Source organism: Bos javanicus, chromosome 19 (assembly GCF_032452875.1).
Source record: "Bos javanicus breed banteng chromosome 19, ARS-OSU_banteng_1.0, whole genome shotgun sequence".
Taxonomy (NCBI): Eukaryota; Metazoa; Chordata; class Mammalia; order Artiodactyla; family Bovidae; genus Bos; species Bos javanicus.
Genome location: NC_083886.1, coordinates 39,173,172 through 39,456,081, shown reverse-complemented (window position 1 = coordinate 39,456,081; position 282,910 = coordinate 39,173,172). Strand labels below are relative to the sequence as shown.

The following is a 282,910-nucleotide window of genomic DNA, read 5'->3' as shown; positions in this document are numbered from 1 at the left end:
GCAAGGGTAACATGGTGTCCATTCTCACTCCTTGTCCCATTAGTACACATCAGTTTATCAGATTAGTACCTGTCCTCAGGGGCTGATATAGGATATAGGCAGATAAATTTTGATTTGATATGGTATGAAAGCAAGAAGTACCGGGGACACTGAGCTTTATCCAAGAGAATTCAGTTCCTGAGTGAATATCAAAAATTAATTAAATATTAATATTAAAATCAACTTGAGGGATTGGGTACCAGTGAAGGATGGAGAACAAAAAAGGGATCTGAAAGCAAGGAAAGCTTCTTTCAGAATTTTTTTCCCTAGGAGTTTTGATCACTGCCCTCTGGAGTCTTCCATCTTTGGCCAAACTTACTGAATTCCTGGCTCAGATCTGGGCTTCCTCAGTGGCTTCTCTTTGTCATTAATAAGATTTAGTGTGGGTTCCCAGGTAGTGTGGCTTCCTCATAGCTCAGTTGGTAAAGACTCTGCCTGCAATGCAGGAGACCTGGGTTTGATCCCTGGGTTGGGATGATCCCCTGGAAAAGGAAATGGCAACCTACTCCAGTATTCTTGCCTGGAGAATCCCATGGACAGAGGAGCCTGGCGGGGCTACAGTTCATGGAGTCGCAAGAGTCGGACACAACTTGGTGACCAACCCACCATTTAGGTACTACCAGGTGAGATCACTTTAACAATTTGTCCCTAAGACCACTGGCTCCATAGACCCTCTTCTCTCAAATATGATCTCAGCCCTTCTTTCTCCTTTCTTGTGTCTTTCTGTTATTTCCAGGGTTAGTTCACAAATTTGCATTACTTCTGCCAACCCTTTGGTTCTTTTTTGTTCCCTTGGCTTATTTTGAGAAGTGCCTACTTTCGCTGTGCTGCCCATGAAGAGTGGTCTTTTTTACCCATCACCTGACAGACTTCAGTACCTCCCATGGCTGGGTCAGGAGGGCTTAAGAATAACCCCATGCTGCCTTCCACGCAAACTCTGTCACTGAGTGTGGCCCATCTGTCAACTCCATCCTTACTTTTGTGGTTTTCTTTCAACAGTCTCCTTTTCTTTCCAACAACCTAGCTTCTTTAAGTGTCTCGTATATTAAGACTCTTTTGTTTGGATGAAACAGAAATTCAAATCAAATAGCCTTAGGCAAATAGGGAAATTGTCATCAAGATTCCAAGGAAGGCTGAAATAATTGAACATGGAAGGCAGCCCTTAAATGTCTTTGGGCTCCTGGATACCATTGTTTCTTAGGCTATAGAGTGGGGTCTCATTGGCCCAACCGAAGTAGTTGGAGCCAGGAGAACAGTGTCATGTTAGAACATAGCAGCTCCTACAGAAACCAAATGGGTAGAAATGGGGGAGAAAAAATGCCTAGACAACACAGATTGCTGTTTCTTAAGGTGCATAGGGTTGTTGTACAGAAAAAGCAATCTATCCATCACAACTCCCTACAGATCTGCCTGTAATGCCTAACTCACAATACAAAAGGTACAAACTCTCTTATCGAACTTCTAGGCCCTTGAAAGTCAAGTGTGTGGTCAGACAGAAGTTTAGATCCTTATTCTTTTCACTCACTGGAGCCTTAGTTTCAGCCTGACTGGGACTCTGCTTTACTAGGTGTTATATTTTTGGTTGTGAAATGTTCAGGGTGGACCCAGATATCACAAAGATAACAACTTGTCTCTTCTTAGCCAACTCCCCATCTCCTCCCATCTTTCCCAGGTCAGTAAATGGTACTGTGGATAATCTAATTGCCCAAACTAGAAACCTGGGCATCATTCATTCCTCTTCCTCCCTCTGCCCTTCCACTTGCTAAATATCTTTGACTCGTCATTTCTTTCCAGCCTGGCTGCCACCATCCTGTTGCAAACTACCATCACCTCTCACCTCTCTAGTCTTCTACCCTCTCAACCTATTTTCCACGTTATTGACAATGATCTCCTTTTTTAAAAAACCTGCTTATGTCTCTCACTCTTTAAAACTTTAGCAGCCCCCCAATATTATCCTTCCAAACCCCTCAATATGGCTAATATGCCCCCACTCCTGACCACACTTGACCTCTTGCTTATCTTCTCTGCCAAATGGTCCCTTATTCTCTGTCCTCTTCAGTAGCAGACTTCTTTCAGTTTCTCAGTGAGACATACCCACTCCACTTTCATTTTTCCACATGTGCTTTTCCCTCTCTCTGCAACAATCTTCCCCTCCCCCTTCATTCAGTTGAGTCTTACTTACGCTTCAAGTCTCAGCTTAAACATCATTTCTTCTAGTAACCATCCTCGGCTCTTGAGGCTGGCTTGTTTCCTTCTCATATGTTCCTGTAGCACTAAGGCCTGCCATTCAAAGCTCAAGTTCCATCTGTAACTACCTATCTACCACCCGTCTTCCCTCCCAACTGTAAGCTCCTCAGGGTCCAGACCTTTCCTCTCATGTTCATCCCAGTATGCCCAGCACGTACTGTGCCTGGTACATAGTAGGTTCTCAACATATGCTCATTGAGGACGTGCTGAAGGTAAGTCTGTTGGGTATTTTTGTTTTTGGCTGTGCCAAGTCTTAGCACATGGATCTTCAATCTTCAATCTTCGTTGCAGCATGTGGGATCTTGCAATATGTGGGATCTAGCTCCCTGACCAGGGATGGAACGCAGGCCTCCTGATAGGGAGCACAGAGTCTAAGCCACTGAACCACCAGGGAAGTTCCTATTGGGTTTTTTTTTTTTTTAATACTTTTTATTTTTAATTAATTTCAAACTTATAGAAAAGTTTAGGTACCACAGTACCTAGAATTCTTATATACCACTGTAAGCTTTTGTCGTCCATAGATCCATCAATTATAAGCTTTTGTCACATTTGTTTTATTCTTTTCTACTTATGTAAATCTACATATTTTTTCCAAACCATCTGAGAGTAAGTTGCAGATATCATGCTGCTTTTCCCATTAATAATTTAGTAGTATTTCCTAAGAATGAGGATATTTCCTTAACACATTATCAAAATGAGGGAAGTTAACAAAGATACCTGAGCTCTATTTTTTTAAGTGAAAAGTGAAAGTGAGCTCTAATTCTGTTTTTGTTTGTTCGTTTGCTTTATAAGGAAAGTAGGAAGTACTGGGAAAGGGCCTTCTAGGATTAAGGTCTCCCCTTCTCCTTCCTCTCTCTCTGCCCCAGAAAGAGATTCTTCAAAAGCTGAGGTCGAGGTGGGGAAGGCAGTGCCTGGCTGAGGGCTGAGTGTGCCTGTTCTCCCTCCGTGCCCCTACTGGCAGCAGCAACTTCTCTCACCCACGTCTGTGCCTCCCGTTGCCCTGAGTCCTCTGTCGGAAAGCTGGCCCTCTGAGCAGGATGGCTTTGTTCTACAATGTCCCGGAGGGAGGAGGAAACCCCGTCCGCCGGAAGTGCAAGTTGGAAGGAAAGGTGAGGCCCAGGAAGTGGGAAGATGGCTCCTGGGACCCATAATCAAGCTTCGGCATTTCGGGCCTGCATGAAGAAGGGAAAAAGACGAGCCGCGGTGGTAGAGTCAGATTTGCACACCTCGGGTCCTGGGACCATCCTGCTCGGCTGAGTGGAATACCAAACGAGGGTGTCTTGGAGCTGCACTTCACCTCAGCCAGGCAATCGACAGGAGAAGCAGCGAGCGAGACCGACAGACTGTCACTGGCAAAATGAACTGTCACCTCCCATTTTTCAGAGGCGCGGCGGGATGAATTGCAGCCTTGAACCGTGCGGCCCGCTGCTGATTGAGTTCCGCTGTCTTAGAATCCCTTCGAACAAGGCGAGTTCATTTCAGACTGACGTCCCACCGCTTATCAATTTAGGAGCCAGTAAAATTAACCGCTTCGGAGCTGATTCGCTCCCTTCCCCTGCTTGGATTGCACATCCAGAAAGGTCACCAAATAAATCTCTCTCTGGGTCCTACTAGCGTAATATGCAGCTTGGAGACAGGGTCTCAGAAGAGGAGACTTGAGCCAGACATACCCCAAGCCTGAAAGGTTGCCAGGCCCCCTCACAGTCACCCGTCCAGGGCAGTGTGTGACAAGACAGGCCTTTGCTAGCTCTGCTCCCAGCAAATCAGCTTCTGGTCTCAACAAATATAGGGTTGTGTACATTTGGGTGGCTGAGAGTGGAGGTGCTACAGAAGACCCCCTAGTCTTTCAGCAGAGACCTCTGCATTGCTTGGTTTCCCATCTGCTATGGACTGAATATTTGTGACCCACCCCCCTATTCATATGTTGAAACCCTAATCCCCAATATAATGGTATTTGAAAGTGGGCACTTGGGAAGTTGTTGTTGGTCAGTCACTAAGTCCTGTCCAACTCTTGTGACCGCCATGAACTGCAGCAAGCCAGTCCTCCCCTGTCCTTCACTATTCTTCCAGAGTTTGCTCAGACTCATGTCCATCAGGTCGGTGATGCCATCCAACCAACTCATCCTCTGTTGCCACCTTCTCCTGCCCTCAATCTTTTCCAGCATCAGGGTCTTTTCCAGTGAGTCTGTTCTTTGCATCAGATGGCTAAAGTATTGGAGCTTCAGCATCAGTCTTTCAAATGAATTTTTAGGGTAAATTAAGTCATGAGAATGGGGATCCCATGATGGAATTAATGTCCTGAGAGAAAGGAAGAGAAACTGAAACTTTTTTTTCTTGGCCACGTGAGGAGAATATACCAAGGAGATGGCAGCCATCTGTAAGCCAGGAAGAGAACTCACCAGGAACCTGACCATGCTGGCACCCTGATCTTGGAATACCAGTCTCCAGAACTGTAAGAAACAAATGTTTATTGTTTATGCCACCCAGTCTGTGGTATTGTGTTATATCAGCCCTAAGTCAAAACATCCTGTGGACCTTACAAATGGGAGATGCCTGTCAAATGTCTGTTAAACCAAATAAGACTTAATTGCTTTAATATCAATAAGTAGTTTGCATGGACAGGGAAAAGGGATGTTTGTACAAGGATAACTTTACTGTCATATTTATTCATGGAGTGCCAGCTCATGCTAGAAACCCACTAGCAAGTTGAAATGCAGCAGAGCAGAGTCCTCTGTCTCCAGAATAAAAAATGTCTTCTGCCACCCCTGCTCTATGTGCACGCACACACACACACACACACACACACACACACACACACCTCTTCTGCTCACAGAGGTCTGTCCAGTAAGTCTAATTAGCAAATCGTAGGGCTTCTCTATATCTAGGGCACAAATAGTTTCGTCAATACTCTTTTGAACCTCTTCTCACCACAGGAAATTGCACAGTGTTGGTTTGTGGAGATACAACTGAATCACTCTTACTACGACTTTAAGATATAAAGGTGATTTTAAGGTGAAGGTGAGATGATGTCTATGTCCCAAATTAGTGGTCTCTGCTGCCCGAAGAGAATGTGTTCGCGTTCCTGTTCTTATCCTAATGGTTTATTTCTGTGTTTTCATTGGGGACTTTTGGCCCTACACCTGGTGTGAGAAGACCTAGTTTTCAGCTCTGGCTCTGCCTTCCCTAGCTAAATGACTTGAGCAAATTGCCTATCTAAACCTCATCTTCCCCATCTGTAAACCCAAACAAGTTGTTAAAAAGTTCAAGTAACGTCATGTTTGTGAAAACCTTAGTAAACTACAAAGTTAGGTACAAATGCTGGAGTTTATTCATTTTAGTCTCAGCAACAAAAGAAAAACCTGAGAATAAATGCCACTGCTGCTGTTGCTAAGTCACGTCAGTCGTGTCCGACTCTGTGCGACCCCAGAGACAGCAGCCCACCAGGCTCCCCCGTCCCTGGGATTCTCCAGGCAAGAACACTGGAGTGGGTTGCCATTTCCTTCTCCAGTGCATGAAAGTGAAGTCACTCAGTCGTGTCCGACTCGTCGTGACCCCATGGACTGCAGCCTACCAGACTCTTCCATCCATGGGATTTTCCAGGCAAGAGTGCTGGAATGGGTCGCCAGTATCTTCTCCAAATAAATGCCACACAGTATCTCAAAATTTGATCCAGCAATTCTACTTCTTGGAATTTGTCCCACAAAAATGCTCTGATCTGCAAAAGGATGTTTGTGTGAGGAATTTCACTGCAGCTTTTTTAAAAATTGGAGATAACCTAAAAGTTGTCAGTAGAGAATTGGGTAAATAGTGATGCATATATACTATGTAATATATATTATATATATATAATATATAAAAATATATATGATGTCTATAATATATAATAAATATAATGAGATAAAGTAAATAAAAAATTCTTATGGTTGTAATATTCATGCATCAGTGCCAATGTATATAAATTAACAGGTGTGGTTATCACATCATTAGATATTTGAGTCACATATGATAGAAAAATATCTTCAGCTAAGTCTCAGAGAAATAACCTAAAGCTTTAAACAAAATGGGATCATCCCACATGTAATACATGGATTTCCATTTGCTATATCCTGGACATTTCCTTATGTCAGTCCACTTTTACTTTTATAATTTGTCTTAAACTTACATGATAAAACATTGGCCATCAATTATTAAGATAGTTCTCTTGGTGAACTATTAAAGAAAGAAAGGAGATTTGTAGGTAGCTTATATGTGTTTTCAGGAATACAAATCTATAATTTTCTAATAGCGTAAGCTGAGTGCTGGAGATCACTGCAGACAGTGACTGCAGCCATGAAATTAAACGATGCTTGCTCCTTGGGAGAAAAGCTATGACAAACCTAGACAACATATTACAAAGCAGAGACATCACTTTGCCAACAAAGGTCCGTATAGTCAAAGCTATGGCTTTTCCAGTAGTCATGTATGGATGTGAGAGTTGGACCACAAAGAAAGCTGAGCACCAAAGAATTTATGCTTTTGAACTGTGAACTGTTGGAGAAGACTCTTGAGAGTCCCTTGGACTCCAAGGAGATCAAACCAGTCGATCCTAAAAGAAATCAGTCCTGAATATTCATTGGAAGGACTGATGCTGAAGCTGAAACTTTAATACTTTGGCCACCTGATGCAAAGAGCCAGGGTCTGATTGGAAAAGACTCTGATACTGGGAAAGATTGAGGGCAGGAGAAGGGGATGACAGAGGGTAAGATGATTGGAAGGCATCTCTGACCCAATGAACATGAGCAAACTCTGGGAGATAGTGAAGGACAGGGAAGCCTGGTGTACTGCAGTCCATGGGGTCACAAAGAGTTGGACACTACTGAGTGACTGAACAATAGTGTAAGGGCAGCCTCTTGTTATAAGTTGAAACAGCCCTAACCCAAGAATCAGGTGTCCAGCTCTCTTGTCCCAGCTCTGCTATTAACTTGCAACATGATATCAACTGAATCACTTATCTGGGCCAAAGTTTCCACATCCAGAAAATGAGAGTGTTAAAGTACACATTCTCTAAGGTCCCTTCAAGCTGAAAATTCAGTGGTTCTATGAAATCACTTTTCAAAGACTTAATAAATGGTGTTTATATATAATAATAGTTTCTGGTCATTTCTGGAACTAACAGGAAGACTTTAACAAGACTTAAATACTCCACTTACATGCAGGGCAATACACTAAGAATTTTTTAAAATCTAAACAAAAAGGCTCTTGTCCTCAAGAAACCTATAATTTAAAAAAGAAAATGACAGTTGAATTAATAGGAATATGGAGAAGGCAATGGCACCCCGACTCCAGTACTCTTGCCTGGAAAATCCCATGGATGGAGGAGCCTGGTAGGCTGCAGTCCACGGGGTCGCTAAGAGTCAGACATGACTGAGCGACTTCACTTTCACTTTTCACTTTCATGCATTGGAGAAGGAAATGGCAACCCACTCCAGTGTTCTTGCCTGGAGAATCCCAGGGATGGGGGAGCCTGGTGGGCTGCCATCTATGGGGTCACACAGAGTCGGACACAACTGAAGTGACTTAGTAGCAGCAGCAACAGGAGTATCAGGTTTTACAAAAGGAATGTACACAGCAAGATGGCTGTGTTAAATCAGTGGGACTTAAATTTATAGTCCTAGAAACCCTAGGGTTTCTCAGAATGATTCTGAAGCTGCTTTCAGATTAGGGCAAGAGGGTAAGGAAGTGAATAGTGCCTCCTCTCCATACCTGGTTTAACCAAACTAGATCTGTCTTCCCCTGCGTCATGCATCTAGGAAATCTAAGAAAGATTTCTAAAGAAATAGGGCTGCTACAATAAAGTTGTGAAAACCGCTGGCCTAAATGATTTCTAAAGGCCAGTTCTGTCTTTAAGTTTTCACAATTTTATGATTCTAAGATGTATATAAATTAAGTTTTTATATTCTGCACTCAATTTTGCATGTACACAGGAAATTAACTTTGTAAAGGTTAATTCTCTTGTAAAACAAATAATTATTTTGTAATATGAATAATGAACCCTAGGTGTATCTGTTAAACACACTCAGATTTACCTGTCCTGAATTTTCTGAACATGAGGCATGTTTGTAATTACCAAAGAATAGATGAGAAAAGAATTGGATGAGGCAGGCAAAAGAGTTATAAAAAAGATTCACAAAATCCCTGGGGCACCATGGAGAAGCTGTTGGTTTCAGCATAAGACCAAAGATTCTGACCTGGAGCTAGAACTCCTGAGCTGTGCCATTGAACTGAGTTATTTCTGTTTCACAGAACTCACCTCAGAATTGACACAATTGGCAATTGACACAATTGCTGAGTGCTTTCTATGTATTATTTCATTTAATCCTCCCAACTCCATGAGATGGGTATGATTTTTCTCTCCATTTCCCAGAAAACTGGAACCAGGGGTGGTTAAGTACCTTGTTCAAGGTCACAGAGCCAGGATTCAAACCCAGGGACTGTGAGCACAAAGCCCACACTCTCAGCCACCACAAACTCTTCTCCAAGTTAGGGTCACCTGTATGGCAGACTCTTCCAGGAGAAAGGAGCCAGCCCTGTGCTTGATTGGCATGAGGCTAGCTGTCAGGGGGGCAGGAGTCATCTAATAAATCCCCTTTGCTATACAGAGGAGGAACTGAGACCACCAGAGAGACAGGTGAGCTGTCAGGGCCTTAAAGCCATATTTGGAACTAAATATTTTCTTGAGTTTATGTATGGGAAACTTCCTTTTTAACTTATTTACGCACCATGCTCGTGCTCATGGTCATTGGCTCAGTCGTGTCTGACTCAGTCGTGTCTGACCCAATGGACTGTAGCCTGCCAGGCTCCTCTGTCTACGAAATTGTCCAGGCAAGAATACTGGAGTGGGTAGCCATTTCTTCCTCCAGGGGATCTTCCCAACCCAGAGATCAAACCCTTCTCCTGCATTATCATTGAGTCACCTAGGAATCCCTACAGCACCCCTACACATTAATTATTGTTAAGCCTATTATTTGCTACAATGTTTAGTAGTCCAAAGGCTCTAACCAAAGCTTAAGGTTATGGACAGCAGCAGACACCATCATCCAGAAAGTACATTTAATTCAGGAAACCTGACTCACATCTAGAATCCTAATTAGACAGTGTAACATTAGTTTCCCAGCCTCTGCAGTACACACACTCACACACACACACACAAAACCAGCACACACACACACACCAAAAATAGTGGGAATGGGCCAAATGCTAGTATTATTATTTTTAGAACCTTCTTAAACCTTTGTCAAGTTGAAAGAACTGGCATCTTGTCCTGATTTATACTTACCCAATTATCAGTAAAGAACTTCTAAAAATGCTTTTTGTATTACTTATTTTGTAAATTACTAGTTCTACACCCTGGAGAAGAAAATAGCAACCCACTCCAGTGTTCTTACCTGGTAAATCCTGTGGACAGAGGAGCATGGTGGGCTACAGTCCATGGGGTCACAAAGAGTCAGACACAACTGAGTGACTAAATAACAACAAATTCTGCTACTGCTAAGTCGCTTCAGTCGTGTCCGACTCTGTTCGATCCCAGAGACAGCAGCCCACCAGGCTCCCCCGTCCCTGGGATTCTCCAGGCAAGAACACTGGAGTGGGTTGCCATTGCCTTCTCCAATGCATGAAAGTGAAAAGTAAAAGTGAAGTTGCTCAGTCGTGTCCGACTCTTTGAGACCCCATGGACTGCAGCCTACCAGGCTCCTCCGCCCATGGGATTTTCCAGGCAAGAGTACTGGAGTGGGGTGCCATTGCTTTCTCCAAACAACAAATTCTACTCCGTATCTATTTTTCCTTGTGGGTATTTGTCCTTTTATTTTCCTATAGACTTTTAAGAATTTTTATACAGTAAGAGTATTAACCCATTAACCAAAGACCATTTCAAAATGTCACATTTTGCTAGGAACCAGCCCTGATCTGATTAAACCGGTGGAGTTTCCCTTTGTTTGGCATCCCTCAGTACTTGCACATCACATTTATTCCACATGTATCCCACTTCATTCGGTGCACGTACATACCTCCCACCAACTTTTTTTTCACACTCCCAGCAACAGAATTGTGTTTGTTAGGGAGATAGGTCTACTAGAGAGCTCTCAGATGTCAAGGGCAGACAAACACCAGTGGTCTGGGATCTGGAGATGAAGGCACAGATGCCCGGAAGTGGGTGGTCTACCTTGTTCGAGAATATGAGAAAGGTCTAAACATCATGAAATCAGTTAGCAAGATGGGGTGGTGGAATCAGATCCCAGATGACAGGAGTCTACTGCTCAGGAAGACATTTATAGTCACATCACAAGTGAACAAAACACATCTAAATGGCCTTGATCTTCTTTTATACTTCCTGCCTAGGTAGGAGGATGTGGTCTCAGGAGCTAGCACTGCAGACATGAATAAAAAGTATTCGCTGCTTAAGGAAGTAATATATAAAGTAGCAGCTGCATTTAGGTCTCTAGCTATTATTATAGATAATTGTGTTTTGGGTGTTACCAAATATATTTACTGCAATTGGTTGGGCAGATTCTCTAAATAGCTTACTCAATACTAACACTTCTTTATTCCTAGCAGAGTTGCCTCTAGTGATAAAAGCTGAAAGTACCAGATTCTTGCTTTCCCAGGTTCACTTGAAGCTAAAGATGGCCACAAGGCCAGTTCTGGCCAATGAAAGGTAAGAGGAAGACTATACGGGAAATGTCTGGGGACACTTTTCTTCCAGTTAAAAGGATGAGCATCGTGCCTGTGGACATGGTTGTGTGAGGACATGATTTCTTCAACTATGGCAACCATAGTTGCACGTCTAAAGACCAAGAGCCACTGATGAGGCTAAAGAAACAAAAGGATAAAAGAAGTCTGGTCAGCTATAGTATTTTGCAGCTGATGAACCAAAGTGGGACCTTTACACTTCTTTTGTGAGACAGTGAAAGCTGCTATTGGGGCTTTTAAATATTCTTTTTACCTGCCAATGAAAGCATTTTGATATATTAAAAATGCAAAACTATCCAGAAGCTGAAATTGTAAATATATAAAATATGTTAGTGTGTGGATAAGGACTGGATGGTATAATGACTCATACCAGGATATTCTGTAGAGAGGTGGGAAAAGGAGGCACAGGGCTCAGTTCTGGACATTCTGATTTGATTAGCCTGGGAGCACCCAAATATTGGTTTTGAGTTTTTTTTTAATGCCCTCTGGATGGTGCTAATATGTACAGGCAGGTTCAGAACCTGCGATCTAGTCCAGCCACATTTGAAGAAACTGAGAATCAAGCAATGTGGTTGCTAGAAACCATATTATGCAAAGATGGCTTCCCTGGTAGCTCAGCTGGTAAAGAATCTGCCTGCAATGCAGGGGACCTGGGTTAAATCCCTGGGTTGAGAAGATCCCCTGGAGAAAGGCATGGCAACCCACTCCAGTATTCTTGCCTGGAGAATCCCCATGGACAGAGGAGCCTGGCAGGCTACAGTCCATGGAGTCACAAACAGTCGGACATGGCTGAGCGACTAAGCACAGCACAGCAAGCCGGGAGAGGATTGTGCAACAGTCTTCAGGGTCACTTCTTCCTCTTACCTCAGCCCCTCTGGATATGCAGTGTCTTCTAAGTCCTTTCTGCACTGAGCCCTCAAATATTGCACCCTCCAGGGCAAGGTTCTATGTCCTTTCCTAGGCCCCTATCCTGGTCAAAACTCTCATTCCCTCAGGGATCTGCTGGGCAACCAGCAAACTAATCTTGAATGAATTCCAGCCAAGGTGTTAATGACAGATAATGGCTTAATGCATTACTCCTCCCAGATAACATTTCCTGTTTAATAGAAGTCTTTTAATGCCTAACCCAAAGGAAGCAGCCTGAAAAGTGCAGAGACTGCAAATACCTGGCACCTCTGCCCCTTCTCTGTCCCTACAAGGCATCTCCAAACTGTGACCGAGGCTTTCTGGGAAGTCAGTCCACAGGGCTCTGGACAGCCCCCACCAACCAGTGAAGGGAGTGATCTTGTAAGATGAAATCTATTGTCGAACAAACATTTACCGGGGAGTAAGGAGACTTGAATCCTACTCTGGGGCTTTGGCATTATCTGGATATATGGCCTTAAAACAAACTATTAAACATTTCCAGGTCTCAGTTTCCTTATCCATAGAATGGCATTAGAATTGAGCTTCTCCACTGAGTAGCTCATGATCTTCCAGAGACTCTCAAAACCTGACCTGATAGCACTGCAAGCTGATTGTTACTACTAAGTACCTCTTCCCTTTACTCCTCACTAGCGAAGGAAATTCACCTGAAGCAGGGACATCACCTTTCCAACTCTATTTTGTCCCTAAAAGGCCCTGGAGAAATAAAGTAAACCAGCATTTGGGGCACGTGCTAAGAGGCCAAATCCCATGACACTGGGGGCCCAATAATGTGGTTCAAGGAGCCCAAGAGTGGCCCAGTGGAGAGTACTGAGGGGCAGAACCTCTATGCAAGATCTGTCAGGAATGGGTGTGACTGTTCCAGAAGACACATCAAGTGGGGAAAAAAATCAGGTGTGCAGATAACGTTTTGTAAATGCCTTTCTAATTCTCAATGCTTCACGAAGGAATCTCAGAGATTAAATTAAGCTGTTAACCCTCTAGGCGCTCCTGTCGTTTATTGTTAAGGAATTAATAGGAATGTGGGAATGCAGATGGCCTGGCTGTCAGCTCGGAGAGGCGATTTTTCTGATCTCCACGGACGTTTCCAGCATCTTTCATTAAGCGCTCATGTACCAATTTGTCATTTTAACCGAGCAGGAAAGAAACTCCCACTGAACTCCCTGGCTCAGGTGCTGGGAGTTAAATCCTCCCACGACAAAGGCCTACAGGGTCGCATCCGCGGGGGAGGCTCTGGCTTCCAGGGGTGGTGAGTGGCCTCTGATGGAGGTGGGGTGGAGAGGAGCCACCCCAGGAAGGAAGTCGGGATCCCCAAACCTAGCTGTCCTGGGCACAGGTTTCAGGGGACTGCAGAAGAGCCGGCTCTAGAAATACTAAACAGAGCAGAAATGTAAAGAAACTTATTTCCTCTAGCGTGCCAGAGCGCAGGTAGCCTGCTCAACGAGGGGAGGCGCCACCTACAGGAGCGAGAAAGACCTGCAACCCGGTCTGGAGAATTCAACCGCTCGATGGCAGGGATTGACCGGCCCCTCCTCTTTCTCAGCCCCTGACGTTTATCCAGTGCTTTTCTCGCGTCAGACACTGTCGTAAGCGCTTAACATATATTAACGCTTTTAAACTTGACAACCACCCAATGAGGTAGGTTTTATTGTCGTCCTTGTTCTATAGACTAGAAAGCTACAGCTCCGAGAGTAACATGCCCAAAGACACACAGTTGATAAGTGGGAGGCTGGAATCCCATCCCTGAGAGTCTGGCTCAGAGCCTGAATGCTCACCAAACATTACCCTAAGGAGGATGTGGTGGAATAGAGTCAGTCCTAACTCCCCCCATGATTCACAGTGTAACTCAGGGCTAAGTATTTAACTTAGCCTTCAATTCTGCACCTTGGCGTTCCCGTGTTTTTGAGACTCCCTTAGGTAGCTCAACATTCAGAAAACTAAGATCATGGCATCCGGTCCCATCACTTCATGGCAAATAGATGGGGAAACAGTGGAAACAGTGGCTGACTTTATTTTGGGGGGTTCAAAAATCACTGCCGGTGGTGAGTGCAGCCATGAAATTAAAAGACACTTACTCCCTGGAAGGAAAGTTATGACCAACCTAGATAGCATATTCAAAATCAGAGACATTACTTTGCCAACAAAGGTCTGTCTAGTCAAGGCTATGGTTTTTCCTGTGGTCATGTATGGATGTGAGAGTTGGACTGCAAAGAAAGCTGAGTGCTGAAGAATTGATGCTTTTGAACTGAGGTGTTGGAGAAGACTCTTGAGAGTCCCTTGGACTGCAAGGAGATCCAACCAGTCCATCCTAAAGGAAATCAGTCCTGGGTGTTCACTGGAAGGACTGATGCTGAAACTGAAACTCCAATACTTTGGCCACCTTATGCAAAGAGCTGACTCATTTGAAAAGACTTTGATGCTGGGAAAGATTGAGGGCAGGAGGAGAAGGGGATGATGGAGGATGAGATGGTTGGATGGCATCACTGACTCCATGGACATGAGTTTGGGTGGACTCCGGGAGTTGGTGATGGACAGGGAAGCCTGGTGTGCTGCAGTCCATGGGGTCACAAAGAGTCGTACACAACTGAGCGACTGAACTGAACTGAACTAGGTATGTGGAGAGAAAGCTGTTGTTAAGGTAATCTTGTGTAATAAGAAAAGAGGGGAGGGAGTAAGGGTGGTAGAGCTTGTGTGGCTCCCATCTTCAGTTTATAGATGAGAATTAGAGAAGAACCCAACCATGATGACATTCTCAGTGACAGGGAAAGAACTAGAATCCAGGTGCTCTGACTCCATGTTTTCCACCCATACAGCACCTCCTCTTTAATCATCATAGCCAGGATGAGCTCTGTGTATGGAAGAAAGCTAATCACACACATTGTGGCTTCAGAGGCTCCAGGTCTACCCTCTGAGGGGAAAAAAAAAAAAGCTTTTTGTTTTTCTTAACCTGGTGGCTCTTATCTGAAATGCCACCATTCGTGACTCATGTCTCTCACTAAGACTTTGATCCTATCTTCTCAGGACTACTAAGACTTTTACTGTTGGCTGTCATTTCATGTGTATATGATTGACTTCTAAAGCAGTGCTCTTGAAGTGTGGTCCACAGACAACAGCATCTCTGTCGTCTGCATTTGTTAGCACTGCAAGTCATGGCTTCCACCCCAGACCTACTGAGGCAGACCTACCTTGGTTCGCAAACTTCAGTGGATGTGCTTAAGTTGAAAAGTTTATTAAAACACAGCTTCCTGGAACAACTCCTCTCCACCCCATCCCCAGAGATTCTGATTCAGCAAGTCAGGGGGAAAGGCCCAATAATTTGCATTTCTAACTAGTTCTCAGATAATACAGTTGCCATGGTCTGGCGTCTATACCTTGAGTAGTACTGAACGGTTCCTGGGAGCAAATACTGAGAGGGGAGGAGAACGAGCACCTTGGGGTAAAAAGACAGAGACAGGTTATTGTTGAGGGTACAGATTGAAAACTTGAAGTGAAAAGCTGCTGAGAGTATGGGTTCACAATCATGCCTCTGTCTTTCCATTTGGATAAGTTCAAATATTAAAACCATTAAGGGATTTAATACAATATATAAACGTATGTAAACTGAATTTATCTAGCCATGGTAAAGTCTGTTCTTGCCTTCCTTTTGCTGAGCCCTGCCTCTCTGTTACAAATGGAAATCTTCCCGGTCCCCTCTGACCATCAGTTAGCTCTCCAATTTCATTCCAGATTTAACTGCACTGCCGTGGCAGACAAAGCTGGCCTGATGGCAGGAATACTGTTCCCTGATGGTATCAGAACCTCTTCTGTATTTATGTTTGCTCTGCGACTGTCACTTGTATACAATCACATAGAGACTCTGATATTAAGACTTGGGCTGCAAATCACCCCCATGGCACAGCTCTGGTGGAAAAGGAAAAGGGGCTTCAGTGGCAACCAGATAGCAAACACGAATTACATTGCCCTTGTACCAAAACAGGCATCTTTAAGAAATCATCTCTTCTGCTCCTCCTTCGCTGTACTTCAGATAATATGGTACCCAGAGGAACCCAGATAGATAACAATCTCTTCTATTTGTAAAGACCACTTGTGAAGGAAACTCCATAACCTCCTGGCACTGGAGTGTATTATTGTTCAGCAAGTAGTCACTGTCCTCTTTGCCCTTCCATGGGGGGAGAAAACTTACCACTCCACGGGTGATGGATTTAGTCTTGTGACTTGCTTTAGCCAATGAAATGTAAGCAGAGATTTCAATTCTACTTGCTTGGTCTGGCTTGGCTTTTCCATTTCTATCCTTGGCTGTGAGAAGAGCACACTCCTGTCACTTTGGCCTGGGTCCCAGAATGAAAAGGTACACAGAGTGGACCTGGACAAGACCCACAGCCTGCAACAGAAGTACTGTAGCCCATCTGCAAACCAGTAAGCAAGAAATAAGGGTTGTAACCTCCGGATTTTAGGTTATTTGTTATACAGCATGCTGGCAATGCTGTACTCCAGTACTCCAGTACTCTTGCCTGGAAAATCCCATGGGCGGAGGAGCCTGGAAGGCTGCAGTCCATGGGGTCGCAGAGAGTCGGACACAACTGAGCAACTTTCCTCTCACTTTTCACTTTCATACATGGAGAAGGAAATGGCAACCCACTCCAGTGTTCTTGCCTGGAGAATCCCAGGGACAGGGGAGCCTGGTGGGTACCGTCTATGGGGTCGCACAGAGTCAGACACTACTGAAGCGACTTAGCAGCAGCAGCAGCAAGTCACTTTAGTCATGTCCGACTCTTTGTGACCCCATGAACTATAGCCCTCCAGGTTTGTCTGACCATGGGGTTCTCCAGGCAAGAATATTGGAGTGGGTTGCTATACCCTCCTCCAGGGAATCTTCCTGACTCAGGAACTGAACCCACATTTCTTACTTCTCCTGCATTGGCAGGCAGGTTCTTTTTTTTTTTTTTTTAACTTTACAATATTGTCTTGGTTTTGCCATATATCAATATGAATCCGCCACAGGTATACACGTGCTCCCCATCCTGAACCCTCCTCCCCACTCTCTCCCCGTACCATCCCTCTGGGTCATCCCAGTGCACCAGCCCCAAACATCCAGTATCGTGCATCAAACCTGGACTGGCAACTCGTTTCATATATGATATTATACATGTTTCAATGCCATTCTCCCAAATCATCCCACCCTCTCCCTCTCCCACAGAGTCCAAAAGACTGTTCTATACATCAGTGTCTCTTTTGCTGTCTTGTATACAGGGTTATTGTTACCATCTTTCTAAATTCCATATATATGCATTAGTATACTGTATTGGTGTTTTTCTTTCTGGCTTACTTCACTCTGTGTAATAGGCTCCAGTTTCATCCACCTCATTAGAACTGATTCAAATGTATTCTTTTTAATGGCTGAGTAATACTCCATTGTGTATATATACCACAGCTTTCTTATCCATTCGTCTGCTGATGGACATCTAGGTTGCTTCCATGTCCTGGCTATTATAAACAGCGCGGCAATGAACATTGGGGTACACGTGTCTCTTTCAATTCTGGTTTCCTTGGTGTGTATGCCCAGCAGTGGGATTGCTGGGTCATAAGGCAGTTCTATTTCCAGTTTTTTAAAGAATCTCCACGCTGTTCTCCATAGTGGCTGTACTAGTCTGCATTCCCACCAACAGTGTAAGAGGGTTCCCTTTTCTCCACACCCTCTCCAGCACTTATTGCTTGTAGACTTTTGGATCACAGCCATTCTGACTGGCGTGAAATGGTACCTCATAGTGGTTTTGATTTGCATTTCTCTGATAATGAGTGATGTTGAGTATCTTTGCATGTGTTTGTTAGCCACCTGTATGTCTTCTTTGGAGAAATGTCTATTTAGTTCTTTGGCCCATTTTTTGATTGGGTCATTTATTTTTCTGGAATTGAGCTGTAGGAGTTGCTTGTATATTTTTGAGATTAGTTGTTTGTCAGTTGCTTCATTTGCTATTATTTTCTCCCATTCTGAAGGCTGTCTTTTCACCTTGCTTATAGTTTCCTTTGTTGTGCAGAAGCTTTTAAGTTTAATTAGGTCCCATTTGTTTATTTTTGCTTTTATTTCCAATATTCTGGGAGGTGGGTCATAGAGGATCCTGCTGTGATGTATGTCGGAGTTCTCCTCTAGGAGTTTTATAGTTTCTGGTCTTACATTTAGATCTTTAATCCATTTTGAGTTTATTTTTGTGTATGGTGTTAGAAAGTGTTCTAGTTTCATTCTTTTACAAGTGGTTGACCAGTTGTTCCCAACACCACTTGTTAAAGAGATTGTCTTTTCTCCATTGTATATTCGTGCCTCCTTTGTCAAAGATAAGGTGTCCATAGGTGGGTGGATTTATCTCTGGGGTTTCTATTTTGTTCCATTGATCTATATTTCTGTCTTTGTGCCAGTACCATACTGTCTTGATGACTGTGGCTTTGTAGTAGAGCCAGCAGGCAGGTTCTTTACCACTGGTGCTACCTGGGAAGACTTCCGAAGCCCTGGGAAGCCCTGGGAAAGTATACAGCACTATTTAGTAAAGTTGACTGATACACTCCCTCAGGCATCTGTTCCACTGAAATTTTGCCAGTAAGTTTTTCCCTATGTCTAACCTGAATCCCTCATATATTAAGGTAAAGATCCATTTCCATCTGCAGGCCAAATAAGGAATCACTAGGTTACATCCTTGATTCTAAATTCAAGAAATGTAGCTTGATATCTATTTGGGCTATAAAAATAGAGATGCACTAGGGGCATGAGGCTTCCCAGGTGGCGTTAATGGTAAAGAACCTGCCTGCCAATGCAGGAGAGGTGAGAGATGCTGTTCCCTCCCTGAGTCAGGACGAGCCCCTGGAGGAGGGCATGGCAATCGCTCCAGTATTCTTGCCTGGAGAACCCTATGGACTGAGGAGCCTGGCGGGCTGCAGGCCAGTGGTTTGCAAAGAGCCAGACACAACTGATGTGACTTGGCACACAGGCACAGTATTATTTATGCCTGTCTTTTTTGGAGCTATTAGAGGGTGGTTTCTCAAAAGTGACCATATCCTTCAGGAACCAAAGAGGTAGCAGTGAGAGAGGTGAGAGTTTAGAGACCTGATTAAACTACCGTTAAAATGACTCCATCATGTCCAACTCTTTGCAACCACATGGACTGTAGACCACCAGGCTCCTCTGTCCATGGGATTCTCCAGACAAGAATACTGGAGTGGGTAGCCATTCCTTTCTCCAGGAGATCTTCCCAACCCTGGGATAAAACCCTGGTCTCCTTCATTAGGAGGCAGATTCTTTCCCACTAGTGCCACCTAGACTTCCCTTATTCTCTATCAACTCTTACTTGGCGCTTATCACAGTTTCCAATATTTTCATTATTTGCCTGTTTTCTTTTTTTATTTGTCTCCCCTACTAGAAAGTGTTTTCATATGGCTAGGGACAGTGTTCATCGTGCCTATTATCACTTTATCCTCCAGTTCTCAGCAGACCCTGGCATGTAGCAGTAGCTCAAAAAATATTTATTGAATAAATAAATGAATTCTAATTAAGCATGTCACTAGCCAGGTAAGCGGAAAACAATGAAAAAACAATGAGATCTACAATATAAAAATATAAACTCCAGCATTATGTAATTTTTGTTCAATGGGCACCTAATTATGAAGAACTTTGAATAACGATAATAATAATAAGTCAGTGGGGAGCCAGAGAAGAATTTTCAGCTGGAGAAGGACATGATGAAGACAGCATCTTGGTACTGTACATAGAAAACCCTAAAGATAGTATCAGAAAATTGCTAGAACTAATCAGTGAATTTAGCAGATTTGTAGGATACAAAATCAATACACAGAAATCACTTGCATTTCTATATACTAACAATGAAAAATCAGAGAAATTTAGGAATCAATCCCATTCACCATTGCAACAGAAAGAATCAAATATCTAGGAATAAACTTACCTAAGGAGACAAAAGAACTGTACACAGAAAATTATAAGACACTAATGAAAGAAATCAAAGATGACATAAACAGATGGAGAGATATTTCATGTTCCTGGATAGGAAGAATCAATACTGTGAAAATGACTATACTACCAAATGCAATCTACAGATTCAATACAATCCCTATTAAATTACCAATGATATTTTTCACAGAACTAGAACAAAAAATTTCACAATTAATATGTAAACACAAAAGACCCCAAATAGCCAAAGCAGTCTTGAGAAAGAAGAATGGAGCTGGAGGAATCAACCTTCCTGACTTCAGATTATACCACAAACCTACAGTCATCAAGACAGTATGGTACTGGCACAAAAACATAAATACAGACCAATGAAACAAGATAGAAAGCCCAGAAATAAACCCATGGACCCATGGGTACCTTATTTTTGACAAAGGAGGCAAGAATACACAATGGGGCAAAGACAGCCTCTTCAATAAATTGGGCTGGGAAAATGGGACAGCTACATGTAAAAGAATGAAATTAGAACACTTCCTAACACCATACACAAAGATAAACTCAAAATGGATTAAAGACCTAAATGTAAGACCAGAAACTATAAAACTCTTAGAAGAAAAAACATAGGCAGAACACTCAATGACATAAATCAAAGCAAGATTCTCTATGATCCACCTCAGGAACCATAAGCAAGGTGAAAAGACAACCCTCAGAATGGGACAAAATAATAGCAAGGGCAACAACTGATGAAGGATTAACTTCCAAAATATACAAGCAGCTCATACAACTCAATACCAGAAAAACAAACAACCCAATCAAAAAGTGGGAAAAAGACCTAAACAGACATTTCTCCAAAGAGGACATACAGATGGCTAACAAACACATGAAAAGATGCTCAACATGGCTCATTATTAGAGAAATGCAAATCAAAACTACAAAGAGCTATCACCTCACACCAGTCAGAATGGCCATCACCAAAAAGTCTACAAACAATAAATGCTGGAGAGGGTGTGGAGAAAAGGGAATGCTCTTGCACTGTTGGTGGAAGTGTAAATTGATACAGCCACTATGGAAGATTCTGTTAAAAACTAGGAATAAAGCCACCATTTGATCCAGCAATCCCACTCTTAGGCATATACCCTGAGGAACCCAAAATAGAAAAGGACACATGTATCCCATTGTTCATTGCAGCACTATTTACAACAGCTAGACATGGAAGCAACCTAGATGTCCATCGACAGATGAATGGATAAAGAAGTTGTGGTACGTATACACAATGGAATATTACTCAGCCATTAAAAGAAATGCCTTTGAGTCAGTTCTAATGAGGTGGATGAACCTAGAACCTATTATATAGAGTGAAGTAAGTCAGAAAGAGAAAGATAAATATCATATTCTAACGCATATATATGGAATCTAGAAAAATAGTACTGAAGAATTTACTTCCAGGGCAGCAATGGAGAAACAGACATAGAGAACAGACATAGGGACATGGGGAGAGGAGAAGAGAGGGTGAGATGCATGGAAAGAATGACATGGAAACTTACATTACCATATGTAAAATAGATAGCCAATGGGAATTTGCTGTATGGCTAAGGAAACTCAAACAGGGGCTCTGTATCAACCTAGCGGGGTGGGATGGGGAGGGAGATGGGAGGGAAGTTCAAAGGAGAGGGGATATATGTATACCTATGGCTGATTCATGTTGAGGTCTGACAGAAAACAACAAAATTCTATAAAGCAATTATCCTTCAATTAAAAAAAAAGCATCTTGGGATAATGTATCTAATTGCTGTGTTCGGGGGTGCTTTCACAGAAAGATCAGGTAGGAGGAAATTTCAGAGTGAGATAATAACAGCCTGCAATGTGGGGTGGTGGTGGAAGTTAAAAGGCATGGGATTGGGATGAAGATTCAGTGAGCTTCTCACCAGATAGGAAAGGGGGTCAGCACATGGGGAGTGTCTGTTTAGTTGAAAGCAGAAGCACACTTAGGAATATGGAAGTTTGGAGAAGAGGCCAGCTGTGTGTGAGTGAGATGATAGGTTAATTTAGACACACGGAATTTTAGATAGTGGTGGTTATCAAGTGAAAACACCCAGTCCCCAGTTAGAAATTCAGGACTGGATCTTGAGAGAGAGAGATCAGAGCTGGAAACCTGCACACAGGCATTAGACTCATGGAAGTGATGGGGTAGGAAGAGAAAAGCCAAAGACTAAAGCCAGCCTTGAAGACTGACTAGTTACAAGTAGCAGGAGGCTGGGGAGCGGCTGATGAAAGGGCCAGAGCAAGCAGAATCAGCAAAGGGTCTCAGAGGCCAAAGGAAGGGGGTGGACAGTATTTTGAGGTCCAGCCCTGTCTCTTGCCCATTGGCTGTCAGACTTTGTGAGGCCTCTGTTAGGAGCAGAGGGAAACATCCTTCAACCTGACTTCCTTGCCTCTAACCACCTGGGTGGCTAGGGGCCCCAAGGTTCTATGAGCCTTTGAAGAAGCTTCTAGGGAAAGGAAAATGGAGAAATATGATCAATAACAAGTCTTGTGTTTTTTTTCCACTTCATATGCAGGAAGAAATCCAGGGCTGTAGCTAGTGCTATGATGGGTGTATTCTGCGTGTTCAAAAGGTCATCTGGCATGGAGACAGGCTAAATTATTGCTGGAGTGTATGAATCTGAGGAGGTTCTCCATTAACATTTATTAGGAATTGTCATCGCTTCAACCCGAATGGGCCCCAGATGTGGAAACCCCGGCTGTCCCAGACTTCTCTTCCGGGCTGCAATCTCGCCTCTGATTTATTGTTATTAAACATGACCAGATTTTGTAGAGGGGAAAATTGAAGAAAGCGACACACACATGGGGAGCTGTTGGGTGGAGGCCGCCAAGAGAAACAAGCCTTTTTATTCTATCTGGTGACAGTGGGAGCACAGGGAGACACAAACCATTGTGCCTCTTTCCTAAATCAAAAACACACAGGCCTGAACCTCTGGGCATCTGTTCACAGGGCAAATGTCTTCACCCTGAGGCTGAGCAAGGGTCAGTTGAAGGTAATAAGAAAGGCTAAAGATAGTCTGTGCTTAGAATTCTAGAAGCCACGGCAGGGACCCTCTTCCTCAAAATATATTACCTTCCAGGGTGGACTACTTCTTGGGAGTAAGTCACACCCTCTGGATATTAGGTCATTTTTCTTATCAGCAATATTTACTCTTCCACTGTGTGATGACTGTGAAAGACCCCAAGAAGTCCAAGTTAGAGCCCCGCCTTCAGATCACTTATAATTGTTTCATTTATTCACTCATTCAACATAATTTGATTAAGCACATATGATGTATCAGGCACTGTCACATGTGTTGAGGAAATATTAGTAAAGCAGAGAGATAACGTCCAGGCTGTCAGGGCACCGACATATATGTGAGGGAACAAAGTCAGAAGCTATGAAAATGGTAGCTAATAGACAAAGAAGTGTGTGAAAAGGAAGGCAGCAGAAAGAAAGGATACTGTATTAGGAATTAGGAAACCTGAATCCCAGTCCTGGCCCCACTCCCTGAGAGTCTTGTGCCCTTAACATAGGTTATTTAATTTCTTGAAACCCCAGCTTCTTGATTATAAAATGGTGATAAATCTGTCTCGCCTTATCTCATAGATTTCTTGTAAAAATTAAATGATGTGTTTGAGAGCTTCCCTGGTGGCTTGGTGGTGAAGAATCCGCCTGCCAATGCCGAAGATGCGGGTTCAATCCCTGGGTTGGGAAGATCCCCTGGAGAAGGGAATGGCAACCCCCAGTATTCTTGCCCAGGAAATCCCATGGACAGAGGAGCCTGGCGGGCTACAGTCCATGGGGTTGCAAAAGAATCAGACATGACTTCACAAAACAATAACAAATGGATTTGAAGAGTCCCCTGTAAACTACAAGTTGCACTATGGTGTCAGGAGCTTTTGTGATAAGTGCCAAATAAATGAAAAGGCAAGTGTTATAGGACAGTATGTTCCTGAGCCAGAAATCTGGGGACTCTTTTGCTTTCTCTTGGAAGAAGGAACAAGAAGGATTATCCCCAGGTACAGGACGTGTGTCCCTGTGCTGTCTTGTCACTCGGTTGTGTCCAACTCTTTGCAACCCCATGGATGGTAGCCTTCCAGGTTCCTCTGTCCATGGGGATTCTCCAGGCAAGAACACTGGGGTGGATTGCCATGCCCTCCTCCAGGGAATCTTCCCAACCCAGGGAACAAACACAGGTCTCCTGCATTGCAGGTGGATTCTTTATCTTCTAAGCCACCAGGGAAGCCCAAGAATACCGGAGTGGGTAGCTTATCCCTTCTCCAGGGGAACTTCCTGACCCAGGAATCAAAACTGGGGTCTCCTGCATTGCAGATGGATTCTTTACCAGCTGAGCTACCTGGGAAGCCCCATGGGTGCCTGCTGCTGCTGCTGCTAAGTCGCTTCAGTCGTGTCCGACTCTGTGGGACCCCATAGACGGCAGCCCACCAGGCTCCCCCGTCCCTGGGATTCTCCAGGCAAGAACACTGGAGTGCTAGGGGAGTTTTTTAACCACGGGATCTGGATATCTTTCTGATCTTACTAACAGACCATTCCTGGGAAATTCTCACTTCACTGTGCCTTTTCCTAGAAATGATTCTATGCAGGAGTTGTGGCAGATGAACACAGGTAATGAGGAAAGTCTTGAAGGCACTGGATCCGATTACCTTTGTTGCTGCATTGTCCCTCTTGAAGATTATCTAGGTTCCGAGGAGAAGGAATTATGTTCATCCATTTCCTTTATCTACTTCCCAGCTTTACATCCCTTGGCCACCCCCAATGTACTTAGAGCATATGTACAAGTTAGCACCCACACACTTGCATCGTATCTGGGATTAATGGGGATATCCCTAGGGCCCGACTTTCTTATACCAAGAACCAAAGCCGCAGCTGCTTCCTCCTGTTTTGGAATGTGGCTAACCTTGTGGTATCCTTCCTAAGCCTCACAAGCCCATACATCCTTGACATATAAAGGATAAACTTTATATAAATGAAAGCTTAACCTGCTCCCTAGCACTCATCACTCGCTGAGTGGAGATTCCCATTAATCCAAAAATGGGAGCATCTCTGGCTTGTGCATGTCCAGGAATGGGAGTACCGCCCTAGAGTTTTCTCCTGGTGGCCATACTTCCCACACACAAACACAAGCACATTTGTTTATTCAATATTTAGGGTTTATGAATAGTTTCTAGACCTGTGCCTTCAAAAGGGCTTGCATTATGTGCCAGGCATGGAGAGGGGCCTAAATCATAGCCAAGGTCCATCAGTAAGGACACTCTGGCAGCACCAAGGATACAGTGGCCCTTGGGTTGTTATTCTACCTGGGGGTAAATTCTAGTGAGGAGGTGGGGGCACTTTCCACTTATCCCATTGCAGAGTTTGGCTGAAAATGTTATCCTTTTAGGAGGTCACTGGCTTTCTCAAGCCACTTTGACTGTGGGGGTAAGAACAAGGAGAGGAGGAAATAGAATAAGTTGTAGGGAATTGGAAATATTCTCTGAGGGTTTCCTCCAGTGGAGAGGCCTGCCTTCAGCGAAGGCAAATCCACCTCTTTCCAGCTTGGTACTGGGAGGTAGGGCAAACAGAGATCAGAATCCAGGGAGACAACTGAGATTATTGAGTTGCATCAGAGATTATCTGGAGAGAAGGAAAAGAAGAGGTGGTAAGAAGTGGGAAGGGAATGACTAAGGGGGTTTTTACAGCCCTGATTTTTCCTTAGACAAGCTCACTGGGGCTTAGATGGTGGGATGAGTGTGGCCTAAGAGCCTGTTATCCAAAAGATGGTTCACAAGCCTCAACATCAGCCTCACCTGGATCTTAGGCCACGACCAAAACCTATTGAATCAGAAATCACCTTGTAATCCCTAAACTGTTAGTTTGCCCACTGAAGTTTCAAAAGCCTAGGATCCTAGGATGGGAATGACTACTTACAATGACCCACTGAAGTCTGTGCTGGATGAGCTTTCCTTCCCTTTCCTCCCCTGTTCTCGACGCTAGTGCTGGGAAGTGACCCCTAAGAATTGCTTCAGCAGGCTCCCTTGCCCTCTGATTTCTGGTTGGGTTCAGCCAGTGTTCAAGAAACACTGAAGTTTTTGAAGGGGAAAGTCAAAGTTGCTTAGTCATGTCCGACTCTTTGAGACCCCATGGACTATATAGTCCATGGAATTCTCCAGGCCAGAATACTGGATTGGGTAGCTGTTCCCTTCTCCAGGGGATCTTCCCAACCCAGGGATAGAACCCAGGTCTCCTGCATTGCAGGTGGATTCTTTACCAGCTGAGCCACCAGGGAAGCCCAAGAATACTGGAGCGGGTATCTTATTTTTTCTCCAGGGGATCTTCCCGACACAGGAATCAAACCGGGGTCTCCTGCATTGCAGGCGAATTCTTCACCAGTTGAGCTACAAGGAAAGCCTTTTTAAAGGGGAAGGAGGACACATTTACATCATGCAGTGAGTCCCCAGAGAAGACTGAAGATAGAGAGAGTGGGAGATGGGGGTCCTTGTTCCCCTAGGTCCCTGCCAACTGGGCCTCAGGTTGGCAGTGACTGCGTTCCTCAACTGAAGGCCACAGCTTCTGTGGGGCACCCTCTCTACAGCTGTCTTCAGATTCTGGGGAATGGGTTCCCCACTCTGGCTTCCTTCACCACCCTGTACCTTTCTCTGAACCTTGCCTATATCTTCAGAGATACGCCTTCATTAAACTCTTGGTAAATAGGCCCTGTCTGAATGTGCCATACCTTTCCCAGGGGGATCCTGATCAATACAGGACCCTGGAGAACAGACTCAGGAGGAGTTCTTGCTCATGATTAGGGAAGGGGACTAGATGCTATACTATGCTATGCTAAGTCACTTCAGTCGTGTCCGACTCTGTGTGACCCCATGGACGGCAGCCCACCAGGCTCCCCCGTCCCTGGGATTCTCCAGGCAAGAACACTGGAGTGGGTTGCCATTTCCTTCTCCAATGCAGGAAAGTGAAAAGTGAAAGTGAAGTCGCTCAGTCGTGTCCGACCCTCAGCGACCCCATGGACTGCAGCCCACCAGGCTCCTCCATCCATGGGATTTTCCAGGCAAGAGTACTGGAGTGGGGTGCCATCGCCTTCTGAGCACCTCCAATTTGAGGATCTTTGAGACTGAAGGAGCCATTTTCAATCCTACATACTATTTGTTGTGTGATTCTTAAAATAATTTTTAAAGTTTTTGTTGAATTTGTTACAATATTGCTTCTGTTTTCCACTTTGGTTTTTTGGCTGTGGGGCATGTGGCATCTTAGCTCCCCAACCAGGGACTGAACCCGCACCCCCTGCATTGGAAGGCAAAACCCTAACCACTGGAAAGGGAAGTGGGAGTCCCTGTTGTGTGATTCTTGTTTCTGGAATAGAAAGATATATCACAGGAGCACTTGGCACTTTCTCCAACATGCCTTGGCTTCTGTGCGACAGTCTGTCTGTTTTTGTGTTCTCGTGTGAGCCATAGAAGCGTAGACTGGGGCTGCTTTGTGAACACTGATTTTTTCGTTTTCAAGAATTTTACGAAACAGTTGTTTAAAAAAACTAAAATACAGCTGAATTAAATAAACTATATTTTTAAACATAAATAGTAAAAACTCATCCCTTCATAATTATTTTGCTAAATTTTACTATAACCTAACGTTTTGGAGTTATTTGTGTCTATCGCAGCTATATGGTAGAAATACTGCGTGATGATGTGCTACTACACATCTCTTCCCAGTTCTGTGCTCAATGATGTCATAATGATAGTTTGAAAGAAGGCATGGTGGGAGTATTTACACTGAGGAAATTGGCAAGTGCTATAGATCAGGACAAGACTTTTTGTTTCTGGAAAGCTGTTTATTAAACATTTTCTAGCCCATCACAGGGGTTCATCCCTATCTTTGAAGGAGGCTAGAGAGATGAATGGGAAGAAGGGAATCCTTTGATATGGTCATGGTATTTGGTCTTGGGTATTTTTAGGAGGGGTCCATACGCTGTGTTTCTGCAGAGAGAGAGCGAAGTGGAACAGACTTGGCAATTGACAAGAAAGGATAAACAGAGAGGGAAATGTCCTCTTGTGCTCCTGGGGGCAGGGTGGATTAAGCAGGCTTTTTAGCATGTGAGATGTGGTATTAATAATAGCTTACTTTCACAATGGGGTTGTTTGTTTAAAAGCTCTCAGAGTACTTTACATCTATTACCTCTTTCATCTTTCAAGTATTTGAGTGAGCAAGGGAGAAGCAATAAAGACATTTCTTCTTAAAGATGGAACTTAACCAGGGAGGTTAAGCAACATTTTTAACCTCAGAAAAGTGAGGCCCTGGGGCAACAAGGTCCAAAACCCAGAACTGGACACTGATCAAAATCCCTGCATTTTCTAAGCAGAGTTTCTCTCCTATGAGAAATTCTGTCAATGAAATGATTTACAGTATAATTACATTTTCTATTATACATTATATTCCATTATACATATAGAGCGATTTCCAGAAGTTTATCCCACCACTTTTTCTAGGAACCTCAGAACCCAACCTCAGAACCTTTTTTCTATGAACCCTGTGGCAAGAATTACAATTGTAATCACTTTACATTGAGAGAAACTGAGGCCTGGCGAGTTGCCCAGGGTCTCGACTTGTAAGTAGCTGAGTCAGGATTTGAACCTGGCATTGTACACTGCACAACACCATGCTTGGTATGAGTTTTCCTTTCTCAGAACAGACATGTTCTAGTCTACCTTCTGGTAAGTTCAGTCAGTCGTGTCTGACTCTTTGTGACCCCACGGACTGCAGTACGCCAGGCTTCCCTGTCCATCACTAACTCCCGGAGCTTGCTCAAACTTGTGTCCATCGAGTAGGTGATGCCATCCAACCATCTCATCCTCTGTCGTTCCCTTCTCCTCCTGCCTTCAGTCTTTCCAGCATCAGGGTCTTTTCCAATGAGTCAGTTCTTCACATCAGGTGGCCAAAGTACTGGAGCTTCAGCTTCAGCATCAGTCCTTCCAATGAATATTCAGGACTGATTTCCTTTAGGAACTCTCTGCCTTTGAGAGGAAACTTCTAATTCTGCTCTGCCATTCAGTTAAACTGTCTAGACTGAGAGCCTGTAGTGGATAGACTCCTGAGCTAGATACCAGGTCCTGGATGAGAAGTTAGGAGATTTCGGTTGGAGCTCTGATTCCTTCCCTGACTTGCTGTATAGCCTTGGGCAAGAAGAAGACTTAAGAGGCAGGAGGGTACTGTGTTGTGGATGATGCTATGTTCCAGGCAGCTTTACATCATTCTTTCATGTAGTCTTCACTACCACTCTGTGAGAATCATTATTTTAATTTTAAAGATGTGGAAACTGAGTCTTAGAGAGTTTAAGAAACTTGTTCAAGGTCATCTAGGTGGTAAGTGATAGGGCATTTGAACCTGTGTCTCCAACTCTAAGCACCACCTTTGCTTCCCATACCACCTTGCCCCTCTAGGTCCTGTTTTCTGAGACAAATCCAGGCCCCTGACCTCTCTGGATCCCAGATCACACTTCATCACCTGCTAGGTTGTGTCCCTAATCTGGCAGGAGGCACAGAGCTGGGAAACTTTCTTGCCATCATCAATCTTCTCCCCAGTTCAAAGGTCAAAAGTTAGGGATTTTGATTACCCCAGCCCTCCACCTCCGGGATGACACCACATTTTACTTGGGGTCAGCAGCCACACCTCTCCACTTCTGCAACATTCTTCAGAATGTGGGCTCCCCACCCACAACTCATACCTACCCTGGGGCCAGAGTGCTCATTAAGGGGCAGGCGGGGCAGAGGCGAATCTCACAGAGATCCATCAGGGTGCTGAGCTGACAGGTGCAGGCACTAGCCTCCAGCCAGAGGAGAACCTGCCTTATCCAAGAGGACTTTGTCCGGAAAAGGAAGGAAGGATGGAAAAAGAGAGAGACACAGAGAGAGAGAGATCAGATCACTCTAATTATACGGTTCTAAATCATCGAGAACCTTGGCTCAAACACCCAAGTGGTGGAGGATAGATTTTTCACCTTGACTCCTGATAATTTTCATTGATTTATGTGGCCTGAAAACCTTTATTTGCTACTTAGAGGCAGCCTGCTTCTGCTTGGGAGGCCTGGGACTCCCCTTGATGCTCTCACTGTGGAGAGGTAGGAGGTAGAGCTGGCTTTCCGGGCAAGGGCTGAGTTTCCTGCTTGGTTTCAGTTGCTGCCTGAGAGCCATGGGGCTTAATGGGAGCCGTTGGCCTGCTACAGCCACCTCCCTACTCCCATCCCCTGAGCCTGCCTGCTTCTGGTCACAGCTCCTTGAGTTTAACACTCCTGGCAGCTTAGCATTCTGGTTTTTATGTGCTAAGCCATAATATTTGGTGAGCTGTGAGATGAGGTGGGAGCATTTGCAACCGGCACTTCCCTTCCAGCCCTGACCTGTGATGTGAGCCAACGATGTGACAAAGTGAGGCCAGCCCTCCCCACCACTGTGACTCCCACCGGTGGCTATTTGGCCCCAGGTCCTTCCTTCGTTTTCTCCTCTTCCCCATGATCCTATGGCGGCTAGACTCCCATAGCTCCTGGCTCTTGAAAGACGGTATTCTGTCCACACATTCTAAATCATGAGCTCAGTTTAAACGTTTCAAAGAGCAATTCTGAGTCTGCCCAGGACCACATTCTAAAAGGGGAGGGGTGCGTGTCAGGAGGAAGGCTTTCTAAATGTCACAGGCTATGTAAAAATCTTGACTGATGATGACAAACCGATGAGGAAGCCAGTGAGTCAGCCAGCAAAGGTCAAGTTTTCTTGGGGATTCGAAGCGTAAGAGAGCAGTGGGCAGACTGAAAATTCCACTTCCTCTATCAGAGGCCCTGGATGAGTCATTTGGGCACCTCTGGTCCATTTCTCTCGGTTCTTTCAGATTCCTGGGGGTCCCTCAGGCATCTTCCATCTACAGTTCTCTTATTTTCTGCTCTGTGTTTCCCCACCATGGCCTTCTACTTGCAGCTACTTTTCAGGAATAGAGTAGGTTTTGTTGTGACAGCATGGTACAAGAAAATGTACTTGTTATTGTTAGGGAGTATATAGAGCTGATTATTCTTAGCGGGTATATAGATCAGGAGTTCTTTAATAAAGTTATTACCAGAAGATGACGCCCACCTAGATGCAGACCCAGCCTTCAGAAACAACAGGAACAGTGGAACCTCCTCAAGTGTCTTCTTTGGCACTTTGACCCAGGCATAATAGGATGGATCAGGAAACTTCAGGATTCCTGGGGGAGAAGCAATGCAAATATATAATTAGTATGAGATATTTAACTCATAATAAAGATGTCTCATGATAGAAGTTTAACAAGATTAACAAGATAGTTTACTTTTCTCTCTCAGAACAGTCTAAGTTCCAGGTTGGCAAGAAGCTCTCCTTCATGCTGTCATTCAAGGACCCAGGTTCCTTCATTCTTGCTTTTCCACCATCCCCACCATCTTGCTTCTCCATTGTGGTCTTTGTCTGCTTGATCCAAACGGCTTTGAGGGTACATGCATGTCCTGGGTCCCAGGAAGAACAAAAAGTATAAAAGAGGCATACGCATTTGTTAAGGTCCCAGCCTGTAAGTGGTCCACATCTTCCTCCTTTCCCTTACCGAGAACTTAGTCACTTATGTACGTATATGTGTGTGTGTGTATATATATACACTCATCTGTAATGACAGCCTGGCCGCTCAGACGGTAAAGCGTCTGCCTGCAATGCGGGAGACCCAGGTTCCATCCCTGGGTTGGAAAGATCCCCTGGAGAACGAAATGGCACCCCACTCCAGTATTCTTGCCTGGAAAATCCCATGGATGGAGCCTGGTAGGCTACAGTCCATGGGGTCGCAAAGAGTCAGACACGACTAAGCGACTTCACTTCTTCACACTCATCTATGTATACATATATATATATACAGCCATGTGTCCAACCATTCAATTATTCTGAAAAAAGAAAGAATGGATTTTTATAGTGTTACCACATCAACCTATATATGACACAAACACCACCAAATAGAGAATCTTCATTTATTGTAAGGATGGAGATTTCGTTAAAGCTGGAACCCAGAAAAGTGTGATTCATAGAAGACATAATGTCTCAGGGGTTTGAAAAGCAACTATTTGATTTGTTTTTCTAGACATGAGACCTGGGGGCAGTCAGCAGGAAGCAAGAGTGACCAATAGCTAGTATATCACTTATATTTGAACAATGCTTTATATTTGAATAATGATTTCTGTCTTATGAGGACCTTTCCCACACATTACCTGATTGAATGTGAAAGCATTCCTGATTCAGGAAAGCAAGATTCAGAAAGGTGAAGTGTCTCGCTTGATGTCCTGTGGGGGATCAGGGCTTTACTTTTTTTTACTGGGCTACTTTTTCAGTCTTCATGTGATTTAGGTGCCATTATTAAGATACCAAAAGTCAGCTGAATAATAATAGTACTGGCTCTTACTTGTCGACCATAAATCTTATCTACTTGTCATGATGACCCAGGAAGGGAGACATAATTATCTTACAGAGAAGGAAACTGAAGAGGTTAGGTAACTTTTCCCAAACACACAGCTAATCAGTGATTGAGCCAGGACGCGAACCCAGGTTGATCTATGTCCTTTCTCTCTGTTCTGGCTTGAAAGATGAAAGGTATTTGCTGCTTGGGCCTTAGGAAAGGACACACCAGCAAAGCTTGGTAACCACAAGCCTGAATTAGACCAAATTATTTAAGCTTATCCCCAACTCCTGACCTCCCATTGGATATCTTAGAAATTGAACCTATAGTCAGGTCTTCACTTGCCATGACCTCCAGATGCTCTTGTCCATTGGACTCAAAATGTTTATGGTGTCAGAACTGGAAGGAAACAAAGTTCCTCTGATCCAACATGTCCTTTTTATAGATGGCGAAACTGAAACCCAGAAGGAAAACAAATAGCTTGCCAGTGGTGTCAGGATTAATTCTTTGGCAAAACCAACACATTCACTTGATTCTTGAGGCTCCGGGCCCCTGATGACCTCCTGGACTAAGCACTGGCCTTGGCTACCACCTGCCAGAGCTTTCTTCAAGCGAGGAAGCAGAGGCGCAGAACTCACCGGGCTCTGTGCAGCCGCAGCTGGAGCTGTCCCTTCTCCCTCCTCCATCCCCACCCGGCTGGGAGGGCTTGCAGTTTTTCTGAGGCAGGGCCAGCCTGTCCTGAGCTGCAAGATGTATTAATCAATTTGATGAGGATGTTAAAGCTTTCTCTTTGCAACTAATTATGGCCTGATTTATAGGCCTGGCCTTGGTTTGATAGAGCTCTCCTCCTGACAGGGATGAATGTGGTACTGGCATAGACCCCTTCATCTCTTCCATTTCTCTCTCTTCCTCCCTCCCCCTCCCTCCCACGTCTCCGGCCTCCTGCCTCTGCTCTTGGTTCCCACAGGAACAACCTAATGACACGTTGACAAGCCGGGGAAGCATAGCTCCCTCTCTGGTGCATCCACCTAGTGTATTCTCTGACATGGGCAGATGGAGGCCCTGGCAGGCCCCAGCCACCACTCAGGTGCTGAGCTTGAAGAAGCCCTACACCCCTTCCTTCTGGAAACAGAGAATAATAAAACTATTTGGGGTTGACACAGCATCTTCCTTCCCAAACACTTGAAGAGCTTGTTATAGTGAACTTCATCCCCAGTTGAACTGGGTTGAATGGAGGGTTTCAGATAGGTTTATTCTGGCTATTTTACAGATGGGAAAACTAAGGCAGGGAGGTGAACTTGCCTGTGATTGCATACACAGTAGAAGAGTGAAGATGAGAATGGATTAGTGTTCTGACTTCTAGCTCCAAGATCTTCCCCCCGGTGTACTGTTCCTAGGAACCCCTGCCTCCAGGTTGGCTTCCTTGTGTCCACAGCAGTTTGACAGAAGAGGAAGGCTTGTGTATACATTGGTTTCCTAATCTTAGGCATGAGGGGTTTTGTGACTGAGGTATGCAAATAAAATATGAGATGAGATCTAAATATTGGCACAGCACACATATACCTGTACACACTTACACATGGGCTGATTTCCAGTAATCTTTATGTCACACAAAAAAATAAGGAACGAGCCCAAATACTCCCCTTCCTTAGATTTGAAGGCCACACTTGAAGGCGCTGCTCATCAGTCCCCTCTCCCCAGAAAAGAAATTATTAAAGGAGATGAAATTCAGACTTGGTTGACTAGCTAGCTATCTCAGAGGACACTGGTGAAGGAGGGTGGGTTTAAAATATGTTTTGTATAATATATAATAAGATTGGGGGGAAATCTTAATAGTGATGCTATTTAGTGGCAATATTTTTTTTTCCCAATATTCTTTTAAATTAAGAAAAGTTTGTGTTTTTGGCCACACCACACAGCTTGTAAGATCTCAGCTTCTGGACCAGGGACTGAACCCGGGCCATAGCAGTGAAAGCCCAGAATCCTAACCACTAGGCAACCAGGGAACTCCCAAGAAAATTTTAAACCTGCTATCCTGCTTGATCTTTCAGTTCAGTTCAGTTCAGTTGCTCAGTCGTGTCCGACTCTTTGCGGCCCCATGAATCGCAGCATGCCAGGCCTCCCTGTCCATCACCAACTCCCGGAGTTCACTCAGACTCATGTCCATCAAGTCAGTGATGCCATCCCGCCATCTCATCCGCTGTCGTCCCCTTCTCCTCCTGCCCCCAATCCCTCCCAGCATCAGAGTCTTTTCCAATGAGTCAACTCTTCGCATGAGGCTTGATCTTTAAATTATGTTAAAGGTTGATGAGATAGGCCATATTATCCTCACCTGAAAAGTAAGCACAGAGATGTTAAAGATTTTGCCCAAGACCACTCAGCAAGGTAGCAGGAGAGCCTAGCCAGAGGGCTTGATTCATCACCTAGTTTCTACTCTTTTATCCTGTTTGTGAGCTCCACCACTGTTATCTTCCATTTCCTCCCTTTAATGCCAATATCCAAGAATCCTCTACATTTCTCTTTAGAGAAAAACATCAGGAGTGTGTTCAGGGTTTGAGAAGCAGAAACAGAGCCAGTGGTGGGTGTGTAATTAGGAGCATTAATCCAAATGACCAAGTTAATCCAATGGACCAATAACAAACATTTCTAAAAGCTCCAACCTGGAGACTTCCCTTGTGGACCAGTGGTTTAGAATCCACCTTGCAATTCAGGGAATGCAGGTTCCATCCCTGGTTGGGGAACTAAGACCCCACATGCTGTGGAGGAACTAGGCCCACGTGCTGCATCTCCTGAGCTCACGTGCTCCAGAGCTCGCATCACAACTGGAGTCCCTAGGATGCACCGAAAGACCCTGCAGGACTCAACCAAGTTCCTGAGGGTCATGACTAAGATCCAAAGCAGCCTAAATGATAAATAAAGTAAAGCTCCTGCTTGAATTGGAGGAGGGGATAGGTGGAGAGAAGGTAACCAAAAAGACAGGAGCAGGTGAAAGCCCTGGAAGATGGGGCTTGGTGTTGGGTTGAAGAGCTGAAGAGCTGAAGACCCCATGGTGCAAAATGAGAGGAACCAGTTCAGAGCCTTAGGAAGAACTCAGGACAGTCCTGATTTGCCTACATCTTTCTTTCTGGAAGGTCAGTGCTCCCTTCTGGTGCACAAACTTTCCCAGGATTACTTTTTCATGTGGAACCTGGAGCCTTACGTCCACAAGCCCATGAGCATCATTACAGAGGCTTGTGACAAAGCAGAGTTTGCTCACGTGGGCATTAAATAAGAAAGCAGTGAACAGCGAAGGATGAGGGGAAACCCAGGCCAAAAAGATTGAAACTGAGGAGGAGCTGGCTGGGAGGAGCAGGGTTGGTGAGTCCTGGTGAGTTGTGCTGAGTCTGCACACCTAAAATGTAGGGCAAACCAGACATCTAGAGATCAAATGTAAAGGAAAGAGCCCTGGGCTCGGGCCAGAAGGCCTGTATTTGCATCTCATCTTTGATGCAGACTTTAGACAAGTCACTTCTCAGAGTCTCTCCTTCTGGAAAGTAACAGGGTTGGACTAGAACTTAAAGTCACTTTTGACTTTGACCCTCCAGAATTCCTGACTTCCCAGTCAAAACCACCCTGTGCCATGGAAACAGTCTCAATGTCCATTAACAGATGAATGGATACAGAAGATGTGGCACATGTATACAACAGAATATTACTCAGCCACAAAAAGAATGAAATAATGCCATTTGCAGCAACATGGATAGGCCTAGAGATTAGGATACTAAGTGAGGTAAGTCAGAAACAGAAACACAAATACTGTATGATATCACTTATAAGTGGAATTTAAAATATTGCATGAACTTATCTATGAAACAGATACATAGACATAGGGAACAGACTTGTGGTTGCCAAGGGAGAAAGTGGTAGAGGAGGGATGGCTTGGGATTAGCAGGTGCAAACTATTACGTATAGAACGAGTAGCCAACAAGGTCCTACTATATAGCATATGGAACTCTTCAGTATCCTGTGATAAACCATAGTAGGAAAGAACATCGGAGAAGGCGATGGCACCCCACTCCAGTACTCTTGCCTGGAAAATCCCATGGATGGAGGAGCCTGGTAGGCTGCAGTCCATGGGGTCACTAAGAGTCAGACACGACTGAGCGACTTCCCTTTCACTTTTCACTTTCATGCATTGGAGAAGGAAATGGCAACCCACTCCAGTGTTCTTGCCTGGAGAATCCCAGGGACAGGGGAGCCTGGTGGCTGCTGTCTGTGGGATCACACAGAGTTGGACACGACTGAAGTGACTTAGCAGCAGCAGCAGCAGCAGGAAAGAACATAATAAGTGTATGTATATGTATAACTGAATCACTTTGCTATACAGCAGAAATTAACACAACATTGTGAAATTAACTATGCATCAATAAAAACAAACAAAAAACACCCTGTGCACATCTTTTTCTAATTCTGTCTTCCCTCTGAGCTCCCCACTGAGCACTTATTGGATTTGTTTTTTGGTGGGTAGAAGTCCCTGGTTTCTCCCACTAGACACAAGCCTCTGAAAGACAAGGACCATCTGGATCTCCTAGCTCTCGGAGCCTCCAGTAGAGAGCTTTGCTTGCCTAAGATGCTCCATGAGGTCCTCAGACACCAACGCCTCTCCTGTCACGTGCCTCTCTGTGTTCCTGAAGCTGCCCCTGCCCTGGGCCCAAGCCTCAGGGCTGCCTGGCCAGGAGCAGAGGATTCTGGGAGCCCTCCACGACTGCACATTAATCCCGCTGGCGCTGGAGGCCCCTCCACCCTGAGGAGCTGACGTTTCTTGATGAGGAGCCTGGCTGCCCCGAGTAGATGAAAAGCCGCCTTCACAGTGGAGTGAATTCCCTCAGACCCAAAGCAGCTGTTCCTCGATGTCTCCAAAAACAAAAATCCTTATGAATAAATATTAGGGGAGAAATGACGTTTCCCGAGAACAAAAGCAAAGTTGAGGAAGTTATTGAAAGAAGATGGGATCTTTCATCTCATGAAATATGTCACTTGTATGTCGCCCCAGACTCCCCTTGCCAGACCCCCTCCCATTCCACTGACCCGAAGCCACATCCTGCTTCCCTCACATGGAAACAGGCAGCACCTAGGAGATCATCTGCTCAGACTTTCCTTCAGAGGAAAAGAGAAACCACAAACAGCTGCCCCACCGGCCCTCCTGCCAAATTCCAGCTCAAACTGGGGATCTCGATGACCTCATCAGCATCTGAGCTGGAACTCACTTCTCCAGAGACAGAGGGGCTGCCAGCATCGCTCCAGAGTCCCTGGAAGGAGAGGAGGATACCTGGTGGGCTAGCACCTGGGCTACACACGCAGAGGTGTGCTGAGATCTGCACCCGAGGGCTGAGTCATAGACCAGGCCCTGCCTTGCCAGTTGGCATCTGGACTGGGTCCCTCCCCCGCCTCCCTCCTACCCCTTCAAAAGCCCTTTGCTCCTGCAATCAAAAGAAGTCCAAATTAGAGCCTCATGCCCTCTCATCTGGAGCCCAGTGGAAATGCAAATACTCCTGGGAGAAATTGTACCTCTGTGAGAATGAACGTATCAGAGCCTGTCCAGACTAGTTTTGCCGAAACAGAAGGTCTGACAGAACATGGGGACCCTGGGAAGGCAGTGGAGTGAAGGGGCCAGGGCTTCAAAGCTCCCACAGGATCAACAACGCAGGGGGAGCCTCAGACACCCCATAGAACAAACCCCTCATGTGGCAGATGAGGAAACCAAGGCCCAGAGAAGGCAGCTGTCTCTCCAGGGTCACACAGCATGCACACACAGGAGCTGCAACTCAAGGCTCCTAACTCTTAGCCCTGTGCCAGCTGCAGAAAAGAAAAGCCCAAGGCCTGAAAGAAAAACGTTGCCTGCTTCACAGGTTTGCCTGGGGCTTCACACCTCCACCTTCATAGAAGCTGGCTCCACTAGGAGTGACCTCTGTTCTTAGCTGGGAGCAGTTGCAAAGCAGCATGAGTGGATAGAAGGGAGTGGATGAGACTGGGGACGGGGTGAAGATCTTCCTGAACAGAGATTTTGAGAGAAGTCTGAATCTTCAACTGCATCAGACTCTGTAAATGATGTTAAACCTTGACTGAGCGTGGGGCTACTGGCTAGTACTGCTTTATGGCCCCAACTACCCAGAGGATAATAGTCATGCTCTTGTATTTCAAGGCAAAGGATGACACACTAGTAAGTTATTCCTTGTTTGGATTCCTCTAAGGACACATTGGGCTTCTCTGGTGGCTCAGACGGTAAAGAATCTGCCTGCAATGCTGGAGGCTTGGGTTTGATCCCTGGATTGGGAAGATCCTCTGGAGAATGGAATGGCAACCCACTCCAGTATTCTTGCCTGGAGAATTCCATGGACAGAGGAGCCTGGCAGACTACAGTCCATGGGGTCACAAAGAGTCAGACATGACTGAGCAACTAACACTTTCACTTTTTTCACAAGGACACATTCCTTTCTTCCTTATCATTGTTTCTATGAGAGAAGAAAAATGGGATCTTAGAATCAGATCTGGGATAGGTGGCTTAAACTTAAAAAAATGTTTTATTATGGAGAAATATACATAACAAAATTTACCATCTTTAAAAAAATTTTTTATTGATGTATAGTTGATCTACAATATAGTGTTAGTTTCAGGTGTACAGCAAACTGATTTAGTTATACATAGTGACCATAGTCGGAGAAGACGACGGCACCCCACTCCAGTACTCTTGCCTGGAAAATCCCATGGACGGAGGAGCCTGGTAGGCTACAGTACATGGGGTCACTAAGAGTCAGACACGACTGAGCGACTTCACTTTCACTTTGCACTTTCATGCATTGGAGAAGGAAATGGCAACCCACTCCAGTGTTCTTGCCTGGAGAATCCCAGGGACGGGGGAGCCTGGTGGGCTGCCGTCTATGGGGTCACACACGACTGAAGCGACTTAGCAGCAGCAGCATCAGTGACTATAGTGAAGTCGCTCAGTCGTGTCCAACTCTTTGCGATCCCGTGGACTGTAGCCTACCAGGCTCCTCTGTCCATGGGATTTTCCATGCAATAGTCCTGGAGTGGATTGCCATTTCCTTCTCCAGGGAATCTTCCCAACCCAGGGATTGAACCTGGGTCTCCCACATTGTAGACAGACGCTTTACCGTCTGAGCCACCAGGGACGTCCTTAGTTATACATACATATACCTATATATCTACAGTCTTTTTCTATACTTTTCCATTAAGGTTCATTACAAAATATTGGATATAGATCCCTGTGCTATAGAGTAAATCCTTGTTGTTAAAATTTGCCATCATGGGGATTTCCCTGGTGGTCCAGTAGTCGGGACTCCCTGCTTTCACCACTGTGGCCCAGGTTTAATCCCTGGTCGGGGAACTAAGATCCTGCAAGCCAATCGGTGCTGCCAAAGAAAAATTTACTATCTTATTCATTTTTAAGTGTTCAGTTCACTAGTGTTTACATTCACATCGGTAAGCAACCAATCTTCAGAACTCCTTTCATCTTGAAAAACTGAGTGCCCATTAAACAAATATTCCCCATGCCCTGCTCCCCTATACCCTGGCAGCTACCATTCCACTGTCTGTCTCTATGACTTTGTTTTGGGCACCTCATTTAAAAGGAATCATTCGGTATCTGTCTTTTTGTGACTGGCTTATTTCAGTTAACATAATGTCCGTAAGTTTCATCCATGTTGTAGCGTAAGAAATGTAGGATTTCCTTCCTTTCTGAGACTGAATAATATTCCATTGTATACATATGCCACATTTTTGTTCTTTCATCTGCTGGTGGACACTTGAGTTGCTTTTTCCTTTTGGTGATTATGGATAGAGCTGCTATGGTCATGGGTTGGACCATATTGAGACCCTGCTTTCAATTCTTTTGAGTATATACCCAGAAGTGGAATTGCTGAATCAGGTGGTCATCCTATTTTTAATTTTTTGAGGAAATGCCATACAACTGACTTAAACTTTGGAGGCTTTGGTTTCTTCACCTATAAAATAGGATCAAAGTTGTTACCGATATTGTAGAAATAATGTACAGAAAGCTCCTGGCTTGAGACTTGGTACATGGTAGGAATTTAAGAAATGATTTTTCCCCATGGACTCTTCAGGAGTTGTGTTTTATTTCCACACCCCAAGCTTTTAGCACAATGCCAGAGGAGGTGTTTGATATATGACTGTTAGAACGAATAAATAATCAATAAATGGATCTTTATAATCCCTAGAGTACTTAGAATAATTCCTGTATACTATAAGTGTTCAATAAATGTTAGTTGAATGAATGTGTGTATTATTTCTTATAGATGCTTATTTTTCCTGTATCCCACTACATGAGAAAAGGAATTTGTTCATGTCTCTAAAGTTCCTGGCAGGACAATTCAGAATCAAGTATTTGGCCTTTTGCCACTTATGCCAGTGCTGACAAGGACTCCCACTTTCTAAGGTCCCGCTCTTTTCTTCCCTTACAGCAAGTGAATCCCATGGCACAAGGAGGGTAAAGAAGGAAGATCTCCATGTGAAAGTAACCAGAGCATTTCTAAGCTCCACTGGACATGCTAGGGTTTCTTGCTTCCTATTATATTCATAGAACACTTACCATGGGCTCTGAGGCATATTGCAAAGCCTTGTCTGTGTTGGATCCTTTTAGTCCATGCAACTCAGGGAATTTCAGACACCAGGCCCAAGTCCAACAGCAATTACCAAGTCTCACCTCTCAGAGCATCTCCATTCTGTGACTGCCTGCTTGACCCAGGGACTTACCAGATCTTATAATGGAACTGAATTTTTTTCTTCCAGCAAGTTTGGCTTCTACTTCTCTAGGCACTGCCCAGAATACACCCAATGTTTTAACAACTCAGCTCCCTGGAACCTCTGTATACAGTCTTTTCTTTTTCTGAAACGTCCTTCCTATTCACAGGTATATTGGCCAGAACTGCCTACAGTGGTGACTGGAATAAAGATCAAGAGGAAGGGAAATTCCCCCCTGAGTGTATGGATTGGGAACTCAGGTGGACGTCCTTACCACCTTACACAAGACTTGTCACACGGGAAGAGCTCAGTTAAGTGGAATAGGTAAATAAATGTTGGGGTCATGCACCACATTCCTATGATTCTCTTTAGATTACCAGGTCCCCAGGCATGAGCTTAAGAAACATGTCTCTCCCCTCAGACAGGACGTCTCCTAACCCAGAGGCACTATCTACCTACTCTATGGAAGCCTTCTGGGTCCAAATTCCTGCCACCTCCATATTCTATTAAACAATATCAACAACCATGTCCTATGAACTCCAAAATTTCACCAAGAACCTTGCTTATGATGATAACTTAGACCAGGGCTTCTCGACCTCAGCATTTTTGACATTCTGTTCAGATAACTCTTTGATGTGGGGGGCTGTGCAGCGAACTATAGAATGTTTAGCAACATGGCCCCCACTCTCTAGATGCCCGGAGCAACTCCCTCTCAGTTTCAGCAACTGAAAACATCTCCAAACAACACCAGTTGTCTCTTGTGGTTTTAGGCGGTGGGGGAAGGAGGCAAAACAACTGGCTTAGACTGAAGCAGAAGCAATTTCTCTACTTATTATTGCCTTATGGGAATGGAAAATATTTCTCTCATAGAGGAAAAGTTAAGAACTGATGACTAATGTAATTCCAACCCCCGGTGTTTCTCAGAATTGAAACTGGGAGCACTCCAGTTGAGATAATCCCTGACTGGGACAAAATTTCCATGTCAGGTCATTGGCGTGCAGAATGAAATGACAGAGAAAGGAAATAGAAAAGTGTGAGGGCATGCCCCAGCAGAAGTTACTGGAAATGGCAATGACTCTCTATTCCTCAGATGGGACCTTTGCCAGTATTCTAAATCTAGAGTCACATACATAAAGACCCACTCTGGTTGGATTGTACCTGCCTGCAGAAACTGGCGCCCAGAGAGACTAAATAACATTCCTGATGTTGCACAGCACATCAAAGACAAAATCAGGACTTGAACTCCCTTTGAAGTTGGACATCTGAAAAACATGAGCACCCTCAGCTGCCCAGGGCCTTTTTTTTTTTTAATTAATTAATTTTAATTGGAGGCAAATTACTTTACAATATTGTAGTGGTTTTTGCCATACATTGACATGCATCAGCCATGGGTGTACATGTGTCCCCCATCCTGAACCCCCTTCCCACTTCCCTCCGCATCCCATCCCTCAGGGTCATCCAAGTGCACTGGCCCTGAATGCCCTGTCTCATGCATCGAACCTAGACTGGCGATCTAGTTCACATATGATATTGTACATGTTTCAATGCTCTTCTCTCAAATCATCCCACCCTCGCCTTCTCCCACAGAGTCCAAAAGTCTGTTCTTTACATCTGTGTCTCTTTTACTGTCTCACATTTAGGGCATTGTTACCATCTTTCTAAATTCCATATATATGCATTAACATGTTGTATTGGTGTTTTTCTTTCTGACTTACTTCATTCTGTATGATAGGCTCCAGTTTCATCCACCTCATTAGAACTGATTCAAATGCATTCTTTTTAATAGCTGAGTAATATTCCATTGTGTATATGTGCCACAGCTTTCTTATCCATTCATCTGCTGATGGACATCTAGGTTGCTTCCATGTCCTGGCTATTGTAAACAGTGCTGTGATGAACATTGGGGTACCTGTGTCTCTTTCAATTCTGGTTTCCTTGGTGTGTATGCCCAGCAGTGGGATTGCTGGGTCATATGGGAGTTCTATTTGCAGTTTTTTAAGGAATCTCCACACTGTTCTCCATAGTGGCTGTACTAGTTTGCATTCCCACCAACAGTGTAAGAGGATTCCCTTTTATCTGCACCCTCTCCAGCATTTACTCTTTGTAGACTTTTTGATAGTAGCCATTCTGACCAGTGTGAGATGGCACCTCATTGTGGTTTTGATTTGCATTTCTCTGATAATGAGTGATGTTGAGCATCTTTTCATGTGTTTGTTAGCCATCTGTATGTCTTCTTTGGAGAAATGTCTGTGTAGTTCTTTGGCAGGGCCTTTTCTTTTGTCTGTCCAAACTGACTATAGAAGCACAGACTAGACCAGAAAGACAGAAGTATCTATGTGTGCTCTTGGCTTGGGGGTGGGGGTGTGGTTAGGGGGACAGGACTGTTCACAACAGCCAGCCATTTCCCGAAATGCTTTGGGGTGGCTGACTTCTAAGCGCACTATCTCACTTTCTTGTTGTTTCGTGGAGATAAGCTATCGGCTCCTGCACAGGATCAACTGAGGAAGTTGGGAGGGAGGGGAGGCCTTGGCAGCTGGCAGGAAAGGGCTGGCAGCAGAAAAAGTAAAGCATCCTGGGGACAAAACTGCTGACTGGACTGTTATGAAGGAAAGAAGGAGGGAAGAAAAGGCAAGGTGAGGGGAGAAAATAGGGAGGGGAAAGGCAGAGAGACCCACAAAAACTAGCAAGACTCAACAAAACAGACACCAGGAGAGAGTTTTTCTGCTCTTTCTGTTAAATATGTATTTTCTCACCAAGCTGTAGACATGACACTTTAAAATGTGCTTTTCTTCTGTCTTGGCCTTCAGAGAGTTAATGCAAACCAAATATTCTTTTTTTGCATTTCTATTTTTTAAATTGAAGTATAGTTGACTTACAATATTGTATTAGTTTTGGATGTACGACAAAATGATTCATTAATACATACATAGATATTTTTATTCAGGTTCTTTTCCCTTATAGGTTGTTTCAGAGTACTGAGTAGAGTTCTGTGCTATAAAGTAGTTACCTTGTATACACAGTAGCATGTATATATTAATCCCAAACTCCTAATTTATCCCCCTCCTTCAAACCCTGAAGCTGGGAAAGTTTGAGGGCAGGAGGAGAAGGGACAACAGAGGACAAGATAGTTGGATGGCATCACTGACTCAGTGAACATGAGTTTGGGTGAGCTCCAGGAGATGGTGAGGGACAGAGAGGCCTGGCGTGCTGCAGTCCATGGGGTCACAAAGAGTTGAACACGACTGAGTGACTAAACAACAACAACTCAAACCATATATTCTTAAAACTTATCCAGTAAAGAATCAAGCCTTCAAGAGTAATTTACTGTGTGATTGCAGAAAATTTATTCAACTGTTCTGAGGTTTATGCTCCCCTCTTGTTTAAAAAAATGCAGAGGGCTTCCCTGGTGGCTCAGTGGTAAAGAATTCTGCCAGTGCAGTAGACAAAGGTTCGATCCCTGGTCCCAGAAGATCCCACATGCTGTGGAACAATGAGGTGCATACACCAAAACTACTGAGCTTGCGCTCCAGAGCCTGGGAGCTAACTACTGAGTCCACATGTTGCAACTACTGCCCTAGAGCTTGTGCTCTGCCGCAACAAGAGAAGCCACCACAATGAGAAGCCTGCTTACCGCCACTAGAGAGTAACCCCCTCTTTCCGTAATTAGAGAAAAGCCCACTCAGCAACAAAGATCCAACACAAAAATAAATAAATAAAATTATATTTTTAAAATGCAGAGACCATCCCACCAGCTATAAGGAGAGGCTTCACTGTCTAACTCACTAGAAGTGCTAAAGAGCTGTTCTTTCATCTAGAAATACCCAGGGAGAGATTTTCTTACCATGAGCTTTTACATCCTCATTCATTTGAATTGTCGCTCTGGGAGCCAGGCAGGGAACAGGTATTTTTATTTTACTTTAATGGATAAGCAATGGTATAACTAGTGAAAAATGGATCTCTCCTCTGTTACACTCCTCTGCGTACTATGAACAAGGCCCTGACTTTCTCCTTTGAGCTGGATTCCACGACTTGGCTGAGCAGACCAGATTTGAGGGAGTGTGGGTTCCTGCGCTTTGGGGAGGGGAGGGACCCACAGACTAGCAGAGAGGCTGCTGGTGTCATCAAAAGTCTTGAATTCAAGAGCTTCTCTTCTGAACCCAGCTGCCAAAGCCCCTCACAGTTCTGTGGGTCCACAGTTTTGGCTGCTCTGGCTTGGCCTCACCTCTGGGACTGAAAAACAGCAGGGGACAGCATTCTATCCTCCTCTGACAGACCAAGTCAGGGTTGAGTTAGGAATCAAGAATCACAATAAAAAATACCCAGGTTTGTACCCTTAGTGAGCAAACAGAGTTACCTCCTCTTCTTATTCTGTTGTATAAGGTCACTCCCAGTTTCTCTTTCCTCAAGCTTTCCTCTCCATTCCCATCCAACTTGTAGGTGGCAGCTGTTTCTTTATTTATACCCTTTTCCAAACCCCACATTCTCCAGGAGGTCTACTCAGATTACACCTGCTTTGAGGAATCCTTCCTTTACTTTGTTATTAGATACCCAAATTCATCTTCAAGAACAAGACCCTGCACACACAGAAAGACAACAGTAAATTAGGAGTGAGTTATATGTCTAGTGTAATGTATATGCTAGCGTGTAAGTTAATGCCACGTGGAGGAAATCCAGAACTGTCCCTGATGATACACTGCCTTGGGCTCGGAAATTCCCATTTTTAGGGAACTGGTTCCTGCAGAGCTGAAGGGATTATGATTCCATTAGACATGGGGCCGATTCCCCTTGGTTGTTAGAATGACTGGATTCTTTCGCTCTGTCAAACACAGCCCTGGCCCTAAGCCCCACCTCCCCAGAACCAAGTTGGAGAAGGTACCCCATTGGATGAGGGTTTCACCTAGAACCCGCCCCCCCGTTCCTTGGATATCACTGTCCTGCTTGCTGTTGAAGCATTTCCTCTGTGTTCAGACATCCAGGACAGAAGAGTCTCCAAAGGGAGGAGGGCTCCCACATGCCCATGAGGAAGGGGAGTTCTGAGTTCAAGTCCAGGAACAGCCTTAGAGAGAGGAAGGACCATCGAGCAGGACAGCCTTTCCCTCCTCCCTGCGAGGATACAAAAGCACCAAGCACAGCTGTATCACTCTACCCTAAGTGATGTCCAAGACCATTCCCGGCCCCTCTGCCTCTCCTGAAATGGTCAGTCACAGAGAGAGCTCCCTTAACCTTGGAGCAGTCCCCTGGGCCAGGCTGGGTCAGGTGACAACTCAAGGAAGCTCCCAGGACAGGGAAAGAGGAGGCGCATTCAGGCCCCGGGTCCTCTCGAGCCCCTGCCGCGGCCGCACTGAGGCAGCAGGTGCAGTTTCCCAGCAGGACGGAGCGGGTGGCTCTGCTCTTGACAAATTGTTTTTCAGGGCGGTGCACTCTTGGGTGCATGAACTGAGGGTGCGAAAGAGAGAGACGGGAAGGAGGGAGGGAGATGAGGGGCGTCCGGAGAGCAGAGAAGCGAGGCGGGCGGGTGGCTGCGGTCCACATCCTCCGGCGGGCGCACAGGCAGCCGCTAGGGTGCAGCTGTGGGCTGAGCGGGCGCCGGGCCGCGGGCGGAGCGCGCCGGAGACCCGCTGGCAGCGCTGGCGAGGAGGTTCGGGTGTTGTGTTTCCACTGCAACGATAATTAGGCGGATTCTGTGTTTATTTAGGCTGAGAGCTGTAAGATAAATGACAGCTTCGAAGATGCTTTTCAGCACTTCATAAATCACCCACCGGCCCGGGCAGTTTGCTTCTGCCACGTCTGGGTTCTTCCTCGCGTCCTCGCCGCCACCCCCGCCACCAACCCCCCACCCCGCCCGCACTCACCGGGAAGAGGGCACCCCCGGGACGACCCGGGTGCTCTCGCCACACAGGGCAGAAGAGCACAGGGGAAAGTGTGTCCGTCCTTCCCGAAGCTCGCCGGCCCCGGGCAGCGGCCGGGAAAGCTGTCAGGAGAGACGCTTCCTCCCAAAGGGGTCCCCGCGGGCCTGGGGGGCTTGCTTGACGGGCAGGCCTGCCCTCCTCCGGGAGAATACGGTCTCTAATGGGCTCTAATTCAAGCTCTCTTCCCCGTGCCTCGCCGACACAGCTGGAGATTTACAGGAGACACAGACAAGTATTTATAGTGTGGGGGACGTTGCTTCTTCCTCCAGTGACAGTCCGCGCCTCTCCCGGGGACTCCACCGGGCAGAAGGTTCCTGTCCTTGCCCCCGGGAGAGCACATTCTTGCAGAAGGCTTGTGGCCAACAGGCTGTCTTTCTATGGGAGCTTGGGACTCCTTAGCTACTAAGAAGGGCAAAGACTTGGAAGGTGAGGCACCCCCTAGTCAGGCCTGAGTCAGGTCAGTTCAGTCCTTGGGAAGAGGGACTGGGTGTGGGGAGTCCGATGTTGAGCCTGTGGAGCTATGACCAGAAGCTGCAAACAGCACAGTGGAGGTGATACCTTCCCATGTGGAGGTTTCAAGTCAGACACTGTGGGATCTCAGGTCAGACATCAGTGTCGCTGGTATGTCCCCTTCTCCCAATTTGAAAACATGGATCTGGGGAAACTGGCCTTGGGTCAGACAGCCAGGTTAGCCTTCGGTAGGCAACAAGCCCCAATAATCTTCTTATGAGACCAGTGCTGCCAAACTCAGGTCATCCACAGCTTGGGGAAGTCCAACCAAGCCACCAAGAAGAGGCAGGGATTTCTGGCTCCAGACACCACACTAGTGAGAAGGGCAGCATACGGCCACTGCCCTCCTCCACCTGCACATGCTCGGTCACTTCAATCATGTCCGACTCTGCAACCCCATGGACTGCAGCCCACCAGGCTCCTCTGTCCATGGGCTCCTCTAGGCAAGAAGACTGGAGTGAGTTGCCATGCCTTCCTCCAGGGGATCTTCCCGATGGATGGAACCAGCCTCTCTTATGTCTCCATTGGCAGGAGGGTTCTTTACCACTAGCATCACCTGGGAAGCTCTCCACCTGCATAGCCTTCGCCTAATAAAGGGTCTGCTGTTACACTGGAGAACAAAGGCAGCTTCCCGTGTGGAACACTCTGCCTACTGGTAGTCCAGGAACCACAGCCTCTGGGTTTGTAGAGCCCATCCTCACTGGGAGGGCGCTATCTGAACTGACAGAATGCACCCAGAAAAGAAGAAACTGGGCCAGACACTAAGCTTCAGAGATTGGAAGATTAGCTACTGACATTTCTGTTTTGTAAGACATGAAAGAGGCTGCTCTTTCTCTGACAAGGAAACTAAGCAGAAAGGACAAATGTGGTGGGTCAGGTCCCCAACTCAGGGGCTCTGAATTGTCATGCTAGTGCTGGATAATCCCATGAGCTCTATCAGAGCTCTATTTAGCATTTATCAGGCACCATCTCTGTGTCAGACCCTCCAGTAGGTGCTGGAAATAAAAGATGAGAGATACATCCCCTTCTACTAGAAGGGGATCTCTAGAAGATACACGTCTTCTACTCTAAATTAAGAATGTGTGCATGCTCAATCGTACCCAACTCTTTGTGACCCCATGGACTGTAGCCCACCAGGCTCCTCTGTCCATGGGTTTATTACAGCGGGAACACTGGAGTAGGTTGCTATTTCCTTCTCCAGGGGATCTTCCCAACCCAGGGATCGAACCTGCATCTCTTGTGTCTCCTGCACTGGCAGGCAGATTCTTTACCGCTGAGCTACCAGGGGAGCCCTCTGATGGAAGAGATGAACATAAAAACAAAGCATTACAAACAGCTATAGTGGAGATGTGTACAAAATAGGATGAGGACTGGTACTTCATTGATGAGACGTATTTCCTTTTTCAGCAATGGTGCTCAGTTCTCCATAGTGGAATATTGCTTAAATCTGAGTAAAGCTATGAAAATACTGTAGTTAAGAACATGGACTCTGCTGGGGGACACATCGAGCTGAAATTCCAGCTCTGCCACTTACTAATTATATGATCTTGGGCAAGTTTAACTTCTTGTGCCTCTTCTATAAAATGAGAAGAATGATTATTGTGATTATTATTTTATTGGGGTTACCTCATAGGGTTATCGGAGAAGGCAATGGCACCCCACTCCAGTACTCTTGCCTGGAAAATCCCATGGATGGAGGAGCCTGGTGGGCTGCAGTCCATGGGGTCGCTAGAGTTGGACATGACTGAGCGACTTCACTTTCACTTCTCACTTTCATGAACTGGAGAAGGAAATGGCACCCCACTCCAGTGTTCTTGCCTGGAGAATCCCAGGGACGGGGGAGCCTGGTGGCTACCGTCTATGGGGTCGCACAGAGTCGGACACGACTGAAGTGACTTAGCAGCAGCAGCAGCATAGGGTTATAGTGAAATTTAAGTGAGAGGATGCCAAAGTGCCTGGAATATGATAAATGCTCAAGAACTGTTAGCAGTAGGGGTGGGGGAGGGGGTTGTGGGGGAGAGAAAGTCAGAGAAATGCTCCAGTCCCCTGAACAAGAGAGCAGTAAAGCTCCTGCCTAGTCACTGCCATATTCTCTGGTTTCACAGCATTGTATCATGATTTAAAAGGTTTTGGTTCTAATCCCACCTCTTCCCTTAGCTGGTGATGTGTTCTTGCTCAGTTTCTGAGTTTCAGTTCCTCCCTTGTCAAAAGAAGGGGTGAACTTCCTTCTACAGTCTTTTCACCTTAGACATTTTCTAGTTCTATTTAAGAATACACACAAAAAGTGAACATCAATATGTATATCGATAATTTTACAAGTCAATTAACAAAATTCATTGTTGCAACAGTCTCTAAGCGATGCTCAATCACTGATAAATGTCTTTGTGGCACTCAAAATGATGATATTTTAAAAGCTGTCCTCAGTCCTGACAAATATCTCTTGATGCTATCAACAGCACAGTAACTACAATGAAGCTGTAGCAAGGTCAAGATTGAAGAGATCAAATCTCTAATCCCAGAACCATTTCGGAAGTTGACTCCAGGCCCAGGTTACTCGGAAGAACTTAGATCTACTGTTTTTCTTTTAGAGACTTGGATCTCTCTGATGACTCATCTTCATCCTTTCAACTCCCCTTGTCCATCCAATTTAATCAACTCTACTGAATATTTCCATGTGCCAGACATCTTGGCTAGATGGTTAGTATAAAGACAAATGTGACTCCTTTCCTCAAAATGTTCACTGTCTTTTAAGGAGAGATACATGAAAACATACCAAATAAATGTAATAAAACACTGTAAATGCTGTGATGGAAGTCTGAGGATGGGACACTGAGGGTGGCCAAGAAGAAGTGGTTGATTATCTCCCATGCCTCCATAGCATTCTACACATCCATACTTGTTGTATGAATGAATCAACCAGCAAAGAGCCTGGAGTAGAAGATTTTGGTGAAGAGAATATCAGGAAGGGAAAGAAAGTATCTGCCTCCCAATAATGCTATGAAACAAACAAAGCAGTAAATTAAAGGCAGGAGGTGTGGAGTTACACATCTCTGAGAACAACTCCTTGAAGCTAGAAATTGATGGTTTTTCCTGTGGTCATGGATGGATGTGAGAGTTGCACTGTGAAGAAGGCTGAGCGCTGAAGAATTGATGCTTTTGAACTGTGGTGTTGGAGAAGACTCTTGAGAGTCCCTTGGACTGCAAGGACATCCAACCAGTCCATTCTGAAGGAGATCAGCCCTGGGATTTCTTTGGAAGGAATGGTGCTGAAGCTGAAACTCCAGTACTTTGGCCACGTCATGCGAAGAATTGACTCATTGGAAAAGACTCTGATGCTGGGAGGGATTGGGGGCAGGAGGAGAAGGGGACGACAGAGGATGAGATGGCGGGATGGCATCACTGACTCGATGGATGTGACTCTGAGTGAACTCCGGGAGTTGGTGATGGACAGGGAGGCCTGGCGTGCTGCGATTCATGGGGTCACAAAGAGTCGGACACGACTGAGCGACTGAAGTGAACTGAACTGAAAGCTGGTATTGCCTTTCTCTCTGATCTAGCTTGTAGACAGTCCTAAGGCTGCACATTGCCTAGCCAAAACAAGTTGAGCAGGGTAGGGACAAAGGTGGGCCAGGAGGACTTTCTGCCCCCACATACCAGAAGGGCTGAATCTCCTCCTCCCCAGACTGTGATGTGGAAGCAAAATCATCATAATGCCAGCTACTAAGGAAGTTGGACAAAGATGAACCAAGCCTCTCTAATCTTCATGTGATCAAAGGCCACATTGCATCTTGTTGCATCTGGGGCTCACTTGCTCTATAGCTGAGGATCTGGCATGCTCAAAGGAAGACAAAGTTATAGGGTTATCCATCTTATGGCCCACAGATTTCACCAAACACCAAGAAGGCTGTGTGAGAACATGTGGACAGGGCAGCACAACTAGCCGTGCCCAGGTAGAAGAGCCCCCAAATACATGCCCTGTTCACGGGGGGAGGGCTGATACCTTCCTCGGAAAAGATAGTACATTCCTTTCTCTGATGCTTTGGTGTGAAGTGCTAAAGTACAAGAAGTGGAACAGCTGTCAAATTTACTACTGAGGTCCATCTTCATAGCTCAGATCCTCAGAAAATATTTTACAATATAATAATTCAACCCTCCTCGGAGCTTTGCTTCATTTCTGCTCCCTTGGAGAAGCAAGCAAAGAAAGCTAGGCATTTCTAGCTCAACCCTGTGTTGGTTTAGATGCTCTGAAATCCCCTGTGTGGTTAACTTTAGCTTTTTCCCATTGTCAACAATCTCAGAGAAAGCCTCAAATGCTAGCCAATGTTTACAAGCAGATCTCAGTAACTGTCACCCAGTAATCTCTTTCTGCTGACCCCTGGCTTCAAACTTGGCTCTGCTAGTGCTCTTGACTTTTCCCACACTTTCCAAGCTTCCAGTCAAAGAAAATGCAGCACAGCCTGTTCTCCAGTGTGAGCATGTAAATTCTGCCCTCAACAACTCCAGGCCCTCCCAGCTCCTGGCTTGGACCCTATCCAGAAGACAGATAGGCACAGACAATGGTATATCTTTTTAAAATCTGCCCTTCGTGTTGAGAAGTTGGTGTCCCTAATTCCTGCCAGGAGGATCTGTAATTTGAATATTACTCTAAGACTAGAGAGAGGAGTCACCAAAACCTGGAACACTACTTTACCAGTGTACCTTGGTAATCAACAGTTGAGAGCTTGGACTAATGCTGGGTAATTCTATTTGACTCAACAAACATTTGTTGAGTGTGTACTAAATGCCAGGCACTGTGACAGGTGCTGGCAATTATTGCTAACAGCCTGCCCTTCTGAAGCAGTTGGCTCAGGTTAGAGATGCTGTTACATAAAAGGGGAAAAAGGGGACTGAAGGAAGAACTGAGCTCAGCTCTCCTTCTTTCAGAGAGCATCTTACATGTGAGAAAAACAGGAGCACAAAGGGACCAGGTCACAGGACATTTCATTTGCACTGAGTCAGCTGCTTATCTCTCCTTCTTCTGAATTCTGGCCTGGTAGACAGAGCTTGGGATTTGGAATCAAAAAATCTTGGGTCCAGGGACTTTCCTGGTGGTCCAGTGGCCACTTGCAATGCAGGGGGCCTGGGTTTGATCCCTGGGTCAGGGGCCTAGAGTCCACATGCTGCAACTGAAGATCCCGCATGCCACAGCTTAGACCTGGCTCAGCCAAATAAATAAATTTAAAAAAGAAAAAGACTTAGGTCCAAATTCCAAATCCTGCATTTAGTTGTATGAGCATGGGCAAGTTTCTTAACCTCTGAGTCTCAATTTCCATTGATATGTAGTGAAAACAAAAGTAGTTGTCCTGCCTACCTCAGAGATAGAGAACATCAGATGAGATCATGTAATATGGACCAGTGCTTCTCAAACTTTAACGGGCATGTGATTCACCTGGGGATCTTGTTAAATTACAGACTCAGAGTCAGTGGATCTGGGTAGGCCTGAGATTCTGCACTTTTATTAGACTCCCAGATGATGCTATTGAGGCTGATCCAAATCACACTTTGGGTAAAACGCTATGGACTGTTTACTGGTGGTGGTGGTTTAGTCACAAAGTCGTGTCTGACTCTTGCAACCCCGTGGACTGTAGCCTACCAGGCTCCTCCATCCATGGAATTCTCCAGGCAAGAATACTGGAGTGGGTTGCCATTTCCTTCTCCAGGGGATCTTCCCGGCCCAGGTACCGAACCCAGGTCTCCTGCATTGCAGGCAGATTCTTTATTGAGTGAGCTACAACTGGACTGTTTACTAATCAAATGGAAAGGATGGCTCTGATTAACATCTCCAGTAAGTAAACATCCAAAACTCATTCAGAAATCAATAGAGCCCTACTAAGTGAGTAGAACGGAGGTAGACGGTCACTGTGTGGGTAACAAGAAATTTACGACGTGTCTTTGCTTACTTAGGTGAAACTATTAGAGGATAATAAGAATCCATCCAAACTTAGCAGCTGGGTCAAAAAAAAAAGTGGGATTCTTCTATCTCCTTCAGTTAAAAATATTTACCTTGGATGTAAAACACTGAAATAAAAATCAGGAGGTCCTTCATCCTATTAAATCATATCCTACAAATTGCAACTATCTCCTGCCAAATTCTCATCGAATCTTTTGAAACTGTTGGAACAGATATTCTTGAGGTTAGAGACCTCATAGCCTCCCCAGTCGTGGGCTTGGACCTTATCCTAGTGTTCAGAGACCCTTTAGAAGTCATCTCAGTATGCTTACAGTCATTGACATTGTCCCAGATGAGAAATATCTACCTCCTGTATCACCTCACACCAGTCAGAATGGCTAGCATCAAAAAGTCTGAAAATAATACATGCTGGAGTGGGGGTAGCCAAAAGGGAATCCTCCTACACTGTTGGTGGGAATATAAATTGCTGCAGCCTCTATGGAAAACAGTATGGAGATTCCTTAAAAAGCTAAAAATAGACTCATCATATAATTCAGCAATCCCACTCCTGGGTATATGTCTGGTATATGTCTAACTTGTGAAGATACCTGGACCCCAGTGTTCACTGCAGCACTAGTTAACAATATCCAAGACATAGAAACAACCTGAATATCCACTGACAGATGAATGGATAAAGAAGATGTGGAATATATATAAATATATATATATACAATGGAATATTAATCAGCTATTAAAAAAGAATGAAGTAATGCCATTTGCACCAATATGGATGGTCCTAGAGATTATCATAGTAATGGTCACTTATATGTATAATCTAAAAAATAATACAAATGAACTTATTCACAAAACAGAAACGGACTCACAGACATAGAAAAAAAACTTACAGTTCACCAAGGGAAAAAGCAGGGGAGGGAGTTTGGGATTAACGGATACACGCTACCACATATAAAACAGATAAACAACAAGGGCCTACTGTATAGCACAGGGAACTATATTCAGTATCTTTTAATAACCTATAATGGAAAAGAATCTGAATCACTTTGCTGTATACCTGAAACTAATATAATATTATAAAGCAACTATACTCAATGAACAAAAAAAAAGAGAAACATCTGTCTCTTTCAAATGCCTTCAGAAAATGCCTCTCCATTTCCCTAACAAGAATGATCATTTGCTCACACTCTTAGGGAGTTTAATATTTGGTTAACATTTGTGTAACTCCTGTGAGTGCATGTGGTGTACGGTTAGGCCATTCAAGATGGCTGTTTTCTTGCTGTTTGTGCATCCCCTGTTTGACCAGTCCCCTCTTCACTCATATGACTAGCCAATCCTCTTAATTACAGGGCTTAATTAGCCACTGGTAACTGATGAGCCCACCTGATGTTGATTCCCCTTATAAATGGTAGCTTCCTTCTTCCCTAGGCGCCCACCATCTGCCACACGTGATAGGGCGTCACCCCAGGACCCTTTGGGTAAGACTCCCCTCCCCAGTTAAACCACTGATGTTTTTGTCACTGTCCTTAGGTTCTTCCTTTGGTCTCAAGGCTGAGAAACTACAAGGGGTTATCCTAGTAGTGTGCAACAGAGAAGAAGTGAGCTTGAGTCTGCTTGTCCCAGTTACCTACAAAGAGATGATCCATTTCTCAGAACCTGCATGGCCAGGCCTGCAAAGGCCAAAACAAAGCATAAAATTGGGCAATTATTGGAGCAAATATTATAATGAAATATTCCTGATGAGAAGCAAGACTTTCAGATTTTAGTCTTACCTTTGCTACCACCCAGCGTGTCTGGGATGGAGTTCTCAACATTTCTAAACAGAATTTACCTGCTTGTAATGTACATACCTCCTCTATGGCTAGAAAGAATTTATGATTCAAAAGAGAAATAAAAAAAAGAGTAGTAAAAAAAACACACACAAGAAAGCAAAACACATTGTTTTTTGTTTGTTTGCTTAAACAACAGAAATTTATGTTCTTAAATTCTGGAGACTAGAAATCAAAGATCAAGGTGTTGGCAGGATTACTTTCTTCTGTAGTCTCTTGTTGGCTTGTAAATCCTGTCATCTCCTTGTCTTCGCATGGTCTTCTCATGTTCTAATCGCCTCTTCATATGAGGACACTAGCCATATTGAATTGGGGCCCACTCTAATGGCCTCATTTTACCTTAATTACCTCTTTAAATAACTTGTCTGCAAATATATTCTTGAGGCCCTGAAGAACACATTTTAAAAATAACATTCCCCTGGTGGTTTTTACATGTATTTTCGCAACAGTTGCTAATTTCCAGATCCTCTTTGGGCCTGGAGAGTTGGATTCAGCTGGAGCTAATGGAAATCAAATACATGTCTAACAAGAGTTCCCAAAAGTCTCGACTCCAGAACTTCTCTGGAGAGCAACAGGCACTGGGGCCCCTGGTCCTGCAAGCCTGCTGCTGATGCAAAGCGGGGAGTGTTTCCTGGAGAAGGGAGGCCTGGGAGGGGTAAGTGGTGACAGTTTATCTGAAGCTGGCGCTGGGTTCATTAAGAGGCCTAGTGCAGTTTATCTGCTTCTTGTCCACAAGGCTCAGCTTCCCTGCACGCTGAGTCCAGGTCTTGTCACCATCCCAGTCCTGGTGGCGTCAGGTTGGAAGAGTGTGAAGCAGAGCATCCCCCCGCTACCCCACCCCAATCTCCCCTTGTCTCCAACTGTCTGTCCTCAAGGGGTCAGATAGGAGCTGCAATTGTAGGAATAAAGCTTGGAGCCTTCAGTCAATACTTTCTGCCCCAAGACAGTAAGGTCCTGGGAGATGATTTGATTGCTCAAATAAAGAAAAAAGCCCAGACCTCAGCCGAAGGAGGTAGAGGGACAACAGAGACATGGACTTACCTTTGTCAAAGCCACCTTGCCTTAAATGTAGCGGACACCTATTTTAAGTGGTCCCACTTGTCCTTGACACATTCTAATAACAGAGAATGGGACACATTTCTGTGTTTCAGAAGAGGAGGTCCAGGAACTGTGAGGCCTCTTTCTTAATGCCCCACAGCAACTCAGTGGTGGAATAAACAATGGAACATATCCTGAGTCCTGGACCAGGCCTTCCTGGGACTGAAACCTTTACCTCAGGCTTTCAGTCCTCTTCTCCACTCAGCTGCCAATATTACAACCATCTTTGAGAGTAAAGATGCTCCAAACCCCACAACAGGGTTGTTTGATAGCCAAGGACGATCATACTGCACCATCTGCTCCCTCTCTCCTGGTTCTCCAAGATCATCAGGACAACAGGTGCATCTGTGGAGGCTGAAAAGCCCAGTCTGTGAACAGAAAGAAGATCCTTTGGCCAGACCCAGTTTCTCCAGTGCAGAGGAAGGTGCTGGCCTGTCCAACAACTCCAAACACTGACCCAGGAGGAAGGGGACAGCCTCCTAGAGGGCCAGTGCATTATTCAGCTATTTGGAATAGACTCAAAAACTGAAAGTATTAACCTCTGGTTCTATCCAAAGAGTACTACCACTATCTACTATTGGAATCCATGTCCAAAGGGTTATTGACTTTTACCAGGAGCGTGGGAGGCAGTAAATGGATTTCTTCAAGTCAAAAGGAAGCAGTTGTTTTTAATGGGAAATCTTCAAAACCCCCAAAGCTGTCAGGAGCCCCATTGTCCTCCTCTCCAAATTCTGCTTCTTTGAGGGACCGATTCACACTTACTCTTTGGTATCTGCTTTCTCTAACCCACTAGCTGGGTTACTTTTTCGCCCCTCGTGCAAGTACCAGGGTCGTCACCGTGTAGCCACGTCACCAGGCAGCCACGTTCCTAAACATGTCTGTGGCCACGTAACTCCATACTCTCACACTCAGCTGCCCACAGAGTGTCTCCCAACTACAGCATGATCATTGAGAGCTTGGGACCTTGGAACGAACTCTCCTATGTTTAAATCTCAGCTCTTTTTACTGGCTGTATACTTAATCTCTCTAAGCCTCTATTTCCTCATATGTTAAATGGATGTAATAAGAGTATTTACCTCTTGGGTTTTAAATGAGATCAAGTGCTTAGCGCAGGGATTGGACACATAATAAGCACCCCATAAATGTTAATTATTATCGTGAATGCCTCTCTGTCTTTAGGGGCTTCTAGGGAGGAGGCTTCTGCACTCTTCACACTAAATTCCATCCTTCCTTCCTGAGTGTTGTCTGTCCCAGTGGGTCTTTCTCCACTTTGTCTGTCCCCAGCCTTCACATAACAGGGTCATCCCTGCTGTTCTTTGCCCAGCAGATGTCCTTGCTCTCTTATTCTCCTGAAAGTAAAAAGGGGCAGATGGATTATTTAGCTACCTCTTTCCAAAATCTGTAAATAAAGAGCAAAATGCCCTGCCACCAGATAGCTGGAATCAGGACCCACTTGACCTTCTATTTAAACCCTCAGAAGCCCCTGCCCCATCTAGGCCTGCTGCCCTTTGGACTAGGGTGGGGGTCTCAAGAGAGGTATGTATGTGAGGCCTGTAAGTGGCTCTCCCCAGCTCCTCAGAAGGTTGCTTATCAGGGAGTGAAACACCAGCCCTAGCTTGCCATGACAGCAGGAGCTGCCTGAGAAGAGAGGCTGAGATAAATTAAGGATCCTTCATCCCCGTCAGCGTGGGCCAGACAGAAACCAGGTGCAAGGCCGTGAGCCTTCAACTTTTATAAACAATCTTCCATCGCCCACTGCAGCAGCTTGCGCCTGAGATGGGGATTAGAAGAACAGCTTCTGCAGGCCTGGGGCCTCTCAGCTGGACAGCCAGTTAAAGGGCACATAAGATAACTGGCTGCTGGGAAAGATGCTTGAGGAAACCCAGCCATTCGTCAACAGGGGGTTCGCTTGACCTGGCAGGAGAGAATCTGATATCTAAACAGTTCCTTGCGTCCCTGAAGCGCTCCGAAAGTTCTCCGGCTAAATATTTGATACCACACCAGATGATAGCCCAAGGCTCTTCTCACCAGTGGGAGAAGGCTGCCGCTAGACAGGAGAGAAGCCTAATCAGTACTGGATTCACTGAAATCAGGCAGGACTTGAGGTGGGGGCATCCCACTATGCTGATTTTGGGGTCCTTTAACCTTGTCCAGTCCAACCAGGGGTAAAGACCATGCCTACCAAGAGCTGCTTCTCTGGGAATCCATGAAAAGACATGGAACCTAAATATCTTTTGAAGGCAGTTGTCCCCCCTTCTAGTCCTCCACCTGCCTCCTCACTTCTCTGATAGATGTTTTGTTTGCAGGAACTGAAAAAATAGCCATGACCCCTACGCTCAGATGGTCAACACCAGCTTCATCCACCTGAGATTACAAAACAAAGTGAAGTGCTTGAATCCCCTCAGGGAGGTGGGGAGACTGGCCTGGCTGAGCATGAAAGAGCTTTCGTGTTTACCAGCCGTATTTATTCAGCAGTGGGGATGAGAAGGTCTACAATTCCATGTTCTTGTATAATGCTGAGTTTCTTGTATAATGCTGAGAAGGGAAGCACATTTCAGAGAGAACTGCCTCCAAGAGAAGGATGTTCCCCCTCTGGTTGGAAGGTAAGAAATAAGAGTCAAAAATAAGGCTCCCAGATCAGTCAGGCTCGAGCTCACATCTCTGCTCTGGTATTTACTCCAGCGGTCGTTGTGATCTTGGAAAGTTATGTGACCTCTCTAAGCTTCAGTTTCCTTGTCTGCACAGTGGGGATGGTAGTAACTAGCTGTAGGGTGGTTGTGAGGGGGACTAAACAGTGAGACTTGTGAAGAAAGCACTACCAGAGTGATACAACATAACACTCAGTAAATGGCAGCTACTATCAGGAATGAGGTCTCTACCTTTGGAAGAAAACATAGAGATAGAAAAATGAAAATTATCTAAGAACAGTCTTTTGGAAAGGGCAGAATTTCAACACAGAACACACATTCATTCTTTTTAAACCCCCTTGGTGTTATAAAAAAATTATATACATAAATAAAAGGATATAATGGACTCCCATTTACCCAACAATACATAGCTTCACAACTATCAAGGCCAATCTTATACCATCCATACCCCTTACACAGATATAGTCTGTTTTAAATTAGCTATTTTGGCCATAAGTGTGGATTATTTTCTTATAGGAGAGGGAATATGGGATTTAGAGTCTAAAAACTTGTTCCATCCTTGATTAGCTGTTTGACTTTGGGCATGCCACTTAATTCATTTAATTCTCAGTTTCTTCATCTGTAAAATGAAATTGTTAATAATTAGACCTGCCATACATACTTCAGAGAGCTCTTGCATAGAGGAAATTAGATATCTGTGAAAGGGCCTTGTAAGAGGAAGTCTATGTCAATAATACTGGTTGTTACGGCTCCACTTCTCACTGGGGTGGCACCGAGTATGTGCTCAGCAAACATGTATTAAGGTTGTGTTAAGTGCCAGGCCAGGTCAGGCCAAAGACCTGCTCTGCAGTCTCAGGTTGCATCCCTGAGCCTAGCTGGCTGCATTGCAAATTCAGTGGCTAAGGCAACAGGGACCACTCGGGTCCCAGCCCTACTCTCAGAGAAGCACATCCCTCAGTGTACACATCCTGTGGGACTGAGAGTCACTTCTTATACCATATGTCCTTGTTCAATGTCAAGGCCTGGAAAATGTCAAATTATGTCCAGTCTCCAGTGCTGTATTTCCATTAAGGATCAGAATGAGAATTACAGAGACAGCGGGTAAGATCTCAGAATTACATGTTGAAAAAAGAAGCTTTTTTTCATGTCAAGAACATAACCCAAATCACCCTTTCAAAAGCTATTTGGGGATAGGTCGTAGGTCCAGAATTTAAAGCTTCAGTGGGAAACCAGAGGGGGATCCCTGATCCAAAGGGTGACCCTAAAGCTGTTTTGGCTAGAGCTGGAGAGATGCTATTTCTCTCTCATTTTTCTGTCCTTAGAAGAGAATTTCATGTTTGCCCCAACCTCTGCATCCTGGTAGCCCATGAAAACAATATTTTCCTGCATAGCAGGGCAAAACCTCTTATTTCCTGCTGTCCTTTTCCCATCTCCTAGCTCCACACTGAAGTCCTTGCTGTAGACAGATTTCTCCAGCAAATTATTTTCTCACCACTGAGCCCCAGCTGTTTTGCATCCCTGAAGCATGTCAGGGGAGAGCCGAAATGAAAGGACTGAGGCCGTGTCAGCTACAATGGGACCCAGGTCACTAGTGATCAGATTTTTTTAATGAACCTGAGGGCCAGGGACTTGAAAGGAAGGTCAGGGTTCACAGAAGGGTGATGGCAATATGCGTCCAGATTATTAAATACTGAATGTGAAGACATCGATGTTGTTCCAATACTCATTCCCTCCAGGAGCTCAGTGCTGCACTGAGCAGTTTGGGCTTCATGACCTGATTGCATGAGCAATCAGCAGTCTCCTGGAAACCTCTGACTTCATGCTGCCAGAGGAGCGTGAAGGACATTTGACAACTGGATTATATCCTAAGACTTTGGTTCCTACTCTGACTCCCCAGGTTGCTGACTTCTCCTTTCTCCCAGAAAGAATTCAAGGTCAAGTTTTCAAAGTGCTTCCAGGAGAAGAATGTGGTGTACAGAGGGGAATTCTTGCTTAATAGTCCCCTCTGGCCTGTCCCTAATACAATTGTTTCTCTCATTCCCATCCGATTACACCTCTGAGTTTTGGAGATCTTGATTTCTTGGTTCCAACTGCAATTGGAATTTGCAAATCCAAATGCTTTCTTAGCATTATGATCCTAAGCATCACTGAAAGGAACACATTTCTTGATGGGAATCAATCTATATTAATTTCAGTTCAGAATTGTTTTCTTTGTTTGCATCTGGGAGCAAGGTAGAACTCAGCCTTCTACAAAGGGGTGATGTCCAACTTTACTGGTGGTTGTGGTTAAGCCAGCCATGCAAATGTTCCCAGGACATATGTTCACAAGAGATACGGGGAAAGACCCAAAGGGAATATTAAAGTCATTGAGAGATCTCAGGGTCATTTGGTCCAGGCTCCTATCCAAGAACTTTCCTTTCAGATGCCCATATGCTGATGCTTTAACACCCCAAGTTATAGAAGTTGATTAGAAAGTCCAGTTCGGATTTGGACAGCTTTTATTGTCAAAAAGTTCTTCCTATTACCTTCCTAATCTCACTCATAAGAGCTACACAGGATAAATGGAAGCCCTTGAAAGAACTCCATGTGATATTCTTTCAGATCTTTGAAAATGTCTATAATATCTGCTCTAAGTCTTTTCTATTCCAAGCTAAGCATTTTCAGTTACTTCAACAATGCCCTGAACAGGAAAAGAACAATGAACTGGTAGTGAACAGACCTGGGTTCAAGTCCTGGCCCCACCAATTTTCGCCTATGTAGCCTTAAGAAAGTCAATGAACCTCTCAGAAGTTCACCTTCTTCCTCTGTAAAATGAAGATTAAATATGTATACCTTACCTACTGTTCTGAGGATCAAATAAGATAAAATGCTAAGTCACTTCAGTCGTGTCCGATTCTGTGCGACCCCATAGACGGCAGGCCACCAGGCCCCGCTGTCCCTGGGATTCTCCAGGCAAGAACACTGGAGTGGGTTGCCATTTCCTTCTCCAATGCATGAAAGTGAAAAGTGAAAGTGAAGTCGCTCAGTCGTGTCTGACTCTTAGCGACCCCATGGACTGCAGCCTACCAGGCTCCTCTGTCCATGGGATTTTCCAGGCAAGAGTACTGGAGTGGGTTGCCATTGCCTTCTCCAGAGATAAAATAATACCACAGAAATGCAAAAGATCATAAGAGACTACTGTGAACAATTATATGCCAACAAATTGGATAACCTTGAAGAAGTGGATAAATTCCTAGACATATACAACCAACCAAGACTGAATATTGAAGAAAAAGAAAATCTAAACAGACCAGTAATGAGTCAGGAGATTGAATCAGTAATCAAGAATCCTTAATAAAGAAGAGTTGAGGACCAGTTGGCTTCACTGGTAAATCTACCAAACATTTTAAGAAGAACTAACATCAATCCTTCTCAAATGTTTCTAAAAAATTAAAGAAGAGAGAACACTTCCAAACTCATTTTACAATGCTAGCATTACCCTGATACCAAGGCCCAACAAGAACACTATGAGAAAAAGTTATAGCCAATATCTTTCATGAACATAGATGGAAGAACCTGCAACAAATACTAGCAGATGAATTCAACAGCACATTAAAAGGGTCAAACACTATGATCAAGGAGGATTTATCCCTGCAAGCATGAGGCAACATATGCAAATTAATAAATGTGATGTACTGCATTAACATAATAAAGGATAAAAACCATATAATCACCTTAATAGATGCAGAAAAGGCATTTAACAAAATTCAAAATCCTCTCATGATTCAAAACTCTCCACAAATTAAGTATAGAAGAAAGTACCTCAACATAAGAAGGCCATTTATGACAAATCCACTAACATCACACTCAGTGATGAAAAGTTGACAACTTTTCCTCTAAGGTCAAAAACATGACAAAGATACCCACTCTCATAACTGCTATTCAACATTACACTGGAAGACCTAGCTGGAGCAGTTAGGCAAGAAAAATAAATAAAAGGCATCCACATCAGAAAAGAAGTTAAGTTCTCTCTAATTGTAGTTGACAGGAACTTATATATAGAAATACCTAAAGACACCACTAAACACTATTAGTACTAATGAAAGAATTCAGTATAGTTGCAGGGTATAAAATTAACAAAAAAAATCAGTTTCATTTCTATACACTAACAATGAACTATCAAAAAGGAAATTAAGAAAACAGTCCAATTTATAATAGCACCAGAAAGAATAAAATACAAGGAGGAGAAATATTTGTACACTGAAAACTATCAGACACTGATGAGACAAATTGAAAAAGATGCCAATAAATGGAAAGATACCTCATATTCATGAATTAGAAGAATTAATATTGTTAAAATGTTCACACTACCCCAAATGATCTACCAATTCAATGCAGTCCATCAAAATTTCAATGGCATTTTCACAGAAATATAAAAAAGAAATCCTAAAATTCATATGGAACCACAAAAAACCCTGTCTAGTCAAGGCAATCTTGAGAAAGAAGAACAAACCTGGAGACATAACACTTTCTGACTTCAAACTACACTGTAAGGCTATGGTAATCAGAACAGTATGATACAGGCATAAAAACAGACACACAGACCAGTGGAACAGAATACAGAGCCTAGAAATAAATCCACACATGTATGGCCAACTAATCTTTGACAAGGGCATCAACAATATATAACTTATATAAGAAAAGGATAATCTCTTCAATAAATAGTGTTGGGGAAATTGGATATCCACATGCAACAGAATGCATTGGGCCCTGTCTTACACATATGCAAAAAATAATTCAAAGTGGATTAGATTTCAATGTAAAACCTGAGGGATTTCCCTGGCAGTCCAGTGGTTAAGACTCCACACTGCCTCTGCAGGAGGTATGGATTTGATCCCGGCAGCAGCAGCAGGAAACGAAGATTGTGCATGACATGCAGTGTAGCCAAAAATAAAACAAAAGTAAAACCTGAAACCATATAATTCCTAGAAGAAAACATAGGGGGAAAACTCCTTGACATTGGTTTTGGCAATAATTTTTTGGGTATAACATCAAAAGCACAGGCAACAAAAGTGAAAATAAATAAACAGGACTATGTCAAAGGAAAAACAAGCAAAGTAACATACAGCAAAGTGAACCATCAACAAAATGAAAAGGCAACCTATGGATTGAGAGAAGATATTTGCAAACCTTCTATCTGATAAGAAGTTAATATCCAAAATACACAAAGAACTCATAGCAAAAAAATAAAAATAACTGAATTAAAAGGACCTGAGATGACATTTTTTCAAAGAAGGCATACAAATGGCCAACAGGTATGTGAAAAGGTGCTAAGATCACTAATCATCAGAGAAATGTAAATCAAAACCACAGTGAAATATCACCTCACATCGATTAAGATGGCTAACCTGGCTGCTATTAAAAAGACAAGAGATAAATAGTGTTGGTGAAGATGTGGACAAGGGAACCCTTGTACACTGCTGATGGGAATGTTAAATTGGACAACCATTATGGAAGAAAGTAATCAGGTTTCTCAAAAAAATAAAAATAGAACTACTGTATGATCCAGCAATCCCACTTCTGGGCATACATCCAAAGGAAATGGAATCAGTATGTTGAAGAGATGTCTTCAGCCTCATGTTTGTCGCAGTATTATTTACAAGAGCCAAGATATGGAAACAGCCTGGGGATTCCCTAGTGGTCCAGTGGTTAGGATTCCACGCTTTCGCTGCCAAGATATGGATGCACTGACAAATGAATGGAGAAAGAAAATGTGACACACACAGGAATATTATTCAGCCATTAAAAAACAGATTGTGCCATTTGCAACAATATGGATGAATCTGAAGGACATTATGCTAAGTGAAATAAACCAGACACAGAAAGACAAATGCTGTGTGATCTCACATATATGTGGAATCTAAAAAAGTTGAACTCATAGAACAAACAGTAGAATGGTGGTTGCTAAACACTGAGATACAGAAGCTATGGGGAGATGTTGGTTGAAAGGTACAAACTTTTGGTCATAAGATGAATAAGTTCAGGGAAACTAGTATATATTATTGTGTTGTTGTTGTTCAGTCACTAAGTCGTATCTGACTCTTTGTGACCCCATGGACTGCGGCACACCAGGCTCCCCTGTCCTTCACTATCTCCTGAAGTTTGTTCACATTCATGTCCATTGAGTCAGTGATGCTATCTAACCACCTCATCTTCTGCTGCTCCCTTCTTTTGCCTTCAATCTCTCCCAGCATCAGGGTCTTTTCCAATAAGTCAGCTCTTCACATCAGATGGCCAAACTATTGGTGCTTCAATTTCAGCATCAGTCCTTCCAATATATATTCAGGATTGAGTTCCTATAGGATTGACTGGTTTGATCTCTTTGCAGTCCAAAGGACTCCCAAGAGTCTTCTCCAATACCACAACTTGAAAGCATCAATTCTTCTGCACTCAGCCTTCTTTATGGTCCAGCTCTCACATCCATTCATGACTACTGGAAAAACCATAGCTTTGACTGTATGGAAATGGGAATACCAGACCACCTTACCTGTCTCCTGAGAAACATGTATGGGGGTCAAGAAGTAATAGTTAGAATAGGACATAGAACAGCTGAGTGATTCAAAATTGGGAAAGGAGTATGATAAGGCTGTATATTGTCATTTTGCTTATTTAACTTATATTCAGAGTGTGCATGAGTGAATGTGTACTTACTTGCTTCAGTCGTGTTCAAGTCTGCGATTCTTTGTAGTCTTCCAGGCTCCTCTGTTGGAGAAGGCAATGGCACCCCACTCCAGTACTCTTGCCTGGAAAATCCATGGACAGGAGAGCCTGGTAGGCTGCAGTCCACGGGGTTGCTAAGAGTCGGACACGATTGAGCAACTTTACTTTCACTTTTCACTTTCATGCATTGGAGAAGGAAATGGCAACCCACTCCAGTGTTCTTGCCTGGAGAATCCCAGGGACGGAGGAGCCCGGTGGGCTGCCATCTATGGGGTCGCACAGAGTTGGACATGACTGAAGCAACTTAGCAGCAGCAGCAGGCTCCTGTGTCCATGGGATTCTCCAGGCAAGCCTACTGGAGTGGGTTGCCATGCCCACCTTCAGGGGAACTTTCCAACTCAGGGATTGAACTCGAATCTCCTGCACCTTCTGCATTGCAGGCAGATCCTTTACGCACTGAGCCACCTGGGAAACCCCTATATGCAGAGTATATCCTGCAAAATGCCTGGCTGGATGAATCACAAACTGGAATTAAGATTGTCAGGGGAAATATCAACAACCTCAGATATGCAGATGATACCACCCTAATGGCAGAAAGTAAAGAAGAACCAAAGAGTCTCTTGATAAGGGTAAAAGAAGAGAGTGAAAAAGCTGGCTTGAAACTCAACATTAAAAAACAAACTAAGATCATGGCATCCAGTCATATCACTTCATGGCAAAGTGGAAGCAGTGACAGATTTTATTTCCTTGGGCTCCAAAATTACTGCAGATGGTGACTGCCCCCATGAAATTAAAAGACACTTACTCCTTGGAAGGAAAGCTATGACAAACCTTGACTGCATATTAAAAAGCAGAGATATAAATTTGCCAGCAAAGGTCCATAGTTTCTTATATATTTGGTATTTGCTGAATGAGTAGATCAGATCAGATCAGTCACTCAGTCGTGTCCGACTCTTTGCGACCCCATGAATCGCAGCATGCCAGGCCTCCCTGTCCATCACCAACTCCCGGAGTTCACTGAGACTCACGTCCATCGAGTCAGTGATGCTATCCAGCCATCTATTCATCAATGAGTAGATACTAAGTGCTTTCACCACAAAACAAAAGCAAACAAAATTATGTGAGGTAGTGGATGTATTAATTAACTTGATTGTGGTAATAATTTCACAATGTTTATGTATATTAAATCATTACATTGTACTTTTTTAAAAGAAATCACATTGTACAACCTAAATACATATAAGTTTTGTCAATCATACCTCAATAAAGCTGGGTAGAATGAAATAATATATGTCTACATTATTTGATGATTGTAAAATATTACACACATGCTTTTTAATCATCGTCACTTTCCTCCATTCTTGGTGACTTCCTCTGACCTCTCTAGTTCAGAGTGTTCAGCTAAATATAACACTTGCTAGTTAATAGGAGTTTATGAGCCACTGTTCTAGGCACTACGAAAATAAAGACAAACAAAGTGGCCTTTGCCTTTAAGGTAATCAGAGGGCTATAACACACTAGACTAAAAGCCATAATAGAGGCTCCTGCAGAGAATACTCTAGGAATACAGTTGTAAAATTTCCAACTCAGATGGAGTGGAAGAAGCGACAACGGGGCTGAGTATTACAGGATGCATAAGCATTATCCAAACAGAAGAAGGTAGGAGGACATTCTAAGTAGAGATAAAACATGCAAAGACATGAAGTTTAGTCAGAACAAAAGTATTTTGAGTTCAAAAAGTCACTGTTTCATCAAAGGACATAATCAATAGAGTGAAGGGCAATCCACAGAATGGAAGAAAATATTTACAGATCTTATATCTGAGAAGGGGTTAATATCCAGAATGTATAAAGAACTCTTACAATTCAACAACAAAAAATAAACAACTCTATTACAAATAGGCAGAGGACTTGAATAGACATTTCTCTAAAGAAGATATACAAATGGCCAATAAGCACATGAAAGGATGTCCAGCATCACTAATCATTAAGGAAAAGTAATTTAAACCACAGTGAGAAACCACATCGCATCCATTAGAATAGCTACCATCAAAGAAAAAGAGAAAGAAAGAAAAGAAAAGAAGCATTGGTGAGGATGTAAAGAAATTAAAACCCTTGCGCATTGTTGGTAAGAAGTGCGCAGCTGCTGGGGAAAGCAGTATAAAGGTGCCCCTCAAAATTACATGAATTATCATACAATCCAGCAATTCCACTTCTGGGTATATACTCTAAAGAATTCAAATAAAGGCTTCAAAAGATACTTATGCACTCATGTTCATAGCAGCACTATTCAAAATAGCATAAAGGTATAAGCAACTCAAGTGTCCATCAACAGGTGAACGGATATGATATAAACACACAATGGAATATAATTCAGCCTTAAAAAAGGATGGAAAATCCATATTTCCCACACAACACGGATGAATTTTGAGGACATTGTGCTAAATGAAATAAGCCAGTCATAAAAATGACAAACAGTGTATGATTTCACTTACATGAAGTATCCAGAGTAGTCAAATTCATAGATATAGACGATGCAACGGTGGTTATTCATGGGCTGGGGAAAAAGGGAATGAGGAGTGATTATTTAATGGATACAGAGTTTCAGTTTTTCAAGATGAAAAGAGTTCTAGAATTGTTTGCACCAAAGTGAATGTGCTTAACACTTGTGCTCTGTACACTTAAAAATTATTAAAATTGTAAATTTTATGTGATGTGTATTATACCACAATTTTTTGCAAAAGATATTTTGGGAAAGTTAAAGGAGTTTGTAAGGACTGGGTATTATTGCTAACTTTTTTAGGTGTGACAATTGGTTATATAGGACAATATTTTTTATTCTTAGGAAATGCATACTAAAAAATTTAAGGGAGAAGTGCAACCTATTTTGAAATTCATGGATGGAAAGATAGATGTATAAATAAAAAGTTATATAAAACCAACCTGACAAAATGATAACCACTGGATACAGGTAGATGTACAGTGTTCATTGTACTATTCTTTCAATATTTTCTCAATATTTGAAAATTTGTAAAATAAACTTTTAGGGAAAAAAAACTTCTTAATGGCTTTATGAAGGTGGAAATAATGACCAAGTCATCACACATGCAGAAAATAGTTAGATGTTTCTGTAGGAGTTAACTCTGGTTATGACTGCCCCAAAAAAGTCAACAAAACAAAAAATAATCACAAGCTGTATTAATAGAAATATAGTACTCATAGTGTGACTCCGGCAAGTATTTACCCTCTACAAGTCTCAGTTTCATCATGTACAGAATAGGGAAAGAATTAAATGAGACACTGTGTGTTAAGAGCTTGAAACATAAGTGAATATTCAAACAAGTCTCCATAAGTAGCTGGAAGGATTGCAAGAATAAGGAAAATGCTACAGTCCTAATGGACTTCTGTGCTGGTGGCACTATGCAGAACTGTTTATACTCTGCGTCCGGCGTGGTCAAAGCATATTCCTCTGGTTTCTTGGGTGATATTGTCATGTCATATAATGAGCTGCTGAAGGATAACAGGGTTTCACCTGGAGTGGGAAAGACTGAGATAGGGAAGGCATTATGACTGTCTTCTGATAGCTAAAGGATTAAGCCCTAGGAGCAAAGGGAGAAAGTTCATTAAAACAAATCTCATGTTAAATAAGGTTTGAAGAGAAAACTGACTGTGTCAGGAAGTTGTTAGCTCCCTGACTCTGGTGATGGGTGAGTTGCAATCAGAGGCTGGACAACCATTTGATGAAAACGTTGTCATAAAAACGAGATTGGGCCAAATAATCTTCATGGTCCGTTCCAATTCAGGGAGTCTAAGATGCTCTTAAAATATAGCACCTGGAACTGAATGATGCCTTAGAGGTGAGTTAGTGAGACAAACACCCTCCTTACTAAAGTTATTGTTACTTAAATCTTGAAGATCTCTGTTATGTGAAGAAGAGAGAAAACTCAAAATTAAATATATTTGTTACATCTGTCTGTTGTTAATATTATGTCACCTATGCCAAATGTTTGATCTACTCATCTTTAGTATTCATTCACTTATCTTTTCAGTATTTCATATTTATTTACAAGATATGTCTTCCCCCCCAGGTATTAAGGATACAAAAATGAAAAGACATAAGAACAAGAAACACTTGCAATGTAAGGGCCCAGTGGTGGAATTAAGAGACATGGGCAGAGCAGATAAGGACAGAGATTCACTCTGGCTAAGGATGGTGGAAAGTCTTTCTTGAAATATTTGAGCTGCATCTTGGAAGACGAATGATGTTTTCCAGATGCAGGATGAGTAGAAAATCATTCAGGCAAATGGAAGGGCTTACTAGAAGTCAAAATAGAAAAGCATCCCATGTTTTGGAGGGAAATGTAACCAGGTAAGACCAGGTCTCAAGGATATACGAAAGGCCAAGAACATTAGGAACATGTATACCAATTCTAAAAGGAAAGAGACTTAAACACCCAGCTTTCTCTGTCTTCTCTTCTTCTCATTTTTCGAGATCCCCTCATAAAACCCAGTATGTTTTCATTCTTCAAACTGGTGACCTCATATTTTCACAATGTAAGTTTTAAAAATTTTCTTGCCTCCCAGCTATCCTTCTATTTTAAGAGAATTTGAAGCTGTGGGAATCTGGAATTAGTCTCTTCCTGGTAGTACATTTCAGATTATTAATCCCTCAGAATACACCCCACCTCCTCCTCACTCCTTTTGTTTGGCTTGTCATGGATGTGCCATCAGAACCCTCTCTGCAAGCTTGTCATGTGTGGAGTACTCTTGGATTCCTTTAATGTTGCCTCCAATTAATTGAAATTCCTTTTTCCTCCATTTCTTTAGTTAACAAGCAGTGCTGATGATGGGAAAGATGAAAGTGAGAGCTGAACAGAGGCTCATGAAGCCTTAACTTGACCTATAAAAGAACTCTAGCATGATCCCTGTGAAACCTGTATGCAGGTCAAGAAGCAACAGTTAGAACTGGACATGGAACAATGGACTGTTTCAAAATCAGGAAAGGACTATGTCAAGACTGTATATTGTCACCCTGCTTATTTAACTTACATGAAGAGTACATCAAGCAAAATGCCAGGCTGGATGAAGCACAAGGTGGAATCAAAATTGCCCGGCAAAATATCAATAACCTCAGATACGCAGATGACACCACCATTATGACAGAAAGCAAATAGGAACTAAAGAGCATCTTGATGAAGGTGAAAGAGGAGAGTGAAAAAGCTGGCTTAAAACTCAACATTGAGAAAACTAAGATCATGGCATCCAGTCCCATCACTTCAAGGCAAATAGATGGGGAAACAGTGGAACAGTGACAGACTTTATTTTGGGGGCTTCAAAATCACTGCAGATGGTGACTGCAGCCATGAAATTAAAAGATGCTTCCTCCTTGGAAGAAAAGCTATGACCAATCTAGACAGCATGTTAAAAAACAGAGATATTACTTTGTTATTGATGTTTTTGAACTGTGGTGTTGGAGAAGACTCTTGAGAGTCCCTTAGACTTCAAGGAGATCCAACCAGTCCATCCTAAAGGAGATCAGTCCTGAGTGTTCATTGGAGGGACTGATGTTGAAGCTGAAACGCCAATACTTTGGCCACCTGACGCAAAGTACTGACTCATTTGAAAAGACCCTGATGCTGGGAAAGATTTAGGGCAGGAGGAGAAGGGGACAACAGAGGATGAGATGGTTGGATGGCATCACCGACTCAATGGACATGCATTTGGGTAAACTCCAGGAGTTGGTGGTGGACAGGGAAGGCCTGGCGTGCTGCAGTCCACGGGATCACAAAAAGTCGGACATGACTGAGTGACTGAGCAACAATCATGATCCTAATATGGGTTCAGTCAGTTCAGTCACTCAGTCCAACTCTTGTGACTCCATGGACTGCAACATGTCAGGCTTCCCTGTCCTTCACCATCTCCCAGAGCCTGCTCAAACTCATGTCCATCAAGTCAGTGATGCCATCCAGCCATCTCATCCTCTGTCATCCCCTTCTTCTCCCGCCTTCAATCTTTCCCAGCATCAGGGTCTTTTCAAATGAGTCAGTTCTTCACATCAGGTGGCCAAAGTATTGGCATTTCAGCTTCAACATCAGTCCCTCCAATGAACACTCAGGACTGATCTCCTTTAGGATGGACTGGTTGGATCTCCTTGAAGTCCAAGGGACTCTCAAGAGTCTTCTCCAACACCACAGTTCAAAAGCATCAATTCTTTGGCACTCAGCTTTCTTTATAATCCAACTCTCACATCCATACATGACTACTGGAAAAACCATAGCTTTGACTAGATGGACCTTTGTTGGCCAAGTAATGTCTCTGCTTTTTAATATGCTGTCTAGTTTGGTCACAACTTTTCTTCCAAGGAGGAAGCAGCTTTTAATTTCATGGCTGCAGTCACCATCTGCAGTGATTTTGGAGCCCCCCAAAATAAAGTCTGTCACTCTTTCCACTGTTTCCCCATCTATTTGCCATGAAGTGATGGGACAAGATTCCATGATCTTAGTTTTCTGAATATTGAGTTTTAAACCAACTTTTCATGTTCCTCTTTCACTGTCATCAAGAGGGTCTTTAGTTCTTCTTTGCTTCCTGCCAAAAGGGTGGTGTCATCTGCATATCTGAGGTTATTGATATCTCTCCCAGCAATCTTGATTCCAGCTTGTGCTTCATCCAGCTGAGTGTTTCTCACAATGTATTCTGCATATAAGTCAAATAAGCAGGGTTAAATAAGCAGGATTAATAAGCATATGTTAAATATATAGCCTTGATGTACTCCTTTCCCTATTTGGAACCAGTCTTTTGTTCCATGTCCAGTTCTAACTGTTGCTTCCTGACATGCACACAGATTTCTCAAGAGGCATGTCAGGTGGTCTGGTATTCCCATCTCTTTAAGAATTTTCCACAGTTTGTGGTGATCTACACAGTCAAAGGCTTTGGCATAGTCAATAAAGCAGAAGTAGATGTTTTTCTGGAATGCTTTTGCTTTTTTGATGATCCAGAGGATGTTGGCAATTTGATCTCTGGTTCCTCTGCCTTTTCTAATTCCAGCTTGAACATCTGGAAGTTCATGGTTCACATACTGTTGAAGCCTAGCTTGGAGAATTTTGAGTATTACTTTACTAGAGTGTGAGATGAGTGCAATTGTTTGATAGTTTGAGCATTCTTTGGCATTGCCTTTCTTTGGGATTGGAATGAAAACTGACCTTTTCCAGTCCTGTGGCCACTGCTGAGTTGTCCAAATTTGCTGGCATATTGGGTACAGCACTTTCACAGCATCATCTTTTAGGATTTGAAATAGCTCAACTGGAATTCAATCACCTACTCTAGCTTTGTTCATAGTGATGCTTCCAAAGGCCCACTTGACTTCTTATTCCAGGATGTCTGGCTCTAGGTGAGTGATCACACCATCGTGATTATCTGGGTCGTGATGATCTTTTTTGTGTAGTTCTTCTGTGTATTCTTGCCACACATTCTTAATATCTTCTGCTTCTGTTAGGTCCATACCATTTCTGTCCTTTATTGAGCCCATCTTTGCATGAAATGTTCCCTTGGTATCTCTAATTTTCTTGAAGAGATCTCTAGTCCTTCCCATTCTATTGTTTTCCTCTATTTCTTTGCACTGATCACTGAGGAAGGCTTTCTTATCTCTCCTTGCTATTCTTTGGAACTCTGCATTCCAATGGGTTATTCAGTTTTAATCCTGTTTTCCTCTCTAGTAGTTTTAATAAAGAACTGTTGAGAGAAAGAAAGAACTGTAATTCCCCCATCACTACTATTTAATGATTTCAGCAAAAATTGATACTCCCTTTGGTCAAGGGGTTGAGTGTGACTATCTGCAAAGAAGATAAAATATGGCATGCCTGCTCGCTGTCTCAGCCCACACCGCCGCCGCTGCTGCTTAGGGCCCGGCTTCGCTCCTCCTGCTTCTCCGCCTTCTTGCCTGTGCGCTGCCGGGCTGGCCGCCATGGCGAACATGGCTGACAGGAAACTGTACATCCAGGGCGTCCCGCATGGCGCCAGCGAGAATGAACTGAAGAAGGCATATAGAAAGTTAGACAAAGAATACTATCCTTATAAGTCCAAATGCTGGTGACAGATTCAAAGAAATAAGTTTTTCATATGAAGTACTATCAAATCCTGAGAAGCGGGAACTATATGACAGATATGGAGAACAAGGTCTTCGGGAGGGTAGTGGTGGAAGTGGTGGCATGGATGATATTTTCTCTCACATTTTTGGTGGAGGCTTATTTGGCTTCATGGTCAATCAGAGCAGAAGTCGAAATGGCAGAAGAAGAGGAGAAGACATGATGCATCCACTCAAAGTATTTTTAGAAGACCCGTGTAATGGCAAGACAACCAAATGGCAACTTAGCAAGAATGCCCTCTGTGGTGCTCGCAGTGGCCAAGGTGAGAAGTCTGGAGCTATTCAGAAGGGTAGTGCTGGTCGGGGTCGAGGTGTACAAATCATGATCAAACAGCTGGCTCCAGGAATGGTACAGCAGATGCAGTCTGTGTGTTCTGACTGTAACGGAGAAGGAGAGGTAATTAATGAAAAGGACCGCTGTAAAAAATGTGAAGGGAAAAAGGTGATTAAAGAAGTCAAGATTCTTGAAGTCCACATAGACAAAGGCATGAAACATGGACAGAGAATTACATTTACTGGGGAAGCAGACCAGGTCCCAGGAGACGTTGTTCTTTTGCTACAAGAAAAAGAACATGAGGTGTTCCAGAGAGATGGGAATGATTTGCACATGACATATAAGACAGGACTTGTTGAAGCTCTGTGTGGATTTCAGTTCACATTTAAGCACCTTGATGGACATCAGATTGTGGTAAAATACCCCCCTGGCAAAGTAATTGAACCAGGATGTGTTCTTATAGTTCAAGGTGAAGGAATGCCACAATATCATAATCCCTTTGAAAAAGGTGATCTTTACATAAAGTTTGATGTGCAGTTTCCTGAAAACAACTGGATCGACCTAGACAAGCTTTCTGAATTAGAAGATCTTCTGCCTTCTAGACCAGAAGTTCCAAATATTATTGGAGACACCGAGGAGGTAGAGCTTCAAGAATTTGATAGCACTCAGGGCTCAGGAGGTGGTCAGAGGCATGACGCCTATAATGATAGCTCTAATGAAGAAAGCAGTAGCCATCATGGATCAGGAGTGCGATGTGCCCATCAGTAAACTCTGCAAACAAATTGCACAGGTGGATTTTCTTTCCACATTGGTCTGGTTTGTTTTCTGCAATCCAGCTGGAGCATCTGGTCAACCCAGATGAACTGATGGACATCTGTTGGTCTATGTGTAACTTTTTAAATTGGTATAATATCTACAGAGTATATAATTTAAACTAACCGCAAAGCTTTACATCTTTATCTCGACTGTTCTATAGCAGAATAAAAAACTTGAAAGGAAACAAGACTCCCTTTCACACACGGATTATAAATTTCAGTCCTGATATCTGTGCTTGATTTTTATCAGTTTTGTGTAGATTTTGTGTTTCATATTTTAAATTCAAATCCCACATTGTAAAGTTTCTATACAGTTTGTCCTGAAGCTTTGTGTTTGGCTGCACCTGCATGCTGCTGCTAAGTCGCTTCAGTCGTGTCCGACTCTGTGCAACCCCAGAGACGGCAGCCCACCAGGCTCCGCTGTCCCTGGGGTTCTCCAGGCAAGAACACTGGAGTGGGTTGCCATTTCCTTCTCCAGGCTGCTACAAATAGAATAAAGAATATCATAGCCTGTATCTATCATTTAGACGCATGGAAAAATGGGCTTTGCACACAATGGGTTTGGAGCTTACTGGGAACAATGGAAAAAATATCATTAGCTGAGTTGTGGTTGTAAAGTTTTGGGCAGGGGTGTGTTTCTTTTTCTTTCTTTTTTGTACCATCTTGTGAAAGATTTCTGGAACTGAATAATAAAAAGCAGTTGGTGTTTATTAAAGAAAAAAGAAAAAATATATGGCATGCTTGGAGTCCCTTAGCTTGTGAAATTACCAAGACCCATTATTTCAGCATGGTTGTCTCCAGGCCAGCTTCAACGCAAGAAAAAAGGACTGGTAAGATGCCTTCCCCTGAACAGTTTAATTTGTTTGACACATCTTATTGGTAAAAGCTCAGGTGAAGGGATACTGAAGACGGACGAGGGCTGGGATCTCTAAATATGTTGAAAATGTTATCTGTTCTTTCTCAAATATGTCTCTCCCCTTCAGGTATTTGCTCTGTGATAGCCTTTTCCCTTGGCAGCCGTTGAGTCTCTGTGCCTTGTATTTCAAAACTGATAAGGAAAGGCAGAGACCCTCCTGTGTTGCAGGGCACCTGGGGAAGAGAGGCCATATGTGACTTGGGCTGCATAGCCTCACAGCCAGTGCTCACCCACCTCCCCTTGTTGTGCAGGCCTCGCTTGGCTAGACAGCAGAAGGTAACAGAGAAGGAGAAAATAAATGGGCTTTCTCTGAAGGACTCACACATGCACTCTCTCTAGTGATCTCCTTATCTGCACACTTGGCAAATTCTTTACAACATCTGATCAAGGAAGGGCTTTTTTTGATGTTTCTGCATGTTCTAGATTTAGTGCCCTGCTGCTGGGATATGGTGAGATGCCCTTATCAGGAGCCTCTTCAGAGCCTTTTCCAGATGGCTTGCAAATTCTGTGTTTTTTTTTTTTTTAATTCTGTGTATTTTTAAATAAACATCAAACTAGTCCTGGAATGTGACTTCTCTGGGGCAAAAGCAATATTTGCATAAAGCAGGAGAGTAGATGCCAGACCCTAATCCAACTGTGTCCCTTCTCTCTCCCCTTCCTGTCTCACCCTAGACTTCCCATCATGTTAATTCTGCTGTCAGAACCACTCTGTTAGTCCCCAGGGTCAGGACTGAGCTACAGGAGGGGAAGCTCCTCATGGCCTCCAGGCTTCTGCCTTTCCGGCTGCCTTGAGCCTGACTCTGTTGGCCAGTGCTGGGAGGCTCACAGGTGGAAGGAGTTGGAGATTTTTGATCTGCTTATTACTCAAAGGCTTCAAAGCTCTGATCTATATGTCTACCATGATCAGGATCTCCAATAGAGTCGGGGAGGGGCAGGAGAGGTGTAGGGGGAGGCTGATTCACGTGAAAGCAGACACCTGGGCAAAAAAGCTGAAAACCTCCACTTCTTATCCGTCCCTGTATCACAACTCCCAGTACCTAGGAAGTCATAACATTCGCATACCCATCATAATGGGTTCTCAATGAGAACCTTTTCCCAAATTCATGTTAATAGCCCCCTTCCCCTCAGGCTTGCTGTAATATGCCAAACTTGATGTTGAACCCTTCAACATCAAGGTCAATTACGTTCAAAGTGCCTACATATTTCCAAACTTGGAGAAGACACCCCCCCTAAGTGGAAGATTCCTGAAGCAAAACCTCCCATAATGGACAAGCCCTGGACCATAGGGGTTTTCATAGAATCCAGGAGTCAACCAATATGTGACTTGGACTCTATTTGCAGGAATTCTTGATCTTTAAGGGTTACACCCACACATGTATATGCAAACACACACTCCCTAGTTAAACCTAGTCATCTTGAATATTGGGGTAGTCTGCTTGATTTCTCTTCTTCTACAGGAAAAAAGCAGTGACTTCAGACTCTATAAACAACAACTGGTGGTCTGAGAGCTAAGGCAGGATTAAGAGTAGGATGAGGTGGAAGACAGGCTGATATCCTAAATGCATTGCATCCAGATATGTGGACTTACATATAAATTCTAGAGGGTCAGAGGCAGAAAAAGGAAATGATATGTTGCTTTTCAGATATGTGATCTTGGGTACATTACTTATTTTCTCTGAGCCTTGGGCTCTTCATATGTGAGAACAATGATCATACTAACCTCCCAGAGATGTGATGAGATGTAAAGGCTAATAGCCAAGTGTTATATAAATGTCAACAACAACAACAACAATGATAACAAAAATAATAACAGCTGCCACCAAGAAGGGAAGTAGGGAAAAGCATTGCCAAAGAAGTAGCGTTATCTGGACAGCAGAACGGGAGAAGCTGCCTTAGCCCAGGTAAATATGCACTTCCTTCTCTTGAGATAAGAGGGCTGCTCCTTCTCACCTTCCACATTGTTTCTCTACTCTAATGCTCCTTTCTCTTCTCACAAATTACACAGACTCAGCTCAGCAAATGTTTGTTCCCCACAATGGCTACCAATCTGGCCACTTCCTCACCGACCTTGGGGATTTGTTTGGATCATAGTATCAGTGACTAATGCAGCCCTAGAGGTCAAGTAGATGGACACAGTTTGAAAGAGAGAAAGGATTCCTCCCATTTCTCACCAGCCTGCTCCACTGTCTTTCGCTGCTCAAGCTATCCTATCTGTACTAACAGAAATATAGTGCCCAGATCGAGGGATATAAATTTCCACTCTACTTAGACCTGGTCTAATCACACTTTATATTTTCTGCTCAATTCTAGATACTTTGTTTTGTAGAAAATAATAACTAAGGAAAAAAGAGCAGGATGAGGAAAGATCTGGAAATCAGGTCTTAGGAGAAACAAATTAAGGAACTGGAAATGTATATTACTCGAGGGGTATACATGACAGCTCCCTTCAAATATTTGGAGACATAGCCTGTGGAAAAGCAATTAAGAGCTGTGGGTTGCCTCCAGAAGCAGCAAAGGAGTAACATGCAAGTCCTAAGGAGACAAACTCCTATTCCATATAAAGGAGTATTTTCTAGTATATAAAGCAGTTCAAAATCAGGGGAATCTCCCTTATAAATTGTGATCTCCCCATTGCAAGTGGTGCCAACTCCAGAATATGGTAGTGAAGATCGAATGAGGGTATAAAGGATAAAGTCTTTACATTCCTTCCATATCCAAGCTTTTTGTTGTCCTTTTGCCCACTTTTATTTGTCCCACTTTCATTCTCTAAGTCTTTCTCAGATGGGCATCAGTGAGGTTGAAATAAGCAAGGAATTCCCAGCAGTTTTCAGCTTCAGCAGTGATATATCTTGGGAAACTTACTCACCTAAGGAGAAACAAAAGACTCTTGGATTATGTTCAGGAAGTGTGTGGGGAAAGAGAGAAGGGAACAGATTCCATCTCTATGAGCTAAGAAGCAGCTAGATGGCCATCAAAATATCCAAAGGCAATGCTGATTTGAAAGCTGGGTTAGTAGTTAATGGTATCTCATTATTGGGAAGGTGTTTCTCTCTACATCTGCCAGTTCAGTTCAGTGGCTCAGTCATGTCTGACTCTGCGACCCCATGGACTGCAGCACGCCAGGCCTCCCTGTACATCACCAACTCCTGGAGCTTACTCAAACTCATGTCTATAGAGTCAGTGATGCCATCCAACCATCTTATCCTCTGTCATCCCCTTCTTCTCTTGCCTTCAATTTTTCCCAGCATCAAAGTCTTTTCAAATGAGTCAGTTCTTCACATCAGGCAGCCAAAGTATTGGAGTTTCAGCTTCAGCGTCAGTCCTTCCAATGAATATTCAGGACTGATTTCCTTTAGGATGGACTGGTTGGATCTCCCTGCAGTCCCAGGGACTCTCAAGAGTCTTCTCCAACACCACAGTTCAAAGGCATCAATTCTTCTGCGCTCAGCTTTCTTTAAAGTCCAACTCTCACATCCATACATGACTACTGGGAAAACCATAGCTTTGACTAGATGGACCTTTGTTGGCTAAGTAGTGTCTCTGCTTTTTAATATGCTGTCTAGGTTGGTAAGCATCTTTTAATTTCATGGCCGCAGTCACCATCTGCAGTGATTTTGGAGCCCCAAAAATAGTCTGTCACTGTTTCCACATCTATTTGCCATGAAGTGATGGGACAAGGTGCCATGATCTTAGTTTTCTGAATGTTGAGTTTTAAGCCAACTTTTTCACTCTCCTCTTTGACTTTCCTCAAGAGGCTCTTTAGTTCTTCTTTGCTTTCTGCCATAAGGCTGGTGTCATCTGCATATCTGAGGTTGTTGATATTTCTCCTGGCAATCTTGATTCCAGCTTGTGCTTCATCCAGCCCAGCATTTCTCATGATGTACTCTGCATATAAGTTAAATAAGCAGGGTGACAATACACAGCCTTGACGTACTCCTTTCCCTATTTGGAACCAGTCTTTTGTTCCATGTCCAGTTCTAACTATTGCTTCCTGACATGCATACAGATTTCTCAAGAGGCACGTCAGGTGGTCTGGTATTCCCATCTCTTTAAGAATTTTCCACAGTTTGTGGTGATCCACTCCAGTATTCTTGCCTGGAGAATCCCAGGGACAGAGGAGCCTAGTGGGCTGCCATCTATGGGGTTGCACAGAGTCGGACACGACTGAAGTGACTTAGCAGCACACAGTCAAAGGCTTTGGCATAGTCAATAAAGCAGAAGTAGATGTTTTTCTGGAATGCTCTTGCTTTTTCAATGATCTAACGGATGTTGGCAATTTGATCTCTGGTTCCTCTGCCTTTTCTAATTCCAGCTTGAACATCTGGAAGTTCATGGTTCACATACTGTTGAAGCCTGGCTTGGAGAATTTTGAGTATTACTTTATTAGAGTGTGAGATGAGTGCAATTGTTTGATAGTTTGAGCATTCTTTGGCATTGCCTTTCTTTGGGATTGGAATGAAAACTGACCTTTTCCAGTCCTGTGGCCACTGCTGAGTTGTCCAAATTTGCTGGCCTATTGAGTGCAGCACTTTCACAGCATCATCTTTCAGCATTTGAAATAGCTCAACTGGAATCGCATCACCTCCACCAGCTTTGTTCGTAGTGATGCTTCCTAAGGCCCACTTGACTTCGTATTCCAGGATGTCTGGGTGAGTGATCATTCCATCATGATTATCTGGGTTGTGATGATCTTTTTTGTGTAGTTCTTCTGTGTATTCTTGCCACCTTTTCTTAATATTTTCTGCTTCTGTTATGTCCATACCATTTCTGTCCTTTATTGAGCCCATCTTTGCATGAAATGTTCCCTTGGTATCTCTAATTTTCTTGAAGAGATCTCTAGTCTTTCCCATTCTATTGTTTTCCTCTATTTCTTTGCACTGATCACTGAGGAAGGCTTTCTTATCCTTGCTATTCTTTGGAACTCACCATTCAAATGGGTATATCTTTCCTTTTCTCCTTTGCTTTTTACTTCTTTTCAGTTATTTGTAAGGCCTCCTCAGACAGCCATTTTGCTTTTTTTTCATTTCTTTTTCTTGGGGATGGTCTTGCTCCCTGTCTCCTGTACAATATCACGAACCTCCATCCATAGTTCTTCAGGCACTCTGTCTATCAGATCTAATCCCTTGAATCTATTTCTCACTTCCACTGTATAATCGTACGTGATTTGATTTAGATCATACCTGAATGGTCTAGTGGTTTTCCCTACTTTCTTCAATTTAAGTCTGAATTTGGCAATATCTGCCAGAGGTCTCAGAGAAGGCAATGGCACCCCACTCCAGTACTCTTGCCTGGAAAATCCCATGGATGGAGGAGCCTGGAAGGTTGCAGTCCATGGGGTCGCTGAGAGTCAGACACGACTGAAGTGACTTAGCAGCAGCCAGAGGTCTGAACAAAAACACCTCTCCCTTTTGCCTTTACAATCCCTTAAACCTTAAAAACCCTTCATTAAGCTTGCAGAATTGTGTGTGTGTGTGTGTGTGTGTGTGTATGTGTGTGTTGGAAGGAAAGGAAAGTCTACATAGAAAGATTACTATTCACACATATTAGGGACCCATGAGCTTTTCTCTCTCCTTTCCCAATCAAGAGCTTCGGACCTCAAGAGAGAATGGACCCTATGATTCAGGAAACAGCTCTCATTTCCAGGCTGAAATGGAAAGAGGCAGTAAGGGTGCTGAGTGAGACCCACTCTGACTCAGAAAAAACTATCTATGTCTGGAGCCCTGCCTCAGTTGAAAGGAGAGGATGGAAGAGGACTCCTGACCCCAGAGAAGAATCTGAGTTATGTCTCAGCAACTGAACAAACATTTACACTTGTCACCAAAAATAAAACTGAAAACTAAACTTGAGAATTCTGGGGAGAGAGAAAAGAGAGAGAATCCTGTCTTTTCTTGTTTTCCAAGGGAGAAATCTGAGATTGAGACCAGCTCAGCCCCTGGCCAATGCAGAAGATGTAAAAGCAATAAGTATTTTGTACTGATTAAATTAAATTCAAACTAGGATCCTGTTTTTCAGAGAACTACGTATAAGAGGACTGGAGGAAAAGAAAGAGTAAAGCAAAACATTTTTCCAGTTTCCACAACCCTTTGACTTAGAGACAGTATTCAAAGAGAGGAATTTAAAAAAAAACAAATTTTTTTTCTCTAGTGAAACAGAGGGAGTTTTTCATAAAGGGAGGATTCTGGAAGACACTCTGATTATTTTTGGTAGATTTATTTAACACACTTTTGAATTTTTTTTTTTTAATAGGATGTTGAAGAACCCAAAGCAAGGACTAATATTGAGCACTAACTGGATGCTTTTTTTTCTTTTGTTTTGTGTCTGTCTCTCTGTTCTTCATCATTACATTCTAGGGATAAGCACAAGCTCTTTTTCTTTTTTCTACTCAAGGTAGGAAGACTCAGGTAAAGTCTACTGAACTCTGGTCCAAACACCCAAATGAAAACCAGGGGGAAAAAAAATCAGCCCTCCAGATCTCTGGTACTCTGTGAAGGAGAAGTCCTGTTTGGGATTGTTTGCTTGTTTCACTTTCTCTTAATTTTGCTTTCCCACTGAGTGCATAGCCACATGCCACCCAACATGGAGAAATGACTCATAACTTGCCTCCTTCCTTTTCATTTCTATCCTGGGGATTCTGTAGAGATGGATTAGAGGAAAGTGAGCAAAAGGCCCTTTCTTTTCACCTCTATGCAGACAACTTTTCTTCAAAACTTCATTTTATACCACTTAACAGTCAAAACATAAATTCCAAAGAGAGAAGAGAAAGAGAACCTTCCCACACAGGTAACAATACTTGTCTCCCCAGATTGCTTTCTCTGACTGTTGCAGCCACGTGTGCAGAACTGTGTACAAGGTCTGTTTGGTTGTAGTTCGGAGGCACAAGAAACAGTGCTTGTTTATAGATAGGTCTGTGAACGTGTGAGAGAAGTTGGCATGTCTCTTTGGGAATGTGTCAAGGTGTGGATTTCAACGGGTTTTGAAATGCATGGCAAGGCAAGCCTGCAAACCCTTTCAAAGGTGTCTTTGCAAGCCCCATCTAATGCACCCAAATCACTGAATTTGAATTGCTGAATACAGACCCCCTGCAGGATTAGGAACTTGCCTCACCCCACCCATCCTTCAGAGAAGGCGTGGCCTTCCTGCCTTCCTCTAACTCCGGGTAGTGTCCCTCCTACCAGGCCCCAAAGGTGGGGATTGAAAACTGAGTTCTGAAAAATGTCTGAGTGAAGTAGAGAGACAGTGGAGTAACTGGAAGTGGTGGAGGGTGGGAAGCTCGGGGCTCTAGAAGATTGTGGGACAGCTCTTTCTGCCAACTGCCAGCCTGTTTCTTCACACATGCCTCGGAAGCTTTTCTTCTGCACAGCTTGATGTCCAGCTTCTGCCTCTTCAGACTCCCCAGCCCCCAAAACATTAGCTTCCAGCAAAGGCTGTGTCTGAAATGGAGAATCAGAGAACTCTGGTTAAAACTGTCAGAACCATGCCTAGGACCCTTGAACCTTTGAGTTTTTTCAGGTCACTGCTGAGGAATTCCCTCCCCCAACTCCGTTCTTCTTAGGGGGCCCTTGATCTAGAAATCTAACCCCAGAGAAGAACTCCAGGGGCTGGAGGTGATTTTTTCTTTTCCATGACACTTTTCGCTTCCTTTTTCTTGCTTTAAGTTAGGTGACCAGGATCCACATGTGTAGGGCTACGGTGGGACTGAGCAAGAAGATGTCATTAATTCCCAACAATTTCCAACAATGGTAACTAACCACACCAGAATGGATGATCTTCCCAAGAGTTCTGAGAAACTTCCAGTAGATAACCATTATTGCCCTTGACTTTCGTTAAGCATTAAAAGTAATGCTCCCCTCAATGTTCTCTTTCAGACCCAAACAAACCTAAGCACTCCCATGTGTGATTTCACTTTATTGGGCCTAGAAGGGGAGGACATCCCAAACATTTTCAGAAAAGGAAACGTTGGTCCATTGGTGCATAAAGGACACCGCACTCTGTGGAGTTGAGTTGAGTGATGCAGAAGAGAAAGGAAGACTTGTCCGCAGCGGAACCACCTGCCTAGATCTCCCTACAGAAGGACAGTTTCTTTATTTTCTATCAACATTTCTACCAATCTAAACATCCAGCTGGGCCTTCAAACCCTTGACATTTCTAAAATTGAGTCTTTTCTTGAGTTTACACTTGCTACAGTAAAGGAAGCCCAAACAAAACAAACAAACAAAAACTCTATGGGTGAGCCCTGGGAGCACACTTGTTCTGGAGCTGCAAAGGGAACTCTGTCATTAGCCTGAGATAAATACCTTTAATGAATGAACGGAAGTCGAAGAAGAAAATGCCTCCTAGGTCCCCATCCATCTGTCGCCCTACTTTCATTATTTTCATATGAATCCATTGATCATGGTAACGCTCTTGGACTAATTAAACGTCTGAAATGACATCGTTTCAGAACACCATTTTGGGGAGTGATCGACTTCTAGACAAGAGGAATTTGCTTCAATATTCACTTGTCCAGCAAATATTTACTGAACATCTACTATGTTCCAGGCATTGTTAAAGGCACTAGAAATACAGCAATGAGCAAAACAGAAATCTCAGCTTTCATGCATCTTACACTCTAAACAGGAAGTTAGAGGCTATTTTCATATGTGGATGCTGATAACATGCATGTCACTTCTTTATTGTCTTCGGGCTTTTAGTATCTTGGAAAGAGAGTCCAAGCTATTACAAGTTTACCAAATTTTTCTACCATTAGATGTAGTTCAATGACACTAATAACATGGCCCTTTGCAGTCCTGGATCATGTCCCCAACCTGACAGTCCCATTTTAGCCAATCTCCATACACCCCTTCCCCAAAAAGACAATCATTTGCTGAGTCGCCTCTCCTCTGGGAGGCCCAGGCACTGGTCCAGCAAGAGTGGAGAGACCAGGGCATGACCCCACGACCGGGACCCTTCCCCCGCCCTCTGGCCTCCCCTGGACAGGCAGCTCCTCTGGGGCTGGGGGGTGGGGGGCTGCAAGCCATTCAGGGCTGAACTCTCCATGAACCAGGAAGGAAGGGGGTGGGGGCTGCAGAGCAGAGCCAGCAGGAGCTGGCTGGGGAGGCCAGGCTTCTGGGCAAACCTCTCTGGCTGAGTAAATACTGAGCTGCCTCATCTCCAAGGTGGGGGTTGAAACAGAGCTGTCAGGCCAGAGTAAACTGAAGGGAGCTTTGGGGCCTCTGAGGAACAGAAGGCACATGTTTTGTAGGGCTCCCTCCCTCCTAAGTTCACCCTCCAGGCAGAAAGGGCTATAGGGCTCAGAATTGTCTAGACCCAGGCTAGAGATCTTGAGAGCTGGAGGAAACTGACTGGAGTGGGTGGGGGAGAAACAGTCATCTTAATTAGCTCTAACTAAGCCTGTAGGCTATATACATACAACATGATGCTCTCCCCACCCCTCCCTACCATCCCCTATCCCAGACCAAGTTTAACATTCTTTCCCACTTACGTCTTCTATTATCAGAAGGAAGGATGAGTAAAGCTGAAGTGAGATAATGCAACTTATATTAAAGACTGGGAAAGCAGGCACAGAGAGGTTAAGTGACTGATTCAAGGACGCCCTTGGTAGAGGAAGCTCTGGTCTCCTGACTTCCTACAATATTTTTTCTTCTCTGTAGCACCTGATTTACTTATTTCCCAATGAAGAGAATGACAGTGGCCAAGAGGTCCTACTTTGAATGGGGTCAACAGCTGCTTGAGCCATTCTGTTCTCCCAGGAATGGACATTAAATATTTTGCATCTCCAACTCCTGTTCTATGAAACTGCAAAAGATGAAGCATCTGGAATATTGTGGTTGAGTCATATGAAGGAGGGCATGCAAGGAAGTTCATAGAGCTAGGACCGAACCATCACAAAATAAAATCTGGCACAATTGCAGGGGGTGCCAAAGTCATGGACAACAGTGAGAATGTGCTCTCAGAATTATACAATGAGACTGTCTGGCCCAAAGTATGTCTCATTCTGATGCTGCACTTGCTATGAATTAGTATTCTGTGGGGCTACCCTAAACATTTTCATTCATAACTGTTTTACTTCCCAGCAGCAAATTCCATGGTTATGGTACCACAAGAGTCTGCAGGTACGGTGCTGGAGGATGAAGGTTAGAGAATGTCTGCTTCTAGAATACCAAGGCCAAGCACACCTCAATAAAAAATGTCTTATATGAATACCTAAAACAGAAAACCTCTACTGCACACTGCCAGGCAGTGTTATCTAAGCATGTCTCTTGTATCTCACTTATTCAACTTCCCTCATTTTACATCTGAAGAAACGGAAGCACAGGGAAACTGATTAACTGGCATAAATTCACTCACCCAGCCGATAAGAGAACCACACTAAAACTAAGGGGAACCACACTGAAAACTAAGCTTCACAGAGCCCTTGCCCTCCACTACTCTAAATTAGGAACTCAATGTGTCTGCCTTCAGGGCTTCTGACCCACTCTCCCAGTAGAGAAGGGAGAGACAGTGCTGGAGGCCCAGGACAACTCTCCTCTTCTGCAGGTGAGTGGGCTGAGACCTGGAGGAAAGGGTCTCGACCAGACCCACCTGAGTGTTCTCAGCTGCTCAGAAGGGAATCCCTTCTACCTGTCCTTAGCTCCAGAACCTGTCTCTAGTCTCATCCACCATTCAGGGATCAGACAAGACATGAATGTGAGAAGTGAAAATGTGTGTGTACCCCAAAGGGTCAAGATGTACCCTGGAATTGATTAGGGACATGTTTCCTTTAATAATTATAGGTGTTATCATGGCTCACATTTATTTATTAGGGGCTGCTCCCTAGCATTGTATACATATAAACCTATGTATTAATATCAACCCTATGAAATAGATGCCCATCTTGGAGAAAATTAAACTGGGCAACCTGCCCAAGGCCACAAGGCTGTGAGAAGCAGGGCCCACCATGTAGCCTCCACTCCACCCAACCCTCTGAAGGATTTGAACCCACGTATCTTGGCCTTCCTCTCAGGTTCATCTGGATCTCTGTGCTCTTATCATCAGGAGATGCCCCTAGCCTCCCTACCTCCTCCACGCCCCATCCCACCAACTCCCCTCCAGCAGCCCAGTGGTATTGGTGCGAGGAATATTCATAACAAAGACATCCACGTTAAAAGTAAGGGCTTTTAAAATCTCTTTTTCTTGTCTCTCTCATCCAGATCAAAGGGCCTCACATTGGAAGAACAAACGCTGAAGAAAAAAAGCAAATGAAAGAGGAAAAGTTCACACTTAGGGCTGAGAAACAGATGGTGCAGAGGGTTGGGTGGAGTGGAGGCTACGTGGTGGGGGAGGGGCCGGGAGCTACTCCTCAGAAAACTTGACAAACTTTCAACCTGAGAAGAACTTTCCCCACCATGAAGAATCAAGGGGGGGAGGGTGTATCTTTATTTCAAGAGTTTTCTTTTCAAAACAGGAGACTTTTTAGAGATCTGGTAAATGGAGATGTTGGAATAGAGGCCTTTAAATTTTGCAGAAAATGTGTTTTCAGATTTCCTGGTAAATAGAATTCCCTTTGTCCCCTCAATGGCTGTGAAAAAACCACCTATCTGAAAGGCATGGTGGAGACTATGAAGGAAGCAGCGTGTCATCTATTCTGGAAAGTTTAACAATGTGTTTTTGCTTGTTTGATTGTTTGTTTGTACCGACCACTCCTTTGTCATTTTAGATAGGAAAATATAGTGACCTTTTGTTTCTGCAATAAATAACTTCCGTGTAGACCAGTCTGAGGCCTCAGATAAGTAGGATTTGGGGAGAGTACAAAGCAGGAAAGGAGTTAGGATCAAAGAGGATGGGGGGCGCTCGGATGTATTGTGGATTCTTTTGAGCAAGCCTGTTAACAGAGAATTTTGCCCCTCAACCCTCCATGGGGTGGGGGGATCAAATGGTTCCTTCTGCTGGCCAAAAACCCAATAGATCAACCTCCCCTAGGCCCTGTGAGCCCCAGTCTGAGGTCCAGGGTCATCATCCTTTGGGTCCTGCTCTAACAAAAGGTCCTTCCTCCTCCTTGATTTTCTGCCCAGTGGCCCAAAGTTTACAGGATCCAGAAATACCCCAATCAGAAGGCTCTATCAGCTGACATCAAATGGCTGCAAGCAAAGGGAGTTTTGTTTCCATAGACACTGCTCTGTGCCCTCTGTCAAGGTGACCCCTTTGGGGAAACCGACCTTGGTGGCAATTTCAATTACATGCAGAAAAGCAAATAGATTTTTTTTTTTTTTTTTTAACACAGAGGGCAAAGCATCAGCTTCTGGGAAATCTGAGCTTCCTCTTCCAAACCACTTGTCTTCTTCTCCAGCTGGACTGCGCAATTATTGATAACTTGGCCTCTCCTATAACAGCACCAATTTCATAAGGAAGCAAATGCTCGGCGTTTCTTGCGCACACTGCTAGTCTTTTTCGCTCCTTGTCTTCCTTCGAAAGGTCGAGAAATCACTAGATAGAGTGGATAAAACGCCCCCTTGGTCCTGCTGCTCGCTCCCAGCTGTCCTGGTCCAAGGCACTGGGGCTCCCGGGATCCCCGGAATCAATAAACCGGGCGGGAAGCCGCAGACCCGCGTTCTCCGGACTGCACTTCAGGGCGGGAAAGCTGACGGTTTGCTACCGTCTCGGCGCTGCCCGACCCTGGCCCCCTTCCTTGCCCCTGTCTCCGCCGACCAAAGGGGACCTGTGGTCAGTGGGACCCGCCGGGAGACAATTGCTACCCGCGTGGGCGCGGTGTCGGCTTGTTTGGAAAGCCTGGGGGCGCTTCGAGGTAAAAAGGTCATCGCGGGACTGGGGTTTACCTCCTCCGCCCACCCCAGGCCCTCGAGGCTCCAACCTGCCGCTGTCTCCCCCGCACCGCACCGACCCCTCGGCCCTTTCTCCGCGCCTCCCGCGCCGTCCAGCGCTGGAGACCCGGGCGGTCTCTGTGAGCCGGATGGACCGCACTTCGGAGGCAGCGGGTACGGCCGGAGTCTCCCAGCCGCGCCGGCTCCCGGGCGCCGATGTCCCGGTTGGGTGGAAAGGCGCCGGCCTGGGGGCGGGAGTGGAGGGGTTAACCTGTGTGCCAGTCTGAAGTTTGTCGGGCGACGCACCCTCTGACTTTCTCTAAGCAAGAATCGGCGGGAACGGGACAGTACACAGTCTTCCCAGCAAATATTTACTGAGGCCCACTTTATGCCAAGCCTCGCTCTGGATATAGGGGAGGGAAGAGGGGGAAGGGGTAGAGGGGCCCTTCCCTTCGCCTTTCCCCAACTTCCTCCTCTTTTCACACCCTTTTCTGTTCTCTCCAAACAGATCCACTATTCTTTCCTGCCTTTCTCCTCCCTGCAAGGTCTCCAAACTGTTTCCTCCCCACCGCCTTTCCCCTCCAGGTCTTCCCACGTTCCTCCAATGACCGGAGGGCTGACGGCTGTCAGATTAGGAAACGGGGGACCCGGTTCTGCTTAGGCCCCACCCAGTAAGTCCTTCTTTTTACCCAACTGAGATCATAAAGCTCAGATGCTTCCAACTCAGCCAACTTGCATCTACTCTTTCCTCATCTCTCCACCCCAGCGCTCTTGGAGAGAGCCTCCTTTACCCCTAGACAGAGGAGCAGAAGAGGCGGGAGGAGGGGAAAACAGAATTTATTGAAATGAGGTAGCTGGAGGTACAGAGAGAACCCGGTTGCTTGGGGCTCAGGTTTCCAGAAAGAGTGGTGTCTCCACTGTCCCAAGGTTCAGAGAAATGCTTGATGCTGGTCGGAGCTCTCCCTGCACCTGGGCTTCCCTGGGCTGGCTGCACCAGGGGTGGGGGTGGAGATGAGGAAGAAGGTCCTGGCTTTTCCAGGAGGCAATAAATAGGGGAGGAACTAGTTGGGGCGAGCCTGCGCCTTCCTGGTAGAGGCTTGCTGGGGTCCAGCCTCAAACAACATTCCAGAAGTCTCTGAAGTACCAAGTTCCAAAACATTTTGGTAGCTTCGAGATGAAGTCGCGGGTGGGGGGGGTGGGGGTGGACAGGTCTCAGAAAACAACCTCTGGAGGCCGCTAGTGCAATACAAATGTGCCAGGAGGGGGTTAATAGGGTTCGATGGGGGTGGTGGGGGGAGCTTTTTGGTCTGTCACAAGGCAGCTGGTGCTACTGTAAGGTCTGTGGCAACTAGAGAGATTAAGCGTTGGTTATACGCCAGCACCCAAATACCTCCCACACAGGAAACCTTCTCTCTGTCCCGGGCCTAGAAGGGGGAGTTAGGATAAGAGTGCAGGAGAGGAGAGTCCTCGAAGCTCAAAGGCACTGGACTGAACAAATGGAAGTTGGAAGGGAAAAGAGAACCCGGGAGGTTGGGACTTGCTCCCACCCTACCCGAGGGCTGATACCCAGATTAGAGGCAGAGGGAAGCCCTTCCCTCGCATTAGACAGGTTGGGTCTCCCGTGCCTCTGGTCCGGTAAGGTCCCCAGCCATCAGCACCCTGCCCAGACTGGAGGAAAGCAGTCCCCCATTCCTCCCAAAGGCAGCTCTGAACTGGCGCCCCAGGCTAAATAGTTGAGCTGAGGCTGAGATTAGGGAGAACAGAGGAGAGGGCTGGACAGGACTCCTTGGTGCTCTGGTGCTGAGGAGTCCCGGGTGGGAGGTTTAGTTCAGGAGGTGACAGAGCTGGGCGAAGCTTCCGGGGAGGTGCACGTGGACTGGTCGGAGGTGTCTCCAGTCGCCTCCTTGGGACAGCCTGGAGGGGCTGGGGGCACCCGGCCTCCCTCCCGCTCCCGCTTCTTCTGCTTCATGCGCCGGTTCTGGAACCATATCTTGACCTGCGTCTCATTGAGCTCCAGGGTGGCAGCGATCTCCACCCTCCGGGCCCGGCTCAGGTACTTGTTGAAATGAAACTCCTTCTCCAGTTCGGTCAGCTGCCGAGTGGTGAAGTTGGTGCGGAGGCCACCTGGCGCGCCCAGGCCCAGCTCGGACACCTTCGCTAGGGGCGGGGCAAGAGAAGGGCCACGTCAGTTCTCTCCTCTTTCTCCTTCCCCTCCCCACCGCCCCCCTGCCCCGCCAGCTCTGCACCCCCAGTCACCATTCTATCCAGCTTCAGCTCTCAAAGTTTCCATGGATCACCAGGCACCCCTCCAGGCAACCTGGAGCAGCCCCCACACTTCCACCCCCCAGCTCCCCCTCCTCGGAACACCAGGTCCTAGGCCTGCGCTGAGCACACAGATCGAAGTAGGGGTGTGTCTGGAGACTTACTCTTAAGGATAACTGGGCACTCACTGGGTGGGGAGACCCCACCTGACCTGAGACTGAGCACAGTGCTCTTACCTGCCTCTACCCGGTGGTGCAGACGGGAACCCAGCCCAGGACACCTCAGTGCAAAAGCAGCAGAGCCGCTCTGAGCCCCTAGAGAGGGGGTGGCCACATCTGAGCCCTACCTGTCTTGGGTGGGTTCCTCTTAACCTTCATCCAGTCGAAGGTCTGGGCTGTAGGGGTGCTCGTTTCTGACGTGCAGGCCGATTCCTTGTCCTCGGAGAGGAGATCAGCACAGGCCGGTGCAAAGCTCCCTGTCTGCTCGTTCCCATAATGGGGCTGTGGTGGAGGGTAGGGCCCTGGGCCCACTCCAGCGGTTCCATAGCCATCGGAGGACAAGGCCCCTAGCTGGGCCCCGTAACTTGAAGGATGAAAATAGCCTCCATCTCCTTCCAGCTGGCCCAGAGGGTAGTACTGAGAAGACCCGTAGCTGGCACTGCAGGCAGCCGGGGAGTACCCCGAGGTCGCAGAGCTGGGGAAGGGCACCCCTAATGCCGAGGGTGGCTGTTGGGCCAGATAGCCTGAGTTCTGCTGCAGTGCAGAGCTGGGCAGCCCCCCACCATAGCGGGTCTCGCCTGCATAGCTGTCAACAGCAGAAGCCGAGCTCGAGGGGAAGGAGGTAGGGGCGCTGTGGGCGCTGTAGGCGCTGGGTCCCCGGTTACAGAGTGGGTACTCTAAGAAGGAGTTCATCCTATTATAGTCCATGCGTGGAGGCCGCAGGAGGGTCGGCCCGTTTGGGGGAGACACCCTCTTGCCCTACAACCTTTCGGCAGTATGTCACAGCGCCGAAGCTTGCATCCATGGCCTAACCCAGCTCGCCTGGGCCAGCGCTCCCCCAGGAAGGGGGTAGGGAGTGGGGGTGGAAGGGTGCATGTGATCTCTCCCAGGCCAATGGGCGCAGCGGGCCACAGTTTGGCAGCCCCAGCGCCCATCCATCACCCCCCAAGCATTAGCATGACAAAGACACTTCAATCACCCGCAGCCCATCCATCTGAGGGCGACATGGAAGCGTCAAAAACATCTTTCTTCAAAGACTTTTGGAAAGAAGGGACCAGAGGGAGAGGGGGCAAAAGTTAGAGGAATATTCAAGACTTTCCTCCCCTCTCAGTCCCCAAGGCCTTCAATAGGCTCCTAGGTTATTAGATTTGGACAAATTCAACCCAGCTGCCCTTCATTCTTCCCACCACCGCCCCCCTCACCTCACAAAGGAGCAACCCCCTCCCCAAGTCTGTAGACCGGGAGATGGGGAATCCAGCCTCCTTTGCCCAGAACTCCCACTCTGAGTTTCTTTCTCCTAATTTGGGGTGATGGGCTAGAACAGCCAAGTGAGGTATTTTGTCTTGGGCCAAATGGATGACTGTGAAGGAAGAGGGTGCAAAAACACCTAAGGGTGTGAGGCAGGGCCTAGAATCTAGAGAAAGAATTCATTAAGTGAGGGGTGGAAAACTGGCATTTCAAGGAGCAAGACAAGATGACAGAACTGCGGAGAAGAGGATGAGAAATGCCCCATTCCCCTCTCCACCTCTCTACATAACCACTCTCTCCTCATTCACACATCCATTTCTCTCCCTCAGCTTCTTTTTATATTCTCTCTGTCTCAATCCATCTCTCTGTTCCTCCATCTCTCTCCATATTTATATTCCTTCCCTACCTATCCATCAACTCATCTCTCCGGATGTATTTATCCTCTCTCTAGCCATCCATAGCTGTAGTTGGCTCACTCACTCAGACTCAAATAACTCCCTGTGTCTCTCCAGAGAGCCACAATGAGCACAGAGCTAGGTGATGTTTACTTACAGGTGAAGACGAGGGAATTTTTATTCTTTTCCTGAAATGCTTTAAACTAGTGTAGTGCATTCTTCTGGTTCCTTCCTGCCCCACACCCCTCTCCCCCAAAATCCCAAGCCTCAAATCCGTAAATTCAATAGCAGTTATATCTTAAAGATTACTCAAGTTTCCAAGGAATTTTGTAGAATAGATCAAAGGACTTTGCTTAGAGAATGGGAGCTTCTGAGTGGCCAGTGGCGGGTCTTGAGGCTCAGGAGGGGAGTCTCACCCCTTTCTGCTGGGTGTGTCTGTTGGGTTATGGTTGGGGGAGGGGAGGGGAACAGGAAGTGCCTCCTTCAGTCCGTTCAGACTGAGATGGAACTAGAGGGAAGCTCTTAGGTAGAGCCCATTGATTCCCCTCCTCCAGACTCTGGGGACAAGAGCTTGGCGCAATCTAACACCCACGCTCATTTGTAATCTGTCAGGGTGTCTGCCTGGCTGAGCCCTGGGGCCGGGGCTAGGGCAAGTCCAGGAGGGCAAGAGTTCAGAGGAGGATCTCTGTAAACAACTGAGCTAAGGGGAGGAAGGGAAAGCAGGTGGGACAGGCCCAGAGAGGACCCTCAAAACTTCTCAGGTTTCCCCACCCCAGAAAGGGCAGGGCGAGTCCTCATCTCTCTGCAGGAGGCCCAAAGTTGTCTCTCTCAGTCTCTGTGTCACTGCTCCCTCTTTCTGTTTCCCAGTTCCCTTGCTTTGCCTGCTCTCTTCTACTTTCCGTCTCTATCACCAGACTTGCACTGCCTTTCTCTTTTCTTAATAACTGTGAGCCTTACTTAGCCCCCAACTATGAAAAAGCTTAAAGCATTTCACAGGACCCCTGCTTCCCTCCCTCTGCTTCAGAGGAGCAGGACAAGTTGTGGGGAGGGACCAGCTGGCAACTCTTTTAAGAGAGATGCAGTGGGGGAGGGTGAGAGACTGTTCAGTGCCAAGGGATGAGGATGGACAAAGGAAAGGAGGGTTGAGGTGGGAGGTGGAAGTTGGAGGGGGCAGGCAGTGGCTGCAGAAGGATTGACGAGAAAAGGAGTATTGAGGTGAGAGCAAGCATATTTCTGTTGCCCTTTTTGGATTGGTAGATGCTCCCAACTGTTTCCTCTCACTTTAAGATGTCCTCCACAGAGGCCTTTGGAAAAGAGGGAAGAAGGGAACCAGGGTTTCCCTTCAAACCTCACATCTGAGCTAGGCCTTTATCTGACCTGGCTGCCCTTCTTCTGGGAGACTTGAGACTCCACTTTCTACATTTCCCTCCCAGGGAGAACCTCCTCACCTCATCCCTTGCTCTTCTAATCAAGGAAACAATTTGAGGTCTAAAAGAGGAAGTAAATTCCAAATCAGATTGATAAAAGAGTAGAAATCATTCTGGGAGTTGGGGAAATGCAGTCTCCCTAGTTAATAGCTGAAGTCACCAATAGTCTATTATAAATACAGAAGGAAAGGGATGGAGCAAAAGTGCCTCAAATTGTACTATCAAGTGCAGTAATTGTTTAGGCCTCAGCATCCCAATTCATCCCTGAACCTTGCTACCTTCTCCTATGTAGCAGAAAGATGAAAACTTTCCAGATTTCCTGCTGGCTTCCATGGTGGCTCAGCAGTATAGAATCCTCTTGCAGTGCAGAAGACATGGGTTCAATCCCTGAGTCTGGAAGATCCCGTGGAGGAGGAAATGGCAGCATTCTTGTCTGGGAAATCCTATGGACTGAGGCTGGTGGGCTACAATCTACGGGGTTGCAAAGTCAGACATGACTGAGCAACTAAATAACTCCCAACCCCAGCAGAAAGGACTGAGAGAAAAGGCAACGTGGGTTCTTAGGTTCCCAGTCTCTTCCTCCTTAAAAGAAACCTCACTGGCCTCTGGCTTGAGGAGAAAATCGATGGAGCCTGGATTCCTTGTTAAACCCACAGCTGAGGGCAACCAAAACAAAGTAATCCCCATCTGAAGTAGCCTGTGGCCTATAGGAGTATCTGGTTGGCCAGATTAAATTCACCAGGGATGGTCTGTGTAGACTCAACACCAAAGTTAAAAATGGTTGATTTCCTCTTTTTATAACCTATTTAGACATATAGGTGAGCAAGGAGAACACAGGAATATTTAGAACTGATACGATCTTTGAGAGATGCTGGTCCCTATGCCACAAAGGCAAGACCATTCAAATCAGAATAGGGATGTGTTAGTAGTTTATACCTGATTCTGGACCTTTCAATGGAGGAAGCTGCTTTAGGTGAAGGTTGGCAGAAGCAATCGGAACAGATCTTTCGTTAAGTCCTTAAGTGCCTCTCCGCCTGCTCTCCCAGCCCAGATCTTAAAGGCCAAAGCCCAAGATCAAAGATTGGAACTTAAGAATTAAAAGGATATTTGGGGTTATAATTTTTTTCTCTATAAGAAATGATTTCTTGTTGCTGTTTTTGGGGAGGATGCAATCTGAATTTAGGGGTGTGTTTTATTGCAAGCTCATTAAAATGTCACATGTCTGGTTGAGAACCATAGACTGTGGATGGTGCATATTGTAATGGGAAAACTATTAGTTTTGGGCCTAGAAAACTTGGGTTCAAATCCTTGCTTAACCATTTCTTAGCATTATAATCCTGGACAAGTTCCCTGGTTTCTCTGAATCTCAGCCTCAGAGAAGAAGCATGGGTTTAATACTACTTACCTCCCTACATTGTTAGTAGGATTAAAGCAAACAAGAAAACATAAACCATAGAGAACTCTGTAAGTGTATGATATTAACATATACATGCACATTCTGAAATACTATGAGCAGTCTTCTGTTTTTAATATAACTGACATATTAAAATATGGAAATATGTGATGGGAAAATAGCAGATGTGCTATATTTTTATATACCATATCACATATATTATGTAATATGTACTTTATCATATGCACATTTCATTGAAAATTCAGAAGGCTGCCTCTGTTTAGGCAAAGAATTTTCTTCTAAACTGAAGAGGTGGTTTTTTTTTAAGTAAAGCCTAGTATTATATAATCTATAACAAACCCTAACCTCACCTAATATAACTCTAATATTATATAATATATTAAAACTGCAGCAGAAAGATTTGAGATTGGGCATTAACAAGAACTCCCTGACTTTCCCAATTTGGGAGAAAACTGTCCTTGTCAGGGTTGAGGGTTGAACCTGACTTCTGTGATGTCAGAACAGGATGTAAACCTCTATCTGGATGGAAAGGTAAGTCAGAGAGTTGGGATCTTGCTAAAAGGAAAGATTAGAGTGACATGAAGAGTTGCACTTATTATTAACTTATTATTAAGTTGCTACTTAATTGGGCTTATCCAGGTATAGTGGTTGTGGCCAAAATATCCACATTGGAAACTTTATTGAACACTAACTGAGCTGAATTTGTATCCAAATGACTGTCCAGACTGTGATTTTTCTGTGGTGGTTGGGAATTAGAGACGGTTTTGTGTGTTAGCCACACAGTCATGTCCAGCTCTTTGTAACCCCATGGACTGCAGCCCACTCGGCTCCTCTGTTCATGGGATTTCCCAGGCAAGAATACTGGAGTGGGTTGCCATTTCCTTCTCCAGGGGATCTTCCCAAACCAGTAATCAAACCCAGGTCTCCTGCATCGTAGGTGGATTCTTTACCATCTGAGCCACCAGGGAAGTCCAGAGAAGGTTTTAGGAAGGCACTTTTACTGCTAACTCTCTCCTCAGAGGAGGAAGCAGTTTGTTATATCTCCTTCAGGCACCAAATATCTGCTTCTGAGTAGGAAGAAGGATGGGGGTGGGGAGCAGGAGGGCAGATCTGGGCTGGAAAGGTCAGTGGAGGATTTGGGCCACATTAGCTGCAACAGGTGGAGAGACTGATGTAGGGCCTAAGAGTCTACTTTCTGCAAACTGAGGACATGTATTCAATAGAGCATATTTCAGAAGGATGTACAGTGGGACCATTGAGTGTTTGTCAGAGACTTGAAGGAAAGGTGGAGAGAAGGTTCAGCAGAGCTATTTAGGGAGACCCATAACTTGTACCTATGTTCTAATGCCCTAGCAACCAGATAAACACTGACCAAAGGGGATTTTTAAAGTCTAGTACACTGGGAACTCCTGGCAGCCCAGTGGTTAGGACTCAGTGCTTCTACTGCAGGGGCCACAGGTTCCATCCCTGGTCCAGGAACTAAGATCCCACATGCTCAGTGTGACCAAAATGTATGTGTGCCCAGTCATAGCCAACTCTCTGCGACCCCATGGACTGTAGCCTGCCAGGCTACTCTGTCCGTGAAATTTTCCAGGCAAGAATACTGGAGTGGGTTGCCATTTCCTACTCCAGGGGATCTTCCCGACCCAGGGATTGAATCCGTGTCTTCTGCGTCTCCTGCACTGGCAGGCAGATTCTTTACCACTGCACCACCTAGAAAGTCCTTAAATAAATAAATAAACATTAAAAAAAAAAATGAAGTCTAGTACATCATGGCAAAGAAGTTTGGTGCCTCTTTTTTTATAAAATGTCCCACTTCTTAATACTCATATTCATTGAATACCTGGCGCATGGCACACAGCACTACAGCTAATTACATTCTTGTTGAAAAGGTTTCTCTCCCTGCTCACTTAAATAATGCTTGGGGCATGATTGTTGGTGTAAATAGGCAAATTAAAATTCATTCAAATGGCTCTACCAGATACTTGGGAAGTGGGTTATCATCAGACATCAAAAGTCACCACCTCCATTTAAAAGCACCTGACACCAGGTGCTATAATAAATATTTGATACGTTGTTTGTGAAGACTAATGAATATACTTTTGGCATATACTGATGCAGAGAACATTAGAGTCATTTAGTTCTTCCATTTATTTTACAGTTGGAGAAACTGAGGTCCAGAAAGGGGAAGAGACTTACCCAGGCATAAGTTTTTTAAAAGTGTAATGACTCAGGATTAGAGTGATTGCAAATAATTTCTCAATCTAATGGTCTTTTGCTTTCACCATAATATTAATGGGCCATTCTTCTTAAAAAATGACTCACCAAGAGTAGGACGGACTGACCAGCAGCTTTCAGGACAGCACTGAAGCCTTCCCACTCCAACCACAGCCAGTTTATAACCAGTCTGTCCTACAGACCACTTAAGAGGAGCCATACCACATCAGGATGGGATAACTGAGTGCAGCCACCTGGCACTGCCCTCTAACCTGCCATTGACGGGGGGCAGTCTGCTGCCCTGTCTAAGAACTCCCTTCTCTTTGCCTTCCTTCTCCATAGCCAGCCTGGAAGACTCAGGTTAAAAAGGATGACCCTAGAGATGAAACAAACAGAAGGAGCTAACTTAGAAAACAACTTAGGCACCCTGAGTCCAGTTCCTTACGAATTCTAAATTGCCATGCATTCCTTTGAATTTGAAGTCAGATGGAACAGAAAAGAGAAGTCATTTCTTTTTAGAAATGCCTTGCCTCTTTGTTCTTCTCTGGTGGCATCAAAGATGGTGAGTTTCATGAACAGGAGACAGGAGAAAGAAACAGAGGCTGTGTGTTGCCTGTAAAAACAGCTCTAACTCCTCTCTAATAAGCAAGGGAAATACTGGACCTTCTGATTTCCTGGATTGGTTGTTTCTCACCCCCAGGATGCAAAAAGTACCTAGATCTAAGCAGGTAGATTGAGCCTTTGGTTGGGCCCTCCCAACTCCCACTCTGTTGGGCAGGGAAGATTCAGGAATTCAGGGAAGACTCAGGCAGAAGCTAAAATTCAGGGCCCTTTGGGCCTCTGGTTTGGGTTGGGGAGGATTGGAAGGAGGTGACCAGATAAAGTGGGTGAAAAATTGTTAAACATGGAGGAAGGCAGGAAGCAAGGTGGCACTGTGATCCAGCAGTACTTCTCAGACTTTAGTTTGCCTGTAAGTTACTTGGGGATCTGCTAAATTGAGATTTTGATTCAGTAGATTTGGAGTGGGGCCTAAGAGTCTGCATTTCTAACTAGCCCACAGGTAGTGCTGATGCTGCTGGTCCATGGAGCAGCAAGTCTCTTAGAAAACTGGAGTCTCAGAGGCCCCTGAGTATTACAAACCAAGCCATGATTCCAGGAGGTGAATTCTCTCCAACGGAGCAGAGCCTGTATTTTTGGCATTGATGAAGTGTGCTCTCCTTTTGACCAAAGAAAGCTGAAAGGTGGGCAATTAGCAAGATCCTTCTGGTATTCTCCATCTTTGTAAACAATCTGCTATAGCTGAAAGAGCATTTTTAATTAGATCAAATTATCTAGTTTGGCTGTCCATAGAAATCAAAACCCCAGCTGAAATGTCTGTTTTATTTTGTTGGTGTAGAGATGGTTATGTGCTGTGATTTTAAAGAGGTTAAACACTGCCTATAGGCATATTTTATGGAGAAATAAACACACAGCCCAATGAGATGTATAGTGTGGTTTTACTATATTATATATTCACTTATTTATGGGGAAAATAAACACATAAGCCAACAAGCTGTATTATTACTTTAATATATTGAAATTATTTCATATGTATATATTTTATGAGGGAAAATAAACTAATAAGATACATGGTATTATTATAATAACACATCTAATTGTTCTATATTCATTTATTTATGAAAGAAATAAGTGCAATTTAACATGGCATAAGATTATTTAATGCAGGAGATGAATTCTATATTAAGACAGTTTAAGGGATTAAATTCCAGCTGAATAAGATGTGTGTACTGCCCACACTGAAAGACCAGATTTAAAAAAAAATATGCAGGGGTCTGTTTAGTCCTGTATGTCACGACCTATGTTCGCTCCTGGCTTTTCCTGACAGTTGTTGCCTTTGAGTGCCTGGTACTCCAAGTCCCCATCCTGCTGGTTCAGGGGAAAGTCTGGGAGGTCCGGGAATAAACTGCTTTTCAAGAACAGCAGCATCTGCTGGGGAGGTAGCCCTGCGGTGTCTGTTTCTGAGCCCGAGAAATATTAAATAAACCTAAGGAGGATGGATGGCTTTCCAGGGCCCTTTAAATCTCCACGTTCCCCGGAACAAACCAGGAGGCAGGTGGAAAGATCGATCCTTGCCTCCCGCTTACTGGGTTTGCAAGAAACCTGCTAAGGTGAGGTGAGGGATAGGAAATAGTGCTGAGACGGCAAATGAAGTTGTTGGCAAAGACAGGTAGGTCTGCATTTGGAGAACGCTCTGGCCGGGCATCAAATCCCAGAGCGAAGGATCAAAAGTCAGATTTGGCGAGGCAGACCCAGCCAGAAAGATCCGCCATTCACCCTCTCCCATTCCCACCCCCTCGCGGACTATCTGTCCGGCTCGCATCCTCAGCATCCGTTGGGCTGATTTTTCAAACAATACAATACAAAAACAAAAAAGGAACCCGTGAGACAGGGCTCCCTGTCTTCACAGGCATCGGGATGGTCCAAAAAGGTGAAGGTGGGTGCGGGGACGGTCCCGGGGCTGGCCGCGCGCATCCTGAGGCGGCTGTCATGGCGGCCACAGTCTCTTCCCTTCCCTCCCCTCCCTGCCTCCCGACCCCAGCGCCATTTTGAGCATCTTCCTGGCTTCCCTGTCTCTCTCCCGCTCTTCTCGCTCCTCCTTCGCTTTATACAAGCCAAGCGCCTCCCAACGCTGCCCGGGCCTCCCGGAGCTTGTCGCCCCGCAGCTCCTCGGACGCTCCTCCCAACCCCAGGAGCCTTAGGGTGACCGAGGGACCCGAAGAGCATTAGTGCCCGCTCCCGCTACATTTTCCACACGGCCTCCTTTCTTGTCCACTTGGGAGGCCAGTGACCATCCCTGGGTACGGGACCCTGCTTCTCAAGAAAACTCCCGACCCTACTCCACTCCTTGGCCCTGCGCATGACCCCAGACCTCGAGTTCCCCAGGCGTCCTGCGTCCTGGAAAAAACCCCTCCATTCCACTTGGGGCACTGAGGCGAGAAGCCTAGGAAGCCCTAGGGACCCTCCCAATCTAGCTGAACCTCTACGCCTCCCATCACAACTCTGAAGCCGGTGCCTGAGATCTCTTTTTGCTCTCACTTCAGTTGGCAGCACACCCTCTTCCTCCAAGGGGCCCCTTTTGTACCACCCGGACTTACCCGGCCCAGGGCAGACCCAGAAAGAGAGAGAGAGAGGGCGGCCTGGCCTAGTGGGTGCGGGGAGGAAAGGGACTGGGTCCCAACACAAACATTATCTCGTTTCCGTATTATAAAGACATTTATTTAATCTATGAAAATAATGTACAATAAATACTTTCCCCTTTTCCTATTAGTAAAGAATTTTAATAAATAATCTACGGCCTAAAACTTAAAAAAAAAAAAAAAAGAGACAGAGAGGAAAATAGGTTCCTCTAGTTCTTAAGAAAGCACACCCCCGCTCCCCAGAGTTTAATTATTCCTGAGATTTCGTTGGAAGGACTCTACCAAACGGATTTTTTTATGTGTAATTTGTAAAAGACGCCCGTGTGTCCAATATTTTAGAGAAGAAAGGAGGTGGATTAAACGCTAATTCAATAATACCTGAATTTTAGCAAAACACATAAAGAAGTCCATACAACTTGGGGAGGGGGGTCCTTGGGTTTCCCCGCAGGCTGCTGAGGGGGGCCGGGGGTCGAGAGAAGGAAGCGGGTTATTAAGGGAACTGCAGGTCGATGGCACACAGCGTGCTGGTGAAGAAGTCCAGCTCTTCCTCGGAAAAGGGAACCGGGCTGTCCAGAGAGCCCTGGAGACTAGGGGAGAGGCCTCCGGACAGCTGGAGACAGGAATCGGCCGCGAAGAAGCTGAGGTCCGGCAAGAAAGGCGAATCCTGCCGCTCTGAGAAGGCGTCTTCTGGCAACGGCTCCGGCTCCCGTCCGCCGGCCCCGCGCAGCGCGCCGCCCGGGCTCCGCGCGTCTGCGCCCTCCACGCGAGCGGCCAAAGCCCGGGGGCCCGAGACGCCCGGAGGCCCTTGCGCGACCTCGGGCGTGAGACAACAGGCTGCTCGCGAGGCCTGCAATACGGAGGGGCGACCCGGGCTAGCCACAGGCTCTTCGGCTGGCTCGCCGGTGTTCCGCAGCGCGCCCGGGCAGGCTGGCTCCCCGTCGGGCGGCTCTCGGTGCTGCGTCTGCCGCTTGTGCTTCATGCGCCGGTTCTGGAACCACACTTTAACCTGCCTCTCGGTGAGGTCCAACAAGGCCGCGATCTCCACGCGGCGCGGCCGGCACAGGTACTTGTTAAAGTGGAATTCCTTCTCCAGCTCCAGCAGCTGCGTATTGGTGTAAGCGGTGCGCAGCCTGCGCGCCCCGCCGCCGGCGGCCTCCGGCAGTCCCGGCCCATCTGCGGGGAAAGCGGGCTGGGCGTCAACGCGGGCCGTGTCCTCAGCCCAACCTCAACTCGGCTGAAATAAAAGACTATACCATCCTCCCAAAACAATGTCAGCGGCACCCCCAACCTGCCCGCCTACCAAAGCGGCTCGCTCCCACGGCTCTTGCCTTCTTTCTCGTCCCTCTCTCTCTCCGCCAGACCCGGCCAGAGTCAGCGCGCAGCATTCAGAGAGCCGCCCACGGACCATGCAGGGGTTACGGAGCGGCTCCCCTTCGCCCCCAGAACCTCAGAGCCCCTCCCAGGTCCTCCGAGTGGATCCCTCATTTCAGCACTTTCCAACTCAGCCTGGGGAGAGGATTTATAAAGAAAGATTGTTCCTCACCTCTTCTCCTCCCTAGCCCCCAGCTCTCAAATTCCCCCTCTTCTCCTAGAGCTAGATTAGATGGGATAGAATCTTTTCCTGCCTCCAGATTCGACCCCATCCAACAATACTCCTCCACACAGCTAAATGTGAAACCTCAATCGAATCCTTTTCTCCTAGCAGAAAAAGATGCTCTTCCCCAATCGGCTTCCAAAATCTGCTGTAGGGAAAGGGAAAAAACCAAAATGCTGGCAGCGGCCAGGCCTGAACCAAAATGATCTTTTCTGCTTTCTCGTCCCTGGAATCGACGGGGGCAAGAAACCCCAACAGGCTCGACACCTTTTTCTACCTCCCCCATCGCTCTTTCTCCCCCTTTTTTTCTAGCTGCCCCTCACCCAACCCCTATCACGCTTACCGACCTGCCGGCGATCCGACCCCGGAGGCCAGGACGGAGGAGGCGGCCGGGGGAGACGCGGCGGATTGGCTGGGTTTCTTGGCGGATTTCTTCTCTTTCATCCAGGGGAACTCGGGGGCCAGGGGGGCGGCGGGGAGCGGCGGCAGCGGCGGCAGAGCGGGCCCATCTTCGGCTCGCTTTTGGCTCCCGGGTCTCTGAAGGGTGGAGGCGCCGGGCTGGAGGCTGGGGAAGGTTTGCTCGAAAGGAGGAGGAGGAGGAATTAATGTCGACTCCTTGATTGATGAAGTTTGAAATGTCTCCAAGACAGCGGGGAAGGAAGTCAGACACTCGGCGAGCGATGGCTGGCTGTTTATAAACCCAATCTCCCTCTCAAATTCAAAATTCATGGCTTTCAATGGTGGGGGAGGGGGCCTGCTGGGGGGGCGTCAGGAGGGAGGATCGGAAGGGACCCCCCCTCCTGCCCCCCCCAGGTTTGTGTGATGCAGCGATTTTGGGAGGGGAAGATTTTGTTCTCTCTCTCTTTTTTGTTTTTTTAAATTTTGGGCCTTTATAATTGTATATTGCTGATAAATACAAGCGTATGGGGACTCTCTCTATTAAACCCAGGACTCCGGCGAAATTGCAGGGAATTCATGGTCACGGGACCCGCCTTGGCCAATCACTCGTCTGGGCCTGGTAGAAAACAGAGCATTATTTGCTTTAATTGATTCAAAAACTCTAGAGGACCATGACCTGGACACCATGAGCCCCCCAGTCCTATATACCTGCTCCCCATGCCCCGCTTTCTCCAGAAAAGCTAAAGGAACATTGTCTTCATCCCCTTCAGAGGAGGGGAGGTTCTGGAACCCAGGAAACAAGAGAACCTGAGGGAGAAGTCTTTCTCTTTTTCAAATATTTTTAATACAGTAAAGCTTTCTTTACAAGGCCAGCAGCATTCCCTGCCCCCACCCCGGAAAAAAAAGAAAGCTGAGCGAGGATCTCAATATGGGAGGAAGAGGTAGTAGAAAGAAGTTTTCCCCTTTGGGAAAGGCCTGTGTTACAGTGCAATAAGGAAGAGAAGAGATTTACAATCATCAGCATCACTATCCCCAACCCACCCCCTAAAAGCAACAGATAAATCTTAGAAAATCGACAAGCACTCCTAGGCTGACACAGAGGAGTGAGACAGACAGTGAGGAGCCCTTTTGGGCCTCTGGCCTGTGGAGCTGTGAAGTCTTCTCTGCCCAGCATTTGCAGCACTGCCCCTGCCCCTATGTCTACCTGCCTCCTCACCTGGAGGCATCTGCTCCTCAATGACACCCCAGCAGACAGGGTCTAAGATGCACATGCACCCTCTCAAGCCTCAAGCCTGTATCTGCATCTATATCCAGGAACAGGACCAAGGTAGCCCCCAGTTTGACTTAAAGAACTCTCAAACCTCAGGTCAATGTATTGGAAGGGGGTACTCCCCCCCACAGGAATGCCCTTGCCATTTTTGTCATTGTATGTATGTATAAATATCCCCAACAAGATAGAATTCTCTGAACATGGAGGGGGTGCAAAAATAATGATCAGAGATGATATCTCATTTCTAGCCCCTGGGGAAATTGTTGTTTTTATTTCTTTTCAGAAGTTCAAGATAGTATGAACTTTAGGGAGTGCTGTAATTTACTGGAGGGACTGACTGGGTACAAGACTCAGGGCCCCAAGCAATCGTTGGAAAACTAGATCTCAAAGCAGAAAATGAAAAGTCGATCTGGGGTAAGATTTTTAAATAAGTGGGTCAGAGGGACCGAGAGGAGATGAGGCGATCAATCTTAGCCCCCTGACAGCTCCCTCCGATGGCATCAAAGAATTTGTTTCTTTGGGAAAGCAGAGGGAACAGCCGAAATTCCCCAACCCTTTAAAAGGCCTGGAGGTAGGGGGTGTTAGCGAAAGAGAAAGGTGATTCTGGGAGAGCAGGGAAACAGATGGGAAATGGGGACAGAGGAAAGGCGCCGGGTTGGGTGGAAAGTTTTTCTGGAGAACTCCCACGGCTCCGGCCTCCCCTCCCCCTCCTCGCTCGCTGCCGCGGAGCAAGGAGGAGAAGGCTGGTTAGCAGAGAAATGGCAACTACACGGCCGGGAGCTGGAACTAGAAACTTTCTGTCAGTGTCTAACAGCCGCGTGGGTGGTGGTAAGTATTCATCCGTGTGGGGGGGGAGGGTGAGTGTTTAAAAAGGACAGAGAAATCTGAGGAGAAGGGTGGGGGTGGAGGAGAGCCAGGAGGAAAAAGGGGGAGCTGGACGTGGGGGCTGCAGGGACAAGGGGCGGCAGGCTCTGGAGGGCTCAGATCCAAGGGAGCTGCTCTGAAAAACGGGGCAAACTAGCCAGAGACGGTTGTGTCCAGCTCGGCTCCAAAGAAAGTAATTTTTGCCACTTGGAGGTGAGGACGGGGGTGGAAGTGGGGGAGGAGGCACAGAAGAGTAGTCGTCTGCAGGTTGTGCAGGGAGGCCTAAGAGGGGTCTCCCTCCGGCCACCCCCTTAAGAAGCCCTGGAAGTTTTTTCACAGCCTCTCCAGCTGGCTGCAGGGTTGAGCGATTCTCTCCGCAACAACTCCGGCTGTCCCTGCAGGAAATACGGCTCTCTCTAACCCTGCTGACAGATTTTACGGCCAGATTAGAGAACAGCAGAAAACTTGGGTGTTAAAAGGGGCCAAGAGAACCTTCCTTCCCAGAGTCGCTGCTTCCCCGCCCCCTTGTTGTGCTGTGAATCCTACTGTACAGATATTTTCCCCTCGACTTTGGCTGCTTAGCTAGGGGCTGAAATCTCTAAGAGAGAAGGGAGGGGGACACCAAGCCAAGGTGGCCCTGATTTTTCTTGTTTGCAATTCCAGTGTTAAGCCAAAGCTCTGTTTTTCAAACTCAAGTTAAACTTTCTGACTTGGCCTGCCTCTCTCCTGCTAGATAAATAATCAGTCCACTCTACATCTAGAGCCAAACATGGCGCTTCATCTAGTTACATCATTCAGAAAATGTTATTCAGGGAAGACGAAGAGAGAAAGAAAGAAAGAAAAACCCTTGAGCGTTATTTGATCCCAATCAAACTTTGCACGCTCTTATGCCTTTAAATTATAGCCTGACCCAATGCTAAATTGCTTGCTGCTTGGATGAGCCTAGTCCAGTTAAAATCCTACTTGGTGGTGGTGTGGGGGGTGGGGTGAAGAATTCAGGTTGCTTTTTTATTGTTATTTATTGTTGCATAAAGACTATAATTACTAACCTTGGACTGCCAGGATACAACATAAAAATGAAAATCAGCCCTGGCTTTAAGGCTGAGGGCCTGGAATGATTCTCACCGACACGCCCCCCACCCCCCCACCATCTCTACCTCCAAATATATGCTCCTAATTAAGCAATGCGAGAGCATCGCTTACAATTAGAATTATGCAACTCTTCAGCAAGCAGCCATCGCTTCTCTTTCAACGAATTAGCTCCATATTTCAGCTTCCCTGTCTCCTAGCTCTTATCGGCTTCAGCGACGCGGTGGTGACATTTCATCTTTGACAGACCCTCTCTATCCTCGCTCCAATGTGATAAAACTTTTATGGAACCACGACTAAGAAATGAAGTTTTCCCAAGGATCGTGGAAACAGAGCGGCACATTAGCCTGGGGACCGTTTTATGTATGCTTGGATCCATAGCTTCTCCCACCCTCCTCCTCTCCCCTTACCCTGGCAGGGGAAATCAAACAGGCCTCCTCTCCCTCTGCCCTGAGTTTTATTTAGTGATTTAATTTCACTTTAGTTTTAAGGTTTGACCTGAGAAGTCTAGGCCTCAGAATTTTTTTTTTTAAGATTAATCATTTTCCTTTGTTTTCATTTTAGACCCAATGGTGGTTGGGCTTCGGGTCACGTGACGACTTCTTTGTAGCTCCGGAAGAGAACTGTGAAGTTTAGGTTGGAGAAGCAGTAATGGGCCAGATTTCTGTTGTTGTTGATGGGTTGGGGGCGGGGGGGGGGGGGGGGCGGGGCAGCGAGGAGGCTGTGGCCAAAGAAGCAAAAAGACAAAAGGTCAGTCAATGAGGAAAAACTGAGAGGGGAAAAAGACAAACAGAAAAGACCTAGAGAGAGTCCCCTAGTCTCCCTTTGCCCCAAACTTGTTACTTAAATCTTAAGAAGTTGGCAGAATGTTCCAAGCTTGTGTGAGAAAAACCAAATAAACCTGAGACACAGATGGGGGAGGTAGGGCCCTGAGCAGGGGAGCATAAAAAGGCCAGGATAGGGTCTTCACCATTCTTCTTCCCTTGGGGAAATCTGGCAGTCAGCAGCCTGCTGCTCTGCTATCTAAATTGGACCACCAAGACAAGATAAAATTGATAACAGAAAGTTTATTCAAGAATTATATGACAGACAACCCTTTTAAGTAAGGAAAAAAAGTAACTACAGAAGAACAAAGAAAGTTCCAAGAGGGAATTAACTCTAATTCTACAAATTCAGGACTATACAGTGACAATTAGGAGCTGAGTTCATGCCTTTTAGAACTAATTACAATTGTTCATAAGTACAAGTTTAACATAAATCTATAGCTTTTTTCTAGAGTACAATAACTAAAATAGCTGGTTTTACATGACAGGGAACACAACGTCCTTTATAACAAGTAAATACTAAAAAAAAAAGTACAATTTTTTCCTTTTTCCCTCATATAAATACATAAAGTAGGGGGATAAATAATACAAAAAAAAAAAGAAAATATTTTAACAAGCTATAACCAATAAATATATATGAAAATGTTCACTAGAACACACGTTTTTTGAGCAATGCTGGACTCCTGCAGGCCCAGGCATCTCTCACAGTTGTTTTTATATCCATTAAAATGTAAACTCTAAGTGCAACAAAAGTGTCCTGTCCAGGGTTGAGCAAGGCACACAGGCCCAGCTGCAGCCCCCGCCTGGGACAGTTTGTCAAAATATACCCTGTTTTCACGTTAAGTCAAGAGAGCAACAGAAGAAAAGAAAAGTGTAGAACCTCGCTGTCACCGACTGCTTTCTGTGAAGAGAGGGGGATGGACCTGGAGCTGAGATGGGAGACAGCGGAATGGGCAGACCTTTAGTCCTGACAACTTGCCTGCCCTCACCTCCCAGCTTTGCCATAAAAGAAAATATATATATATATATTTATAATATAGACAGCTCTTTCAGGATCTCTCACCATCCCTGAGCCCTCTGAAGAGTGTAATTGATAGGGGTGGGGTATAGATATTAATGTCCTAGAGCAGAAAAATATGGGACTAGAAATGGAGTGCCCAATCAACCTTCTCCTATCATGGGAAGAAATCTGAGGATTCAGGAAAGTGGGAGGGGGACATGCTTTGTGCCCTTGGTTTTGAAATGTATTTGAATTTTTTTTTAAAGGAGAATTGCCAGGAAAGAAAAATCAAGATTTGGGGGAATTAACCACATGAAAGGTAAGTTGGTTGGTTGGCTGGTGATGGCCTAGCCATCTTGTCTGTTTTTTAAAATGTGCTTCTTTGCCTGTTTCCCTATCTCCTCTTCCTCTACCCGACTCCCTAAGGTGGAATTCCAACTGGATATTGCTGGAGGCCTAGGGTTGATGGGGTCATCTCCAATCTGCTGTAGATTCCTTTCCAATGGGTTGGCAGGCAGACTAAACAAGAGCTGCAGGACTTAAAAAGCAACCTCTCAGGCCAGGGGGAGGGGAAGGACCTCCAGGCCCTTTCTTCCCAGGAAGCCTGGCTGCCATCTCCCTGCCTCCTCTTTCAGACCTCCCGACTGCACCCAACTCCACAGCCCCCGTCCCTCCTGGGTCTTCTCCACCCCAAGACCTGCTCCTCAGCCCTCCCTCTCCCATCACAGGTGTGTTAACTTGGGCGCTTCTTGGATTCTACCCTGAGGAGGAGGCGCATGGTGAGAGGAGAGGTCTGTGTAGGTGGGGTGGGGGTCGCAGGGTCCGTGGTGCTGGCTGGGGGCCATAGGGGGCGCCCCGTTGTAGTCCAGGTTCCCCGAGGGGTGGTGGGAAAGGTGGTTGAGGCCGTAGAGGGAGGGGCCGGCAGGGGGCGGCAACGGATCCGCGTAGCCGCCCCCGCCCACGTACACGGGGCTGCCCTGCATGGTGGGCGTCCCGTAGGCGCCCCCGTTGGTTTGAAGGACGTGAGGCTCGTAATCGGGCGCCGGGGTCTGGGGATACTTCTGCGGGGCGCCGCAGCCTTTGAGGGGGGGCTGGTAGTTGGAGGGCAGCGCATAGGCATTCTGGTGGGCTTTGCCGAAGGCGGGCGGGGACGGGCTCTCATAGCTGGGGGTCATGGAATGCAAGGCGTTCATGAAGCCAGCCGTGGACTGCATGGGCTGCGAGGGGCTGCCGGCGGGAGAGGGGCCCCCCGAAGACGAGGCCAGGCCCTTGGCCTTCTGGTCCTTCTTGTATTTCATGCGCCGGTTCTGGAACCAGATCTTGATCTGCCGCTCGCTGAGGTTCAGCAGGTTGGCCATCTCCACGCGGCGCGGCCGGCATAGGTAGCGGTTGAAGTGGAACTCCTTCTCCAGCTCCACCAGCTGCGCGCTCGTGTACGCCGTCCGCGCCCGCTTGGAGGCCGCAGACCCCGGGGGGCTCTTGTCCCCTCCCCCGCCGCAGCCCCCACTGCTGCCACTGCCGCCGCCTCCTCCGCCGCCGCTGCCGCAGCCCTCCGCTGGACCCGAGGGGGAGGGGTGGGAAGGGGAGAAAATGAAATAAAAGATAATTACTGAACACGCCGAAATTGAATGCATCGTTTCTTAATAAATCCAGGCCTGGACTCGGAGGCCCCGCCGCCCTCCCCTTCGCGTCCCCGCCTCCTCCTCTTCACCGCCCCCCGCCCCCACCCGCCGCATTAGCGGACACTCTATAATAGTGGCATTTATTAAGAGACCTGTTCTCCTCTCACTGCCCCAGCTTATGAAAATTTGATCATGTCACGCAGACAGAGCCGCATGGCCATTTATTTAGGGCTGGATTTTCTCGCACACGCTTTCTCCCCCCTTTTATCCCTAGTTCCAGGTGTAGAAGACACTCCTCCGCCCTCCACTGCGCCCCGTCCTGTGGCCCAGACAGGTGCTTGAGGAGAGCTCCTGGGCGAGTCTGGACATTCTGGGCAGGGCACGGAAATGGGGGGGGGTGGCAAAGAGGTTGCCATGCCTGGAGGCCAAGACCGCGGGCCGCCCGAGCGATTGTGATTAATACCCACAGTAGTAATACTTAATAACAATCAATCGTTGACGACTCTGCGTCTACTGGCAGCGTCTCGTGACTCTGCGGCCTTGCAAAGGGCTGAGGCCGAGCACCTGGCCTTCTGGGCCTCTCAGAAGTTCAGGTGGAGGAGGGCAGGAGGGAGAGGGTGCTGGCGGGGTCAGGGGTCGCCAGGTGAAGGGGGAGGGTATGGGAAATGCGCCGTAGCTGCCGCCGCCGCCTGGGCGCCTAGGGGCTGGGTGCTAGAATAACAGTGACATTCCTGGCCGGGACAAAAGCTGACGACGACGAAGCCAGAGAGCCGGTACCTGTGCCAGGGGAGCTGTTTTTCAGCTTGGACGTTTGCCTCGACTCTTTCATCCAGGGGAATATCTGTTTGGTGAGGGTGGAGTTGGAGCCGGCACCGCACTTGGGGGGGCCGCTTTTGCTGGGACCGCCCCCGTTACTGCTGTTGCTAGTGGTACTGGTAGGTGCGGCGCTGGGCGGGGGCGAGCCGGGCGGGGCCGGCAGGGGCTCCGAGGCCAGGCCCGGCCTCATGCAGCTGCCGTTGAGTTCCTTGCCCTTGGCGTGTGGGGCGGCGTTGCCCAGGGACTGCAGCGAGCACGCTGAGCGCTGGTAGTCACTTTCCAGGTGCGTGGCGGCCTGGAAGGGGGGCTGAGGGGGACCGTCGTAGCCGAAGCCATTGCTGCCAGGGTATGAGGGGTAGCCTCCGAAGAGTGCTGCGGCGGTGTTGTCGTAGTAGGTGGCTTTCTGCATCGCTGGGTGAGGCCCTGGTGGTGGGTGGCAACTTGCAAGGGCCAGATACCCTCACGACCGGACATTGGCACCCCTTGGGGTCACGTGGCACGCCGGACCCCCCCCCTTTCTGCCCCCCTCCTCCCGGGATCTGTTCGTAGCGGTTGACCTGCGGGGTGAGAGAAGAGACACGGGGAGAAGAGGACTGGGGCTCGAATCCATCTTAGGAACTGAAAAGGGAACTGACATCAATAGGGTTTTTCTTCTCCCCCACCCAACATCTTCACAGCAGATGCTGAGGCCACTTGTTTGGCCTGAAATGGATTTTTCTTATATCAGTGCTTTAATTTTAAAAGAAAAAGCCCACCAGTTTTCATCTTCACTTAAAAAAAATAAGGACTCCATTCCTTTGGGAACTCTCTGGATATAGAATCTTACTATGGCAAGGGCCATGGCTTCTCTCCTGCCTGCCTACTAGCCCCTGACCTTTCTTCTCTCTCCCTACACCCGTCCCCCAACTCTGGGATAGGGTGGCTCAAGGGGGGGGGGACTCCAAAATAAAAGCATCATCAACACCCTCCTCTGAGCTGAGAGGCCTCCTGCTTTTGCCCCCATCTAGGTCCCTTTCATCCAAGCAGAGTCTAACCTGGAGAAAAAAACTGAGGCTGAGGATCGCTGGTAGAGGCAGCAGGAAGAAGCAAGTTGAGCAGGGAACCTTCTGGTGTGAGGGAGCCTCTCCTTACCCTCCCATCTCAAGAAGCAGCACCCTGACCCAAAACTTCCTGAAGATTTTTAACCTCCAGAGCCAGTGGAACTGAGCCGCCTCCATGGCCTTTGCTGCAGGTACCACCACCTCCAGTCTGAGTGTTTGCTAACCAAGTCTGGGATCCCACAGCCAGCGGCCCCCATGGGGCCCCCAAATGGAACAGGATTGTTTCTTTGGTGGGACTGGTTGGTGCTGTGACCATTTGGCTAGGTCTTCCCCCACTCTGTTTTTTTTCATCAGGCATAATTTTTTTTACCCACCCTTTCCTTGACAGTCTGCTTCCTTTGATTTTTCCAAAAGAAGAAAGAAACTGGGTAACTGCTGGACTTTTCTACAAAGAGATGGGAAAGTCTTTCTAAAACAGAATTTTTTTCCCCTAAGAAAAAAGAAAGTAAACAAAGCAATCTAAGCAATATTATCTGGGCTGGAAACTGGGTGCCCCTGTTTACTGAAGTTCTTTGAGGCAAAAAAAAAAAAAAAAAAACCTTTAATGCAGGCTTTTAAAAGTGTGCTGGAAAAATAAAGGTTCAAGCTGTCACAGGATTTTGTGTATTTCTTCCGAAACTTCTGACTACATCCCCCCAAGCTCACCAAATCTGTCTTCTCAACTCCTCACCATCACTTTTCATAGAATCTTTAGATTGACCCTCTCTTCTGACATATGAGTTTGGACTAGTTAAATCTCATTCAGCCCAGCTAGTCAACTCCAAAGAAAACTAAAAATAGGAAAATAAAAAGGGAGTCCAGGTGAAGGAAATCCCTCCCACACATAAATCCCCTTCTTAATGGCACAGATTTATACTCAAAAGGGAGCTGGGTAACTCTGAGTTCCGATTGGTTTCTGGGAAGAATTTGTTTCTGGGAAACACACAGGGGTCTGCAAAGCAGGAGGTCCTTCCAGGGAGGAGAACTGGAGTTCAATTGACCAGGCTGACCCAATCCCTTTATTATTATTACCATTAGCCTCTGATGATTTAACCAAAATTAGCTTCGGAGCAGCCCTGGTTGAAGGGGGAATTAATTAACAGGCATCAGTTGAGTTTGTTATTAATAGATAAGAGAATGAAATAAAAACGTTGGAGGGGGTTGGCTGGCTGGGCCCTGGCTTTATTTAGTCTAAATGATTGTTACAGCAGTAATGATGATGATGATGATGATAGTTATAATAAAACAATAATTTGACTAGACGCCTGGGGCCGAAATTCCTGTCGCTCCCCCTGCAATGAACTCGCAAACCATTGCAGAAACGAGGCCAGGCAAGTGTGGGAAGCAAGAAGCTAGAGACATGATAGGAAAGAATGGAGGCTCCACCGGCAGCCAGAAAGGGCCGGGAAGGTTTGTGGATGGAGTTAGTCCCTGGCTGCCGCTGTCGCCGCCGGGCTGTCTCGGCTGCTGCTGCCATGGTGCCTGGCGACAAGCTATGTTGGCCAAGGAGAAGAGAAGCGTTCAGGACGCAGAAACGATTTAGCAGCGGCAGGTTCCAAGCACACCCGGCCGAGGACCAGCCCTAGGGCGGCAGCAAGTTTGGGCGCTGAAGGTAACTAAATTAAAAGGCGCCTTAGTAACTCCACACCGGGATTTTGTCAGGCCCGGCCGGCCGGAGGGCGCACACAGAGGCCCGGCTAATGGGACAGTGAGAAGAAGGAGAGGTGCCAAGGGGATCCGAAACCTGGGGATCCAGGAAAAGGGGGGTGGGGTGCAGTTCTACCAAGCCAAACACATCTATTTCCCTTGCCTCCATGTTGAAAAAATCCAGGCTCCATCTGGCTCCTCGGGAGAGAGAGAGGGAGGGAAGGAGACGGTGGCTCCCGGCTTCCCCCCAGGGTCTCACTGGAGAGGGGCGGTGAGCCACCCCAAGAAACCCACTTTTCCAAGCAACCCCCGCCCCCAAAAGCTTGGGAGAGTAACAATAGCTGGGAAGACCAGGGAGAGGGGCTAGGCCACCTTCCAGGACTTAAAAAAAAAAAAACACATAGAAAGAAGAGAAATAGAACAAAAAAGGAAGAGAGAAAAAAGGTTAGGCTCTTCTTAGCAGCCGGGCGAAAATTCAGTCCAGATCTGGCTGCTGAAAGAAAAGAGAAGAGAAAAGGAAAGAAGCAGGAAGAGAGAGGGAGAGGGAGAGAGGGAGGGAGGGAGAGAGAGAGAGAGGGAGAGAGAGAGAGAGTCGCTGCGTGGAAGGAAGCTTAAAGCTTGTGAACTCTTCTTGAACCGAGATTGGAGTCATATGGGCCATAAATCATTGAGACATACTCTCCGCCATTCACAAACTGATAGCCTATTTCAGTCCAGCTTACCTTAGCCACCGACGAGGGGAGAACAGGCAGACATAATATATATTCACATCGAGCCCCAGCGCGAGCGGCAGGCGAGAAATCTCCCCTCCTTGAAGGCAAAGGAAAAAAAGACCACTGTTTAAAGCGGCGTCGCCCCCCTCCCCAATAGCCACCCCGGCTGGGGAGCCCGAGGGGCAGACCGGCCGGAGGAGCCGCTCGGCGTCCGCTTCAATTCACTCGGCTTAGGAGCGGGGGTGCGCAGGAGGGAGGGGGTAGGGGAGCGGGAGAAAAATAGAAGATCGAAAGGTGCTCGGGCGGCTCAGCTCGCCGAGAATCCAGCTCCAGGCTCCGGCACGGCCAAGCCGCCACAGTGCGGTTGCCCTATAAGACTGGTACGCCCTACTCTCCGTAACAATGGCCTCTGCTTTTGCACAGGGAAAAAAACCACACAGACACACACACTCACACACACACACACACACATACACACACAAGCTCACACACACCCCCACCTCTCCCCCTTTAGCAAGCTTAGATGCCTGATAAGGAAGGAAGGTGATGGTGGTAATGGGGGAGGGGGGCATTTTGAACGCCCCCCCCCCGTTAAAAAAAAAAGACTGAGAAAGGAAAGAAGGTAGAGCTTTTAAGTTTTGTTTTTGTTTTTTAAGGACAGGTAAATTTTTAAATTCAGATTTTGGTGAGGGAGGAAGAGGAGCGCAAAGACAAGGCAAAGCTGGTGGAGTTCACAGCTCCCCACCACCACCACTAGTAAAACCTTCTGTCTAAGCGGAGAAGTAGCTTGGCCTTGCGGGGCTTGGGGGGGATGGTTCCTGGGTGCCCCTCTGCATTCATTTGCAGTGGGAACACTAGGACTTTTTTTTTTTTTTTTAAGTAGTTTCACTCTTGTGGGACTGGTGGCTGAGTCTCAGCAGTCTGTTTGTTCTCTCCTCCACACCCTCTATTCCTCTTCTCTCCGGGCAAATCTCCTGGCCCAGTTTCCAACCTGGGGTGGGGGGAACTAGACCTTTCTTTTCAAAAACCCCCTCCCATTTTTGAGAACAGACAACAAGCGGTGAGTGATTATTTCAAAAATCCAGACCATCTTGTAGGGGAGGGTGACAAAAGGAAGACCTTGTGTTTAGCTTGAGTTCCAGACACTGCTGGCAATAGAGAGGCTGTAAGAACTTCACGAAGAAGTTTCTGTTAAGATTCTCACCTCCGGATAGGCAGAAGGGGCTAAGAGGTGATAAGGACATTTGTACTTCTAAGAAGATTCAAAGAACCAGCAAAATGCCTTAATTTTAAATGCACTGGCAAAAGAGATGGAGGATAGTTATTTTTATTATTATTGTTCAGAACAAATCTGTTTACTTCTCTTAGCTCTGCAAGATTTAGGACTCTTGAAACAAGTGAGGAAAACTACAAAAGCTCAAGTTGTCTTAGAGTGCGTTTTAGAAGGGCAGGGAAAGGCTAGGAGGCCTGTAGGAGGAAGATAGGAGGCAAGAATGTAGGTGTCTGCAGATTTGGGGCGGGGGTGGGGAAGAGCCATTCCTGGTGGAAGAAAAAGACAAAAAAGCACCAGGACTTTTCCAAAAGCAGGAGTGTTTGCAACTTGGCAGAACTGCTGACTCCGGGCTTAGAGGATAAAATAGAAGTCCGGCAGTTTCTCTTTTCTACGAAGGCAGCTTGGAAAACTTGTTCTCTTAACTCTGCGTAGACAGAGCCAGCTACTACCCTGTGATGTCCTGGTTAGAATCCTTGGCTTTTGCTTTTTCCCATCTGGATGGACCAGGAGAGAAGGGACTGGGAGAACAAAGGTGAGAATGGTTTCCAGCTATTGTCTCCCTTCCAGAAGAGGGTGGCGGTATCTGGCAAAACTTCCCTCACACCCCATAGCTCCCCACTCACTGGCTTTGCTTTGGGCTGAGAAAGGGTCCTACTGTCTACTCTCATCAGGTGTGGCCCCTGGCCTCCTCCAGTCCCCACGTCTTTCAGGCCCACTAAGTCAGGCTTACTTCGTGGGCTGGAATAGCCAGTTTCCTGGGGCCCTGATGAACTGGAGTGGAGAGGGGGACTCTGGCCTTCTTAACCTCCAGCAAGGAACCCGTTGAAGAGTCTCCTACTGTGAGGTCCCTAGGATCCTAATGCCTGCCTAGAGAGTTGGTGGCTGAGGGTTGTGGGGAGGTGAAGATGGAAGGTGGAAGCCATTTTTCTATGTTTATCAGTATCAAGAAAAGAAAATACCCAAGCTGGACCCACTGCTGGGGCTCAAGCCAGGACCGTCAGAGAAAGCAGTTAAGGCTACAAAGAGTCTGTCCTGAGATCTCCAGACCCCGGTTAGAGACCTGTTGGACTGGACTTTATGTAGCTCTAGGCCTGGTGGGTCAGTGACTCACTCACCCAGGATTCTAGAGGTTTAAGAGACCAGCACCTTTGGATCTTTTCCTCTCCCACATTAAAAAGTCAAGAATGTACCTCAGACCCTCCAACTCTTCTAGCTGTTACTGCCACTAGAGAGAGAGAGAGAGTCATTGTGAAGTTAAGAGGAGGATCTGGTCACTTGCGGGACCTGCACGGCTTCACCCCAATGAGTAAGACAGAACCCAGGGACATCCAGTCAGTTGCGGGCCTGCAAGAGGATCAGCCTGGAGCTAAGCCAAGGGCAGAGGAGTTTTCCAAACACAGCAGTGGACCCCTCCCCGCTCTGAGCCTGGATTCTTGTGGTCCCTTCTGGCTACACAAGGAGGTGGAGTACAGTGGAGTGGGAGCGGAAAAAGAGGGCTGGGAGAAAGAAAGTTAACTTGGAGCAAATTTTGAGAGGACATGCACCCCCAAATGCAGGAGGAAATAGAGTAAGGACTTCTTAAGTAATTCTGAGAGCAAAGCCCCTTCCAAATACTTGAGACACAATTAGATCCCAGTTTGGTTTCCTTCTGGACTTTATTATTCCTTTCTGGAGATTTCTGGTTGGCAGATAGCCCCTTTTGGGGGCTGGGAGGATGGGGGATGAATGGTAGAACGGCAGCTCCAGGGCACCCTTTTCCGAGGTACGTCTGCAGGCTAGAGACCTTCCAAATTTCAAGCGACAGAGTGGGGCAGTGAGGAGCCTGGGCAGGAAACTTGGGGTAGGAAACACCAGCGGGGCTGGAGGGAAGACTTTGAGGTCTGGAAAAGGAGGAGAGAGGGATTTATCATCCCTGATAGTGAAGTCATAATTTAGGGGGAGACTAGAGAGAGGAGGGAACAATCTCTCCCTGGATTCGAGCCGGGAAACTTGGGCAACTTACCGTGTTTGTGTCTGTGTATGTGTGTGTGAGAGAGAGAGAGAAAAATTTTTTTTTAATTTAAGAGAAAGATTAAGACACAGAAACCTTAGAAATTAATAATAAAGGCAAAAATCAGAGAAAATGCCCCCCCCCCTTCATAGACATTCTTTCCTGTTTCCCCAGAGCTAGACCACTCACTCCTCCACTCCTAATCCATACCCAGTATCAGGACACCGGGCCCCTAAAATCCCCTTGAGCAATCACGGGGAGGGGGGCATCCTTGGAGGCCATTGGAGATGTCTGTTTCCCTCTGTGCCCAAAAAAACATCAAAGAACAAACGAAAATTCTCCTCTCAATAAGGGCAAACTGGCTGCTTCCTTTAAAATCGATTTCTGGTATCAGCCGTGGGATGACCAAGGGATTTTCCCCACCCCCTGCCCCAGCCTAGCGCCCAGCTCAGCCAGCCCCAAATCTGACTTGCCCGCCAGGCTCCCTGAGAAGCCAGGACCTGGGAGTGGGGCTGGAGGTGGTGAGGCGTTTAGCAATCTCTTTCTGGCCCTGTCTGGGTTCCGGGTCCCACACTCTTCCAGATTCACGTCCAACTCTGTGGCCTCGGAGAGTCGTGAAAAGTACACACGCACACGCACACACACCCCTGAATCTCCATCTCTTTTAAATATTAATGAAATTTCAAAGATGGGGGCTATAAAATGGGAAATGCTCCTGCAAATCGCTCTTGGTATTTGGATCCCGAACTCCCACTTTTCTAAGATGCCTGAGCCAGTGGGAACAAAGGGGCAGAGGAAGGAAGATTTCCCGCCTGGGTGGAGGCTGGTGTAGACCCGGCTCAGTAGAAGCCGAGATCCAAAGAAGAAAAAGGCCACCGAGACTGAAGTAAATTGAAGTAAATTCCGAGTTGAACTCTCCCCTAACCCCAGGCGTGGGGGCAAGAAAAAGAGGAAGACAAAACAAGGCTCCCACAAGGGTTTGCAAAGTCTGCTCAGTGAGCAAGGAGGCCACGCCAGTGCCCCTATGCCGTGGACCAAGGCGGTGAGCGGCGCCCAGTTGGGTTTGAGCTTCACTGTATCAGGGGTCCCGCCTCACCCAGAAGCTCTGTCCCGGCCTGACAAACCCCACCCCTGTGGATGTAGAGACAAAAGGTGGGCAAGGCAAGAAGGAAAAGGGCAAATCTTGGACAGCTGGGGGCCTGGGGTCAGGGGTGGGTTGGGGGGTTTGGAGGGGGATTGCTGGGGAAGGAAGACAGAAGCTGACGAGGGAGGTACAGGGCCCAGGGAGTTGCTGCAAGGGACTGACTGCGCAGGTCTCTCCTGACAGATCAGATGCCTCTCTCCCACTGACCTCTGTTTAGCAGACAATAACTCATGGGATTAATGACCAATCAGTGGAAGGCCTCCTGAGCTGCCTCCAAATATAAAACTCCAAAGTCAGAATGGGATAGGCCCAGAATCTGGGCCTGCTGGCCCTTTCGTTTTTTTCTTTCTCTCAAATAGGGTTTGGGGTGAGACTTTAAGAAGTCTCAGGCAAAAACAGACTATTTCCTCTCAGGATTATCTGATTTCCAGGAGCTCTGATTTCTAGAATCCCCCCAAAATGAATTTGTTTCTCCTCTCTTCCCACTTCTTCCACCAGAATTCACATCCCTGACAACACTTCCTAAGGCAGTCTGGAAGCCGCCCCTCCTCTGCTAGCCTCCCCGTAGCCCTGATCCTACAAGAAATCTCCCTTCTCACATCCAGGCCACTTCTGAGAAGCCCCCACCTCTTTTGAATTTTATCTTTTTTTTTTCTCAGTTAGGAGAAGAAATGGAAAATAAGAGCAAGAAGACAGGGATCATCCACCTTGCAGGACTTCTGTCCTGGCTTCCCTGGGAGGAGACCTGGTGTAATGCCATGGCCCCCTGCGTCCAAAGGCTCAGGGGGGCAAAGTGAGGCTGGCAGTGGTGATGGTGGTCTCCTGTCTCAGATCTAAATTCTGAAACCATAATTTGGTCCCTGGGCTGGTGTTGGAGGGACTTCAAAAGCTGTTCCCAACAACTCCAGCCTCAGCTCCGAATCCTGGCAGAGAAAGTGCTCTGCTCTTTGAGGCTGAGCCCCTCCTTCCCTAGCTCCCCTCCAAATGCCAATCACGGCCCAACCCAGCTAGCTAGCCCCACCCACTGCGTTCTATCTCCAGTGCTCTAGGCTTGGGCTTCTCCTCTGCTGAGAATAAGGACACCTTCAGGAGGAGGAATAGTCCAGATTCCAGTGGATTTCCTCGAGTCAGTCTGAATAACCATGCACTTCTCTGGACATATACAAACTTCATGTATACTGCAAATATGCATGCACATAGCGACTTCTATACTCAGATGCCCACAGAACCCCAGAAGCAACAAAAAGGAGTTGCTCCCAAGCACTAAAGAGTTACTCAAGGTCAGAATTGGGAAGAACTCAGGGAGTGTCCTGTCCAATGCTGCCACTGCCAAAGATAGAGAAACTGAGGTCCAGAGCCAGGAAGTGGCTTGCCTAAAGTCGTACATAAAGGAAAGGTTTGGGAGTCAGGAGGCTTGGATTCTAGGTCCAGATTGGCTGTGTAATCTGAAGCAGAGACTTCACTGGGCCTCAGTTTTCCCCATCCCTAAAGCCAGATCACATGTGTGGAGGGGAGGGCTTGGGCTAAACGATCTTCCCTTTTGAGCTGACAGTTTGTGGTTCTCTGTGTACTGATGTAAAAGTGAGTGACAACAAGCAATCATAAACTGATTTCAGATAATAATGGGTACCATCTCATCCAAAATCAGACTATTTCCTCTTGGAATTTAAATGCTTACACCCCCACAACTGAGTGCCAACCCAACTCCTGAACCCTCAGAGGCTAGTGCACTGGTTTTTACTGCCTTTCTGTGTCGAGGGTGGGTTATTCTCCACCTTCATCACCAAATCAAAAGTACTATTTTCGGACATAGCAACCTGAGCAGTAAATAATTAATTTGTGTAATTAGAGGAGGAAGGCTTCAACCTGGCAATTTTTAACCAGGAGTCAATGCACCCATTGTACCAGCCTGGCCTTCTCACCCGACCCCCAACTCTACCCACACACCTACCAGCTTCCCCAACTGCCTCCCCCTACTGGGAGACCAGCATTCCCAGGACTGCCAGCCAGGGTTCATGGAGTCAGACTGTTTCCTCCCCAACAATGTTCCATTCTCTGCCTTCTCCCCTAAGAAACTGGTCTGCCTGCAGCTGCCCCTCGAAGCTAGCTTTCCCGACCCCCTAAAGCTGTGCTGGGCTCCAGGTACAGGCTCTCTGCTCTTGGGACACATGTAATCCACCTCCCAGCTCAAAATGCCCCAACAATGCAGCGAGTTTGCATTTCAAGAAACTCCCATTAATATCAATTTACTTCACTGAAACCTCGGGTTCTTCATCAAGTTGATGATTTATGATAAAATCAATTAAATTACAGCCACTTAGGGCCCAGCCGCTTCCTCTCAGATTTCATTGGTGCGGGGCCCAAGTGTCTGGTGGAAAAATGCAAGTTTAGCTGGAGGCGAGGAAAGATAATTCTGCGGCTGAGAAAATTTAATGCAAAACAATTTCCAGGCAAAGCCCGGTGTCTGGACAGAAATGCAAGAGCCACCGGTTGGCTGGCCTGCGGAAATAACTATCTGGGGTCAAAATATTTTTCTCCCACCCCCATCATCCTGCATGGCTCCTTTCCCCTGGTCCCCTTTGTGCTCACCGGCCCCCTCCCAAACAGAGATTTTGGGGGAATTTGAGCAGTACTAGTGGAACCCCCACCAGCCTCAAACCACCAACAGCCCCTACCACTTCAGGCCTTTTTCTCCCACCCCCTTCCCAATCCAGCTGTGCTCACTAATTCCTTAGTCTTGCATGGCAAAGTTAAAGGTTCAAAGTGAAGATCAGGCAGCGTGGGCAGATGACACAGAGGGGCCAGGGACCAGGCCAAGTGGGCACTGCTGCTTGTGGCTGTGGGAGGAAAGAAAGCACAGACTGCAGCAGCATTCCCCCATGGCGAGGGTACGAGGCAACAGAGAATGTCCAGAGCAACCAGGTCCTGCGTACCCAGACCTGAGAACACCAGGTCCCCATGCAGCTGCCGATGTGCTCACTTGTAAAGCGATGCTGTACCCGACAAACCCCGACCCGAATGAATACACATGTGCACTCACACAAAACACACCTACGTGTGTGTGCCTGCACACTCCTTACACCTCACATCCTGCCCCTGCAAAGAGACAGCTCCCACCATTTCCCCACATCTGGAAAAATAAATCCCAGTGAATCAACCTGGCATCGCCTTCCACTCCAAAGAGAGAGGCTTCTCCCGCCTCTGTTCTGTTTGGTTTTTGGTTTCCAGAGGAGGCAGGGAGTAAACACAGCTTCTCTGAAGCCATAAATCACCCCGTCTCCTACCTTCTCAGTTTAACACCCGTCCTTAGCGCAGCCCCTTGTAGTTTCAGCTTCAAATAACCCGCGAGGTGCTAGTAGGCTCTGACCATGGTGGCAGCTGGACTTTGGGAGCAGGACCCAGCCGCCCCCCACACCCCAGCAGCTGCCCCTCACATTTGCCGCACAACCCGGAGCTCCCAATTCCCCTGGAAAACTCCCCGCAGCCTCCACCGCCCTTCCTGAGCCCCAGCGCTCCCCAGGCCCTAGCCGGGTCCCGTCCACACCCCGCATTCCTGCACACCGACCCGCACCCTACGCCCACCCTCACTGCCTCTTCAACTCGCCCCCATGTCTGTCTCGCACCGATCCGACTGTCCTCCTAGACCGGGGCGCGGGGATCTCGGGCACCCCGCTCTCACCCCGAGCCCGGCCCGGAGCCCGCACCTACCTGTGCGGTTCTGCTAGGGCGCGGGCAGAGGCAGGCGGCTGGCCGGGCCTGGGACCCGGGGCGCCAGCGGGGGCTGAGCGGCCGGCAGCATCCCGGCCCCACCGGCCGACGCGGGGAGAGGCCCGGAAGCACTCCCCCAGCCCGCCTGCCGCGGCCGCCGCTTTGTTCGGCCCTCGAGGCGGCGCGCGGCCGGCCGCGTGGGGCTGCGGGAGGCTGGCGGGCCCGGCGTGGAGCGGGGTCGAGGCTTCGAGGCGTGAGCGGGCCGAGCGGCCAAGCGAGAGGAGCGGCGACTGCCGGGGCGCGGGGAATCGGGGGCGCCATGGCGGAAGGCGGGCGCGCAGCGGCTCTTCAATGTCACCGGCGAAATGGGTTCCATATGTCCGGCCCGGCGGAGGAGGGAGGGGAAGGGAGAGCATTCTGAGCAGGACGGGACGGGAGCATGGGGGGCGCGACGGGGGAGCCCAGCGGCGGCCAGGGGAGGGACTGGAGAGGCGAGCAAGGTTTTCCATTTTCCCTGGAGTTGTCTAAAGCTGCTTAGGCTGGTGGCAACTTTCCACTTTTCCTTTTCTTTCCAGAACGATGGAGAAAGAAGGAGATTAGCGAGGGTAGCATCCATGTGTTCTGGCCAGGGCTTAAAGGGAGAAGATGTGGATTGGAGGTGAAAGGGAAAGTTCTCAGGCTGCTGGAAGATCAACTTCTCCCTGCCCCTGAAGAGGGAAAGAACAGACCAAACGCAGGAGGGGGAAAGAGGCCAAGGAAGGAGTCCCAGGGTCCTGGTGTGAGAGACTGACAACAACCAGCAGCCCACCCCAGGGTGGGATTCTCTTTGGGAAGATTCCAATCTTTAAGTTACTGAAGATGGTGGTGGAAGAGGAGTTTGAAGTGCCCAAGACATCTTGGCCATTCTCAACACCAGTTCCTACCCCAGCTGCTTCACACCTGATTTAGCACCCCCGGGGCCTACTCTAGAGACGCTGCTTCTGGGATGGCCTCGGCTTTGGGCAGCTGCCTGTGAGAAGGCACAGAGCCTGGAGGAGCTTCCAGACCCTACAGTCCTTTCCTCAATGCCGCCCACCCCAAGGGGATGGGCTCTTTCTCTACATGTCTATCTCTATTTGTTTTTCTCCTCTCTCCCCCCTCCCTCCCTCCCTTTCTCCCTCTCTCTGCCTTTTCTAACCATCTCTGTGGTCTCTGTCCCTTTCTCACAGTCTTTTTGTCTTCTCACACTCTGCTTCTCTCTTTGTCTTTAGTGAATTTGAATGGGGCTTTGCTAAGGACTTCAACTTCGGAGTATCTCCAGAAATCACTTCTGGACTCGATTAGGCTGCTCCTCTGGGTAATGTGAAGCCCTTGGTCTAAGGGCCCTGTCCTCTTGGGGGTAGGGGGGTACTCATCCTTCTGCCATGGAGACATGTCCTACAGAGAAGGGGGCCAAAGTGAGTGGTTTCCTTTCCACTTCCCTTCTCACTTAACTCTTGTGTATGTACCTATCCAAATTGGGGGGTGCCTTCTGCCAGGACAGCCTCCCTGCCCCTCTGAGTGGCCTTTGTCTCCATTCTCCCTGTCATCCTCTCCTTGGGCTCTGCCTTGACCTCCCTCCTCAGAAAGGGAAACTGCTGCTGCTTCTCTCTCTGGGACCCTCTCTTTTTTCCTTCTAACTTTTTTTCCTTATCTTTCTAACTCCTCTGCTCATTAAAGCAATGGCAGCCCAGCTTCTTAAAGGCACAGGAATAAACACTATAATTATATACACAAAAGTGGACTCCAGCAGAGTCTGGGGAGAAGATAAGAGTCAGCAGCTTTCTTAAAGCCCCTTCTATCAAATACATTCTGCCCCATCTCCTGAACAGCACAAAAGCCAATGGTGTGTGTGTGTCTGCGTGCAGAACTGTAAGAAGCAGGGCACTTCATGGCTACATGAACCAAATGTTTAAAAAACAACAAACCTGCTGATCTGGAGGGTAGGCCTATATGCCTGGATGGAGGGCATCAGGCTTCACACAAGGAGATTTAGCAAGGGGCCAGAGACTGACTAAAAGATAATGGTAGAGAGGGATGTTCTCCCTGCTTTTGTCTCCAGGGGAAGAGAAGAGGAGGGGGGTATCCCCAGGGCCAGAAGAGACAAAGACATGAAGGGGGCAGAAAGAATGGAGAGGAAAAGCAGGGGGGGCGGTGGCGGATATCAGGCCTCCACTGTGACAGGGGGCGACACAGAAAGGGGAGTTGGAAGAACAGAGGCAAGGGCCTGTGAGGTTGGCTCCCAGCTCTCCTCTGGCCTGTCCCAGGGAGCAAACCCTTCAGCCTTCTTCTGCTATTCCCCACCCTCCAAAACAGGCTGAGCTCAGAAGCTACCAACACCCAACTGTTCCCTTCCCCCTGGCTCAGGGATTTTAAGACTTCAGCCTCAATCCTGAAGCACTGGATTGAGGGTGAACTCGCCCCCATCACTTCCCAGGTGAGGGAGAAGGAAATAGTTGCTTCCCACACTGAGGGGTGGGGGGCTTCTCCAACACCAAGGATGGGGTCCTGAAGCCCCCTATCCCTCAGGCCTCTCTGCTGCTCCTCCAGTCCTTCACACCTCCCCATGCTCTCCAGCCCTGTCAAAGCTGCCCTTGAATCCAGTCTCTCCCCAGCTCCTTTTAGCGACCCATCCCAGCCAAGGTCTTGGCCTTCTCCTTCTCTTTCTCACTGAACCCTTTTCAACCCAGACTCCCAAATTGGGAGGCCTCACCTACCACCCACCCCAAATGCTGTCTGTTCACAAGGACAGGGCTCAGTGCCCACTTGGAGCAGAGCGTGGGAGTGAGTTCCTAGGTGGACTGGGGCCTAAGCAGCCACTCCAAAGCACAGCTGATGCCATGAATAATTAACACCTGGGCGCGGCATCACTCTAATTTTCCTGCTCAAAGGTTTACACTAGCAGGCAGAGTTAAGTATCACAGATAATAGTGGCTATAAAGTCAGTTGGCCGGGCTCCAGCCAGGGAAGGAGATGCTAGCAGCCCCAACGGAACTTGGCCAATGTTCTGTCCCTCTGCCTCTCCTCCATAACAACTTTGAGGGGGGCAGTGCATAACATCCCTAAAAGCCACCTCTGGCTTTGCTCTCAACCGGCAGCCTCCTCCCCAGTGGGGAGGTACTGTGACCTCTCCCCCTCCCAATCTGTACCCCATTTGCTCCCTCTTTGGATGGGGACTATGGACAGGAACATACCCTGTGTCCTGAAATGCTCTCCAACTTTCTGAGACCACCTGGAAACATTTCTCTTCTAGAAAAACTTAAGAGAACTTTTCCCTCCTTTAGCCCTCAACACACAGTCCCTCACCGCTGAGGAAACTTTCTTTGTTTCAGGAGGTCGAAGGAAGGCTACTAGGGTGTGAATTCACTTCCTTGTTTTGTTAGTCAGAAGGGTGGGGAGCCAAAGCTTTCAGCTTCCCTCCCTGCCCTTCAGCTTCTGCCTCCGTTGTCTTCCCCAGCTTGGGTAGCTCCTATCCCACCCTCAACTCTCTGTCACACAGGTCAGTCCTATAGGTTAAGCTTGAACACTATAACCAAATCCCTCCAGCCCCCTCCAGTTGCAGAGGACTTCTTTTTGGTCCCCATGGATTGCAAACATCTTTGCCTTCAACTTCAGTAATTTCTTCTCCTGCCTCCACCTCTCTTTCCCCCAGGCTCCTTCTGCCTTCAGAATTGGGTTCTTTACCCCTGGCAGCATCGGAGCAGCCAAACTCCTGGAGGGGAACCGCTGAAAAATGAAGCTCTGTCTGCTGCTGCAGGAATGTTGGCTGTTATCAGGCTCACAAATATAATTTTTATATTAGGTCGTGGTCTTTGACTGGGTTTATATGCCAATGAGGCATTTCTAGTTTACCAAATTTATACAAATCTCGCCTTAATTGATAATCACAGATGCTGTAATTTAAGACCTCCAGCTATAGAGCTTTCATATTAACTGCTGATATATTACTGTAAATCGTCTGAAATAACCAACTCCTGGGAGCAGAGCAGAGAGAGAGGAAGTGCCTCCAAGAGTGACTCTTTCCCGGCCGCAGAAATAGCCCAGCTTCCACATCATTTTCTGTGAGAAATGATTTATCAAAGACATGGCCATAAACAACACAACTCGCTCACAAACACACGCAGACGCGCACGCACGCACACACACACACACACACAATGGCTGGCATGCCGGCCGAGAAGCTGACACCCATATTGCTATAAATCAAGAAAAAGGTTGGAGGAGAGGGAGAGGGAGAGAGAGAGAGAGATAGAGAAGAGGAATATTCCTAAAATCTCTATGCAATGCCTCAATGGGTACAAACACACAGAGCACCATGTGAAGAGAAATGGCAGGAAATGAAGATGGCTATTTGTCACATTTTACGACAATAACATTAATAACAAACAATAAATTTACATGGACATATAAGACGCGGTAGGTAGTGAGAAATCCCTTCTACTTACAATACCCCAGCCCGCGGTGTGGCTCCGGCTGCGGGGCTGTTTTATTGCTGCCTCCCTCTCTTTTTCTCTCTCTCTCCCTCTCTCTCCCCCTCTCTTTTTTTTTCTCGGGGTACAGGCTTGTTTTTCAAAGGACAGTTGAATTGCACGTCAGAAACAGGGAGACCGAGCCTGTGATTTTCCTGACGAATACATATCTATTCTGCAACCTCGGCATTAATTATTTAATGAATCACGTGACCAGGAGGGGGAAGGGGGTCTTTCGATTTCAGGCTCAAAGGACCACTATGACCTTCCCCTTCAGGAGGAGAAATTTTCCTGCGAAATAGGTTCCCCCCAACCCACCAATGGAATAGTAGCCAGTTCTCTTTCCCACATTCATATCTGTATCTGCTGTTTCTAACAGCATGTTTCTAACACTTCCTAACCAGCATCCCCCCCAGACACACACTTACCCACAGCCCACCTCTCCTCTCTCCCTTCTCCTCCTGCTTCTGCTTAGTTTGTGAAGGTGCAGAAATAGTCTGCAGGGGCGTCTCGGGGGGTGGGGTGGGATGGGCACAGAGTCCTTCTCCAAGCCCCTGGATTTCTCAGCATCCAGTTCCTCTCTCTACATCCTTTTAACATTAACATTCTCCCCAACTCTATTTTACCCTTACTCCTAGGATATTTTAGTGGGGCATACTCCCCCTCTTCCTTAAATGACCAACAAAATTTCTAAAGGGACCAGCTTCAAAAGAAACATTTCATAGATCCAGATTATATGTGTATAAAGAAGGGGGTTTCTGGCTTTGATTCTCTTTTTAAAAAAATCTTTTGTGGTACCTTTTGAAAGGGCAGAAAGGGGACAGGGTGAAGAGATGACTTAGGAGCTTCCAGAGTTGAGAGTAACCACAAGGGGGACTTTTTTTCCTTGTGTTGTTACTGTTAGAGGGAACCAAATTCTATTGAGAATACGCTCTAGAGACAAAGACCTGGAGTAAGAAGATTCCTACACAAAAGAAGTGGGCGCTTAATCTCTGGATACTTATGTCACACCCTGCCTCAGTCACTCCCCACCCACAACACACCAGTGAAGACAGCTAGAGGTTTGAACTGGAGGGGAGCAGAGGGAAGAAAGAGGCTTTGAAGTTGGCCTGACAGCCCAGTTCCTATTTTCCAGGTGTTAGTACCCGGCCCCCCAGCACACAATGGAGACAGATCAATAGGAAAAAGATGAGGGGTTTCATATTGAGGGGTTAAACACCAGTGCTGATAGAAGAAATCCATCCCCTCTGCCTAGAGACAGAAACACACACAGACTTCTTCATCTCAGATATAAACAAAACAAAACATCCCTCCAAACCTTCACATACAGCTTGGCGCCAGAAGGAGCAGACCAGATATGACCAGAGTCCCAGAATCGAATCGGAGTCTTTGGCCACGGTGTGGGATGGGGTTGCAAAGGGAAGCAGAGAAGACATTCCTGAAGGAGCCCCTCGTCCAGCCCACACTTCCAGCCTTATCTTCAGCAGCTCTGGGGCAGCCGCAGGGGCCGGCGGACAAGGAAGAACAGATGTGGTTTGGGGCGGGGGTAGGGGGCCGAGGAGCCGCCAGCGGTTTATCTGGAGGGGTCTCAACCAAAAGCGACTCGAGGGGGAGAAGGTTGAAGACCCAGGTGCCCTCACCACCCCTGAAGAAACCACCAACCCAGGTGGTGTCTGGGTCCAGCGGGAGCGGCGGCGCGGGCCCCCGGCAGAGCACTGGGCCGGCCTGGTCCCCTAAGAATACCGCTCTTAACGCTCGGGTGGGGCGCCGGCGGGCCCGGGCTCTGTAGGGGGGTGATCGGCTTTGATTGTGCAGATACAAAACCCAGACTGGTATTGAATTCAGCCGCGCGCCCGGCTCCAGCGAGGGCAACTCCCTGCAAGGTCCTGGCCAGAGAAATCCATTAAAACTGCCCTCCCCCCAAGAAAAGCAGGCCACTAAAGTCTAAAAGGAAAATAGAGGGCGGGGGCGGGGGTAGCAGAGAAGAGAGGAGAGAATATGCGGGAGCATGGTAAGACACCAATCTCAAAACTGGTAAATTCATTTTAAGAACGAGCTAAAGAAAAGCCGGTAACACGGAGGCACGCCAGGCAGGTTCTGTTCAAATGCCCACACTCTTTTCGGATCCTGGGAATGTCCATGTTCAAATAAACAAGCGCCGGGGCGCAAGCAGAGAGCTTTCTTGCTGCCGATAAAGCGAACGTTTATACTGTGAGAAAGGCGAGATTGATTTACGAATCTGAACGCGCCGGTTTTATGGCCGATCACAAATCCGTCAGCGCTCAACTCACGCTGGGAAACTTCCCAACTCCGCTTTCCAACCAGACCCCCCTCCCGGGGCCGCCGCTTCCATGGGAGACCCACCACGGGCGCTGGGGCGGCCCCAGCGGCGGCCGGCACAGGCTAGTCGGGCAACCCCACTTTGCCCAGGCGGGTGCAAAGAGGAGGGAGCGTGGGGAGGGCCGACGAACTGGATGAAGAGAGGTCCAAAGGTTCGGAGGATAGAGGTGGCCGCTAGAATTGTAGAAGGTGAGCCCAAGGGGCTGGGGAGCCTGCCGGCAGCGCTCAGCTCTACAGAGGTTGGGGGTCTGGCAGCGACGGTGGTGGGAAAGTCCCTCAGGTCCTGTTTGAAGGAACCCCAGCCTTCTCTTTTCCTTTGATGGACCTGTAATCCTCACATGGCAGAAAGTAGGTTGTAAAGACCCAGGTGACTAGATCTTCGTCACCTGAGCCTATAGAGGGCTCACAACTGGTTATCTGCTCTGAGGAGTTATAGGTGCACATCTCCCCTGAGTCCCAAATATTTTCATTTCAGGAGTCCAGCTTGCCTTTCTGCTGGCTCCCTTTTCTTACCAAGGCCACCAGCCCCTGCACTTGTTAAGCCACCCAGGGACAAAGGAGAGGCTGCCAACCAACGCCAGGCCAGTTATTGCTTGTCTGAGACAGTCCCCAAGACACAGGAGACCATTTACAAAATGCAAACCAACATCCCACATATATCCCAGCAAGGTTCTGTTTCTCCTAGTCTTAACTCAAGGGAACATTTCCTCTTCCCAGCTGGAATCTGTCTGTCTCTCTCTTTGTTTCTATCCCCTCCTAAGAGGATGGCTGCTGGTATAGATTTTTTTAAGATACAGCAAGTAGAATTCAGATTTGGAAAGGCTCTCTGTTGAGTTCACATCTTAGCAAATGCTCCATGCATCTCTTAAAAGTTGTTGGAAACTTTGGTTAACATGGCACAGCTGTCCCTGAAAATGATCAGACAGCCTACACTGACCCTTCTCCCATCTCTCTTGCTCCTTTGGTGGGGAGGTACTCTGTGGGCACTGTGAGTAGCTGGGGTGGGATTGGAGAATGGGGAAGGGAGTGACAGTGATTATAGAAATAGCTTCCTAAACAAAGGGACTTCAGAAAATGGGTCAAGAATCTGTGGATTTGGAGAACAGACCTCAAGAGACAGTAACCACAACGGGGGCCCTCTCTCTCCTTAGGACCCAGGGGCTTGTTCCCCTAGCCCTCTGAAGCCCCTGGACCTCTCATATCTGTCTCCCTTTGTCTTTCTTCCCTCAGCCCCTCCAAAGGGACAGGAAAGGAGGAGGGGTGAACTGGACATGGATGGGGGGGTGGTGTGAATCTGCCTGAGGAAAGGAGCTCTGCACAGAAAGAGAAACCAGCACCCTACTTCCCTCCCCCATCTGAGCTTTTTTTTTTTTTTTTTTGCGCATTTTCTCTTCAATGGACTGTAATAGAAAAATAATCCAGAAACTTCAAGATAGAAAAAAAAAAAAACAAAACTGTTGGAGTCTAATGGAGGGTGAAGATGGGACATGCAACGGCCCAAGGAACCCTCGCTGCAGAGGTGTGACTTTCCCTTCTGGGCAGGAGGCAAGAGCCAACACAATGTCCAGTCTCAGAGAGGTCAAGGGGCTTCCGAGGTCATTTTGTGGTTCTAATACTGAGCTAATCGCCTAGAAAACGTGGCCTCTCCATGAACTCTCTCTCCTGCCGGCCTCCTACTTCCAAACCCTCAGTGAGTCCCAAGGAAAAAAGGCCAGCACATTCTGGTCTGAGGCAGAGCCTACTGGCTCCTTCACCCTTAGAAGCAGGGCCCCTGAGCGAGGAACAGAGCCCCCAAACCAAGAGAGCAAAAGGAAAGCAAACTAAACTCTGCGCCTTCAGGAAAAAGGGAGGGGGCAGAGTCGAAGAGGAAGATTCTGGCGTCAACGAACCTTGCCTGCAAGCAGAACAGTTTCCTGCTCCAGAGAGTGGCAAATATTTGTCTAGAACCCCAAGCTAGACACAAAAAGAAAAACTGAAGACATCCACCTATACCCACTCCGAGGTTGGGGCATTTCATCCAAAAGCTGCCTTCCATTTTTCCAGGAGGTAGCAGTGACAGCAACTCACCGGTAAACAGACCTGTGGGATACCAGCCCCAGAGTAGACAAGCAGAGTTATGGAACCCACAGGCCACATGTGCACCTCAGCTCAGTACACACACACACATGTTCTGGGGCTCCCCAGGCCCTGCTACATTTTCTAAAACCAGAAAGCACTTCTGAACTGCCTCCCTATCTTTTCTGGGGGCTTTCTGGGGCCCTAACACCTCAGTCCCAGTCAGATCAAACACTCTCCAGGTGTCAGTCCCTGACCCAAGCATCTGTCATCATAAAAGGCATCAAAACCGGACCAAGCATCCACCATAAAAACCCTGTGAAGATAGTTGAAAAAGAAAAAGAAGGAGGCGAGAGAGTATTTCTTCTTTCCCTTGTAAAAAGAGCTCATAAAACGATTAAAAAAAAAAGCCAACCCAGGCGGGGGCTTTGTTACCTTTGCGCCTCTCGCCTCCTCTCGCCTGAACTCCACGGATCCCATTCATGACGAACAGCTTCTTCCAAACTGAGAGAAAAAAGTTTTCAACTTTATGGTTCCAAATTTTTTCCCCCTTGCAGATCCGGGAGTGGCGGCTAACACTTTTTTCCCCCAACAGCCGGTCTGCGGAGATTTGCTGTTGAATAATAACAAAGGAGAGAGGATACGTATTTAAAGAAAAGAAGTGATTAATGGTTTTCTGTATAATTCTCACATTTTTCTTAGCTCTTGTCTACACAGAATGGCTGTGAACTTTAAGCTCCATAGAAATCTTTTTTTTATTCTATTCATACCTTCCTAAGGGCAGCTTTGATTTGGTTCTATAGAGACATTCCTGGGGGGGGAGGTGGAATATGCTTTTTAGGAACTATTTTCCCCCTCTAGAAGGGAAGGCCGGCTGCATCCCTGGGCAGCTAAACATCACACCAGCGATTCTACTGAAAACAAAGCTCCGCTCTCAACCTCCAGGTCCAGGCGATTTGCTATGAGTCTCCCCACAGCATTGAAACAGGCGGTTCAAACACCCCTTCCCGTGTGGTGGACCCCAGGCCAGTCTGTCCCGGGGCCCTACCCAGCCTCAAACACCCGGGAGCTGCACACCGGAGAAATGCAAAAGAAATAACAGTAAAACGCGCTGGTGGAATTGGCTATTTTTATTTTCTGAAGGCAGATGGGACTGTAAAACGACTTTGAATTGCATTTGCTTTCCAGAGCCCTGAAATTTTGGGGGGCAAGATGGCTGTACCTGGGGCCACCACAGGACCAGAGTCCAAGACCAGAGCCTTAGAACTTCTCTTGGGCTTGATCCCAAAGTGGCCCAAGCCTCCCCAGAGCTTCTGAGGGTCACTTGCGCCCTCTTCCCCTTCCCCCATTCCATTCTAGGGGTGACTGGGACCTCAGAGACAGAAAGCTATTTGGTCCCCAGTCATACTTTCGATACTTTCTATGAGAAAGAAAATGAAAATTAATACAGGAGCAGGGCTTCACAAAAGAGGCCATTTGTCTTCTTGATTATCTATTTGCTTGTCAGAGTTTGAGCTATGGCCCTGGCTAGCTCCTTTGTAATATAAAAATACTCTGAAAACCTGCAAACACCCAGAAACATCTGTGCAAAAAATTAGACTCATTAAAACCTTAAACACCTCAGAGGAAAAGGATACCTTCTTACAGGGAGGAAAGAGGCCAGCCGCGCAGAATCCTCCCTAGCAACTTTAATAAGCAAAGAGCCGTCTGTCTAGAAAGAGACAGCTTTAACCGCATTTTATTTGCTTATGACAAATAAATCACGATATGAAAGCTTTTGCCATACTTAAGCCTCTTGTGTCCTACAATGAAACATTTTCTCCCCATTAGGGATTGGAGTCAGCCCTCCCAGTCCTTTCAATCCATTTTTGGACTACAGGGAAAAAATTTAAAACCCCAAACAAAACACACCCACCCCAAAAGGAAAACACACCAGCTACCACAATTTGCAATCCTCTGAGAGAAATTCCCATTGGATCCTTTGAAAAAATTCCTCAACCACATAAATGTGAGGCCGAATGGACTGGGGTACTTAAAATATACACTGGGTGGCATTGGTCTGCATCTTTACATCAAGATTTTAACAAAAACACGCCGTGCTGATCACAAGAAACCAAACATTTATTTCTATTGTCACTCTGTACATGACACACATTTTCACACCAACGAAGGGTTCTAGACTCAAGCAGCCCCAGGACTAGGAAGGGGCCTGGTTTGGAATGTCAGAAAGAGAATAGGAGAGAGGACAGACGCACATGACATAAAATAATAATAATAATAATTAATAATCATCATCATCATCATCAATGCAACAATGATAAACTATGGGAGAGGTCTCTGTAACCTTATCTCCCAGATGGGAAGGGCATTTTATTGCCTAGTTTCACATTCACTTTCAATCTAGGAGAAAAGGCCTCCACTGCACAACTCTAGATTGGGGAGAGGGTTGTGTCCAGCTCCCAGAAGGCAACTGGCCTCTCACCCCGCCAGGCATGGCTTGACCTTCCAAAGGAGGGCCCTCCCGGTCTCTGGGTCATCTTTTTCTCTCGGACTCAATTACCCTGCCCTGCTCCTGCGCAGCCAAGGCACCCTACGTCCACCTGTCCCCAGCCTGTCGTCCCTACCCCGGCCCCAAGGTGGAAGGGGGGTGAACGGGCATGGAGGGGGAAGGAGGTTGTGTGCGCGTGTTTGTTACCGTGGCCAAAACACTGTGCTATCTGGCAGTCAGAGGATGCTTTCGCTGGGTTTCAGGAATGAGGGACAAAGAAAGAAAATCCAGACTGTCTTCCAAGAGCGGCAGCAGCAGAGGCGGCGGCGGCCGAGCCGGGCCTCATTTGTTAGCCGGGTGTCGAGGTAATGGTCGCCACCGAGGCCCGTCCTCTCCTCGGCAGAGTAAACAAGACAGATGGGCCTGGGCCTGGCGTGATTAAAGATGAAACGTGGATCCATCTTCGCCAAAGCTGAAAATGAGGAGTGCAGCCTCCTCCTATTTCTCTTTCTGTCTTTTTCTTTCTTCCTTCTTCTTCTTTTTTTTTTTTTAAGGAAGAAAGCAAGAGACTTGAACCTTGCTTCTGGGGGGCCTCACCCGGCTCCCTATTGTCATTTCTATAAATAAAGCTTCCCCTCCCCCCTCCTCCGCATTTATTCGTGTAAATAGACAAAGTGGGGGGAGGGCAGGTAGGCTTTTTCGGGCCCATGCCCCAGGGTCCCCTCCCTCGTCTCCCCCAACCACCCGCGAGCTCGCAACCCACCCCCGCCCCGAGGTTCGCGGCTCCCGCAAGGGGGGCACTAGAGCGCGGGGGGGCCTCCGTTGGGCCGGCCAGGGGGCCCTCCGGCTGAGCCTGCGGTGCCGCCCGAGCGGATCTTGGTGTTGGGCAACTTGTGGTCTTTTTTCCACTTCATGCGCCGGTTCTGGAACCAAATCTTGATCTGGCGCTCGGAGAGGCAGAGCGCGTGGGCGATCTCCACCCTCCGGCGCCGTGTCAGGTAGCGGTTGTAGTGAAATTCCTTCTCCAGCTCCAAGACCTGCTGGCGAGTGTAGGCGGTCCGAGAGCGCTTGGGCTCCCCGCCGGCGTAATTGGGGTTGACTGGACACACACGGAGAGAGGGAGAAAGAGAAAGTTTTATTGCCCCGAAAGGGAGGAGGGGAGCCCTTTCCTCCAGCTAACGCAATGTCTCCCTCCCTCTCCCGCCACCTCTTCTTCCTCCAGAGGGGGTGGGGACGAAGGAGAAAGCGGGACCCCAGGAGGAGAAAGAGACCTCTAAGTTTAGGACGACTGTGCGGTCACGACGTTGTTGTTTGGGGAGGGGGCGGGGAGGAGTGAGGAATCTTCACAAGGTTTTAATCGCTCATCTCTCCCCTTACTTGGCCTGGGGCCCGAGATGGGAGAATGAAGGGTGAAAGAGGGAGGGGGCTTCCCTAAACCTTTCTGTTAGTTCCAACCCTCAATGTTCCGATTCCAAGTAGTGCTGCCCCCAGTAAAAACTTTTGCCCACTAGCCAAGAAGCCAGACTAGAGGAAAGAAAGGAAAAAATAAATACTGGGAGTTGACTCAACTCTCCGCTTAAATACAGATTACCTCCTCCCCCTTCTCCTCCCCCACCTCTCACACCCCTCCCCAATTTCCAACTTCACTGAGACTGCATCTCCCTGGCGAAAAAGTCGCTGGTGAGAATGGCAGAGGATGGGGAACCTACTTCAAAGGCGCGGGGCCCACCAGGCCATAAAAATTTATGGGGGATGTAATTATGTGGCTCTGAAAACAGGCGACCGTAAATCTCCGGCAATGGCGAGTTTATAGCGGGGACAATTGGCTTCCCCTAGCTCCCCCCACCCCCATGCCTTGAGGTCCCTTTGGTGTAAAGCGCCGGGGGTGGGAGGGGGAAGGGGTGCCCACGCACTCACCCGTGCTCACGTGAACTTTGCGCATCCAGGGGTAGACGACGGGCTCTTTGCACGCGGAGTGGGACGGGCTGGGGTGCAGGGGGTTCTGGGCGCAGGGAGGCGGCGGGGGGCTGCTGCTGACCGCCTCACAGCGCTGGCCCGGCTCCGGGAGTAGGGCCCCGGACGGCGGCTGTGCGGGAGCCCGAGGGGACAGCCCGGGCGGTGGCGGGGGCGGCGGGGGCGGCGGCTGAGGCGGCGGGGGCCCAGGGTCTCGGCAGGCCGCGTAACGCTGCACGGTGCACGCCGAGCGCCGCCCGAAGCCCGCCTCCGGCTGGAAGCTGCTCTCTCGCCTCTGGCCGCCGGCGTAGTACCCCGGCGAGTGGTCGCTGGGTAGGTAATCGCTCTGTGAATATTCCTCGCACGGAGGGAACTTGGGGTCGACATAGTTTGAGTTGATCAAAAAAGAACTCATAGCCATTAATTTCTGGGAATTGTCCACAAAATATACTAAAATTTATTCCGACCCCTGACTCGTTTTCCTGTTTCCGAAAGCCCTCCTACTTACTGTCAAGTGAACAAAGTTAGGGGCCCACGTGATCCTCGGAGCCAATGGCCGCCCCGCCTGCGATTCCCGGATAAGGAAATCTGCTCACCCGGACCCTACTCCAGCCAAAGAGGTTTATTTCCCCTTCTTCTCCACCCCCCCCTCCCTACCCACCCAACACCAGGATTTACATAGGGCTCCTGCGGGGCCACCGCGTCCTCGCCTCGCCTCGCCTCTCCGGGATCGCGGAAAGGGAGGGAGAGAGAGAGAGTGAGCAGGTTGCCACCTAAGGGCCTGTTGGGGCGCTGGGCGGAGCGCAATCCCTGGATCCCCTCAGAAGTTGGGGCTCTGAATGTGGCCCCTCCCGTCCTGCCTCCCTCCCCCAGGCCTCCCTTAGGGTCTTGGCCCCTCTTATCGATGGGGGTATGTAGCATCTGCACCCAGCGTCTAAGCAGGGAAGTTAAGTGAGGGGCGGACTAGGGGCTCCGCCTGGAGAGGAGAACCCACACACAGGGGAACGAGGCATCAAGCGTGGGCCTTTTCTCTGCAGCCGCACGGGGAGGGGTAGTGAGTGAAAGAAGAGGCGTCGGAGCAACCAGGCGGGTGTACGGAGGGACTTGTCAGAGATGAATGGAACCACGGGCGGATCGATAGGAAATTCATGCACTAATTCGGGGAGACCTCGCCTTCCAAATCGCATTTAGCTGCGCTATTAGTTTGGCTGTGTCAGTCAGTCCGTCTGTTCCCCTCTCCTCTCCACTCCTCCCATTATCCCACGCGGCCCAAGCCGGGAGAAACGAGTTGGTTTCCCACACGGAACATGAACACTGGAGTAAAAAACCTCCAACTTCTGAGAGCACGTTGAATAGCAATTTGCTAATTCCAGAAACACCGGAGCAAGCCTAACCGCAGCGGCGAGATGTTCTAATTGCCGTTAATGCCGCGCCTCAGCAGCGAGCAGAAATCTCACATCCTCGTGATGCTAAGGATAGGAGTCTGGGTGATCCCCACACAATAACACCCTTTGGTAATCGCGTGTTTCCAGGGCATCTTGTTCTGCACCCAAACGGAAAGGCGACCTCTGCATCCGTTTGAAAAGTGAATTTCCTTTCCCTTTGCACACTGAAGACAATAGTCATTTTTACCAGATTTTCAGTGAAGCCTCCCTGCACCCAAAATAGGGAATAGCTGGACCAAAGGGAAAGGACAAAATAAAAACATCAGCAACAACATTAACCTTTTAAGATAAGTGAAAAAGGACTAAGGCTCCCAAGGGCAGGCATGGGTAGATTTCAGGTAGATGATTCCTCCATCTCTAACCAGTTGAGGGAGAAAAAGAAAAAGGAAGAAAGAAAAAGGAGTCTTCGTATCACCGGATGGTCCTCATTTAGGAAAAAAAATTTTGTCTTCAGAAAAAAAATGAGCGGAGTGTTTATGTCAACTACATATTCCCCTAGATACGAATTTGTGATCACAAAATTCCTTACACAAATTCGGATCTACAGGGTATATACAGAAGACAGACAGATCTTCTTGGCCCAGAAATTTTCCAGTCCTCCTATTTTCCGCGCATCCTTCGTTTGGGGTATGGTTTCAGTGCTTTGCTTTTCTTTTTCCCCCTAGTTTTGAGCTCTGGGAGCAGGAAAAGGCACTGTGTGTCCATTATTGGGATTACAAGATTTTCAACCCTCTTCCTCTTCTATTAGAGAGAAACAGAAACAGCAGGTTCCACAAAGGGACGCGAACCTTGGGGTTGCTGTGCATCTCTGCGGCAGTGCATGAATTATGAGATGTAAACATTAGCTAAGCACAAAAGGAGGAAGGGTCATCCTGAGGCTGCGGCATAGTCAGAATCAGGCCCTTCTGGGTGCCCTCCAGCCCCTCCCCTCCCCCAGGACTTTTTTTTTTTTTTTTTAAGAAAAACAAAACCCCAATCGGCAACTCCGTGTTCTTCTGCAGCCTTTAGTTTGTGATCAAACGAAAATCTAGATATTTTCCAAGGGGCCTCTCAGCAAAGGGAAGAGGGATAGGCGGCTGGGTGTGAAGGGGGTGTCATAAAAGTCCTTTTGGAAAAATTCAATGGTAAAAAGAGAAACAGCTGTAAAGAAAAATGCTGGGAGACCAAGCAGATGGGGCCCCAGATATTTAATGACGGGCAATTCCGTTTACAACCTGAGAAAAAGATCAAAGGCGTTTCATTTCCGAATAGAGGGTGAGGAGGAACCGTAAAAGATGCAGCCAGATGATATTCGGCCCCTCCCAACCTCCCATACCTCCTGGGGCCAGGAAAGGGGGATGATAGCTGAAGTGTGAGGAGGAGTCGCATTTCCTCCACCTCCCTAGCTCCTGGCAGGCTCTCTTCATCTAAACTTGCTTATTCAGCCACCTGCTAGGGTTGCTGGCAATGGGACCTAAATGGGGATCTGGGAAACCTGGGGGATCTGGAGTTTCAAAGGGACTTCCTGAGGCTGCCAGTAACCTCCGAATTTACTAAGCTGGGAGACTGGGGATGGAGGGAATGGCATCCTAGACTGTGAAAGCTAAGGGCCTTCAGAGGGTGATGGGAAGGGTGCACAGAACCTTTTCTCCACCCAGACTCCTCACTCATCGCTCCAGGTCTGAGGAATATTTGCATCCCTAGTGATATAATAAAATTTTCTTTAATAAATACATCAACAAAACAAAAAACAACCCTCTAACCACCACACTCTAAAGGTCTGTGCCCATACCCAGCCCTGGGACCCTTGCATGTGGGTAGGAGGAGTTTTCACCTACTAGCCACTGAGTCCAGAGACTCTGATTTTTTATCCCAAATCTAGCTTGCCAGGTTTGGCTTCTAAGCTTGATTTCTAACACTGACACCTATATTTGAAAAATCACACACACACAATAATATTGCAGTTATTTTTGCCGAGAGGGTCCAGTAAGTAATTTCATACCTCCATTTGGGCACTCAGGAAGACTGGCACCTGGCCCTGGACCCACAGACAAAATGTGCGGACAGATGCACCACTAGCCCCCCAGCGTCAAGCAAGGACCTTTCCTAGTCTTGTCAAAGGCCACTTTAGTCAGGGGCACCATTCCAGCTGGCCAGACCACTTCCCCTACCCCATACCTCCTGTCCTTCTCAACTCGCCACCCTAAAACCCGTCCAACTCATACACTTTTCAGAATTGGGAGAGGGCCTCTGTGCTGCTCTACACTTTCTTAAGAGATGGAGTCCAGGTGCCCCCAAGCACCCCAAGAGGGAGGGTGGGAAGCAGAGCCTGTGGGGTTGATCCTGGGGACACAGCGCAGAGATTTTTCTCCTCTGTGCGCTGGGAGCCGCCACCTGCCCATCCCACCGAGGGGTCGCACTGCCCACCCCAGCCAGTCCCGCCGCGAGGGGTGGAGGACTGGGTTTATCAGCGACTTTCGAGACGAGGTTGGCCAGAGCAGGAGGCTGCCTCTCCCCTCCACTCGCGAAGACCACTAACATCAATACGCATACTAAAAATAAGAAAGAAAAAGCCAAGGCTCCGCGCGATTTCAGAGCCACCTCCCCCGCGCTCCCGGTGGCTCGCTGGCCCGCCGGCCGCCTTCTCCCGGCAGCCACAGGTTGCCGCAGTGACCTCTCGCTGCTCAGGCCCTCCGCCGTCCCGGGCGTGTCCAGCGCGCGCCACCACCGCTACCTTTTGTCGGCGGGGAGGGAGGGACAGAGCGAAGGAGGGAGTTCGCAGGCCGGGGAGGCGAGCCCCCGGGCGGCCCGCGTGGCAGCGGCCCGGAGGAGCGCCAGGCCCAGAGGGGCGCGGGCGGGAGTACTCACCGAGCCGCTCCCCGCGCCCTCCCGGCCGCCGGCCCGCTCGCGGGCCCGCGCGGCCCCCGACAAGCTCGCTCTCGTCCACTATTGTGTGTTCGGAAAACCGAACCGCCGCGGCGGGCAGAGGAGCTCCGGGGCCCCCTTGGTGGCCGGAACAAGACTTTTTTTTTTTGGTGTGTTGTTTTTGAAGTGCAAGTTTTCGTATTAATCTCATACTTTGGCAGTCTTTGTTAAACAGCTAGGCGCGTCACCAGGCTCTCGAACATTTTAATAATTTTTAGACGCCGTGACCTGCGGTTCACCCCCTCTCGGGCCTCCCCCAAGAGCAGGCAGTTACTATAATACGCTCGCGCAGTTCGCTGGGTCATATTGAATTTTGCGCAGGTCATTACTTGGGAGAAAAATGACAGAGCAAGGAATTTGATTCAGCTCATCCTCTCTAGCTCTACTTTTTGCCAGAACCTTCCCGTCCCTCCCCCCAACTCCTACCCGCCAAAGTCCCACTAGAATAGGGACTCAGCCGGTCCACCCCCACTTTGATATTCCATCATTTCAATATTTTTTGTCAGCTTTCCTTCTGGGGGCAAAGAGAGAGTGGGTAGAACTCTACAGGGGTTCACTTTGCAGCCCGTGATGGAGACCAGCACCTGGAGAAGTGGAAATGTGGGGATCTGGGTCCCAGAGAGCAGACTTGAGCCAGAACCCCTATAAATGGCCGCATTGACAGGGCCTGTATTCCCACTCAACTGCACACTCTGCTTTGTTCCGCCCCTCAGTGCCAGGGAGATCCCCATTTCTGCCTGAACTGGAAGCTCTCCTGGTGCTGAGATCTAGTCCACAGGCCAGCGTGTTTGGGGAAGATAGAATCCTGAGAGAAGGGCTGGACTGCACTGGTCCAACCTGGGGACTTGGCTTTCAGATGCTTTAATTCTCCTTTAAAAATCAAACAGTATCCTCCCCACCTCCATTTTTATTTAAAATTACTTCTCATCTATGCTATAACTCTTTGCCTGAACCACCACCAGGAGGTTCAGGAACGAATCAAAGAGGTGCTTAAAATACTCAGATTTTCTTTGGTTTATCCCTCCAGGACAGGACTAGAAATTGGTGGCATGCCAGCAACACATTTCAACCAGCAGAAGTAGATCAGGTGATTACCCCTCCACCCAGCTCGAGTCTCAGGCCAGTGTCTCCAAAGGGGTATCCCCCTAGTTTGGGGAGGTTGGGACTAAGCATCCCAAGGCACCCAGCTTGGCTTGGGATGGCAGAAGTCTCCCATTCCCAATTGTGAGGCCCCACCAAGCCCAGGACCCATTCTACTCCACAAAACTATCAACTTGCTAACACTCTGTCCTGCAGTGGAGGGGAAGAGACTAAGAACAGATAGAAATAGATTCTTGAGTTCAGGCTTTGACCTCTCCTTCCTCTGGAACCCAGGAATTCCCTCCTGGCCTGACTCCCCAGAAAAATCTGCCTGAAGGCCAAGCAGAAAGGAGGACCCATACCCAATTGGTTTAATTAAAATAAAATAAAAAAACTGGGGTCAAATTGATTTGTTATCTTTTCTGGCCATGTTTCAAAAGGCGTTGATATGAAAACTCTCAAATTACCTTTTTTTCTGGCAGGACAAACACCCAGAGAGCACCTCCAATATGAAATGCTTAGAAGAGAACGATGACATCTCATAATGCAACAAACAGTCATTTAAAGATCCTAAATAAGCATATGTCCTGGTGTTATAATTACGGTGTCTCTAAGCGTTATACTTATGAGCTAAGCCTAATGCATAGATTCAAAGTTCATTTCAGGTCGCCAGTTAGAAAGATCTCTGTGAGGCCATTCAGTATTTTTCCTTCTCATTTTCCCTCCCTCCTTGAAACAGGAAGAGAGGCATTCTGAAAGAACACACAAGTGTAGGTTTGGGAGAGAGTGAGAGAATTAAGGTAACCTTCTTTCAATATCCAACTGCTTAAACTCAAGCACTTTGCAAGGAGGGATAGGAGTTTTTAAACTCCCTCTAGTCCTGGCCCATGGTTACTGGACTCCAACTGCCTGGACCCCACCTGAGGGTTAGGAATCCCTGAAAAACTAGCCTGCCTGGAGGGAGAAGGAGCTGGGGGATCCAGCTATTTTGCCCCTTTAGAGGAAGCCTGATGGGGCTGGTGTGGGTGGGAATCAGGAAGCCTTGGAAGGCTTCCTTGGCCCCACCAAACGTCCTACAAGGACGTGTGGGTAATTGGATTTTTAAAATGTGTGCGGCTGGGTAGGTTTTAATTAAATTTTATATGGCGACTCAAAGGTTATCTTTAGGAAAGAATATTGCGTAGAGGATTGGCCATGCCCAGAGCGCTTTATTTTGTGCATCTCCCTAGCCCACCAGAGCCAGTCTGGGGAGGAGGACTTCTTCCTTCCGTTCTCCTTCCCCAGATATCTGCCTCTCCGCTCTCAGCGCCGCTACCCCACTCCCCGAGCCCACGAGTCTTCCTTACCTCGAGCATCCCCAGCTTGCTCTCTTCTCTCTTCACACACACACAGCCTCCTCCCCTCTCCCACCCCGCCCCCGCCGCGGCCGGCTCACGCACGCTGTAAACTTTTGACCCTCCAACTTTGCGACCCCTCCGGCAATAACACTGGCCTCTCCGCCCAGGGTCTCATTCTGCCGCTCCGGGTGCAGAAACCCAAGCGCAAACCATTTTCCCTGCCCTTCCCCCGTCGCCCCCTACCCCCGGACTCCCCTTCCGCCGCCCCCCGCCCCCCCCCTCCCCGCCTACTACCCCCACTAAGGGCCTTAGACCTGGGAAAAAGGAGTCAATCTTTTTCCATTATTAAATAACTCCTCGGGAAAAGATGCCAACTGCACTTCCGACTTTTTTTCACCACTTCCCGCATTTTCACCATCTCTCATGTTAGATGCCTGGAAGAGCTTCTGACGACCCACCCCTCTCCATTCTTGTGTCCCCCAGAGTGGGGGCGCCATGGCTTTTGCCAGGCGAAAGGACATACGGCAGCCATAGAGTGGGCTGACCGAGAAGGGTGTTTCTGGGCCGAGGAGTGGATAGAGCTTGGAGGAAGGGTTCCTTGGGACCGGAGGGGGCCCAGGCCCCAGAAGGCTGGAGAGAGAGCTCAGGGTCCAGGCTCTGCAAGACCCAGCGGGCCCCGGGCCACCTTGCCGGACCGCTCGCTGGCGCCTGGAAGGCTCCAGCCTGGCTGTGAACTTGGTCTAAGGCGGACTCTGCTGGCAGCTCGGGGACGTTACAGCCTCTGCCTCAGCTAATGCAGCGGCCGCGTAGCGACCTGCCCTCTTTCGCTTTCCTTTGCTCCCAAATATCACCTCCCAAGCCCCCAACTCCCACAGAGAAGGATTTTGTTCCTCCTTCCCTAGGGACCCTTGGGGATCTGTAAACAGAAAAGAGAGAGTTAAGACACATATACGGAGAAAAAGAGACTAGGACAACCAGAAGCTCCGATATATCGGGTTTATGCTCCATCGTGTCCCCAAGGCCCCAAAAGGAGATGTTTCCACATGCAAGGACTTTCCCCCTTCTGCTCCCCTAAACGCTCCTTTTTCAGGCTGAATCCACACTCCCCTCCACCGGGCCTTCCTGGGTCATCTCTTGACTAGGCAAGCGGTGTTGGGGCCTTCGAAGTACCTTCCTCTCTAGACACATTCGTCCCTATCCTACTCGGCTCCGGCTCCGGGGGTCAGGCATGGTCAGCCGCTGCGTTCAGAGGCCGCAGCGGGGCCGCAGCTAGGGAGGCTCAGACCAGAGCGTGGCTGTGCAGCGGGGGCCGGGGGGTGGGGGTGGGGGGAAGCTAGAGGAGGCCAAGAGGAGATTTAGGGAGAGAACAGATAGGACAGAGGACGCCTGAAGCATCGAAGGAGAAAGAAGCGGGAGAGAAAGAGATTAAAACTTGGGAACGTGCTGATCTATTCGGGGTCCGACAGGTCCAGAATGGCCCGAAGTCCAATCCTCTCCAGTCTCCTGAATCCCCCACTTCCTCTTGAAGCCCGAAATCTAGGTCTCAGTAAATTCGCCAAAAGGAGGAAAAAATCGGCCTAAACCTGTAGGAGCGCTGAAGGTGACGGCGGTGCGGCCGGCGGCGCTAATGTATGCGGCAGCGGCTCGGAGCCCCAAGTAGGCCGGCGCTCGGCCCGTCTGCTGACCTCTGCGTGATCCCGGACTCTATGAATTATTGATGAGATATGAGCGTTGATTTCCCCTTTCAGGATGCAAACTCCATTATATTGTTAAAATGGCGATTTAATCGTTGAGAATAGCTTTGGTGTGGGTTTTTTCCCCCAACTCATTTGCGCCTCCTTCCTTTTCATTTAATTCTCTTAATTAAATCCTTTAACAGATTTTAATCACTTTTTGGAGGGAGGGATAGGAGGAAGGAGAAGGCCATCACTACCACCACCAACAAACACTAAACACAACCCGGAAAGCCATAAAAAGCTTCTACCTTGGGGAAGTTGAAAGGAGGGTGGAGAGGGGATGTTAACCCCTCTAAAAATGTCCTGCTGGAAACAACCACCATCGGAGTGCTGGGGCAAGGTAACTCTGAAGTGTTTGGGCCTGGGAAGTGTTTAATTCCACCCTGAAGAAGTGTGTAGTCCGACTGTGAAGAGTAAGTCAGGCTTACCCTTCTTGCTGAGAAGTCAAGGGACACGCAGCTTGGGGAAGACACGTGTTTCTTGTGGGGAAGTGATTCTCCAATCTGAGCCCCAGGGCATGAATTACTGATAAATGTCCATTTTCCTTAAAGGCCCCCAATTTCTCCCCTCCCCCATCCCAAACAGCTTGGTTTCCAGGCGGTGTCTGGGTTAATTAATATGGATGTGTAACAGCGCTGCAGCAATCGATAAATCCCGCTGTGGGCAGATCCCAGCCTCGAAATCTGATTATTCCGAGAAACTCCAAAAAATGGAGACAGTGACCAGTGGGCTCTGCTCTAAAAGAGGGGAAGTGTTCTTGCTAGCCCTGTTCTCCTTGCTTGGATGGGCTGATCCCAAGCTGTGAAACCCATACAGGCAATTGCCTTCTCTGCTCTGTCCCAAAAGGGACTGAGTTTGGGGGACTGTGCTGAGCGGTCTGCTTCTCCCTCATTTGGAATCCTTGGCATCCACCTCAGCATTCAAACCCCAGGATAAAGGAGCCATCCTAAGAGAGGAGCTTACTCTTGGATCCCGCCCCCCCCCGCCCCCCCCACCAGACCCCAGTGAATACTTGTCACAGCCAGGGAAGAGTTAAGTGTCCCTGCAGCAGTTACAGAGAGGAAGCTGCCAATGAAATATGGGCGCTTGGAACTCCAGGCCCGGCTGGCTTTCCTGTTTACACTTCTTTATACTTCCTCCCACACCACAGCCTCAGAGAAACAAAACAAAAATAATAATAAAAAATAACCAAGTAAAACAAAAAACTAAATTGTCTATTGAGTGGTGGTCAAGCTGGCCTCAGAGGGAAAAGGGAATCTATAGCCTTACCCTCCGACTGCCAGTCTCCTCTATCCTGCCCCAGGTGGAAAGTACCACAGATGGGCATGAGGATTGGGCTAGTAAGTTCCAGCCTGCAGCTCAAAAGGTTGGGGCCTGAATGCAGCCGGGGAGAGGAGAGAGAGGAACAGCTTTCTTGGAGAGTGTCTTGGGGAAGGCTGGAGAGCAAGACACGGCCTGGGGCAGAGAGAGCTCCTTTGCATGAGAAATCCCTGGGAAGCTCTCATCTTCTCCCCCAACAGATCCTTGCTGGGGTTCAGGGAAGACAGTTACCCAGAGAACCTGAAGTGGGGAAGAGGAAAGCCCAGCTAGGATGGGATCTTCCCCAGATAGGATCTGCTCAGAGCAAGAGGAGATCCTCCAAGAGTTTTGGCTATTGTGGCAGAAGTGGGCACCCTCTCCAGAGCTGCCCTTTGCCATTCCGGAAAATCTCTCTAGATATGCGGAACAGATGTCCCTGGGCTGCTGGCCCCATACATTCTTTATCAGAATTTGCAGAACTGATGTGGAACGGGGCCAAAAAATCTTTAGCAGCAGGCCTGGTGGTCTGGGGTTTCTGAGAGGGTGGCTGGTGGCATCAGAGTGAGACCAAGGGTACCATAGGAATGGGGTCCCCTCATCAGATTCTGTGCCCACTACACTCTTCCTTTGCATCTTTATTTAACTCATTTGCCTTGTCCAGAGTGGAAACCTGTGGAAGTCATGCCTCCGGATTTTACTAGTATTTTAAATGGTGCTTGATGTCCTCTGGGAACTGAGCAGAATCTCCTTTCCATGGGACACAGATGCCCCAACATTCTGGGAGAGATGTGTCTTCACACCAAGGGGAGGACACCTTTGCACTCAAAGCCTCTGTCCTCTGTCCTCTTTGCACTCAAAGCCCATGAAGGGTGACCAGTAAGTTAGGCCTGATCTGAGAGCTCAGGGAATAGGGAGCAGCTGCTGGAGAGAGTGTAGATGTTCTTTAATGTGAAAAGGGGAGGATCTTGTGAACCTCTCCTGGTCCCAAAGATCAGAAACCCCTTAAGTTGTCACAGATCCAATTCCAGGGACAACAGGAGTTGGCGAGCTATATCTAGAGATGGCAAAAGCAGGCATGAGGGGATGGTTGATCCGCATGTGTCTTAAAAAATGGAGAGGTCGATTTGGTGAGGAAGAGGCCTCTAGCTTTCAGAAAGAGGGTGACTTATCCTTAGAAAATAACGGGCCCCCTGGGGGTCAAATAAGGCAATCCTTCTGGTTTGTGGTGCCACAAAACAAAGGGCCTCTAGGCTCTGGTAGGGAGAGAAGAAGAAAGGAGAGGAAAGAGAACACCTTTCCAATGTTCTCTCGCAGCTCCTGAGACCCTTTTACTCTCCCGACAGTTGGGAATCTGCGTTCTTCAGCAACTTTTATTTTTGGAGGGATCGCTAGGGATCTGCTTAAACACACAGATCCTCTAGACATAAAAAGAAGCTCTCCCCTTCTCCCCACTCCTGGCCAGGAATTAGGTTTTGGATTTGAGGGAAATGCCCTCCTCTGCTCCCCATTGGGACCTCAGGACCCTACATAGAGTCAAGTCAGCAGGTTGGCTTGGAACCAAAAGTCTGAAGTTGGGTGCAAAGGCAGGCAGGCGCGGCGCACCCCATTCCAGATAGCCCTGATGAAGGCATGGAGAACTCAGGTACCCCCTTTCATGGGTTCAAAGATCTAAAAGCCAGAGAGTGCGCCAGTGCAAGGCAGCCCACAGCAGCTGCTTAGCCTTCCCCAAGCTTTTTCTCAGCTCAGATGTATCCAGATAAAAGTGCCTAACGGCGCGCCCCCACACACCCCTGACAAATGAATGTCATAAAGTTTCTTTCCTAGGGGTGGGGAGGCGTCTGTTTGAAGATGGCCAGTAGTGGAGTGCCCCCCGCAACATGGGGCCCTCCTATCAGCAGTACACACCCCTCATTTTTGCCCCCTAAATTTCCAAGAGGACTGAAGGAACCCACACAAGCCTTTTGCCCACAAAAAGTCAGGCACTCCTGCAAATAAAACCAGGCACCCAACGACTGCGGAGGCCTTATCACATTGAACTAGATGCCCCACTTCAGACACCCAGCTGGTCAGAACTTGGTGCAAAACCAGGCTAAATTTCTCCCACTTATTACCCTATAGCCCTGCTGGAGGCACGGTTTCCTTCCCCTAGTTTCAAGCCCCACAGTTTCAAGGGGAAAAGCGAAAGCTGGAAGCAACTTACTGCGGGAGAGCTGGGCCTGGGCTGCCGCCACACCACCGCCTTCTGGGCCCGGAGAGCGCTCACCTACCTCTGCCCCCTTCCCCACCACAGCGAGCAGTTAAAGTGTCACTTAACATTCTGGAGAATGTGAAATATACCGCGCGGTGTCAACTCCCCAAAACCATAAAACTAACTTTATGGACCTCACGTGACTTTCTCGAGCCAGTGAGGGGTATCTGTCTGACTTCTCCGCGATTTTTACGATCTAACTTCAAGATAAAACCCCTATCCATTTGACATCTAAATGTCATAGCGACTTTTGGGATAGTTTGCTATGGACAAAGGGGGACAAAGTCAAGGGGGAAGGGGGAAAGAGGGCCCAATAGAGCCTCCAAGACCCTCGGCTGCCTCCTCACCAGCTCCCCCTCCCCTCCCCCAGCCCTGTAAGAAGTTGGGCCAAGCTGGAAGGGACGGACTGGGTAAGTGTCCAGACTTGACTCTTGTACTCAGGGTGGAGGCTGACTTGGATGGAAGAGGACTGGGCCCGGGCCCTGGGCCAGTTCGGCTGAAGGGGAAACCAAGGGCCTTCTAGGAGGGAACCCAGCTCCTAATCAAGAGGGCAGGTCAGTTGGGCCCCTGGAGAGAGGAAGCCCTTGATAAATGTAGAGAAGACTGAGGGTAAGAGGAAACCTTTGAAATTGAGCTGATTTTTTTTGGAGGGGGTGGGGGTTGCCTACTGGGTAACAGGGTTGAATTGGGATTTAGACTAGGGGGCCAGGGGGCTGGGCAGGCCTGTATCTCTTCCAAGACCAGGAGCCTCCTGCTTAGGGCTTAGGCCCAAATTACTTTTCCTGAAGAGGTTTCCAGAGACTTTTCTGGCCAGCTGGTGGAAGACCAGGGTGGAGTCCAGCTCAGCCTTTCCCTTGTCCCTTGCTTCAGCTTCAGGTGGGATTTCTGGGCCTCTCAGTCCCCCAGGCATGAAAGCCTGTCCCCTGGCCCAAGTACCGCTGGACTAAGCAGAGACTTAGGAGGCTGAGAGGGGCTGCTGGGGAGCATCCTACTCTCCCTTCCCCACACCCCAGATCTATCAAGAATGGTCTAGGGTGTGCCTGGTGATGGGAGAAGCAGGTCCCCAGAGAAAAGACAAGTGGAAGGGCAGTGGAGGAGGGGAGACATTTATTTGACTTCAAGGAAAGCTACAAACAAATACCAAAAGCGAATCACTGAGACAGGCCCGGCAAAGACAGATTTCACACGTAGCACAGCATCCACTCGCTCACTACAAATGGTCTTGGAATCGAAATGGGTAGGGAAGAGGGGATAGGTCTGACCCAGACTATCCCCATATTTACAAGCTTTGGGCCCTCTATACCAGACCCATGGATTCACAGAGAAATACACAAGACATTTTACACTGAGGATTATTTTTGTTTTCTGAGGCTCCCAGACCAGGCCTTGTGGGGCCTACCCAGGCGGCAGGAACTTAAATCTCACTATGTACCTTTCCTCTTTTCAACATCACCCCTTTGGTCCCCCTTAGCTCCCTCCCACCTCAGGACCAAGCCTTAGGAAACTTGGGCCTGGGAGTGGGGAGAGAGGAGGAAGAGGAAGGAGGAAAGAGACACAGTCATGGACTCCCGGTCTCCGAGGCCAGCTCAGCTGGGCCCCGCGCTGCGGCACTATCCCACCTCAACTGCTGCCCCTTTTAGAGAAGTTTCCAGCTGAAACTCAAAATACAGCGATCATCCTTTTATAAATAAGTTATAACACAGATGGGGAGGGGAAAGTTCACATTAAACATGCGAGTTTCTTTTTTTCCTGGGGGAAGGAGTGCAACCACAGACACGAACATTCAGAAACACTGGCGGATTGGGGGTGAACGCAGGGGAGTGGGGAGCATGGAGGGAAAATAATAATTATCATTATTATTACAATAATAACAAGATTAACCAGTCCAGGAGAGAGGGAGCCACAGGAAGACCTAAGACCAAACGAAAAATCGTAACACAAGGCCCGGGCTGAGGCAGGCTCGTGGGAACCGGTTCCCAGCGGGCGGCGGCAGCGCGAGGAGGCTTGGAGGGGCCAGGGCTGGGGGCGGCATGAACTCTTGGGCCGCCCGGGCTCCTCCCGGCGGGCTCAGGGCTGGAAGGCGCTGCCGGCTGTAGCCAGGCTCATACTTTTCAGTTTGTTGTCTTTCTTCCACTTCATGCGCCGGTTCTGGAACCAGATCTTGATCTGGCGCTCGGACAGGCAGAGCGCGTGGGCGATCTCGATGCGCCGCCGCCGCGTCAGGTAGCGGTTGAAGTGGAACTCCTTTTCCAGCTCCAGGGTCTGGTAGCGGGTGTACGCGGTTCGGGCCCTTTTCCCGTCCGGCCCGGTCATGTCTGGAGCAGACAGAGCAGAGCGGCGAGGCCGCGTTATTCTGGTTAAGGGAGGGGGCACTGGGTGGGAGGGGGGCGTGGAGCAGGACCCAGGCGTCCCCGGCACCCAGCTCACCGCAGCTCCGATCCTCCCCACTCCAGATGCCCGCATCCGAGCCTGTTTCCTGATGCCCCCTTCTCCTACAGCCCCCACTTCTGCCCGCAGCGAATGCGCCCGGCTTTGTCTCTTGCTCCCTCCCTGTGCCTCACCCTTCGCTGGGCTCAGGCGGCCGCTCACCCCGGGAGGGAGGAGAACGGTTGCACTTTTGCCCTGGAAAGCTCGTTTTACTGCTCGCCCCTCCTCTGCTAAAAGCAGTCTCAAAATTTCGGGGGCAAGCAGGACCCTTCCCCATGTTACATAAACCCCATCCTTCATCCTAAAGCTAGTACAGCTGGGCAAATAAAACCTAAGGCGAATCTGTGAACAAATTATTAAAAATACTCCTCTTCAACCCCCCAGCTAAGCCCTCTTTTGGCTCTGTCCCTCCGAGCTTTTTCTCCCCCTCCGAAAAAGAGAAATCTATATTTGAGGAAAAGCCAAGCTCTCCTCGCCGACTCCCCCCACCCCCAAACGTGGAGAAGGAAAAGCCGAGAAGACAAAAAGGGGAGCGAGAGCGAGAATTACCATGGCTGATGTGAAGCTTCCTCATCCAGGGGAATATCTGCGGAGTCTGCCCCTCGGGCGCGGCTGTGGAGGTGGCCATGGGCTCTGGCTGCGCCCGAGCTAGGCTTGGGCTGCTTAGCTGGCTCGCCGCTTCCTCAGGCTCCGAGGACGCGCTGGCCTCGTCTATTTCGGTGAAATTGGCGCTGGAGCTGGCCGGGGTCGCCTGGTCGGAGGGGGACGAAGCAGAGGGCTTGGCGCCGTGGCTGTCGCCGTTGGTGCAGGGCAAGGACTCGGGCGAGGACAGGGAGCAGCTCGACGCCGCTTGCCTGAAGCGGGGCTCCTGGGCGGGCGCAGGGAAGGCGCGCGAGCTCTCGCCCACCGCCCCAAAGTGGCTGGAGGAGGCCGAGGAGCGGTTGACGCTGAGGTCCATCCCATTGTAATTGTAGCCGTAAGAGCCGGTGTGCATGGCAGCGGGATCCCTGTAAGAGCCGCTCAGAGAGCTGCCACTGCCATAATTTAGCAACTGATAGTCCGGGCCATTTGGATAACGCCCCGAGAAGGAGTTTACAAAGTACGAGCTCATTTGGGTGATTTTGGAGGGCTTGATTTGTGGATCGTGGTCGTTATAACCCTGTGCTTCACGATTTATGATGTATTAATGAATTATAGCGATGCACTGTACTTCGTTTTGCTATGTATGCGGCCAAATATGGGGGGGGGGGTTGGAAGGGGGATGGGGGGGCGTTAGGGAATCACGTGCTTTTGTTGACCAGTCGTAAATTCTCGCTGATGACCTCAAGAGGTAATTCATGCTCTATGGTTACAAATAATGACGATCCGAGAATCGTTAGGGCCGATTCAATGCGAGCCTCCGAGAGAGGGGGAAAAAGGAGAAGGGGGAGAAACAGGGAGAAGGTTGGTGGCGGCCTCTGAGCAGAGCGCGCCACCTCCCGGCGAACGGCGGGAGCGCGGGCCGCTGACTGGCATGGCGGCGATGACTGCCTCCCTGCTGGCTCCGTGCAACCGCCGGGCTAGAAAAAAACCCGGCCTAGGCTCACCCGAAGGGTTGAGTCTTTTAGAAGAGAAACCCGATTAAGCCTTTACCCACTTTCTCGTAAGTGGAGTTTGTCTATCGTTCGGTACTTCTCTCTGTCGTCGTCGTTATTATTATTATTATTTTAACTGAAGGTGACCAAAGCTTGATTTGCTCTTCCTTTACTCGGGCCTTGCAAGTCTCCGAGTTGGGGGCAGAAATGGGGGAGAGGTTGGAAGATGTGTGTGAAAAACAATTATTGCAAAGGGTTTCCCTTGTGAGCCCGGCCTGGTCTGCTTCCTGACCCGGCTGCAGTGGTCCATCCACAGCATCCAGGCCAAGCCCGTGGGGCAAAGCCAAGGGTTCGAAGGAGAAACTTTCGCTTCTCCGGGTCCCCTGAGAACTTTGAAATACTCTTCCTCATCCTTAGCCCAGGACGGAAGGATGGCAGAACAGGATAGGGACCCCAAAAGAAGAGCCCAGCTGGGGCCAAGTGGCTTAGATGGGAGAAAAACGGTAGAGGCCACCGCATCAGGGACTCGGGTTTGGCTATAAATGTGGTCCTGAGATTCTGGGATCAAGGAAGAATCCTTCCGCTTTCTCACCAACTGCCTGCTATTGCCTTGGGAATCCCTACTTGAGACCCCTTGCTGGCATCTGGGTAGTTTCAGAATTTGCCGGGCGGCTCACGCCTTCCCGGGAAAGGAGTTCGGAGGACCAGCAGCGCCTTGCTGAGCGCGCTTGGCGGCCAGAGACCGCCACAGCTGGGCCCCCTCTGCCGGACGGCTATTTTCTTTAAAAATAAAAAAAGGGAAAGAGAGGGAGGAGGAAGAAAGGAAAACAGTCTCCTCATCTTGTCGCCTGGGTGAGGGTGGGGGTGGGGGGTGGGATGGGGTGGGGACAGAATGGGTCCGTTATAGTTGATGGGATGTGACCAAACTGCCCCATCACCTGGCTTCCTGCCCTCAGGTCTCCAAAGAGCAGGGGAAAGTCTTGCCCTTCGCCCAGGCGCCTGCCGGCGGCTTCACATCCCCCTACTTGTCGCTAAGCCGCTACTTGAGGCAGGAAGGGACGCCTGGAGACTGCAGCTGTGGGCAGGGAGACAGACACCCGGTGGCCCCAATTTAGGCCAGGAGCCGAGGGCCAAGGCCGGCGGAAATCAGGCCATGTGGGCAGGCCAAAGATCATCGGCCTCAGGGATCCTGCGGACATAACCCAGCGCTGAGGCACAGAGACCCGCCTAGCTCAGTCTCTGCAGGAGCTCCCGGCTAGGGGGCCTCGGTGGCGTTCCCTCCTGCCACGGACAAACGAAGAAAAGCTAGAGAATAAAAGGGGAACGACTCTTCTCCGTCCCCCAGTTCTGCACGAGAAGAGGCTGTTGTGAGCCTCAGCACCGGCGAGGCGCGGCGTTGGAGCCTGGGCCGGACCGCTGCAGCCTTTATCTCAACTGTAACTTCCGAGTCGCCTCTGGCCCTCTGGGGCCGACCAGAGCTCCGGCCTTCGCTGCAGAGTTTCCGGCACCGGGACGCAGGGGTGGCGGTGGGGGTGGGGGAGTGGCAGGGGAGGAGCAGAGGTGACTGAGCAGCGAGGTTTTACGTCTTTATTATTATTATCATTATTAATAATATTAATATTATTACCGAAGTATTTCACGTCCAGAGCTAAGACACGACTACAAACACAACACATAGAAAATTAATAAAATAGAACTTTGTTTTCTTCTGAGGCTCCTCTTCTTACTTCTAGGTAGTATGTGCTCCTTCCAGTGGCTTTGGGGAGGGGCTGGGAGAGAGGTCTGGGGTCAGGGAGTCTTCGAGGCCCCCGCTGAGGGGACTGCGAATCTACCACTGAACCGTGCACGGGCGACATGGACGAAATGAGACGCGACACGGACAAGAGCATTTTGCTCTGCTTCCAGGAAACATCAAGTGAGTCCGGTCCTCAGTTCTCACGCGGGAGCCTGTTCGGGCGGAGGCGGTTGTGCGGGCATGGAGGCGGCGCTGGGGTGCCGGCTGGGCTCAGGCAGCACGGCCTCCCAGCGCCCAGGGAGCGCTCTGCGGGCGGGGGCGTCCAGGAGAGCGCGGGGCCCCGCCTGTCGCGCTCTGGAGAGCAGGTCCCCAGGCTCCCCCGCCCGCAGAGCCTTTCCCGGAGCTCTTCGCTGCCCTCCGTTCCCCGCAGGCCTCTCCCTTCGCGTCCCCCCGCCCCCTGCCAGCGCCTTCATTCGGCCGGTTTTTCTTCTTCCTCCTCGGCACTGAGCTGAGACGCGCTGAGCAGTTTGCTCTCCTTTTTCCACTTCATGCGCCGGTTCTGGAACCAGATCTTGATCTGCCGTTCCGTCAGGCACAGGGCGTGCGCGATCTCAATGCGCCGCCGCCGCGTCAAGTAGCGATTGTAGTGAAACTCCTTCTCCAGCTCCAGCGTCTGGTAGCGCGTGTAGGTCTGGCGGCCGCGGCGGCCGCTGGGCCCAAAGGATGAACCTGTTACGCAGAGAGGAGATGTTGAGGCCTGGGGTTACCAAGGCCAGAACCCCCCCTCCCCCATTCGACCCTCAAATGGGGACTCTAGCCTGTCCCGGGATGCCCTCCACTCTCCCTGGTTCCTTGCCCACCCCCTCCTTTCCTCACTCCTCCAGCGCCCCCTCCAGATTCCCTCCGGGTCTCCTAGGCTTTTGCCTTCTGTCTAGATTCTTGGTGGGGGGATGGGAGGAGCAGTTTTAAATCCCACCTGAGCCTAGGGGGAGGGGCTGGAGAAGCACTGGCCAGGTGTGTCTCTTCCTAGACGCATCTTTTTTTTCCATCTGGCTCCCCCACCACCCCGTGATAGATTCCGGCCCTTAATCTGTAATGACGTGGATCGATCCGTAGTCAGCATTAAGGGCTCCTCACTTTCGTGTCCCGTTAATGGACATCAATTTGGGATTTAAGACCGACAAATAATCCAACCTGAGACCCCGGCGCCTGCTTCTCCCTCTCTCCGACTCCGCCCGCTCCCTCTTTCTTCCCCTTATTCTCCCCCCCTCCTCTGACTACCACCCCTTTCCGGGTGCCTCCTCTTTCCCCAGCCCCCGACCCCCAGGGAAAACCAGTCCGGGACAGACTCAACTCTCCCTCGCCAGCGTCACGCCGCCCCCCTTCCCATGACGTACTCCGTTTTTAATGAACAGTCTTGGGGTGGGGGACCGGGCCAGAGCTGGGGGCGCCAGGGAGAGCCCAACCAGTGGCTGCGCGGACTCTGCCTGCCTCCCTGACCCGGATCTCGGTTGCGGCCTGGCCCTCGCAGAGAACCCACTCGCTCCCCCTGGCTCGGAGTGCATCTGGGACTTTGCAAACTTTGCAACTCTTGAGGGCGTGAGGGCAGCGCGGGAGATCGAGGCAGGCACCCAATCTTCCCTAAGCTCCAACCCGAGATGCTTTCTCCGTGGAAAAATTGGGGCTCTCTAGTTCTGACGCTGGTGGGGGGGGGGGGGGGAGCCCGCGGGGGTCGCGGCGGTCGCAGCAAGTCTCACTCACTGTTGCATGAATTCATCCGCTGCATCCAGGGGTAGACCGGGGTGGAGCACTTTTGCTCCTCGGCCTCGCCGAACACGCTCTTGTCCTGCGCACAGTCGGACTTCCGCGGCTCCGGGTGGAACGGGGGCGGCTCGTCGGCGCCCGAGAGCGCGCAGGCCGACTCCTTCTCGCGGTAGAAGGCCGGCGCCGGCCCGTAGTCGCAGGGCGCCGCCCGGCCGTAGCCGCCGCCGGCCGGCGGGTAATAGGAGGAAGCGGCAAAGCCCTTGTCTTGGCCGGGCCCAGGCCCGTAGGGCGCGGGGTAGTGCCTCAGAGGGTCCGCATACCCCGACGAGTAGAGAGGGAGCTGGCCCAGGAAGGACTCCTGCCCGCTGGCCAGAGTGACGGGGAAGGTGGAGTTCACGAAATAGGAACTCATTGGGAGGGGAGGCGCGCGCGGCCGCTGCTGCTCCGCCGGGTTTATGATTTGTTGTGTTTTATAGTCCGAGCGCCGCGCCTATTAGTAGTATATCTGAGATTGGGTTTTAGCTGAGGGGGGATGGCGAGGTGCCAGTGAGGGCCAGAAGGAAATACAACCATCTGATCCAACACTGACCAATGGCAGAGGCAGGAATTGTCAAATAGCACCCAGGAGGAGCGCAGCCCGCGCGAGGGACCCGCGCACAAACCTATCAACCTTTTTTCCTCCTTCTCCTTCTGCTTTCTCTCTCTCTCTCCCCAACAGCACAACGCGTCCCGTTCCACCTACGTAGGATCTGCGAAAGAGGCGTCTGTGCCTTTGAGGGAGGAGGGAGCACTTGGATTGAGACCACCCCATCCTCCAGTGATTAAATAAATATATCCCTCCCCTCCCCACGCAGAATAGGAAAAAGTTAATTGTGTTTTTAGAAAAGTTAACCCCTGACTTGCTTGAGCCCCATTCCCTCAAGGGAAGGTGGATAAATATCTCGGAATCTGGAATCTCAGTCTCCCTAGAAGAGAACTAAAGGAGAAGGCTGGTTTCTCGGGTTTTGTGTTGGTAGGAGGGGAGAAGAGTTCTCCGCTGATTAGCATCGCTTTCAGAAATCGAGAAGCAAAACAAGAAGAAACCATCTCCTTCCCAGGTTTTGAAAACCGTTTTTCCTGTTTCTCAGACCTACTCCATCTCCTCCAAGCCTGGGCTTATTATTCCTGCCTCTTTACAGCTCTTGTAGTCTGAGAGGCAGGCCAGAGGACCCAGAAGACTGGGAATTGGGAGGAGGGTCTGAGCCTAAAAGCTTCTCCCTTTTGCTGTGCGGTTAGGCTAGGAGCTTCTTGGAAGGCTACCGCTGCCGCTGCCCAAGATATCTTGCCTGGTTCTAGTATGTACTGCTTGCTCTTGGCACAGGAAGGGGCACTGGGAAGAAGGGGATAGGGAGAGGAGGGGTGAGAGGATTGTCTGATCCCTGTCCTGCCTGAAACCCTCCCTCCACCCCACTTCCTACCCCAAAAGACGTTAGAATATCCTGGGCTACAAATTCTTAGGTATCAAAGGTGCCTCAGTAAGTACAGGAAAGAAAATTTTTCCTCCTCCAGTTCCAGGTCTGCAGACCCTCCTGATTTTGGAGACAATGAGAAACCACTGGGAAGAGAGGAGCCATCGCTCCTTTTCCAGGTCTCTCCAGAAGCTGACAGTTCTTTTTTAATTAATTCTTTCTCAAGACAGTTTTTGTTTCATTTTATAAAGGGGAGGGTTGGGTCCTCCTGGGGCCGCAGCAGGCAGCTTACCACTATCATTCCGTATCCCCTCTCCAGATGCTCACTACCCTTCTGTCTCTCAGCATCTCTACAATCCCTCCCACCTCTCATATATGTATCACCAGCCTGCTGCCTACAAGCTTTGGTGTGAAAGAGTGTGTACATCTCTGACTCTTATTTTAGGAAAATGAGCATTGGAACCAGCCTGGAAGACTGAACCACAGTGTATTTTCAACATTCTAATGCGCATAAAGGATGACAAGCTTTGGACCTGGGGCCAGGAATGGGCCAGAATGTGAGACAAAACCTGATGATGAAGGGACCAGGCTGACCCTTCTCTGACTTGTTCTCTGGACTCCTTTTTGTAGGCCAAATCTGCCCACTGAAGATGGCACAAGACATTAGGAAAAGTGGTAAAGGATTGAGGTTAGTGACCAGGGATGGAACTGGGTTGTTGCAAAGCGGCCCACAAGGCTCCCTAAACTTAGGACAGCTTCTCTGCTGTGCCTTTATGGTTAAGTGGCTATTCCTGGTTGTCCCATCAACCACTTCCTAGCCCCTCTTTGGAGGTGGGGGTTGTCAGATTTTAAAAGATAAACTCTAGCCTCCTAATGATGCAGTCATAAGTGCTCAAATCCAGCTGTGATTAGGCCCACTCCTGGAAAGGAATGGAGAACATTTGGGCTGGAGGAGCAAGGTGGAGAGAGTGCCTTGTGTACCTCCCTCCTCCTTGCTACTGAGGCTGGGCCTTGGGCCTCAGCCCTCCCTTCCTCCTTTCTGGTCACAGTGTCCTCAAACTAGGACTGTTTGGTATGGCCTTTCCCATGAAGCCTAGATAACATAAGATTCAGTAAGAGATGAAGACTTCCCCTATGATAGAAGCACGAAAACAATCGCCTTATCCTTAGAGTCATAGCCCCAAATTAACCTCACCTCTGCAGGTTGCCTGTCGTGAGATGGAGCCGCAAAGGCAGGGCCTGGGCGCCTGGAGTCGGGCATGAAAGGAAATAGCGCCTCATCGCTCTTATCTAAGCCCAGAGGTATTTATGAGCGTTTATTCGTCTGATCCGTTTGTTTGGGAGAAAGAGCAGGCAGGCAGGGCTGGGCCAGAGGCTGCCTGACTTCTGGAGTCAGATCTCTATGAATCTGTCTGTGGTTGCATCCACCGTCGTCGGTCTGTCTCCAAGAGGGAACATATAAATACACAGTGGGCACAGCCATCTGCTGGTCTGGGATGTCTCTCCCTGCTCAAGGAGGAGGTGTGTGTACGGAGAGGTGGATGTAAATGTGTTTTAAGTCTTGCGTACACAACAGAAGGATTGTATAGAAATCCCATTGGCAGGACTTATAATTGTAATTTCCTGAGCTGTGAATCTGTGGTCCTGTGGACATACACACATTCCAGCTCCCCGGTAAATGTCGAAGTTGTGTTCAGCTCCAGAGTAGAATTCTCCTGCACTGGTAATCTCAGGGAGGGTATGTGCCAGTAGGTGTTTGGAGGGGATGGGTATTAAGACATTGTCCAGGCTTCCCACTTCCTCTTAGCTGCAAAGCTCCCTCCCACTCCCAGCTCTTAAGAGTTGTGGGCAACTTCCCCCACCCCAATCTCAACTCTGATTGGGGTGGGGTGAATTCAAACATCTCAACCCAATTCTTCCTCTAGATTCCACGATTCTCTGGGCTTGGGGAACATATATGTTCCCAGAGGAGCCGTGTGGCCTCTCCCAATCTTTGAGAGCAGTTTACAGGGAACACTGCCTTAAAATTGGCTCCTCCAAAGCAAGGTACAAAGACATTTCCATTATGCAAATGAATGGCATCTTCTCTGTTGGAGAGGGGAGCAGTGGCCCTCAGCTCCCTCTCCCCAGGCCCATGGGCACCCTAAGAGCCCTTAAAGGTTTCAACCCTCTGTACAGCTGCCTTCCCCTCTCCATCTGTCCTTCCGATTGTCCGCAAGAAAAACCTCCGAGGGGCCCAAGACTTTCAGGGAGCACTCCCTTGGGGGCTCCTGCACTGGGCCGGGCCTTCCAGCCGCCAGAAAGTCACTCTCTGCTGAAAAGCTGAAAGGGCTGCTCCTGCGAGGCAGACTCGCAAGGCGCCAGAGCCTCGGGCCGCAGAGACCCCGCGTTTGCCCCTAGTACCGCTGGGCCCCTCCACTTCGGCAGCTCCTCCAGCTCCAGACCCCGTAACACCTAGGCCTGACTGGCACCAGAGGCAATTTCCTGGAGCCCCCCGCCCAGGAACTGGGGCCACAGCACCTTGAAAGGAGCGGCCAGAGCTTCCTCCTGCGGCTTGAAAGCCCGAGCTAATCAGTAACCCGTGAGACGGGCCAATATTCAAACTCGGCGGCAGCGGCGCGTACCCTCGCCCTCGCCACCCCCTCCTGGGAAAGCAGTCGGCTTCAGCGGGTGTGAGGAGTCGGGCAGGAACGGAAATTACAATGGTTTGCTTCCTTAATGATTGATCCCCTCTCCCCGCTTTTTCCCAAAGCATGTTTGTGTCGATTTCGCTTGAAATGATTGGGAATGGGGAAGGGGACACACACTCGCTCACTTGCAGACACCAACAATTTCCAGAAAGCTCGGTTCAGTTCTTTCACCATACACTCAACCGGCCAAGGAACTGGCAAGACCCACCAGTCAACCCGGAGAACACAGACTCGGTTTGTCTTTTGACAACCGAGTGGAACTGCCCGGGCCGGCGCCTCCCTTGCAGGACCCCTCCCTTGGCCGAAAAGAAAACCAAATAAACCTTGAACAGCCTTGGCCTCGGATGGATCTCCCTAGCGGCCCTGGTGATCCCCTCTTGAGTTTGTCGGGGACGTCGGGGAGAGGGCTCTCGACTCTGATCCCCCAACCCTTTGATTCAGGGCCCCATTCCCGCCAGATGCAGTATTAGTCCTTTTAAAATATGCCCTAGAAAAAAGCCGCTTCCCCCAGCCAGCCGCCAGGTTTGGAGCTGGGATGGGCCTGACAGAGAGAGGGATCCTCGTTTTCCAATCCACATGTGGGCGAGCTGGAACCAAGATCCAGCGGAAGGTGATAATCTGGCCCGAAAGTCCCCGGAATCCCGCCGAACCTGAGCGGCTGGGGGCTCCGGGCGTGGGGCCGGGTTCAGGCAGCGTCGCCGAGCTTGCGGCGCCGAAGCCGCATGTCTCCAAACCGACGGTAGATGGCAGCAAACCGCATAATTTGGGTCAGAGCGAAGTGTCTAAGGGATGATTTATACCCCGGCAAGACTACAGGAGAAAAAAACCTTTAGTCTGGGTAGGTTTGGGGAATTTTTCCTTTGAGAATAGGCTCCGAGTGCCGCGGGTGCTGGCCGAGAACTTCTCTGACTTCGCAGCCGAGGGGTCCCTTCAGGCACCCATAACTGGGCCTGCTTCCAGGGCATCTACCTGTGCCACCAGGGGCCCCCTCCCGCGCCACAAGTGGCTCTCTCTCTTCTCAGCTCAGTATTGAGAAGGCCAATATTCCCCTATGCGCATCCAGACCCTGCAATCCCTGGGCCACCAGAGACCCGAGATTGAAATCTCTGCATCTGGTCCTTAAAAAGAGGAAAGCAATCACCCATTTCTGCAAACCAAACTAAATCACAGTCTCTCCTGCTCTACGAGCCCTAAGTCCCTTATCTCTCAGCTGGCAGCTTCCCCAGAACCCCTCTCTATTTTTAAGTCTTCACCTAGCGACTGGCGCCTTCTTCAACCCCACCAGCTACTTTAGGAATCTAGGCTTCCCGCCCCACGGTTTTTCTCCCGGCTCCCCCCACCCCCTACCCCCTACCCCCTACCCCAGGCCTGGCTCAGGAATGGAATCAGGCGCCGGAGGGACAAGGCTAGCTGTCTGAGCTCAGTGCCAGGCAGCTTTCTAGTCCAGACACTATCAAATCCCCTAATGGGAATTTCTTTTAATTTTCTTCTCTTTATTTTTCTTTTTTGTTTCCATACCTAAAACAACAACGTTTTAAACAGCTTCTTCACAATCACCACATTTGGATCCAGGAAAGTTTGAAACGTTTCCACATCAGACACACATGGCAATTTTCTCCTCCACAGAAATCCACACATCCCGTACCAATACAGAACCAGTATTACACAGAAACCAACACGCTGTAACCTACCGCGTTAAAAAACACAAAATTGTCTCCTTGCAGAGCGAGCCTCCCTCCTACGGGAGTGGCCAAAGAACTGAGCATTTTCAGGCAGGCTTCTTGGGAGGAGGGGGTTTCCCTCAATTTGGGTGCCTCCACCCACAGCCCTTTAATTTCAGAAATGTTTCCGAAGGGAGATAATGAGTATTTCTCCGTGAATTGTTCTTTCTGTATCTCTCTAGCCGCCTGCTCACCCTCGCTGGCCTCAACGGAGATTCCAGGCCCTCCAGAGACCAGGACGTCTCTCAGCGCCACCGCCCCTCGTGCCAACGGTGCCGGAAAGCCACGGAGACCCGTACCCGCACCGGGCAAGAGAACTGCGCCGGGGCAATTGGGGGAGGCCGGAACAAGGGAGAGATGGTGGGAGGGGGAGGGGGCGCAAACCCACAGAGGCCGTAGCAACCGGCTTTATGCCGGCACCCCAAGTCCAGACACCCCCTATCTTTTCTTTCGCAGCCCTCTAGCTTAAACGTCTTCTCCCAGCTTAAAAAGGCCACTTAGAGCTCGCCTCCCGTGGCCCCTTTCGGTTCCTCCGACCGTCTTCCCTGCCTTGCTTCTCCTCCAGGAAGCAACCACCCCTCTCTCAGCCACCGAATTTCCTAGGAAGCCTCTCCCTGCAGCGCCCAGAGGTGGGGTTCAGCCCTGTCTTGGAAGAGGGGGGAGAGAGACAAACCCAAGCCCCACCCCCTACAAAACCGATGCAAAAGAATAAGAAGAAAATTGTAGAATCTCCCTTACCTTTGCAGACCTTGGGGTTTCTTTCCTCCGATTGAAAGGGGTGGGAGAAAGGGGGGCGGGGAAGAGCGTTCGGTTTCTTCTTCATCTTCCAGATAATATTGTCCCAACCTGAGAGCCGTTGCTTCCCCTTCTCTGACTTGGGAGAGAGGGTGTTTCGCTTTTCTGATATTTGCATAGAAAATGGAGTAAGTTCTGGCTTTGAAAAATGGTATCAGGCTGCAGTCCTGGGCAGATTGTCCATTTACTCTCCATGATGACTAAAATCCCAGATCAGCAAGCAAATTAACTTAGAAATTAAAATTATTTTTGGTTCTCTCTTTTGTGTAATTCCCACCCCTCCTTCTCTCTCTCTCTCCCCCGCTCTCTCTTCTTTTCTCTCCCCCTCGGTTTTCCTCTCTCTCTTTTGCTTTATCGAGCTGATACTGAAGTATAAAAATATCAAGAGGCTGGAGCCCTGAAGGACGACAGTGCTCCGACCTAGGTGTGGTGTCCAAAAGAATGCTGCATTATAACCACCAGGGAAATGATAAAAAGTTCATGTTCACGATCGCCTGGCCACATGACCGGCGCTGGCCAATCGCTGGATTCAACCACTCATAAACTTCTATCACAAAGTTGTAAATTTTCATAAAACAACAAGGAATTTATTGCATTTCTTCATGGCTGCTCCACCAGCAACCCTTTTCTCAGTCGCCATCTTCTTTTCTTCTCCTTCTCGATTTTTGGGGAAACCCCAATCTGAGAAGGTGTGAGTTTTGGGGTGTGGGGAATCAGACAGAGGAGGCACAAGCATCCATCTGGGAAGGGGGTTCTTTTTGGAACCTCCCTATTCTCACTGGAGCTCTGTCCTTCTTTTCTAGTAAAAATTCACCCCAAAACCTCCACACAGGGTCTTTTCTAAGGCAATTTGGGGGTGAGTTGGGAGCAACAGCCAATGCCCAGAGCTGCCACTAGCCTCGGGGCAAAATGAAAGCGTCAAAGCCCCCTTTCCCCCTCTGAATGCCCCCCTCACTCCCAGCCCTATAGATGGCAGGACCCCACCTGTGAGGGCTTGTAGCACTGCGGGTGTGGGGGCCGTAGATTCCCCTAGGGCCTAGCTTTTGTCCCAAGTAAGGTGGCCCTAATGGAGGCCAAGGCAGACACTCTAGCCACCGAATGATTGCCTCTGCATCCCAGGAATTGGAGGAGAGCAAAGCCGGACCCAGACACTTGGCTCTCTCGTCCAAATGTGCACTTGCCCAGGTTCCCAAGGACAACTCCCCATGCTCTCTGCGGGGGAAGGGGGTGGTCTGCGGTCCTTAATGTGGGTACCGCAGGCTTAGGAGCCTTTTACTTACAAATTTAGAGTAAACAGATTCTCCTAAACCTTGCTTCCTTCCAATCCTCTTACCCTTTCAGTGCCCGACGCCTGTTTTTTAAATTTAAATAAGCCAGGATTTATAATCGAATAAATACTAAAAATCAGCTCCGAAGGTCTAGACGGCATCCTCCGGTATTTCTCAATCAAGGGGATGTTTTGGAGCCAAACAACCCAAATTCACCCCGGGTTTTCCCAGGTCCTCTGATATACGCCGGTATTTTGAATTGAGCTACCAGCGCCCAAATTCAGGAAAGCAAATAACCTCCCTCGCAAATTGTTCTTCTTTTTCTCTTTCTCTGTACCCCGGAGATTTCCAGGTTGCCGGCAGCGCGGACAGCGGGCAGAAAAGCGCGGAGGCAGCCGGCGGAGCCCGGGAGGCCCGGCGGCCGGGCGGCCGGGCTCAGAGCGACCGGGATGCGGCCACAGCAGCCGGCTAACTCGCACTGCTCGGCCTCTCGCTCCCGGCGCTCATTTTTTTCTCCCCCAGTTTTAAGTTTTATTTGGGTCCGTGGATCAATTTAAAATGAGGTAAATTAAATGAAAGTAAAATAAATTGAAATAAAATAACCGAATAGCTCTTGCAGAAAATATTTGCGGGCTGAGCGGAAAGCCGGGAGCATCTCGAGGTTGGAGGCCTGTCTGGGCGGTCGGGAGGTTTCTGCTCGCCCGCCCGGCCTGTGCCCAACGCCGCCTGCCCACCCACTCGCCGGCCGGAGAAGGAGTGGATTTGGGTGGTCACCTTCCCTTTCCTTCTGCTCTTCCTTAGCTTGGGGCCTAGAACTTTGGATTTCAGCTCTGTATGTTTGTGCCCCGTGGCGGTGCCGAGTCACAGCCTGGTGTGAAGGCTTGGATGAGGAAAGGTCTGTGGAACTCTGGGGTTTGGTTTGGCTTGGTTTTGTGAATGTGTGTGACTGAGCCTGTGGACTCAAGGACGTGTTTACTAGGGGGCAAATGTGAGTCTGTGTGTTTATAAGCCAATGTGTGAGTGTTATCCTGGTATGTATAAATGTGTCCGTGAGTGAGTGTGAATGTAGGTTTACTTGTGTGAGTGAATGTGAATACATGTGTTCTGGAAAGGGTTTAGGATGTGTGAATGCTTGTATATTTATTTGTGAACATAATGAATATGGGTGTTTGTGACTCTGTATGACAAGGTATATATTTATGTGCAATGTCTGCCTGTAACTAAGTGTGATTGTGTGCATTTGTGTGTCAATATGTGTAAAAAAAAGGGGGGGCTACATATGTGTGGTATCTGGCCAGAGCAAGGAACCCAAGGAAAAAGAGAGCAGATACCAGCACATTAAGAAATGAGCCGCAGCAGAAGCTGGGTGCAGGTATGCATGACTATCTCTCACCTACTCCCAGCCTTAGAGACACAGAAAATAGGACATATGTTTATTTTTAATTTTTTATTTCTCCATCTTTCAGATATACATAGAATGGAAAGAGGATCACAGGGCTGGCAGGAGCAAGGAGCAGTGGGCAGACCAGTTGCACAGAGGGTACACTTGAGCTGGTTGGTGGGTCCTTGGGGCTCCCTAAGGCCCCTTCAGTGCCACTACTGGGAACGCAGGGTGCTCAGGAAGACAGGGAACCACACACAGTCCAGACCCACAGACCACAAAGACAGCATCAAAGAGGGGGCTTACAAAACAACAAGATTTTACCAAAGACCTTACAATTAGCGACATAAAAAAGGGGGAGGCAAATTCCAGAAAGCTACAGAACAGGTAGATGATGTCCTTTCCATATAGTACAAAACAAACCTGATGGACTTTCCTATAGGTAGTATTTTTTTCAGTGTTAAGAAACCAAAATTTCACCTTCTCTTCTTAAAAAAAAATTAACTGCTTTCCATTTAAATAGTTTTGTTTTTTGCTTTTTTTCCCTCTCTATTTGACTTGAGTTTCCTGGTTCAGTTCCCAAAGCTGAGCTTCTCTCTCTCTCTTCCTCTCCCTTTCTCTTCTCTCTTCCTCTCCCCTTTCTCTGTCCCTCACTCTTCCTCATCCTCCTCCATCTCGGCCTTGTCCTGGCTGGCGGCCCCGGGGCCTGAGGTCTTGTTCTCTTTTTTCCACTTCATGCGGCGGTTCTGGAACCAGATCTTGATCTGTCTTTCTGTGAGGCAGAGCGCGTGCGCGATCTCGATGCGCCGCCGCCTCGTCAGGTAGCGATTGTAGTGAAACTCCTTCTCCAGCTCCAGGGTCTGATAGCGGGTGTAGGTCTGGCGTCCTCGCTTGCGGTCGGTCCCTGCGCAGAGTATTTACGGGAGAAAAGTCAGTGCGTGCAGAATAAGCCATAACAAGGAAAACCATGCAAGTGACCCTGGAGTGCGACTCTAGGCCTGCCCTGAGGGCTTTTCGCAAAAAGAAAAGGAGACAAACCGCCTTACAGGTCCAGTCTACCCCCTCCCCCATCCTGTTATGGAATGAGGAGGAGGTGAGAATTTGCAGATTTCCTTGGCGCAGTGGAGTTGGTCTGAGAGCAGTTGCCCTCTGCTACTTTCCAATGAGTGGCTGAGGTTCAGGCTGTCCTGCCTGCCCACCTGCCCAGACAACTCAGCCCTCCAAAGCAATCTTTGGGCCTCTGGGAAGGCACAGGAGGAGAGGAGAGACAGCAGCCTGGTTTGGGGTGGAACACTCAGTACCTGGCTGGTGGGGGCAGATGGGCAGGGGAGAGCTTCCCAGGTTAGGCCCCAAACCCTGAGGAAGCTGGAGGGAGGTTGTGCTGGGGGAGGTGCTGGTGCCAGCCCTCCTAGGAAGGAGACAGTGGGAGGAGGGGTTGGGGGCCTAATTTCAAGTCAGATAAAAGCCAAGCTGAAATGTTTATGAGCAGAAAAATTTGGGCTTTAATAAATCAGCTGGAAAGGCAGTTGAATTATGGAGCAGGTAATGTGAACTGTGACCACTAATACTGATGGAATAAGAGCTGGGCTTCTCTTGGCCCTCAACCCTGGCTGGACTGGGAGCCTCTGACCACATATCTTGGGTTTCCTGGATCTTGAGAGAGGCCTTGGAGTCCAGGGCAACACAAAGAAGGCTGTCTGGGACAGGCTTGTCAGGAGACCCCCACAGTGCCTCTGGTCTCTTGGGGTTTCTGCAGTAGCTGCCTCAGCTGCCTGCACTCTCTAACTCTTGATTTGACTTCTTGGAGTCCTTGTTTCTCCCCCAAGAGAACATCCATCCTTCTGGAAGGACACTGGAAAACTTGTTGGCCAGTTCTCCAGGGGTGCTAGGAAGGGCACCTGAGGAAGTCAGCTGGGCTCCCCATGAGGCCTCTGCTCCATTCTCTAGTTCTCCTGCCTCCCCCTTCCCAAGTTCACTGGGGAGTCAGAAGCCTCTCTCTTTTGGCCTCCGCCCCCTTCTCTCCACCTGCCTCTGTGTCCCTGACTGAATCCTCAGCTCTTCTCACACCCCCTCCTCCCGCCAGGCCTCTAGAGCCCACCTCTAATTGTCCAGAAGGGAATAATGGGGGAGCGGGTTGGCTGGGAGGAAAGAGGGAGGGGAGAACCGCTCAGAGCTACAGCCCCCTCCCCCAGACCTCATCCAAGCTGGGGCTGAGGGGACACACCCAGAGATGAGATCCCCGCCGGGGGAAGGGTGAAGGGAGGGGGGGAGACCCTAATGGCTATTCTCTGCAAACCCCAGCCTTCCTCCGCAAGACAAACGGCCTCGTCTCCAGCCCGTGCCGGCGCGGCTGATAAATATTTAAAGCTAAAAGGCCAGGAGGAAGAGTGGGGGGTGGGCTGGGGGCTCAGAGCGCCGCGGCGTCGGCGAAGAGGGATCCGCCAGGGAAGCAGAGCGAGCCTGAGAGCACCAAGCAAAAATGGGAGGGGGGCGGCGCGCCGTGTCGCGGCTCAGGGGGGGCCGCGTCCCCAGGGCGGATCTCCTACCAGGAGCACTCTGGACGCGAAGAAGGGCGGTTGGCCGGGAAGGGGGCGCCTTCCGGGATATGTGCCCGGGCCACTGCGGCTCGGGACGGCTCGGTGCGCGGCGTTACCTGAGCTTCGCATCCAGGGGTAGATCCGGAAGTTACTCTCGGCCGCCAAGTCCGAGTCCCTCTGCTCCTTGGCGCCCGCCGCCTTGGCAGAGTCGCCGGGACACACCCCGGAGAGGTTCTGCTCAAAGGGCGCGCAGTGCATGTTGAAGGAACTCGGCTCGAGCCCGTAGCCGGCCGCGTAGACGCCGGCTGCGCTCTGGCCCGCCATGCCCCCCCCGCCGGGGTACAAGCCCTGCATCGAGGCGGCGAAGGAAGCGCCCGAACCGGCTCCATAGCCCGGGCGCTGGGGGTTGGAAGCAAACGCACAAGAAGTTTGTTCGGGGAAGGCTCCGGTAGCGAAAACCGAACTTGCGGCAGGATATTTAGAAAATAAAGCATTCGCATAATACAATGAACTCATAATTTGGCCGGATGATTTGTAGGCAGGGACGTTTTAGTGTCGGTTTTACGAGATTCCTTGATATATTACAGAATTAGAGTCCAGATTTACACCAAAAAGGACCCCCTTTTTCCTCTCTGGACCACGTGACCCCGCCCACGTGACGTCCCCTCAGCCAATGGCCGAGCAGCCTCCCCACGGCTCCCGGTAATGTGGAAAAAATTGTGTGGCGTTGGATTTATAAAATATGATCAATAATGAATGGGAAAGCCAGGCCCTATGGATTGGGGCTGGGGGGCTCCAGGGCCGCTGTCGACCCCCGTGGGCTGGAGGCAGCTTGCAGGCGAGATTTGGAGGAGGAAGGGATTGAGTGGAAGGGAAAACAAATAACCTGAGAGGGATCCGAGTTGTCACCCACCCCCGCCCCATCCTCCCCAGCCCGTTACCCAGCCAGAAACAAACGCAGAGATTGCACACAACCGGTGGGTGGGGGCGGGCAGGCCAGGTCTTTATTAATCTGGAGCGATTCAGCCTGCCTGGCCCTTTGGGGAAACTTGGTCCGGACTTGGTCCGTTTCTCCTGAGGTGAGGCGCGAGGTGAGCCTGGCCTCACGCTTTCTCTGTGTGCGGCCCAGACAGAACGGGCAGGGATGCAGCGAGGTTTCGTGGGTGCTCCCAGCGGTGCGGGATCCAGCCCCTGGGGCGTTGGATGCTGTAGTTTCTGATGGCTTAAAAAAAAAAAAAAGGTTTGAAAATAAAAAAAAGGAAGACGGTGGGGTGGGTGGGAAGAGAAAGGAAGGGAGGAGGGTGCCCCGGTATGCTGCTCTGATTCTGGGAGGCGGATGCCTCAGTCGAGCGTGGCTGCTGGAGAAGCAGAGCGAGAAAAAGAAGGCAGGCAGTGAACCACCACCTCGGCGCTGGGCGAAGGTAGCCAAGTCCCAGAAAGGGAGAGGCAGGGAAGAGCATCTCCCTTCTCCTTCTCCCCCCACCAGAGTACGAGAAAAATAAAAATATAAGTCAGTTTAGCAGCTCGGTACTGAACCTCTACCCCTGCGCGCGCGCGCGCGCGCACACACACACACACACACACACACACACACACAAGAGAGAACACGCAAAAACAAAGGGGGAGGTGCGGGGGGTGGGGTGGGACAAAGTCAACAGCCCACGCGCATCTCTCCAGCGTGGCCTGGGCGCGAGGGTCTCCGGGGCCCGCAGCCTCGGAACGCGAAGGGAGGGGGTTTCTCTCGGCTCCCCTCCCTCGTTTCTCTCTCCTCCAATCGCGCGCAGCCGCCTCCCTCACCCCCTGCGCCCCTGGGCCAAGGGACTGCACCACCTGCCTCCAGCCTCCGCCCCCTCCTCTGCGCGGCCGGGCCTGGCGGGCGCTAGAGCCGGTAGACCGGCTCCCCCAGCAAATCTGCAAGGCGCTGGGAGCAAATGAGGAGAGCGGGTCGGGCCAGTCTCGGGTTCTCGCTTGTAAACTTTATTGTAACTCTTCCGCCCTTTTCAGGCGCAGACAACAGAACAAAGTATAGAGGAACAACAAAATATATAATTAGCCCTCCCTCCCCCCAATAAAGCAATTCACGGATACAGGATACATTCTCTTCACAGTAAACCTAAGAACACTTTTAACAATTGCCCACAGCGCGCATGCTAACTAAAGTAACCTCTTTTGAGAAACACTTAAGACGAAATTGTCAAACCAAAGCGGCGGGCGCGGGGGGGTGGGCGGGTGGAGGAAAAGAGAGAAGCCAGAGAGAAAGCCAGCGAGCTAGGAAGGACAGCGGGGAGGGGGGATGGGAGGGGAAATGAGGACAAGGCGAGAGAGAGAGAGAGAGAAAGAGAGAGAAAAGAGAGGGAGGGAGACAGAAAGAATTACGGCGTGAATAGGCAGTTTCATGTTGTTGGGAGAACTTAGCAGAAATCGGTACCTCGGTCATTACAAAGAAGCACGTTCAAAGGAAAAAAAGACCATTGCACAAGGAGGCTTTTTACACGGGGCGGGGGCGTGGGGGGGGGGTGCTCAGCCAGGCCGCAGCCGCTTACCCTCGCAGGGCGAGGGAGTCCATGCTTAAAATTCTTTTCTTTCCCCCTGGCCCCCAAGAGAAGGGAAGGAGATCCACGGTAGCTCACACACAGAAGCTATTACGAGATACTACCACTAGCGGGGACTGGCGCGGCGGGGACGCTGCGGTGGGAGGCCAGGCTCCGGGCCCCGCTCGCGGGGCCAGAGCTCTCTCGGGCGGGGGCGGGCGACGGTGGCGCGGTCGGGGGACCGGCGGCCGCAGGGCGGCCGCGGCCCTGGCAGTCCCAGCTGGAGCCTACTTCTTGTCGCCCTTCTGCGCGTCTCCCTCGTCCGCCGCCTCCGGGGCCCGCTCCAGCTTCTGTTTCTCCAGCTCCTCCTGCTCGCATTTGCTGCTGGGGAACTTGTCTTTGTTGTTCTCTTTTTTCCACTTCATCCTCCGGTTCTGGAACCAAATTTTGACCTGTCTCTCTGTCAGTCCCAGTGCATGCGATACCTCGATCCGCCGCTTGCGAGTCAGATAGGGATTAAATAGGAACTCCTTCTCCAGCTCCAGGGTCTGGTAGCGGCTGTAGGTCTGTCGACCTCGCCTGCGTCCGGCGGCTGCTGGGAATAGGGGAAAGGGCGAGACAGAGGGGAGGGGAGGGTGGGGGAGGGGGCAGAGACGGAGAAGGTTGGAAGATTCGTGAACCAGCCTAGGAGACCAGTATATTAAGGGCAGGGGACCTTCTACCCCGCGCAGGGGCGGGGGCGCTGGGAGGCCGCGGTCAGTGGAGGGGGGGGGGGGATGAGGGGGATCAGACACCACTGAATCTAAGGGAGCCAGAAAGGGGTCCCCCCTCCCCTGGTAAGCAGCTCCAGAGAGTTGGGCGGGGGTGGTTGAATCTATTAAAAGTGCCATAAACTTTAGAAGGAAGGATGTGAAGGAGGGGGAAAAATAAGAATAAAAAAAGCCGGGATGGGGACGAATGGACCCACCTTGAAAAGCCCCCAGAGCCTCTGCCCCAGAAGAAAAGTTTCTTCAGGGTAATTAAACTATAAAGCAATTGAGAAGTGCAAAAGTTGAGCGCCCCCACTCCCGCCACCCTTTCTCCACTACCCCCCATAAAACAGTAAAAGGGGGAAAAGGAGGGGAAGAAGAAAAGTCAGGCAGGGTGAGGGGTTTATGGATTCAGGAAATGTCGCTTAGCGACCTCCTTCGAGGGAAACAAAAAGAAGAAAAGGAAGGAAAGGGAGGAAGGAAGGAAAGAAGGGGGAGGCTATCTGAAACGGAGCGAGCACGTCTTCCAGGAGCTGGGGACACCGCTGCCCGGCCTGCCCGGCCCCCTGCCCGTCCTGGGCCCCGGGTCTCCCTTCCTCCCCCGCCCCCCGCCGGCCCCCGACGCGAGCTCACCTTGCGGGCGCATCCAGGGGAAGAGCTGTGTGGGCGACGGGCTCTGCTCGGACCCCTCGGCCTCCTCTCCCAGGCCGCTGGCGGCGGCGAGCTTGCAGTCGGCGTACTGCACCAGGTCTGGATCCTGCGCACCGAACAGGCTCTGCCGCTGCAGCGGGTCGTAGCCGTAGAAGTTGCCCGGGTCCCCGTGGCACGCCACAGCGCACGGGTTCTGCTGGTAGGGAGCCGTGGACAGCGAAGACGGCCCGTGGTAGAACTCCTGGATTTGCGACGGGTGCTGGAAGCTACCGCCGCTGCTGGGACCGTACACCACGGTGGGTCGGCCGCCCAGGTCCTGGGCGAAGCCGCAGTCATAATAATTGGGGCGCAGGGACTCCCCGGTTTTGTATTTGGAGAACAGTGAGTTGACGAAATAAGAGCTCATTTTATTGAATTTTGAGGCGGCGGCGGCGGCGGCGGCTGTAGTTGGGGGCTGTTGGGGAGGGGGTGGGGAGGGGGAAAGGGAGGGAGAGAGAGAGAAAAAAACGCGGATTCGCCGGCTCCTAGTCACCCTCGCCAGGAAAGGAGACGGGAAGGGAGGAGGTGGGGGAAAGAAAAGAAAGAAAAGGCGAAGAAGATCTCGAAGCCACCACACTTTTTGTGATTTCCAGGAATAGAAAAGGACAGCGAAGCCTCCAAAAGTCTAAGCTTGCATGGCAGCCGCGGCTCGCTCGCCCTCCCCCCACCCCCCACCCCCCACACAAAAATATACCGCCACTTAAAGAGGTCCTCGCTTTACATTTCGAAGAAGGGATGCCAGTTCATAAACAGTTTTCGGTGATTTACTTCCCTGCAAATGAGTTGTTTCATATTTTGCACTGTCTTTTCATGATCATTTGCATCCATTAGAGACCCCGCATCCTATTGGCTTCTCCGTACTCCTCCCGGACAGAACGCAGAGCGAGGGTGAGAGCGAGGGAGAGCGAGCGAGAGAGAGAGCGAGAGCAGAGAGCGCCAGGGAGTGAGGAGACAGCGGAAAAAAAAAGGAGGGGAAGAAAAAAAAAAAACACCCAGGGAGAGAGAGGGGGAGAGGGGGAGAGAGGGGGGAAGGAGAGGGGGGGAGAGAGAGAATGAATACGGATTAAATCTGTTTAACTACCTACATTAATGAGATATCTCTTGCCTCACAACAAATCAAATACCTTCGCAGACCACCCCCAAAGACTGATGTGGGGGAGTCACGGAAAAAAACAGGCACACACATACACAACGCGCCAGGCGTAGGCACGCTGTTAATTTCGCGATTTTAACGAGGCAGTTGGAGTCTTTTTAAATGTCAGGGTCGCTTCGGAAAAATGTAAAAGAACACGGTTTAATTGCGCCGAGTTTTAAAAGGTCCTATAAATGTAATTGGTATTTTAATACAAGTTATCAAATCATACAGCTTCCTCTCCTAAACATATTTTCAAACAAACGAGGTAGTCATATTTAAAGCTTTAATGATCAATTTCCTTATTATTGATAAAGGTTTAACTATCGTGTGGAGGGAATTGGCTGGGTAACCGGCCCCCAAAAAAACGGCTGTAAACTCTTTAACAAACTATAAAACGCAATAAAGCCGAGTCTGTTGTTGTTTATGCCGCAGCGCATAAAAGCTGTTAGCATTTTACGAGTTCTTTCCTCTACAGCTATAAAACTGCAGCTTCGATCGCCCCCGCCGCCCGACTGCAGCACGGTGGGGGTGACAAAGCCGAAATGAGAATGATTATGAGGTTTTTTTTTCGGCGCAAACGGTGACTTTTCTGAGATTTTCCGCCTCCTTCAGCTGTGGGAGCACCTGCCCCCACTCCCTCTCTGGAGCCCCCAAAGTAGCCCTCTCTGCCCCACCCAGGCCACTCACCAACTTTCCTTCGTTAAACAAACAAGGTTTTTCTTTGGAGAAGGGATTCAGGAGGGCTTGAGGCATCCGGAGGAAGAGCTGAAACTTTCTGGTTAATGGGCAGTGGAGAAATCCTGAACAAAGCTCACCCTGCAATTCATTCTGTAGTTTAACACAGCCTTGGGTGGCTTGGGAAGGGGGTGCTAGAATGAGGAGGGGGTCTCTAGAAGGCACTGGGGCCCAGTAAGCAAGCCTTTAGGAGACCAACTCTGTATGATGGGAGAGGGGCCTGATGCCACCCACAGGATAACACCAGCTGGGCTGCCCTAGTCCTGCACCCAGGCCTTGGGACCCAGTAACCAAGCCCAACTGGCTCCCAACCTTCTCAGGCCAGTTCACTACGCCTTCCACATCACCACTAGGTGAGAGGGCACCACCGGGCCAGCAGCACATCAGAGGGAGGGGAGAGCAACTGAGGCTGCCCTCCCGGTGTCTGGCCTTGGTGCCCGAAGTCTTGTGCTTTCCTTCCTCTGCCCTGGGCAGTGACTGCAGAGGGTGTGTGGGGAGGGGCACCTTTTAGCCTTCACTGTCCTTTCAGCCACTGTCACTGCCTCACCTGACCTTGGGGTGGAGGGATTTGGATACAGCAAGGCCAGAGTCCCCCATGTTCTCTCCTTTCCCCTTGGGCACCTCTAGTTAAACCTGGCTCTCCCTCCAGACCTAAGGACCTAGGGCCTGAAACACAGAGTGCAGAACCCAGCTGACTGGGTGCCACCCTGTCTTGCCAGTTGCCTTTGCCGGCCTACTGGGCCTAGTGACAGTGGTGGCCAAGCTTTAGAAGGCCCCAAACTGAGAATCTGAACCAATGGCTTCCCGAAGAGGCTCCTTGACCAAGGAAAGGAAAGAAGGAAGGAAGGGAGACAGAAAGACATTTTCTAGCAACAAAGGTGGAGGCTTTATAAATACATTCAGTCTATTGTTTATTCATGAGAGAGTGGCTTGCTTTTGGAGGGGTGTTTTGGGGGGTTCCACTCATCTTCCCCTTTGTAAAAATGAAACCTATTACCTCTTCTAAGGGGAAGGTACCACTGGGGCCACTTGATCCTTCAAAAGTGAATCTGAGGACTGGAGAGGGGCTGATAGGGAAAGGGAGAAAGGAGAAAAGGAGAGGAGCAAACCAGGGTCTTGAATGTTTACCGCCTGGCTGATAGGTGGTGAGGCAGCGGGAGGCAGAGTTAAGTTGTTGCCGAAGCAAACATTTTTATCAAGTGCAGGGGATTTTATGGTCATGATTTGAGGACTCACCGGTGAGGTAGAAATTCAATGGCTTGTTCTAAATCATCCCTACACCGTGCCAGAAATTCCTGATGGAAGGAAAATGTTTCTATTATAAGAAAAAACAAGAAAGAGCGAGGAGATAATTTATAAACACCCAACGGAGCGCAGATTTATTAGAGAAACTCAAGTTGAGAAACTCCGCTTTCCGCTTCGCACCGGGTCCAGGGGGAGGAGAGGCGAGGCTGCAGAGTGGCTAATTTTAAGGAGAAGGGGGGCATCTATTTCTCGCGCAGGTTTGTCCGAAATGGGGAGCAAGGATCGGGCCGGGCCGGGTGGGGAGGAAATGGGAGATTTGGAATTTAAGGGGCTATGGGCAGGGGCTGACAGCGCGCGGGTCACCGAACGAAAAACGCCTGGAGTCCAGGCCTCCAGCTGCTAACTTGAGAAAGGACTGGTGCTCTCCAGGTCTGCCTGAGGCCGGGGCCAGGGCGCACGGAGCCGGAGCTCTCACCTGGAAACCACGGGACGCGGGAGAACCGAGCCCGTGCTTCCTGCACTGCGCCTGTCCCCACAGCCACGCAGAAAACGCACTCTTTTCTGGCGGCCCAACTTGGCCCAGAACTACTCAGGAAATACCCGAGCCTTTCGCACCTCGCCGTCCTGGGGAGCCCCTGCCCCAGCCTGGATCGCCCGGCGCCGCCCCGCCCAGCCCCGGCCACATACAAAGGCTCTGGAGCCTCGGTCCTTGCCGAGCCGCAACGCCGGCTCTGGGCACCTCCGAATCCCCGCCAAAGCCACGGATCCGTTCCCCCTATAGTGCCCCTATCCCCCACCCGGCCTGGCTCACCCGGTTCCCTCTCCCGCCGATCTTGCAGCAGCCTGGGGCGGCTTTCTCTCCATCCGACCCGCTTCTGCCCGCTCGCCCTCTCACCTGACCTGCTCACCCGTATCCGCAGGCATTCTTCTCCCCCCCATCCCGGAAAATCTCATTTTTCTGAACCAATCCTCCTCTTTTATTTGGATTCACTGGTTCTATAGTTACTATTATTCCCCATTTTCATGCATTTGTTGTCCCACGGAACATAGAAACTGGGTGAGAAGCCCTGAGCCCTCCTTCTGGGGGAAATAAAATGATCATTTGAGGAGAGGAGGTCAATCAACATCACTATATCTTAAATCTATAAAATGGGGGAAACGGCCATAATGAACCCTATTTTTATTCTGGGCAAATACTTCATGACTTTTGGTAGCGCTCAATTCATAGATTTCAGGGCCGACCGAGGTGCGAGGTGCAGCCGCAGCGCCCGAAGCCGCCGCACCGGGGATTTTTCACGTGGAGCAAGGATGCCATCTAGCGGCCGTGTTGAGGAAAGGCGCCGCCGCCACCGCTCCCTCCTGCCTCTCCGAGAACCTGCCACCGTGCCAACAACCCCGAGAAACTTTCAATATTAGCCTAAAAGGAGAGGAAAATGAGAGCGTGCGAAGGGGAAGGCGTCGGAAATCAGGAAATGGTTCATGAAATTGTGCAGTTAAGTTAGAGATTTAAAAAAGAGAGAGAGGAACAAAAAGAGAGGGTGGGAAGGGAAAAATAAGTCAGCTTTTCTCTCACCCCCCACCTCAAGCCCTTAATTTCGGGCGGTGACGGCCGAGCAGTGCGCCTTGTATGGCCCCTAAAAGGGGGAGCCGAACACTTTTCAAACCCAACACGATTGTTTCAAATTCTGAGGGAAAACAATTGGGCTTTCTGTGGGGGGAGAGGAGGCCCGAGAGGGTGGGACAGAACTAAAAGGATCAAGAGGCTGCTCGCGCCCAGACGTCTGGCCCCGCCGGACCTGCGTGTGTGTGTGTGTGTGTGCCCGCGCGCGTGTGCAGGGGGCTTCTCTTTATGACGCCCGATTGGGGGGGGGCGCTTACGAGGAACAAAGACTAGAGTCTCAATTGCGTTCTGTGAAGCGTTTGTGACAACAAAGTGTTCTTCCCTCGCCCCTCCCTCCTCGCCCCTCTTTGCCCCCTGGGGCCCCCCGGAAACCCAGCGCCCCGCGCTCCGGGCGGGTGTAGGTGGGGGCGGCCGAGCCAAGCCCACCCATTCGCCCGCCAGGCCGGGAGCCCAGGCCCAGCTGTGGCTCTCTCAGCTCCGGAAAGTTTCCCCTCACTGTTTGCTTTGCTGCTGTTTAGTTTCTTAACCTTCAGAAATTTATACGCTATAAACTTTTATAGCGGTCATATTCTTTTATTGCTGCGCACACGGCATTGAATTCCTCTCCCGGCTTCTCTCTGGCTCGCACTCTCCCGGTCCCCCTCTCTGAATCTCTCTCTTTTATTACAGCAGATTTCCCCATCTCCGGCTTCCGAGCCTCTGCATCTTCGTCTTTGTTTGTCTTTAAAGAAGCCACCCGGGGCTGGGGACCCAGACGCCGCCGCCTGAGGCTTCCCGGGGCGCCCTCGCCCCCCTACCCGGCAGCACTCCGTTCAGTTCCTGCCTCTCTTTTTGCGTTTTCCTTTTGGCGGAATCTGGCCTTCTCAGCTCCTTCTCAGCTCAGGCTGGCTCCTGGGAGCCCAGGATGGGGAGGGAGCCTAGTCTACGCAAGCTCTAAAAGCAGATTCACTTGATATACCGACTGGAACCCTCGGAGGAGGACGCGGGTTGGGGCCCCGGCGTACCAGGAGCTTCGCGTTCTCCTGCCTCCGGCTGTCTCTCCGATTTTGCGTTCGCTGGAGAGGGGTAGGCCTGGCCTTTTCGCTTCCAGGCCGATTTCACAAGGGCCAGGCTTTGTCCCCACCTCTATCCCAACCTCAGGGTCTCCGCGGACTGCAGCGCCGTTGGGTGGGCCCGGTGGGAGGCTCCAGCAGGAGACCGGTGCCCAAGAGCCAGCCCGGCAGAAGCGGAATCCCAGCGCCTGGATGAGAACCGCCTGGCGGCCGACAACAGCGCTCCTCATCTGAGGCTTTGGTGGTGGACCCGCAGTCTGAGAGGGACAAAAAGGTGCCTTTTGAAACCGAATTTAGTTTTGGGGTCCGATTGGGGAAGGGATTCCCACCCCCGGCCCCGCCTCAACTATTTCTGTTCGACACACAACCTTCTCTCCCAGCCTGAAAGAGCTGCCTCCCCAGGCCCCACTCCCACCAAACTCCACCCGCGTTACACCAAGGCTGCGACCCCGAGGCTCAGATTGGAGCCTCAGACTCCAGGTGGGGATTGAAAACCTAGGGTTCACTCTTTTTGAGGGGTGGAAGAAAGGACAGCCTGGCCTTGTAGAGACCTCTATTTGCATCCTGTCCCTCTGCTGCAGGGAATAGCAGAAAGAAGTTACTGCTCTCTTCACTTGTGTGACATTTTAAAGTGGCCAAACCAAGGTGCCTTTCTCAGCCAGCTGAGAGAGGACCTGCTTCCAGGCATGGCAGGGCAACCTTGCCTTTCCTCTGGCTCTGGAGGTGGTGGGGAAGTCTCCAGCATAACAAGAGGAAGGTCTCATTGCTGCCTGCAGACCCAGACCCCATCTCTAATCTTTCTTTCCTTTTCTTCCCCTCCAGTCTCCCAGCCCTCCTGTTGGAAGGTTCTTCTCAGTTTAAGCAGAGGTCCTGGGTCCAGACCAGCTCTCAGCTCCTGCAGGAAGCCCACCCTACAAAGTCTAAGGAGAAATCTCTTGGGCACAGGACTTTTCTCTTTTTTTCCAAGCCACCCTCTTGGAACTAGCACCTCTACTCTGGTCAGGTGAGGAGAGCCAACACAGAATGACACACGAGAGGCTTATTGTCTAGAGTGATATATATTTTTTGTTCTTTTTCTTGTTTCTTTTTCTTCCAAAACAATCAGAGCTCTAAGCCCTTCACCCTCCCCTCTCCCACCCACAACCCTCCCTTGTAAGCGACAACTGAAAACAGGCGAGACGATCACCCCCAAAGAAATCACAAAACACAGCACAATTTCACGACTGCCACCGACGAAGCAAAAAAAGTTCTACTGGAATGTCCCCTTGCAGGGTCGGGATTAGCAGGAGCCAGAGTCTATGAATTGAGGGGGGTTGGAAAGGGGGGGAAGCAGGGGGAGGAAAGGAAGCAGAGAGTAAGCCCTAGTCTAACGCTTAGGTGCGATTTCGGCCTCTTTCCTTAGCAAGCGGGACTGCTCCCCAGAAGCCTGCGCGCGCAGGTCGCCATCCAGGCGGGTCTCAGCGCTTCTGCGCTGAAGCGGCAGCTGCCAAGCCCGAGGCTCCTCCGCAGGGGTCGGACTGGGCAGGACTGGAGGAATAAGTCAAGCTCCGCAAGCCCAGAGTTTTTGCTCCTCCCTGTCCTCCACGACTTGCTCTGGAGAGGAGCCCAGGAATCGATGCACAATAAATTCTCCATCGGGTTCTCCTGACCTGCTTTCCCGCCTAAGGAGTAGAGCTAGCAGAGGATGGAGGGTGGAGAGGGGGGTTCTACAGGGGTGACTTGACTCGCTGGTGCAAGGTGGACTGGCCGAACAGAGTTGATTTCAGAGCTGGGGAGGATGCAGAAGAATGCAGCAGGGCCGGTGTCAAGCAAGAGAAGCCACAGTCTCTGTCAAGCAGGGCACAGATGAACGGGAGGATGACACTGTCAAGGCTTATGACCCACGATCTGACCTCCTTTTGTTGGAAGGATAGGAAAACAACATGCAGAATTAAACATTTCCTGCAGCAAAACGTGTGTATGTGGACTACTTTCATAAAACCTAAGAGACTCTCATAAGACCACCACTGCCTTTCCTTGCCCTTTCTAGCCCACCAGCTGGGGAACTGAGTTTATCCCATTTGGCCTTGAGTCCATGCCTGGGGACAGTTAAGGAGTCCATGGGGGTGGTGGTGTGATGCTGGGCCCCTTGAACTGCAGCGCCTCATTCAGGAATGTGTCTTGAGACATCTTCTTCGTGTGTATTGCATTGGGGGTAGACCCTGGACTTTTCTGATGGTCTAGGGGCTATTCTGCCAGACGTGGGGTGTGATGGCACTTGGGGTGTCACTTGAGTGTTGACTGTGGGCTTTTCCCATTGTTACTGTGGGCTCCAGGCTTTATCCAGGCGGGCATCTGTTGGGCTGTGTGCATTTGGAGTGTCCCCGGGTGACTTTGGGATAAGTATGTGGGAAGGAACAGGCAGGTTGGAAGTGAGGAACTGGGGTTGCCCAGAAAAATTAGGAGGGTTACTAGGGACTCTACTAGGGGTTGTCTTTCCTTGTGGCCCATCACCTTCTTAGGAATCAACTACATCTACCTTCTAAATCAATAAAAACTCCTCCTGAGACCCAGGGAGAAGAGAAGGACAGGTGAGGGCAAAGGAAAGGAGAGAGCCTCTAGATACAGAAAAGGACTTTGAAGAGAAAGATCCCCTTCCCCATTCACTTGAATACATCCCAGACAGCACTGGCTCTGCAGCCATCACTTATAAATAAGTGTGAGATGGAGAAGGGGTGGGGTGGGCTAGAGGAATCTTTACTCTTTGCCCTGTTCCTTATTCATTTTCTTCATTTTCATCCGCCGGTTCTGAAACCAGATTTTGACTTGTCTCTCACTCAGATTGAGGAGTCTGGCCACTTCGTGCCTACGGTCCCTGGTGAGGTACATATTGAACAGAAACTCCTTCTCTAGCTCCAGCGTCTGGTATTTGGTGTAGGGACAGCGCTTTTTCCGGGAAGAGCGAGCGTGCAGCCAGTTGGCGGAGGGGTTGGCTGAAAGAGAAGCAGCGATAGAATCAAAGAAAGGAAAGGGGGTGAAGGGCCCCTGTGTTCTCCTTCCAAGAGGGTGCCCCTTTGGTCTCTACTCCCCATTTTGCATTAGAGAAAGGGCCACCTGGGCCTTCAGCTCCCAGAAAGGGTCTCAGAGATGGGCCAGGAGTTGCTATAGACATTTCCAGGTGAGAGATTTTGGGACAGGATAGAGCCAAACCTGTGCCAGGCATCCCACAACTTCCCAGGCTTTCCCTGTCCCAGGCCCTCTCTCAGTCTCTTGGGTCAGAACTGGTTAGGATTCAGGTCAGAGCCCAGCCTGGCTGAAGCCCCCTCCCCCACCAGCTCTACAAGACTAACTAGGCTGACTGAAGAGTACTAGCTCTAAGTCTGAGAGGTAAGAGAAAGACTGAGCTGGGGGAGAGGAGAGTGGCTTCTGCCCAGCCAAACTGAGGGGCCTCCTGGCCCTCCAGTCCAGTGCACCCTCCTGTCTTAATCACAAGCGTGGGTCTCTTGGCCACATGGCAGCAGGCATATGTGTCTATGCGATATCTCGCTGCCCACCCCCCCCAACACCACACACCACAAATATGGTTTGCATTTAGAGACGCAAACATTCAGCACACTCCAATTCACATGCAACCCAATTACAACCATTTATCACCTCCAGCCTGTGGACAAGAGAGCGCTGGGGGCTCACAGATAACTTATGGTCGCAATAGTCTCCGTTTCCGCTCCTGCTCATCTCGCAGTTTGGTTAAAGCAAGTTCAGGGAAATTGGGACGCAAGATTGCTCCAGTCCCAAGGTGGGGAGCCATGGATCATGTGGGGGTAACAGAAGTCCATCACAGCACACCTAAATCCAACTGGCTCCACCCGGTGAGAGGGAACAGAGAAAAGGGTGACTGAGGGGAAGTGGGGGATAAAAAGGAAACAAAAATATATGCAAGTTTCTCTTCTCCTTACCCCTGAACTCAGAAAAGTTGCCAAATAAAGCAGAGTTAATTAAAAATAGCAGCCACCCTCTGCTAGATTTCTTCATCTCAAATGAAAAACACTGAATTTTTTTTTTAAAAAGTAATAATAATCTGGTTCATCCTACACTAAGTACCCTGTCTTACCAATTTGCAGTGCTATTTCCTTAATGTGATTGCCTGGGATGAGACCCGCAGCCACATTAAATATGAAAGAGGAAAAAAAAAAAAACTGTTAATAATTGATCCTAGCCAAACTGCTGCCTTGCAATAATGGACTTTCCAGGCAGAGTTTGGGGGCCTGGGGTGGGGGGCCTGCTTGGGTGTGAGCAGGGAGGCTTTGGGAAGAGCCGTGTTACCCAAATGTCAGCTCTTGTGATCCCACCTGGCAGGTTGGAAGGGGTGACCTGAGGGAGTAGGGCAGCTCTCTTCCCTCCAGCAGGCAATAAACCCCAAAGGACCCGTGGGTCACTCTGTTGGTGGGAAATCCGGCAGGGCAAGCAGAGACTTAAAAAATCTGACCCTCACTCTTGAAAAAGAGTAAGGGGTGAGGACTTGTCCCCACCAGCCTGCAGGTTATTGTTTGGGGCCTAAGAGCTCCGACCAACTTGCCCTTCTCAGCCTTAAAAAACGAAAAATCCGAGACTCTTTCTGATCCCCTTAGGGAGCAGCACCTCCTGGAAATTAGTCAGACTGGGGTTCCTGGAGGGGGTGCATTTGGAGGGGTGGGAGACGGTGAGAAACTACCTTCCGAGGATAAAGTTCTCCGCCTCTCCGCAAGCCTCTCTTCCCCCCACCCTTCCTCTCCCCAGGGTCCTTTCGGGATCTCTCTCCACGCCGCGGGTCGGCCCTGAAGTTCGGAAGCGATTCCTCGACTCCCCGCGAGGCGGACAGCTCCGGCTGGGGCTAGGGAGCCCTGCGGAGAGCAGCGGGAACCGCAGGAAAGGAAGCCGCAACCCGGGCGAGAATGCCAAAGGAGGGGAGGGGGCGACCGGAGGGAAGGCTCCTGGGGAGGGGCCGGCGCATCCCGGGAGGGGGCTCAGTCTCTGGGTCCTGGGCTTCCCCCGCCCCTCCCGGCGCCGGCTGCGGACCCTGAGCGGCTACTGAGCGAGATCTGCTAGGAACAATCCTCCGCCAAGCTGTTGCATCGCAAATAAAATCCTAATGAGCCCCCTCCCACTTCCCCTTGGCCGGCTTTTACGGTGTGCGCGTGGCGCGGGGAGCCCTGCCAGCCGTGCAGGGCCCGGCTTCCCGGCGCGCTCCCGCCCTGGCCCGCGCGGGCTCTCGGCTTCTCTGGCTGCCTCCCCGGCCCCGCCAGCTCCTCTCCCAGCCGGCGGTTGTCGGCCTCTTCCCCGGCTTTCGGCGGGCCTCCGGGGGCGTGGGGGAAGAGAGGCCGAGAGAGCGGCGAGCTGATCCCTGAGCCCCGGGTTCCCGCTGGACTTGACGGAGTGGGGCGGCGCGCCTCCGGCGGCCTCAGTCTCCCTTTCTGGGGCACCCAGCTGCCTCCCTTCCTTCCTCCGTCTTCCCTCCGCCCTCGCCTGCTCTCTGGCCAACGCCGCGGTTTCCCTTCACATTGTCCGCAGTTTATTGCCTCTCCCCTCCCCTCCCCCTCGCCTGGCCTTCGGCCTGGGTATTTCCTCACTTTTTATAACTTACTTTGATCCGGCCTCTCTTTGTCCTCGCTTCCTTCGCAAATTTTATTGTCCCCGTAGCCGGGTCTTTGATTAGACAGGACGGCCTCCCTGCCCGCCGAAGTTTCCAAACTGTACTCGGGCGTGCCCTGCTTGAGCAGCTCCCCAGGCGCGCCCAGCAGCGGCTCCGCCTTCACAGCCGCCTGGCCCTGCCCCGGAGCAGCTTCGCCGCGCGGCGCCGGCTCCAGCCAGGTGCGGAGGTACCTGCTCTCGGCCGGCGGGACGCCCTGGGGCTGGATGTAGGGGTGGTAGACGGACGGCAGGCTTCCGGACGCGTGCGGGCTCAGCGGCGCCCAGGATGCGCCGAACACCGGCGCTTTGGGCTGGAAGCTGCACGAGGGGAACTCCAGGTGCTCCGCGTGGCCCGGCTGCCGGGGGCTCGCGTACTGGCCGGAAGGAAACTTGGCTGGAGGCGCGTCCTCACTCTCGTGACTTATGATCGAGTCGACATAATAGCTGCTAAGCGTCCCAGAAATGGACATTCTCAGACATTATCCGGGCGCTCGCAGGGGGAAGGGAAACGCTCGCGCGCGGCGCTCAAGCAGGGAGAGGTGGCACCCGGACCGGTGTGAGGGCTTTCGGACGCGACCCCCCCAGCCCCCCACCCTCCCACCCCCACCCCCTGCTCAACTTCTCAGCCAACAAAGTACAGTGGAGCAGCCCGGCTCAGCGCTCCTTGCAAAATGATTGGTCAAAGTTTTTCCGACTGCCTGATAAAGCGTCAGCTCCGACATAAATCAATCGGGCGAGGGGGCTGCGCTCTCGCTGTCATACGTCCGCACCGCATTCCATATCGAGGATGGATTGTTTTATGCTGATGCAATGTGCTATCACGTCAGGGCTCCGGCGGCCACGTAACCTCAGCCCAAGCTGCCGGCCGCCCGCCCCCCACCCCCGCTTTTGCAAGAAGGGGGGCAGTTCTCGACGTGGGGCGGCGGGGGCTGAGGAGAGGCGGAGGGAAAGCAGCGGGCTGCCTCGGGAGGGACGCTGGCTGTGGAGCCCTCTCCCCAGGCGGGTCCGAGAGGGAGCGCAGGACACAGGGAGGGAGAGAGCTGCAGCCAGGGGAGCGGCCCGAGAGGCCCGGGGCATAATTAAAGAAAGAGGAGGTGGTCCCGGCCAAACACACCTCCACTCCACCCCGCCGGCCCTCGCTTCCTCTTCCCAGTCCCTTGACGCAATATGTTTATTAAACAATAGCGCGGCAGCAAGCCACTGGAGATGAAGGAAAGGGGATGGGGGAGAGTTGGGGTTTTATAGGAGGGGACTCTGTAACTAGTTTGGGATGTTTATAGGCCTGGGACTTTCTCCTGACCCCTCAGTAGCTGAGGGAGGAGAGAAGGGAATAAAAGCGCCTGAGTGTCCAAAGATACTGTCCTAAAATCTAGCTGTCTTGAAATTAGAGCCCATATGAGGATAAAGGGATTCATCAGGCAGGCCCTGGAAAGTTGATCCTCTGAAAGAGTCTAGTACAACTAGTCAAAGCTCCTTTAAATTTCTTGGGCCTCTCTGGCCTTGATCAGAGGAAAGGGAGGTGCACAGCCATCTCTCCTTTCCTCCACTGAACTCCAGACCCTTAACACTGCCCATGGGGGAGCCGAACGGGAGAAAGGGTTAAGGGAAGTTCCCTAAGGCGTCAGCAGAGCAGAGCTGTGAGAAGGGGTCCAGAGTTATCTCCCCTTCCACCCAGTGGGGAAGGAGGTGAGTCCGGGAGTTTTCGCCTCTCTTGACCGCTCTTCCCCAGCATTGCCCGCTCCGAAGGATTTCCAAACACGCTGTATTGGGCACCAGCATAGACTGGGAACCTGCGGGTCAGTCTCCCGCTCACCCGCCGCTTTTCCTCCTGCAGACTCCTGCAAGGAGCTACCAAATAGCCCACTTGATTGGTATCTACTCAGCGGCCCTGCGCCGGGACTCCCCCGGGGCCACCGGCTGGCTTCCTGGCCCATCTCCAGCCGTCGCTCCTCCGGCTTCTGCCCTCGCTGCTGTTGCTTCTGGTGGTGTGGACGCTCAGGGAGGGGCGGCCCCTGGACAGACCCGCTTCTCTCCGGTCAGGCTTCAGGCAGGCTGGGGCCGATTTTCTTAGCATTCTCCGACCCTGGGCCCTGGTAAGACAGGCTGTCCCAGTCCTGTCGTTTTAATAAAAGCGGGACCATTCTAATTTGCGGTTGTATCTGTTTGGCCATGCACCCTTCTGCCATGCAGAAGGCTGAGGATCACCTCCACACACGCACAGACACACTCCCGCCCGCTTTTCTTTCCAAATGAAGCCATCTCGTGTCATTACGTGTGAAATACGAGGGCAAAGCGCCATATTTCTTCACATTATGGCGATTTCAAAATGATTTTTTAAAGATCAATGCCGGCGCCCACTCGGCCCCCTCCTTTTCCACCCCAGCTCTCTGAGGGCGACAGCCCAGCAGATCCGGAACCAAACAGCGTGAAGATCTGCTCTTTCCATGGGACCCAAGTGGGAAAACAGAAATTTGATGCAAATTCTTCTAAGTAGCGTTTGGACACTGGGGAAAGTCGAGGGAGCTCCCCAGACTCGCTAGCGAAAAAGCTGGGCACCGGGCGAATGAATCACAGTTATGGAAAAGCACCTGTTCTCCATTTGCCAGACCTATGCCTATGCCGTCTGCTGTTGGCTTTACCTGTGATACAGATATTCTTAAGAAAAAAAAAAAAGAAAAGAAAAGAAAGAAAAAACTCCTCTCCTACTGTAAATAATGGTGTTATGAAGCATGGCGGGCTGAGTATATGACTTTCCGTAATATATAAATTAGGGCCCCAAAGGACATGAGGTCTGTGGCCAGGGACTTTTTTATTTATGGCAAAGCCACAGTGCACTGGGCTCTTCTTAAGACCCAGGCTGTGCAGACACTGGGCTCCCGCCCTTCTGGTTGCCATTCTGTCTCTGGCTTTGCCGCTGCCTCTCTTTGTGACAAGAGAGAAGTTGAGAGAGTCACTTAGTTTAGGGAAGAAGTTTGAGGAAGAAGAACATTTAGGCTCATGACCTGTGCCCTACAAGGGTGGGGTGTCCCCACAGACAGGTTTGTGGACTGCAGTCTGTCTGGTGAGTTGCCCCTAACCCCTGGTGGCTCCAGGGTGCTGGGTGAAGAGGGGACTCAGACCTCTTTTCTGAGACCAAAACTTAGCTTTTGCTCACAAACAAGCTGGAGGGTGGGAATAATTCCAAAGTGACAGGTTTTGGAGGTCTTGTCATCTTCTCAGGAGAGGTGACTCTGGAGGAAAGAGAATGAACCAGCACTCAAGCCCTGGAGTCTGCACCCCAGCTCGTCTCCTCCAAGTGGGGATCCAGATACACCAAGCAGTAAGTCCCACTTCAGCCAGGCTTTCTAGAAAGCACTGCTGCTCCAAATTGGAGCTCAATTTCAGCTTAGGCTTCCTCTCAGTCAGCTGAGAGAAAGCTCCTTGTCTGGGTGATCTGAGGGCTTGTGAACCGCCCCCCAAACCTTGTTTTCTCTCCCAGACAATGATACCCACCATGAAGAAGAGAAGCAAATAGGATTGTGGCCCCTGGAGCCCAGCGTCTAGTGCTGCTGAATAGAGGGTTGCTTGAGTGGGGGTCACTTCACCCTGAGAGACCAAACTGCTCCCCACCTCCCCCCAACCCTAAAGAGAAAGAAGGAAAACCCTCTTGAAGCCTCTTGCCATTCCCTGCACGGGAGCTGTGCCTGAACACAGCTGGGGCCAGTAGCTGATAGTTCCGGGAAGGGCAGGCAGGGAAGAGCTGCAGCTTCTGCCCACAGTGGGGCCCAGAGCAGCCAAGAACCACGAAGGAGGCCGAGGTGAGAAGATGAGAGGCCAGCCCTGGCCAGGACCAGCCGGTGAGTGCCTGTGGTTTAAGGGCTGTTTTAGAGGCGCCCTTCACTCTGAGATAGAGAGAAAATCTAGACAGAGGGAAGGAAATAAAAGCAAGGAGAAAAACAAAAAAGAAAAACAGTAAGTGGAAAAGGGGGAAAGTTTTTTAATCAATAAGCTAAGCTGAAATCTATGCATGTGTATTTGAATAGATCTGTTTCCTGTACCTATATTTCAAATCAATATTTCCATATGGGGAACCCAGCGTGCAAATGCGCTGTGCTCTATGCTGTGTACAGAATATACAATAAATAAATCTGCCCAACTATAATACTATATGTGCTTGGGCATTTGTATATAAGATCTAATGGTGCATATGTAGATGTGTGTATGATACGGGTTTGCAATTCTGCTCACATAAAAAGATCTATAACCCCAAAGCTTGTGTGTACATTTTTATAACCATCACACACTTATAGACAGGGCAAAAGCTTGAGTATTTGTGTACTCGAATTGTGGCGATAAGACATTAGCTGATTCAGAAGCTTCACTATATTCAAGCAAAATATCCACAAACGCGTGTGACCTAAGTCTGGTTTCTTTTACAACTCCATTCTGAAATATTTCTCTGAGAGGTGAAGGAAATGCCTCAACTTGGCCCAGAGCGGGTTGTGAAATTTTGTGACTTTTCTGTCTGACCATGACATCCTTTACTGCGTCTCTTACCCAAAAACCACAGGGAGAGTGTACATCCTGTGATGCTTATTTCATGGTTGTGATGGACACGGGGATGAAGGCACAGTTCCTTGTGCACAAGTGTGTCTCACACAAGTGTGAATCTGACCAGTGGTCAGAGATGAGTTGAAATGTGAAAGCTCTCAAGTAACTGTAGAGGTCACACAAAAGCACTGCTGTGTACAATGAAATCAGGAAAGTCCCCATGGCACCTGGAGTTTATTTCTTCTGACCCACGATCAGAGTCCAGCCCCACTGTTGGAAAGAATGAGGTGTGGGAACACTTGTTCCAGGGGATGAAGTCAAGATTCCCCAGAACCTTCACCCTTTACACACAGCAGCCTCCAAAAGGAGCTGCATCCGATCTGCAAACATGGGTTCAACCCTTAGTGCTTCCACACCCTCCAAGTGGGGATTTTAATTGTAAAGTAACGAAATCTTCTCCCAAACCTCCCTCCAGGTTGTCAGAGGTGAAAAGAAGAACAGACAAAGAGATCAGTTGCCCAATTACATCCCGGGAATTTCTAACCAGCTACCAGCCACCAGGAATATGGGAGGCCATGGGGTGGCTGACTCTTTGGGAGCGCGTATCCAGGAGGCCAAACGGGGTGGGCGGCAGGCGGGGCGGAAAGGAGTTGAGCAGGTAGAAGGTTATTACGGAATTGCTTCCATAAAACCTGTGGCTGTTGTAAAACTCTCTGCTTTCCAAAGACTTTATTTCCTCCTTTCTCTCTAACATCCCCCTTTTTTCTTTTTACAGCACTGTTCCTGGGAGGGGGTGGCCAAGGGACACCAAGGGATGGAGGACAGTCAGGCTCTGAGTGGCTGGGCAGGTTCCTGAGAGGCTGAGGAAAAGGAAGGTAAGGCAACAAGACGCTCCAGACCTTCTTCACCCAAACCCGAGGACGAGGAGGAAATGTCAGGACAGTGGGCTGCATTTCCTCCCAGGCTAAGGGTGGGTCTCCCAAGGACCTCTTCCACCCTAGCAGGGGCCCCTTATTCAGAGACACCCTTCACCCGCCCTCCAAGTCAGACCCGGCGCCAGAGCCCCATCCGGTCAGGCCTCTTCCCCAGACCCCCTTCCGCCATTCCTCTGCCTCAAGCAGGAGGAAAAAAGTTTGGGAACAAAAGTTAGCTTATGCTTTGGACTGTCCCCCTCCTTCCACCAGCACTTGTAGTCACTCCTTTCCTGGGCAGAGAGCCAGCAGCCTGGAGAAGGCTGGGGTCAAAGAGGGTATCACAGCTTTGCCCCTGCCCCCTCCCCATCTCCTGTCACTCCATCAGTCTGGGCTGAACTGTCCAATAGTCTGGGGTCCCCACTAGCCTGCAAGACAGGCCCCTCTGGGTGGGGGTGGCCCTCCAGACTTGGGATACCCACAGCCCAGCCCAAGGGTCTACAGGGGAACCCTGGCCACTCAGTGCAAAGAGGCCAGCTGAGGGCCAGGGAAAGGAGGACTGTTTTGGACCCACCTCTGTCTCACTAGGGGGAGGGTAGAAAGGACCCTGGGAGCCTGGAGGCTGAGACTGCAAGAGATCCTGATGTTTCCTTTTCAGAATAGGATAGGCTGAGCCCCACTCAAGGACACCTGAAGCCTCTTGTGGAAGTGGAGCCCTGTCCACCCGGCAAAAGGTTACAGAGACCTCAAGGTCATCCTGTGAATCTGTTGAAATCAAGTGCTTGCCAAGTTGGGGAGACTTTCTTTGGGAAGTCTGAATGTAGCCCAAGCAGTTAGCTTGAAGCCCTGACTCAAATCCTTCTGGCTCTGTAGAACAGCCCAGAAAGGTGCCTTTGGAGAGTGGAACACTCTTCAGTGCCCCTTCCCCTCCCAACACACATGTAAACGAATGCATAAGTGGGAAGACACCCTAGGGCAGCCCAGATCTCCTCTCTGGGGAACATTCTTGCTGCTCCTGGATTAGGAACATCATACCTCTTCACGTGTTGCAAGGGTGAGACTAGTTCTGAGTCTGCTTCCCCACCCACCCTCCACTCCTCCAGCTAAGCGAGGAGCAGTAACTGCCGTGAGTCGGGTGGTTTAATGTCGTTGTGTTCAGAAATCCAGGCCCAACAACATGAAACTACCTAATTCACTCAGCAGTTCCAGTTCACGCTCCAGGTCAAGGGCTCACTGGGGACAGGCCCCTGCAGCCATTTTTGTGGGCCCAAAGGGCTGGCCAGCTAACTTCCTTTTTCTCCACCTCTTCCCAAACAGAACACAGCTGCTAGTAAACAACAAGTCCAGAGAACTGGAGGCAGGACTCCAGGCAAAGCCTCTGGAGCTGGTTCTGGCAGCTCAGATTCCAGGAACTTTTGTTCCCTCTCAGGAGCTCTAGTCAGAGGGGAACCTGGGCCCCGCCTGGGCAGGGCCGTGTGGATATACCTGCTTGGTCACTGCCTCTCAGACTCTATCTCTGAAGCTGGAGGTTTCAGCAGCCAAAAAAATTTCTCTCAACTTCAAACTGTTATCATGGTATGTGTGTGGTCACCATCTGTCTAGCGCCTATCCTCCAGGGTCACCCAGGGTAGTAGCTCTAAGAAGCCGAATCCTCAAGCCCTACATCAGACCCCAACTTTGAAACGGGCACAGACAAGAGAGTGGAGAAAAACTGACAATCGGAGCGGGAGCGGAAGAGCAGAGCATGAGAAAGTCTCAGGAAGACTAGGGCGCAAACAGTAGCCCAGAACTGGAAAGGCAAGGGGGTTGACCTGAGCAGCCTCCAGGAAGTTACCCTGCCCGTCTCCGCAGAGGCAGAGCTGTCCCAGGTAAAACAACCCATTCTGAATTCACAGATGAAACCGGGATACTCGCTCCTTCCTTCTGGACCTTCTCTCCCCGGTCCCCACCGATGTTCCCTGCTGCCACTTCCGTCCCTCCGGACCCCGCGCCCTCACAGGTGCCCGGGCGCACACGCCGCACCCGGCGGCGGCCGAGCGGCGGACTTACCTGGACGGCGGCGGCGGCGGGAGCGGCCGTCGGAAGGGGCGGCAGGCGCGGAGCCAGCGGTCCTGTCCCGCCGGGCCGGGCTCCCTCCCGGCCTCGTCCGGGAGGCCAGGGTCCCAGCGGCCACGTGTCAGACGGGGAAGTCCGAGGGGGCGCAGGAGTCTGCGGGGCCGCCCGCTCCCCCTCCCGGGTATAAATCTTGGGGACCGGAAATACAATAAAACTTCACCGTGTTGATGAACTTCAAATGGTTTACATCCCCTCCTGTCCTGAAAAGAAAGACGGCCGGGGGCGGGTTAAAGGAAGGGGAAACAAATTTACGAGCCGCGGAAGCACCCGCTCGGCCCCTTTCTTTCGCCGGGCGGCCGATGTCCGCGTGGAGAGAAGCGGTCTGGCCTCGGACTTGGCCCGCGGTCCCCGCCGCCCCGCTCGGCGTTCACGGGGTCTGGAGGCCACCTCCCCCCGGAAAACACACCGAGGCCTCTGCTCGCCTCCCCGCTCCTCGCGAGCAGAGCTAGGCGCCGGGCCTCCTGGTTACGGCTCTGACTGCCAGCCACGGCCTGACCTCGGTTCTTTGCATCTTTCCGCCGAAAGCGGGTTTTTTCCCTTTTTTCTCTCTAGCCGCCAGATCTTTGCCCTGCCCATCCCTGTTTATTGCCTGGAACTTGCTGGAAAGGAGGAGAAGAGAGTCAGAAGGTCTGAGGGGCTGAGTCGGGCAAGGGCACCCAGAGGAGAAACCGAGGGGCCGGTCTTCGCCGGAGTGGCAGTGACGGCCAGCGGCTAATAGTGTCCCAAATCGTCTTCTCTCTGCTTTCCTAAAATACTCAAAATCAAACAAAAATGACCACTACCCAGCCCGCCACTAATCCTCTCCACAGTTCTTTTCTGCCCTGGGCCATTTTTCTGTTTTGTTTTGTTTTTACAAACTTTGTGGAATCCAGATTTGGAAGGGCAGTTCGGCCGTGTTAACCAAAACTGAGAAAAATCCCTTTCACCTTGGGCTCCAGATAACTGGGAGTGAAGTTACTGATTTCTTGCTCACTTTGATGAAGGGGTCTGGTTAGGTGCACTTCAGGGTGGGAGAGCAAAGGAATTCCAGCGTGACTCACTAGTTATTCACAAAACAAAACAAGAGAAAACAACCAAGGATTCGGGTCTGACAGGCTCTGGGGAGGTTTGTGTACAGGACTGAGGGCCGGCTGCAGACGGAGGTGGGGGTCTGGTGCACTGATGCTCACCTTCTCGCACAGACACACAGGTATGACCCTGCATGACTCATGAACTCCACCACCTACCCCTCCAGGAAAAGGCCCCAAAGCATTACTGGGGATTTTTAAAAAATGGATTAAAAGTGGTATGGACAGGAAAAATATGAGGCTGTGGCTTACAGTTTCCAAATTTTCTGAAAGGCCAACTCTGCTTCAGGCAGTCCCACTCTGCTTTAGCTGGCAAGGGGTGGGGAATGCCCTCTGGCCCCTTCCCGTTCACCAAGGAGGAAGAAGCTGGGAGCTCATTAACAGCTGGAAGACAGGAAGTAACTTGTTTCTATCCCAACATCCATATTCCAGGATATGCATGGGGTGCCCCTCCAGCATGCGCCCCATTTCCCTCTTTTCACTCCTCATCTTGCTGTACATTTTTTTTTTCACTAAACAGTCATTCCTTCTATCAGGATTTGCCTCTGAGAGTTATTAGTGACAGAAGAAGAGCAGACCAGAGGGGCGGCAGTTTCCACAGCATTCTAGAGTGCCGTTGCCCACCCCTGCCCTCCTAGGTTGTGGGGTGAGGGCGGGCAGAGACGGGTCAGTGTGCTGGCTTCCTGCCCATTGCTGACCTCAGTCTCTGGAATCTGGAAAAACGGAAGAGACTACAGCCTTAGAATGACATACCTGAGCACACACTAATTTTGCACACACTTTTCGGGGGGCTTTCTGGTTTCCCTTTACCCCATCCCAGGAACCCAGGCCGTGGATTTCAGTTTAAAAATTAAACTCTGCATGGGGCCTCCAGCACCTGAAACCATAGATGCTGGGTAGCCTTTTTCATCCCGAGGTCACCTGGCCCCAGAGTCAACTTTCAAATGCTCACCACAGATACCCAGCAACAGGGGAGCTGGTGCCAACAAGCAACCTCCTGAAAGTCTCTCATACACTAGTTGATGGTATGAGTGAGTAAAGGCCACTTGGGCAATGTTTCCTTTCACCCTCAACAGTTTTTCCAAAAGCACGTCCATTTCCAAGTTATTCTGAAAATTGAAAATGTAGATGATCAAGCTGTTAGATTTGGGGGAGGCTTTTCCCTACTGCAGTCCCTCCTGGAAGACAAAGCAGAGTTCTAGCATAATTGGTGGAGAATGGACAATTTGGATGGCGAGATAAGACAGTGAAGACGAGATGCCCAACACCGGATCCTCAAAGGAACAGAAATTGCGACACCACCGCCCCCTCCCATTTAGTGAGAATTACAAGAATAAATATTTTTGGGCCTTCCAGGTCCGCGTCCCTTCCTAGGGTTCATTAAGCGGGGGCTGTCTCAGACAAGTCAAAGGTGCCAGAGGCCGTGCTCCTGAAACCCGAGCTGAATTCGCTCCCTGCCCACCCCAATTTGTGGGTCGGCTGCGGAAGCAGCTCTGAGGTCGCTGGCGGATGGGGCTGTGGCCGCCGCCGACCTCTAGGCGGCGGCCTGGTGCTGAGTCCGCGCTGAAGAAGATCCTCCTCCCGCAGCTTTGTGTCCTTCGCCGGGTGAAGGGGCCTGCAGACGGACTGGGCTTGGCCTGGAGCTGGCCGCCGGCGTGTCGCCTTTGGCGCCCTCTGCCAAGCAAAAGAAACACGATTAAACGAGTGAGGGCTGGGAAAGGAATCCACAGCTAATCATGGCTCCATCTGCTCCCAACCCCCTACCCCATCCCCGACTCTAGGGAGCCTTCCACAGCCCAAATCTCCTTTGATCTCTCCGGAAGCCGGTTCAGGGGCAGCGCCAGAAGCTTTAACCCGCTCCCATAACTTGCAAAAGAAGTCACTGAGTCCCGAAGAAATTAAGTGGTTAACCCCAAATCAGAGCAGCTATTTAGAATGGTGAAGGAGGGTTGGAGGACATGTCCTCTACTCCAAATGTAACGTTTTTATTCCAAACTATGATGGCCCCAGCAAAAATGTCTTTCTTGTAAGCAAAGTTCATCTCCAGAATAACAGACTTTGGAAGTTGTCTATATTGGAGGTTTGGTATTTCCTGGATTTAAGATTTGGGGGGACACATAGGGAATTGGAGACAGACATAGGAATGACTCAGCTAGCATCAGGAGCCAAGACAGGTCCTGCCCCTTCTCTTCTAGGACTGGTCAGCTCAAAGCTGCTGTCACCTCCCTAGCTGTGTCTGATCATGGGCAAGTGCTTTAGGCTTTCGAAGGCCTGGATGAAAATGACCTACTAGACAGGGATATTGTAAGGTCTGATCACGTTGTAAAAGAGACCCCATGATTAAGAGAAGATGCTTGATATAAGACTGTCCCATAAACCCCAAAGAGAGGGGCTTTTAGAGTAGGCAGTTGGGCCACTCTCCTTGGCTTGAATGGGACCAGTTATAGGGGGTAAGGGAAAAGAGGGGCTTCCCTCATAGCTCAGTTGGTAAAGAGTCTGCCTGCAATGCAGGAAACCCTGGTTTGATTCCTGGGCCAGGAAGATTTGCTGGAGAAGGGATAGGCTACCCACTTCAGTATTCTTGGGCTTCTCTTGTGGCTCAGCTGGTAAAGAATCTGCCTGCAATGCAGGAGACCTGGGTTTGATCCCTGGGTTGGGAAGATCCTTTGGAGAAGGGAAAGGCTATCCATTCCAGTACTCTGGCCTGGAGAATTCCATAGAGTGTATAGTCCATGGGGTCACAAAGAGTCTGACCGACTGAGCAACTTTCACTTACGCTTAGGGGAAAAGAGGCCTGTTCAGGACCCAGTCCCTCTGAGCCTGAGTTCAGAGACATCCAGAAACCCGAGAAGAGGAGGTTGGGAGGAACTGGGGTTGCTCTCTCCCAAAGCAGAGATATCATTTTATACTGCAGAACCCTCTAAGAGAAGATTCTCCAAAGTTAGTCTTCGGACAGAATTCCCAGAGACTCCCCTGTGGGAAAGGGAGGGAAGAAGAGAGGCGAGGTGGCCATTGGGGCCACAGCAGCAAAGGGCACGTGCTACCGTGGAGGAAACTGCAGGATGCAGTGCCTGCCCAGGTCTGGGCCTCAGGGGACACTGTTCTCCCAGACAGGCAGGGGTTCTTGCGGACGCCTAATTACTGAGCACACATCTGGAGCAGCTGCGCCCCACTCAGCCTCGGGCACATTATTCTGCTCCAAATTCTATTTTCATTCCTGAGGCTGAGTCATAAAAGACTCTAGAGGCAGGATAAAGTCGGGTCTGTGTGTGTCAGCATTCCTGTGTGTGTGTGTGTGTGAGTCTGTGCGGGTAGCGTCTGCGAATCTCACTGTGATTGCCCAATCGATTTGCAAAAGTTGGGGGGGAATGGAGCAACATCAGGCGAATTCAACTGCGAACATACTGTGGGCCTCATTATCCGCCCATTTCAAGGGGAAGCATTTGGGGCTTGGAATTAGCCAGTTAATTGCAGCACTTCTTTGTTCATTTTAGGGCAGGAGGAACTGCATTCTATGAAAATATTCCAAGTTTCAAAAACTTTTAAGATCTTTTCATTGTCATTGTTCTTTATTTCCATCCTCATTATGCCACTTGAGCATTCAGATCTGCCAGTATCACATCAACATTATTTTACACACACACACACACACACACACATGCTTCATGCCTGGAAAAGTAACTCAGTTTCTTTGCATCAGCAAAATCTGCAAGTCTTAACTCTTTGGATTGTTGTAAGGTTTAATTAATGGACAACATGTCTAGGATTTAGCACAATGCCTAATGAACAAAGAGTAAAGAGGAACTGTTAATAACAGAAGGAGCAGAAAAGAGGTGGAGGAGAGAGGAACCGGAGAAAGAGGAGGAAGTCTGCTTTGTTCTCAGAGAACCAGTCTAGATTGGAGGGTGTGCGTCTCAGCCTGTATATGTATAATGTATTCTTTTGACTTACAGCTATGTCCATAAAAGTGAGGCCCCTTGAACCCCTTGGCCTGTAACTACCTCTTCAATAAGGAACAGAGAATTGGGGCAATTATCTGGCTCATTTCAGGTTCAAACTCTCTTTAGCCTGAAGTATCTGGATCTGGTGGGGGAAAGGTCTGGGGAGTGGTGGCATATTCTTTTTTTTTTTTTTTTTGGCATATTCTAATCTGACTTCTCAATGAGCCTTTTCCCATTGCTGCAGTGAGCAAGAGTCTGCCCTAGAGAACGGGTAGAAAAGAAACAGAGGCCCCAGAAAGCTGAAATTAAAACAGAACATCTGAGAAATGCTTGAGAAAAACCAGGTCTTGCTTGTTTCCTGGGCAGCTATGAGGCCTTGGAGCTCCCTGATGAACCAGCCTCAGAGGCTCCCCAGACAAGCCACAGACATTTGCCTGGTGGGAACTTTCATTCCATGTTCAACAAACATTTCCTGAGTGCCCACTGTGTGCCCAGCGCTGGCTGAGCTCTGGGGCTCCAGTGGGAGTTGCCCCCCACCAGTTAGCCTTGTTGATTTGCAGCCATCCAGAAGTCTCTGCTCCCAGAAACTAGTCCAGAGGCCTGGGAAGGGGGATAACCCTGCTGGGCAAGAACTTCTGGCCAATGACAGCATTGCCTTTTCAGAGCCAAAGTCCCCATGCAGGGGAGGAGCCAGATGGTCTGGGCATCCCCCTCCCATTGTCTGTCAGAAAGAGGCCAACTCCACGGTGGGGATGGCCTTGTGGGGGAAGGGGTGGGGCAGAGGGGCATGAAGAGGGGAGGAGAGATGACTACAGGCTCCTGACCCTCAGTCGGAAGTTTTTAAGAACACCAATTAGCTTTTTTAATTAGTAAAGGAGAGAACAAACAGGCATATATTTCTTCTGCTCTGATTAAAAGCATTTAGGTCAGGTGTTCACAGCCAGAATTATTCAGTTTAAGTTGTCCCAAGCAGAAAATGGTTTATTTTTTCTTTTATTTTCAGGCAGGGGTCTGAATACTATTAGCCAACCAGTGGCTTCTTGTTCCAGCCCAGAACTGCTTTGGCTGGTAGGTGGTGGTTGTGCCCCTCAGAGAGGGGCATCCAGGAGTGGGTTGGGAATCTGTCCTGCCCCCAGTCACATTTGCTTGAAATGTGTAGGCAGTTGAGGGGTGGAATGTGTGTGTAGCGGGAGGGTGCAATAAAGGTAATAATTTCCAGTTGCCTTAATTTGTCTGAACATCATCCAAGAAGAAGGAAGTTTCTTCACCTCCCAGACCCCAAAGAAACCTGATTTTTCTTCTGGGAGGTATGGTTTGGTCAACTGAAAGGAGTGAAGAGAAGGCCAGGAAGCTTTTACTATTAGTAGACTGGAGAGAAAGAATAAAGTCTAAACAAGTCTCAAACATCCAGTGAGTTTAGATGAAACTAGGAGGTCTCTGAGGCTTGTCAGGGACCACCTGCTGCTTGGCTCCTACTAAGGGTTACAAAAGTATTTGGGAGCAAATGTCTTCCCCTTTTAGCTCAGTGTCTAGTATCCACCACCGCCTCCTCTCCACTCCCCACTAGCCCCGGCCTTCTCGGTCTTCTAACCTTGGCTGTCTCTAGCCCCACAAAGAGTTGGGATATCCAACAAAACTGAATAGGTAGATCAGTAAGGGACACAAAAGAACATTTGCTGGGCTCACAGACAGCATTATCTAGGGGGTTGTTGTCAAACAGCCTTCCCTTCCCAGGAGTTCCAGCATGTTTCTTATTTCCTGAGGCTGCTCAAGCCTGGTATCCCTCAAGCAGTTGGTCCCACTCTTGGGGGGGTCCAAGATCTGCTTTGCCCCAGCACCCCACCAAAGTTTCTCCACACTTTCTCAAGCATACAGATCCAGCGAGGGAAGAAAGACCAGCTATACTGGGAACCCAGACCCCGCCAGTAGTGGTGGGGAGAGAAGCACTGCGGCATCGGTGTTCTTAATGGTGAAGGCTGGCCTGGCAGCCACAGCGGGAAGTGAAGATCTGAGTTAGCTGACCGTATTTGGTCTCAGTATTTTCCAGACACTAGCTTCTTTAACTGATCTAAATAGGAGTTCATAACCTGGGGTCCAAAGGGTCTGAAACCCTCTGAAATTGTGGGGTTTGGTGAGTACTGTGTTGGTTCGTTTTTTCCCTGTGGGGACAAGGAAAGCAACAGCTTTTTTTTTTTTTTTTTAATTAGATTTTAAAGTATGGGCAACTAATTCCCAAAATGCTAGGAACTTTTTATTCACTTGTGCTTGTGCTAAATCGCTCAGTCATGTCCAACTCTTCTTGATCCACTGGACTTTAGCCCACCGGGCTCCTCTGTCCATGGGATTTTTCAGGCAAGAGTACTGGAGTGGCTTGCCATTTCCTTCACTATTCACATACAAGTACCACAAATAGGATGCTGAGGGAGGCAGTGAAATAGACTTGAGTATCTGACAAAATAAATTAAAGGAGCCGACAAACAATTGTGTGTACCAAGGTCACATGGATAGCTTTCCACAAGAGGTACCTGTTCACAGGGGTTGAGAACCCCAGGACTGAGACAGGCAGCCCACAACACCCAGTCCCCACCTCTTGTGTGCTCCCTTGCCCACGTAGAAGGATGTGCAAGGTCTGTGTGTCTATAATAAAAATGAAATGGAGCTGTACTCCTCTGGAGCCTGGATCTTCAACCATTTGCTGCCTTGTCCATACCGAAAGACAGCAGAAAGTTTCAGGATCTGTTTTCCCTTCACAAACGCCCTCCTCTTGGAGGGATGGGGTCCGGGAGGGGAATATTGCCGGATCTCCAGCTCCCTCAGCTTCAGCCAGGCCTATAGTGCCCCGTCTGAGCCCGCCAGCGGCTAGCCGGGGCCACTCGCCATGACCTTAAAGTTCTCTTGGTGCAGGCTGGACGCGGAGAAGGGCGCGAGATTCAGCAGGACAGGTAGACAGAAGCAGACACAAAGAAAGGGGCCTCGTCTCCTGTATTGCAGGCGGATTTCTTACTGTCTGAGCCATCAGGGAAGGGCCAGAGAGAAGATGGAGACTCACAAAGAGTTAAGTGAAGCAGACGGGCAGGAAAGCGGGAGCTGGAGCACGGCGCGCAGGTGGAGAGGCCGAAACCCGCGTGCTGAGAAGGACCCAGAGGGGCCTCGGAGGCGGCCGGGCGCGTCTTCCTCCCATCTTTACAGGGAGGTTAATGAGCGGCCCCTCGTTCTAAACCGCCTCTTACAACTCCTAGATCTCCTTAAGGCTCTGATTAATTAATCAGCCGACTCGAGAGGAAAGAGGTGCCCCTCCGCTGGGACCCGGCAGGTTTCGCCAGTTCGTTTATTAGTTGTGGTGAGGAAGGGCAGGGGAGGGGAAATCCCGGGCCAGGAAGTGGGGGCAAGTGGCACGGGCGGCCGGGAGGGAGCAAATGGACTGTTCCTGAGGGGCGGCTGAGCGCGGGGACCCAGGGATTAGGACCCACGCCCCCTTGGAGCAGGAGAGCGAGAACACCCCTCTCCCTCGGAAAGGGCGCCCCGCCCCAGCCTCCAGGGCGAGTCGCTCCCTGAGATGGAGGCTGGACGGAGCCCCCATCCCACCGCGTCTCCTCTCCTTAGACCGCGGAGGTTGTGCACCTACAGGCCCTTGGCGTTGCGGCGTCCCGGGGAAGAGGGGGTCACCTTGTAATTGCGACCGCCCTTCGCTCCGAAAATGCTATTTCCAGACGCTTCTGCCGGGTTTGAAAGCCTCATTTCTAATCCTTCAGCCAGGCTCCCGCCTCCAGAGGGCCGAGGCTCGGTGCTAGACCCTCCCAGGATTCCAGATCCTACCCCAGCGGCGCCAACCTGCGGATGGGCGGTCGGCGATGCGGCTGGAGGCGCGCGGAATCCCGAGGTGCCCCTGACCCTCCTCCGGACGCCAACTCTGCGGCTCCGGCTCGGCCGCCTCCCGGCCTGGCGACCTTCCTGCCCTCCTGCCCACAACCAGGCCAGCGCCCGGCACTGAGAGCTCCACCCCGCGCGCAGCCGGGAGGCGAAAGTGCTGATCCCCAGCCGAGCACCGCGGGATGCGCGCCGTCGGGGGCCGCCGCGCTGGCCCAGCGCCAGGGAGCCTAGATAGGACTTGGTGTGTTCCGCACAATCCCAAATACGTCCGGAGTCGGGATCTAGGTGCGTAACGGAGGCAAATCCTTCCGCCACGACTTCTCCAGCCACCCCAGTCCCCAGGAGACGTGGTCCCACTGCAGTGAGCACTCTCTCCCTGGAGCCGCGGCAACTTGTGGAGCCTCATTCCCCCTGGTTCACATCAGAGCTCAGGATCCCGGCTCACCGGGGCCAAGGAACTAACGGACTGACGAAGAGGTAAGAGGTTTAACAAGTAGAAATTTGGACCCTCTTCCTTTTTATTGTTTCAAAGGACAGGGTCCCTGGATATTGACTCCTCGCTCCAGAAGAGTTTCGGGCATTCTGACCAGTCCTTTCGAGTCCAATGGGGCGGGGGCTTCCGCCGTAGGTTAAGGAGGAACTTTCCGGGATGGTAGAGGCTCAGGAGTTCATGGTTATTTTTCTCATTATTGTTACTCATTATTATCCAGTTAATTTGGGATTAAGCCCTCACCTCCACTCCTGCCGAGACAGCCTTGCACAGTAGCCCGGAATGAAAAGGGGGTGACTCAGAGCCGCCCCAAGATGGGATGGGGTGGGGGCGCTTTGGCCTTAATTACCCCTGCAAGGTAGAGGCTGTTTTCCTATAACTAGGGCTGAGGTGGGGACAGAAGGAGAAAGAATGGAGAGTGGGCTGAGGGCAGCCACTTTGGCATCTTCCTAAGAAAGCCCCACTGCTCTTCGTCCTACTCCTTACAGACAGCGGTGAGACAGGAGCACTAACCGGGGTACTTTGACAGGAGGTGGATGGACCTGGTAAGCACCCAGTTATCATCTAAATAGAAAGAAGTGAAGACCTAACTGACCATATTTGGTCTCAGAATTTTCCAGATACTAAGTTCTCTGATGACTCCAAACAGGAGTTGTTAACCTGATGGTCAAGGACTCTGAAATCCCCTGAAATTGTGGGATTTCATGGCTCTGCAAGAAAGCCTTCATCATCTCCTGAGAAGCTCTGGGAGGAGAAGCAGCAGCTGGGGGTGGCACGGGGAAAGGAGGCCAGAGGCCCCACCTGCTGTCTAGTGTCCTAGACAATGAGCTCTGGACACCCGTCCACATATTGCCAAAACGGAGCGTGTAAATTTGCCAGTCAGCCATGGCGGCAGATTTTCTTCACTGCTTTCAGGACAGGTCGGGGTGCCTAAGCAGATTACAAATCTGGATGTTTTCCTTTCAGTTATTCTTGATTTGGGAGCTCTGGCGCCCTTAGGGCAGTAAAGCAGGAGAAGAACCTGTCCCCTGATCTCACCTCCACCTGGTAAACAGTCCAGCATCCCCTGCCGGCTGGGTCAGGGGTCAAACCTGCCCCACCAAGTCTCTGTCTGTGTCAGGCTTGGCCCCTCAACCCTGTCAGCTCTGAGGGCTCATTTCTCTGTGAGCCCAGGTCTGCTCCCTCCACACCTGGCCACCTGAATAACTACAGCAATTTTTCTTCTTCTTCCTATTTTTTGAAAACTGCAGAAGCCCCAAATCCTTAGCTCCTCTTAAGGAAGATGGTGCTTTTGGATCTTGGGATGAGGGGCATTGAGGAATCAAATTAACCTCTAAAGCATTGCAGGGCTGGGTCTCCTATGAGGACTCGGTGCTTCAGATCAGTTCTGGGTGCTGCCTGGATGGGTCAAATAGTCCCTCTGAGTTCAGAAAACCTATGGATTCCTCTGTCTTTCTATGTTTGAGAAGAAAAAGACAAAACCCAAGAGTAAGAGAGTGATGAGGGAGGAGAAAATGAGGGAGAGATTCCAACAGATTAAAACAATCAACTTCTCTTTCTAATCCCACAGCATCAGAAGCCTGATGCTTGTTTTAATCAGGCCCGAAAGAGAAGCTGGAGGCAGGGTGGGTGAGAGACTTAAGTTCTCAGCTGACTGAGCCGTGGGGTCAGTGCCTCTGAGGCAGTGAGAAGGCAGAACCATCCTCTGGGGATGGTACCGGTAGGGGTCTGGGTCTCCTCAACTGCAGTGTGGAGGAGTGTGGGGCTCTTAAGGGTCTCCAAGGTCTCCTGTGGTGCCTTGCCTGGGGTCTAGTAAAGGCTTTCCTTGCGTTTCCTCTGGGGCACACTGCTTGTTTGTGGGGTATGTGTGTATAGAGGTAGTGGCTCTAAACCCTGGCAGATGGCTAAGAGCAACTGCCTCCCTGGGAGCCCAGGGCGATATGATTGATAGTAGAAAGAGGCTTCATTTTTCTAGTTTGGGGGAGTGAGGAGGGCTCTCTGGACTTGGAGCCAAGTGCTCCAGAGTCTAGGGAAATGGAGGAGCTGCAGCTCCAAAGGGGGATTTAGAGGACAGGTCTTATCAGGAAAAGCCCTGAACTCCCTACTGACTATAGTGTTATAAAGGAGTTTCCACCAAACTCCCTTCCTCCAAGAATCCGGACTTTCTCTAAGGGAACAACTCCTCACCATTATGGGTCTTTGTGCTTCTATTAACACTAGAAAGTACGATTCTGTGTCATATGTTTCCACATTTAACATACATGGAATATGAGAAATACTGTGTACCATTCTTTTTTTAAGGGGAATGTATATAGGTGAAAATATGAATTTCCTGTCTGCTACCTTTATTGCTGAGCACAGTTGGGAAAACATTATTTCCTGTCTCTTTTGCATGTTTTCATGAATCCTCTATCCTCAACCTTTACAGGACAGCTTAAGACTCTGAGAGGCACAGCTGCCCTGACCCAGGATTGCTCTCTGACTCCTAAGAGTTACCAATTCCTAGAAGACCTTGAAATACCCACCATGCAGCCCCTTTATGCCTGCTTCTCTCTACATGCCTTTTTCAGAGGCCAGTAATTTTGTATTGGCCCAGTCCACACAGATTGAGATACCTTCTCTGACTTCTGCCCCCTCCCATAAACAACAAGCCCCTGGACAAAAATACACACGCATCATTTTGTGAGTGTGAATTTCTAGTAAGATGGCGGCGCCTGGCATCCCTTCAGATTCAGATACAGGCTCTCCCAGGCAGAAGGCCCTGGGAGCCTCCGCACAGTCCGGAGGGCAACGAAATCTTGGTCCCCTCCCTACGTGGAAAGAGAGTCTGAAGCAAGACTCTCCCCAAACATTCTCCCTTCATCCCTTCTAGGGGGCTGCTGGAGTGAGAGCTGAGTGTGCATCTTGGGGGCCTGGAGGCTCCCATCCGAAAGCAGCGTTTCAGGCCAATTTCTAATTTCTGTGGAGAAAGAATAACCACTGTCCCTTTCCAAGCGACCCCCACCCACAAGACCGGTGGGGGCTGCGGGTCCCTGACTCTGTCTCTCTCCTCTTGGTATCCGGGACTCTGAACCGGGAGACCCCGCGGAGAGGGCCCAAGGCTGCCCTCAGCACCCGGCAGCGGGAGCCAGCGGCGCGCGGGAAGGATGGGAGGCGATTCTCTGCCCCCTTACACACACCTTCGCCTGGAGAGCGAGTCCGGTGGAAGCCAGCGGGGGTTGGGGAGCAGGCGTTGTGGGTACGCCCCAGACCCCACCCGGGAGGCTGGATCGGCCCAGAGCTCAAGGTGAGCTGGTGCCCCGGTAATCTACCCCCGCCGCGGCCTCTCGGCGCTCGAAGTGCGGCCGGGGTTGGGGGTGCTGCCCATCCCCAGAGAGCTCTTTGCGCCGCCGCTCGGAGCTGCGTGGTCCCGGCCCCCGGCGGCCAGTGGGAGGAGGGGAGTGTCTACCTACCTCTCCGGACCGCGCTGTCCTCCGCGAGTTTTCCAGGACTGCAGGAACCCGGGACGTGGGCACGACCGAGCCTGGGGACGGAGGTGACGGTGCCGGGGCCTGGGGTGAGGCTGCTGCCGGTCGCCGCCCCGTTCCCCGCCCTGGGAGGCCGCTGGGAGCAGAGTCTAGGTCTGGGGCGGCGGCGCCGACGGCGCGGGGGCGCGAAGGGACCCGTGCGCCCTGGTTCCCCTGGCGCCAGCGAGCGTTGCGGGTGGGGGGCGAGGACGGGGCCGGAGCCGCGGGTCCGCGCGGGTGCCACCTTCCTCCGCGTCCGCCCTGGCCGGGTTCCCGCCGGTCTCACCTGCCCCTCCCTGGGGCGCCGTCGGATCGCAGCGCGGCGGTTCCCAGAATGGGCCTTGCCTGCTTCTGGAAGGGCAGGGCCGCAGAGGAAAGGCGCCGAGATGGCCGGCAGAGAAAAGAGGGTGTGAGAGTGTGTGTGCGTGAGTGTGTGTGTGTGTGTGTGTGTGTGTGTGTGGAGAGAGATAGAGAGGGAGGCAAAGGCGAGGTGGGGGTGGGGTGGGGAGCGTATTACAGACTATAGGGAAGAGAATTCGAGGAAAGCTTCCCAGAAAAGCGGTCAGATGCAGAAATAGACAAAAGAAGTGGGAGAAAGCAGAGTCGGGGGGACAGAAAGGAGCCCCGGGCTTCTGAAGTGAGCGACAAGTTGTCTTCAGGAGTTGGGAATGTGAGCGGGAGGGGCGAGGCCGGAGGAGTCTGAGAAGAGGAGGGGGCGCCCTGACCTCGGCAGGAGGCGACAGACACAGGCGGAGGACCCCTCCTCCGACCCCACCCCCACCTCACCCAGTCCCTCGCCAGGTTGCAGCCCTTCTCTCGCTGGTGAGGCACCCGGGGCGACTTCCCGCGCTCCCCTCCTGCGGCATCGCCGGCCTGGGGCTCAGACCGCCTGGGGGTCTGCACCAGACTGAGCGCTGCCCTTCTACCTGCCTTCTTTCTTCAGTTCCCTGGGCCTTAAATGGGACCTTCCCCCATTGAATGAACAGGACAGGCGAGGCCAGAGGGAACGACCTTGGCCAAGGTCAAAGAAAGAGCTCCTAAGTTTCACTTTCCATACCAGCCCTTAGGACTCCTTTGTGTTTAGTTCTTTCGGGTTGCTGAAGCGCCTTCCTGAAACCACAGGCGCTTTTTATTTTTCTATCAGACCCCAATAGAGGTTTCAACTTAACCTATTATCTGTGAAAACTGACACAATTTGAGTTCTAACCTTCCTAACTCCCAATTGGTTGGTCTCCAGGAACTGCCCTGTTTGCCAGGCCTCAGACTAAGCCTTCCTCCACAGCCAGCATGAGGCTGGTTAGTTAGCGTTAGTCGCTCAGTCATGTCTGACTCTGTGACCCCACGGACTGTAGCCTGCCAGCCTTCTCTGTCTGTGAAATTCTCCAGGCAAAAATACTGGAATGGCTTGCCATTCCCTTCTCTGGGGGATCTTCCCAATCCAGGGATTGAACCCTGGTCTCCTGCAGTACAAGCAGATTCTTTACCCTCTGAACCACCAGGGAAGCATGAGGCTGGGGAACCAGTCAGAATCCAGCCTGTTCTGCAGATGGTTGGTGGCGGGGGGCGGGTATGATGTGTCTCAGATCTGAGTTCTAGGCCTGGCCTCTGCCACTAACTTAAGCCCTGGCCACCCACCCCACTTTTTATTCAGTTTGTTTCCCTGTAAAATGGGGGAGCAGGTGAGAGGAATTGTTTTGCCTCTGCCTTTCCACTGGTTCACAGGTTCTGGTTAGCTTACACTGAAAAGGCATGCAAATGATGATTTTATTCTGAAGCTACTTAAATATGCATATAGAAATGACAACATTTAAGTTTGCTTAGTGAATGAGTTTATTTTTCTGTACTTTTATTGATAATGCAGCAAAATTGCTAATGTTAAGTGTGTGGCTCCATGTATTTTTGGGTATGTATGCGTGTACCTAAATCAAGATATTTTCAACCTTCCCTTATAACATTGTAGTCAATAACCCTCAGAAGGAACCATAATTCCGTCTTCTATCACCTTAGATAAGTTTTGTCTGTCCTTGAACTTCATATATATGAAGTCATGATATGTAATTTTTCATGTTTGGCTTCATCTGCTTAATATTATGTGTGTGAGATTTATCCATGTCACTGTGTTACAGTAGCTCATTCTTTTTTATTGCCTTATTCCACTTAATGCCATATTCCATTGTTTGAATATATACCAATATATTTATTTATTCTTTTCTTTGTGGACATTTCAGTTGTTTCCAGTACTATAAAAAAGCCACTACGAATATGAGCATTTGTGTCCATGTGTTTTTTGATGGACACTTACAGTTAAGAGACTCAGGAGTGGAAATGCTGGGTCATCGGGAAGGGGTATGTTTATCTTCGATAGAAACTGACAGTTTTCCAAAGTGGTTAACTAATGTATACACCCACCAGCAATGTATGAGAGATCCATATCCCTTCCAATACTTGGCATTATCTGTATTGTTCGTTTTAGTTATTATGGGGATATATAATGATGTTGCGATGTATGTATGTGCGTGCATGCATTTTTAAAAAGTGGTAAAATAAATAACTTTTATAAAATTTATAACATAAAATATCCACTGATCAACAGCTCCCCTTCCACCATCCTACTTTCTGTTTCTATGAGTTTGAGTTCTTTAGATAGCTCACGTACGTAGAGTCATACATACAGTATTTGTTTTTTTATGACTGCCTCATTTAATATCTTCAGGGTTCATCTGTGTTGTGACTTGTGACGGGATTTCCTTAGTTTTTAAAGCTGAGTAATATCCCATTGTATGTAGATACCACATTTTCTTTACTCATTCATCTGTTGATGGACATCTGGGTTTCTTTTATCTTTCCACTATTGCAATTAATGCTGACATGAATATGTGTGCAAATCCCTCTTTAAGATCCTACTTTTCAATTCTCTTGTGTATATACTCAGAAATGGGATTGCTGGATAGTTCTATTTATAATTTTTTGAGGAACTTCTATACTGTTTTCCATAGGGGCTGCACCATTTTTACATTCCCACCAACAGTGCATGGGACATTAATTTTTCCACATCCTCAACACTTGTTATTTCCTGGTTTGTTTTATTTTAAATAGCTTTCATTCTAATGGGTAAGAGGTGATTTTAATGTGCATTTCTTTGAAGATAGTGAGGTTGAGCACTTTTTCATATGTTTATTTGCAGTTTGGATATCTGTTTCTGTGTCTTTTCATTAACGAATTCATTCATTCACACAGAGAGAATCAAGTCAAAGGGCCAACAGCTCTGAACTCCTCACCATGTAAGGAAAGCCATTCTGGACATGCCAGCCATCATGGAGCTCCAGCCAACACCTTAGGAAGCACAGGGATTCCCTCAGCACCCCCACAGAACCATGAGAAATAATCAGTTTAAGTCATTACATTTACCATGGTTTGTTTTTCAGCAGCAGATAATTGAAATAAGGTTTGTTTATTTTTTAAAAAGATTCATTCAGAAAACATTAACTGCTAAGCACTGAGAAGTAGAGTGATGACTACGATTTAGGCAGATCCTGTAGTCAGGGAGCCACACATTCCAGAGGCGAAAACAGAGAGGAGGCCAGAAGCCATCATACAAAGTGTCAGAAAACAGGCCCCAGGACCCTGCAGAGAGCCCTTACCTGAGTAAGGGGCAGGAGAGGGCAGTCTTCTGTTCATTTAAAATATATTTACTCTTGGACTTCCCCAGTGGTCCAGCAGTTAAGAATCCACTTGCAGGGGACATGGGTTCAATCCTTGGTCTGGGAAGATTCCACATGTTGTGGGGCAACTAAGCTCATGCACCATAACTCTAGAGCCCATGAGCCACAACTGCTGAGCCTGTGCATTGCAGCTAGAGAAGGCCTGAGTGCAACAGCAAAGACCCAACACGGCCAAAAATAGAAATAAATACATAATAAAACATAAAAATATATATCTACTCTTAACAGATACATACTACTATATATAAAATAAACAATATAAAATAGATAAAGAAGGACCTATATAGCACTCAATACGCCAGCAAATTTGGAAAACTCAGCAGTGGCCACAGGACTGGAAAAGGTCAGTTTTCACTCCAATCCCAAAGAAAGGCAATGCCAAAGAATGCTCAAACTACCGCACAATTGCACTCATCTCACATGCTAGTAAAGTAATGCTCAAAATTCTCCAAGCCAGGCTTCAGCAATAGGTGAACCATGAACTTCCTGATGTTCAAGCTGGTTTTAGAAAAGGCAGAGGAACCAGAGATCAAATTGCCAACATCCGCTGGATCATGGAAAAAGCAAGAGAGTTCCAGAAAAACATCTACTTCTGCTTTATTGACTATGCCAAAGCCTTTGACTGTGTGGATCACAATAAACTGTGGAAAATTCTGAAAGAGATGGGAATACCAGACCACCTGACCTGCCTCTTGAGAAATTTGTATGCAGGTCAGGAAGCAACAGTTAGAACTGGACATGGAACAACAGACTGGTTCCAAATAGTAAAAGGAGTACGTCAAGGCTGTATATTGTCACCCTGTTTATTTAACTTGTATGCAGAGTACATCATGAGAAACGCTGGACTGGAAGAAACACAAGCTGGAATCAAGATTGCCGGGAGAAATATCAATAACCTCAGATATGCAGATGACACCACCCTTATGGCAGAAAGTGAAGAGGAACTCAAAAGCCTCTTGATGAAAGTGAAAGTGGAGAGTGAAAAAGTTGGCTTAAAGCTCAACATTCCGAAAACGAAGATCATGGCATCCGGTCCCACCACTTCATGGGAAATAGATGGGGAAACAGTGGAAACAGTGTCAGACTTTATGTTTCTGGACTCCAAAATCACTACAGATGGTGACTGCAGCCATGAAATTAAAAGATGCTTACTCCTTGGAAGGAAAGTTATGACCAACCTAGATAGCATATTCAAAAGCAGAGACATTACTTTGCCAACAAAGGTCTGTCTAGTCAAGGCTATGGTTTTTCCTGTGGTCATGTATGGATGTGAGAGTTGGACTGTGAAGAAGGCTGAGCACTGAAGAATTGATGCTTTTGAACTGTGGTGTTGGAGAAGACTCTTGAGAGTCCCTTGGACTGCAAGGAGATCCAACCAGTCCATTCTGAAGGAGATCAGCCCTGGGATTTCTTTGGAAGGAATGATGCTAAAGCTGAAACTCCAGTACTTTGGCCACCTCATGCGAAGAGTTGACTCATTGGAAAAGACTCTGATGCTGGGAGGGATTGGGGGCAGGAGGAGAAGGGGACAACAAAGGATGAGATGGCTGGATGGCATCACTGACTCGATGGACGTGAGTCTGAGTGAACTCCAGGAGTTGGTGATGGACATGGAGGCCTGGCGTGCTGTGATTCATGTGGTCGCAAAGAGTCGGACACGACTGAGCGACTGGTCTGATCTGATATAGCACAGGGAACTATACTCCATGTCTTGTAATAACCTATAATGGAGAAGAATATGAAAAAGTATATATGTGTATGAATCACTGTGCTGTACACCTAAACTAACACAGCATTGTAAATCAACTATACCTCAATCAGAAAAACATATTTACTCTTCAACCCAGATTTATGAGTCAAACACTGTACTTTTTTAAAGTTTATGTGTGTGTTTTAAGATATTCTTCACTTGTTTTTCCCCAAATTATGTAAATTGGGAGTTTATAATAATACAAACTAATGTTGTATTTTTCCATACTTTTCTCTGTTGCTTTTACAAACATAAATACACACACAGAACTTTTCTTTATTTATTTGTCTGCTTTTAATGAGATACAAACACACAAACACACACACACACACACACACACACACATTTAACTTTTCAGTCAACTTGCTTTTAGGAGATGGTCAAAGAGTATGTGTATTTCAATAGCCGTTACCAGTCAACTTTCTTTAAAAGCTACATTAACTCTCATTTCCACCAATAGCGTTTTTATCCTTTATCATATGTGCCAATGTGATAGAGAAAAGTTATCTCCTTTATTTCATTTGCTTTAACTGAATATTGGAGAGGCTGTCCATCTTTTCTCATATCTATTGACTATTTGGATGTGCTCTTTGTGTATTTTCTTTTTTAAAACTTTTTTTAAATTGTCAGTTATCAGCATTGCAACTATTTCCCCAATTTATTGTCAATTTCATTTATGGTCAAATTCATTTTTTTCATATGTTTTAAAAAATAAGGTCAAAGATGCATATCTTTTAAAAATAGAAGTTGAAGTATCTGGCTTTATTTAGAGAGTTCTCTGCACTCCACCAGGTGTTCATGTAGACACCTGTATTAGTTTTCTATTACTACCATAAAAAGCTTCTCACTGAGTTGTCATCTTACAATATGTAGCAGGTCATAAGTCACACACACAGAGGTTTCACCGAGCTGAAATCAAGGCATTGTGAATGCTGCATTCCTTTCTGGAGGCTCTAGGGAGAAACTGTTTGCTTGCTCATTTGAGTTGTTGGCAGAATTTACCTTCTTGCACTACAGGACCTCCATTTCCTTGTTGGTTGTCTACGGAGGCATGTTCTCAGCTTCTAGAGGTCAACCACATTCGTTGCCTCTCTCCTTTCTTCATCTTCAAAGCCATCACTGGCCTGTCAGGTCCTTCTAATGTTCACATTTTCCCCCCTTCTTCTCTGGTCTTCATCTCTCTAATTCAACCAAGAAAGATTCTTCGGTTTTCAAGATCTGTGTGATTGGTCCTATCTGGATAATACGGAATAATTTCCCTCAAGGACCTCAAGGTCCTTAATCATATCTCTGAGGTCCTTTTGCTGTATGAGATAACATATTTATAGGTTCCAGGAATTAGGGTATAGACATCTTTGAGGGGTCATTATTCTTTCTACCACAATATCTAAATGTTATTTTTCTTTGTTTTTTAAATAAACCTGAGATTTATTTGTACATATGGTGTGAGAGTACAAGCTTTTAATAGGTTTGATCATCTTTTCATGAAATTATTGGCTCTTCTGTAAATTGCCTATTTAAAACCTAAGCTCATCTTAAGCGTTAACCTAATGTCATTTCATGTCATTTAGTGAGAGCTCTTTGTTTCGGGTAAATATTAATCTTCAGCCTTTTATCTGTCTATCATGATAAAAATAGCCTTTTGTGAACAAAAATAGGCACAATTTTTAACCTCATGAAACTTACATTCAGGGGGAACATAGATGTTAAATTTAGAAGTGAACATTTAATTACAGAGTCACATAAAGTGCTTGAAAAAAGAATAAGCCAGGCTCTATGATAGAGAATTTGGAAGAAATTCATGGAAGTTGTCTGTAAGGTTCACAGAAATTGTCTTATAATGACATGATATTGCAACTAAGACCTGAAAGGTAAAGAGTTATCTAGTAGAAGCATAGAAGACAAGGGTGTTCCTGGCAACTCTCTTCTCATCTCCACCATCCTGTGTGCGGCTGAATTTGCTCCTCGTCATGCCTTTTCACAAGACTTTCAGGATCAAGTGATTCCTGGTCAGGAAACAAAAGAATCATCAATCCATTCTTCAATGGATTCGAATGAAAAGGGTAATAAAATCAGGTACAACTCCAAGAGAAGACATAGGAGAAGAACAAGGCTGCATCTATAAGGAACCTTGCCTATGAAGGGGCACACGGTCTCAAAGTTACTTGCCTTTTACCATATCACTCTGAGAACATCACTACTGTCTGAACAGTTGGCTATGTTTCCCTGGAAGATGATTTTTCTCTTTCTGTTGGTGTTTCTTCTTCGCTAGTGTGTTGGTTTAGTCATAAATCCAGGGATTGGTGGAAAATAAAGTGTTCCTAGCAGAGACAGTAGTGCAAAGATCTTGAGATAGTGTATAAGGCTAATTAAAGACTAATTTTCTATAAATCTGAAGCTGTTTTTATAACAGGGTATTTGTATGGATTAAAGAGATTCAGGTTCATAGAAAGTGGGACTTTTTTTCCTTTAGTATTTTCTGTCAGCTTTATGGAAGTATACTTTATATATAATAAATTTTACCGGTTTAGAGTTTATAATCCAGTGATTTTTAATAAATGTTTGTAGTCCTGTAACTATTTCTATCCCCACAAAAATTTCCTGATATCGTTTTGCAGTCAGTCTGCTTCCCACCCATCCCCAAGCAACTGTTGAACTATAATCTTGTCACTATTAACTTGATTTTTGTAGACTTTCATCTAAGTGTAATTATTCAGAAAGTAGTATTTTTGTCCAGCTTCTGTCATTTAGCATGCTAACTTTGAGATTTTTTTCATATTATATGTTTCGGTAATTGGTTTCCTTTTGACACTGAGTGTATTTATTCCTTTTTATAGGTATACAACATTTATTTATCAATTTACTAAGTGTTGGACATTGGGGTTGTTTCCAGTTTGGCACTGTTATAAACGAAGTTGCCATAAACATTAACTACAAATCTTCATGTGGATAGATGTCTTCACTTCTCTTAGTAAAATCCCTAGGAGTGGGATTGCTGGGTTATATAGTTGGTGTATATTTCACTTGTATTCTGTGACCTTGTTAATATCTCTTATTTGCTATAGTGGGAGTCTTTAAAGTAGATTTCTTAGGATTTTCAACATAGATGATCTGTGAATAAAGACAGTTTTCTTTGTTTCCACTCTATATGCTTCTTATTTCTCTTGCCTGTTTCACCGCATAGGACCAACAATTCAGGGTTAGTGGTGAGAGCAGATAACCTTGTCTTGCCCTGATCTCATGGAGAAGCATTCATTCTTTCAGTATTAGGTACACTGACAGCTATAAGTTTTTTTAGTTGCTCCTTATCAAATTGAGGAATTTCCCTTTTGTTCTTAGTTTGCTGAGAGTTTTTGTAATGAATGGATGGTAAATTTCATTAGGTAGTTTTTATGTCTATATCTTTTTTAGTTTTTTGATATAGTGAATTGAATTATATCGGGGGAGGTGAGTGAGTGTGTGTGTGCGTGCACACGCGCCACACTGTATGGCTTGTGGGACTTAAGTTCCCAGACCAGGGATTGAACCCGGGGCCCTCAGCAGTGAGAGTTTGGAGTCCTAACCACTGGACCACCAAGGAATTCCCTACATTTACTTTTCAAATGTTTAACTTTGCATTTTCAGGATGAACCCCACTTGATCTTGGTATAACAGCCTTTTTATTTACTATTGCATTCAATTTGCTTAAATGTTAAGCCTTTTTATATCTAAGATTATTGATTTGTAGTTTTTGTCTGATTCAGTTTTTAAATTTTTTCTCTCATTTGGGTATCAGGGTAATGCTGGCCTCATAAAATAAGTTGAAAGAATTGCCTCCTCTTGTATTTTCTAGAAAAGTTTGTGTAGAATTGTGTAAATACTCTGTCCAAAATGTTTGGTAGAATTCACCACTGAGGCCATCTAGACCTGTAGTTTTCTTTGTGGGATTTTTTTTTTTTTAAGCACAAGTTCCATTTCTTTATGAACAGAAGACTATTCAGGTTATATATTCCTTCTTGAGCAAGCTTTGAAAGTTTGTGTCTTTTAGGGAATTTTAAAGGAATTCTATGTTGTTGAATGTACTGGCATAAAGTTGGTTCTAATATTCCCAGAGGGTGAGATGGTTGGATGGCATCACTCAGTGGCATGAATTTGAGCAAACTCCAGGAGACAATGAAGACCAGGGAAGACTGGTGTGCTGCAGTTCATGGGGTTGCAACGAGTCAGACACGACTTAGCAACTGAACAACAATATTCCCTAATGTTCTTTGAATGGCTATAGGATCTGTAGATGTTTCCTCATTCATTTCCAATCATGGTAATTTATGTCATCTCAGGTTTTTTTTTTTTTTCTTTTCCTAACCAGTCTGCCTACTGCCTAGAGGTTGATCAGTTACATTAATCTTTTTTAAAAGTGTTTGGTTTCATTGATTTTTCTCTATTGTTTATGTGTGTGTGTGTGTGTGCTCGGTCATGTCTGACTGTGACCCCATGGACTGTAGCCTGCCAGGCTCCTCTGTCCATGGAATTTTTCAGGCAAGAATACTGGAGCAGGTTGCCATTTCCTACTCTAGGGAATCTTCCCAACCCAGGGATGGAATCAGAATCTTTTGCATCCCCTGCACTGACAAGTGGATTCCTTACCACTAGCAACACCTGGGAAGCCCTTCTATAGTTTATACATTTTCTTTCATTGGTTTCCACTCTTTATTATTTCCTTCTGCTTACTACGGGTTTAATTTGTTCTTCTATTTTTTTCTAATTTCTGAGGTACAAGTTTAGAGTATTGCTGTTAGACCTTTCTTCTTCCTTTTAAAAATAATTTATAATTTATTTATATTTATTTTATGTATATTTATTTTTGGCTGTGCTGGGTCTTCGTTACTGCGTGTGGGCTTTTCTCCAGTCGCAGCGGGCAGGGCTTACTCTTTCTTGTGGTGTGCAGGCTTTTCACTGTGATGGTTTCTCTTGTTGTGGAGCATAGACTCTAGTGCATGAGAGTGCTTCAGTAATTGCAGCATGTAAGGCTCAGGAGTTGTGGCGCACAGGCTTAGTTACTCCCCAGAATGTAGGATCTTCCCAGACCAGGGATTGAACCTGTGTCCCCTACATTGACATGCAGATTCTTAACCACAGGACCACCAGGGAAGTCCAGGACTTTTCTTCTTTTCCAAGGTAAGAATTTAATGCTATTACTTTCCTTTAAGCACTGCCTTAGCTACATCTACTGCATTATGGTAAATTATACTATTAAATTTCATTCAGGTCAAGATATTTTCTAATTTCCTTTGTGATTTCTCATAAGATCTGTGAGTTATGCTTAATTTCCAGAAATTTTGATGACTTGTCATCTCTGTTGTTGCTGATTTTTGGTTTAATTCTGTTTTGGTCAGAGGACATACTTTGGAAATTTGAATCCTGGAAAATCCCATGTATGGAGGAGCCTGGTGGGCTGCAATCATGGGGTCGCCAGAGTCGGACACAACTGAGCGACTTCACTTTCACTTTTCACTTTCATGCATTGGAGAAGGAAATGGCAACCCACTCCAGTGTTCTTGCCTGGAGAGTCCCAGGGACAGGGAAGCCTGATGGGCTGCCATCTACAGGGTCGCAGAGTCGGACACGACTGAAGTGACTTAGCAGCAAACATATTAAGAATTACTTTTTTGGTCAGATTATGAGCCAATAATCATATGAAAAGATGACCAAGTCATTATCATACCTGGGCCCTCTCAAATTCACCCCCAATGTTTGACTCATAACTAAAATGTGTCATTTCATTTAATTAAATTTGAACTTGTTTAAGTCCGTCATTATGGTGCTCTATGAGGCTTACAATCAGAAGCCAGTAATGGAGGTGAAAGTTCTATTGAATGCCTTGTCCAAGAGTTCAGTACTGTGTATTTTTAGAAGTGAAATGAATGTCTAGGTCATTCTCACTGTCAGGAACTCAGAAGGGGATAAAGAGTATCTTGGTGAGGCCTTGTATTGTGGCTCTAGTATGTACAATGACATGTCTGACTTTGATTTGTTTTGAGGCATCTGTGAAGCCAGAACATTCCCAGAGTTCTTTATCCCAAAAGAGGTGACCTTGAATAAAGAGTTGTTGTTGCTGCCATTGGTTGGACCAAGTGTCTAGACCACTGACTATGGCCTTAATGTCTGAAAAAATGTGCAGAAGGGACCAACTGGTGGCTGAGACATCCTTTATTGCTAAGAGAACTGCCAACATTTGGCAAATTGTGTGGACCCTCAGGTCCTATCCTTTATCAGAGGTGTCTGGTGAGGAATGGAGGCAGAGAGAGAAAGCAGACTTCATCAGGGGTGATGGTGGCCCTGTCATCCTCCAAGCATACGAACTGTTCACTCAGCTGATCCTCAGGGGCTGCCCAAGTGACCAGGGGATGTGGGGGAGGGATGACCTCCTCCAGCACTGTGGTGGCCACCCTCCTTCAGGAGGGATTTGCTGCAGGACCAGGTTTGGCTCTGTCCTCTAGATACCATTTTCATTTTATCTAGGAGACATCAACAACCATCCCAAGTTTGTGGATGATTTATTATGTACCAATAGACAGCTAGACTAGACTTGAAGCAGTTGATCAAATGTATAGTTCAATATATGATCAACAATTGTAATAGTGTAACTCTAGAAGGCAATGGGACCCCACTCCAGTACTCTTGCCTGGAAAATCCCATGGGCAGAGGAGCCTGATAGGCCACAGTCCATGGGGTCACGAAGAGCTGGACACGACTGAGCGTCTTCACTTTCACTTTTCACTTTCATGCATTGGAGAAGGAAATGGAAACCCACTCCAGTGTTCTTGCCTGGAGAATCCCAAGGACAGGGGAGCCTGGTGGGCTTCCGTCTCTGGGGTTGCACAGAGTCGGACACGACTGAAGCGACTTAGCAGCAACTTAGCAGCAATAGATAGCTAGAAGAAATAAGGGCCGATGTTTATTGAGTACTAAGCACTACACCATTTTGACTCTTTTATGGCTGTGATTTTTTTTCTATTTTTAAATTCACTTTGTTTCTGTGATCCAGGAAAAGGTCAGGCATTCTCTGCTTAGAGTGGTGAAGGGCAAGGTCTTTGTAGACAGACAGACAGACCAAAGCTTGACTCTTGGCTCTGCCTATACTCACTGTCTTAACTTAGGCACCTTAATCTTTCCTTAACTTGGAAACTCAGCTGATGAGTCTTTGAGGCAAGTACATGAGATAATATATGGAAGTAGTTTAACATAGGGGCTGTCATGTAGTGAGACTGCAGTTAAGTGTTAATGGTCATTTTACTACCCAATTTGCATCTCAGCTGTTCACTCGCTGTGGACCAACCTGAACCTCAGTTTCTTCCTTTGCTATGTGAGGATAATAATAAGCATTTCAGAGTTGTTTTGAGACATAATCCAGTGTCTCACACTACAACACATTTACTCCCAGTGTAACAGAGCAGTACAAACACCAAAGACCCGCCTCCAAATGCATTGTCATAGGACCGCCAACACTCTGGAACTCAAACATTTCTGTAATGTAGCAGCTCCTACAATGCAGCTCAGCACACATTCTTGTCTACGCAGTCCCTCTGCATCCCAGACATCATGTTTGTGATCTCAGCCCTGCGTGCTAGGTTGGGGGTGGTATTTCTTTTGCATGACATAGTGGTTGAAAGCTTGCTGTCCTGGAGTCAAATCCTAGGTCTTCCTCTTATTAGCTGTGTGAACTGAGATAAGTCATTTAACTTCTCCAAAAGTCAAATACAAATTAAGGCTAGTTAATGTCTATCATTTCTCAATGGAACTCCAACCTCTGAGGTTTAGAGGAAAACACAATATGGGATAAGCAAATTAGATTTTTAAAATAAACTTACTGTTTTAATCATAGTTTCTGTCACAAAAAGAAATCTCAATTCTTGGCTCCAAAAAAGGGAGAGGGATGGGTATAGCATGAAGAATTTAATTTAGACCTGAGATGACATTCTCGGCAGCATGGGTCACTCAAAGAAAAGTAATGACCAAGAGGAGAGAAAAGAGGCGGAAGCCACATTAGTAGGATCTCAAAACAAAAAGCAGCTTCACCTAGATGAAATGATTTGAGTATAGTCTTGGGCAGGCAGAAAAGATAGCTAGATCAGTGGTTTCCAAATGTTTCTGATCAGTCCTGTAGGTATATATTTTATATATATATATATATAGTACCTAAAGTACAATTGTACGTAAAGTACAATTCTCTGACGTAAACAGGAGAAATTTGACTAGAATTATCTTTGGCTTGCCTGGAGTTATTGCTTCTCTTTGACAGTAAACCGAAACATGAAGTATGGTTATGCAGTATATTTATAGTGTGTGTGTGTGGATCCATATTATGTGTGTAACACGGAGAGAGAGGAAGAGAGAATATGTACTGGGTCTTTGTGAAGTCTAATGTTTAACTGATCTATTGTATTTCAGTTTTTAAAGTGCTGGTCACAGTCCACTAAATTTTTTGCACCACTCATCCTTGAGCCATGACTCACAATTTGAAAACCCTAGACTAGATTATTTCTTTCTATCCATTTTAATATGAGCCCAAGAGAGGCTTATTCTCACTCCATATTTGATGTTTCAACATAAATCTTATGGATTTACATAAAGTACAATTCTCTCAAGTAAACAGGAGAAATTTGACTAGAATTATTTTCGGATTGCCTGGGGTTATCGCTTCTCTTTGACAGTAAACCAAAAAAATGAAGCATGGTTATGAAGTCTGATGGCTTGGGTTGAATTCTGGCTCTGCCTCTAGCTGGCCGTCTCACCTGCCTCAGTTTCTTCATCTGTATAACAGAAATAATAATAAATAATAGTAAAAGTAGGAGTAGCAGCGGTAGTACCTGCCTCCTGAGTAACCAGGTAAGACAACACAGGCTTGGGACATAGTAAATGCCCCCAAATATTGGCAACTGTATTATTTATTATTTTTGAATATTCGGTGTTGTTGTCTCGCAGCGGAGACCTGAAGACAGCTTAGCCATAAGCAGCACTAAACTAAGGAAAGGAACTGCAGGCAGTAAATTGGCATCTTTGGGAAGTTTCCCACTGGACCTGCCTTACCCTGGACAGACACTAGAGGGTGCTCCACGCTCAGAAAGCCACATATTTCCAGGCCCAGAGACCACTGCCAGTGATGGCTTGCGTGAAGCTAACTTTGCCTTTGAGTCTGGTGATTAACTGTGAAGGAGCTGCTGCATTGGTTCTAAAACAAAGAACTTTGGAGGAAATAGGAGGCACAGCAGTCAGTTGTATCAGGCAGAAATTTAGCTCCCTCAAAATTTAACCAATTGGCTTTTAGCTGGACTGTGACTTTCTGGAAGACTGGGGCAGCATCTTACTCAACCACAAGCCCCAGGGTCTAACACATATAGCGTCTGAAATATTGTGATCACTTTGTAAATATCAGGGCTTCTCTCGTGGCTCAGATGGTAGAGAATCCACCTGCAAAGCAGGAGCCCTGAGTTTGATCCCTGGGTCAGGAAAATCCCCTGGAGAAGGGAGTGGCTACCCACTCCAGTATTCTGCTTGGAGAATTCCTTGGACAGAGGAGCTGGTGGGCTACAGTACATGGGGTTGCAACGAGTCATACACAACTGACTAACACTTTCACACTTTGTAAATATCTGTGAAAAGGCACCATCTGAGACCTGAAAGTGAAAGTGAAAGTGAAGTCGCTCAGAGTAATTATAATTACAAATTGGCAAGTGCTGGTATGTATGACCACTGAGCATTATGAAAGCCTCCAGAAGGCTGTGATTGGGGCAGATTAGCTGGGATAGCTTCCTTAAATTCGGGAGTCCTGGTCCTCTCTAGAGTACAAAGAAATTCTCTTCCACATTTGGCTTTTGATATTCAAAAACAGCTTTGTGCTCCATTTCCTTCACATCCTTCATGTGGAGTGATTTCCAGGTTTCTTAACCAGTTGATCACTCCCTGCAGAATTGTAAGAAGCAAATAATAGTTTAGGCTCTACTGGGTTCAATAACCTCCTGCTATTCTATACATCATTTAATTATATCTGTATCTCATTTAATTTTCACAACAATCCTATGAGACTAAGGTTATTATCCACACTCTACAGATTAGGATATGGCAGGATTTCATAACTAGCCCAGGTTCACACTATTAGGGAGTGGCAGGGCCAGTGTTTGAACCCTGATAATTTAGCTTCAAAAGATGCTTCCTCAGGGAATTCCCTGGTGGTCTGCTGGTTAAGACTTGGCACTTTCACTGCTGTGGGCCTGGCTTTGATCCCTGGTCAAGGAACTAAGATCCCACAAGCAGCCTGGTGTGGCCAAAAAAAAAAAAAAATGTTCTTTACACTGTGAATCAACTATATTACAATTTAAAAATTTTAAAGATGCTTGTTAAAAATTTCACATAAAAGAATAACAATAATACCTAACAGTATAGAGGGTGCCACATACTCTTCCAAGTGGTTTACATTCGCCAACTCATTTAAGTAGTTTATTCATCACATATATTCAGCTGTCACCATTTTGTTAGTACAAAAATCTTAATACAGAAAAGTAAAGAGAATAATATGATAAACAGCATGCACTTATCACTTGGAATGAAAAAATAGTTAGTGCTAATAGTGTCTAGCCAAAGCAGTCTTGAAAAATAATGAAGTTGGATGGCTTACACTTCCCAATTTCAAAAGCTACAGTAATCAAGGCAATGTGGGCCTGGCAAAAGGATAGATGTATAGATCAATGGACTAGAATTGAGAGTCCAGAAATAAACCCATATACCTAAGGTCAAGGTGTCCAGACTATTCAATGAAGAAAGATCCTTTTTTTCAACAATGGTGCTGGAACAAGTGGATATCCATTTGTTCAAAGTGCAAAGGAATGAATTTGGATCCCTAAATTCCCCATTCTTTCTATAAAAATTAGCTCAAAATAGGTCCAAAACCTAAACATAAGCGCTAAAGTATAAAATGCTTAGGAGATACAGGTATAAATCTTTTTGATTAGGCAGTGGTTTCTAGATATTACATCAAAAGCACAAGAAGAAAAAAATAAACTGGGCTTAATCAAAATTTAAAACTTGTGTGGATTGAGGCACTATCAAGAAAGTTAAAAGACAAGCCACAGCATGGGAAAAAATATTTGCTAATCATAGCTCTGATAAGGGTCTTGTATCCAGAATATATGAAGAGCTCTTACAATGTAACAATGAAAAGACAAATAACCCATTTAAGATTGGGCAAATGATTAGAAGAGGCATTTCTCCATAGAAGATATACGAATGGCCAATAAGCATATGAAAAGACAATATCATTAATCGTCAGGGAAAGGCAGATCACTACAACAGTGTGATACTGCTTCAAACCCAGGAGCATGGCTCTAATCAAAAAGACAGTAAACGGTTAGCAAGGATGCAGGAAATTGGAACCCTCATGTATTGCTAGTGGGAACACAAAATGGTAGAACTACTGTGGAAAACAGTTTAACATGGTCTCAAATGGGTGCTATAAGACCCAGGGACTCCACTCCTAGGCGTATGCCTCAGAGACTGAAAACATAAGATTTATATAAAAATTTGTATATAAATGTTCATAGCAGCATGATTCATAATAGCCAGAAAGTGGGAACAACTCACATGTCAATCAACTGATGACTAGATAAACACAACATGGAATATCATGCGCAGGGATATATACTTCTACCATGAAAAGGAATAAAGTGCAGGTGCATATACCACATGGATGAACCTTGAAAGAAGTAAAAGAATGCTGTCCCAGAAGCCAGATGCCATGTATTGTGTGATTTTGTTATCTTAAATGACCAGATAGGCAAATCCATTGAGATTTGTGATTTCCAGGGGTGAAAGAGAGGCAGCACTGGGGAGTGACTGCTAATGGGCACAGGATTTCTTCAGGGGGATGATGAAAATGTTTTTAAATTAGATAGTGGTGATGGTTGAACAACCTTGTGAATATACTGAAAACCACTGAATTTTACACTTTAAAAGTGGTGGATTTATGGTATGTAAATTATATCTGAATAAGAAAAAAAGAGAAAAGTTTATATTCTCATCTCTAGCTCAGTTGTACTCAAACATTCTGGTCACAAACCCCCTCTATGTTCTTAACAACTATTGCGGGCCCCCAAGAGCTTTTGTTTATGGGTTTTGTTTTCAGTTTTGTTTATGTTAAATACCCATTGACATTCACCATTAAAACTGAGAAATTTTTAAATATCTGTGAATTCATCTAAAGTAGCATTAATAAACCGTATACATGTTACCACGAGTAATGGTTTTTGAAAAATATATTTTCTGAACCAAAAAAATTAGCAAGAAGAGTGGCATTGTTTTTGCATTTTGGCAAATCTCTTTAATATCTAGCTTAATATAAACCAGGCAGATTCTCATATCTGTTTCTGCATTCAATCTGTTTTAATATGTTGTTTGATGGGAAAAGCCCTCCAGTTTCACAGATATGTAGTTAGGAGGAGGAGTATTTTATAGCCTTTTAAATAATTGTAGCTATTTTTCTTAGATATCATACCCAAACTGGTCAAGCATTAGTTTCTTGGAGGTCAGTTGCAATGTGGAATCTGAAATCGTATCAACAAACTTTTCATTCTGTTACATTAAAATGCTGACACATTTCATGATTCAATACCAAAATTTCACATTCATTGATATCAACACCAAGCTCATTAGAAAAGTCTAGGTTTGAGGAAGCTATAAGCTCTGGGTGGTAGATCTAAGTTTTCCAAAATATCAATATTTGTTTTAAAATTTGAATCTCATAATTAGCAATGAAAGCTGCCAGTTGTTTTCTTTAAAAGGGAAAGCTCAGTTTCTTAAAAAAAAAAAAAAAAATCGGGGCTTTCCTGGTGGCTCAGTGGTAAAGAATCTGCCTCCCAATGCAGGAGACACAGGTTTGATCCCTGATCTGGGAAGATCCCACATGCCGAAACTAAGCCTGTGCACCACAACTATTGAGCCTGTGCTCTAGAGCCCAGGAGCCACAACTCCTGAAGCCCATGTGCCCTAGAGCCCGTGTGCTCTGCAGCAAGAGAAGCCACTGCAGAGCAGCCCTCCCACTGCAACTAGAGTGTAGCCCCCACTTCCCACAACTAGGGAAAAGTCCGTGCAACAGTGAGGACCCAGCAGGGCCTAAAGTAAAATACAGGTAAATAAAACTATTTTAAATATCTATCAATACCCAGGTCTGAATTAGCATAGATTTCTCTTTCTGTCAGTCACTCTTTCAAGGAAAAATGGTGTTCCTTTTTTTAAAAGCAGCTAGGTTAGCTCACAGACTAGAACACGTGCTTTTCCTCAAGACAACCGCTGTCCTTCTATGTACAACTACTTATTTCTGTATTCAGGGGATTGAGTTTTAGTAAACCTACTCATTTTTATTGCTTCATCAAGCACATCCTTAAATGAAACTGGCTTTTTTTTTTGTCTTGTTCTTACTGTCAGTTTGTGGTGGTGAAGAATGCATGACTTCCTGTATAATTTGGTGCCATGGCAGCTTTACCATCATTGTAAGTGATGTCGATGTCAGTGTGGGGAGAAGACAAATTATGACTCACTGTTTGACTCACTGTGAGCCCCCTGGAAGTGTCTAGAGTCCCCCAGGAGTCTTCGGACTAGACTTTGCGAACCACTGCTCTTGTTCATTCTTTCATTCAAACATTTTAATGGAACACTTGGTATGTGCTAGGCCCTAGGGCCACAGAGGGACACAAGCCAAGGCCTTGCATTCTCATGGGGAGACCCATAAATAAACAAGAAAGTTTCAGGTGATGGTAACACAAACATGAAAGAGTATCATTGAGGAAGGGGACAATACTAGATGTCTCTGGGTGACATTTGAGTGGTGACCTAATTGGTTACGAGCGTCTGGGTGTCCTTGTCAGAATGCAGTGCTCAAGGGGCAGAAGACGTAGCGCTTGCATTGCTCTAATCCTATAGAAAAGCCGTCGCCCCTCTGCGTCTGCACATCACACTTTACTAAGAAAGCATCCCATCCAAGACACTGGGTTGGAAAGGATCTGTGTTCTGATCCCATCTTTTTCTTTTGCCAGGGATCAAACCCATCCTCCTGCAGTGGAAGCTGGAAGCACAGAGTCAACCCGTGGACCGCCAGGGAAGTCTGCTGTTCCCATCTTCATCAAGCTCTTCTCTTCACCTCTTTGAGCTTCAAATTCCAAGTCCTTACTTGAAAATAGCATGGTAGTAACTCCCCAGCCCACCTTATTACCAGATGGTGGTAGTAGTTGTTTAGTTGCTAAATTGTGTCCGACTCTTTGTGACCCCATGGACTGCAGCCTACCAGGCTCCTCTGTCCATGGGATTTTCCAGGCGAGAGTACTGGATTGGGGTGCCAGTGCCATTTCCTCTCCAGGGGATCTTCCCAACACAGGGATCAAACCCAAGTCTCTTGGATTTCCTGCTTGGCAGGAAATCTTCCCGGGCTTTCCTGGGAAGCCACACCTTGTAGTAAGAATGGAATTCAAATGACCTAAGAATGTGCTGGACAGTCCTTTATCCAGTGTATTGAATAAATGTGTTACCTACTCAGTCAGACTCAGTTACCTTCACCGGCAAGGAGCGGGGCTGCAGGCTCTAACCCTGAGCACAGATCAGCTCGGTCAGCTCCTCCCCCAGTGGCCTCTCCTTTTTCACAGGAATCTTAGTTGAGTCATATCTCTTCTATTCCAAATGGGGATTAAAAAAAAAATACTTACTTTTATTTATTTATTTGTTTGGTTGCCCTGGGTCTTAGTTGTGGTATGAGAACGTAGCTGTGGCATGTGGAATCTAGTTCCCTGACCAGGGATTGAACCGGAACGCCCTGCATTGGGAGCGAGGAATCTTAACCACTGGACCACCAGGGAAGTCCCCAAATGGGGATTCTTTCTTCGGAGAGAATCTGATAAAAGACCTGACTTCAATCCTAATTTTTGAAAACATCTCATTCCTTTCTACAGGCTCTCCCATTCTTCTTCCTTTCCTAGCTTGTTGAAATCTTATAAAATTTTGCCTCCTAAGTCAGTAGATTTGTATTGCTAACAAGCCTGGCTTCTATGTTTTTATTCAAGTTATGGAATAAAATGCCAAGCCTTGCATAGGACACTTAAGACCCTCCCCAGCAACACACACACACACACACACACACACACACCCCTCATCCTCCAGATTGCTACTGAGCTGGTGTTGTGTTGTTTTACCAACTGCACATTATTACGTGGCCATATGTCATATCTCTGGGCTTCCCCAGTGAAGCAGTGGTAAAGAGCTCCTGCAGGAGCCATAGGAGATGCGAGTTCAATCCCTGTATCGGGAAGGTCCCCTGGAGGGCAGGGAAACCCACTCCAGTATTCTTGTCTGGAGAATCCCATGGACAGAGGACCCTGGTGGGCTACAGTCCATAGGATCACAAAGAGTTGGACATTGAGAGAGTCATTTCTTAGGCAGGTTGATAGGGAGTCTAGGGGTCCCTGAGGAGAGAGGGGTCTGGAATTCTCAAGGAGGAAAAAAGGACAAACTTTTTTTCTTTCTCCACATTCCTTAGGATTATATACCAATAATGTATCCTGCCTAAGGACAGTCTTTGGATTCAACCTTCTGTTATTTTAAAATGTTAATTATGGGAGTATACCTGGTCTTTACAAGGATGTATCTTGCCTGAGGACAGTGTTATCTTAAAATGTAAATTATGGGAGTAGGTCGGAGGAGGTCTTTACAACCTCCAGACATTCTTTGGATTATATAACCTCATTATTAACACTAGCAAGGGGGTACTCTTTCTGCCCCCTTCTGATGCCTATGTCAGAAGCTTTCTCTATCTCCTTTATACTTTAATAAAACTTTACTACACAAAAGCTCTGAGCGATCAAGCCTCGTCTCTGGCCCCGGATTGAATTCTTCTCCTCGGGGGCCAAGAATTCCGGTGTATTCGCGTGATTCAACAACAACCTTTCAACACGACTGAAGTGACCTAGCACGCATGCACATGTCTTATCTCCAGCTGGTTCCCTGGCTGTGTATGATATTTGGCTGCCTTGCAAACAAGGTCTCCTGCAGATTGCTCTCCCAAGGGCTTCTCTTAGATTAAGAAATGCATGTGACTCTATTAAGATACGCTGTTTACCTGGGTTCTTAGAGTGTTTAACTCACTTCATTTTGCACAGAGCGAATGGAGGTGCGGAGCCACATAGGGACTAAAAGCTGAGAATACTAAAACTTTTTACTCATTGTGTAGCCGTTTGGGCCAAGGAAAGCGGAGAGCCAGGAGGCAGAGGGTGGGATGGAGTGGGGAGGAGCCGGAGAGCCCACCTGGCGACCTGCAGGCCTGAGGAGCGGTCAGCACGCTCGCTCGGCTGGGTTAATCTCTTCCGGCCCGCACTGGGGGCCGCACGGGTGATGCCTGGAGGGGGACAAGAAGCGGCTGCCACCAGTGTCCCTCAGACGAAGAGCAAGTAGGGTTTGGCCCAGAGGCTCGGGTTCATCCCAGGGGCGTCCTAGGCTCAGACGCCCGGCGTCTTAAGCGGGGCGCGCCGGGCTACTCCAAGACCCCAAACCGAATGGGGCGCTACGCGGCAAAGTGAGGCTCCGAGGAGGCCGCGGTGGCGGTTCTTTCCCAAGGCAGGGAAAATCCTTAGCTCTGACCCCTTTTGGTCAAAAGCTGAGTGAGCGACGGGGCCGATGCGACGTTACCTAGGGGACCCAGGCCGGCACAGAGGTCCCGAGGTGCCGCCGCTTCTTCAGGCTGCTGCGTTGTTCCGAGAAAGGCGGCGTGGTCCCCGGGGCTTCTGCCTGTGCAGTGGGCGCCCTTCAGTTCAGTTCAGTCAGTCGCTCAGTCGTGTCCGACTTTTTGCGTCCCCATGGACTGCAGTACGCCAGGCCTCCCTGTCCAGCGCCCTTCGGGTGGGTCCAACCGCAGGCTCCGGGAGCTGAGCCGCTGGCCTCCGTCCCTTGGGCGGCCGGCAGGGGGCGGTGTTTGGCCACAGGTGAGCAGACCCAGCCGGACACTGAATGTAGTTCCTCTGGTTGGGTCTTGCCGCTACCGGTCTGTCTGGACTTGTTCACCGACCATTACCTGGGTTCTTGCCTACACATACCCCACATCTCTCCTGGTTCTCTCAGGCTGCCCCCCGCCCCCCAGTAAAGATGCCTGCACCCCTCCAGAAACGTATTAATACAACACTCGTTCCATGGATAATTCTTCTTGGTCTAATGTCAGACAGTGGTCTAAATTAGAAAGAGGAGGTGGCCTGGTTCAAGTTCCTGATCTGCCAATTGTCATCTGTGTGACCATGGACAAATTACTTTATGGGTCAAGTTTCTCATCCTCAAAACAGACTAATAACAAAAGAGATGGGAATCCCGGACCACCTGACCTGCCTCCTGAGAAACCTGTATGCAGGTCAGGAAACAACAGTTAGAACTGGACATGGAAAAACAGACTGGTTCCAAATAGTAAAAGGAGTACGTCAAGGCTGTATATTGTCACCCTGCTTATTTAACTTATATGCAGAGTACATCATGAGAAACACTGGGCTGGAAGAAGCACAAGCTGGAATCAAGATTGCTGGGAGAAATATCAATAACCTCAGATATGCAGATGACACCACCATTATGGCAGAAAGTGAAGAGGAACTAAAGAGCCTCCTGATGAAAGTGAAAGAGGAGAGTGAAAAAGTTGGCTTAAAGCTCAACATTCAGAAAACTAAGATCATGGCATCTGGTCTCATCACTTTGTGGGAAATAGATGGGGAAACAGTGGAAACAGTGTCAGACTTTATCTTTTGGGGCTCCAAAATCACTGCAGATGGTGATTGCAGCCATGAAATTAAAAGACGCTTACTCCTTGGAAGGAAAGTTATGACCAACCTAGATAGCATATTAAAAAGCAGAGATATTACTTTGCCAACAAAGGTCCATCGAGTCAACGCTATGGTTTTTCCAGTGGTCATGTATGGATGTGAGAGTTGGACTGTGAAGAAAGCTGAGTGCCGAAGAATTGATGCTTTTGAACTGTGGTGTTGGAGAAGACTCTTGAGAGTCCCTTGGACTGCAAGGAGATCCAACCAGTCCATTCTAAAGGAGATCAGTCCTGGGTGTGCATTGGAGGGACTGATGCTGAAGCTGAAACTCCAATACTTTGGCCACCTCATGTGAAGAGTTGACTCATTGGGAAAGACCCTGATGCTGGGAGGGATTGGGGGCAGGAGGAGAAGGGGATGACAGAGGATGAGATGGCTGGATGGCATCTCCGACTCGATGGACATGAGTTTGGGTAAACTCTGGGAGTTGGTGATGGACAGGGAGGCCTGGCGTGCTGTGATTCATGGGGTCACAAAGAGTCGGACACGACTGAGCAACTGAACTGAACTGAATTGAACTGAATATCTGTCGTGCAATCTGCCAATGTTGTTGTTCAGTCACTAAGTTGTGTCCGACTCTTTGCGACCCCATGGACTGCAGGATACCAGGTTTCCCTGCCCTTCACCATCTCCCAGAGCTTGCTCAAGCTCATGTCCATTGAGTTGGTGATGCCATCCAACCATCTTGTCCTTTGTCGTCCCCTTCTTCTCCTGCCTTCAGTCTTTTCCAACATCAGGGTCTTTTCTAATGAGTCAGCTGTTTGCATCAGGTGGCCAAAGTATTGGAGCTTCTGCTTCAGCATCAGTCCTTCCAATGAATTCTAACCATTGATTTCCTTTAGGATTGACTAGTTTGATCTCCTTGCAGGCCAAGGGACTCTCAAGAGTCTTCTCCAGCATCACAATTCAAAAGCATCAATTCTTCAGCGTTCAGCTTTCTTTATGATCCACTTCTCACATCTATACATGACTACTGGAAAAACCATAGCTTGGACTTTACAGACCTTTGTTGACAAAGTAATGTCTCTGCTTTCTAATATACTGTCTAGGTTTGTCATAGCTTTTCTTTCAAGGAGCAAACATCTTTAAATTTCATGGCTGCAGTTACCATCTGCAGTGATTTTGGAGCCCAAGAAAATATCGTCTGTCACTGCTTTCATTGTTTCCCCATCTATTTGCCATGAAGTGATGGGATCAGATGCCATGCTCTTAGTTTTTTGAATGTTGAATTTTAACCCAGCTTTCTCACTCTCCTCTTTCATTTTCATCAGGAGGCATTAGTGCCTCTTCACTTTCTGCCATAAGGGTGGTGACATCTGCATATCTGAGGTTATTGATATTTTCCCCTGCAATCTTGATTCCAGCTTGTGCTTTATCCAGCCTAGCATTTTGCATGATGTACTCTGCATATAAGTTAAATAAGCAGGGTTACAGTATACAGCCTTGATGTACTCCTTTTCCAATTTGGAACCAGTCCATTGTTTCATGTCTGGTTCTAACTGCTGCTTCTTGACCTGTATACAGGTTTCTCAGGAGACAAGTAAGGTGGTCTGGTATTTCCATCTCTCTACACAAGGCTTTGGTGTAGTCAATAAAGCAGAAGTAGATGTTTTTCTGGAACTCTCTTGCTTTTTCTGTGATCCAATGGATGTTGGCAATTTGATCTCTGGTTCCTCTGCCTTTTCTAAATCCAGCTTGAACATCTGGAATTTCATGGTTCACGTGCTGTTGAAGCCTGACTTGGAGAATTTTGAGCATTACTTTGCTAGTGTGTGAAATGAGTGCAATCATGCAATAACTTGAACATTCTTTGGCATTGCCTTTCTTTGGGATTAGAATGAAAACTGATCTTTCCAGTTTTGTGGCCACTGCTGAGTTTTCCAAATTTCCTGGCATATCGAGTGCAGCATTTTCACAGCATCATCTTTTAGGATTTGAAATAGCTCAGCTGGAATCCCATCACCTCCACTAGCTTTGTTTGTAGTGATGCTTCCTAAGGTCCACTTGACTTCACACTCCAGAACGTCTGGCTCTAGATGAGTGATCACACCATGTGGTTATCTGGGTCATTAAGATCTTTTTTGTATAGTTCTTCTATGTATTCTTACCCCCTCTTCTTAATATCTTCTGTTTCTGTTAGGTCCATACCATTTCTGTCCTTTATTGTGCTCATCTTTGCATGAAATGTTTCCTCAGTAGCTCTAATTTTCTTGAAGAGATCTCTAATCTTTCCCATTCTATTGTTTTCCTCTATTTATTTGCATTATTCACTGAGGAAGGCTTTCTTATCTCTCCTTGCTATGCTTTGGAACTCTGTATTCAGATGGGTAATATCTTTCTTTTTCTCCTTTGCCTTTTGCCTCTCTTCTTTTCTCAGCTATCTATAAAGCCCCCTCAGACAACTATTTTGCCTTTTTGCATTTCTTTTTCTTGCCATATGGTATGTATATTATCAGCTCAGGGATTAAGATGAGAAACTGATTCTGCGAGGAAGCTACAGGAGTAGCAGAGCGACATTTGAACCCAAAGCTGGCCCTTTCTACCATGTTACCCTGCCTTGCAGGGCTGCGTTGAGGATTCAAATGTGAAAATGTTTTTATTATTTTCTTCAGACAGTTTGACCTGGGTCCTGGTGGGTTTTCTCTCTTACTAAGAAGGGAAGTAGGGAAAGTTATTTTTCAAGTGTTAGACATGTCCCAATTAGCCCACTAGAACACGAGTTCCAGAAGGATAGGGCCCTCATCTGTCTTGCTCACCGCTCTGAGTCTGTTCTCAACATACTTCCTGATGCACAATAAATGTGAAGGAATATAAAAAGTTGTATTCTTCCCACATTCATTCCAAGACGGATCCTGACATGGAGCCATTTTTCACACCAACCATTCAATTACCAGGTAAGTGACACTAATTACTAGCTCTAATGGCCACTATCTAATTTAATTAAAGAGAAATATTGGATCTCCTGAAACTCCTGTCATCCTCCCATTATCTAAGTCACGGGGATTCAATAAGTCTTCTTATTAGTGTGTTCACAAGAGAAATTAAGTGAATCAGCTTAATGATTCACCTCAGTGACTTACGACACTGAGAACAGGTGTGGAGAAATGACATGTGATGAACTGAAGTCTCTGAGAAAATGTGGTGGGCTTGAGGCTCCCAGTGTCCCAGGAATACTCTCCCAGGTGGCTCCAGGCTTTGGGCCACCCTCCACCCTCAGCCTGGTCTCCATCCTCAGTCTGCTTCAACAGTCTACTTGCCTGGCCCAAAGCATTTTTGAGGAACTTCATGCTGTTGGTGCTGATCAGGCCCTTAGGCCTCAAGTACCAAATCCTAGGACAGATCTGTGAATACTGACCAACAAGAGGGCAACAGCAAGTGGGGAGAGCAGAGGCAGACTTCATTCCAAAATCAGGCATGGGGGACTTCACTGATCTTAGTCCAGTGGTTACAAATCTGCCTTCCAGTGTAAGGGATGCAGGTTCAATTCCTGGTTGGGGCACTAAGATCCCACATGCCACAGGGCAACTGAGCCCATGTGCTGCAACTACGGAGCCCAGGCGCCTCAAGTAGAGAGCCCATGTGCCAATCCTGCCTGCTGCAACCAAGAACCCCTCTCATTATGCAGCCAAAAATATATATTTTTGGCTGAATTTGGCTGAAAATACATTAAAATAAATATTTTAAAAATATAAACAAATAGTCACAGGCTCTGAGAAGGAAATTGGAAAGTAAAACAAGTTGTCTACACTGACTCTGTTAAATTTCATTAAAAAAAAAAAGAAAAACAGGGACTTCCCTCGTGGTCCAGTGATTGGGAATCAGCCTTCCAATATGGGGGACACAAGTTCAATCCCTGGTCAGGGAACTAAGATCCCACATGCTGCGAGGCAACTAACCCATGCATGCCAGCAACTAAGACCTGATGCAGCCAAAAATTAATACAAAGAAATACATTTTAAACAACGTAGAATAATCAAAATCCATAGGACTTTCTGGCAGTGATATAGTAGAACAAAGACCTGGATTTGAGTCATGAATCAAATTAGCCTTTCACCTCCAGTTATCTCAACTTTAAATGAAGGCATGTGATATATAATCAGAAATATGTATTTGGTCTTCTGGCACAAAGCTCCTAGAGCTTTTGGAATGTCCTGTAACGAGAGCAAGAAAGAGACTATTTGTTATGTTAATGAGCTGACTTTTGGTCCTCACTCCAGGATGGGGCTGATTGCCAACAGAGCCAACCATTGGATTAGAGGTTTGGACTTTTCAGCCCCATCCCCCAACCTCTAGGAAGGGGAGAGGCGTTTGAGATTGAGTTCAATCAGCAGTACTGAATCACTCTTGCCTATGTAATGAAGGCCGCCATAAAACCCCCAAAAAGACTGGGTTCAGAGAGCTTCCAGGTTGGTGACAATGTGGAGATGTGAGAATGGCATGTTCAGAGCGCTGTGCCCTTTCCCCATGCTGTCCTCTGGCTGTTCCTGAGTTATATCCTTTTGTAATAAACCTGTGATCTAGTAGGTAAAGTGCTTTTTTGAGTTCTGTGAGCCACTCTCAAAAGTTAATCGAACACAAAGAGAGAGGCATGTAAACCACTGATTAATAAACTGTGGGTCAGAGACACAGGTGATAACCTGGGTTTTCAACTCTTATCTGAGTTGTGGAGGATCCCAGTGTGAACCCCGAACTGTGGAATCTCTTGCTGTCTCCAAGTTCAGTTCAGTTCAGTCACTCAGTTGTGTCCGACTCTTTGCAACCTCATGGACTGCAGCACACCAGGCTTTGCTGTCCATCACCAACTCCCAGAACTTGCTCAAACTCATGTCCATGGAATCAGTGATGCCATCCAACCATCTCATCCTATGTTGTTCCCTTTTCCGCTTGCCCTCAATCTTTCCCAGCATCAGGGTCTTTTCCAATGAGTCAGTTCTTCACATCAGGTGGCCAAAGTATTGGAGTTTCAGCTTCAGCATCAGTCCTTCCAATGAATATTCAGGACTGATTTCCTTTAGGATGAACTGGTTGGATCTCTTTGCAGTCCAAGGGACTCCAAGTACAGAGTGCCAGAATTCAGTTGAATGCTAGATCACCCAGCTAGTATACTGAGAATTGCTTGGTTGTATGGGGGAAATTCTACACACACAATCGGAATTGGGTTCAGAATACAAAACAGGGCAGTATTTTCTCCCTACTCCTCTGAACTTACTTTTATTTCAGTCATTAAGTCTTCTTCTTTTGCTCTCTCCTTAACCTTTGGTAGATTCCATCCCCAGCCTTCTTTCTTCCCCTACACCCTCTCTTTGCAAAGTGTTGCTGTTATTCAGTCTCCAAGTCATGCCTCACTCTTTGTGACCCTATGGATTTTAGTGAGACAGGCTTCCCTGTCCTTCACTATCTCCCGGAGTTTGCCCAGACTCATGTCCATTGAGTTGGTGTCCAACCATTTCACCCTCTGACACTCCCTTCTCCTCCTGCCTTCAATCTTTCCCAGCTCAGAGTCTTTTCCAATGAGTTGGCTCTTCACACCACGTGGCCAAAGTATTGGAGCTTCAGCTTCAGCATCAGTCTTTCTAATGAATATTCAGAGTTGATTTCCTTTAGAATTGACTAGTTTGATCTACTTGCAGTTCAAGGGACTCTCAAGAGTCTTCTCCAGCACCACAGTTCGAAAGCATCAATTCTTTGGTACTCAGCCTTCTTTATGGTCCAACTCTTACATCCATACATGGCTACTGGAAAAACCATGTGTGTGTGTCACTCAGTCGTGTCTGACTCTTTGTGACCCCATGGACTGTAGTCAGCCATGGGATCTCCCAGGCAAGAATACTGGAGTGGGTTACCGTTTCCTTCTCCAGGGGATCTTCTCCACTCAGGGATTGAACCTGGGTCTTCTACATTGTAGACAGATTCTTTACCATCTGAACCACCAGGAAAGCCCAGATAAACCATAGCTTTGACTATACAGACCTTTGAAGGCAAAGTGATGTTTCTACCTTTTAATATGCTGTCTAGGTTTGTCACAGCTTTCCTTCCAAAGAGCGAGCATCTTTTAATTTCTTTGCTGCAGTCATCATCCTCAGTCATTTTGGAACCCAAGAAAATAAAATCTGTCACTGTTTCTACTTTTTCCCTTTCTGTTTGCCATGAAGTGATGAGACTGAAGCCATGATCTGTTTTTTGAATGTTGAGTTTTAACCCAGCTTTTTCACTCTCCTCTTTCACCCTCAAGAGGCTCTTTAGTTCCTCTTCATTTTCTGTCATTAAAGTGGTATCATCTACATATCTGAGGTTGTTGATTGTTCTCCCAGCAATCTTGATTCCGGCTTGTAATTCATCCAGCCTGGCATTTCACATGATGTACTCTGCATATAAGTTAAATAAGCAAGGTGACAATATACAGCCTTGATGTACTCCTTTCCCAATTTGGAACCAGTCTGTGATTCCATGTCCAGTTCTAACTGTTGCTTCTTGACCTGCATACAGGTTTCTTAGGAGGAAGTCTCATTCATTCTTGGATCTAATTGATACCTATATGAGGTGATTTCAAGATTTATTTCCAGTCCTGTCTTCAATATTAAAAAAAAAAAAAACTTGAAAAAGAAGTTTGGGCCATGCCTCCATCTTTGACCAATCAACTGTACTTGACTGGTGGTGTCTATGAACAGAACAACTATTAGCATCACAGGGGTGGAGTAGGCAAAGGAGGCTTACCAGGGGAAGTCTAGAGTAGAGTGCTGGACAGACAGCACTTACAGCTACCAGTTGAGGACCTTCTGATTCGAATACTCCTATTGGTATTTCCTCATCTTCCCCTAGAAACCTGAATATCCTCCTGTTCTTCTAACCTCAGTGAATGGAGCCACCCACCACTCACCAAGTCACCCCAGATACAGCTCTGAGGGTCATTCTAGAATTCTCCTTCTCTATCGCCAACCCCAATACCTCTAATCACTCACCAAGTCTGATTGTACCTTCTGAATATTTCACTTCTCCATCCTCCTACCATTTTCTGAGCTCAGGCCCTCCTCCTCCATCTGACCTACTTCAGTAATTTCTTAGTTGGTCACTGCTCCTAGTCTTGCCCCCTACTCATTCAACTCTACTTATTGATAGCCTTTGTTTTCCTGAATGAAATAGATTATTTTCTGATTACACTAAAAGTGTATGGGGACTTACCTGGTGGTTACTTACTTACTCCAGTGGTTAAGACTTTGCCTTCCAGTATAAGAGTTACAGGTTCGATTCCTGATTGGGGAGTTAAAATCTCACATGCCTCTCGGCCAAAAAACCAAAACATAAAAAAGAGGCAATATTGTAACAGATTCAATAAAAACTTTAGAAATGGTCCACATAAAAAAAAAAACTTAAAAAATAATTTTCATTTAAAGTACCAATCAATACAGGATAATGTAAACATTGCCTGAAATTTGACTGCCATAAGAATTATGCTATTATGTTGGTAATCATTATTTTTTGCATTTCTTTATTCATTTAAATATATATTCAATACTTTTGATCTATGAGATATATATGTATATCATTTGTCAGATATATATGTCACAGGCCACATCCTGCCTTGAACACTATGGTTTACAAATAGGGAATTGTTTATAGTCTCCCGGCACATACCATGTTGTTCCATCTCTCTGTCTTTGTGCCCTAAACCCTAAACCCTGTGCTAGTTTTCTAGGGCTAAAGTAACAAAGCACCACAAACTGGGTGGCTTGAAGGAATAGAAATTTATTCTCTTACAGTCCTGAAAGCTGGAAGTCTTAAATCAAGGTGTTGGCAGGGCCATCATTCTTCCAAAACCTCTAGGAGAGACTCTTTCCTTGCCTCTTCCCGCTCCTGGGTGGCCCCAGGCTTTCCTCGGTCTGTACGGCGTAATGCAGTCATTGTCTTTGCCTTCATGTTTGTCTTCCCCTGTATCTGTGTGTCCGTGTCCTCTGTATCTGTGTGTCCATTTCCTCACATGGTCTTCACCCTGTGTATCTTGTCAATGTGTCTAAATGTGTCAAACTCATGTCCATCAAGTCGGTGATGCCATCCAGCCATCTCATCCTCTGTTGTCCCCTTCTCCTCCTGCCCCCAATCCCTCCCAGCATCAGAGTCTTTTCCAACGTGTCAACTCTTCGCATGAGGTGGCCAAAGTACTGGAGTTTCAGCTTTAGCATCATTCCTTCCAAAGAAATCCCAGGGCTGATCTCCTTCAGAATGGACTGGTTGGATCTCCTTGCAGTCCAAGGGACTCTCAAGGGTCTTCTCTAACACCACAGTTCAAAAGCATCAATGACACAATTCGGCCTATAACATACCTTCTTCCATTTTTTTACCAGAACAACTTCTCTTCAATGTTCATACTTGAGCTGAGGCATTATCTTTCTGAGAAAGTTTTCCCCGAAGCCCCTAGATGAGCCTGTGTGTTTCCACAGTGGCTTTATCAGCATAGCACATTTTATGAGAATTATCTGTAAATGAATGATTTTCCTTACTTAAACTAGAACCCCCTTGAGAGTAGGGACTTTAGCTTCCATCTTTACTTTATATGCCCAACATTTGTCTCTCACATTAATTAGTTCAAGACTAAGTGGACTGGAGGCTCAAAAAATCAGTTATTAAAAAAAAATGTTATTTAAAGAACAGAAGTTTATTCCTCTGTTCACCAAATGTGAACATTTTCCTCATTTTGATGGCTCATCTGCATTCCAGCTTGCAGGACAGGAGGAAAGAAACTATGGAAAAACACAAGCCCAGTGTCTTAAAGTTCAGACCCCAAGTGGCTCGCCTTACTGTACTCATATTCCGTTAGAACTTAGTCCCACATGGCCACACTTACTTAAAAAGGGATCTGGAAATGTGTCTTCAGTGGAGCAGCTATGAATTACTTTTCAACTCTGTTACAGTTCCACAGCCCCTTATCTGCAAGTTCTGGAATCTCAGTGAGTTCTGAAAAATCAAAAGCTTTTACTGAAGTTTCATGCAAACTCATTTGGTGGCAAAATCTGACTTGAAATGACATGAGGCATCTATCGAGACAAGTTATAGGCTTTATTTAACTCATCTAGAATGAATATTAATGGGTTTTGTTGCAGAAGTGTCAATATATTTGATTAAGTTCTGTTTCCCCAGCCCCCAAATGAATTGGCCACAGGTATACATATTTGCCCCCCATCCTGAATCCCCCTCCTTTTCCCTCTCCATCCTATCCCTCTGAGTTGTCCCAGAGCACCAGCTTTAGGTGCCCTGCTTCATGCATTGAATAGATGGCCATGCAGGATCTTTAGCTGCGGCACTTGGAATCTAGTTCCCTGACCAGGGACCAAACCTAGGCCCCTGTATCGGGAGCTCTGAGTCTTAGCCATTGGACCACGAGGGAAATCCCTGTTAGCTGGTTTTTATAGGTGTTCATTATCAAGTTGAGAATATTCCCTTCTACTCCTATTTTTCTGAGAAGTTTTTGCTTAATTATAAACTGGATGTTGAATTTTGTCAAATGTTTTTTTGGCATCAATCAATAAGATCATGTGGTTTTTATTCTTTATACTGTTAAGGAGGTGGATTACATTGTTTGATTTTTGAATATTGAATCAGCCTCCCGTCCCTGAAATTAACTTCTCTTGTTCATGTTGTATATTTCTCTTTATATTTTGCTGAATACTATTTGCTAATATTTTGTTAAAGATTTATACATTTATATTCCTTAGTGACTCTCATCTATAGCTCTGTGTGTGTGTTCAGGTACTGTCTTTATCTTAGTATTAGGGTAATATTAACTTCATAAAATGAATTGGTGAGTAGTCTTCTTCTGTTTTCTGGAAGAGACTATGTAGAATATAATTCTTCTTTAAATGTTTGGTAGAGGGACTTCCCTGGTGGTCCAGTGGTTATGACCCCATTCTTCCAATGCAGGGAGCTTGGGTTCAATCCCCAGTAGGGGAATTAAGCTCCCACATGCCACGCAGTGTGGCCAAAATAAATAAATAAATAAATAAAAGTAACGAGGAAGGAGAACAAAAAGAGGAAAAGTTTGTCCTGCCAATAAAGTGGAAGTTTAAAAAAATTAAATAAATGTTTGGTAGAATTCTCCAGCAAAACTATCTAGGCCCGGAAATGGAGGAAGTAGAGGGTTTTTATTATAAATTCAGTTCTCTTAATAGTTATAGAATTATTAAAACAAACAACCTCTTTCATACCAGATGAATTGCAGTAGTTAGTGTTTTTTGAGGAATTGGTCCATTTCATTTAAATTGTCAACTTTATGTGTGTAGAGTTCATACTGTATTTGTTTCCTATGCCTGCTGTAACAAATTAATATAACATAGTGGCTTAAAACAATAGAAATTTATTATCTCACATTTCTGACGTCCAGAAATTCAAAACAGTATTAATGAAGTGAAATCAAGGTGTAGGAAAGACTATGCTTCCTCCAGGGAAGCTCCCATTCCTTGCCTTTTCCACCTTCCAGTGGCAGCCAGTATCCTTGTCTGTGGTCACCTTGCTTCAGCTTCTCCTTCCAGTGTCACATCACCTTCTCTTCATTATACGTCAACTCTCCCTCTGCCCCTCTCCTATAAGGACACCTGTGAGTGCACTCAGGGCCTACCATGGTAATCCTCTCACCTCAAAATCCTTACTTACTCACACTCACATATTTTCTAAATGAGGCAATATTTTCAGGTTCCTAATATCTCCATAGGCCGTTACTCAGCCTACTACAAACTATCCCTTGATTATTCTTTTCAGGTCTACCCGGGTCTGGAGTGATATCTCCTGTTTCATTCTTAATATATGTTTCTTCCCTCTTTTAAATTTGTTGATTGTACTAGAGGTTTATTGACCTTTTTTAATAATCAGCTCCTTGTCACATTGGTTTTCTTTTTCTTTTCCGTTTTCTGTTACTGTCTTCTTTTTTGCTTTCGATTTTATGAATTTATGCTCTTTATTATTTCCACTTGCTCTGGATTAATTTTACTCTTCCTTTTTCCCCCTAGGTTCTTGAGTTGAGAGCTTTGATTATTGATTTGAGACTTTTCCTCGAATTTTACACTAAAAATATATTCATTTAGTGTCACAAACTTCTCAGTGGTGCTTTAGCCACATATTTTGCTACTGTATTTTCATTTTCACTGGGTTCGTTATACTTTTAAATTTCACTTGAGAATTCCCTCTTTGACTCATATATTATTTAGAAGTATGTTGTTCAGTTTCCAAGTATTTGGAGATTTTGCTGTTACCTTTTTGTTATTGATTTCTATTTTGGTTCCATTATGGTCAGAGAACACGTTCAGTATGATTTCAGTTGTTTTAAATTTATTGAAATTTGTTTTATGGGCAATAATGTGATTTATCTTGGTATATATTCCACAGACACTCAAAAACAATGAGGATCTGCTGTTACTGCATGGAAGTTTCTGTTAATAGGGCTTCCCAAGTGGCACTAGCAGTAAAGAAACTGCCTGCCAGTGCAGGAGACGTAAGAGATGTGGGTTCTATCCCTGAGTTGGGAAAATCCCCTGAAGATGGGCATGGCAACCCACTCTAGTATTCCAGTATTCTTGCCTTGCCTGGCAGGCTACAGTCCATTGGGTTGCAAAGAGTCAGCAACTTAGCAAGCATGCTTCTGTTGATATCTATTAGGTCCTATTGGTTGATGGTGGTATTGAATTCTTCCTTACTTTTGTTGATTTTCTGTCTAGTTGAAGCCTGTGGATAGGACTTTAAATGAGAGAAATATTTAAAATAGGGGGATAGCAATCAGCCACAGGAAAAGGAAGTGACTCACCCAGGTAGTGGGCCAAGGAATAGAACATCCTCACCCAGCTGTTTTTACTTAGCAAAGATACCCTGGAAAAAAAGAATGCAGTTTTTCTCCCCCTTTTACAAGATGCTATTGAATTCCTTTCTTTTATAGATGTCCTGCCAGTGGCATGGAAGCAGTTCAAAGTGGGGAAGAGAGCATCATCGTGTTGGAATTGGACACCTACACCCTCATCTCTGGCTGGATTTGTGGGTTCACAGCTAAACTCAAGGTCAGAGTTCCTCCACCACTGGCTTTAACTCCTGCTCTAACCTCCTCCACCCCTTTCCAGAACCCTCCCCGCTTAGGGAGGGGGAATCTGAATCAAGCTGTACCAGCCACTCCTCCACAAGTTGTTAAGGAGCGGAACTGAAGCTGGATGCTGGACAGTCTCACAACCGCAACCAAGAGCAGGACAGACGGGTTCCCCTCAGACTATATTATCCCCAGAGGCTGCACAATGCAGGCCATCAAGGGTGCCTACCCTTGGGAATTCAGCACCTGGAGGTAAATGGGTATTTGCCCTGGAAAGATTCCAGGAAGCCTGGAAAACCACTTCCTTCCATCCTTCATGCTGTGGAGGTGGTGTACACACTGAGACAGGAGGCCAGGGCCAAACCTCTGATGAAATTCTCTGCTCCAGGAACGTGGAGCCTCCTGATCTCACACTGGAGCAGGCCCCTGATGGCACGGCTTGGTCTCGCCTGGTGCACAAGCCCTTTGCTGGCCTGGTTTGGGAGTTCCCCTCCAAGCCTCTCCCAGGCACATACCCTCTCTGCCTCTCTCTTTCTCTTTCTGGCTTTCACTCTCTCTCCTTTTTTTTATCTTTTAAAATCCGCTTTCTTTCTCCTTTCTGGTATCCTCCATCCTTTTCCTGTCTCTTCTCTTTCTTTAGCTCTCGCTCATCTTTTGCTCTGTTCTCTCTCCCCACCCCCCCATTGCCTCATTTTCCTATGATCTCCAAAACACATAGCTTCTTCTCAGAGCTGATTCTCTTGGACAAATGAGGCATTGGTCCAGTGGAGTAATTGTTCAGGTGACCTTAAATTTGCATTGCTAGTGGGCAGTTAAATTCTTCCTGCAAAAGACTTCTATATATTCCTTCTAGATTTTCATTTAAAATTTTTGTACATAATGCAAACATGCCTTAAGTAAAACAGAGTTGCTATTTGCTAGTTGAAAAGAAAATCGCTTTTCCTATCCCTTTTTTCCTTCTTCCCACCCTCCCACCCCTGGCCTTCCATATATCAAGTAGAGTTTTATAACCTTCTGCAGGGCAGCCCTGCCACTGGCCCTAGAGGTGATGGGCTGATGACAGCTTGTGGATGTTGTCACCTCGTCAGTGCAGGGACTGAATCAGGAATAGTCCCCAGTGGCTAAATCACTTCAGCAGACTTTCTGATTTTTAAAGAGAAATACATTCACATGGTTTTTAAAAAAACTGTAAGAATGTATAAAGTGAAAAATCTCCCTCCCACAGTGTCTCCATCTCCCCATTCTCACCGTAGCCCTGTCGCCTTAGAGGAAACTGCTGCGACTATCTCTTATGTGTCTTTCCTGATTGTGTTTATGAAAATGAAAATTACCATGGTAATATGCTGCTGCCACTGCTGCTAAGTCACTTCAGTTGTGTCCAACTCTGTGCGACCCCATAAATGGTAGCCCACCAGGCTCCCCCATCCCTGGGATTCTCCAGGCAAGAACACTGGAGTAGGTTGCCATTTCCTTCTCCAATGCATGAAAGTGAAAAGTGAAAGTGAAGTCGCTCAGTTGTGTCTGATTCCTAGCGACCCCATGGACTGCAGCCTACCAGGCTCCTCCGTCCATGGGTTTTCCAGGCAAGAGTACTGGAGTGGGGTTCCATTGCCTTCTCCACCATGGTAATATAGTAATTACTTATTTACTTACTCATTTAGCCCCTTTTTTGACAATAATATAAAAATCATGATTTTACTAATAAGGGTTTATTGAGTAATTATCAGGGGCCAGACAACATGCTGGGCTCTTTGGGGACATAAAACAGGTGAGCAAGACCCACCCCTATATTCAAGGATCTTGCCACTTTAGTGATGCAGCTTGGCAGACTCATCCACAAATAACCACACTGTGCTTTAGATTAGGTTGCTGAAGTGTATTTTAAACAGACACACTCTATCTTAAAGCTGAATGTTTAAAATCAGCAAAGTCAGGGGCAATGAGAGCACAAAGGAGTGAGGAGACTAAACATAACCTGACCACTCAGGGGAGAGGGAGAATCTGAGCTGAACTTTGAAAAGTGGACAGAGTTGAGGGTGGGGTTGCATGCGGTCAAAGATCGGACACCGAAAAGGAAGTAAAAAGTAGCAGCTTAGGGGGCTGGGAGAGGTAGTGTATTCATGGGAAGCATACAGAATGTGGGTTCAACAACTTGGGTTCAAGTCCTGACTCTGCCACTGTGAGCTAATAGGTTCTTCATCTGTAAAGTGGGAATAAAAAGTATTATCTCCCAGCAAGATTAGAAGGATTAAATGAGGCAACATTAGTGAGAATGCTGTAAAAAATTAAGGACTATACAGTGTGAATTGTTATGGCTGCAAAGGTAAACAGGAATTTGATCTTAAATGGGCTGGGAGGAGACAGGGCATAAGGCAGAATTTGGCTTTATTCCAAAGACCTTAAAAAGGGGAACACTGAAGAGTCTGGGATGAAGATGTGACTTCCAGGATCGAGGAGCAAAAGAGCAACAGAGGCAGGACAGGTGTTCCATTAAGTGCTGCAAGGTGAGGTCAAAACCTTCTGTTACCAATGAAAGGCAGCCACATATCAAATGAAGTTTTACTTACTTATAAAGATAGTTTGAGCAAACTCTGGGAGATGATGAAGGACAGGGAAGCCTGGCATGCTGCAGTCCGTGGAGTCGCAAACAGTCGGACACAACTGAATGGCTGAACAACAGTTTTACTTTTGAATGCCGAGTCTGTTGTATGATGTGTAACTGTGATAGTGTCCTTGAATATATTGATTTATTCATTCTTTGTGTATTTATTCATTCAACCAACATTTATCCAGCACCTACCAAGAGTCGGGACTTGTGACTCTGAAGTCAAGTTATCAAGCTAAGCTGTGAGAAGCGAGTGAAGAGGGTCTGAGTTCCACAACCTCTTAGTTCTGTCCCACTGTCTCTCTGGAACATCGTGGAATGGAAGGCAAACCCAGAACCTGAAAGAAGCCATCCTCTTCTTGAATCTCAAGGTCAACAATGCTCACATCTTTCTCTAAGTTCTAGCTCCCCGCAGCCAGAAAGGATCAACCAAAGCAGGACTGAGGACCGCAGAAGTGCCAGGTTGAGAGGGGGAAGTGATGTTGCCAACATCATCAGTTCAGTTCAGTTCAGGCACTCAGGCATGTCCAGCTCCTTGCGACCACAGGACTGCAGCACACCAGGCCTCCCTGTCCATCACCAACTCCTGGGGTTTGCTCAAACTCATTCCATTGAGTCGGTGATGCCATCCAACCATCTCATCCTCTGTCATCCCCTTCTCCTCCTGCCTTCAATCTTTCCCAGCATCAGGGTCTTTTCCAGTGAGTCAGTTCTTTGCATCAGGTGGTCAAAGTATTGGAGTTTCAGCTTCAGCATCAGTCCTTCCAGTGAATATTCAGGACTGATTTTAGATCATAAGATTAGCCAAGAGAGGCCCAGGACAGGGAATTCTTTTCCAGGTAACTGGGATTTGGTGATTATCAACACCTGGTTCTCCCTTTGAAGATTCAAGACTGGAGGAGAATGCCTCATTCCCACTTCCTTTCTCCCCAGATGCTCCGGCAGCTTTGCAGTTTCCTGCTTTTACAGATCAGAGGATATGGATTGAGGTGTGGTACAAAATGCAGGGCAAACCTCATCAGTCTCTTTAATGAGTCAGGGTGGCAGAGGTGGCCCCTACAGCACTACCACTAGGAAACCCCTTGGCAACGTGGTGGCAGACTTCCCAGCCTGGAGTCACACTTTCACCTGAGAACTTTGCCAAAAATGTTGGGGCCACAGAAACATTCAGTAAAATAGTAAATGAGGCATATTGAAACACTTCCAAGGAAACCTTCTCAAGGACAAAATGTTTTTGTTGGGGAAGAGCTTATATTGATCACCTAAATCATCTCTAAAATGAAACAGCAATCAGGCTCTCTGGTTACTGACAATTGGGTTAAAGGAGTTACTGACAATTGGGTTAAAGGAGAAGCTCCCCCAGGGAAATACTTGTTTTGCACATGAATGGGGAATCCTTTGTTTTAAAGCCAAGGCTTAATGTCCAGGAATGTGCCATTAGGAAGGGAGACAGCTAATTCCTAGGTCCAAGGCTTAGGAAGTAGTTCTGTCCGTAAGGCCAAGAATGCCCCATCTTGGACCATGCTGACAAGGAGATGAAACTGGTTTGATTGTCACCTATACACACACTTCACAAAAGTCTGTGGTGGCAAGTTTTCAGATCTCCCATGCCTCAGACCACATAGCCCAGACATGCGATGAAAAATTCAATTAGACACAATGGCATCATTTTCTTTTGGGCCTTGAGATGTTAAAACAACAGAAAATTTAGATGTTCATTTTGAAGGAGTCTGAAGAAAATAAGCTTGTCCCAGGTGGAGTGTCAGAGTAAGAAGAGACAGAAAGATGGACACAGCATGTGCCCCCCAAATTCCCAGAGGAACAAAACCCTGGGGCAGTTTTATATAAGTGATGTAAATTGTGACACTACGTGAAATCAGCCACAAAGAGTTGTAAAACGTCTACTTAATGGCAACTATGCAAAATTCATGTTAGTTGTTAAGACAGAAACCAAAACTCAGAAATTTTTTTATATTTTGCAGCTGAAAATGAACATTCAACTTCACCTCTGGGGGAGATCCCTCGCATGTCTAAGTACCATGCCCCCAACTCCAAACATTTAGATGAGATCTCTTCTGGCAGGCTGTCCTGTGCAAGTAACTGCACTTGGTTCAATTCATGGCTAATTCTTGACTCGACCATTCGGACCATGTCCTTAAGTGTCCCTTTGACTTGGCCAGAGCACACCCAGGTCTGCATGAGAGAAAGTTCATTGATAATTGGATAGCTCAGTTAGGAAGATCATCCAGGATATTGGATGGGGGTAGAGAAACTCTGTGGGGGCATAAAAACTGGCTCAACCCTGAGAGTTCACTGTGAAATATCCCCCCTTTTGCCATTCAAATTTCTCAGAGTTGTTCTCAAAGCTGCACAGGAGAGGGACTTCCCTGGGGTACAGTAATAAGATTCTGTGCTTCCACGGCAGGGAAGCCTGAGTTTGATCTCTGGTTGGAGAACTAAGATCCCATATGTGTGGTCAGGCAAAAATTAAAAAAAAAAAAGCTGCACAAGAGAGAATTAGAGGAAAAAGCCAATGAGTAGAGGCTCCTCTCACCTCCAAAAACAAGTGCTGCCTCCAGGGTATTCATTTACTGCCTCTATAAAATGGGCAGATTTTTTCCCTCTCCTTGTACATCACTGAACCACATGAGATAAAAGATGTGAATGCACACAAGTACTTGGAAGAATTAAAAAGCACCTTATAAGCGTAAGAGGCCTTGTTCCTCTACCACAGCTGGGACTTGAATCCAGCTCACCGACTGGAAATCCAGTGCTCACTCCACTCTACCACAGCCGCTGAGCACCAAGGTAAGCTCTGTCTCAGGGATACAACAGGGCCATCCCAAGGCAGTAGGTGAGAGCCTATGAGCTGCTGTGTCGACCTGCTGGGATGGGGCATGTGACCCAGGAAATACAGGCAGATCCTCATGCTCTCAGGTCCTGGGCTCAGGTGTTGCTGCAGAAATACGCTGGGTTTCTGTTCTCTTTAATATGAATATGTCTTATAGTGTTCTCTCCATGCCCCAGATCAGGATGTGGAGCTGGAAATTAGCTTTCCATTCCAACACACTGCGGCACGTTCACTTTGGGGGTTGAAAGGATGGTTTTTAATAAGCTGGCTCTGGGCACCTGTCACCAGTAATAGAAGTTCTGCCTGGGAAGATAGATTGCTTCTTGTTAAAAGACCCCAGGGCTGTAAATTCCCCAAGTCATAACTCAGCATCCAAATCAGGACTCAAGAGAATCACTTCCATCTTCTAGCACTAAGCCCTGGGCCCTGCTGATCCTGACCATTGACCTCAGTCATAGTTTTCTTTGCCCTGACTCACTGCACTTGCATCTGGGGGGAGTTTGTTGACATCCACGTAGGCATAACTTGCAGATGTGACTGGATCAGTGGAGGGAGGCTACAGGAAGAAACAGAGCCGCGAGTTTTGATGCTCTGCTGTCAGCAAACTCAAATCTCTGCTGTCCCAAGGATCCAGGTCATCAAGACTTCAAAATAAGCTCTTTCTAGAAATTCAAGCAAAAGTAATCATATCCACTCCATTAATGTTAGATTTTCTTGCTCTTAAATCTGACCGCTTATACTTGTTGTTCAGTCGCTAAGTCCTACTCTTTTGCAACCCATAGTTCACCAGGACCCTCTGTCCATGGAATTTTCCAGGCAAGAATAATGGAGTGGGTCGCCATTTCCTTCTCCAGGGGATCTTCCTGACCCAGGGATCAAATCCGCGTCTCCTGCACTGGCAGCTGGATTCTTTACCACTGAGCTACCTGGGAAGCCCCACTACTTGTATTAGTTGTGGGGAATTGGGACTGGTCCACGGAAGAAGTGACATGAAGTGAAAGTCGCTCAGTCGTGTCCGACTCTTTGCGACCCCATGGACTATACAGTCTGTGGAATTCTCCAGGCCAGAATACTGGAGTGGGTAGCCTTTCCCTTCTTCAGGGGATCTTCCCAACCCAGGGATGGAACCCAGGTCTCCTGCATTGCAGGCGGATTCTTTACCAGCTGAGCCACAAGGGAAGTCTGGTCCATGGATAATTTAATTTTATTCATTTATTTGGCTGCACTGTGTGGCTTGTAGGATCTTAGTTCCCACACCTTCACCCTCGGCAATGAAAGCACAGAGTCCTAATTGCTGGACCACCAGGGAATTCCCAATAATTTGATTTTTTAAAATACCACATAGCTGGTAAATTTAAACACATACTTACCCTCTAATCCAGAAATTCTATAGGAAATGAATCAATTTATCCACCAAAAGATCTGTTCAAGAATATTCATAATAGCCCAAAATAGAAACAACTCAAATGTCCATCAAGAGGTGAATGAAATGGAATAGCATAGAGCAATGTAAAAGAATAAACTGCTGATACACACTACAACACAGATTAATTGCACATTTTGTTGAGTGACATAAACCAGACACAAAAGAGGTCTGTACTCTGTACTGTATGCCTCTTGGCAACTATCTCTGGAAACTATATACTGGAAAGGGGCAGGAGAGAACCCACAGAGGTGCCAAAAATGTTCTATATCTTGTTCTAAACAGTGGTTACTTGGGTAATTACTCCTTGAGCAACACACTTAAGATTAAGGCACTTTACTGAATTATGCTATACCTCAAAAAATCAGGGAAAGCCAAAACACCCACACCATATTCCTCTAACATGAAAAAATATCTGTGATGTCTTTCTTCATCAGATATTAAAAATCCAACTTTATCCCAAGTGAAAAAACAATTTAAAAAATTAAAATCACTGCTGAACAGTATGCAGTGATTATAGCAGTCTTCTAGCTGAAGCACATCAGGAAGCAACTGTGGTGACAAATCGTTTGAAGGGGTTTTTTCTTCTCCTCTAGCATCCCAAGGATGAAGCATATGTTCTGGCCAGCACACAGCATCACACAAGATCGTGCCAATAAAACCAGACCAGACACCACTCCACTCCCTCTCAGATCTTCCTTGGGGGAGCAGTTGTCCCTGCCGCCTCCAAGTTCAGCTTGGTATCTTTCTTTTAAAGTGAAAATGTGAGTTACAAAATAGATCCAAAATGAATCTTTCTGAAATTCTACTTTTTATTTCATTATATGTAAAGCATTCCACTTCTGTTTCACATGACCATGCTAGCCAGGTTGGTTATTTACACATTAATTTTAACTGCCTTTATAAACCTTTTCTAGCCTATTTTTATTAGTACTTTCTATTTGCAAGGAAAATTCAAAGCCACGTGAGATAAGTGTAACTGAAAAGTCTTTACCTAACATGGGGTTGGGGGAAGGGCCAAGTTCTTTGTTTGTTTTCTCCCCATCACTAGCTTTTCAATATTGACTTCATGTTTCTATGAACTAAAGAAAATATCCCAGCACAGGGTGAACAGCCCCAGTTTGGGTTGGTCCCCACTCCTTTCTCACTTCCTCCACCTACCTATTTTCTGCACTGTTCCTTTTCTATGTAAATAGATATAGACTCTCAGGAATGGGGGAAAATGTTAAAAAGTAAATTGCACAAATCTTAAATGTTCAGCCAAATGATTTTTTCACATGAATACACACCAGTGGAACCACCATCTTAATCAAAACAATATTTCCAGCACTCTAGCAGGCCCAGTTTCATTCCCTCTCACCTGATACCTAGGAGGGGGAAATTTTAACCTAAAATTTTTGAAACACTCTATTTGAGGGAGATTCAACTCTTATCTTCCTACCAAACACACGTAGGGTCGTAACAGTGTTCTCTTTCTTATGAATTATTTTAAACAGTAAATATGGAAATGATCAATAATTAGAGAAATGCTTATCTAAATGATGGTGCACTGGATACTATGCGATCATTAAAATGATGTTTTTGAAAAATGGTTAATGACACTGGGAAATGTTCTTCTAATATTAAGTTAAAAGGCAAAGTTCAAAAATGTTCACAAGGAATCTGAATTTTGAAATTATACATATTTGCAAGGAAAAAAATACAAAGAAAATACAACAAAAGATTCACTTTGGTAAATTTTGGATGGTAGGATATGAGGTGGTTTTATTTTCTTTATACTATTTTTAAATATTTTAAAGATTCTTGACAATGAAAACGTGTTACTTTTCTAACCAGGAAAAAAAAAATAGTTTTCTTTTTAAATGTGAGGACAACCTAAATGACCAACACTAGGGAAATGCTAAATGATGACAACTCATTTCGTTTCATATTATGTATTTTAAGTGGCATTTAGAAGACTGCAATAAGTTGGGAAACTGCTTGTAACATAGTAAATGTATAGTGTGTTTTTAGACTCAAGATAGAATACATATATATACATATGTATATCTAAGTTGGGGAGTGGAAAGACAAAAGTAACAAATCACAGTGGTTGCAAATTATAAAACATGAGATCTGGAATGCAGAATGAGGAAACATTCAGAGGGTTTTTTATTAAAAGTCTTTAGAGTTTGTGTGTATTTACAGCCCCATGTTCTATTTTCTGCTACTCGAATAAGGTTTATTTTCCACTTCGAGATTTTTTTCCTTTTTTTTTTTTTTTTAAGGGCTGGAATGTTGGGGGTAATTATTTCAATGTGTTTAATCTGAAGCTTTGGGGGCACAGTGTAGATGCGGCTTCTTTTACTCTAAATCAGATTCCGAAGAAAAGGTTGTACCAAATAAACACTGCAAACCCTTAACTTTCATAAATGCCAGAACAGAACTAACGAAAAACTACCCAAGTGCCAAAGACTTAAGACCATTCTGAGAAGCACACTTGCATGAGGCCTTCGCATTTATTTTTCCAAATAAACGGCTTCCTTTCAGATGGGAGTTGTTTTTCCTCTACAGAGCTGAGGGGATGGGCGGGCACGCATGTGAGAACCGAACAGCAGACTAAAGACCAAGCTTTCTGGAAGTTTCGCCCGCCGCAACCCCACCCCCAATCCCGACTGCTTAGGACCCTCCTGATCCCGATGACAGCGGTGGCCCCACTTGCCCTAAGAGACGCCGGCCAGATCCGTGAACTTGACCGAGGCGCCCACGCCTCTTTCTCCCAAAGATCAGACAAAGGGAGAGGGGTTGGCTGAGTTCCCTTCAGGGCCCCGGAGACCTGGGGATCGAAGGCTGGGAAGAATAAGACAAAAACCCTCCGCGGTCCGAGTCCTCCGACAGGTTAAAGCCAAGTGGGGGTGGGGAGGGAGCTGCGGTTGAACGCGGAGAACAGTGTTCTGACAGCTCTCTCAGGCCCCTTTTCCGGTTTGCCGTTGAGGACCTGCCTCCGAGCACTTTATCTGGCCTCAGGTTCGGAGGCCCGGAGCTTGTCTCAGGCTCGCCCGGGTTTGGTGCCTTCTCTGCCGCTCGCCGAGCTGTCCTGGCTCCTCGCGGGAAGCCCAGAGCTGCCCCGCCTCTTCTGCCCGCCCAGCGCGCCCAGTACCCCTTATAAGTGGGTTTTTCTGAGCCAGGAAAAGACCCCGGGATCGCGTCTTTTATCCCCCCTCGTTTAGGGATGCTGGATTCTTTTGAAAAAGAAGAAACAAAAACACTAACAAGGTCTCAGCAGGCCGCTCTGCGCAGCCTCCGCCGGCGCCAGGGAAGCACGCGCCAGGAGTCCTGGGTCCCTCGGAGCGCTCCCCAGGCCAAGGATGGGGGGTGCCCCATTTACCAAGGCTAAGCTTCCGGATCGTGGGAGGTTACAGGGCCCAGCAGGGCTCGTCGGCCGCCGGCTGGAGTTGTGCTGCCCAAGGGAGGGGCGCTTTTAAAATATAGAGGGGACGGCTTAGGGATGACCTACTTCAATCTCCTCTAACAATTCCTCTGCTGTAGCTATTCGTTTGCTCTTAACGCATTTGCCTTTCCAGGTCATTTTTTTAAAGTGTGGGGAATTTTACTGTCAAAAATAGGGCGCATGAATTATGCATGAGTTAAAATGAAAATTACCATTACGTTGATTTTGACTAAAGTACTAGTCTAACTTGCCATAAGGCCTCAATAATTGGATTTTTATTTTTATTTATTTTTTTAATAATTGGATTTTTAAAATGCAGATCTGGCGAAGTTTCCGCGGAACACAAAAAGCCGAAACCCGTGGCTAAAGCAATGCAGGCTTGGGTGGGAGAAGGCCGGGTCGCCGGCGTACCGGATCCTTCCACAATCCTCTTCCGCCACCTTTCCCTCCACCCCCTCCCCGTCTCGGTCCTGCTCCCAGGGGTCTGAAGGAATGTTTATGACCTGGCTCAAGTTCAACGACAGAACTCTGCCTGGAGGGGGAAGGGCGACGAACTTAACCAGACAAAGACCGAGGTCAGGTCTCAGGCTGGGGAGACAGGCTGAACCCATTTAAGATGGGGCGCTGAGAGTCCACTCCGGGTGCCTGTTTCTCTCTTCAAGAGCTGGCTCGGTCTGGGGCCTGAGCTGTGCGGTCCGTGGCTCTGGCGCCAACACTCGATGCGTGCGCGCCTGGGTGAGAGCCGGGCGCTCACAGTCTGAATGGGCACTGCAAAGGCTTCGCCTAGCGTCCAGGACCCAATGAGGACGCCCTTGCTTTCTTCCTTCCCCGCTCTACCCTAACCAGAGCCGAGGTCCAGACCTCTCTCCCTCAGAGACCTGCCTCTTCTGCCCCCTCTCCCGAGTTTTGCTCACATCTTCCCACCCGGATTTGGTGTTCTAAGCATCTTTCAGGTCCTTCTCCAGCATAGGTTGTTCCGGAAAGCCTCTCCATATGCCGTGAAAGTGAATCGTTCTCGGTCTCCGTTCCCCCTGAGTGGGCGTTTGACCCACCTTACAATGTCAGAGATCACAGAATACAGTCCTCCGGCTTCAGGTCACATATGAAGAAACTACAGACCCAAGATCTGCCAGCGACTGAGAGAGGCAAAGCGCCAGAGAGCGATCGGTAGAAAGGGAGATTGTATTTCCACTGTATCTCCTCCAGTCTTCCACTTCAAGGGATGGTTTTGAGTGCAGCAGGCACTCGATAAATGAGTGATGGATTGAACTAAATTTCCACTTGTGTTTAATTCCCTGTGGTTGCACTTATCCAAATCGGGGGGTTCCAGTGGAGCAAGGTGACCTCAAAGGATGGCTCCAGATAGAAAGTTTGTGTCTAGAGAGACCTTGTGAGAAGAGGTATGTTGAGAGTGGGGCAGAGGCTTGGCTTCCTGTTCTCTTGCGCTGATGACCACAGAGCTTAGCCCTTAGAACTCCTGCTTTGGGGGCTCTGCTTAGACTGTGATGCTGATCAAGTAACTAAGGCTTAGCCTCAACGTCCTCATTTTATAAAGTGGGTTTTGTCTTTGTGGGGGCAGTAGCTCTGAGAGGGCATGGGCAGGAACGAGCGGGGGCAGGGAGGGTTGGGTGAGTCCCGAGTGGGTCTGTAGATTACCTTGTTCCCTGCTCCCCGCCCCCCCCCCCAAGACCAACAAGCTAGCAGTGTCAGTGGCCCCCTGCCGCTTGTGTGCAAGTTCTGAGTCCCTGGGCAGATATGCCAGCCATGGGCAACCCCTCTAGTTGCTCCTCAGATCCCAGAACTCAAAGAGCTCAACAGGGCATAGGAATGGCAGAAGGAAAGCAGCCATGCGAGACTAAGCTGCACTGATTTAAAGGGCCAGAGCCTCTCCCTTAAGGGTGTATTAATAAATCATTATAATCAGGGTTAATTTTCATCCAGTTTTCAAAGTAAATGTTTTGTAAAGTATCACAGTTTAAATAAGAACAACATTAACAATAATATTAATTTCGTCTGTACCAAGATTCCATCCAGTCGGAGACAAACACAAGGTCCTATGGGCGGGCCTTGCTCTCCCAAGCCAGACTCTCCCTGGCTGAGGCCGCGCTCGCGTCTCGCGTGCTGCGAAGCAGCTTTCTTGGTCCCTTTTTGCCCAGGCGGCTGCCAGCCTTTTTAGGAAACAACGAGGAGGCGCCCGGCTGAATGGCCTATTCGAGAGCCTGACACCCACCCTTCCCTATCCGCTGTGACCGCGGAGTCCCCCAGAGTCCGGGGACGAACCCCCTTCCCCGACGGCTCCCTCAGCGGATCCCCAGAACAAAAGAGCTTAAGGTCCTTGGCCCACGAATCAGCGGGTTTACCTTTTTAGAGAGAAGCGCATTCTTGAAAGTAGCAAAATGAGTGGGTCTTGCTCTGAGAAACGGGAGCATAACACTCTTGCTCTCTCTGCCAAGGCCAGGGCTGGAATTCGGTGGGCTCCAAGGCTCCGAGCTGGGCCGGCGCCGGCCTCCGAGTGGCGCAGGGCTCTGCTCTCGCGCACCTCGGGCTAGAGAAGTAAGGATCGCAGCGCCGCATAAGGGTCCCCCTCCCAGCAGAGCCTGGGGCGGGGCTCAAGGAGAGGGCGCACAGCCCCCGGCTCCCCACCTCGTGGCTGGAGCGCCCGCTCTCCGCTGCAGCCTCTCGCCTCCCCAACCCGGTGTCTCGCGACAGTCTTCCGGTCGCTCTGGCTCTGCCAGCGCCGCTTGGCCTCCTCCCTCCTTCAAAGTCCAGAAATGGGACCCCTTCCCTCACTTTCCTCCATCTTCCCACGAAGAGTTGAGGAGAGACGGGGTAGGGGCAGCGGGAACCACTGGCCAGAAACTTCAAGTTCAACGGCCATGTCCGCCGGCAGACGTGGCCTTTCCCTCCCCATCGTCCCGAGGGTGATTGAACGCTGGCCTCTCCGTCATTTTGAAGGCATTTAGGGAAGAGGGAGCCGTGGTGGAACTCCTTCTCCGTTTGCTCCGACCACCCCCACCCGCTTTCTACACAAAAGTAACTGGTAGCGGAGAAAGAAAGGCTGCCATCAGTTCCGCATTGGATGTTTTCAAATCTCTCCCCGGGCCCAGGCCAGCGCCTGGAGGGAGGGCCTGGCCGGCCCAGCCGGGTGAGGGGCCGAGGGCGGCCCCTCTGCTTTTCCCTTTCCCCGAGAGGGAGTATTCAGGTGGGTGAGAATGTACTATAAATTTCTTTCAAAAACAACGGAACCTCTCCCTTTGCCCCCTCCGCAGCAGTTGCCTCTGCGCTTTATTGCCAGTTTACGGTAACAGGTTCGTGTAAATCACGTTTGAAGCTCTGGTGTTTCTGTTAGACCGGAAGGGGGGACGGGCACAGAGGGTTCTCCCGGAAGGAAACCTAATACAAGTGCAGCACTTAGGACCTTGAGTAAAACTTACTTTAATAAAGGGGAGCAATGGGGGCTGGAGGAGCGGAGGGCCGTCAGCTCCGCGTTGGCGGAGGGGGGCCGCGCCGTTCGGAGAACTGGGGTGTCTTGATTTGGGCCTTTCTTCTGCCGCAGGGCAGCTACTGGTCCTCGAACCACTCAGAGCTGGGGTGGCTAGCTGGGGAAGGAGGGGGAACTGGGGGCGGGCGGCTGGGACGGGGGTCACGGCGGTGCCAACAGTCGCCGGCTGCGGCCTCGCGAGTTCTAGGGTGGCGGCGAGCGTTTGCCCGCTTGCCAGTAGGGGACCCCAGAGCTGGGGCCCCGGGTTCGTTGTCTGCGGGGCTGCTTCGAGAACCTAGATTCGAAAAGAGCTTCCCGAGGTACTATCAACGCTCTTTTCCACCATTACCGCCTAATCCGTCGTCTCGAGGCCTAATAAAATCCGCTGCGATTCATGGGGTCGCAAAGAGTCGGACACGACTGAGCGACTGAACTGATTTGGAATTGGAAGTGATTTCGGTCCGGAGTAGCGTAGACGTCACCTTCCAACCCTGTTTCGACGTTTGCTGAGACTGAGCCGGAGAAGTTCCGCTCAGAGAAAGGGAGTGGGCGCAGAGGGCGGCCCGGAGTAAAATCGCGCCTCGTTGGTGAAAAGACGCCCGGTCTGTTTCCCGGTGTGTGTCTGTGCGCCTCTGCGTTTATTTGTCCATGAAAATGTCTGAATTTACCTATTTGAGAACATTGTATTCACGCATTTCAATCTAAATGTTAGCGAAACACTCTTGTATTAATAGCTTAAAGTGGCCCTATTTAAAAAGCTAATAGCTGCAGGCAAGTAAATGTAGATACATGGATTTTGTTGTAGTTTAGACACAAATTACTGAAAGATTTTTAAATGGTCTCGGTGGAAAGGGATATAATTCGCCTCGGTAGTAACATTGGTGTTTGGAAAGAAGTTCCATAAAAGGATTTAACACAAAGCAAAATTGAATGATTTTTTTTTTTTTTTCCGCACAGATTCCATACAAGTAAATGACTTGGGGCGGGGGGAAGCGCAAGAGAGGTTCGCAGCGAATTGTTCTGGCGAGGAAGATAAATAAAATACTCCAGTGGAATGAAGAGCTGGACGGAGGGCTTATGGCGCCGCAGCCTTGCTCCGGGTGCCTTGGCCACCCTGTTTTTTCTCTATTAGAGATCTCTTTTGCTGCCCTCCTAGCCTTCCTCCTGGGTCTCTCCGCCGCAGGGTTGATACATTTGCCAGTACCCTGGCCCAATTTCAGGCGACTCCGGGTCCAAGCGCTCTCACATGCGGCTACGAATTCCCCAACCCCGGAGGCCCGAGTCCCCAGGCTTTCGGAAGCCAGAGGCTCAGTTGAGGGATTGTTAAAAAGCTGAGCCGACTGGCAAATTTCTCTGAAATGGCGAGATTCTGCCGGAAGGGGGCGCCCTTGACTTTTTAATAGGCCAAACTCACGTTGGTAGAGGGAGAAATCTAAAATCCCCCATCTTTTGTTTGTTCTAAAATTGTTGCGAGAGCATCAACAGAGGAGCCCGGAAACTTTAAGTCCTTGATAACGGAATGGAGGCATTAGAGCCCCGGGAATTCAGAGTCTCGAGGCCCCTGACTGCAGGCCTCCCGAAGTCACCTCGGGAAGTCCGAGTGGTAACCTAAAGCCTTTCCCCTCCCTCTGTAGGGAGCAAGCACCACGCGCGGTCTCCCCCATCTGTCCCACACGCCACCTACCCATAGGCCTATCTGTCCTGAAGTCTCTCAATTTCTGAAGCGGCAAGGGAGGGGGGCTGCACCCACTAACCTTCGGAGTTCGCGGTATTAAAAATTACTAAAGATTGGGACTTCGCTTGAAGAACGTAGAAAGCAGAAAGTAACTTTTCTCTGGGCGAGGCGCGATACCAGGGAGCTTAAACTGGACCACGGGGCTTGGAAAGACTGTGTAAATCACGAAATTGACACCTTCCCCTTCCCCAAGCACACCCACTATCTGAGAAGACCCAGGGAGGGAGGGTCACTGCCAGTCGGGGCTTTTTCTCCCCCTCATCTTTAGAATCCTCTTTGGTTGAAAAAAAAAAAAAAAAGATGGGGGGCGGGGAGGGATTTGGAACACTTAGAAGAGTCTTCCGAGAAGAGCCAGGACTGGGATGCCACCCGACTCGAATTGCTCGGCTGCGGCGGCCAACTCAGGGTTTCCTGGAAAAGGAGTCCGCTCTGAGATGGAGCGGCCTTCGAGACGTGGCCGGGGACCCTTCCGGATGCTCGCCTCCCGACTGCCCGCTGCGAGGAGGCTCGGAACATGGGTCTGGCGGCCCGTCTTCTCCACTTCATTCCTGTGCGTTCGATCGCCGGAAGGCTGACAGAACCCGCCAGCCCGGGCTGCGGGAAGATCCAGCTTAGCCCCGCTGATGTTCCGCGCAGACAAGGTCCCGGCCTAGGTACACGACTTCAGGTTCCCCGGCTCTGCGAACAGCCGGTGTGCCCCAGGTTTCTGGAACTCCGCACTATTCGCATATTGTCTACGTGGTTGTGGAAAACAGGGTTGTGCCAAACTGTCCTCCACTCCCCCAGAATCAATGAATGTGGACGGAACCAGCACAAAGGAAAGGAAAAAGTCTGAGCCCGCTATTGTCCCCGCGGCCTGCGGTTCCCCATTCTGACACCGGCTTTGGGGGGCTTCTGCCACCCCTGGTTCTTTCACTCGGCAAAGAGCCTGCCTGAGACTCCAAGGCCTGAGACTCGGAAGCTCCTTGGTGTCACCGGCAGGCAAGCAGAGGAGAAATGGGTAGTGAACAGCCATATTCATTTTTTCTCCTTCTAGGCTATACAAGTGTGTTTGGGATGTGCCTGCCATGGATAGGCTACTTATTCCCCTCATTCTGCAATCATTTGTGCGTAAGGGGCTGTTTACAGGGCCACAAATGTCTATTTCATGCAGCTCCCAAATGCCCAATGAACCACGACCTACCTCCTTTGGCCAGAACCACCAGAAACATTAAGGGAAGGCTTGGAAAGTTTTGGAGAGGAACTGGTGAATTATCCAGGCACTTTCTCAAACCCCATTTCTCTGGAAGAAAGAACACATCCTGGAGGGCAGTCCACTGGCTTCATTTTCACACAGGGCCGAAACTGAAGAGTTAGGCACATGGACTTCTGAGACCAGTGGGTACAGTCTAGGGGATGGGCAGGGAGGGAGGGAGAGGTACCCCCCAGCATTGGCCATCCTGCCTAGCTGTCATCTTAGAAAAAATGCTAAAGGGGCAACAGTAGTTACAGGGGTAAATCTCCCATTTCTTGTCTCCCCTGCCTTCACTGCGATGGGGACAGGCGTTGGAAATGGAAGAGGTTCCAGAGGAAGCTGTCCTGTCACTGGTCTCCTTCCAAGTTTATTCATGATCAGCTCAATCCATGAAAGCAGTTTCTAAAAGTGCTCTACAGAGCTCTAGATAGAAAATATGATACTAATTATCATGGCAACTGGTACTGGTTATGGTGATTATTGCAACTGCCAGAATGAATGATTATGACTGGGACAAAGTCACTTAGGTAGTGTTACCTGGGGGACTGGGCTGTAACTCTGGGCCTTGCTGGCTCTTTGGGATCCATGGCATATCCAGACTGTCTCTGAAGAACAGCCCAGGAACATTGGCCTGGGAAGAGTGTCACTTCTGGGAGCCTCTCAAGCAGAGTCTGGGGCCCCAGCTTGGCCGAGGCAGGCTCCTGGTCTCACCAGGATACCCCAACTTCCCCTCCCCCTCCCAGCCAGAGCCAGGGAGCTCCCTCACGGAGTAGCGCTGGTTTTGACCTTGGCGAGGACCTTCTTCTCCTTGACCCGGCGATTCTGAAACCAAATGGTGATCTGGCGCTCTGAGAGGCTGGTGGCAGCAGAGATCTTGCGCCTCTTGTCCTTGGTGATGAATTTGTTAGCCGAATACTCACGCTCCAGTTCCCGCAACTGTCCCTTGCTGTAGGGAATGCGCTTCTTGCGGCCTCGACGGAAGGTGCAGCCCTCAGGCGGATGCTGCGAGCTTGAGTCTATGCAGGAGAGGGAGGGAGAGAGAGACATGCTCAAACCACAGCCTGGCGCAAGCCCAGGGTCTGACCCAGGCCCCACAACCTAGGTTATCCTACAAGAGCATTCAGGTTATCCAAAGCACAAGAGGACACCTCCGCTTCCAGCTGGTTGGTTTCCTGATCCACCCAGCCTTGGAAAGAGGAGATTTCTGCAGGCCACCCTCACTCATCACTGCCTTCACGCCTGCAGTCTGCAAACACACCCAGCCCACCTAGACTGCATATGTTCACCCTCATATGCATTTTCCAACTCTTGACCACTCTTACAGATACTACAAACAAATTCTGTACAGGAGGGAACACATTTCTGCCCCTACTCCCAACACACACACACACACACACACACACACACATGCACCAATGCACACACCTAAGTCACGGCTGCAGGAAATCTACACTTCTCTTTGGAAACTGAAAAACTCATCTGAGAGAAAGTAAGGGGTTGTATTCTTTACAGAACAACTAATTCCTCTGTTCCCACCCAGCTGCACCCCCACACTCAATGAATTGAGAAGAATTAAACTGGGGTCCTACTGGGCAGGAACACCCTAAGTCCCAAACAACAGCAAAGAGAGTCAAGCACTCCGACATATTGAAAGGCTGGTCCCAAGGCCCCCGGGGGAGATCAGGGACCTGGTGGGCCTCAGGATTCAAATAGCACCCAGCTTAGGCCCCTCACAATGACCCTCTGGGGCCTTCACCCAGGCTCTCTAACTGCCTGGACCCTCCTTCAGAGCCCTAATAGCCAACCAAGGAGAACCAAGCTCCTCCTGACCAGCCCCAAGACCCATCCAGGCAGGGTCTACAATGCCACACTCAGCACCAAGGGCATCCAGAGCAGCTTACCTGCAAATGCTGCCTTCCAGAAAGGACCTGGGGGGTTCTGTTCTCCCTGGCAACACATCTGGCTGTTCCAGCCACCGGTAAGGGCCCAGGGCTGGTAACTGTCCACAGGCAGCAGGGAGTCATGACGAGGCTCACCCGGGGCGCCCAAAGTCTGCACTACGGACACATCCAGGTAACTGGCCATAGGCTGGTAGGGTCCCGGGTATCCCGGGTAGAAGGCAAACTCGGTGGGGCGGCTGGGGTACTCCTCCCCGGACGTGGGAGTCTCCGCAGGGTAGGCAGCCAGGGTGGCCGCCTGGGCACAGGGCTTCAGCGAGCTTCGGGACACTCGGCAGGAGTAGTACCCGCCTCCAAAGTAGCCGTAAGGCACCGGAGCTGGGGACGCCCCCTGGGGCACCCCGGGGCATGGGTGGCACTGCTTTGGCGGTTCCGCAGAGCCTGGCAGATCCAGGGGGGCGTAGTTGACAGCAGGCATCAGCGTAGGCGCCGACGTTGGATGGCTGGTCAGTGGGGAGTGGGTGACTAGGTTCCGACTCCCTCCGGCTCCCAGCAAGCCTTCGATCTCCTTGGCGCCGTCCAAAGTGGTATAATTGCCGGGCTCCATGGGGCCGAGGATCGGCTCATGAGGCGCTGGGGGTGGGGAATACAGGGGGGACCAGCTCGCTCTCCCCACCCAGGCCCGGGGAATCCAAAGCCTTTTAAATCGCTGGCAGCTCGCTGGGCGCCTGCATTCGCTCAGCCCGGCCGTCGTGACGCAGGAGCCGCAGGTGCCCGGGCACGCGGGCTGATTGGCTGCGGCCTGGCGGAGAGAGGCTCATAAAATCTTCACTGCAGAAATTGCGAAAATACTTTACCCCCGCTTTCTCTCTTTTCCCTCCTCACCCTCCCTCGCTCCCTTGCTCACTCCCTCCTCCTTCCTTTCTTCTCTCCCCGCCTTCCTCCTTCTCCCTCTCCTCCCTCCTCTCTTTCTCTCTCGGCTTTTTTTTTAAATTGCATTTGAAAACGAGAGAAAAGAGACGGGGTGTCTTCCCGCCGCTTTCCAGTTTGGAACAACCCAGCTACGTCGGGGGTGGGGAGGCGGGAGAGGAGAGACGGAGCCAGCCCCACCTCGGTCGCCTCCTCTCCCTCCCTGGCTGTCTCCTGTGCTTTGGCAGGTTTAACGAGAGAATAAAAAGCTCTCCCTATAAAGTGTCCATCTCGTAGGGGGAAGGGGAGTTGAGGGTGGGGCCTGGAGGCCGCTCTGAGCCTGAAAGGAAAAACCCGGGAATGCGCCTGAGCCAGAAGGGGCTAGAAAATGGGAGTTAAGGGATATTTCTGGAAGCTCCTTGCTTTGGGGTCCCAGTACTAACACCCCAGTTCACTCCAGGTGCCCCTCCCATTCTGGATGCGCAGTAATAAGCTACTCCTGGACCTCGGGAAGTGCCTAGGACGCCTCTTCCCCAGAGACCCTAGCTAGCGCCCTTAGCCTATAAAGATCCGGATTCGAAGAGGGGTGGAAAGGAAAGGGAGCGAGACACGGACTCCGAAGAAGGAGACATGAGAATTGGAGACGCTAAAGGTTCAGACCTGAAGCGGAAATGGAGCTTCTGGTCCTGGCCTGTAAAAGGGTGTCTGGATTTCCGTTTTAGGATGGCTAAAGAAATATGGAAAGATGTCACATACGACCTGTATATTCAGAGAGAGGCAGAGAAAGAGCAGGAAAATGAGATCCAGAGACACACAGTAAGGGGGAGAAGTTGAAGGACGGGTTTGAGAGAGAATGTTATAAAATCCTGAAGTACCAGTCAGAAAAGATAAACCCTTTCCCCCCTTTTCTGGAATTTAAGATTATTTCCAGAAAACCAGGCCTGGCTAACTGGTAAATAACTAGTTTCAGGGGAATCTGGATCCCAAGAATACAGAAGCCTGGCCTTTATGAAGTACCCAGTCTCTCTGTCCTCTCCTACACTCCACGGGGCCCAGAAAACTCACCCTGGTCTTGGCACACTCCCACCCAAGCCTAGGACCAGAAAACCCAGGACGCCTATCTGCTTCCTCCAGGCTTTCCCTTTCCTAAGAAGGAAGAGGGCATGGGAGAGGGAATCTCAACCACTGGAGGAATTATCTGAGGCCCATCTGTCGGGAACTATTGTGCAGTGCAAGGCAGAAGCCCCAAACCATTTCCCCCCCCCCCCCACAGATCTGTCTTCAGAGATTTTGTTTCCATCACTACCCCTCCCAAATCAAATCTTCTGGGTTCACTTTTTCTAGAACTCACAGGTTTTTTTGAGAAGACAGGAACTTTTGCATTCTACACGAAGGTCATGGCAATTTTATAGAACAGACTACTCTGCACTCTAGGTGGGATTGGCCATACCCGCTCAGTAACCTGTCTGAACTTGAGCTATCTTTCAGGAAAGGGCCCATGCAACCGGATTTGCTCCAAGTTGCAGGGCTGTAGGGAACAGTATAGCTCACATTCAGTGACCACTGCTGATAATTGAAGACACCAAGCATGAAATCCTCACTGGATTTTGTTGTATTTGAAAACAACAGGAGAGAAAAGGGAGGCGATGTCTCTTTGATGCTTTCCAGTTTCTTGCTATAGCTTCTTGCTTGTCTGATTATGAAAGGCAGAAATACCAGGATTTTTACCTAACGACTAAGAATTTTTTACTGCTTTTTGCTTAGTAGATGACAACACAGGCATGAATAGATCCCTAAATTTTATAAATAGATAAATCAATTCCATTCCTGGGAATATACCCAACAGAAATGAATGTTTATATCCATCAATAGACAAGTACTAAAATATCTAAAGCAGCTTTATTTATTATAGCTCAAAAATACAAACAACCCAAATGTTCATCAATAGTGCTACACAGCGATTTTAAAAAACACTGCTACACACAACATAGATAAATTGCACAGATAGGTGGGTAAAAGAAGCTACACAAAAGAGCAAATTTTGTATGCTTCTATTTCTATGCAGTTCAATCAAGAATAGCCAAAATCAAATCTATGGTGATAGAGGTCAGAATAGATTGCCCTGGGAAGGGGAGCTTCTGACTAGGAGGTGACATAAGGCTGGAAATATTCTGGATCTCAGATCTCTATCTATGTGCTAGTTACATGGGTATGTTCACCATAAGAATTCAAGATGTACATGGGGTTATTTCTTCACATTACATCAGCTTATCTCTATTTTTTAGAAGGAACATAATTAAATACAAAAATTTCAAGATTCATAGCAATGTTGCCTGCCATTGTGCTTTTTGGATATTAATGTTCTTATCTATGTCTTATGGAAATAAGCAGCTGAATGCATGTAATTCTGCATCATTGTAGAATGCAGAGAAGACCAGCTCAAACCTTGCCCTGGAGAAGCTCACCAACTGTGCTGGAGACCTCTATGGAAACAGACACAATTCAATACAAATAAATACTATGGGTGGGGGGTGTTTCTGTTTTGCTCTACAATTTATTTAGCATCTAGTAGATTCTAGGGAACAGTTTCAAATATCATATTAACATATGTGCATGTGCTCCCATTTTCTGTATATGTTTTGTATTTGCAAACACGCATGACCTGTCATAGACCTCAACTGGAGTCAAGTAAGGCAGAGTAAGTCTCCTTATCTGTAAAATTATGTATTCTCAAAGGCACAGTAATTTCTACCCCTCAGGAATGCTGTGAAGAGTTTTTGCACATGAAAGCATTTCACAAACTGAATAAATGGGTTCTATTTGTGTTTCTTTATGTGTCTCCGTTTCCAATGAACTACAAGCCACCTGTTTTTATTTGAAAAGAAAAGAACAGTTTCCCTAACGAGTATTGGTCCCTTCTTACTTGCCTCTTTGAGCCTTGAGTAAGCCTGCAGTTCCCACGTACAGAACCTGAGGCTCAGCACCTCAGTATCCTTCCTGAGCGCTAGAGTTGAGGGCGGAATTTAGAACAGCCAAGGCACCCCGACCTCCCCACCCGCCTGGGCTGAGCCAGCCCTTCCCCCAGCCCCACAGATTCCTTTTTGTCCTGCTGGGAGCCTCCAGACAGACCCCCAGGACCCCTGAGCCTCCCCGATCCCCAACCCCGTTTACTGACCCAGCCAAACTCGAAGAAAAGCCTCAGCGGCTCCTTTACATACCGGCCAGACACCTCCTGGAAGGTCAAGGCCAAGTTGAAAGTTAAGAGTCTGTTTACCTCCGGGAGCCCTTTCAGAGCGGCCCCACAGACCGCCTATGACCTTTACAGCCAGGCCTTTGAGCGCGGCCGCAGGGATTCCGGCCATCGGGACTTGGCACCTCCTTGTCAGCGCCCGCGGAGCCGGGGCTCCGGGCAGCCGACTAGGGGGAGGGGGGCGAGAGAAGCCCACCCGCCCCGCTTGGGCCATTTGTTAAATTATGGTTTATGTTTGTAAAACTAAGTGAGCTCTCGGTGTCTTCGTTCTCCCACCTGGAGGAATGTACGCGGTTCCGCGGCTTTCAGGTCGGTCGTGATGAAAAATGAGAATTCGCAGCGTCTCTAGAAAGGTCCGGGCTCCGCTGGCCGGCTAGACTGCGCGGGCCTGGCCAAACTGCTTGAGGAGGTTGATTACTTGATTTCACGAAAATGGGCTAACAGGGTGCACGCCTTTCTTTGGGCTTTTCTTCCATCCTTTCTTTCTGTCTCTATGTTCTTTCATCCGTCTTTAGTCTTTCGGTATCTTTCTTTCCTTTTTATATTTGTGTTCTTCTTTCTGCCTTTCTCTCCTTCAATTTTGGTTATATTGCTTTGGGGACATTCTTATTTTCTTTCTTTACGTCTTTACTGCTTACTTTCTCCCCACCCCCACCGCCGATTACCTTTATTTTTCCCTTGGTTCCTTTCTTGCTCTCCGACTCGCATACACCTTTTTTCTTTTGTTTGCTTCTTCATCCTCTCACTTTTCTTTCTTTCATTTTCTCCTTTTTCCTTCCCTCCTCCTTTTCTGTCTTTCCCTCTCATCTATTTTATTGTTTCTATTTCTTTCCCTCTTATTTCCCTTTTCACTTTTCTCTACCCCTTTCCTGGCCCTCCCAATTTTCCATTGTTCTCGGAGGTCGGCATAGAGCCTGCCGGGGGCTCCCCACCGCCAGAGTCTGACCTTAGCGGGTACCTTGCAGAGTGGTCCTGGAGCCCAGTCGCCAGCCAGCCTGAACAACTGGGCCTGTTTGGGGATAACAGGCCACTGGGGTCCTTCTCTGTGAAATCAGTCAGGCTCCGGCCAGGCCTCACAGGAAAATGTTTTGGACAAAATGACGGCAGAGTCGGGGAGCTACAAGAACAGAGAGTGGAAGCCCAGCTGATCAGGAGGAGGCCACTCTCACTTCCATGTCCCTCTCACCCTGTTAGCCCTGCGACATCCTTGGGATTAGGACCCTCTCAGGACAAACGCAAATGCTTCAGACGCTGAGGCTGAGGATCCAGAAATTAGAGCCTATTAGGCCTTCACCACCCAGCAAGTGGATCTGAGGAGCGATCAAAGACTGTCTGCTAAGGGGAGAAGCTAGTGCCAGCCACGTTGCTGCCATGGTCCTGATGGCGCCCAGAAGCCCAGAAACCAGAGAATCATTGAGCCGGGAACCGTGAGTGGGGCCAAGAGCCAAGGGAGGGAGGTGGAGAGCGAGAAGGGATGGGAGTAAAGCTGTGGGGAAAGTACGCTTTGCTGGGAGGCCAACCAGGTCACCTGCCTGCAATCCCAACCCAGAGAAGCCCAGTGACATCTGGCCCCAACCATTAGGAATGGGGAGCACAAGGCTCAGGCAAGGGTCTAATCTAGCTTGGCGTGGTGGGCAATGTCATCTCCCCTCTCTGCACCTCCATTTTTCTATCTGCCCTGTGTAAGGAGGGAAGGGCGGGATCAGCTTCCCTATAAGTCTGAGTCACTGTTCACTTTGGACACAAGGGTGGTGCGCAGGCAGGAGCAGGGAAGGGATGATTACTGGAGGTTGAGGGCATTAGTTAGGAGGAAAGTCGTGGAGGGAGTCAGCAAGAGGCTTCTAGGCTCACCACTGATTATTCTACACGGGTCTAGGACAGGGCACAGTTATTAGGTCCTTGAGGGAGCCCCAGCCCTACGACCTGGCCTCTGTGAGGCAACCGACATGTACTGACTCAGTTGGGACAGTCAGGCCCAGGGTGTAAGCTCCTCAGTAGCCCATTAAATGGGACAAAACTGGTGCTGGAGATCACCTCCTCCACCCCTCATCCTGTAGTTCCCCAGAGCCCTCCAGCCTCCCCACCCTCTACACACACTCTCAAGGGTGGGTTCCTCAAATGGGAGCCCACAGCCAATGCCTTTGGGATTTGTAGATGCTTCTAGGGCCCTCAGAGACTCAGATTCCTCTGTTTCAGCCCCTGGGATCCTGGATGGGCTCAGGAATGGGAAATATATCAAGAAACCTACCTGCAAATTCAAGAAAGCAATCTGAGTCTCTTACAACTCCCCTATCTCCATCTCCACCTTGTTTTTTCCCCCCTCAAGGAATGTTGGATGTAAGTGATAATTATTAGGATAAATTCTGGCTACTCATGTATAGACTCTGCTAGAGACAAACACCAAGTTTTCACTCGTTAAATCAAGAGGAATGTCAACATGGAGACCCTGGCCCCTCCAGTCCCAAACCCGCCTATAAGGCTTGAAAATAACCCTCCTGCATCCCAGAGTGCCTGGCTACACACACACAAACACACACACACACACACACCTCATCTGCCTTTCTGAATCCCAGCCTGAGATGAATATGGGGTAGTTCTTGGTTACCACCTAAGGACTCTGCCCTGGTTACTACCTAAGGACTCCCATCTCAGCCAGGCCCCCAAGGTTCTGATCTGGCCATTTACCTCAGACCCTGATACCTTATGAGGCGGGAGGAATCTGTTCAATTGTCTACAGTGTGACCCTAGATGTCCAAAGCTGATATTTGCCCACACATGAGGAACTCCATCAAAGTGAGGTTAGGGATTGGAGCCGAGCTCTGGGTTCATAATCTGCTCACCTCTTGATCCACTTGGGCTTAAACTAGGACTTCTTCCCCTTTAGCCTCTACCAGAGATTTTCTAAGAGTTCTGAAAGGCTATATGAAATGCCTTTCACTTTAAATGAGAAAATCACCCACTAGGAAAAATTTTTTTTTTTATTTTTTGGTCTCCATTGAGTCCACAGATTTATCCATGATTTGAAAGGATTGTGGCTGTTATTGTCCCCAGATGTCAAAAATCTTTTCCCTAGAGACATGAAGATCTTTACTTTCCCCTCACATTGCTTATGTGGCCAGGGTAGGGCTTGGGAGGAGATTCCAATCTTTGAAGCTCTAGATATAGAAGCTAAATTGGGAGCTAAGGATCTAGAAGGTTAGAATAGGAAGCCTCAAATTCCCTACTTACCCAAACTAGTAACTTGGCATTTGGAATTGGGAGGATCCTTAGAAATCATTCAGTTCCAGTCAGCTATGTGTTTGAGTGGCTGGGTGGCAGATGCTGAGGAAAAGAAGCTGTCTTGCCCAAGTCAAAATGACTTGACCTCAGGAAATCCACAGCCAATTCTGTGACTCCAGGCAGCTCTGTGCTGCCATAGTGGGAGCAGGAGAGGGATGCCTACCTTCAGTAGTCAGTTATGGTGGCTGGATGGAACGTTGGAACTTCCAGTGATACCTATCCATCTCCATGACTCTCCCAGGGAGTCCCAAAGTCAGACAGGGACTTTTGAGTGACTATGTAGAAGCTTCACAAGTTCAGAGTGGTTTTCAAGTCTCAGCTCCTTATCTACCAGGTCCTATGGGGTCAAAGCTTGATCACAAGGGCACCCCCTCCCAGGCTGAAGCACTGCTTGTCTGGCTGTTCCAGCTACTCTAGACAAGACCAGGATTCCAGTTACTTATTCCTGAGATCAGCCTGGAAACTTTCATATGAATAGAACTTGGCCCCAGAGGCCCAGATGGGGGCCTGAGGAAGTCATGGGAAGCAGACTGAATATTTCCATCCTCTCCAGTCCCTCAATATCCTCCAAGATCTACTGCAGGCCCAACCCAGCTCTGTAGTTGTGTGTGTGTGTGTGTGTGTGGTGTGTATTTAGGGGTGATGCAGACAGATTGGGGGTGCTCTCTGTCCTTGGATTGGAATCCCTCACATTAGCCTACCTTTGGGTTCATTTACCCCCTGCTTGCCCCCATCGACATGGTTTTTCTAGCCTCAGGAATCGTCTGACCCAGAGATGCAGGCCAAGCCTTAAACCAGGGGAGGTGCAAATGAACCGTGGACCTTGTCCTGAGGGGCCCTTCCTGGCCTGAGATCAGTGCATGTTAAGCGGGCCAGGAGGCTCCCAAGGAACCCAGTCAAGACGAGGGGGGCCTAAGGACTTCCCACTTTTGTCCAAGAGCCTTCATTCCCTTCCTTGCTCTTGTGTAAACACCTGGTAGGGCAGATTTTTCAGTAATGCAACGGCAGACACCGCCCCCAGCGAGGTCTGTGCGCCCGCTGGCGTGTGGCAAAGCGGCCCCGCCGGCGGGTGAGGTCTCTAACCTCAAAGCCACAGCTGGAAAGCATGGGAGTCCTATCTTTCTCCCACCCACGGGAGACCTCCTCTACCTCGCTAGGTGCACCTTGCCCTCCAGGGATCCCCCATCCTCAGGAGGAGATTGACCTCAGGGCGGAAGTTCCCGCTGGACCAAAACCCGCTTAGAGCATCGGAGGAGGAGCGCTGGCGACTGCCCTCGCGGATTTGCTTCGCAGCCTCTCGGACACCGCTTTGGCCAGCTCCTCACGCCCCTACGTCCCTGCGCGCTGCTCCTCCGGCTTCCTGGGGCGGCCCTTGAGAAATGTCGACGTCGTCGTAACCCGTGTGTGGGTGTGCGGGGGCCTGTAATAGCCCCGCATGTGCCTTTCATTTAATCCTCACAGCAACAGACCTGCGTTAAGGGCAATTGTTACTCCCGTTTTATAGATAAGAAAACTGAGGTTTAGGAGATTAATTTGCTCAACCTCTAGAGACTGATGAATAATGAGGTCCGAACTCCAACACTGGTCTTTATGGCACCAAATCCAGGCTCTGACCATTTCTCTTTCTCTTCCTATTCAAACACCAAGTCGTTTCCAACTTTTAAAATGGAAATGAATCCCATTAAAAAGTACTACCTGATACAAATAGACTTGATATATTTGGGAAGTTACTAAAGGGAAAAGGAGGAAACAAAGGGATTTGGGAAAAATAAAATATTGACTCCAAAATAAAACGAATCCTTTAACACATAGCATTTAAAAAATCGAGGCATAGTTGATGTAAAACCAAAAAGGTATGGACTGAACTCAGCTCACTTATCCGTACCCCTGCCACCCTGTTTCATCTCCGAGCTTTGTCCATTAGAGCAAGGAGGGAGCTATGCCTGGAAATGTTCACCTGTAGCTGAATCCTCTGAGACTCAAACTCCTCACTGTCTCATGGCCCCATAGCACTGCAGAGAAAGAAAACGATGGGGTCAGTCTGGTGCTAAAATACTTTCCAATCCTGCTCTCTCCCTGGGGAAAAATGGGAGTTTGATGAGCCTAAACATTCTGAACTTGATTCCATGAGGGTTCTCAGAGGCACACTCCTTGATATTGTGTGTGTGGATTTGGGGGATGTGGACCCACAGCCTTATTGATTTGTTTTCTAGTAGCAAATTTCATATACATAGAAAACAGTAAAAATGAAATTTCACACATATAGAAGAGCATGCTGCTGCTGCTGCTGCTAAGTCACTTCAGTCGTGTCCGGCTCTGTGCGACCCCATGGACTGCAACCTACCAGGCTCCTCCTCTGGGATTTTCCAGGCAAGAGTACTGGAATGGTTTGCCATTGCCTTCTCCACAGAAGAGTATCATAACTCCTTAAACTCATCACTCAGTGTCAACCCTTATCAACTCAAAACCAATCATATTTCAGTTTTTTTTTTTTTCTGGAGTATTTTAAAGCAAGTCACAGGCAGCATTTCATCCAAATATACTTTGTTTGAATTCTTAACAGATAAGGACTTCTTTTTCCTTTCTTTTTTTTAGCAGTTCCTTCATGTGATTATCACACGTAACAAAATTAACAATAATCTTTTAATACGATCTGTGTTTCAGTTTCCTCAGTTGTCTCAAAATTATCTTTTTACAATTAGTTTGCTCAAATCATAATTGAAATAAAGTCATACATTACATTTAGTTGATATGTCTGAAGTTTCTTATAGCAGTTTCCTTGTCTCCTTTTTTTCATACAATTTGTTTATTTAAAACCCTGGGTCAACCCAATTCCCAGAGATATTTCATTGTTTAGTCACTAAGTCCTGTCAGACTCTGCGACCCCATGGATTGTAGCCCACCAGTCACCTCTGCACATGGGATTTCCCAGGCAAAAATACTGGAGTGAGTTGCCATTTCCTTCTCCAGGGGATCTTAGGCACTGGCAGGCAGATTCTTTACCTTTGAGCCACCAGGGAAGCCCTATATTTGTCATCTTCAAGAAAGATTGCTGTTCTATGTTAGGCCAAAAGACTTATTTTTACAGGTTTCTGCTCCACTGTCCAGGGCAGCTGGCCATGGACAGGAAAACTGCACAATTTCCTATATCTTCTCCCAAAGAAAGTGGAGCTGGGCCAGGCAATGCCCCTCCCCCCACAGACCACATTCTGCCTTCCTTTGGTTCCCTTATTCCCTCTTTCTTCCCCTCCCAGGCAGTCAAGAATGGGACCCTCTGATGAGTCTTTGAATTATCCAGGTTTCGAAGAGTGTCAAAGACTGATACTCAGCTTCAGATCTAGAAGCAAGATTACTGCCACTGGGGCATGACTGTCCAGTCCCTTCTTTGGAGGTGCCCCCAGAGGCCACCACGCTTCCCAAGAGAACTAAAGAGCATTGTCTATTTCCAAGGTGGAGTGGCCAGACTAGCTTTGCCATCTCTTATTCCTTCCTGCCCTTTGGGCATTATTGACATGGGGAGCTGGAATTTCTCTCCCTGCTCTGACACATGTTGCTAGCTGCATGTCCTGAGAGATCTGGCCATCTCTCTCCAGCCCTCTGTCTCGCCATCTGTAAAATGGGAGTGATTGTCTCTGCCCAGCCTTCTGTACAGTGCTGCTTGGAGACAATAAAGAGGGAAGTGAAGTTGCTGCATAAAGATTACAACATACGTATAACCAACAAGTTGTAGCTCTGAGTTGGCAGTGCCTAAGATGAATGTGGGATTTCTACTAGGGGAAGAGAAACCAACCTACAAGCTTGTTCTGGTCCTATGTCTATGGAAAAGCACCTCTACACATAGCTTCTTTGGCTGGGTACACAAAAAGCACCTCCCCCAAACTAAGAAGAGATCTGGACTTGGTGGTACCCAGCCAAAGAAGCTATGACCTCCTTGTCATGAAGAATACCACAATGCCCACTCCTCTTTCCCAGGAATTGCCAAGCAGCGTGGCACAAGTCAGGATTTTGTCTCTTCCCTCTTCCCATTGCCCCTTCTCTATTGGCTACACCACTTTCCTCTTTCCAGGGATCCCTCAAGCACCCCAAAGCCCCAACTCATCTCCAGGAGGAAGTCCAGGAAACACTGCCCCAGGCCCTGGTTACAAAAACTGAAGAGAGTCCAACTCAGCTGCAATAACTGGGTTCTACCCTTCCCAACTGAGGTCCCACACCCCCGACTGACTCTGCTTTCTGGGACCCGGAGACAGGGAGTCACCGTGAGCCAATGCAGAATGTAGCACAGACATACTGAAGAGTCCTCAACATTTTTCATTTCCAAACTACACCTAGCTCATAAAAAGCCGGCGAATGTAATAAATTTCTCCACTGCAGAACGTGGTTTTAATTAATTATTGGGTTATTCAAGGTGACTCATGTGTGAAATACAGTTTGCCCTTGTAAAATGAATCTCACATAATGCATTCTGAGTAACAAGCAGCTTGTGATCCTCTCCAGAGGTTTATACAAAACTCATATTTATCCTTTGAAGTTCTTGGGGTGAAATAAAGGTGTGACTTTGGCTTAAAAAGAGCTTCCTCAGCCAGCCAGCAGTACTAAGAGATTTAGTCTTGTTTTCCCAACTGCTTATTTGACAGGGTTTTTTCCCCTAGAAAATCTGGTGTTTCGTGCACGCATGTACATTTATGTATATTAATCACTTGTTGTGCAATGTCTGCAAAGGATATGGGAAGCCATCTCTTTGCAAACTAGAAATGCTGCTAAATTTTGCTTCAGCCAACCTGGCAGCTGCAGGTCTTCCCGCTGCTGGGGCCTCTGAAATTCGATGTTTATCTTCCAAGATTCATGTTTGCTGCACATCACAAGATCTGTGCTGTGCAAGCACGGAATTGCTCCTGTCTAGGATTTACTCTCTTTTCTGTTTAACTTAAAAGTCCTTAATGCCAAGCACCACACCTACAAAGCAGGCTCCTTCCAAGAAGGAGTGTGGGATCTCTATAGAGCCATTAGCACTGCAGGGCAGGTCCATACCATTAGGGAGTCTACATTGTTTAGACCTTTTTGAGGGATTAGGTTGAATGTGTGCATTTGAAGGGAGTCTGGAGGTACTGTGGGTCCGGGAGCAGTCTGGCTACTCTGAGCAGTGATACCCGATGGCTAGGCTCCTCCCCCTGGTGGCCCAGACAGTAAAGAATCTGCCTGTAAAGCAGGAGACCCAGGGTTAGATCCCTAGGTCAGGAAGAAGCCCCAGAGGAAGTAACGCACCCCCACTCCAGTATACTTGCCTGGAAAATGCCATGGACAGAGGAGCCTGGAGGGCTACAGTCCACGGGGTTGCAAAGAGTTGGCAGGCCTAAGAGACTAACACTTTAACACTTTTCCCAGATCAAGGCAGTACTAGTGGGAGGCGGGGAGAAGGGTAGAGGGGCAGGAGTCCAGGGTGACTTTAAGCATCCCCACCCACAGAGAAGAGGTGGGAAATTCTGGCATTGTGTCTGGATTCCTGCCCTAGAGAAGGGTGGGAGACTTTTAAAAGAAGAGCAGGATGAAGTGTTTTCTCTTAGTCTTGGTCTGGCCCCTGAGTTGGGTATGGAGGCTGTGCCAGGGGACCTGGACTGAGCCAGATCTGAGTCAAGAGAGGCCTCCCCCAGTTTGTTTTCTTTCTGGTTTTCTTTTCCTTTTTGCCTCCTTTAATTTTCCTCCTTGGTTTGGATGCCAGAATTTATTTTTTTAGGAAAAGAGAGGCTCGGCTTCAAACACTGCTCAGTTCCTTCTGGACCCCAGAAAGCTGTCCTGGCTGACCCCTTAAGTGGGGTCCTTTCAAATAGTGAGGAAAATCTGTTTCGGCTGGAATCTTGGCCTGGAATTTTTTTCCACACATGACCAAGAGAAGGAGACTCCGAACTGAAACAAAATTGTCTTCCCTCTCTGCCTTAGTCAAATTGTCGGTTTCAGGAGGAAAAAAAATTTGATATCATGTTGAAATATGTGGGATTATAATAAACCTAGGTAGGGGAGTCACCCTCCCCATGAAGACAACGTGTCCAGTCCATGAAGGGTATCCTAGACGGTACCCACAAGCTCTGCCTGCGAAAAGCCAGAGTGACAGAACCACAGACAGCAGTTGTGCCATCACTCAAATGCTCTGACCCAACATTTGAGCCAGTTAACCAGTGACCTGCTAATTTTTTCACCAGGCATGAATGACTGAATTAAGCAAAAGCCCCCTAGAGAAATGAATGTAGTCTATGACAGAGACGGACAGAGGGCCAGATGGGAGCACATACAAAGAAAAGAATAAGGATAGAAATTGGAGTGAAATTAGGACATTTCAGTGCATCAGAACAGAGGCGAGGTCCTAGACAGTTGGATAGGAGAGCAGCGGAGGCTGGGACCTTCCAGAACCTGTACTGACACAGATACTGATCTCCCAGTTCAGCACCTGCTGGTTGGCCTTCTAAAGACCAGTCAGCTCAGACAATTCCGGAAGAATCAGCCAGAGCCATTGTTTGGCTTTTCTCCAACCAAACAATCGTTGATTGGCTGGATTTTTCACTTTCTCTGAGCTGTTAACTCCTGAAGGGAGGTGATCAGGCTCCTTCTGCTCTAATCTAAGAGCAGACTCCCCCACTCCCCAGGGGGGAAATCTGTCACCTTTCCTGGTTCAGTATTGGAAAGGACATGCTTTGGTTGTGTATAAACAAAACAATCTCCAGTGATCCTGAAGTTGTATCAGTTCCAATTGTATTTATTTCTTGATCAGGTTACAAGTCAGAAGCAGGACCAAACAGGACCAAAGACCCACCAATGATTTTCAAGACCCCCAAAGCCAGTAAGTTTTTGCTTTTAGTTTTAGTCTTATTCGTGGTCATCTCTTGCCTGGTGTGACAGAGTCACAGCCATATTTACACAAAGAAAGCTGGAGCATTTAGGCAAATATTCAGATTCCAAGCCCCCATTCCATTTTAGCCAGGCCAGTCAAATGGGGGAGGATGTGACAGATGAACAAGATTCCAAGGGCCCTGCCTGGCGGACTCTGATGTTTCCTTCATTTAGAAGCGCCTTCGGAGAGGACTGAAAATGGGTAGCAGAATCCCCAGGAAGAGAGAAAAAGGAGGAAATAGAGGAAATTAATGGTTTGGGGCTAAATCCAATCAATTTATAATTCCCATATTTGGACCATTTCAGCCTCTGCACAGGTGCTCTTTGAGGAGACATGGCTGCGGGTGGTGGTGGGGTGGAACTGGCTTTCTGTCGCTTAAGTCAAAACCCCTGTGGGGTCTCCAGGAGGGTGGGATCTCATTCTCCTTCAGCAACCCCTCTCCTGACCCAGATGGTCCCCACCTCCCACTCCTACCTCCCTTACTGGCCCATTCCCCCTCACACAATTCATTCTCTGGGTTTGCCAAGGATCCTGCTGACCAAGAAGCCGTCCCCAGTATCTCCTCCTTGACCCAGCTCCAGCAAATGTCTTTTAATCTTTCTGGGCCTCAGTGTCCATATATTTTAGCAAGGAAGGTCAGGAAGAGAGCCGAGGCACTGGTCTAGGCAAGGTGGGATTTGGGACCCAGACGCATGTTTCTCCTGCACGGATTAGAGTCAGTCGCTGGTCGCTTCAGGGACACGGACCCACAGGCGCCCCAGAAGCCGCCGGGCTCTCGCCCCACGTCCCCCAACCCACTCCCGGCCCTCAGATCAGTGTAAGGATCGGGAGAACCTCAGGCCCGTTGGCTTATCTTCGGATAACCTGCCCGAAGGGCCAGCCTGCTTTTGAACGAGGCGCGGGAGCCAGTCCAATATAGGGAGATTGCCCGAAGCGGGCGGTCAAAGATGGTTGGGAAACCAGGCGCTCCTGGGTTCGGGCACTCACGTCTGCCTGGGCCGGTGGGGGAAGCCGCGAGCGGAGCAGAGCAGGGCATTTCCCTCCCGGGGCATTTACTCGCATCAGAGGAGGGTGCCCCTGGCTCTGCCCGGTCTTCATCCCCAGATTCACCCGGGCAGCCCCAGCTTGCCTCGCCCGCCGACTCCCAGCCAAATGGCCGCCGAAACAACATCTCCTAGAGCGGCCCGGCGGGTCCCAGGCGATAAGGTCCGAAGATCTAAAACAGAGCCAAGCAGACCCGGAGGAGGCGGAAAGTCCCTCAACAGTACATGTTTCAACTTCAAATTGAACTGCTAGAGTTTGGTTTGATTTTTGCTCTGAATGGTGCAAATAATGTGTCTTTTTCACTCTTCTGTCGGAGATCTCGGAGGTATAGACCTGGTCTTAGGGCTAAAAGTTAGTTCCTACTCCCCCCATCCCCAAATAAATCTTTTTACTCAGACTACAAGCTAGGGACCTGCTTTAGTATCGTTCTCTGCAAACTTGTTACAGAAAACAAAACCAAAAAACCTTTGCTTGTATTTTTTAAAACGAGTAAGTTAACGGTCTGGTTTTTACGAGTCCTAAGTGTCTGAGAGAAGTCTGCATTTTAGTTGTTACAAAGATTGCATTAATTAGATCTTATAAGCATACATGTAATTCATTTTTAATTTTTCTGTTTTCAATTTTTTAATAATAAAATTTATCCTGTATAAAATTTATAATGTACACTATTAAAATAACAAATACCAGATTTATAATAATAATAAATACCAGAAAAGTAGTTCTTTGATCACTTCTGACCAGAGGCACTGTTTCCAGAGTCCTTGGTATCCTTACAAGTACCTCTAACAAAAGTGGCAGCACATCATATACATAGCTTTGCATATTGTCTTTTGTTTTTTTAAAAAATGTTAATGATGCTTTTGTGTCTTTACTAATGTCTTTTTAATGGTTTCATTTTATTGTATGAATGTGCCACAATTTATTCAACCGGGTGACTATTGATAAAATGTTTCCAATTTTCTCTTCCTTTTTTCCTATTATACCAAAATACACTACTCTGTGTATTTATGCAAGTATATGTGTATCACATGTTCTTAGAAATGGGTTGTATCAAAGGTTTTGTGCATTTTTGATATTCATGGAAGCTGAACCTAGTCTCACAGTGTTAAAGCAATTTGTATGTCCTTTCTCAGAAAACTGTCTTTTCTTGTCCTCCTATTTTTCTATTGTTTTTTGTTAATCTAATTTCTAATTTGTTTTTTATATTTTATTAAAATGTGAGGTCATTTTTTTTTTTTTTTTGGTCAATAGAATTATACTTGTGACTGAGGATTTGAAGTTTATATGTATTAGAGTTTTCCCGACAATTTTTTTTCTTTTCTGGAAGGAATGGAGTGTAGATTTCAGACTATTACCCACTTCGATTTTCTCTTGCAGAGTTTCATTTTTATTGGATAGAGTTGGCTTTTCTTAATCATTTCCTCCCTTCTTCGACTCTCCTTAAGATTAGAAGACAGAAAAGTCCCATGTCGGACTCTGATGGAAACCGCTACAGCGCTGCCGCCGCAGAGCTCGAACCTCAGTCCCGACTCGTTGTTTCCCTCCCCAAGAGCCCCGACCCCAGGCAAACCCCTCCGCAGGTCAGCAGACTCTCACTTAAGAACTCACAAAACCCTAGAAAATTGAAGTAGAGTCTAAGATACGGCTGCTCCAAACAAACAGCTGGCAGATGGGCCTTAGGAGATTCGGCCCTTCGGGGTTCTGGACGGGGGAGGACAGCTGTCGACTTGGCGTCGGTTCTCGGGATACTGAGAGAAAGGCTCTCCCTCTCGGGACCTAGTGATCTCCACGCATTTATTTATTCCCAGAGGACACCTGGAACGGCGGGACTGACGTGGGCTGGGGAGAGGCGGCGGGGCTGAAGCTGGGGGACGAGGGAGGCCAGCGAGGAGTAGGAGGTATTAGGGAACGGGGGAGCCGCACAGGCCGCGCGTACCGCTCTCTCCAGAGGCCCCCATCAGCGGCGGGATCCTCGCAATGAGCCAACCGCCCCGCATCCTGCCTCGCAAAACTCCAGGAGGGTTCCCCTGTCTCAGGTCCCAAACACAGCCTCTCTTTCTAAAGCACTGGATATTCCGGGGGCTCAAAAGCAGCCTTTGCAGCGCTTTTCTGGGAAGTAATCCTCATTCCGCTCATTCCCACCACTTTCAGAAATTCTTTGGAAGGCAGAATGGTTTGCGCCTTGATCCTACCCGGGCGCTATAAAAAGAAATTGGGCCCCTCAAACATTAGGCCGATCGTTAGAGAAAAGATCGAGAGAGAATTCGGGCCCTGCAGAGTTCCAGCGTCAGGAGCCGGATATACACAAGGAGGCGAGGATGTGCCTGCCAACACTTACTGAGCACTTGCTGTGTGCCCGAAACAGACTAGGAACTGGGGGGGAATTTCAAGCCAGTCAAATGCCTCGGGGTAGCGTTTCAGATTTGAAAACAAGATATACTTTCCCCACGATTTGGTATAAAGTTTTATCCCCTCAGAATTATTGAAATTGAGGTATGGATTTGGTAAATCGAATTTTAAAGGCTTTTTAAAATTAGATTATAACATCTATTTCTTAGTCAAAAGACCTCTTTCCCAGGAGAGTTCTGAGGGGCTTTCTTTCTTTTGGGAAAGGCTTTCTTATTTGATTTCTGGTCAAAGGACTTTTAACTTCTTGGTCCCATGATTGCATTATTTCAGGTGAGAAAATTTTCCGATTTATCCAAACAATTGCTTGAGTGTAGACCACATATTTGGGTTGAAGAGCTCAGCTCCTGTCCAGAAAGGGAGGGAGTTCCTCCAGGAAGAGGACCTCTCCATCCCCACTCCAGAGACCCTCTGTCCTCCCCTGTGGATGCCTTCTCCACACCCCCAGCTCCCTCTTTGGCCAGAGCCTGTTTTCCTGGGGTGTTTTTTTCCAGAAGACTTCTCTTTCTTAGGAGGAATGGAGAGACAAGGATTTGAGGGCAGAACCAGTGTCCCTGGTCGCAGCGGGGTGCTTGAAGCAAGTGACTGGGGTGAGAAGAACCAGCTTTCTAACAGTGGTTCCCTCCACCCTGGACAGATGGTCTGTGAACCTGGGGCTATGATCCCCCTGGGCTTTGGGGAAAACCACCGGTCCTGTTTCCCAGCAACTGATTGTTTCTGATGTAGACAGTCTCCTATTTAGTGTGATCCCCTTTTAGTGTGTGTGTGTGTGTGTGAGCATCACTTCAAAAAGCAAAGGGAACTAAGAAAGCAAGAACATAATATGGTGGTTACTAGACCCAGTGGACAATCCAGTCCTTTTCACGCCCCACCCCACATATTTAGGTTTGGGCTGAGAGGGATTTTAAGCTTCAGTTTCTGAAATTGTGGTTGACATTCTCTGTGTCAATTTCTCCTTTCAGTCTCTTAATTTTTACTGTTTCCTGGAGCTCTTCTGAGACAAACTACACAGGCAAGGTGAGTTGTGGCAGGACAGAGCGTGAGAGAACACTATTTTAGACCAACCAGCTTTCACAGAAAGTTGACTCCCCATCCTGAAGCATGAGAATGGGGGAGGGGATAGGGACGAGGCAAGGTTGCTCGTCCCACCGGAGTCCAGCCCCTGGGAGAAGTGAAGACTCACACCGCGCGACCCCTCAGCTGGGGTCATGGAAAGGACAGGCAGAGAAGTCTAGAAATGCAAAGAAGTTAACGATGTTTGGCCGTCTGGGGGCTTATCGGTGTGTCGGGGTCAGGCGGGGGCCGAGGCATCAAGCTCCGGCAAACAGGGCCTGGGTCGGGGCTGCACGGTGAGGAGGCTGACTCAACATGGGACCACGTGGCACCTGGACTGCGGACGGTCCACTTAGGAGCTTCTGGGAGGAAGGAAGGGGGTAGCTGGTGAAATATTAACACCCCACTCCGCCCCGGGTTCTGAAGGGGGAACCACTCCTCAGAGGTCATGGACTAGAAGAGCCGGGAGGCTGCTACCCCTTCCTCTCTGCACCTAAGATCCAAACCCTTTCAGTTCTCAACCTGTGGCCTCTGGGAAGGTGCAAGTTCTCAACTTTCCTCTACCTCCTTGCTCCTCCTCCCCAAGGGCAAACAGTCTCTGGGCCTGGTGCGGGGGTGGGAGCAGGGAAAGGGTGAGCAGAAATCTCTAGGCATTAGACAAAGACAAGCCAGGATGGTCTTAAAGTGAACTGGAGGTCAGGCGGGATGGGATATGAAAACCCTTTCCCACAATCCCTCAATTCTGACGGCGCCTGGGGATGGAGAGTGCCCAGGGCCCCCTCAGAGTTTTCCCATGGTTGAGTGCGCTTCTGGGCCTGGCAGGCGGGCTCAGGAGGGATGCCTGGGAGGCTGGGGAGTCCCAGAGGTGATTACTGGCAAGGCAGCGTGGGGTTTCCGAGGCTGGATCGCCTCTGCATTCGAGGCCGTTGGGCAGGGGCCGGGTTCGGGTGCCTCCCAGTGGTGAATCAGGCTTCTGACCTCTGTGCCATCCCGGCCCTGCTCCAGAGGGTAAACATTCTCTGCACTTTGAAAACTGGTGGGACAAGAAAGCGAGGGGGTGGCTGGGAGAGGGAGGGAGGAAAGGAGAGAGGCTGAGAGGAGAGGAGGTTCTGAAATCCTCTCTCTCTTTTTCCTGCCAGGAATCTTTGAGGGAAGCCTGCAGAACGAAGAAGGAGCATCCCACTGTCGATGTTTCTCTCTAGCTAGATAAAAAAATCAGTTTTCTGGAGCCTCAGAAATGAGACTTGGAAAATGACCCCAGCGTTGGAGGATGGGGGAAAGGACTGTCAGGTCTCAGTTGGATTCCCATTCCCTCAGAATCAGCTAAAGGACATCCCTCTGGAGGGACACCGGACATCTATGAAGGGTTGAGGGCACAGGCAGGACAAGAGGAAATTCTCATTTCTTGGGGACGGACTTGGTTACTAAATCTTAAGAACATACTTACTATGGCTATCATTTTTAATGTTGAAGATGATGTAAAGGGATCCTGTTTTGACTCTCAATTCAAAGTCATTTTTGGGCCCTGGGTGGAGTGCAAAGAAGCTGTGAGGTCAAACAGACCCAGCATAGACCTGGATCCCTCTCCTCACCAGCTTCACCAGCTTCATCTCCCTGAGCATAGCCTCCTTGCCTGTAAAAGGGGGATAATACTAACAGTCACAGCACTGATGCTAGAATCATATCAACACAGTAGCCCAGGACTTCGTGTCAGCAAAAATGTCCCACCAGCCTCAGCTTCCTCTCAGACCTTCTTAAGGCCCCAGTGACACAAGTCCCAGAAAAACCCTCAGGCACTTGCCTCCACCCAGTTACAGCCAAGTGACTAGAGTGACTGAGAAGTGAATTAAAGACAAAGTAACACCAAATTCCACTCTTCTCCACAGACCTCAGAGAAGAAGGAAGGAAGGGAAAACGTAGGCGGAAGGGAGGAAGGAAGGATAGGAGGGAGGGAAGGAAAGGGAGAGCGCTCCATTCCCTTTCTTCAGGTGTCCAGGCTGTAGCCCACCACCACACCAAGAGAATCAATAGCTCTGGGAAGAGGCAGATGCATTTAAATCAAAGCTACCAAATGCAGAGACACCCCTAACAGCCGGTGTTTTACTCCAACGATGAAAATAATTCAAGAGAACAGCCAGGCTGAAAACTCTTCTTGGACATCAGAAGACCTTCCTTGAGACTGCTCTAAACTGTCTACGACTTGGACGGTCGTCACTGAGTTCAGTTCTGTAAGACTGGAGTTGCTGCCATTCCCACCCTGTCTTCATGGGAGTCCTTACAGAAGCAGCCAAGAAACGGAGGTGACCACGCTGAAACGCACAGCTCTGCTCCCTGACTAGCCTTACACTGATCTAAACACTAGAAACTGACTCCAAGCATGAAGTGTAAGTTCAAGCAACCGAGGTCCAGGCGTCCCAGGTCTCCCCTGGGCTTGGAGACATGGACTGTTCAGTCTTGAACCGACACCTATTGGTTTATTCCACTTCTCAGGCTCAGTCTTCGTCTGTTAATGGATATAGTAGCCCCCTCATCAGGTGGTTTGGGGGATAATAAAGCTTGTTATGCCCTTTGCCCCAGTATCTGGAACATGATGACTGCTGAATAAACAGCAGCGATGCCTACGGAGTCTCTAGTCCATATCGGAGGAAGCCAATTTCACGCCCTAGTGTTACCTCAGAGGCTTTGTGGAGCGAAGCCGAGAGTGGAGCGAGGGGGAAGCGCTTGGTAACCGGCGTTCTGGCCCTGGCCTGAGCATTCTTAGCGGAATCTCAGGCGCAGCCCGGCCAACCTCTGTTCTACTTCCACCCCGGACCCATCGTCCCCCGACCCCGCTGGGGCGAAAGCCTGGCCTCTCTCTACCGGGAGGCCTTTCGCCCGCGCCCGCGGCGCCGGTCGTGGTTCTGGCGCCGGAGCCGGGATGCGCTGGGCGGGACAGCGCGTGTGAGGCGCGGTGTCTGGGAAGCAGGCAGCGAGAAACGGTCCACCAGGGACTTTTCTCCCCTGGACTCAGCGCCCCGAATCAGCCTACTCCCTGGGTCGCTTAGGAACCGCACTTCGGGCCTGGGTGGTGGGGAGCGAGGTTTTTACTGCTCGTGTCCTAATCTCCAACAACAGGCAAATTTCCCCCATGCGCTTTTGCCGGGCGGCATCTTCTCCAACAGAAGTTCCAAACCAGCTCTGCACAGGCCTCGCTCTCTCCCGAGGACCCGCAGCCCACCTTGCCTTCTAAATCCTCTCTCCAGAGACAGGGACTGGAGGACTTGCTCCAAGTGTGCCCTTCACCTCCTCTTTCCCAGGCTCCTTCTGACAGTGGCTTTTCCCTGCAAGGTTCCTAGAAGCAGAGCAAATGAAAATGTTAGAGGAAAAGTACTGGTTCTGTCCCTCCTTCTCCTCAAACTGTCATGTTGGAAAAATAATCAGAAAATTTCAAATAACCAGGAAATCTGCTGAGAAATGGGGACCCAGAAGGGAACAGCCAACCCAAGAATTGGCTTTTCTTTTATCAATAGGAGCCCAGTCCCTCCATTAGATATGAATATAGCTTCTGTGTGGCTGCCAGTGAAACATATATTTCCCAACCAGGCGGCAAGACCTGACTAAGAGGCTGCAGGTCAGAAGAGGGTCTATTCAGACAGTGTCCAAACACAACGAAATTATAACATGAAAAGCAGAGCTCTTGATTCAGATCTTTCCTGTTTAAATAAGGGGTGAGGGTAAAAAGCACTGGTGAAATATCCAAATAACTGAAAATATTTGTAAACAAATTCTTCTCACTGGGCCTCTGTTTGTGTTGGTGGGTGTGGCACACAGAATCAGGGGTCTACTAGCTGTTTCTTAATAACCCCTCCCCCTCCTTTGAGCTTTCCAGATGGCACTAGTGGTAAATAACCCATCTACCAATGCTGAAGACATAAGAGACGTGGGTTCAATACCTGGGTTGGTTGGGAAGATCCCCTGAAGAAGGCATGGCAACTCACTCCAATATTCTTGCCTAGAGAATCCCATGGACAGAGAAGCCTGGCAGGCTGTAGTCCATAGGGTCTCAAAGAGTCAGACACAACTGAAGTGACTTAGCACACACGCATGCTCCTTTGAGTGGCCCCTCATTTTCTCAGAAACAGAAAGAACTCAAGTCCGCTTTAGAGTGTGAGAGCTCTGCCAGTGGAAGGACTGTGGGAACTGACAGGGGAGAGCTTGGAGTGGAGAGTGGAAAGGCAGAGGGGATAAGAAGTGCAGCAGACGCTGAGTCAGAGGCCCTGAGACAAAGTCCTGGCTCTGTGTCTTTAATGTCTCCTTGCCTCAGTTTTCTCATCTGCAAGATGGGGATAATACTGATCTATAAGCCTGCTGTGAAGAATAAATAAAGTAATACATGGGAACATGCTTGATCATCATCTTATGTTCCCTGGCCTGTCTGTGCCTAACTCAAAGGGTATCATGGCAAGGATAGCAAGGGTCCAGGTTTTGCCCCAACCCAGGGATGGGTATGAGTGTCCCTCTGGCTATTCAATGCCCTGACCCCTGGGCTCAGCTGGCTCGGTCTCACCCTCTACCAGATCCAAGGGCAAGTGAGAGTCCATCTCAGCAGGCTGCCCCAGCCCCTGTTTACTTTGGCCACGTTGTGATGGCCCTGCTGGGTTTGCCAACAGGATTTGGGTGTTTGCTCTCCTGCCTGGCATGACTGCAGAGGCAGCTGGCACTCTGCTCCTGATTGTCATGCTGATCAGTGTTGCTCACAGCAAGGGGATGCTGTGACTCCCTGCTGCTTCCACCCCCTTCTCAGATGGGTGGAGTCTCTTTTTATTATCATTCCTAAGACTCCTAGGCTCAGGAAAGCAGGGTGGTAGAGAGATACCACAGTCTTTCCCTTTAAAATGGCTGCCCAAAGAGTATGTACTCAAGAATTAAAAGGAACCAGGAAATAGCAAAAGAAATCAGACAGGGAGCTGAAGACACCAAGCACAAAATCTAAATTAAAAAAAATTAAGTCCTAGGTTTTGCTTTTTTTCCTCACACTTTTTCGGGACAGTAGATGTTCAGGAATAAAAAGGAAGGGGGGCTTCCTGAGGCCACCCCAGACCAATCATGGCCTGTGGTTCAGGAAAGTCATGGCAGAAGCATCATCAGCAGGTGCATGGTGGGAAAAACACATGCTCAAAACGATCCTTTCCCACCTCAGGGCAGCTCCAGGAGCCTCTCACTACCTCCCGAGCACATAGTGTGCTCTCAGGAGACGTGCAATATCCTCCACAGGACACATTGCCAATTGGCTTTCCTAGGCTGCTGGTTAATAACTTAGAGTCATGCCTGGAGAATGGAAAATAATTGAAAGCAATGCTTAGTAAATTGCAGTTTCAAGGTCTTCATTGCCTTTCTAACAATTTGCAAAACCCATTTTATTGCTTTTTTAGATTCCTTGAGTTGAAATGCCACTGTGTGCTGTAATTAAGCTAAGTGACATGCCAGCTGTAAAGACAAGGCTTGTGAATGATTACATTTGGCTCATGTAATCATCCAGCATGGGTGGGGGAGGATGCTTGGAACAGCTGCCAGTCTGCTCACCTCACACCCACTGCCAGGGTGAAGGGAAAACTGGACTGATTTTGCCTGTTTGAGGTGGCCACAGCTGTCCAGTGGGATGAGTCAGATGAGTGGCTCCCAAACTTCACTATGTACCAGGACCCTCTGAGGGAGATTTCTAAATCCAAGGTCAATACCGCCCTACCCCAGCCAGATTGACTAATTTTGTCTGAGGGAGTGGAGGCACCGGATAGTTTTTTTAAGCTGCTGAGATAGTTTTGAGTCTAGAGAACCTTCCTGATCCAACATGGCTGCATTTAACAGCTTTGTCTTCAGAAAATCATTTTTGTATTTGGAAACGTGTCCTTCAGTGCTGCTTTTTTAAATCCATCTGGAGACAGGAATTCATCCATCTGCTTTATGAAACAAATACTCTGATCTCCATCCCCCAAAGCTCCAAAGTTCCTATTTTCTTTGACGGGACTCAGTTCTTTTGAGGCCATCTTTCTTGTTTCCTTTCCTTTTCCCCCTCCATTCATTCAGCTGCTCTGTCCCAGCTCTACAATGTTTGTCTCCCCTGTCTCCCTTTCTTTCCCACAGTCAGCCATCCTGATAGGGGCTGCAAGGGCTTGGATCATTGTATGAGCCTCCTAACCTCTCTCCCAGCTTTGTTCTCTCCCCCTTACTAGTCATCCATTCTACCATCTACTACGAGATTCACCTTTCTAACACTAAATAAAACCTATCCCATTCAAAAACCTTTAGTGGTTTCCTGCTGCTGCTGCTGCTGCTAAGTTGCTTCAGTAGTGTCCGACTCTGTGCGACCCCATGGACTGCAGCCTACCAGGCTTCTCCGTCCATGGGATTCTCCAGGGCAAGAACACTGGAGTGGGTTGCCATTTCCTTCTCCAGTGGTTTCCTACTGCCTATTAAATTAGGTTAACATTTCCCAGGAAAACATTTTAGACTCTCCACTACATCAATTCATTTGGCAAGTATTTACTGAATCACAGTTTGGTCCTAAGCACCAGGCTGAAAGCAGGGGATACAAAGAAGTAGACATATGGTACAGTCCAGTGGAGAGACAGCCACAAACAAGTTCACCATCATCATGAAGTTTACGATAATGAAACAAAGAACACCTGGGTCTCCAAGGCCCTCTTTTAAACTATCTTTCCATTGTCATCTCCCAGTTATCCTTTCGGATCCAGCCAAATTGGACTAGACTTTACTTCTTTTGTCCCGGGTTGTTTATATTTTCTTCCAGAACTTTATTACTCAGTCCCATACCTCATACTCACTTTTTACAACCCTGTTTATATGGAGAAGATATTTGTAAATGACATACTCAGTAAAGGGTTACCATCTAAAATATATAAAGAACTCACAAAACTCAATAGCAATTTTTTTTAAAGCCAAACAATCCAATTAAAAATGAGCAGAAGGCCTGAACATTTTTCCAAAAAAAGACATATAGCTGGTCAACACGTGAAAAGATGCTCAACATGTGAAAAGATGCTCAACATAACTGATTATCAGGGTGTAACAGGCAACAAGGGTTGGTGAGGATGTGGAGAAAAGGGAATCCTCATGTACTGTTGGTGGGAATGCAAATTGGTGCAGCTACAATGGAAAACAGTATAGAGGTTCCTCAAAAAATTAAAAATAGAATTAACCATATGATCCAGAAATTCTACTTTTGGGTATTTATCCAAAGAAAATCAAAACACTAACTAGAAAAGATATATTCACTCCTATGTTCATTCCAACATCATTTACAATAGCCCAGTTATGGAAGTAACATAAGTGTCCTTTGATAGATAAATAGATGAAGAAGATGTAGTGTACATACACAATGGAATATTCCTTAGCCATAAAAAGA

At 48.1% G+C, this 282,910-nt stretch overlaps 10 protein-coding genes, 3 long non-coding RNA genes and 1 pseudogene across 21 annotated transcripts; 4 read left to right on the top strand and 10 right to left on the bottom strand.

Annotated features, from left to right (window-relative positions):
• The first annotated feature begins 73,701 nt into the window (after window positions 1–73,701).
• Window positions 73,702–74,923, top strand: LOC133231597 (dnaJ homolog subfamily A member 2-like; annotated as a pseudogene).
• Window positions 74,924–90,511: 15,588 nt separating this feature from the next.
• On the bottom strand, window positions 90,512–91,947 carry HOXB1 (homeobox B1). Its single transcript, XM_061389958.1, has 2 exons — window positions 91,292–91,947; window positions 90,512–90,840 (listed from the first exon to the last, which is right to left on the bottom strand). Exons 1-2 carry the CDS (start codon window positions 91,869–91,871, stop codon window positions 90,512–90,514), a joined length of 909 nt encoding a protein of 302 aa, XP_061245942.1. The 5' UTR covers window positions 91,872–91,947.
• Window positions 91,948–101,118: 9,171 nt separating this feature from the next.
• HOXB2 (homeobox B2) lies at window positions 101,119–103,515 on the bottom strand. Its single transcript, XM_061391491.1, has 2 exons — window positions 103,003–103,515; window positions 101,119–102,234 (listed from the first exon to the last, which is right to left on the bottom strand). Exons 1-2 carry the CDS (start codon window positions 103,382–103,384, stop codon window positions 101,552–101,554), a joined length of 1,065 nt encoding a protein of 354 aa, XP_061247475.1. The 5' UTR covers window positions 103,385–103,515; the 3' UTR covers window positions 101,119–101,551.
• A 1,110-nt stretch (window positions 103,516–104,625) lies between these two features.
• On the top strand, window positions 104,626–109,725 carry LOC133232286 (uncharacterized). 2 transcript variants are annotated; one of them, XR_009731357.1, is made up of 5 exons: window positions 104,626–105,152; window positions 106,842–106,913; window positions 108,368–108,420; window positions 108,830–108,880; window positions 109,419–109,725. It is a non-coding gene; the product is annotated as an uncharacterized LOC133232286 (long non-coding RNA). The 2 variants fall into 2 exon arrangements; XR_009731356.1 differs by having other exon boundaries at window positions 108,830–109,725.
• Window positions 107,325–162,258, bottom strand: HOXB3 (homeobox B3). Of its 3 annotated transcripts, none has more exons than XM_061391489.1 (5): window positions 161,563–162,258; window positions 131,411–131,588; window positions 113,988–114,075; window positions 110,501–111,096; window positions 107,325–109,656 (listed from the first exon to the last, which is right to left on the bottom strand). In XM_061391489.1, exons 4-5 carry the CDS (start codon window positions 110,946–110,948, stop codon window positions 108,824–108,826), a joined length of 1,281 nt encoding a protein of 426 aa, XP_061247473.1. In that variant the 5' UTR covers window positions 110,949–111,096; window positions 113,988–114,075; window positions 131,411–131,588; window positions 161,563–162,258; the 3' UTR covers window positions 107,325–108,823. The 3 variants fall into 3 exon arrangements, with proteins under 3 accessions (XP_061247473.1, XP_061247472.1, XP_061247474.1); XM_061391488.1 differs by lacking the exon at window positions 161,563–162,258 and adding an exon at window positions 133,671–133,760; XM_061391490.1 differs by lacking the exons at window positions 131,411–131,588; window positions 161,563–162,258 and adding an exon at window positions 114,167–114,542.
• LOC133232288 (uncharacterized) lies at window positions 110,736–112,236 on the top strand. The gene is made up of 2 exons (XR_009731358.1): window positions 110,736–110,822; window positions 111,547–112,236. It is a non-coding gene; the product is annotated as an uncharacterized LOC133232288 (long non-coding RNA).
• HOXB4 (homeobox B4) lies at window positions 133,079–137,357 on the bottom strand. Its single transcript, XM_061391493.1, has 2 exons — window positions 135,381–137,357; window positions 133,079–134,562 (listed from the first exon to the last, which is right to left on the bottom strand). The coding sequence occupies exons 1-2, from the start codon at window positions 135,835–135,837 to the stop codon at window positions 134,264–134,266; spliced, it is 756 nt and encodes a 251-aa protein (XP_061247477.1). The 5' UTR covers window positions 135,838–137,357; the 3' UTR covers window positions 133,079–134,263.
• Window positions 148,556–152,950, bottom strand: HOXB5 (homeobox B5). The gene is made up of 2 exons (XM_061391492.1): window positions 150,442–152,950; window positions 148,556–149,780 (listed from the first exon to the last, which is right to left on the bottom strand). The coding sequence occupies exons 1-2, from the start codon at window positions 151,001–151,003 to the stop codon at window positions 149,533–149,535; spliced, it is 810 nt and encodes a 269-aa protein (XP_061247476.1). The 5' UTR covers window positions 151,004–152,950; the 3' UTR covers window positions 148,556–149,532.
• HOXB6 (homeobox B6) lies at window positions 153,040–160,447 on the bottom strand. The gene is made up of 2 exons (XM_061391502.1): window positions 154,963–160,447; window positions 153,040–153,930 (listed from the first exon to the last, which is right to left on the bottom strand). Exons 1-2 carry the CDS (start codon window positions 155,375–155,377, stop codon window positions 153,671–153,673), a joined length of 675 nt encoding a protein of 224 aa, XP_061247486.1. The 5' UTR covers window positions 155,378–160,447; the 3' UTR covers window positions 153,040–153,670.
• Window positions 162,259–164,319: 2,061 nt separating the features above from the next.
• HOXB7 (homeobox B7) lies at window positions 164,320–167,450 on the bottom strand. The gene is made up of 2 exons (XM_061391503.1): window positions 166,922–167,450; window positions 164,320–165,172 (listed from the first exon to the last, which is right to left on the bottom strand). The coding sequence occupies exons 1-2, from the start codon at window positions 167,319–167,321 to the stop codon at window positions 164,919–164,921; spliced, it is 654 nt and encodes a 217-aa protein (XP_061247487.1). The 5' UTR covers window positions 167,322–167,450; the 3' UTR covers window positions 164,320–164,918.
• Window positions 167,451–168,761: 1,311 nt separating this feature from the next.
• Window positions 168,762–182,251, bottom strand: HOXB8 (homeobox B8). Of its 3 annotated transcripts, XM_061391500.1 has the most exons (4): window positions 182,163–182,251; window positions 173,882–173,940; window positions 170,719–171,190; window positions 168,762–169,931 (listed from the first exon to the last, which is right to left on the bottom strand). In XM_061391500.1, the coding sequence occupies exons 3-4, from the start codon at window positions 171,140–171,142 to the stop codon at window positions 169,624–169,626; spliced, it is 732 nt and encodes a 243-aa protein (XP_061247484.1). In that variant the 5' UTR covers window positions 171,143–171,190; window positions 173,882–173,940; window positions 182,163–182,251; the 3' UTR covers window positions 168,762–169,623. The 3 variants fall into 3 exon arrangements, with proteins under 3 accessions (XP_061247484.1, XP_061247483.1, XP_061247485.1); XM_061391499.1 differs by lacking the exons at window positions 173,882–173,940; window positions 182,163–182,251 and adding an exon at window positions 171,470–172,588; XM_061391501.1 differs by lacking the exons at window positions 173,882–173,940; window positions 182,163–182,251 and adding an exon at window positions 171,470–172,588 and having other exon boundaries at window positions 168,762–169,928.
• Window positions 176,641–178,052, top strand: LOC133232289 (uncharacterized). Its single transcript, XR_009731359.1, has 3 exons — window positions 176,641–176,837; window positions 177,386–177,566; window positions 177,966–178,052. It is a non-coding gene; the product is annotated as an uncharacterized LOC133232289 (long non-coding RNA).
• Window positions 179,300–203,709, bottom strand: HOXB9 (homeobox B9). Of its 4 annotated transcripts, none has more exons than XM_061391498.1 (5): window positions 202,586–203,709; window positions 191,085–192,506; window positions 189,700–189,965; window positions 182,163–185,439; window positions 179,300–179,535 (listed from the first exon to the last, which is right to left on the bottom strand). In XM_061391498.1, the coding sequence occupies exons 4-5, from the start codon at window positions 182,677–182,679 to the stop codon at window positions 179,300–179,302; spliced, it is 753 nt and encodes a 250-aa protein (XP_061247482.1). In that variant the 5' UTR covers window positions 182,680–185,439; window positions 189,700–189,965; window positions 191,085–192,506; window positions 202,586–203,709. The 4 variants fall into 4 exon arrangements, with proteins under 4 accessions (XP_061247482.1, XP_061247479.1, XP_061247481.1 ...); XM_061391495.1 differs by having other exon boundaries at window positions 189,700–191,545; window positions 191,785–192,506; XM_061391497.1 differs by having other exon boundaries at window positions 189,700–191,941; window positions 192,295–192,506.
• Window positions 203,710–255,145: 51,436 nt separating this feature from the next.
• Window positions 255,146–257,790, bottom strand: HOXB13 (homeobox B13). The gene is made up of 2 exons (XM_061391486.1): window positions 256,691–257,790; window positions 255,146–255,805 (listed from the first exon to the last, which is right to left on the bottom strand). Exons 1-2 carry the CDS (start codon window positions 257,292–257,294, stop codon window positions 255,552–255,554), a joined length of 858 nt encoding a protein of 285 aa, XP_061247470.1. The 5' UTR covers window positions 257,295–257,790; the 3' UTR covers window positions 255,146–255,551.
• Between the last annotated feature and the right edge of the window lie 25,120 nt (window positions 257,791–282,910).

What these genes read in the sequence shown, in the direction of transcription:
- HOXB1 (XM_061389958.1), bottom strand. Translation starts at nt 91,871, where the DNA reads ATGGACTATAATAGGATGAACTCCTTCTTAGAGTACCCACTCTGTAAC. An exon ending in GAGGAACCCACCCAAGACAG is followed by an intron (nt 90,841 to 91,291) that starts GTAGGGCTCAGA and finishes CCCCGCCCCTAG; the next exon opens with CGAAGGTGTCCGAGCTGGGC.
- HOXB2 (XM_061391491.1), bottom strand. Translation starts at nt 103,384, where the DNA reads ATGAATTTTGAATTTGAGAGGGAGATTGGGTTTATAAACAGCCAGCCA. An exon ending in CGGGGTCGGATCGCCGGCAG is followed by an intron (nt 102,235 to 103,002) that starts GTCGGTAAGCGT and finishes CTTTCCCCGCAG; the next exon opens with ATGGGCCGGGACTGCCGGAG.
- HOXB3 (XM_061391489.1), bottom strand. Translation starts at nt 110,948, where the DNA reads ATGCAGAAAGCCACCTACTACGACAACACCGCCGCAGCACTCTTCGGA. An exon ending in AAACAGCTCCCCTGGCACAG is followed by an intron (nt 109,657 to 110,500) that starts GTACCGGCTCTC and finishes CCTCGGGTCCAG; the next exon opens with CGGAGGGCTGCGGCAGCGGC.
- HOXB4 (XM_061391493.1), bottom strand. Translation starts at nt 135,837, where the DNA reads ATGGCTATGAGTTCTTTTTTGATCAACTCAAACTATGTCGACCCCAAG. An exon ending in CAAAGTTCACGTGAGCACGG is followed by an intron (nt 134,563 to 135,380) that starts GTGAGTGCGTGG and finishes GTGTGTGTCCAG; the next exon opens with TCAACCCCAATTACGCCGGC.
- HOXB5 (XM_061391492.1), bottom strand. Translation starts at nt 151,003, where the DNA reads ATGAGCTCGTACTTTGTAAACTCCTTCTCGGGGCGTTATCCAAATGGC. An exon ending in GAAGCTTCACATCAGCCATG is followed by an intron (nt 149,781 to 150,441) that starts GTAATTCTCGCT and finishes TGTCTGCTCCAG; the next exon opens with ACATGACCGGGCCGGACGGG.
- HOXB6 (XM_061391502.1), bottom strand. Translation starts at nt 155,377, where the DNA reads ATGAGTTCCTATTTCGTGAACTCCACCTTCCCCGTCACTCTGGCCAGC. An exon ending in GCGGATGAATTCATGCAACA is followed by an intron (nt 153,931 to 154,962) that starts GTGAGTGAGACT and finishes TCTGCGTAACAG; the next exon opens with GTTCATCCTTTGGGCCCAGC.
- HOXB7 (XM_061391503.1), bottom strand. Translation starts at nt 167,321, where the DNA reads ATGAGTTCATTGTATTATGCGAATGCTTTATTTTCTAAATATCCTGCC. An exon ending in CCCCTGGATGCGAAGCTCAG is followed by an intron (nt 165,173 to 166,921) that starts GTAACGCCGCGC and finishes TACTCTGCGCAG; the next exon opens with GGACCGACCGCAAGCGAGGA.
- HOXB8 (XM_061391500.1), bottom strand. Translation starts at nt 171,142, where the DNA reads ATGAGCTCTTATTTCGTCAACTCACTGTTCTCCAAATACAAAACCGGG. An exon ending in CCCCTGGATGCGCCCGCAAG is followed by an intron (nt 169,932 to 170,718) that starts GTGAGCTCGCGT and finishes CCCTATTCCCAG; the next exon opens with CAGCCGCCGGACGCAGGCGA.
- HOXB9 (XM_061391498.1), bottom strand. Translation starts at nt 182,679, where the DNA reads ATGTCCATTTCTGGGACGCTTAGCAGCTATTATGTCGACTCGATCATA. An exon ending in CAAAGAGAGGCCGGATCAAA is followed by an intron (nt 179,536 to 182,162) that starts GTAAGTTATAAA and finishes CTTCTCTTTCAG; the next exon opens with CCAACCCCTCCGCCAACTGG.
- HOXB13 (XM_061391486.1), bottom strand. Translation starts at nt 257,294, where the DNA reads ATGGAGCCCGGCAATTATACCACTTTGGACGGCGCCAAGGAGATCGAA. An exon ending in CTGGAAGGCAGCATTTGCAG is followed by an intron (nt 255,806 to 256,690) that starts GTAAGCTGCTCT and finishes TCTCCTGCATAG; the next exon opens with ACTCAAGCTCGCAGCATCCG.